The sequence below is a fragment of the Mesoplodon densirostris genome, chromosome 1 (genome assembly GCF_025265405.1).
Source record: "Mesoplodon densirostris isolate mMesDen1 chromosome 1, mMesDen1 primary haplotype, whole genome shotgun sequence".
In the NCBI taxonomy this organism is placed as follows: Eukaryota; Metazoa; Chordata; class Mammalia; order Artiodactyla; family Ziphiidae; genus Mesoplodon; species Mesoplodon densirostris.
In genome coordinates, this window is record NC_082661.1 from 114,382,321 (window position 1) to 114,670,678 (window position 288,358).

The 288,358-nt window shown below is 42.3% G+C and overlaps 3 protein-coding genes across 7 annotated transcripts; 2 read left to right on the forward strand and 1 right to left on the reverse strand.

Annotated features, from left to right (window-relative positions):
• The first annotated feature begins 2,090 nt into the window (after window positions 1-2,090).
• GPR137B (G protein-coupled receptor 137B) lies at window positions 2,091-58,052 on the forward strand. 3 transcript variants are annotated; one of them, XR_009533353.1, is made up of 8 exons: window positions 2,217-2,681; window positions 30,272-30,321; window positions 37,762-37,984; window positions 41,042-41,191; window positions 43,620-43,748; window positions 52,599-52,723; window positions 55,000-55,325; window positions 55,524-58,052. XR_009533353.1 is itself a non-coding variant. In XM_060108179.1 (7 exons), the coding sequence occupies exons 1-7, from the start codon at window positions 2,313-2,315 to the stop codon at window positions 55,109-55,111; spliced, it is 1,158 nt and encodes a 385-aa protein (XP_059964162.1). In that variant the 5' UTR covers window positions 2,091-2,312; the 3' UTR covers window positions 55,112-58,052. The 3 variants fall into 3 exon arrangements, 2 of the variants coding, with proteins under 2 accessions (XP_059964162.1, XP_059964152.1); XM_060108179.1 differs by having other exon boundaries at window positions 2,091-2,681; window positions 55,000-58,052; XM_060108169.1 differs by lacking the exons at window positions 55,000-55,325; window positions 55,524-58,052 and adding an exon at window positions 53,623-54,090.
• A 5,511-nt stretch (window positions 58,053-63,563) lies between these two features.
• Window positions 63,564-129,297, reverse strand: ERO1B (endoplasmic reticulum oxidoreductase 1 beta). Of its 2 annotated transcripts, XM_060108188.1 has the most exons (16): window positions 128,989-129,297; window positions 116,694-116,813; window positions 108,638-108,721; window positions 103,200-103,241; window positions 101,069-101,151; window positions 95,794-95,867; window positions 90,013-90,133; window positions 89,829-89,875; window positions 82,364-82,375; window positions 80,449-80,475; window positions 76,767-76,859; window positions 76,408-76,654; window positions 75,039-75,108; window positions 72,505-72,591; window positions 71,371-71,504; window positions 63,564-66,169 (listed from the first exon to the last, which is right to left on the reverse strand). In XM_060108188.1, exons 1-16 carry the CDS (start codon window positions 129,088-129,090, stop codon window positions 66,109-66,111), a joined length of 1,404 nt encoding a protein of 467 aa, XP_059964171.1. In that variant the 5' UTR covers window positions 129,091-129,297; the 3' UTR covers window positions 63,564-66,108. The 2 variants fall into 2 exon arrangements, with proteins under 2 accessions (XP_059964171.1, XP_059964180.1); XM_060108197.1 differs by lacking the exon at window positions 82,364-82,375.
• Window positions 129,298-211,355: 82,058 nt separating this feature from the next.
• On the forward strand, window positions 211,356-270,486 carry EDARADD (EDAR associated via death domain). 2 transcript variants are annotated; one of them, XM_060090111.1, is made up of 6 exons: window positions 211,356-211,493; window positions 221,050-221,108; window positions 224,586-224,625; window positions 231,115-231,173; window positions 257,216-257,261; window positions 269,917-270,486. In XM_060090111.1, exons 1-6 carry the CDS (start codon window positions 211,463-211,465, stop codon window positions 270,297-270,299), a joined length of 618 nt encoding a protein of 205 aa, XP_059946094.1. In that variant the 5' UTR covers window positions 211,356-211,462; the 3' UTR covers window positions 270,300-270,486. The 2 variants fall into 2 exon arrangements, with proteins under 2 accessions (XP_059946094.1, XP_059946103.1); XM_060090120.1 differs by having other exon boundaries at window positions 231,118-231,173.
• Window positions 270,487-288,358: the final 17,872 nt, after the last annotated feature.

The window sequence follows — 288,358 nt, forward strand, 5'->3', positions numbered from 1 at the left end:
GGTAACTAAGTTCTACCAATGAGTAGCAGCTGCATTGTGTGCTATTTCTGGGAAGGCTCCTTGAACGAGAGAGAACAGGTGCCCCTTAGTCCTTACCTGTTCCTCCTAACGCCATCCTGGCATTAGGTGGATGCAATGGTTGCAGAGCCAGCAGCCATCCAGGATCATAAGGTTGTCTTGTGACTAGAGGTCTTGCATGGTGGAGGAGAAATATCAGAGCACGGGCCTTTGATGACACTGTATTCTTTCAGTAAAATAAAATATAAACAGATATATTTTTGATTGTCCAGGCAAGCACAGGGAAGACCAATATAAGCAAGGCATGTTTCTATACTAAGGAAACTTATAAACAAGAGGGGTGAGTGACAATTATGCAAGGATGCTCTGTAAGCACACAGGTGGTGCTCCTAAACTAATACTGAGTGGATGAAGGTGTGGTCTGGGAAGTCTTTCTGGAGGAAGTAACCCCCTTACAAATGAATGGGATTTGGCCAATTGTTGGAAGAAGGGGTTGAAAGAGTTTCCTTGGCAACGGGAGTTAAGGGGTGTTAACACTCATTAACACCTCAAGAGACAAGTCTGGGAGGCCAGCTAGGGTAGGAGTTTGGACTTCATCCTCAGAACAATGAGGGGCAAGTGAGAGAGGGAAAGGATAGAGGAACTAGAAAGGAGCGTGACACCAAAGGCACACCTGGCCCTGATGAAGCACCTGAAATGTATTAGGAGGATGTAAGCACTAAATAATTTGTTGGAAAAGTAGCGCTGGTCCAGGCTCCACCGTGGGGGAGGACGGGTTCGTTTAAGGAAAGAGAACACACAATTAGGCACGAAGTTGACTATTAACTTGAGATGAAAAAATAAATCACAAGATACTACTGGAGTCTTGGAGATTTCGGGTCCCTTTCTTTTGTTTACCCGAACTGCTTGCCTAGACGTGCTCCCAGACGGCAGCTTGGCCAGCCCTCTCTGCCCACAGCACTCTACAATTCCCGCCACCCTCCCCGCCCCCCCCTCCGCCAAGGTGATGCTAGAGAGGCTCCCTGGGGCGTAAACTCGGTCAAAGCCTCGGAAGAGCGACCCCTCAGCCACAGCAAACGAGAGAGCTTGTCTGTCTGATGGGCAGGCAGTCCTGCTGGATGGGCCGGATTGGAATGGGAGGCAGCACGCCGAGAGCGGCCACCAGCTCTCTAAGGTCCCGCGGGCTCCCTCCGCTGCCCCGCCCCCGCGCTGCCCGCCGCACCAGCTGCTTTCCTAGGAGGTGAGGGGCAAGCATCCCCCAGCCCACCGAGGAAGCACCGTGTGGGGCGCACTATGAGGATTTCCGGGAGAAAAAAGCCCCGCTTACCACCGAGACCAGGCGGCAGCCATAGGGACCATTCTTTTCCTCACTCTGCGTACGCAAACTTAACCTCAAAAACACAAACCCTGTCTTTGGCATTTCTGGATTTAGAAATAAACATCACCCCAGCATGACATTTTCAAGGAAAAACGCCAATTAGTTCATAGCCCCAGAGTCGTAAAGTTTATTTTTAATGTTTAAAAAGATTGCAACGTTTGTCGCTGTTGAAATAAAATAACTTCTGCAAAACAACAAGTAATCATCAGCAGAGAGCACGAGGCGTGGGGCTCCGTCCCAGGAGAAGGGGGCGACTCGGCACCCGTCGGGCGGTTCGGGGGGCGTCGGGAGGCCGAGCGGCGCGGGGGCGCGCGGCAGGGGGCGGGGCTCCGGGGGGCTTGCGGCGCGGGGCAGGGGGCGGGGCTCCGGGGGGCTTGCGGCGCGGGGCAGGGGGCGGGGTGGGGGCGCCCGGCGTGGGGGCCGCGCAGTGCAGGGGGCGGGGCGGAGGCGCGCGGCACGGGGCGGGGCTCCGGGGGGCTTGCGGCGCGGGGCAGGGGGCGGGGTGGGGGCTTGCGGCGCGGAGGCCGCGCAGTGCAGGGGGCGGGGCGGGGCGGGGCGGGGCGGGTGGCGGCGCGCGACAGGGGGCGGGGCTCCGGGGGGCGCGCAGCGCGGGGCAGGGGGCGACGTGGGGGCGCGCGGCGCGCGGGGCGGGACTCCTAGGGGCGCGCGGTGCACAGCCCGGGCGCGCGGGGCTGGCGGGCGCGCGGGGGCGGCGGGCGCGGCGCTGCCAATCGCAGACAAAGGCCGCCCCAGTGAATCATGTGGTGCCGGGGGAGGAAGTGCGGCTTATTTTCTTTCCTCCAGTCGCTGGGCTCTGGGTGGAGCGCGATGCTCGGAGACCCCCGTGGGGGCGGCGGCGGCCGCGAGCCCCGATGAAGCCCGAGCGCCCCGGCCGCGCCGTAGCGCCCCCGGCCCGATGGAGGCCCCACCGTGGGACCCCCTACGCAACGACTCGCTGCCGCCTACGCTGACCCCGGCCGTACCCCCCTACGTGAAGCTCGGCCTCACTATCGTCTACACCGTGTTCTATTCGCTGCTCTTCTTGTTCATCTACGTGCAGCTCTGGCTGGTGCTGCGCTATCGCCACAAGCGGCTCAGCTACCAGAGCGTCTTCCTCTTCCTCTGCCTCTTCTGGGCCTCCCTGCGGACGGTTCTCTTCTCCTTCTACTTCAAAGACTTCGTGGCGGCCAATGCGCTCAGCCCCTTCGTCTTCTGGCTGCTCTACTGCTTCCCCGTGTGCCTCCAGTTCTTCACCCTCACGCTGATGAACTTGTATTTCACGCAGGTGAGTCGCGGGAGGCCGCCCCCGCGGGCGGGAGGCACCTGGAGGGCGCTCACCTGGAGGGGGCGATGGCAGCCGCCGGGGCGGCTCACAGAGCCACCGGCCTGAGGGGGTCCGGGGAAGAATCATTGGTTCTGGGGTGGTCCGAGCCCTGTCCTACCTGCAGGCCTTTGTCCCAGGTAACGCCCTCCCATTCCCAAGGGAGGCGAAGGAGAAGGGACAGGAAAGTGAGAGCTGGAGGCCACCCGCAGCCTCTGCCCTCAGCTCAGCATCACCCAGTGGGTATGGTCCTCCGTGCGCGGGGAGCGGCATCTCCGTGCTCACAGGAGAATCGGTATTGATGGGAGGTGTGCCCCCCAGGGACACTCGAACCCTAGAGTTTTCCCTCTATACCCTCATCCCAAAGGCTCTAACCCCCAGCCCGGAAAGATCACCTGCACGTTGGCCTCCAGGTTGGGGCTAGACACTGGCTTTGTGAGGCAGGGTGGGACTGCCCTGGTTTGGATGGGATGTTCTGAGCCTCCAGAGTGGGAGCCCTGCTGAAGTGCAGCTTGCTAACTCATTCCACAGGATTGCTAAACAGCAGTCGGGGCAACACCCAGCTCCTGAGCTGATGCGGCGGGAGGTCAGGGTTGCCCTCTGAGCTCATCTGAGAGGCCCCGAGAAAAAGCCGTAAAAGTTTGCTGGGGCCCTTTTACAGGCACACGGGAGTCGTTTTAGGAGGCAGATTGTTAATAAGCTAGTGGGAGAACGTGCGAATTGACTTGGCTGCTGTGACGGTTGACTTAATGAAGTACAGTAATTGGAAAGTACTTTGCAAATACTGTGTAAAGCATTGCATAAAGGTGTAATAGCACAATACCGTCGTCATCATCATCGTCATCTCTGCTTCTCATTAGCTTTCCAAGCACTAAAATGTCCATTTTCACTAGGACCCTGCTCGGGGAAGGCACCAACCACGTCACCTGGTAAGGGGAATTTAAGAGCTGTCGCTTAGGTAGAGGCTTTGTGCCAGCAAGCATTCCATTCCTTTTAATAGTGTCCTTATTTATTAAAAGAAAATGCTGTTGATTTAAAAGAAAAAAAGAAAAGTTAGAAAACGGATTGCCCTGGTGTACTGGGAGCCCCTGACTGAAAATTTGGAGGAAATACTTTTGGCTAAAAACTAACATATGTACTCTTTAGTAGCTATTATAATCTTATCAAAAGGGATCTATACTCAAAGCCTTCTCCTCGGTCTAGTGTATCAGCATATTTTCCAGTCCACAAGTAATGTGTATCATCTGTCCAAATACAACTTTTAAACCTGAAAACCAGTTCAGGCAGTCAGCTACGTTGCAGACACTCTGGCTTGTTCATTGGATGGAAAGGGCTGATTTCAGCAAGATAACATAAGTCAGGTAGGTTGATGTTCCTTCAAGAACTGTGACGATGATCTGATTGCATATTGAGATCTTTATTCTGTTCCCTTTCTGAGGAAAAAAAGGACAGCGTAGAGCACTGCCATGGCTCTCTGGCACTCACATGCAAATTCTGCACTCAGAGCTGGATTAGGGGCAGGGCTTCACATTTTCTGCACCATCTGCTGGCTGGTGAGTAAATGCTGAGCGAGGGAAAGAGTGACCAGGCCGACAGCCTTGCAAGCCAAGAGGCTGCAAGCCACCACTCTAGCTTCTTTGTAACTGTCAGGACTTGTTTTCTTTATATCTCCAGGGTGGCTGGCAGGGGAAAGTGGTACTAACTGGTGGCATCTCAGACCCTGGCAGAGAAGCCATTCTCTGGCTTCCTGGCAAATAATCTGATACTTCTGGGGTGTTATAAAGGGGTCGCCCTTTGACTCCCTTCTCAGATGCCCCTCTCCCCCCCCACCACATGCCTTCTCTTAGGCAGGGTTCTCAACCACTGGAATGGCTGGGGGACCTTTAAGGATTACTGCGGCCTGGGCCCCCTCTTAGAGCACATAAATCCGATTTCGGAGGGTGGCGGCTAGCGGCTAACAATGAAGAAGCATGTGCTGTGTGCTAGGCACGGTTCTAAGCGGTTTGTCTAATTTATTCTTCCCAACAACCCTCTGCATGAAGTACGGATGGTGTCCCCATTTTTCGGAGGCGGGTCAGGGAGGTTGTATGACTCACTCAAGGTCACATGACCAGTGAGCCCTGGAGCCAGGAGTCCCCCTGCCTCCAGACCAGGCTGTACAGCAGAGGCTCTGAGGCCAAGGCTGCCAGCTTCTGGGCCAGGGCAGCCCTGCACGAGGCAGGTCTGTCTGCAGAGCTGGGGTGGAGGGTCTGGGGCGGGGGGGTGGGGGGAAGGGCCATGGTGGGGGTGAGTTCAGCGGCGCCTGGGCAGCCATCTCCCCCAGCTGTTCTCTCTCCTAATTTGGGGTCTGGCCCTCAGACTCCTGGGGTTCCTGGGTGTGACTGAATGCGGCGGGCTCAGCTGCCCCCTGTTTCAGCCTTGTCTTGAGCCCTGGGGCAGATTCCTGCCGTTACAGGCTGGTTTGAGGAAGGAAAAGGAAAAGTGAGGCCTCTCGGTGGGGAAGAGGTGGTGTGATTACTGGACACTGAGGCGGGAGCCAGCACCTACTGCGCCTTAGAGTGCGGCAGGGCAGCTGCAGGGGGGTTACTGTGGGCGCCTGGGGCTCATGGTGGGCCAGCAAAGGCCTGTGAATCCGGGCAGCACCTGGAGTGGAAGGAGCAGGGACCCTGTGGGCAGAGCTGGCTCGGCCCCTGGCGTGTCTCCCAGGGCCAGTTACCGACCTGCTGCAGGACAAGGGCAGCCCTAGTGCTCTCCCCAGGGTTGGAGCGGGTTAAAGCAGGTGCCGTCTGTGCTGTGTCCTTCGGCCCCTCCTCTCCCTCAGTTAAGGTGCTCTTTCTGTATCTCCTAACAGCCGGAGCCCAGGCCCTGGCCAAACCACAGTCCTGAATGTCAGGCCCCAGCACTGGCTCGGCCCTTTATCAGCCCACTGTGTCATTGAAGTAATTTTTCCCACCAACATGCAACTTTTATGTTTGTCAAATGGCAGTGGCCCTGGGCCTCCCATCGCGGGGAGGATGGAAGTCACCAGTTCCTCACAGCTGTAGCTCGCAACGCTGAGAGTTGAAGGGACTGCGGGGTCCAGCCCTTCATTCTGCAGATGAGGCAGCCGAGGCCTCGGGGATTCTGGTGACTTGTGCTGGGTCCGCCAGCCAGGCACGCAGAGCCAGGAAGAGTGCTTGCTGCACGCAACACCCCGCAGCTCAAAACGCATCCTGGTCCTCATCTCTCTGACCGGGAACGAGGAGGCAGCTGAAAGGCTAATCCAGGGACCCTGTCTCCACCCCACCAGGAAAAGGGAGGTGGTGACCTCAGGCATAAGTGGATCTCGCTGTGGCTCTTGGCAGTCAATTTAATCAAGAAATGTTTACCGAATCTGTTGTGTGCCAGGCCCTAATCTAGGAGTTGTGAAGAGGGAAGCTTCTAGGCCTCTTGATGATTATGAAGAACTAAGAAGCTTAGGAACACATACTTAGGAAGCCTTTGCTGGTCCCCAAGTACCTTATTTCAAAGCTAGGAGCACACAGTTGCACAGGGGCCGGGAATCCTCACCTCTGCACCAACCGTGGCTGCCCGGCCCCTGGCAGCGGCTCCTCGTGGTCACTCAGTGGACTCACAGCTGCCAGGGCTCTGTGTGTGTGTGTGTGTGTGTGTGTGTGTACACACACACACACACGCAGGACCAGGAGAAGTTTCTTTATTAGCGTTCAGTCTACCATCTACCACCAGCACTCCCCAGGAAGTCACTTCCTAATTTTACTTCTAAAACCTGCCCCCCAAGAAGAAGCTTTCCAATTTTACAGCCCGATTTCCCAAGATCTGTCCTCCAAGCACTAGCTCTTTGTTCTCTCTGTTCCCCACTCTTGTGGCTTCAATGCCGAAGGGCTCGCCTGCCAACGTCAGGGGAACCAAATTTCCTTCACGGCCTCCGCACTCGTGGGAACAGTTAGCCTCTTCTCAGCGTATCTGAGCTCCGGCCCATTGACCAGGAAGCCGCAAATTCTCAACAGCAGAGGCTGAGCTGAGAACGGTCAGCGTTGTCCCTGTGTTGTCCCTGTGCTGTGAGCCCAGACCTGTGGCTCCCATTCCCATTGGAGCCTGGGTCTGATCCCACACACCCTCACGCCTTTAGGTTTTTGCTGCATCCTTTTGCTCCCCTGCCTTTCCCTGGGTCAGATGAGCAGGGACTAGCAGGGAGGCAGAAAGAGAGCATCATCCTAAGGCCCTTTTCATTGCTCAGGTGGGTCATGTGCGGCAGTGCCCTTCCCGCCAGAGGGCTGTGATGTGCCCCCATCTTCCAGCCCCCAGAGACGTCAGCTCGGAGGTGCCAGGTGGAGCAGTGAGGGCTGGGCTGATTGGAGAAGAGCATCGATGAAGTTGATGCCACTCCTCCGAATGACATTCCTAAGAGTGTCAGGTTTTTGGAAACATCATAGTGTGTGATCCCAGGATCTGTTTTCATCCACTGATTCCTGATCGCCTTGCAGTTCCAGGGAGAGGAGAGAAGCCTCTTCCCTGTTATAGGTCTGGCACGTCTGTTATCTCAGGACGGAAATGGCCTCAGCACACAGGTGACCATACCTGGCACATAGGCACCCCCAGAGGTCTGTGGAGGCTTGTAAATATTTTACTTTTGATTCATCCTGTGGCTAAAGTTTAGAGCCTGTTAACCTCTGAGGACAGAGGAGGTCCGAGTGGTTTTCCTCTGAGTGGGTTATTTCCTCAAACTTGGGCGTGGAGGACGCAGGAAAGGAAGTCCAGAGGGTGCCCGAGTCAGTATTTTAAGCCTTGTGTGTCACATATGGTCTCTGTTGCATGTTGTTTTTTCTTTCTTAAACATCTCTTTAAAAAGATAAAAACGATTCTTAGCTCAAGGCCATGCGGTAACAGGCTGCAGGCTGAACTTGGTCCTCGGCGCAAGGTTAGGACAAAGCCGGCGTGTGTCACCAAGCTCCCATCCCACCTTGCTGTTATTTTTACTGTGACAGGTCCTTCGGGCACATTGGGAACAGGCCGTGGCTTCTCAGCTTGTGGTTAAAGAGTGTCGTTCACTCAGCGAACAGATCTCATCAATCACCTGCACACAGGTGTCTGGGCTCAGAGACAGTAAGCTGGAATTTGTGCCCTGAGGGGCCGCAGACTATAGGGAAAGACAGACAAATGGAGGCGGCAGTGCCAGGAGCCACATGCCACCCACAGCACCCGGGGGAGGGGGGACCTGTCCCAGCCTGTGGGGCGCGGGGGAGCTGGGGAGACACAGACGAGGGGCCTTGGGCTGGACATCTTGTGATGTCACCTTTAATGACAGACACACCGGTCAGGCTACATAGTTTGTAAAGCACAGGGTAAACGTCTGCACACGCTGCTCTCCTCGCTCCCCAGACCTAAGAGCCGTCAGAAGTCACGTTGCCCATCAGGCCATGTGAGGGTCTGTTGGTTGTGTGTTGACCTGGGGCAGACAGGGAGGGATGTGGGCCGAATGTGAGCCCAGCTGGCTCCTGTGGGCCCAGCCCCGGCAGGACCACAGCCCTGTCCTGACGAGACGGCATCACTGTCCACACAGAGGTCCTGGTCCTCCCAGCTTTCAGTCGCACAGTCTACTGACATGAACTTGGAGACGCATTTCACTCACTCGACAAGTATGTTCTTAAAATTGGGGTGAAATTCACGTCCCGTAACATTAACCATTTTAATATGGCATTTAGTACATTCACATTATTATGCAACGATCACCTCTGTTCAGTTGCAGAGCATTTTCATCACTCCAAAAAGACCCTCCACGCCCATTAAGCAGTCCCTCCCTTTCCCCCCCTCACCCCAGTCCCTGGCGAACACCGATCTGCTTTCTGTGGATTGGCCTGTTCTGGATACTTCACGTCAAAAGAATCATACATTAAGTGGCCTTTCGTGTCTGGCTTCTTTCACTTAGCCTGATGTTCTCGAGGTTCATCCGTGTCGTAGGGTATGTCACTAGTTCATTCCTTTTTAAGGCTGGCTGATGTTTCACAAGTGTGTTCCACAGGTCGCTTACCCACTCATCTGCAGAGGGACACTAAGGTTGCTTCAGCACGTGCTTCTGACTGCCTGTTATTCCCTGGAGGCTGCGCAGATTGGGTGAAGGTCACATGTAGTTCCTGCTTTCAGGGAACTTGGCGTTGAACGGGGAGAAGAAGAGACCATGTAAATTCCGTCTCCATGGTGCCAGTGGCCCATGTGACTTAGCGACAGTCCCTACAGTGGTGACACCAGGTGCAAGATGTTTCTGGTAGAAGACTGGGGGCTTAATTCACTCCGTCATCTCTGTAATTCTCCCTCTAGGACACACGCTTTAAACAGAACCAATGGCTTTGCTACTATTTAAGTGTAAGTCAAATCCTTTCGCCCTGCTTTGTTCACGGCAGCCTCTTGGGGTCCAGGCCACCACCAGGATGGAAAAGTGAAGCTGGGGGAGGGCTGGCCCCAACCCTTGGGGCCATGTGGAGCGGTGTCACCCCTCCCATGACAGACTTGGCGGCATATGTTGCTTCCTCTTGGGTCCTCCCTGCTCGGGGTGGGACATTCTCAGTTCCCTTCATTGCTTCTGATGGGATGTGGGTTTGTCCCTCCCTGTCCTGGTCATTATCCCAGGTGTCTCCATCCAGTGTCCTTCAGTGAGTTGGGGGCAGTGCAGCAGAAGACCTGCGTCTCGCTCTCCGAAAGCAGTTTCTGTCACCACGTTCCTTCCCCTGGAGGAGGTACCACCAGCAGTCCTCTTGGGCAGGATACGGGAGCATCCTCTGACCTTGTCTGAGTCTGTTTGGCTGCTACAATGAAACATGACAGACTGGGCAGCTTCAACACCAGGAATTTCTTTTTCCTTTTCTTTTCTTCTTCTTCTTTTTTTTTTTTTAACAATCCATTGCTTTATTTTCTTTCTTTAAAAAGTTTTTATTTTATATTGGAGTATAATTGATTTACAGTGTTGTTAGTTTCAGATGTGCAGCAAAGTGATTCAGTTATACATATATCTGTTCTTTTTCAAATTCTTTTCACATTTAAGATTATTAACAAGACATTGAGTCCCCTGTGCTATACAGTAGGTCCTTGTTGGTTATCTTTTTTATCTATAGTGGTGTGTATTTGTCAGTCCCAAACTCCTAATTTATCCCCCCCCTCCACCTCTCCCCTTTGGTAACCATAAGTTTGTTTTCCATGCCTGTGAGTCTGTTTCTGTTTTGTAAATAAGTTCTTCTGTATCATTTTTTTTTAGATTTCACATATGAGTGATATCATATTTCTCTTTCTCTGTCTGACTTACTTTCTGTAGTATGATCATCTCTAGGTCCATCCATGTTGCTACAAATGGCATTATTTCATTCTTTTTTATGGCTGAGTACTATTCCACTCTATATATGTACTACATCTTCTTTATCCATTCATCTGTTGATGGACATTTAGGTTGCTTCTATGTCTTGGCTATTGTAAATAGTGCTGCTATGAACATTGGGGTGCGTGTACCTTTTCGAATTATAGTTTTCTCTGGATATATGCCCAGGAGTGGGATTGCTGGTTTGGGTGGTAGCTCTATTTTTAGTTTTTTAAGGAACCTCCATACTGTTCTCCATAGTGGCTGTAGCAGTTTACATTCCCACCAACAGTGTAGGAGGGTTCCCTTTTCTCCACACCCTCTCCAGCATTTATTGTTTGTAGACTTTTTGATGATGGCTGTTCTGACTAATGCTAGACACTTCGCTCTCTCAGGAGACTGGTCGCCTGAGGGCAGGGTGTCAATAGGGTCGGGCTCTGGCAAGGGCCTCTTCCTGCTTGCAGACAAGCCGGCTTCCCGTGGGGTCCTCACGTGGTAGGGAACAGAGGGAGGCTCCTTGGGGTCCCTTTGATAAGAGCACCAATCCCACCCACGAGGACTCCACCCTCTTGACCTAAGTGCTTAGAGGCCTCACCTCCTAATACCATCACAGTGGGGGTTAGGATTTCAACATGTGAATTTGGGGCGGACACAAACATGTAGTTCATAAAAAATACCACATTGCTCCCAGCAAGGGCAAGAGTTCCAGGAAACCTCAGAATTGTCCTTCCTTCCAAGGCAGAAAGTTATTTTCTGGAGGAAAAAAAACGCCTGAGGCATCTTCATTACCTATTCTGTAGTTTGTACATCATTTGCCGAGATGATTGGGGTCCAGTGGCGAGCCATGGCCCAATGCTGCTGCAGCCACACGAAAGCCTGAAGCCTTGGGGCCCAGCTGGCTGGTAAGCCAGCTAAGCTTCCTAGGTGGAGAAATGTATCTTCCGTGCTATGGTGTGCTGCCTTATTTAAGCCTTTACCTTAGTTAAGCGTTTAGAACAGTTATGGGCAGGGCCCTGGCAGGTAAGCTGTGAACTGCCGTCGTGGCAGGAGCAGTTCAGAAACATCCTACCGATCATGGTACCTTGTGTGGCTACAGCCCTCCCGCCCGCAGAGGGAGACGCCTGCCAGGGAGGCTGATGGGCGTTGTTCACCTCCACCTGCACCAGTGAGGTGACCCGGGCTGCCCTGCGGCGGCTGGGCCCACGTCCCTCCCCTCCTCCCCTACAAGTCAGGGCCACCCCCACTTAGAAGCAAGGCTGCAGCGATCCCTGTGGGGCTGGGATCCCTCTGGGAACTTCGTGTCATAGTTTTGAAAGCAGAAGTCACCGTGATGAACATTTGTACTGACCCTCTTATCTTACAGGGGACACTGAGGCCCAGGAGCGTAAGGAGAGTTTATCAGGGGTGAGCAAAAAAGCAGGTTCAGGGAATTCCCTGGTGGTCCAGTGGTTAGGGCTCGGCGCTTTCACTGCCGTGGGCCTGGATTCAATCCCTGGTCCGGGAACTAAGATCCCACCAGCCGAGCGCGGCCAAAAAAAAAAAAAAGGCAGGTTCATGGCAGTCTGGCCAGCTGCGCGCCCCTGAACCCAGACACTTGGGTAGCAAGAGATGATACAGGAAAAATCAGGGCGCCTGAAGGCCAGCGTTCAGTGTGTCATCAGGTGACCTTGAGGGCCTTTGGACAGGCACGCCCACCAGGGTGCTGCTGCCCGTCGTGGGTGGTACCTGTGGGCCTGACTTGACCAGTGTGGAGTGCAGAGCCTGCGGGATGGCCTGGCGGGTGTTGGTGATGTTGGATGGAGGTGCAGTTCAGTTGATAGGGACAGGGAGGCTTTGGTGAGCCGCTGGGGTGGGTGGAGGAGAGAGGAGCTTGGCTGGACCCCTGGGAACTGGAGCCGGAGAGGAGCCTTCAGGAAGGGAGGGGGCAGGTGGAGACGCCTGTATCCCATGAGACCTCATCCCTTCATCATTTGCAAAGGGGTCCTGAGACTACAGGGCAGAGAAGTGTGAGGCTGAGCTCCTGCCTTCGTGGGGCTCCCAGGTTGACTGTGGGGATAGGGGACACACACACACACACACACACACACACACACACGCACGCACGCACGCACGCACGTGCGCCTGAGGAGGGCTCTCCGGTTGACTGTGGGGATAGGGGAGACACACACACCACACACACCACACACACACCACACACACACACACACACACACACACACACACACACGAGCCTGAGGAGGGCTCTCCAGTGCTGGCTCAGCTGGACAGGACAGGACAGGGCAACAGAGCTCTCAGGAGAGCGGGAGAAGGCTGAGGATGCTTCCAGGGAGTTCTGGGCTTTACAGAAGTTCAGAGGAGAGGCGGCATCATTGTTGGTCCTGAGATCACATATGAAGGCAGCTTTTGCCTAAGTGCTGGGGGTCCTCTGTCCCGACGGTCAGCGCGAGGCCAGGCAGTGACTAGGACTCACTCCTTGAACCACGCACTTGCCAAGTTCAAAGACAGGAGATGACAGGGTGAAGACCTGACCTTGGGAGCCAGTCACCTCCCTGGGGGCCTGTCACACCTGCCCAGGTGGGGACACAGAACGTGCCTTGGCTCCAGGCTGCTGCACCCAGAATGACTTGGCATGGACAGCATACTCCTTTTTCTTTCATGGGGTTCCATGGCTTTTTTTGAGGAAATTTTATTTTTCATTGAAGCATAGTTGATTCACGGTGTTGTGTTTGTTTCAGGTGTCCAGCCAAGTGATTCAGCTATACATATACATAAATCTATTCTTTTTCAACTTCCTTTCCCTTATAGGGAGTAGAATTCCCTCAGCTGTACCGTAGGTCCATGTTGGTTATCTATTTTATGTATTCTGTGGCTTTAAAAACAGGGCCAGTGTCTGCAGACATAGAGACATCGCCTCGCCCTTGCTGTCTTAGAGAGTTGACCTTGCTCTTCTTCAGGGATTGCTATGCAAAGGGAGACGTCCTGCATGTGAATTCAGCGGGCTCCAAAAATGTAAAAACTGCAGGTTGAGTCACCCTGCTCTGGTGAATGAGGATGCTTAGCGTGTGGAAACACAGACTAATGACTGTCACCCAGGGAGACCAGGGCCTCAGGGTTTGCATAATTTCCCCAATATATCAGGAAGTGGCCAACACAGAGGGATCACAAGCGCAAATCGTGAATGTGTCAGTGGTTCCTAACCTTCTTGAATACGAAAGTTCCTTTTATGGTCAAGACAGTATTTATGATCACCGTTTAGTAGCTGTGCATTTAGAATCGTGGTTTGAGAGCATTTGCAGGGACTGGTAGTAATAATACAGCAGCAGCGGGGGCAGCAAACACATAAACGCTGAGATAGTGTCTGGTAGGTGGCAGGCATTTGGCTGAGTGCTCTATCTTTGGTAATTCACCTAATCTTCACAAAAACCTATGAGATGGGCACTATTATTAGTCTCATTTTACAGATGATGTACTTGAAGCACAGAGAGGTTAGGTAACTTTTCTAAAGTCACACAGCTGATTATTGGTGGAGCCAAGATTCAAGCCCAGGGGAGCCAGCTCCGGAGTCCACACTCTTTTTTTTTTTTCCCCAAGTTTTTATAATATATACATATACATACATGCATACATACATACATACGTACATACGTTTATTTATTTATAACCCGCCCAGCATGGGTTGCAGGATCTTAGTTTCCCGACCAGGGATCAAACCAGGGCCATGGCAGTGAGCTGAGTCCTAACCACTGGACCGCCAGGGAATTCCCCAGAGTCCACATTCTTAACCATCTTTAGGCGTCTCTCTGCTGGAGATGGACACACAGCTGTGACCTGCAGACGGTGGAATACCCAGCCTTAGTGAGAACGCGTGAATGAGAGCCAAGTGTCTCAGCATCTATACATTGCAAATACCTTGTGACAGGTGAACAGACAAGTTGCAGAAGGGTATGGAAGGCATTGATTCGAACAAAGTGAGAAACCATGCAAGATGGGACTATATTTTGTTTATCCTCGTAAAAGTAGAAGCCTGCTGGCTATCAGAACACCAAAGTCAGGTGGCCATTCCCTCTGCAGAGGAGGGAGGGATCAGAACCAAGGAGAGAGACGCTGGGGGCTTCAATGATGTCTTTTTATTTATTAGAAATAAAATGAACTGGAGCAAACAAGGCAGTGTCAAAGGTGACTGAACTGCATGGTGGGTAGTGAATTTTGGTTACCTTATTTCTTTGTGTATACGTGACATAGTTTACAGTAAAGTTTAAACCTACTATAAATGTGTAACATTTTCAAACGAATTTGCATACATACATTTAAAAATAGTATGTGAGAGAGAGAGGGGGAGGAGGCAGAGATTGGTTTAGACATGGGTCTATGCTTGGTACACACAGAGTTACAGACCCTCTTGGTTACTGTGAGGGTCTCCAGGGGCCTCAGCCCCCTGGTGGGACCACAGACACAGGAGCAGGTGTGCAGCCTGGGCCTGGGGTCTGGAGCCTGTTCAGGATGGGAGGGTTGTGAAGTGTCTACCTGCCTGTTCGCTTTTAAAGGGGCAGCGCTTCAGGAAGAGGTGGCACCGAAACGGAGACTCGGCGACACGGGTCATGCTCTAGGGGGGTGGGTGTGGAATTTATAAAGCAAAATGGCCACATAGAGAAATTGTGAATAAAGTGCAGGTCTGGAGGCATAGCGCTTCATTGAGCTGTCACGGACGCTGCCTCTGGGGACAGAAGAGGTTACTTTTGTTTAGTTTCGCTGAATGCACAAGGGTCACTGTCATCCCCACAAGGAAGAGCCTGGGACGTTTCTACCAGAAGCAGCCAGCATGCTTCATTAGGAAAAATGATTGTAGAGCAGCAAAGGCCAACTGGGGTTGGTAGGAGGAAAAAACAGGCAAGCAGGACTTCAAAGGGTGGGAACAGAAGGGGTGAGCCGTTCAGGGGCTGTAATTTATGAGGGGAGGGAGGCCGAGGGCAGCAGCTGCTTCTAGAACCTTTGTACTTCTGTCATGCGTGTACGTCATAGGCGGCTCTCTGGGCCCTCCTGCGTCATCTGGGAGGTGGCGGGAAGGGCCTGGGGTTGCCCAGAGGGCACAGAGCCCCACGGGTGGGCGGGAGGGGGGCTGGGAACAGAGGCGGGCTCTCCCCACCCCAGCCTCCCTCCCCGGGGCCAGCTTGGGGGTGGGGACGTCCTCCCGCTTCCCTAAACCGGAATTAAACCTTCAGCAAGTCACCTGGCTTTCCTGTCCTGGGCGTCAGTTCTAGGTAGGACTCCGCAAGGCTGTGGAAATGATGCTGAGACCGACAGGAATGGGTGCGGGGAAGATGCTTTAGTCCCACAACAGGATGGGAGTTTCCATGGAAACTGCTGCTCTGCCCCTCTCTCTTAGCCGCACCCCTGCCTCCTGCCTCTCTCTCCCTCTGCTCTGCCATCCCGGTGGGTCCCCGGGGCCCAGGCTCCTGATCTTAAACCAGGTCCTAGTGCCCTTGAATAATCTCTCTCTCATTTCACAAACACATTTTTAAAGAGTAGCTGATGCTCTAGCATAGACTCCCTGCTCCCACTTCCTCCTGCCTCCCCCCACTTCCCCTCCAGGCCCCTCCCCATCTGCCCAGCTCCCCACGGTTATCCTGTCCTACTTCTGAGCAGCATCTGGCACCCTGATGGTCCCTCACCCAGGCCTCTCTCTCCCCCTTTGCCTGCCTACGTGCCACTGGCACCCCCGGGCCAGCTCCTTGCCTGCTGTTCTGCTCCTTTATGTTGACTGAGACCAGTTCACACTCTGTACTGGTCTCCATTTAAAGCTCTACATCCACAGACTTGCCCAACCATCACCACCATCAATTTCAGAACATGTTTTTTATTGAAGTATAATTGATTTACAAGGTTGTGTTCATTTCTGCTTTACAGCACAGTGATTCAGTTATGCATATATACACATTCTTTTTTATATTCTTTTCCATTATGGTTTATCACAGGATATTGAATATAGTTCCCTGTGCTCTACAGTAGCACCTTGTTGTTTATCCATCCTACAGATAATAGTTTGCATCTGCTAACCCCAAACTCCCAATCCATCCCTCCCTCACCCTCACCCCCCATTGGCAACCACAGGTCTGTTCTCTATGTCTGTGAGTCTGTTTCTGGTTCATAAAAGTTCAGAACATTTTTTTGTCACCCCCAGAAGAAACCCTGGAGCCCTTAGCAGTCACCCACACTTCTCCCCAAACCCCCAGACCAAGGCAACCGCTAAGCTACATTCTGTCTTTGTTTTGCCTGTAAACACACACCTCTGTTTTCACCTTCTCTCTGAACCCCTAGTCCAGGCCCTTTGTCTCTGGTCCCCACCCCTGCCCCCCTCTAAAAGCACAGCTCTGATTTCAGATTGTGTGGATTCTACTGAAAGCCTTCTGATTCTCTGACAGGGAAGTGCACGTGCCTTACCTGACTTCAGGCTGCTGCCTGGACTTGTATCCTAGCCTAGCCTGCTGCCCACCTGGCCCACCCCAGGGGGTCCAGGTTCCCCTCAGGCTGTCTCACCTCCTCACAACTCACACCCCCCTCACACCATGTCTGTATCTGGTTGTAGTTTTTGGAGGTCAGGACCAACATTTCCTTATTTTCACAATTCTCGGTTCCAGATCTGGTGCTCAGTGTCAGCTGACCCGTCACAAATACCACCAGTCTGAATGTGTGGGGAGAATTTGAATTTTTGTCTGACCTCACTTGTTCCCCAGCCACTCACAGGTCCCTGTCGTCCTGCCTTCCCATCTGGTAGGTCTGGTTTTGCAGGGAGCCGGCGGAGCCCGCACGGTCCGTAGCAGTGGCTGTAAAATATGAAGGAGTAATTCATCCTTGTCTGCCTCCCCCTCAGGAGCCCTGTCCTCCTCCCAGACGGATTCCTGCTGAGGTCAGTGGGAGCCAGCACAGACTCTAGGAGATGGGCAGCCCGATAAGAGAGCAGGAGTCAGCCCCGGAGGGTTAGCTCCACTTCTGGGCACTAATCAATCTTCAGTGAATTTCCCTGGAACACAGACAGGAGTGGGGGAGGGGTGAGTAGGAGAGTTTAGAATTTTTTTTTTTTGAAAACTTGGTCCAGACATTTATGTACTTTATTTAATGAGGGCAAAAATGATGCTGCAATTAAATGTATACTGTGTCAGTTTAAAATGCCAGGAACTTAAATACAACTTTAAGCTACTTAGGTTTAAGGATTAACTTGAGGACAGGGCAGAGTTTCTAAGCACAACTTGCGAAGGCCCAGGTGAATTCAAGACATAAACAGTTGACCCTTGAACAACATGTGTCCACTTAGATGTGGATTTTTTTTCCACAGTGGATACTACAGAACTACATGATCTGCGGTTGGTTGAATCTGTGGTTACAGGGAAGCCGCCTTTATGCTGAAGGCCCATGATAAATTCTACTTGGATTTTCACCTGCATGGAGGGTCAGGGAGCCCCTGACCCCCTCGTCGTTCAGGGGTCAACCGTAATTGCCACAACTTATAAAGAGTGGACAGAGCGTTTACAAATCGTGGTTGAGGCTTTTCTTTTGATGTCGTTATCTGTCACCCTGGCTTTCAGCTTAGAGAGGATCAAATGGTTTATTTCGTGTCAGACTGTGCCCTTACCTGGTGATGACTTTTCTCCTCCAGGCTGCGATGTGGACTTAATGAGGATCTAAGTTTTGTGGGGTTTCCCCATCTTTTACAGGATGGGGCTTTGGGTTCCTTTTGGTGTAGAATGCTTGACCTGGGGGTGCTCAATGCCTTGTTTGATTGGTGTTCATGGGGGTGAAGGCTGAGTATGATTTTAAAGTTGTCATTTTTTCTTGTTTGTTGTTGTGATTATTATTATTATTGCTATTATTAAGGCTGCAGTGAACATTCTACCTGTGCTTAGCACCTTAAGGGCAGTGTTTCCCAAACTCTGTTCCCTGGAACACTCATTAGGAACACCTTCAGCGGCCAAATAAGTTTGGAAAATTGCTGCATACCTTGCATTTCCCTTGAAGATTTACAACATAGAGTAATTAGCTTTTTAAAGGCTCTAGGAATTCTTGCAGGGAAAAGCTGGGTAGCCTAGCAGTTTCTAAATTTGTTTGCTGACCTAACGCCTATTTCCAGTCACCTTTATGAATTCCCAGTTCTGTGGGCGCACCTTGAGAAACCCAGCCTCAGAGTCAGTTCTTATGAGGAGAATTATGGGGGCAAAGCATGTGATTGTTTATAAAGCTCGAGTCCTGGACCAGATATTTGATAGTCATGGCTGGGAACCCTGACCTTCACTGCTTTCCAGGAAGGGGCTTCTGGGGTCCAGGCTGGCCTCCCACCCCTGACTCCTTTCAGTTCATCATCCATCCGGCGTGTGCATTCAGGGCTGCAGGGATCGTGGGAAGTAAAGAAACATCTCTTATTTTATTTATGGATGAGGATGGTGTACAGGTGGGCTATGCTTCCACTTGGGAGGGTTCACTGCTTTTGCAGCTCTTGGATGGGGGTGTGGATCTGCAGGTCCCGGGCCCTGAAGACCCAGCGCTGGCCGAGTGGTGGCAGTGAGCTGGGTGCCCCATGGGCCACAGGTTGACCCTGATCCGTGCATGTGCTCTCGTGCCGTCCTGGTGGGACCAGGAGCCACCTGGGTGAGACGAGGCAGGATGTAGCCGAGGAACGGGAAGAGTTGATGTGCCCATCACGCGGCCGAGCCCCCAACCTGCAGATCAGCCCCCTGTGCCCAGACCACCTGAGCCCATGGCCTTTCTGGGTTGCATCTCCTCTTCTCATTTGCCCAGTCCAGGTTTTCCCTCACCAGTAGGGACCATAACCCTGTTGAAGGCAGAACGGGTCAAATTTTTCTTGCATCCATGACAGCACTTTGCACCGAGCTGAGTCCATAGGACGGGACCACCTGTAGGTGGTTTCTGGGAACCCAGCGATGGCCCTGGCATATGAGAGTCAACTGAGTTACCTGCCACCGAGTAAGCCCCCCAAGGGTGGCGAAATATTAAAACGATATTTGTATATTTCGTGGACAAGTTCAAACACTTCTCAAAAAATACTGTAGTTTCAATATCATTATGATATCACTTATGTTTGGAATCTAAAAAAATGGTACAATTTAACTTATTTACAAAACAGAAATAGACTCACAGACATAGAAAACAAACTTATGGTTACTGAAGGGGAAAGCGGGGGTATAAATTAGGAGTTTGGGATTAACACATACAAGCTACTATATGTAAAATAGATAAACAACAAGGACCTACTGTATAGCACAGGGAACTATATTCACATCTTATAATAACCTAAAATGGAAAAGAATCTGAAAAAGAATATATATATGCATATATATATATATATACACACACACACGTGTGTGTGTATGTATAACTTAATCACTTTGCTGTACACCTGAAACTAACACAACATTGTAAATTAACTATACTTCAATTTAAACATGGTTAAAAAACACTGTAGTTTCGTCTCCTCACTTTTTTTTTTAACTTCTTGACGAAATTTGAATATTTATTTATTATTATTATTTTTCATCTTTATTGGAGTATAATTGCTTTACAATGGTGTGTTAGTTTCTGCTTTATAACAAGTGAATCAGTTATACATATGTTCCCGTATCTCTTCCCTCTTGCGTCTCCCTCCATCCCATCCTCCCTATCCCACCCCTCTAGGTGGTCACAAAGCACCGAGCTGATCTCCTTATGCTACGCGGCTGCTTCCCACTAGCTATCTATTTTATGTTTGATAGTGTATATATGTCCATGCCACTCTCTCACTTTGTCACAGCTTACCCTTCCCCCTCCCCATATCCTCAAGTCCATTCTCAAGTAGGTCTGTGTCTTTATTCCCTTTTTACCCCTAGGTTCTTCATGACATTTTTTTTTTCTTAGATTCCATATATATGTGTTAGCATACGGTCTTTGTCTTTCTCTTTCTGACTTACTTCACTCTGTATGACAGACTCTAGGTCCATCCACCTCACTACAAATAACTCAAATTTCGTTGCTTTTTATGGCTGAGTAATATTCCATTGTATATATGTGCCACATCTTCTTTATCAATTCATCCGATGATGGACACTTAGGTTGCTTCCATCTCCTGGCTATTCCAAATAGAGCTGCAATGAACATTTTGGTACATGACTCTTTTTGAATTATGGTTTTCTCAGGGTATATGCCCAGTAGTGGGATTGCTGGGTCGTATGGTAGTTCTGTTTGTAGTTTTTTAAGGAACCTCCATACTGTTCTCCATAGTTGCTGTACCAATTCACATTCCCACCAGCAGTGCAAGAGTGTTCCCTTTTCTCCACACCCTCTCCAGCATTTATTGTTTCTAGATTTTTTGATGATGGCCATTCTGACCAGTGTGAGATGATATCTCACTGTAGTTTTGATTTGCATTTCTCTAATGGTTAATGATGTTGAGCATTCTTTCATGTGTTTGTTGGCAATCTGTATATCTTCTTTGGAGAAATGTCTGTTTAGGTCTTCTGCCCATTTTTGGATTGGGTTGTTTGTTTTTTTGTTATTGAGCTGCCTGAGCTGCCTGTAAATTTTGGAGATTAATCCTTTGTCAGTTGCTTCATTTGCAAATATTTTCTCCCATTCTGAGGGTTGTCTTTTGGTCTTGTTTATGGTTTCCTTTGCTGTGCAAAAGCTTTTAAGTTTCATTAGGTCCCATTTGTTTATTTTTGTTTTTATTTCCATTTCTCTAGGAGGTGGGTCAAAAAGGATCTTGCTGTGATTTATGTCATAGAGTGTTCTGCCTATGTTTTCCTCTAAGAGTTAGATAGTTTCTGGCCTTACATTTAGATCTTTAATCCATTTTGAGCTTATTTTTGTGTATGGTGTTAGGGAGTGTTCTAATTTCATACTTTTACATGTACCTGTCCAGTTTTCCCAGCACCACTTATTGAAGAGGCTGTCCTTTCTCCACTGTACATTCCTGCCTCCTTTATCAAAGATAAGGTGACCATATGTGCGTGGGTTTATCTCTGGGTTTTCTATCCTGTTCCATTGATCTATATTTCTGTTTTTGTGCCAGTACCATACTGTCTTGATTACTGTAGCTTTGTAGTATAGTCTAAAGTCCAGGAGCCTGATTCCTCTGGCTCCATTTTTCGTTCTCAAGATTGCTTTGGCTATTCGGGGTCTTTTGTGTTTCCATATAAACTGTGAACTTTTTTGTTCTAGGTCTGTGAAAAATGCCAGTGGTAGTTTGACAGGGATTGCATTGAATCAGCAGTTTGCTTTGAGTAGTATAGTCATTTTCACAGTGTTGATTCTTCCAACCCAAGAACATGGTATATTTCTCCATCTGTTTGTATCATTTTTAATTTCTTTCATCAGTGTCTTATAGTTTTCTGCATACAGGTCTTTTGTCTCCTTAGGTAGGCTTATTCCTAGATATTTTATTCTTTTTGTTGCAGTGGTAAATGGGAGTGCTTTCTTAATTTCACTTTCAGATTTTTCATCACTAGTGTATAGGAATGCCAGAGATTTCTGTGCATTAATTTTGTATCCTGCTACTTTACCAAATTCATTGATTAGCTCTAGTAGTTTTCTGGTAGCATCTTTAGGATTCTCTATGTATAGTATCATGTCATCTGCAAGCAGTGACAGCTTCTTCTTTTCCAATTTGGATTCCTTTTATTTCCTTTTCTTCTCTGATTGCTGTGGCTAAAACTTCCAAAACTATGTTGAATAATAGTGGTGAGAGTGGGCAACCTTGTCTTGTTCCTAATCTTAGTGGAAATGGTTTCAGTTTTTCACCATTGAGGACGATGTTGGCTGTGGGTTTCTCATATATGGCCTTTATTATGTTGAGGAGAGTTCCCTCTATGCCTACTTTCTGCAGGGTTTTTATCATAAATGGGTGTTGAATTTTGTTGAAGCTTTCTCTGCATCTATTGAGATGATCATATGGTTTTTCTCCTTCAATTTGTTGTTATGGTGCATCACATTGATTGATTTGCGTATATTGAAGAATCCTTGCATTCCTGGAATAAACCCCACTTGATCATGGTGTATCATCCTTTTAAGTGCTGCTGGATTCTGTTTGCTAGTATTTTGTTGAGGATTTTTGCATCTGTGTTCATCAGTGATATTGGCCTGTAGTTTTCTTTCTTTGTGACATCTTTGTCTTGTTTTGGTATCAGGGTGATGGTGGCCTTGTAGAATGAGTTTGGGAGTGTTCCTCCCTCTGCTATATTTTGGAAGAGTTTGAGAAGGGTAGGTGTTAGCTCTTCTCTAAATGTTTGATAGAATTCACCTGTGAAGCCATCTGGTCCTGGGCTTTTGTTTGATGGAAGATTTTTATTCACAGTTTAAATTTCAGTGCTTGTGATTGGTCTATTCATATTTTCTATTTCTTCCTGAGTCAGTCTTGGCAGGTTGTGCATTTCTAAGAATTTGTCCATTTCTTCCAGGTTGTCCATTTTATTGGCATAGAGTTGAGTATAGTAATCTCTCATGATCTTTTGTATTTCTGCAGTGTCAGTTGTTACTTCTCCTTTTTCATTTCTAATTCTATTGATTTGAGTCTTCTCCCTTCTTTTCTTGATGAGTCTGACTAATGGTTTGTCAATTTTGTTTATCTTCTCAAAGAACCAGCTTTTCGTTTGGTTGATCTTTGCTATCGTTTCCTTCATTTCTTTTTCATTTACTTCTGATCTGATCTTTATGATTTCTTTCCTTCTGCTAGCTTTGGGGGTTTTTTGTTCTTCTTTCTCTAATTGCTTTAGGTGCAGGGTCAGGTTGTTTACTCGAAATGTTTCCTGTTTCTTAAGGCAGGATTGTATTGCTATAAACTTCCCCCTTAGAACTGCTTTTGCTACATCCCATAGGTTTTGGGTTATCGTGTCTCCATTGTCATTTGTTTCTAGGTATTTTTTGATTTCCTCTTTGATTTCTTCAGTGATCACTCAGTTATTAAGTAGTGTATTGTTTAGCCTCCATGTGTTTGTATTTTTTACAGATCTTTTCCTGTAATTGATATCTAGTCTCATAGCATTGTGGTCGGAAAAGATACTTGATACAATTTCAATTTTCTTAAATTTACCAAGGCTTGATTTGTGACCCAAGATATGATCTATCCTGGAGAATGTTCCATGGGCACTTGAGAAAAATCTGTATTCTTTTGTTTTTGGTTGGAATGTCCTATAAATATCAATTAAGTCCATCTTGTTTAATGTATCATTTAAAGCTTGTGTTTCCTTATTTATTTTCATTTTGGATGATCTGTCCATTGGTGAAAGTGGGGTGTTAAAGTCCCCTACTATGAATGTGTTACTGTCGATTTACCCTTTTATGGCTGTTAGTATTTGCCTTATGTATTAAGGTGCTCCTATGTTGGGTGCATAAATACTTACAATTGTCATGTCTTCTTCTTGGATTGATCCCTTGATCATTATGTAGTGTCCTTCTTTGTCTCTTGTAATAGTCTTTATTTTAAAGTCTATTTTGTCTGATATGAGAATTGCTACTCCAACTTTCTTTTGGTTTCCATTTGCATGGAATATCTTTTCTATCCCCTCACTTTCAGTCTGTATGTGTCCCTACGTCTGAAGTGGGTCTCTTGTAGACAGCATATATACGGGTCTTGTTTTTGTATCCATTCAGCGAGTCTGTGTCTTTTGGTGGGAGCATTTAATCCATTTACATTTAAGGTAATTATCGATATGTATGTTCCTATTCCCATTTTTGTTAATTGTTTTGGGTTTGTTATTGTAGGTCTTTTCCTTCTCTTGTGTTTCTTGCCTAGAGATGTTCCTTTAGCATTTGTTGTAAAGCTGGTTTGGTGATGCTGAACTCTCTCAGCTTTTGCTTGTCTGTAAAGGTTTTAATTTCTCCGTCAAATCTGAAGGAGGTCCGTTATGGGTAGAGTAATCTTGATTGTAGGTTTTTCTCCTTCATCACTTTGAATATGTCCTGCCAGTCCTTTCCTGCTTGCAGAGTTTCTGCTGAAAGATCAGCTGTTAACCTTATGGTGATTCCCTTGTGTGTTATTTGTTGTTTTTCCCTTGCTGCTTTTAATATGTTTTCTTTGTCTTTAATTTTTGACAGTTTGATTAATATGTGTCTTGGCATGTTTCTCCTTGGATTTATCCTGTATGGGACTCTGTGCTTCCTGGACTTGATTAACTATTTCCTTTCCCATATTAGGGAAGTTTTTAACTATAATGTCTTCAAATATTTTCTCAGTCCCTTTCTTTTTCTCTTCTTCTTCTGGGACCCCTATAATTTGAATGTTGGTGCGTTTCATGTTGTCCCAGAGGTCTCTGAGACTGTCCTCGATTCTATTTTTTTTTTTTTGCAGTACGCAGGCCTCTCACCGCTGTGGCCTCTCCCGTTGTGGAGCACAGGCTCCGGACATGCAGGCCCAGCGGCCATGGCTCACGGGCCCAGCCGCTCCGCAGCATGTGGGATCCTCCCGGACCGGGGCACGAACCCGTGTCCCCTGCATCAGCAGGCGGACTCCCAACCACTGCGCCACCAGGGAAGCCCTGTCCTCAATTCTTTTCATTCTTTTTTCTTTATTCTACTCTGCAGTAGTTATTTCCACTATTTTATCTTCCAGGTCACTTATCCGTTCTTCTGCCTCAGTTATTCTGCTATTGATCCCTTCTAGAGTATTTTTAATTTCATTTATTGTGTTGTTCATCGTTGCTTGTTTCCTCTTTAGTTCTTCTAGGTCCTTGTTAAATGTTTCTTGCATTTTGTCTATTCTATTTCCAAGATTTTGGATCATCTTTACTATCATTATTCTGAATTCTTTTTCAGGTAGACTGCCTATTTCCTCTTCATTTGTTAGGCCTGGTTGGTTTTTATCTTGCTCCTTCATCTGCTGTGTGTTTTTCTGTCTTCTCATTTTGCTTAACTTACTGTGTTTAGGGTCTCCTTTTTGCTGGCTGCAGGTTCGTAGTTCCCGTTGTTTTTGGTGTCTGTCCCCAGTGGATAAAGTTGGTTTAGTGGGTTGGTTTAGTGGTTTAGTAGGTTTCCTGGTGGAGGGGACTAGTGCCTGTGTTCTGGTGGATGAGGCTGGATATTGTCTTTCTGGTGGGCAGGTCCACGTCTGGTGGTGTGTTTTGGGGTATCTGTGGCCTGATTGTGATTTTAGGTAGCCTGTCTGCTAATGGGTGAGGTTGTGTTCCTGTCTTGCTAGTTGTTTGGCATAGGGTGTCCAGCACTGTAGCTTGCTGGTCGTTGAGTGAAGCTGGGTGTTGGTGTTGAGATGGAGATCTCTGGGAGATTTTCGCCGATTGATATTACATGGAGCTGGGAGGTCTCTTGTGGTCCAGCGTCCTGAAGTTGGCTCTCCCACCTCAGAGGCACAGCACTGACTCCTGGCTGCAGCACCAAGAGCCTTTCATCCACACAGCTCAGAATAAAAGGGAGAAAAAGAAAGAAAGAGGATAAAAGAAAATAAAGTAAGATAAAATAAAATAGTTATTAAAATAAAAAATAATTATTAAGAAAAAAAAAATTTTTAAGTAAAAACAAAACAAAAACGGACAGACAGAACCCTAGGACAAATGGTGAAAGCAAAGTTATACATACAGACAAAATCTCACACAGAAGCATACACATACACACACAAAAAGAGGAAAAAGGGAAAAAATAATAAATCTTGCTCTCAAAGTCCATCTCCTCAATTTGGGATGATTCGTTGTCTATTCAGGTATTCCTCAGATGCAGGGTACATCAAGCTGATTGTGGAGATTTAATCCGCTGCTCCTGAGGCTGCTGGGAGAGATTTCCCTTTCTCCTCTTTGTTCGCACAGCTCCCCGGGTTCAGCTTTGGATTTGGCCCCGCCTCTGCGTGTAGGTCGCTGGAGGGCGTCTGTTCTTCGCTCAGACAGGACGGGGTTAAAGGAGCCGCTGATTCGGGGGCTCTGGCTCACTCAGGCCGGGGGGGTAGGTTGGGGCACGATGCGGGGGCGAGCCTGCGGCAGCAGAGGCCAGCGTGACGTTGCACCAGCCTGAGGCGCGCCATGCGTTCTCCCGGGGCAGTTGTCCCTGGATCACGGGACCCTGGCAGTGGCGGGCTGCACAGGCTCCCGGGAGGGGAGGTGTGGACAGTGACCTGTGCTCGCACACAGACTTCTTGGTGGCGGCAGCAGCAGCCTTAGCGTCTCAGGCCCGTCTCTGGGGTCCGCGCTGATAGCCGCGACTCGCGCACGTCTCTGGAGCTCCTTTAAGCGGCGCTGTTAATCCCCTCTCCTTGCGCACCAGGAAACAAAGAGGGAAGAAAAAGTCTCTTGCCTCTTCGGCAGGCCCAGACTTTTCCCCGACTCCCTCCTGGCCAGCCGTGGTATACTAACCCCTTCAGGCTGTGTTCATGCCGCCAACCCCGGTCCTCTGCCTGCGCCTCAGGTCCCAGTTCCGCCCGCCTCGGTGGCCGAGCAGACAAGCCTCTCGGGCTGGTGAGTGCCGGTCAGCGCCGACCCTCTGTGCGGGAATCTCTCCGCTTTGCCCTCCGCATCCTGGTGGCTGCGCTCTGCTCCGTGGCTACGAAGCTTTCCCCCTCTGCCACCCACAGTCTCCGCCCTCGAAGGGGCTTCCTAGTGTGTGGAAACCTTTCCTCCTTCACGGCTCCCTCCCACTGGTGCAGGTCCCGTCCCTATTCTGTCTCTGTTTATTCTTTTTTCTTTTTCCCTACCCAGGTACGTGGGGAGTTTCTTGCCTTTTGGGAGGTCTGAGGTCTTCTGTCAGCGTTCAGTAGGTGTTCTGTAGGAGTTGTTCTCCGTGTAGATGTATTTCTGATCTGTCTGTGGGGAGGAAGGTGAGGGGAGGAAGGTGATCTCCGCGTCTTACTCTTCCGCCATCTTCCCCCTCCCGCCCGTCTCCTCACTTTGACATCTGTGGAGAATTCTCTTTTTCTTTTTTTTTTTTTTTTTTTTTTTTTTTTTTTTATATTTTTTTTTCTTTTTGCGGTATGCGGGCCTCTCACTGTTGTGGCCTCTCCCGTTGCGGAGCACAGGCTCCGGATGCGCAGGCCCAGCGGCCATGGCTCACGGGCCCAGCCGCTCCGCGGCATATGGGATCCTCCCAGACCGGGGCACGAACCCGTATCCCCTGCATCGGCAGGCGGACTCTTAACCACTGCGCCACCAGGGAGGCCCCTCTTTTTTTTAAGTTTATTTATTTTGGGCTGTGTTGGGTCTCCGTTGCTGTGCGCGGGCTTCTCATTGTGGTGACTTGTCTTGTTGCGGAGCACGGGCTTCAGTAGTTGTGGCACGCGGGCTCAGTATTCGTGGCTCACGGGCTCTAGAGTGCAGGCTCAGTAGTTGTGGTGCACGGGCTTGGTTGCTCTGTGGCATATGGGATCTTCCTGGAGCAGGGCTTGAACCCGTGTCCCCTGCACTGGCAGGCAGATTATTATTATTATTATTATTTTTGCGGTACACGGGTCTCTCACTGTTGTGGCCTCTCCCATTGCGGAGCACCGACTCCGGACACGCAGGCTCAGCGGCCATGGCTCACGGGCCCAGCCACTCCGCGGCATGTTGGATCTTCCCAGACCGGGGCACGAACCCGAACCCGCGTCCCCTGCATCGGCAGGCGGACTCTCAACCATTGCGCCCCCAGGGAAGCCCTGGCAGGCGGATTCTTAACCACTGTGCCACCAGGGAAGCCCCAAGAATTCTCTTGAATATTTAAAAGCAAGATCCTCAAGTACTATGTATCATAAGAGCGTTTTTCTGAGAGCATTGTTATAGGTTGCATGAATCAGTATTATTCAGTATTACCAGTAACAGAACTTTGGAGTGATATATTAATCTGTGTCTTATTCCTAAGGGAGGTTGTTTTATAACTTTTCTCCTTCTCATGGACTGCAGAGAAATACCAAAGGTGATGTGACTTGCCAAAAATCCCACGGGAGCTTGTCAGAGAAAGCTGAGCTCAGGGCCCCTTTGACGTAAGGGCAGTGTACTCACGCCATCTCTCTGTGTTTTTACCAGGTACTTTATTTGTGATGTGAACCCCTACTTCCTACCTCCTTCCCAAAGGGATTTAGGACAGAGAGAAAACTCATGCCACAAACAAAATAATTCCTCCATAAGTTCGGAATGCTCCCCTGTGAAGCTCTGAAAATGTGTTTTTAAAAAGCGGGGCGTGGGTTTGCTTATTGTAAAGTCTGTAGGAATGTCTGCAGTTCCCCTCTCGCCCAGATGTTGATTCTGAGGATTAGAGTCCTCAGTTGGTGGCACGTTGTTGTAAGTTTGAGGCAGGCATGAGCGTGAACATCGTGGGGTGCCGTCCGTGGACTTGGAACGTCCCCTGATCTCTGTTCTTGGCACTGTACCTGGACTCTTGTGGTGTCGTCTCATTACTGTGATCGAGTATTTCAGTGCGTTTGAAATGAATGATTGCAAAGCTACTTAAGAATAATAGGTCAGGCAGTTTTCATCTCTTTTGTAGTTCCTACGAGGTGGTCTTTGTGCTAGCCAAACCCGAATCTGAATCACTCGCTTGGGGTGGGCAGTCTATTAAAATGCAGATTCCTGGGCCCCAGCCCAGACCCATCAGCTTGGCACCTCGGAGGATGGGGCTCTGGGATTTGCGTCTTTAGCAGGTTCCCTGGGTGATTCCTATGCACGGATAAGTCTGAGAATTACTACTGAAGGTCCTCAGAAGTGTCTTTGAAAAGGCTTCTGGGGGAATGGCTGCTTCTATTGCGCGTGTTTTGTGGGAATCGACCCCTAGGGTCACGTGGAGGCTCGCTGCCCCTCGTGACATCTGTCTACATCTGCAGACACGGCAGGGCACTTGGATCCACTGAAGCCTTTCTCAGCATTATGTTCGCATAACCCTCCAGCAGATTTCTCACCGCTTGCTCCTCAGACAGGAGGGCGACAGTATGGAACCCCCGTGAGCCCCCATGGGTTCCAGGGCTGCCTGTCCCCTCCTCCCCTGTCGCCAGGACCGTGCTCTTACTCCCCACCCTGTTTTCCCCTTGTCCTTCCCTCCTTACCACTCAGGCAGGGTTTCTCCCCCTTAGACAGGTGTTTGGGGGCTGAGTAAATCCCGAGGGAAGTACCAAGGGCCCAGAGGGCTGAGGAGAGGGGAACAGCACATGGCGTAGGATGGTGGGTTCCCAGAGGGACATCGCAGCCCTCAGGGCCAGCAGGAGGAAAGGCAGGGTGCCGAGGGCATGTTTGGGAGCTCCGTGCAGAGGGAGAGCCTGGGCGCAGGGAGCTCAGGTCGTCTGATCCTCGCCGTCCACGGCAGGAGCATCTCTGAAAAAATGTCCTCACTCCTCTGCTCTTCCACACCCTTCCTTTCCTTCTGCCCGTGCTGCCGCCACCCGCTCGCAGACACCGGGGGTCAGGAGAGCAAGCATATGGGCACCTGCATGGCTGCTCCAATGCACCCCGAGCCAGACCCTGACCGGTGACCGCCCTCAGGGCTCCCGCGAGCACATACCCACGCTGTGGGAAGAGCCACGTGTCTCGTGGGGCCGGAGCCTGTGCTGACACCTGCTTTCCATCTCCCCTTCGCCTTCTCACAGGCTCTGCCAGGCCAGCCTCTGCCCCCTGCATGGGCCTGTTAACAGACTGTGCAGGCTGCGAAAATCTGGGGAAATTCCAACAGGCAGCATGTCATCGAGTCTGACACTCCTGTAGTCCAGTGGGCTGCAGAGTTTGAGGCCTGAGTCGATGGACACACGTACATTCAAACCACATGCTTTTGGTGCCAGTGAAAGCCCTAATAAAGTGTGAGAGTGAACTGTTTATCTCTGGGGCAAGTATGGGCTCCAATACAATTTTTTTTTTTTTTTTTTTTGGCCACACTGTGCAGCATGTGGCATCTTAGTTCCCTGACCAGGGATTGAGCCTACGCCCCCTGCATTGTAAGTGTGGAGTCTTAACCACTGGACCACCAGGGAAGTCCCTCAAATATAAATCTTAAAATAAGGGACGTACCGGCTAGTGGTAGACCAGTAATACCTTAAAAAAACAAAACATTTTAACCATTTGTAAATATCTTTCCTTTTAAATTTCAAATTAAATTTAAATTGTATGCACAGCCTAAACAATGTTTAGCTTCACAAACTTTCTCACAAAGCAGACGTCTCAGTTTCAGAGGCCGTGCCCCAGCGCCCAGGCACCAAGGGAAAGGGGAGTTCTAAGCAATGATATCAGTTTGTCAGTGTCAGCAGATTGTGTACCCAACTTGCCGTGTTTTTTTGTCGTTGCAGGTGATTTTTAAAGCCAAGTCAAAATATTCTCCAGAATTACTCAAATACCGGTAAGTTCACCCTCCCCCCGCCGCCCCCCAGGACATTTCTCTGTGTGACAGCAGGTGACCTCGAGGTTTGCACACATCACTTCCCTGTGAGCTGCCCGAAACCGGCCTGCTTGATGGGTGTCGCGTTCACTGCTCACTGAATCACCGCTTAGCAGGCCTTGCAGCATATTGGCCTTGATTAGAAGAAACAAGAGTCTGGTAGGGACTTCCTGGCGGCCCAGTGGTTAAGACTCCCAGCTTCCACTGCAGGGGGTGTGGGTTTGATCCGTGGTCAGGGAACTAAGATCCCACATGCCATGTGGCATGGCCAAAAAAAAAAAAACCAAGAGTCTGGTGCCTTTCCTAACCAGGGAGAGCAGAGAGAGGAAATAAGTCTAAGTCATGCATGCTGCATCTAAACCTTTTCGAGGCGCTTGCGAAGTCAAGGGCCTCAGCAGAAGGAAGGCGAGCTCCCTAAAGATGCCCACGTGGCCAGACATCCCCCTCCCTCCCCACTGGGTGCAGGTGCAGCTCTGGTAGAGCCTTGTCCCCGAGGCCCTGCCCCCTCCCCTTGGTGGCCTGACCCCCAGTCCCTGGCTGCTGACTGCTGGCAGGCTCTGTTTCTGGAACTCACCAGTGAGGCCCATGCAGGGCTGAGCAGGAGAGGCTTATAATCTGGAAGGGGAGGCTTTAAATCACATGCCGAATTGATGGCAGGAGGTAGATATGCATGTTTTTCCTGGGGGGGCGGGACGGGTCCATCGCTCTGCCCAAGTTTTCAAAGAGGCCTATTGACCTCCCAGCAGCAAAGAACCCCAGTGGCTTCAAGAGTGGTCAGCCTTGGGGGACTTCCCTGGTGGTCTAGTAGTTAGGACTTCGCCTTCCAATGCAGGGGGTGTAGGTTCACTCCCTGGTTGGGGAGCTGGGATCTCACATGTCTCACGGTCAAAAGACCAAGACATAAAACAGGAACAATATTGTAACAAATTCAATAAAGACTTAAAAAAAAAAAAAAAAAAAAGAATGGTCAGCCTTCAGATGTAGAGAACAAATATATAGACACCAAGGCGGGAAAGCAGGGGGCGGGGTGGTGGTGGTGTGATGAATTGGGAGATTGGGATTGACAGGTATACACTAATATGTATAAAATAGAGAACTAATAACCTGCTGTATAGAAAAAAACAAAATTCAAGAATAGTCAGCCTTGGGCAGAGGGGGAAGGGAGACAAGGTGTTCAGAAGGTGTGAGATGGGCACCGCGTGAGCCAAGGTGTCCTGATTTCCCTGCCTGGGAGAGCTCGGCTGCCTAGGTAAACATTTCTGGAAAGGTGGCTTTGGCCACTTACCTTCTAGAGTCAAAATGAAATTTTAGTTATTTTGTTACTTTACAAACATGTAAAAATGTATACATATTTTATTTAAACATGTATCATCTTAAATTTACAAAGACTTTTATTTAAAATTCTGAAAGTGTATTTTTTTTGTATGTGGGCCTCTTACTGTTGTGGCCTCTCCCGTTGCGGAGCACAGGCTCCAGATGCGCAGGCTCAGTGGCCATGGCTTACGGGCCCAGCCGCTCTGCGGCATGTGGAATCTTCCCGGACTGGGGCACGAACCCACGTCCCCTGCTTTGGCAGGCAGACTCTCAACCACTGCGCCACCAGGAAAGCCCGACAAGCGCTTTAAAAAAATATATATTTCAAGGATTATTTTCACAGATGATTATCAAACAGTATTACAAAGTATTATGTGCAAAATTCCATTAAAAAAATCATTTACAAAAGGAAGTACGACACGGTATGTGTTGAGGGTTTTAGGTGTACAGCAAAAGCTTAGAAAGGGACAAGGTACAAAGCCAAATTAGATGACTATGCATCTTTACACAGTACAATAACATGTTTTTGTAACTACCTGTGTTACGTTGATACGAGACCCTCATCCTCTGTGCAAACTGCCCCCCACCCAAGGAGGTTTCGTAAAACAGAAATTTAACTTCACCACACATTCTACAACACAGGTGGGCTTTTTGGTGCATTTGCAAACTCCTTTCCAAACTCATGTAATGTGAGTTTCATTGAGTTTATTTAACTCAATGAAACTCACATTACGTGGTTTCTGCCCAAAATAATTTGATGCTGTTAGTTTTGATTTATGTGGAAAAGGAAATAAAAAAAAAGCATTGTTCTTATGTTTTTTTCCTCGTGGGGTTTTCAAAATTGCTTCCGAAAGTAAATAACATGGGACAGTTTCTGCGAATCTCACTGCATATTCACAGTATTTTCAGCATAGGTGGTTCCTTCTGTCTCCTTTTCCCACTTCCTTCAAGGAGCCTGAACCAGCAGACTCCACCCCTTTAGTCCTCTGTTAGAGTCTGTATTTCCCTCTCGACCTCTCTCTACATTCATTTCTTTCCTGATCCTCAGCATCACTTGGTGAAAACACAAAACAAAGCGATACCACTGAGCGTGAATAAGGTAATAACAGTACGTCGGATTTCGAAAGGCATTCTATGGCCAGTGTCAGTAATACATGGCTGTAAGAAACCCAGCAGTCTCTCCCCACAAAGTTGCCCAAACATCCGGTTACAGAAGAGAGACTTTTAAAATGCAGTACTCTCAAATCCAGCAAGAGATTTCTTTTTGCATATTAAATGTTAAAATCACATGCATAATTATAGAATATCTTAAGGTTACAAAAATATTTTAAAACCCAATCCTGACAGTTTACCTGCAACTGCTATAAAAATTTCTATGAAATATATAAAAACACAAAGGCTCTTCATTAAAAAAAGAAGGGGGCTTCCCTGGTGGCGCAGTGGTTGAGAGTCTGCCTGCCGATGCAGGGGACACGGGTTCGTGCCCTGGTCTGGGAAGATCCCACATGCCGCGGAGCGGCTGGGCCCGTGAGCCAGGGCCGCTGAGCCTGCGTGTCCGGAGCCTGTGCTCCGCAGCGGGAGAGGCCACAACTGCAAAAAAAAAAAAAAAAAAAAAAAAGAAGGAAGGGAGGGAGGGAGGGAGGGAGGGAGGAATGGATGGAGACACTCACTGAACTGAGGTCTTTCATGCACCGCATCGGACAGTCTTCTCAAAAGCCTGCTGTTGAACTCAAGAGCTTGTACCTTAAATGTTTATTTAGTACGTATACATACACGTGAGCCAACCCAGAACCTGGCTGGGGGTAGGCAGCAAACGACCTTGGGACACCTGAACCATCAGATGCAATTCTCCAGCTCCGAAGGATGGATCCTACTGTTTCATGAACCTCAGCTACTCTGCTTGGGCGTCGTGGCTAAAGGTGCCCTTGGCCTGTGGATGGCTCCATCACTGAACCGAGCGGTCCCCAAGGAGGTGACTGCTTTTCAAGCACAAGCACGTGGCAGCCAGAGGCCAGGTTCCTAACTCCCCTCTTTGGATGCACCACTGGGAAGCCTCACGTGTCTCCTAGGAGGCGGTGAGCTCTTCTTCCCCGTACTCCTCGGGGTCGGCCCCCTGGAACTTCTCGGCACAGAGCCGACACACGTCCTCCATGGTGACATCAAGCCTCAGGAGGAGGGTCTCTCCCGCGCAGCCACTGTTGACATCTTGGAATGCAGGCCGGAGGTGATTCAGAGCGTCGTCCACTGCGGGGATGGTCCGGTTGGTGAGACGAGTGCTTTTGAACGTGGTCGTACAGGAGCTGTAACTGAGGCCGGAGGAGGGAACGTATTTCCCGAGGAGGAGGGCGCAGAGCAGGAGCCATGGATGCTGTCACCCCGGGGGAAGAAGAGGGGGAAGAGGGACCAGGGGCCTCCAGGGACAGGCTCAGACTGGGGAAGGATGGGGCGAGGGTCACGCCTTTGAGGTCAGCGAGTAGGTGGTGGGAGGACTTGAGGCAGCAGGGGTACCTGCGGAGGAGGTGATGGGGCCGGAGGTGACGCCTTTTTCTAGAAGTTGCTCTTGACGAGGGTGAGGCCTCACCGCTCCCTGGGTGATGTCAGAGGAGAAGCTCAGGGTCCCTTGAATTCTCACGGCGGCTCTTTGAGGCAGGAAGAAAGGGTCAAGCTCCGTTTTACAGAGGAGGACACGGCAGCCCCGAGCAGCCGAGGACCCGCCTGGTGTCGTGGCTCTGTGCCCCAAGCTCTCTGAGTCACGCCCAGCGGATGAGAGCAGAGCTGGGGAGGGTATGGCGGGGAGCGGAGGCTCGGTGGCTGTCGTGTGACCATTCAAGACAGAGAGGGTGGCGGGGGGCACACACCAGCAGTGTGTCTGGGTGGTGAGCTGGGCCTGGTTGGCTTTTGCTTTCCCTGTCCCCAGTGTCCTCTAGGGGTCCTGTATTATTTATTGTAGTAAAGAAAGAGTAGTAAGAATTTATATCCACCATAGTATTTAAAACAATACCCAGGAGGAATCCTCTGGAAAAGCTGAATGTCCAGATGGTGCTTCTTCCGGAGGCTCGTCGCCGTCACGTGGATACAGAGTGTGTGCACACACCACCAAGGGGCTGGGAACGGTAGGGCTGATTCCAGAGGGTTCTGGATGTTTCTAAATTGTGTTCTTCACAAAAGCACAGCAGATAATAATAAAACAATTTAAAAAATAGGGCTTTCGAGGAACCAGAATGCAGATTTTTGGTGACTCCCCATTGGCCCTGCCTTTGTCTCTCTCTCCACGCCCCTGATTTCCCCCATCGCCGTGAGAACATGGTACAGAGCAGATGAGGTGGATTGCAAGGGCCTGGACCAGTGATCACGTCCTATAAAAGAACCTGTCCTTGGCAACTAATTCATGTGCATCCCCCCTGCCCCAAACCTGTTTCTGCGTGAAAAGCTTTGATTGAGTGACTACATGTGAAGATGGATCTCTGAGCCTTCAAAGAGCTGCCCACCGCCAGCCTCACGCAGCACGACTCCAGGGGCGAGGGTCACGCTGGACCTTGCCCTGGGCCGGTGGGTGGCAGCTCTCACCACCCCTGTGCACGTGTCTCATCTCCTTTAATGGCATCACCCTGTGTCCATCCCCACGGTCCCCTGCCCCCCTGCCTCTGGCACGCCTCCCTGCTCAGCTCCCCGGGGCCGTTGTCTGCTGACTGCAGGCTCTTCACCCCTTCCCTGCTCTGCCAGCCCGTCTTAAAGACAGACATGGCCACGTCGGTCACTCCTTTGCTTATCAACCTCGAGTGTTCCCCGGCTGTCCTGCCCACCCTCCGGTCTCTCTCCCACCCCCGTCTGTCTCCCCTGCAGGGCTGGTGCTCAGTGCTACAAACACTCTTCAGCCCAAACCAAGCATACTCTTTCCTGCATTTCTGACTTTGCACTGATGATACTCTGTCTTCCATGTGCTTTGTCCATCCCTCCAGTGTCTTCCTGGCCACCCTGAGCAGGGGACCCGGGCCACCTCTTCTCCATCTTGTTACCTCGGCCCCCCCCCCCCCAGCACAGGGCTCGGGTGGGAAGAACCGCAGTTCTTTCTCTCTAACTTTGAAAGAGACAATCCCCCAAGTTTAGATTGTTTCCACAAGAAGGGCAAGGATCTAGTATCTGCTGCAGTAGCGTGTTTAGGAAAGAAAGGGCAGCCCTCGTTTAGTTAGCTGACGCTTTTTGGATTCAGAGTGCACATCTTCACCTGGCTGACTCCTTCCCTCTCTTCCTCCTTGACATATTTATTGAGCTCCTACGGTATACAGTGTGGATAGAGGGGGTGAAGGAAAGAGCTGAAATCTCGACCCTCTTGGAGCGTACTGCCTGGGTAGAAGCAGCATGTGGTCAGATCACTGTCCATATGCTTCATTATAAACAGGTGATAAGTCTGTGAAGTTCAAGTGCAGGGGACCGGGAAGCGGACCTCAGGGAGACCTGATCGTGTGCATCTAGTGAGGTCTGGGTGTGCAGGAGGTGTCAGGAAAGGCTTCTTGGAAGCAGTGATGTTTGAGCTAAGGTCTGAAGGCTGAGGAGGGGTGGGGTAGGCCAAGTTCCTTTGGTAGAAAAATTACGTGAGAGCCTTTGCCAGTGGATAGTAAATCATTCATTGCAAGACATACAATCCCATTCAGATTAGCTTGGGTAAGTGGGGGTTTATTCCATCACCCTGACATCTGATGGCAGAAAAGCAAACTGCAGCTGCCCCATGGCTGTGCTCCCCCTCCCAGCAGTCAGTGCACCGGCTGCTGTCAGTGGCGTGATGGCTGGAGCTGGGACCAGGACCCAGTCTGTGATGGCTTTGGAAGACACCAACACTACCTTCTAGTTTCAAGCCCGCTTTTAGTTGCTGGTTTTCTGCTTTGGGACTTGCGGACATATTCAACTTAAATGGTCTATTTTTGAGCCAAACCAGTCTGTTTCTTATTTGCCTCTTGAGTGATATTTACCTGAAGTAAACACAATATGGACAGTCCTAGAGGGAAACTTGAACTGATTTCGGTTTTGGTAAATCTGAGAAACCTCTCTCTAGACCTTGCACAGGTCACGTAGGCAGCATGTAGCTCTGAGAAACCACAAGTTAAAAATGGCCAGTGGCATAGCCTGTCCCCTTCCGGCCCGGGGAAAGTGCTGAGGCTGAGGCTTACTCACTGCAGACTGTCCACTAGTGAGTGTTCCCATGCCAAAGGGGGTGCTGCCCAGACTCGATGACTTTGGGGGGTTGGTGGTAAAACCCTTTCTTTTTCGGCTGCGCTGCTTGCAGGATCTTAGTTCCCCTACCAGTGATGGAACCCTGGCCCTCGGCAGTGAAAGCGCAGAGCCCTAACCACTGGACCACCAGGGAATTCCCTGAAATCCTTTTTAAGCATTATCTCACTTGATCTGCAAAAACAGCCAGCAAGGTGGGTATTATTCAGTCTGCTTTTGGATGGTGACACTGAGGCTCACCCAGGGCGATCTTGCCCAGGTTCTCAGAGTGCAGGATGCTTTCCGCTCTCCCCGAAACCCAGCCCTGCCTCAGAGCCCAGCTCTGCTCTCTGCATCCTTGTGAGTAGCGGGTGCATCAGTCCATGTACATACAGCCCCTCTGATCCTTACAACCTCCCAGGGACAGGGGAAGCGGGGCTCAGGTAAAGGACCTTCCTGAGAGCACAGTTTGTAGTTGATTCGTCTTTTAGATTGGGAACCCTCCAAAGACCGAGCTCTTTTTTTTTTTTTTTGATTTTTTAAATTGAAATATAGTTGATGTACAATGTGCCAATCTCAGCTGTACAGCAAAGTGGCTCAGTTATACACATATAGACATTCTTTTCATATTCTTTCCCATTATGGTTTATCACAGGATATTGAATATAGTTCCCTGTGCTCTACAGTAGGACTTTGTTGTTTATCCATTCTAAATGTAATAGTTTGCATCTACCAGCCCCAAACTCTGAGCTCTTAAGTGTTAACTTTGGCATGTTCTGCTTCTAGCATGAAAAAAATCACAGTTTCCTTGTGGATTGATCCAGAATGTACAGGCAGCATGCGTGGAAGGGTGCCTTCAGTCCCTTCTCTGGTCCTTCCCAGGTTACCCCTCTACCTGGCCTCGCTCTTCATCAGCCTCGTTTTCCTGATGGTGAACTTAACCTGTGCAGTGCTGGTGAAGACGGGCACCTGGGAGAGGAAAGGGATCGTCTCCGTGCGTGTGGCCATCAACGACTCGCTCTTCGTGCTGTGTGCCGTCTCCCTGTCCATCTGTCTCTACAAGATCTCCAAGATGTCCTTAGCCAACATTTACTTGGAGTCTAAGGTAAGGTGGACATGTGGTCGAGATCCCGCTGGTTCCCCCTGGTTCTCAAAAGAGTTCCCTGGTTTGCAAACAGAACTCAACCAATGCCTCTCACACCTGACCTCCTGCAAATGATGAGCCGGGTTGTGGTTGCCAAAACAGGGAGCCTTGTAGTTCCTTGAATTTTGTATGTGAGAATAGTTGGCTCTGGGTGGCTTGCGGCGTATGGGGGTGTGCAGAGTTACTGGCAGAGAGCTAAGACTCTGGTTTATGGATACAGCGGTTTAAGTGACATTTTAAAGGACCAGTGGCATTGATTGTGCCACTAATATTAATAGAAACACACACCTAGTGTTCCCTGCGTTCCCGGCACTTTTATAAGCGCTCTGCATGTGGAAACGACCGTAACCCTCACAACTCTATGGGAGTAGGTATCACTCACTTGATAGATAGAGAAACTGAGGCAAAAAGAGGTCAGAGGCTCGCCCCGGGTTACACAGCCAGGAGATGCAGGGCCAAGATTTGGTCTCCGCAGGCTGGCTCCGGGGTCTGGGGTCTCTCCTCTCCATCACCCTGTCGTGGTGCAGGGATACTCAGATCCAGGCTCACCCCTGCCTTGGCTGCGCCCATGAGAGGGTCCCCCTGAAGAGTGGGAACTGCTCCTGGGGTTCAGGACATCAGGCCTCTCATGGTGACAGTTCAGAGATGGAGCCAGACAGGCTGTGCGTTGGGCTGCAGCCCACAGACCTGCAATCCCTGTGTATAACCAGCTTCAAAACCAAAGAAAGAGCCCGGAGTCAGCAACAGAGATATCAGTGGTTTAATAGATGGGGGAGCTTACACGTGTGAAGCAAGGTCCTGGAGAAACACCCCACCGAGTGCAGTGGACGGCAGGCAGGACTTGGTGGTAGTCTTCGCTCCCAGGTCCGGGGAAGGGGAGATAACCAGTTAAGGTGGGGGGATTGACATCTGGTGGGCTCCTTAGTTACCGGGGAAACCAGCAGAGGGGCCCACCCCTCACCGCCCCCTTGATAAGAACAATCACCAGCTGGGCCCTGGGAGCAAGTATGTAGGCAGGTCAGTCCTGTGAGTAGGTGTAGGTGAAGCGGGCCCTGGTCAGGCAGGGGATGGACAGAGGGCAAGAGAACAGCCACCCTGAGTGGGCTGACCGTACACTGGGAGAGGGCAGCTCCTGCCTGTCCTCTTGTTTAGCTGCTGTGCCCCCCACCCTAGAGTTCCTGTCTTCTCCTTTTCTTCCCCCAGAGTTACAAAGAGGGGGGCTTCCCTGGTGGCGCAGTGGTTGAGAGTCCGCCTGCCGATGCAGGGGACACGGGTTCATGCCCCGGTCCGGGAAGATCCCACATGCCGCGGAGCGACTGGGCCCGTGAGCCATGGCCGCTGAGCCTGCGTGTCCGGAGCCTGTGCTCCGCAACGGGAGAGGCCACAACAGTGAGAGGCCCACGTACCGCAAAAAAAAAAAAAAAAATCAAAGAGGGGCAGGTCTGCTGCCTGGAGCAGGGGTTCTGAGGTGCCCTTCACCAGCCTGGTCCCCGACTCTCCCTCACTGAGAAGTCTGGTGACGAGTGGAGGTCAGGAGAGACGCCCTGGGCTCTGGCTGGCCACGGGACCCCAGGCCCACCAGCCTGTCGCCCCACGGAGCCTGGGTTTTCTCACGTGTAAAGCAGTTGAGTGATTTCACAGCTCCTCTGCTTCGGAAATTCAGTGACGCTGTGCCCCGGGGCACCCCCCTGCCTTCCTTGCCTCGCAGCCCATGTGGCTGTAACATCTTTGGTCTGAAGACTTGAGCAGCCGTGCCTTCCACGATCCTGTGTCTTCAGGAGTGATCAGTAGATTAAAGTCTGCGCCTCCAACTTCAAAAATACAAAGGCTTCATCAGGGCGTCCTGTGATGTGACTGAACTCTTGCAGAATCCCAGAAGTTATTGTGGCAGCATCGGTTTTTGATTGAGAAATGTCGGCAAATTTTAGACGTAACTGCTTGACTTTATTATTTATAGTGTCTCGTGTATAAGGGCTAGCGATGGCTTTTTTTTTTTTTTTTTTTTTTTTTTGCGGTACGCGGGCCTCATCACTCTTGTGGCTTCTCCCGTTGCAGAGCACAGGCTCCGGACGCACAGGCTCAGCGGCCATGGCTCACGGGCCCAGCCGCTCCGCGGCATGTGGGATCTTCCCGGACCGGGGCACGAACCCATATCCCCTGCATCGGCAGGCGGACTCTTAACCACTGCGCCACCAGGGAGGCCCTAGCGATGGCTTTTTAAAGACAGGATTGTGATTTTTATAGGAGGGGTCACGTTTTAGATTGTCAAAGTACTGTTTAGATGACCCCTATGGCAAACAAGCTAATAAACTACCACTGGCAAAATAAAACACTAGCTTAGATTTAGTTAATGACTTTCAAATACAAAACTCAAAAATCGATTTCAGGTTTTTAGTTAACCGTTTCTAGCCAGGGGTCATCTAACTGACTTTGGAAATTGATAGCTTCGTAAATGGGGGCACAGATGACCCATTTTCACAGAATTGCAAGCCCTGAGTCACATGGAGACCCCAGCACTCCCGCCTAGAAGATGCTGGGTCTTGAGGAAGTGCTCACCGCCCAGAGCCACTGTCCACAGCAGCGCTGTCTGCCAGCCTCCATCCCTCTGAGGTTGTTTTGTTGTCCTCAAGCCAGGGGCTGGGCGCTGGGCTCATAAGCTGAGAGGGTCCTTGGAGCTGAGCCAGCGGCGTTTAGAGATTTAACCAAATAAGCCATCTGACTTTCTTGTTCTTCTAAACCTAGGCCTTAGGCAAATGGCTCCTATTTTCAGGCATCTCCAGATCAAGTCCCAGGTTTTGAAGCATCTCTACGAAGATAGTTTGAAGTTTGGGATGGGTGTGGCGTGAGGTGAGGTTTGCAGTTGGGTTTAAGGTCTGAGGGTGGAGGAGAAGCTCGGAGGAGACGGCAGTGCCTCTGAGATCGAAGCTTTAGCAGGTCCGAACACAGCCCGTGTTCTGGGAGGGGGCTGGGGTCCTGGGCCCGGAACGGGCGCCCCCCTCATGGCTCCTCCTCTTCCAGGGCTCCTCCGTGTGTCAGGTGACTGCCGTCGGTGTGACCGTCATCCTGCTCTACGCCTCCCGAGCCTGCTACAACCTGTTCATCCTGTCGTTTTCTCAGAGCAAGAATGTCCATTCCTTTGATTACGACTGGTACAATGTGTCAGACCAGGTCAGTGGGCACCGACGAAGGCCACCTGATTGGTGGCTCTTTGCTTTGCAGCATCCCACGTGGCAGAGAGGTGTACGCTCCTTGATTCTGCTGCTAAATAGCTGGGTGACCTTGAGTCACTTACCTGGGTGGTGTCTGCACCCTTACCTGTAAAGTGGGATCATAGTTCCTGCCTTGTTCCAGCTCACGTCTTCTGAGAAAACTAGGAAACACACACACACACACACACACACACACACACACACACACACACACACACTTCCTTCTCCTTTCTACTTTCTGGGGCTTTTGTCAAGCAGTACTTAAATTTTTTAAGTGCTTTCATATAAATGTAATATGATGTTATTAAAGGGTGAAATTTGCAAAGGTAAAAACAAATTGTATCCAGGTTTCAGAAAATACATAAAATTATGAAGTTTTTTTTAGTGGAGCATGTAAACTAATAGCATTTGAGGAAATCTAGACAAAAGAATATTAAGGTGTTAGTAAGAGCCCATTTTATATCTCAATATGAAACTCTTTCTTTTTTTATATTGTATTCTAGAAATTCATAAATTATAAAACAAATGAACAGAGGTAGTGAAATATAATATGGCATCCATCTTCACAAAAGCTCAACATAAAAAAGAATGAGAATTAGTGTTCTCTCATTTGAGAAATATCGATTCTTTGTCTCCAGCCCTGGGCAAAGTGCTGGGGATACAAAAAAGAACAGACCTAAGGCTCCCAGTAGGAGTTTGTGTCTGCTGAGGAAAAGAGCCACACAGATAAGCCATTACAATAAAGAAATAGAAACGTCTGTAGTAGGAGTCTCTTGGATTGAATGGCAAACGCTCCTGAGATTTTCCTGGAAAAACACTGAATACCCAACTCTAGACAAATCCACTTCTAAAATCCCAAGTGCTCAAACCTTGCACTGAATTGCACTGAATTGTGACTCTGGAGGAAAGAATAAAGTGACCATGATAAGTTAAAACTGTGAGGACACGATGAAATCCAGGAGAGGCACATGCAAGATGTTATAATTAGAAAGGATAAAAACCACCACAATAACCACCGCCGGCCTCACCCAGACGAACAGCACAAATACAGGATGGGGGGAAGGTGGGCAAAGCACTGCTGAAGCTCTGTCCTGTTGTGAAAAATCAAACACATAAAGATCTAAACGTTCAACAACGATCAACTAGAAACTTACTCATAATACATAGAGGATTTTTATTGTGGTAAAATATACAATACAGTCGACCGTTTTAATCATTTGTAAGTGTCCAGTTCAGAGGCATTCAGTACCTTGACACTGTTGTGCAGCCATCACCACCATCCATCTCCAGAACTTCTTCATCTTCCCAAATGGAGACTCTGTCCCCATTAAACAACAGAGATTTGGTTTTAAAACAAAATAATTATTTCAACGTTTCTTTCAATTAAGAGCTTATAGTTATAACGAACTTAAAATATCACAATTTAAAAAATTCTGTTTTTTGGGGGATATCTATTTATTTATACATATCTAGATCTATGTGTTGCAACCAAAATAATCTAGGAGCAAGCCAAACAGACGGCCCCAAGTTGCGGGTTATTTATGTAGAATGGAAGAAGCACACACACAACACACTTTGGAGACATGTAAGTAGAATTTGAGATGCAGAGTGTGAGAGTAATCTTTCCGAAGAAGAGCACGATTGGTTTCGGCTACTGTACTTTACACACGATATAGTAGGGAAGGCAAAAGGATTCTGCAGGGGATTGGCCCTTTATGGTTTGATGTTGGTGCAGTCTTCCTTTGAGATGATGGCCTTTCTGATCGACTTGCCCAGAAACAACCTCACACACCTTCCCTCTGCCCTACAGAGAGGAGAGCACTGCTACGCCACGTCCACTCAGCCATCTCACGGGTCTGGCACGTAACCATCCTGGACTCAGAGAATTTTTTTCTAGACAATCTAGCCTGCAGTAAAGCTTTAAAGGGTAAATCATAGGATGTGGTTAATGTGAAGAGAAGTTTAAAAACTGACACGTTTATCCCAAGGATGAGACCAAGGGTAACACATGATACACTGCTCTTAAGAACCGGGAGAAGGCAACAGAACATTCTCATTACTCAGCTGTTGAAGAAAAAATCAGCTTAGAGACTTAATTTGGATGTAAGGAAGATTCTTCGAGGGTGAAGGAATAAAACCTCAGAGATTGGCAGTATCTGTCTTTGAATATTTTGAAGAAGATAATTATCTATCCTGTCTGGTTTAAATAACTCCCCACCTGAGGTCTGGACCATTAGTAGTATCTGATATCAACATGCACATTTTGGGGGGAAAGAATTACACTGTATTAGATTTATTAGTCTCTGTCATGTTAGAAAGAATCAAATCAAACTTATTTCCTCTGCCCTCAACCTAGTGACTCTCTTATTTTCTTCTCTTTTCAACAGGCAGACTTGAAGAATCAGCTGGGAGATGCCGGATACATAGTATTCGGAGTGGTCCTCTTTGTGTGGGAACTCTTACCTACCACCTTAGTAGTCTACTTCTTTCGAGTTAGAAATTCTGCGAAGGACCTTGTAAGTAAACCACTTTGTATTTGCAGAAGACATCTCCTAATTCTAATCACAAAGCATACAGTTGGAATTTTTTCTTAGATTTTTCAATAGAGAGCCTCTTCCATCCTATTCTGATATGAAAAGTTCCTTGTCTATTTAATTGAGACTTTCTTTTCCCTTAATTATCTTTTGAGGGAAATTTGTTTTTCAGTTTAGCTTTATTTTACAAAAAAAAAAAAATTAAGTTGCATCTTGAGGCCTGGAGATAGTGATTAACTTTTTTTTCCTAATGAAACAGCCACCTCACTAGTATTTGAGCCTTGACTTGCTGTGAACCAAACATAGAAGCTTTATTTTAGCAAAGGAAATAGAGAATGGTAATTCAGCTCTTCACCCCTGTGTTGTGCTGGATGGTGATTAGGGGGTGGAGTGATAGGGAGATACAACCTTATTGTGAAGAATGCTAAAGTCACTCCCCCAATTTGGTCACGTTTCTGCTCAACCAGCTTCATATAAATGTCTTTATGGGGGTGGGATAGAAAATGCCAAACCCAGTAGAGTGGGGAGGCTCCTGGAAGCTTTGCTCCCTGAATTATCCCATCCATAGGAACCAGTGGTAGGATTTTGAATCACTCATCTGTGAAGCCCACAGGAAAGTATACTGAACGGTTTTTGCCCAATGGAAGCAAAGTGTGGGTGGCAGGGAAAGCATAGATACAGTAACCTGTTTTGTGTTTTATCTTGTCTTTTGTTTTGTTTTCTTATTCATCTCTGGATAGTCACTAGTGAGCCAGGAATAGGAAAAAAAAAAAAAAAGTAATACTGGAGCAGGGTGGGTAGTGGAGAAGCACAGCCTGACCAATGGGCCCTTGAAGACAGAGTGTGTGGGCACTGTTTTCTAGATCTGAGAGTCAGTTTCCTCGCCTTTTATTATTTTTAGCTTCAGGACAGCAGTTCTGTGCTCTGTCTGACCTTTACCGGCATTGGGAACACCTGGAGGCTTCTGTAAAGTCAGACCCAAATGCTTCCCCATCAGTGGCAGAGAAACATGGGGAAGGTGGGCAGGGGACCCCAGGCCAGAGTCTAGTGCCTTGTTTTCTTTCCTTCTCTGAAGACAGACAGTTGAAGCTTTCTGGAAAGAGCCTCTTAACAAATATCCCTGTGCTCACTGTGCTTCTCCTCGGCTCCATGGGCCTTCTCACCACTTCCTAGTGTGACAGAGGCTTAGGAACTACACTCCCTAAACCCAAGGCAGCCTGAAGGAGAGAGTGCACATCTGAGTCCTAAGGGGTGAAAGACTGTCATTCAAAGTACAATTTTTTTTTCTCTTGATATTTAATGTTCTTTCCATCACATCTCTGTTGATTAAAATGAAAGAAAAAAAAAAAGAAATAGTATAAAGAATCATCCTGGTTGAGTTTCAAAGTACTATTTTATTAAGTGAATACAGAATAATAGGGATAGTCTCATTTGTACTCTTACGTCTCATTGTCCAGGGAAACATGTCAGCCTTAACATACTCTCTGTGTATGTGTATAGAGTTACTTGGCTATTGTGTTTGAATATATTTACTGTTTAGGGTATTATCTGGAGCAGTGGTTCCCAAACTTTTTGGCGTCAGGACACTTTACACTGATACATTATTATTTGTTTTGTTTGTTTTTATTGAGATATAATTGATATAACATTATATTTGTTTTAGGTTTACAGTATAACAATTTGATATTTATATATATTGCAAAATGATCACCACAATACGTCCAACTAATGTGTCACCACACATAGCTTATTAATTTTTTTTCTTGCAGTAGGAACTTTCAAGATCCATTCTTTTTTTTTTTTTTTTGCGGTACGTGGGCCTCTCACTGCTGTGGCCTCTCCTGTTGCGGAGCACAGGCTCCAGACATGCAGGCTCAGCGGCCATGGCTCACGGTCCCAGCCGCTCCGTGGTATGTGGGATCTTCCCAGATCGGGGCACGAACTCGTGTCCCCTGCATTGGCAGGTGGACTCTCAACCACTGTGCCACCAGGGAAGCCCCAAGATCCATTCTTATAACTAATTTCAAATATGCAATACAGTATTAACTATAGTCACCATGTGGTACATGGATCCCCATGTATTCATTTTATAACTGGAAGTTTGTATCTTTTGACTTTCTTCACCCATTTCACCCACCTCCAACCTCAGGCAACCACCAGTCTGTTTTCTATATTTGTGAGCTTGGGGTTTGTTTGTTTTTAGATTCCACATATAAGTGAGATCATATGGTATTTACCTTTTTCTTTTTGCCTTTTTTTAGTTGACTTATTTCATAACATAATGCCCTCAAGGTCCAACTATATTTTTGCAAATGGCGAGATTTCATTCTTTTTTTTAAAAAAAACTTTATTGAAGTATAGTTGATTTAAAATGTTGTGTTAATTTCTGCTGTATAGCAGTGACTCAGTTATTCATATATGTATTCTTTTTCATATTCTTTTCCATTATGGTTTATCAGGAGATTTCATTCTTTTTATGGCTGAATATTTCTAGTGTGTGTGTATCACATTTTCTTTATCCATCCATGCATTGGTGGACACTTGGGTTGTTCCTACATCTTGGCTATTGTAAATAATGCTGCAGTGAACATGGGGGTATATGTATCTTTTTGAATTAGTGTTTTTGTTTTCTTCAGATAAATATGCAAGAGAGAAATTGCTGGATTGTGGTAGTTCTGTTTTTAATTTTTTGAGGAACCTCCATAGTGGCTGCACCGATTTACATTCCCACCAGCAGTGCACATGTATTCAAGGATTCCCTTTCCTCCACATCCTCACCAACACTTATCTTTTTTTTGTTTTTTGATTATAGCCATTCTGACAGATATGCAATGATACTGGTTGTGGTTTTGATTTTTATTTCCCTGATCATTAATGACATTGAGCATCTTTTCATGTAACCAGTTGGCCATCTTCTTTGGAAAAATGTTCAGATGCTCTGCCCATTTTAAAATCAGGTTGTGGTGTTTTGTTTTTGTTTTGCTATTGAGTTGTATGAGTTCTTTATATATTTTGTATATCAACCCCTTATCAGATCTAGGATTTGCCAATATTTTCTACCATTCAGTAGGTTGCCTTTTCATTTTGTTGATGGTTTCCTCTGGTGTGCAGAAGCTTTTTAGTTTCATGTAGTCCCAGTTGTATATTTTTGCTTTTGTTTCCTTTGCTTTTGGAGTCAGATCCAAAAATTGTCAAGACTGATGTCAAGGACGTTATTGCCTATGTTTTTTCTAGGAGTTCTGTGATTTCAAGTCTTTCATCCCTTTTTAAAAAAATATTTATTTATTTTTGGCTGTGTTGGGTCTTCATTGCTGCGCGTGGGCTTTCTCTAGTTGAGGTAAGCGGGGGCTACTCTTTGTTGCGGTGCACGGGCTTCTCATTGCAGTGGCTTCTCTTGTGGCGGAGCACGGGCTCTAGGTGCATGGGCTTCAGTAGTTGTGGCGCACAGGCTCAGTAGTTGTGGCGCACGGGCTTAGTTGCTCTGCGGTATCTTTCCGGACCAGGGCTCGAACCCGTGTCCCCTGCGTTGGCAGGCGGATTCTTAACCACTGCACCACCAGGGAAGTCCCCTTCATCCCTTTTGAGTTAATTTTTGTGCATGGTGTAAGATAGTGGTCCAGTTTTCCCAGCACCACTTATTTAAGAGACTGTGCTTTCCCCATTGTATGTTCTTGGCTGCTTTGTTGTAAATTAATTGACCATATATTCTTAGGTTTCTTTCTGGGCTCTCTATACTGTTCTATTGATCTGTTTCTATGCCAATATCTTACTGTTTGATATACCTTCATAATATAGTTTGAAATCAGGGGACGTGATGCTGCTGGCTTTGTTCTTTTTGCTCAAGGTTGCTTTGGCTATTTGGGGTTACATTGATAAATTGAGGACTCCAAAAAGTTTGTTTGGAGGTGTGTATGTGTGTGAGAAAAATTTTGAATGCTCATTTATTAATTCATTGTAAATAATAAACCTATAACGTTACCATACAATTTTTTTATGAAAAAGAACTATATTTTCCGAAACAAATTAGTGAGAAGAGTAGCATTGTTTTAAAATTCTGTGACTCTTTTTAATGTCTGGGTTAATAGAAGACAGCTGGATTCTCATATCTGCTGCTGCATTCAGTCTGTAGTGATACGTTGTTTTGGTCGAAGTATATGAAGAAGATCCAGCTTCACAGAGATACACAGTTGCAAAAATGAGTATTTTAATAGCTTTTTTATTAGCATAATTGTGAATATTCTTTAACTTACACTCAAACTCAACAAGTTGTGATTTCTTAAAAGATAGCTGCAATATGGAATCTAAAACCATATCAGTGAACTTTAAAGGTTGTTATACATTAACATCCATTGGCTTACCTTGCACTTTGAATGGATCTTTTACCAATGCATGGTTTTGTATTTAATACCATGTGTTGGTCATTTGGAAAATTCTCGTTTATTGAGTTATACAGATCTTCCAAAAGTTAAGTTTTTATTATACAATGTCAAAAAATATATATATCATTCGTTAATATTACCACTGATCATCAGAAAAATCTTTAAATATTGGGAAGCTGCCAAGCTCACGGTGGGGAATACAAGTTTTCCAAAGCTTTAATTTTTGCTTCAATGCTCAAATTTGATCAGTGGCAACAAATACTGTCATATGTTTTCCTTGAATTGACAGCTCAGTTCATTCACTTTTGAGACAATGTCTGCCAGATGCCCACATCTGAAAAACCATGGTTGTCATGACTTTTCAAGTTGCATGAAGGAAGTAGCTACAGCTCAGAGTTGTACAGGTTCTTTTCCTTATAATAAAATGGGTCAGTTTTTCCTGCTTCATTAAGACCTTCTTAAGTGAACCTTTTTCTAACTGTGACTGTGCAGTTGGTGCCACTGCTTTGAAATCTGCTAAAGCACCAGCAGGTTTACTGCTTTTGTACCATTGGTGCCAATGTGAACACAATGGAAAAGGCAAATAGAATCTTAATATGCTAATTATGTAAATAGGTATGACCCTGTCAATTCTTGAAAGCATCTCGGGGGGCCTCCAGCAGTCCGTGGACCACACTGATAACTGCTCATCTACAGTAGCATGTTAGCGAATTAAAATGATTCTTTATGCCCTAAAGGACTTTATCTCCTAATGCATCCTGAGGGAGTGAATTCATGATACAAAATCATAAATTGAAAACCCTTTCCCATTTTTATATCATACTCAGGAAGTTAAGTCTCATTAGCAGGTGTTGAGTGTCATATCTGGCTTGGTGAAGCACCAGTGTTCATAAAATACCCTTGGGCAAGGCAACCAGGGTTAATGCCATTATTATATACAGAACTTGCTAAAAATAGCTAACAGTTATATAGCATTTATAGATGCTAGGCACTGTTCTAAGCACTTTAAATATATTAAATTCTTTAATCCTCACAATAGCTCTGTGAGGTAAAATCTAGTATTATACTCATTTTGAGATGAGGAAACTCGGGCTCAAGATCCCCATGGCTAGTAGGAGGCAGAGCTGGGATTCAAACCAAGGCAGCCTGGCTCCTAAGTCCATGATTTTATTTTATTTTTCTTTTGTTTCTTTTTGTGACTTGTTTATTTCACTTAACATACTAAGTCCATGATTTTAATTCTGTGCTGCACTGTGGCTTTACTTGGCATAATAACATTTGGAGAAGAAATTAAATTCCTAATGACTCAATAATCTATTACTATCTGTAACTTCTGTAATTGCTTGGAGAAAAAGGTCAAATATTCTTTTGGGAGGAGATTTATAATTTAACTCATACTCTTTGACTTTAAAAAAGCACATACTGCAGGTAGGGCGTTTTAAAAAAAGTTAACTACCATTTGTATCCAAAATACAGTTGGTATAAACCAGCCTCTACACTTGGCGTCGTCACTAGAGCTGGTGTAACATTATACTCGATGTGTGGCTCTTTGCCATTCACGTCAGAATCCTGAGGGGTGCTTGGTGTAAGTACTGATGCTTAGGCCATGTTCTGGACCCAGTTCAGAATCTCTGGGATAGGTTCTGGAAATCCACATTTTAAATAATTTATTAAGTACCCAAGTGATATGAATGCACTGTAAAGTTTGAGAATCTCTCTCCATTTCATATATATATATATATATTTTTAAATAGCTTTATTGAGATATAATTCCCATACCAAACACTTCACCCATTTCACGTGTATAATTCAGTGGTTTTTGGTATATTCAGGTATGTGCAATCATCACCACAGTTTTTAGAACATTTTTATCACCTCAGAAAGAAACTTCATACTCTTATCTATCACTCCCCATCCCCCTGCCCCAAAGCGACTACTAATCTACTTTCTGTGAATATAGATTTCCCTATTCTGAACTTTGATATGAATGGGATCATACAGTATGCCATTTTCTGTCACCGGCTTCTTCTACTTAGCATAATGTTTTCAAGGTTCATCCAAATTGTAGTATGTATTAGTACTTCGTTCCTTTTAATGGCCAGTTAATATTTCTTTGCATGGATGTGCCACATCTTGTTTATCCATCCACTGATGGATATTCGGGTTGTTTACGTCTTTTGGCTACTTATGAATAATGCTGCTATGAACATTCATGTACAAGTTTCTGTACATATGTCTTCATGTCTCTTGGGTATATATCTAGGAGTGCAGTTGCTGGGTCATTTGGTAACTCTAGGTTTAACTTTTTGAGAAACTGACAGACCGCTTCCCACAGGGAGTGCACCATTCCGCATTCCCAGTAGTCATCCTCCCCAGCACTTGCTGTTATCTAACTTTTTGATTCAGGATGCCCTGATAGAGATCTCATTGTGGCTTTTGATTTGTATTTCCCTGATGACTAATGATGTCAAGCATTTTTTATGTACTTATGGGCCATTTGTGTATCTTCCTTGGAAAAATGTCTATTCAGATCTTTTGCCCACTTAAAAAAAAAATTTATATTTTTCTTTGGCTGCAGTGCGTGGCTTGCGGGATCTTCGTTCCCCAACCAGGGATTGAACCTGGATGCTTAGAAGTGAGCGCAGAGTCCTAACCACTGGACCACCAGGGAATTCCCTGCCCACTTTTTTTTTTTTTTTTTTTTTTTTTTTTTGCGGTATGTGGGCCTCTCACTGTTGTGGCCTCTCCTGTTGTGGAGCACAGGCTCCGGACGCACAGGCTCAACGGCCATGGCTCACGGGCCCAGCCACTCCGCGGCATGTGGGATCTTCCCAGACCGGGGCACGAACCCGTGTCCCCTGCATCGGCAGGCGGACTCTCAACCACTGTGCCACCAGGGAAGCCCCCTGCCCACTTTTGAGTTGTCTTTTTACCATTGAGTTATGAGTCCTTTATATATTTTAGATATAAGTCCCTTGTAAAGATATATGATTTGCAAATATTTTCTCATTCTGTGGCTGTCTTTTCATTTGATGGTATCTTTTGACGGAAAAATGTTTTTAATTTTGAAGTCCAGTTTATCTGTTTTTTTGGTTTGTTGCTCATGTTTTTGGTGTCATAGCTAAGAATCCTCTGCTAAATTGTAGGTCATGAAGATTTGCCCCTATATTTTCTTCTAAGAGTTTTATAATTTTTACTCTTTCGTTTAGGTCTTTGATCCATTTTGAGTTACTTTTTGTATATGTGTGAGGTAAGGGTCCAACTTCATTCTTTCTTTAGACATTCTTGAACTTCTATAAATAGTAAATTTGAAGGTGTCCCACCTTGTATAAGTTCCGCTTTGCTTCCTGTGTTTGGCTAGAAGAGTCTTAGAAAAGCAGAAATTCACGTATAGATATCCGTCCTATAATAACCTTTTTTCATACTCTGTTGGTTAACTTTTTTTTTTTTTTTTTTGCGGTATGCGGGCCTCTCACTGTTGTGGCCTCCCCCGTTGCGGAGCACAGGCTCCGGACGCGCAGGCTCCGGACGCGCAGGCTCAGCGGCCATGGCTCACGGGCCCAGCCGCTCCGCGGCATATGGGATCCTCCCAGACCGGGGCACGAACCCGTATCCCCTGCATCGGCAGGCGGACTCTCAACCACTTGCGCCACCAGGGAGGCCCTGGTTAACTTTTAAATAGACCACTAGGGACTTCCCTGATGGTCCAGTGGTTAAGACTCCGTGCTTCCACTGAAGGGAGTGCGGGTTCAGTTCCTGATCGGGGAACTAAGATCTCACATGCTGCACCGTGTGGCCAAAAAAAAAAAAAAAAGACCACTAATGATATGTACAAAGATGTCAAACAAACATGGGATTTTATGCCAGGTTGAATCCACAAATGTGGAATCCGCATATACAGAGGACTGACTGTACTATATCATTTTATATAAGGGACTTGAGCATCCTTGGATTTTGGTATCTGGGGGGTGGTCCTAGAACCAGTCCCCTGTGGACAACTGTAATTTTTTTTGAGAGGTGAACTCAGCCTGGGGACAGAAACAGGAGGGGCAGATTATAGAAACTGGATAAGAGACTCTCTCAAAATTTCATCATTTCATTATTTTAATTTGTTGTGAATGCCCACATCATTATACAGGTTTATATCTAATTTGGGACTGTCTAGTTTGGCTGATTTGGGTATTGTCTGATTTTTCTGTAAGAGATTAAAACGGTGATAATTCACTGCTGCAAGCAGAACTCTGAAAGAAGATTTTGTCCATACTGATAAGAGAAAAAGTTAATACATCTTAAATTAAAAAGTAACTGAAATGAACACTCCAGCTGAACAAGTGCCTCCATCCAGGTGGATAGAGCATCTTTAGTCTCTTGCAAGAAAGAGATGTTATTTATCATTGCCTCAAGCAAGGCACAGTGTCTGAAAATACACTGAACCATTACACTGTCTTTCTAGACCAACCCTGGAATGGTCCCCAGCCATGGATTTGGTCCCAGATCTTATTTCTTTGACAACCCTCGAAGATATGACAGTGATGATGACCTTGCCTGGAACATTGCCCCTCAGGGACTTCAGGGAAGGTAAGACCTTAGTTCATGCTGGAGGGGCGTGGTTAGGAGGCTGAGGGCTGAGCCAATGAAATGGGTTCAAACTAAACGGAAATGCCTGCATAAAACTCCGGAGCTGGAGGTAGGGTGAGGCCAACAGAAAAAGGAGGGGAAGCATCTGAGTAGTAAGACTAACTGCAACCAGAGTCGAAACCCACCTCCTGAGATCATGCGCTTCATGACCTCTGCCAAGGCCACGGTCACAGTCTGCAAACAGGAGGTGGGGTAGCTACTGGATTCCCTTCCCACTCCTCAGCCCAGGGACGCTTCAGCCACACTGCACTTCTCAGCGATCATCCTGTCCCCTCTCTCGACCTGTGAATCTGGGACTTCAAGGCCAGCAGGGGCGAGAGGGGCAGAAAGGGCTGACCTAGTGCTTGCCAGGCTCCTCTCTTCACTCTGCCCGTCCTCCCAGGACCCCTGGACTGTTCCTGTGAAAGGGTAGCTTCAGGCTGAGTGTTTTTTAGAAGTGAAAGCTTATCTTATGAAATCCTTTGTGAATTTAAAGACCTACCGTTAACATATTAAGGTAAATTCTTTCTCCCCCTGGGGCAAAATGATGAAGATATGCTTGCTTTCTGCTCTTTATTACTACAGTAAAATCCTTAGAAAACCTTAAAAGAGGTCTGAAAGGAGTCCTTGTTATAGGGTCAGAAAACGCTGGGAGAATACCTTGCTTTCTCAGTGGATCAGGGAGCAGAGAAATCCTGGTCAGATGACAGAAGAAAAGATGATAGTGCTGGGGGAAAAAGAGCGCAGAGCAGTCCACCCAGCCGGCAGCTGTAAAGAACACAGATACTGGGAAAGGAGTCAGTGAACTCCAGGTCAAAAGGCGTCCCATCTCTCTTCCCTAAAACTGTTCTCTTCTCCAGTCCCCACGGCATTGCCTGTTCGCCATGTATGTCCCTCTGTAACCTGCTGGAGCAGCCCTAACCTCTCATGTGCTGGAAGAGACACAGCTGAGGGCGCCCTCACTGCCTCTGTGGAAGAAGAAAAGATCCCCTTTCCATTACACAGAGGAAAATAATGATGATAAAACAACAATAATGTACATTATTGAGAGCTAACTGTATAGTAAGATTCTGTTATAAACATTTTACAGGTATTAACTCACAAAAGCCCAATAAGGTAGTTACCAATATTACTCCCATTCTAGCAGATAATAAAATTGAGGCACAGAAAAAAAATTTTTTTAAATCGAGGCACAGAAGTTATTTGTCCAAAGACACACAGGTAGGATGGACCTAGAGTCTGACATACAGAGTGAAGTAAGTCAGAAAGAGAAAAACAGATACCGTATGCTAACACATATATATGGAATCTAAGGGGAAAAAAAAAGTCATGAAGAACCTAGGGGTAAGACGGGAATAAAGACAGAGACCTGGGCCTCCCTGGTGGCGCAAGTGGTTAAGAGTCCGCCTGCCGATGCAGGGGATACGGGTTCGTGCCCCGGTCTGGGAGGATCCCATATGCCGCGGAGCGGCTGGGCCCGTGAGCCATGGCCGCTGGGCCTGCGCATCCAGAGCCTGTGCTCCGCAACGGGAGAGGCCACAACAGTGAGAGGCCCACATACCGCAAAAAAAAAAAAAAAAAAAAAAAAAAAAAAAAAAAAAAAAGACAGAGACCTACTAGAGAATGGACTTGAGGACATGGGGAGGGGGAAGGGTAAGCTGTGACAAAGTGAGAGAGTGGCATGGACATATATACACTACCAAAGGTAAAATAGATAGCTAGTGGGAAGCAGCCGCAGAGCACAGGGAGATCAGCTCAGTGCTTTGTGACCACCTAGAGGGGTGGGATAGGGAGGGAGATGCAAGAGGGAAGAGATATGGGAACATATGTGTATGTATAACTGATTCACTTTGTTATAAAGCAGAAACTAACACTATTGTAAAGCAAGTATACTCCAATAAAGATGTTAAAAAAAAAAGACACACAGGTAGTGAGCTATACTCTCCATTAGGATTCAGATACAATTTGTTGCTAAAGCGTTTTGTTATACATAGTGATTGGCTGCAGTATTACTACACTTCTGGGCTCTATAGAGTTCAGGTGACTTTTGTGGGTGGCCTTCTAGCCACTGTGCATAGCACTGTTTAGTGGGAAAACGGGCTTCAAGAAGCTCCTTTGAACAGCTTTGGGATTGTCTGGTTTATACAAAACCCTTGTTCTGTCTACCTAAAATCGGCATGTCATCAACAGTCAGCATAATGTTTCACGTCACTGAAATCTCTCTTTTTCTTTTCAAGTTTTGCTCCAGACTGCTATGATTGGGGACAACAAACTAACAGCTTCCTGGCTCAAGTAGGAACTTTACAACCAGACTCAATTTTGGATCCTGACAAACCAAGCCATGGGTAGCATCAGTTAACAGTTATATGGACGATGCCTCAGTTGAAAATCTTCAGAAAGACTAATTTAATGACAGCTGAATTTTTAGGGCACGTTTCCTTAAGAAATAGGACTTGATTTTTCTTTGTTACAGGTTTCTGATGGCTCCATAGGACTAAGCAATAATTTAGATTGATAAAAACCTTATTTTAGTACTAAAAAGTGAGCCTGGCTGCCTGTTTCAGTGAGTATAATTTAAACTTCAAAAAAATTCTGTACTTTTATAAAGATGTATTTTATATAACTTAATGCTAAAATATACTAGGATTTTTTGAGAACGTTACTGCAATATATGTTGTAGTTTGCACAGACTTTTATGCATAATTCACTTTAAAAGTATACAGTATATGGTCTGATGGTTTTTTTTTTTTTTTTTTTAAAGGCTTTTGGACTAAAGTATTCCTCAAATCCTTACCTCTTCAGATCGCTCAGATTCTGGTAGACTCTAAGTACAGTTGACATCTAGAAAGCCGATTGCAGCTCCAGTGTTGAAAGTTACAATGTAGCAGAATGTCAACAGACTGCATAGTAGGTAAATTGGCTCCTTAAGAGTTGTTGGAGGCATAGATGGTTGGTTCCTCAGAATCTCCTAAATTTTGCCAAAATTTAGTACTCCTTTCAACAGGGCACTAATGTATACCATCAGTGATAAGTTGATAATGTTAATAAAAACATTGATAGAATTGACTTACACTATTAAAGTTCCTCTGCTGTATTCAGAGACTTTTGCACAGTTTGTTAGCCCAGTGAATCTAATACCCATTACCTCAGGACTTCAGCAAGACTGCACCTTTCCCAGCTCACTGAACATTCATTACTGAACAATGAAGAGGTTCTCAACGAAGAGGTTCTCAAAAGGGGTTTAATAACAGGTAACCCTGAGTCCTTGAGCCAAAAGACTATGTGGAATCCTAACAGTTTTCTTATAGTTTCCAACCATATTTAAAATAATACTTTTTATTTTTAAGTAGCTCTGAAAGCAGCCCACTGGAAGCTGCATGTTTAAAATGGTAGCAGCACTGCAGTATCCTATAGCATGAGTCCTGCCTCTCAGCCATGTAAAAGGTCATTCCAGACAGCTGCTTCTAAGTTGTCTTTCATTTAAGTGAAACACGTCATGAAATAGTAGTTCCCCAACCATAAATGCCATTCTAAAATCTCGAAGTCTATATATATACATACATATGTGGCCTGCAGTTATAAAACTGCCTATAATAGGAGACTGTACATGGCTCTGTCAGGGAGGCTAGAGTACTAGAGGAAGTATTGTTACCAGAAAGTATCTTTCTGCTCTGCCTAGGAAATCTCACATCTCGGGACAGAGGGAGGGGCAGGTGAAAAAGAACTTATATTAGTAAGTTCTGCCCACGTGATGAAACCCATTTCTGATGTCTTCCTTCCCAGTTTGGCCTTCAGGAATAACTTGTCTCCGGGCACTGATTTCACAGCGATCAAGTCTGCTTCTCTTATCTTGATGGTATTTAAAAATCAGGATCTCAAGTTTTCAGTGGGTCATGATTGGGTTTTTCACGTGTACCAACACCTTCACCCTGCATAATCACACACAACAACATTCTTGCTTTTCAGTATATGGAAGAATTTGGGTCATGTATTTAAAACAGTTACTGCCAGGGAAAATTCTACACTGAAGCAAAATTTGCACTGATTATTCAGGTTACCTTAAAATATTATAAGTTGTTATTCTAAATAGCTTTAAGAACACCCTACTTGTCATACTATCTTTGTTAGTGATACTTAGAAGAATTTAAAGGCAGACTCAGCAAATGCTTAAAAATCCTTTAAATCATGCTTTCAGGAAGTACTGCAGTTCTTCAATATTAGGTCAAAACATCATGCAATTATTATACTCATCCTATGACATACAAATATCTTATTCTTTTATAATTGGCAAGAAAATTGAAATACTCAGCATTAACTGATAAAAGCCATAATCTATTTTTATGATTAAGCTGCTAGTATTATTTGAACTATTATTTTATCAGAAAGGATAAAAATGTTCTAAGTGCCTATTTTTCTTTTCTTCCCTTTTTGAAAAGTAATGCCTTAAAGTACAAGTAATGTAAACACATCTAGAATATGAAAAACTATGATTGTAACAAACTGTCTCATAGTAAATGATCATGTGTACTCTGAAATGTTGCATGTATGGTGTGGAAAGGAAAATTAAAATTTCCTCTAACTTCCTAATTTACTTGTGTTGCCAACCAAGTACACTAACAAAGCTACTCCTAGGTGAAATACTAAAGGCCAAGAGAAGGCAAGGAATGGTGATTACTGGTTCTAAAATACCCAACTGTCCTCTTGTTTTAAGGCAACATGATGAAATTAAAACTCCCATAATTTGAACGTTAAAAAAGTATGGGGAAGTATGGCAATATCACTGAAAATTTTGTACCATCATTTAGCTAAGTCTGATTCAACACTAAAAGGCTGCATTGAATGTTCCTGTGCATCCACTGGAAATATGCATAACAGTTAATTATGGAGTTAATTGTCTAAAGAATTCCAACTGATTTGTGTACAGGCAGACCTTGGAGATAACTGCAGTTTGGTTCCAGATCACTGCAATAAAGCAAAACATTGCAATAAAGTGAATCACATGAATTTTTTTGGTTTCCCAGTGCATATAAAAGTTATGTTTACACTACACTGTAGTCTACTAAGTGTGCAGTAGCATTATATCTTAAAAAGCAATGTACATACCTTAATTTAAAAATATTGCTAAAAAATGTTAACCATTATCTGAGCCTTCAGCAAGTCATAGTAGTAACATCAAAGATCATGGATCACCTTAACAAATATAGTAATAATGAAAAAAGTTTGAAATATTGGGAGAATTACCAAAGTGTGACACAGAGTCACAAAGTGAGCAAATGCTGTTGAAAAAATGGTGCCGAAAGACTTGTGCAATACAGGGTTGCCTCAGACCTTCAATTTGTAGAAAATGCAGCATCTGAAGTGCAATAAAGTGAAGCACAGTAAAATGAGGTCTGCCTGTAAGATATCCTTCAGTGGCTCTTTTTCCTTTCTACAATTAACCCATTTAATTGAGCTGATGATTAAAACATCCAGAGTGTAACATACAGAGCTGTGGACTCTAAGAGGTTTTGATTCTTGCAGTATACACACACCAGTCACATTTAGCTATGCCAGTTCTTTCTTGAATGTGTCAGGCACATTGCTAATGACTATGCTGGTTATTGTGTTTAGCTCCTTACATCAGGCACGCTTGCTAATGCATCCCCCAATTTTCTCTCTTACCAAAATCCAGAAGAACTGCTCTTTGTTGGCCTTGAACAATTAAACCCCTATTAAGAGGAAAGGAATAAGCATTAGTAAATCCTAGAGCTTGAGAAGTGCTTTGAGAAAAAGGCCCTCATTTACATTTACATAGTATTACAAGAATATTGCTTTTACTTTTTAACCATAAAGATGAACTTATATTAGAACTAAATGGGTCTAAATATTTGAAACTATCAAGATTCCCAAATATAGAAACTTTAAAAAAAAAAAAAACTTGCTCATGTCTTTAGAATACTGCATGATAAAGTATAGGGCTGATCAAAGACACATCTAATATGCATTTCTAATTTTTATTCCATATAGGTGAGAATTTTTTTTAATTGGAAGCATTTCTAACTGTATAATGCTACTTAAGACTCTTCATAGTCCGGATGGAGGAGCTTTTGGAAAGGATCAAGCTAAATAGTGGAATTCTTCTCAAAGACTATAAACAAACTGATTAAAGTGAGGAAACATTTTTTTAAAGGGACCATGAGGATAAGGAAGTGGAATTCAGTGTTTATTGAGCACCTACTATGTGCTAGACCCTGGACTCAGTACTTGTGTCTGTGGGCCCAGTCTGTGGACACAGCACCACCCTTACATTAACCCTACTCTTGGCACTTAGCAGGTATGTATTTATGAAGAGCCCTTGCACCAAAGGGCCAAAATACCTTAAAAGTCAGCTGATGTTCGTGTGCCTCCAACCTAGATCTCTGGGTTCATTCCCTGTACCTGTCGCTCAGCTCCTGTGGGCCTGGGCACTGATGTGGGTTCATTCAGTGTGGGGTTCTGAGACTGGCTGCCAGGTCATCAAGTAGGGGTTTCAAAGTTCTGAGGTCCAAACCTGTTGACTCAGCAGCTCCTAATGGTATCTACCTGGTTCCTCTAATGCTGGATTCCGTACCTCTCTCTATCCCTTGACCTGTCGCTGGGACCTACCCCCTATTTTCCTAGAGACTAATCATACCTTGCCAGCATTCACTCTTTAGCCTCCAAGCCTGATCTGTCCTTCTGGAGCTTGGTGCCCTACCACTCAGAATAGTAGAGTCTTTTATCTCCAGAATATGTTTTCTGTCTCTGAACTTTAAGAGCCTAGTCAGAACTAGAGATGAGCTGCCTGCTCTCTTCAGCTGGATCCATGACCTGTTTCTTTTCAGCCTGTATGAGCTTCAAAATCTCTCTCTTTTCTCTGCTGATCCCTGTCACTCTGACCTTTCTTGACTCTGACCCTCAATTTCCCACGACCCTTGCTAACCTACAACAGTCCCTCCCGTTTCTTTGCAGTCCCAAGTCATACGTGCTCCTTGAAGGCACTGATTGAGGTATAGAAAGGGTGAGTTTAGGATAACCAAATAATGCTTTACCAGCGCCATTCAATTTGTGCTACTGTATATCCTTGGTGTGCTATCCCCTTGGTGCATTCACTAGCCTAGAGTCTGGGCTTCGGTCTGCAGACTGAAAACCTGTTAAAGGACAGCAGAACACTTACCCATTTGGAGATATATTCTGTGAAGGAAATCTGCACAGAAAAGTTAAATGATATCAGAATGATGCATGGTGAATGCAGACTGCCCTGACCAAGGGGTGGTAGGTAGATGATTTTAATTGATTTTAATCAGCCTGTGACAACTTGATGGCACTGTCAAGCAGACAAATAAGATTCATTCACATCGAGGGGACCTTCTCCACTAGACAGGTTTCTGTGTTACCTATTCCTCTTCGACTGATACACAGTTGATTACTGAACATCGTGAAGGTTAGGGGGGCTGACCCCCAAGTAGTCAGAAATCCACATGTAACTTTATAATCAGCTCTCCGTATCTCCGGCTCTAAATCTGCAGATTCAACCAACCATGCATCACGTAGTACTGTAATACGTATATATTGGAGAAAATGTTAAGTAGACCCGTGCAGTTCAAACCCATGTTGTTCAAGGGTCAACTGTATTCTTCCTCTGGGTGCATTCTTGCTATCAACTAGATATAACCTAGTGAGGTTATAGAACTCATAAGTTATGCGATGGCAGGGGTATGTCTGTTTTGTTCACTGCTATATGTTCAGCTCCTAGAACAGTGAGTGAACATTCAAATCCTGTTTCTTCTGGTAGATATCGCCAGGGCTTTTTTAAGGTGACTTCTTGCACTTGCACTTTTATCCACTGCATATTAATTTTAGAAGATTAATACTCATTTAAGGGCCCCTCCCTGTTTTGTTATGAATCTTTGACAGACATCCAACTTTTGGACAAAGAATCCATAATGGAGTAAAAAAGGAAATAAGGATTGTATAGCAAGATAGTTCTCAAATCATTCTTAGAAGCTAAGTCGTAAAACGGAAGCACTGGGATGAAATTCTGTCTACACAGGCACCTCACGTTCTGTCTCTTTGCTTTCACCTGTTTGGGAGCTGGCAACTAGAATACTGAAATGATTAACAAAACAGATAATAAAAAGTAGATTTTTATCAGGTGAAGTATCAAATTAAAAGAACAGTGACACATTATGTGGTTAAAAGGGCAACCCTCCAGAGAAAACACTGAGGTGGGCAGAGTTTTTAGCATGATTCTTATGTTAAAGGACTTTTTTAAAGCTCCTATGGAACAAGAACCGCTAAAAAAATCATTTTAAAATTTTGAAAGGGAGCAGGGGAGATAAGAGGGGGCCAATGTACCAGGTATTAAAACATAGGCCCTGAGTAGTTAAAACAATGTGGTACAGGTACAGGAGTGAATAGATCCATGAAATAGAGAACCCAGGATTTTAGATGAGATACACATAGCATCTCAAACTAGTGAGGAAGAAAGATGAGCTGTTCGATAAATGGTACTGGATTAACTGGGTAATCGTCTGGGAAAAAATTAGGTTGGATCCTTAACTTGCACTTTATGCCAGGATACACTCCAAGGAGTCAAAATTTAAATCTAAAAAAAATAAAATCATAAAAGTTCTAGAAGAAAATATAGGTGAATTATTGCTGTGGAGTGAAGAGGGCCTTCTTAATTATCAAAAAGTCTGGAAGCCACTAAAACAATAAATTAGACTGCATAAAGACAAAGAAATCTCCATGGCTAAACCACCATGAGCAAAGTCAAAAGACAGACTGAAAAAAAAAAGTACAGCTTATTACAGTCAAAGTATGAACATCTCTAATAAATAAAGCACTCCTAGAAATTGATAAGATCAACAGTGCAGTAAGATGGGTAAAAGTTATGAACACAAAAGGAAATATGGCTCTTGAACATATTAAAGGTAGTCAGCCTTATTCATGATAGGAAAAATACAAGCTAAAATACACTGATACATAATTTTGCACCTTATCAGGAGAGCAAGAATCCAGCTTTTTAATAACACCCGTATTGGTGGAGGAGCAGATAACTGCCTTCAACTGAAGGTGGGCGTGTGAATTGATAGCCATCCCCTGTGGAGAGCAATAGTCTAATATCTTTCAAAATTATGAATGCACATGGTCTTTGACCCAAAAATTCCATTTGGGGGAATTTAGACTTACAAGTACGTATTTACATATTTGTAAAATGGCATAAATACAATGTCTGGAAACAATCCAAATGCACATTAATAAGAGACTGGCTAATTAAACGATTGCATAGTCATATAATGGGATACCAAGCAGTTCCCAAAAAAAAAAAAGTGATTAAGCTATCTATTGATGTGGGAAGTCTGCCAAGAAAAACTAAGTCGGGGGAATAAAAAGCAAACTATGTATATGATGCCACCCTTTGGGTAAAAATGAGAGAAAAAATAAGACTTTTTGTATTTGTTGGTATATGCCTTAAAGGTGTATGGATGGAAACATAAGAAACCAAGCACAGAGGTTACTGATGGTGAGGGCAGGGGAAGGATGCCCAGTACGGAAAGTTGGGCCCAAGAAAGACGACGTTCCACTGTAGAGCTTTGTATATTTTTTGGTTTTTGAACCATGTGAATGTTATTACCTTTCCAAAAAATAAAATAAGTATATTTAAAAAGCTTTATCACTCAATACCAATCAAAAGATGCCAGAAGTCCCCAGTGTTTAGTTGCATGGTAATAAACTAACAATTTATAACTAATTAACACAAAATACACTATAAACTAACACAAATACACCACCTTCTGAGCTGAGACTCTATAGAGTCAGGCTTTCTATTTTCAAATTCTAGTCCCACAACCTAGAATGTCTGACTATGGATAAGTTACTTAGCCTCTCTTATCCTCAGTTTTCGTATTTAAAAACAGAAGTAATTGTACTTACCTGCTAGGGTTGCTGAGAAGATAAATAATCCATGCAAAGCCCTTCAACAGTGGCTGCCAATGAGTGCAATTATGATTTTAAAAAGAACCACAGACTACTTAGTTTCTCCCTTCGCCACAAATTATAACCAAGTTTTCATCTCATAAAAGGAAACATTTAAAAGGGGGTTAAAAAAAAAAAAGAACAAGATAGGAAGATGGCAGAAACATTTACTTTAATTCACATTTTCTATAATCTGGTGGGTACAACAGCAAATTATTTGGAATTCTATTCAAAATCAAAGCTGCACCTGTAGATGTTACTTAAAATAGAGTACATGTAAATTTGGTGCGTGTCTATGTTGTTTTGTTTTACCAAATAATTTCCATGGTACCATGCACCCAGTCTGTATTTTGGTGAATAGCTATGGTTTCTGCAGGTATTTCAGTTTGCAAACTGCTGAGAGGTTTACTGTGAACTGTTCCCAAATTTCCAGATGAAGGCAATGCTGACGGAGATCAAAATAGCTGTCCTTTTTAATATACAGTGGCACCTATATAAAGTTGGAAAACATGGCACAGTGTTTCATATACGTACAGAGATTGTAAGTACTGAGTAATTCACAACGTTAAAATGTCAAAATAGGGCCTCCCTGGTGGCGCAAGTGGTTGAGAGTCCGCCTGCCGATGCAGGGGATACGGGTTCGTGCCCCGGTCTGGGAGGATCCCATATGCCGCGGAGCGGCTGGGCCCGTGAGCCATGGCCGCTGAGCCTGCGCGTCCGGAGCCTGTGCTCCGCAACGGGGGAGGCCACAATGGTGAGAGGCCCGCATACCGCAAAAAAAAAAAAAAAAAAAAAAAAAATGTCAAAATAAAACGTTGGATTTATCAGATTTCAAAACTGTAAAAACCATTACTAATATTCTGTCTGATCTTCCTCATAATCTAAGAATCAACACAAGAGAAACATTTAAATTTACCAGTTTTAATATACAGTATTTCTAACTTACACAGATGCCACTTAAGAAAAAAAATAAACTCATGCCATTGAAGGAAGGAATATTTTCCTTTTCTTCATTGTCATTACTTTATCAGCTGGTACAATCATTTCTGTCAAGTTATATTATCAAGTGTTAGACTTTTAAATTAGGTGATGAGATAAAGACAAAATGCCAAGAGGTATTATTGCCAGGCAAGCATTTTCACAATGCAGTCGGTACTCTAGTATCATGTGACAACAAAAAGGTATGTGAGTTGGAAAAAAGTTTATATCACAAGGACCATAAGACATCACCAGGCTCACAAAACAAAGATTCCTATCACTTACACATTAATTTAAAAAGCACACACATACACAAAAATGTAGGCTGCCTGCCACAATCTAATTTATGGTAAAATAAATTTAATCAAATAGATTTCAGCTTAAGAATACTTCATTTGTTTATTTTCTTGGTAGTGAAAGATCTGTTAAAACCTTTAAAAGAACTTTTTACCCTAACTAGATCTTTTAATTCCTAGAACTCACTCTAATACACAATTTTAACTAAGCTTGAAACAAATCACAGTAAAGGAAAGAAGCAAGAAATGGAAATGACCAAAGATCTTCTCCAGGAAATAGAGCTTAAATAATAGGCTTTATCTTTAACTGAGGGAACGGTGAAGTAACACTACCAAAAAGATTTTTAAACTTACAGTAATAATAGACAAAGTGCAAAACATTCACATTTTCTTAGACTCTGAAAAACATTAAGAAAAATTCTTATTAATTTACCAGCAAGATTACTTAGATATTCACTTTTTAGACAAATTTACCTGAAGGTCCCCCTCTCCCACCAGACAATAACTTGCATCCCTAAAAATGAAAAGAAAAAGTAGAGGAGGCTCCAACCAAGTCAGCCTGTTTTATTCAACTTAAAAAAAATACCACCACTATCAACAACAACATGAAAACTCCAGGTCTATAAAGGTTAGAAATGGGGTAAGAAAATAATTAAATAGTGAGATCTTACTCCCTCAAACCATAGCCCTCCAAGGGACAGCTAAGTATTTTTAAAAGAGGGATAAGCCAACTAAATACAAGTTAAAATATGCCACTAAAAATCATCAATGAACACATTCAGACTTTGGCAGGATAAGATATGGGTTTAAGAGCACTTATTTACTTCATGAAAGACTGATACCCGCATTACTTCTACACAGATGCAACCTTTCAAATTAATCACATTATATATACTAACACCTTTTAAAATAATATTTTAAATATTAAGGATATTTAAATCCCAGGTTTAAAAAATGACAGTTTAGGACTTATGAAGTCATCTGTTGGTACAAGTCACATGAAGTACCATTTATATACAAAGAACTAAAAAAGAAAAGGTGGGGAAAGGGGAAGCTTAGAGAAGGTATGAATTAATTTATCTACTTAAATACCCTACCAAAGAAAATCAGATTGAAAGAGGATTGCATAGACTGTATTCTGAAATAAAATCCTTTAAAAATGCTTACTTTAAAATAGTAAGTTTTGTGTATATAATGTTTTCATTTGGTGTTATAAATCCATATAATTCCATTCAAATTTTATCAAGATGGAAACTGTTAAATAAGTATTTATGCGATTTTTTTTGGTTTATTTTCTTAAACAAAAATTTCTAAAATTGGAGTAGGGGCAAAGAAACACACAATCAATAGCAACTGATTTACAGGTTCTGAGTAAAGAATCCTCTTGAGCCAGCCCACTGCAGGCACATGAAATCTGGCTGGGTAGCATGGGGATATTACTTATTCACCTTTGCCGAAGCAGGCCCTTTAGACCAAAGCAAAACACAACAACAACCACCTAAAATCTTCAATAAAAACCAATGAAATTGAAGTCTTGGGGATTCTTAAGTAACTACTATAACTATACATTGAAAGGGTCATTGATCACGCTGACACTTCCATATTACAGAAGGTGACACACAGAGCTAGGCAAGGCTAAAAATACATTTAAAAATCACTGACAAATTTTTGTCACTGATACCTGCCCTAAGCAACATTTGCTCCCTAGCTCTCCTTTTCCATAATAGACTAGTTAACAGTATTATTCAGATGGAGACATAGTCATTTAAGTTTGACAGCTGGAAATAACGGAATAAGTACAAAGCCAATTCTAAACAAATGGAACAGCAGAATATTCAACAGATGGAAACACATGGAATTAAATACAGAATCAGTGTAGTTTACATGTTTTAAAAGTATATACTTCCTTTACAAATGTGTCTCATTGATAATCTATTAAGAAGCATAAATATTCAAGTGAACATTTGAATTTTCTCTTTAAGAGTTCAGAATTCTTGAAGTCTGAAGATTAGTCTCCTTCTGCTGAAATGTCCAAGACTAAAAAGGCTTCACACAGTCACTTTATGTCTCTAATTAGACATATAAAAGCCTCTATTACCTACTGTTTTGTAATAAGACTTTGAAATTCTGTAACTCTTTTATACTTGTAGAAAGCCTACAAGAGAAAAAAAAAGCATATTAGTACAGCTAATATGATGTGTACACATTTCAAATTACTGATGCTGTTATATGGGCTACAATTTGAAAGCAAAATCGAAAATGAAATGATGTAAACAACACTGAGCAGTGAAGCTTCCATTTTTAAACGTGCATATTCTATAATTATTAAAGACTGACAGAACACAGAGCTGTAGTTCGTTAGTCTTGGTTTAGAAGGGGCAGAGGAAGCCAGTTACTTCATAGTATCAACAGATTCTAGATTAATGATGGGAACAGTGGTATGATAATTCATTACAATAAAGAATCTCAAATCATTTACATTTGGCCTTATAAATTCATTTTGCACACTACTCTCCAAATCCGCTTCTTTCTTGTTGTTCCCCAAACATTGATTTGTTTTAACCCAAACACTAATTTGTTTTAACACAAAGGTACAGGTTCTATTTATTCTGTCTATTGATGAATCCCTGTGCCCTCCATCCACCCATATTTATAGTGTTCAATAAATTATTGAGTGAATAAATGAATGAAATGCTTCTGAGCCCAGACCCAGAAGTAAAACTCTAGAATGGAAATCATAAAAAAAAAAATTCTATAAGCTCAATTATTCTTAGGTACAATTCAGGGTTGATACAATAAAAATCTAATGTTTTTCTTTCTATAGCTTAAGATAATGTAGAATGCAGTACTGAGCTCATTTCTTTAAGAACTTAATAAATAACAGCTTTTCTTATAATGAGAGCTTAAAGTATGGTAGGCAATATTCTAAGCTCATCACAGATATAATCTCATTAATTGTTTAAAAAAAATTCCACAAGGTAGATAAAATTAACCCTGATTTTACATTTTAGGAAAAATGAGGCTCAAATAAATCAAGTAATTTTCCCAGGTTGCTCAGCTAGTAGAGTAGGTGGGTTCTAACCAACCATCAGATCCCAAGACCATATGTCCTCTCAAAAAAAATCTATGTCCTTTATGGTCTCAAAAACATTTTCTTTATATTCTTACAAGCTGTAGGATTAACAGAAAATGAATTCTTACTCTAATCCTCAGAATATTAGAGGACTGAAACAGTGTTTACTTATTATGAAAAAACATTATGATTATTAAACAAAATAAATGTGTAAAATCATATGCTGTACCTCAAAGTACCTGTTTTTAAAAAAACTATCAAAATACATATGAAGATACGGTAGAAACCAAGGTCCATAACTAAAGAAAAGAGAGCTTAGTAAAGAGCAGCAGCTGAAAAAAACAATGAAAAAAGTATGCTCAAAGTCTGATTTAGATACAGAATGAAGAGTGTCAGAAAACTCAAAGGTTATCATACAAATTAACTGTAGGTTACCTTTTACGCGGGGAGTACAAACTCGCCAGCACTATATGGGACCAGAGTCTCTGTGAAGATGCATTCCAGACCTCACAATTTATTACACAAGAGAGATTTTCCACATTCCCTATTATTATTCTAAGACAGACACAGGAAGGCACAGAGCGTACCTGCATTTACCTACTGCTTTACCGGTACTTTTAGAGGGATACTAAAATATATTTTAATAGCCAACAGGTATATTAATTTGTTCCCTGGAAAATAAGCCATTTGATATAAATGTTGAAACTATCAAAAAATGGCTGTTAGTGTAGGAAAGACATTTGCAAAGTATTCAAGATAAAGAAACCACATTTCCCAGCCTTCCTTGGCCAGAACCAAAGACAATTCTCCCTGTATGTCTCTGCCCACTAGCATCACATGACAAAGCAATGCTGTCCTGGCTGCCCTAACTGAGGCAGAATTGTATTATATAGGTTGTCAGACCAAGAAAACTACCAATTCACTTAACAGGAACGAATGCACAAACCCTCCCAAAGCGTAACAATAATTTTTTGTGTTAGTGCAGCCAGAATCATTTACTATTTAAATGAACTGATAATAAGGTGGAAGATACAATGAACATATCTCATTAACAATTATTAAGAACTGTAATATTTTTAAGGAAAAAGTAAGAAATGTATAGAATACATATGAAGGAAACAGTTAAACTTGACTAAGAAATAAAAGAATGACTAAAATTGTGGTATGTCCATATAACAGAATATTGGCCTATATTAAAAATAGTGCTTATGTATTTAAAAGTTGCTAAAAGAGTAAATCTCAAAAGTTCTCATCACAAGAAGAAAAACTCTGTAACTACGTGTGGTGATGGATGCTACCTAGACTTACTGTGGTGATCATTTTGCAACATATACAAATACTGAGTCATTATGTTGGACACCTGAGACTAATACAATGCTGTATGTCAATTATACCTCAATAAAAAAGAAAAAAATAACTTATGAAAAAAATTTTAATAATATTGGGAAATGATTAAATATAATGCCAAGTAAAACAGGATAAGAAAGCATACAAAATGTATGGTTTTAACTCTGTAAATATGTACACACACAAACATGTACATAAATTTTTTACATATAAGTAGTGGGAAAATACACATTAAAAATACGCCAAGGGGGCTTCCCTGGTGGCGCAGTAGTTGGGAGTCCGCCTGCCAGTGCAGGGGACACGGGTTCGTGCCCCGATCTGGGGGCATCCCACGTGCCGTGGAGCGGCTGGGCCCGTGAGCCGTGGCCGCTGGGCCTGCGCATCCACAGGCTCCGCGGTGGGAGAGGCCACAACAGTGAGAGGCCCGCGTACCGCAAAAAAAAAAAAAAAAAAAAAAAAAAAAATACGCCAAGGGCTTCCCTGGTGGCGCAGTGGTTGAGAATCTGCCTGCTAATGCAGGGCACATGGGTTCGAGCCCTGGTGTGGGAGGATCCCACATGCCTCGGAGCGGCTAGGCCCGTGAGCCACAGCTACTGAGCCTGCGCCTCTGGAGCCTGTGCTCCGCAACAACAGAGGCCGCAGTAGTGAGAAGCCCGCGCACTGTGATGAAGAGTGGCCCCCACTTGCCACAACTAGAGAAAGCCCTTGCACAGAAACGAAGACCCAACACAGCCATAAATAAATTAATTAATTAATTAAAAAAAAAAAGCCAAATGTTGAAATCGTCCTAGGTGGTAGGGTTATGAGTGATTTTTAAATTTACTTTCTAAATTACACTTTCACTTGTTTTTCCAGATTTTCTATAATGACCATGAATTACTTTAATAATTAGGGGGAAAGAAAGATGAATATTTTAAAAGAGATTTAAAAAGCAGATGGCTGTTATTTGTTTTCCGTGGGGAGGAAAAGGGAGATTAAATTAGGCTGTTCCTTGTTTGTGTAACCATCCCACCCTGAGTGTCATTACCCTTAAGAAAAGAAAGGTTTCTCACATCTAGTCTAGCCATAAAAACAATAAGACAATTTTTTAAGTACTGAAGATATTAGGGCACTAAACATCCAGTGGTGTTTGTAAATCACCATCCCCACGCCCACCATTGCCATGGACTTCAGGTAGCGTCTTGTGATTTAAAAGTGTCACACAGGACCTCGTTTTACCTTCATGTTAACTCTGTGAGAAAGGTTTTTACTCCTCTTCATTATACAGAGAAAGGAAACAAAATGGGAGAAAGGAGTGATATACCTGAGCTCATGCTGCCAGTAAATGGCAGGGCCAGGATTCCAGAATGCTAGGACCTGATTCTGAGTCCAGTACTCTCTAGGGAGCAATAAAAAGTACTAGCAGGCTCTAGTTAGAGAACTTAGCTGGAAGGGTTGCATTTGCGAATAATTCCTTGTGAAATGCAGAGAAATTTTGAGGAAGTTAACATCTGCTTCTTTCTCAATTTTATTTAGATTTAAATACATTTTAAGAAGCAGATTCCCAGATATAGAGAACTAGTGGTTACCACTGGGGAGAGGCAACATAGGGGTAGGGGGTTAAGAGGTACAAACTACTATGTATAAAATAAGCTACAAGGATACATTGTACAACACGGGGGATATAGCCAACATTTTATAATAACTATAAAAGGAGTATAACCTTTAAAAACTGTGAATCACTATACTGTATACCTGTAACATAATACTGTACATCAACTATTCTTCAATTAAAAGTGTTTAAATTGATTTAAATCTTTTTTCATTTAAATTTCAAATAATTTAATTCAGCTTCTCCTATTTTATCTTACTACAAGCCTCATTAGTGGGTGGACTGAATTTTTCATGAAACACCAATTACCAGTGGACACGCTATGTCTATCTTGTGTTTGAAATCTCAACCTACGTGGTCATCTTTAAATACAGGGGAACAACAGGTGAAATCTTTGCTATTAAGATGGGGAAGGGGCAATTAATTTATTTTAATTTAACTGCCTCTTTTTTTTTTTTTTTTCCCCGTACGCAGGCCTCTCACCACTGTGGCCTCTCCCGTTGCAGAGCACAGGCTCCGGACACGCAGGCCCAGCAGCCATGGCCCACGGGCCCAGCCGCTCCGCGGCATGTGGGATCTTCCCAGACCAGGGCACGAACCCGTGTCCCCTGCATCGGCAGGCGGACCCTCAACCACTGCGCCACCAGGGAAGCCCTAACTGCCTCTTTTTAACTTAAAAATGCATGTTAAGAAAACATAATAATCTCTGTATTACTTTGTTCCTTCTTTATTTTTTTTTAATTCTTCCTTGATTTGACGTTGCCTTTTTCCCCAGGGCAGTATAGTATTGTTTTCTCTGATTTTCTATGATTCTTTTCCTTCTCTTCTGTATTCTTCACTTAGTTGGTACTGCATGTATCTCTGTAGGCAAATTCTAATTATTTTTGAAACCATCTGTGGTATAAACAAAAAGCAAACTGTATGTACATACACAGAAAACAATGGAGGAAGAATGAGTGAAAGAAAAATGCCTCCTCAGATTAAGACACAGAGCAGCTGAAAGGTTTAATGTCTTTTTCTTTCCTCACCTTCTGAGCCAAACTCTCCTTACTCCTGCTATTGTACTTGAACGAGTTAAAACCAGCTAAAGAGAGTTTTATTAGGGGACTATTTCCCCACAAAATTGAGAAGGCAAACTGGGAAATGCTGGCAATTTGAAACTATTACTTTTTCCTGTAACCTGTAGAGAAACTGGCTTGTGAGTGCAGGTACGATACTATATGACAATAATGCTCCCTCTTTGTCAACAAAACAAAGCAAAACAGACCACTTTAGCAAAGAGGATGATCTTTGCAGTTTGTTGAAACCAGCAGGGGAATGTCTTCACTATGAAAACAGTTCTTACCTTCCGAAAGCATTTAAAAGAGCAACTATTTCCTGTCGAGTGAGTTGGAAGCCTTTAGATGGGCTGTTCTCTGGAAGCTTTTGGATTTCTTTTTCTGAGAACAATATCTTCAGGGCAGTTCCTAAACCCTGAGTCTAAAGAAAATAGTGATAAACTTTCAATTAAATTCATATAATAATAACTGCTTTAAAGGTTTAAAGGAATACTCAGTCACTGTGATGAGAAGTCAGGAAATTCATATGAACTGCACTTTTCACCAAAATGTTCAACTATGTAAAATATAGTTTCTACTTCCTCACAGATTATGCATATGATAAATTTATCTAAGCTGTTAAGGAAATCTGAATAGTTTAACACTTTTTGGATACATATCCTACTATTCCAAATGACTAAAATGCCGTTTTTTAACGTAGAAAATATCACATTAGGATTACAGTGTTCAATATGTAACTCTGAAAGCATTCTTTATAGCCCCTGACAATTCAAAACTTAGAAATTAGTATAAGTTTATAGGTATAGTGATACCTACACTTAATAATTTCTCAATTATTAGCAACAGAGAAAAAGAAAAATCTGATTTCAGTGTAGCCTCCATTAAAAAAAATTCTGTCTCTTGACTTTCTATGACTTAATATCATCTTCGTAAAAAGATAAGAGAAAACAATCACACAATCCTTTTTACACTGAAGTATTTAGGTAAATGGGCCTGCTGGGCAGAACTTTCCTATTTTGTGACTAGGGGGCCTCCTTCTTTTGATCATTGATACAAATTCAGTGACCAAAATTTGATAATGAAATTTCTTATATAATTATATTTTATCTTTTATATAGGTATATAAAATACCAATACACTCTATTTATAACCACCAACTCCAAAAATGAATCTGAGATTGTACCAACAGAAACAGAAACAATAAAACTAAAATCATTAACCTACAATAACAGGAAAAACATCCTAATACATACACATATAACAGAGTCTAATATTAATTGTTTTTATGAATAAAACAGAAAAACCACACTTTGGATTTCTAATTCAATGAACAATGAGGACATTTTAGTAAAAACTTTCAACTTCTCAGTGGAGAAATTTAAGGTTAGTAATAGTTTCAAAACAGAAGACAACACACAAACCTGTAATTTCCCCCATAACCTGCATTTGTCACATCCAACACAGTCCATTATACGGGAGATATTCTTGAAATGTAACCGGAATTCCTCCTAACAAGCAGAACACATGTTCATTCTAATCAGACATTTAAAATTAAACTGCATTTGCCTGAATTATAATAAAAGTTTCGAAGCTTATTAATGAATGAGTTGTGTTTTTCAACAATGAAGTATTTGGGGGCCTCCCTGGTGGCGCAGTGGTTGAGAGTCCGCCTGCCGATGCAGGGGATACGGGTTCGTGCCCCGGTCTGGGAGGATCCCATATGCCGCGGAGCGGCTGGGCCCGTGAGCCATGGCCGCTGGGCCTGCGCATCCGGAGCCTGTGCTCCGCAACGGGAGAGGCCACAACAGTGAGAGGCCCGCATACCGCAAAAAGAAAAAAAAGAAAAAAAAAAAAAAAAACAATGAAGTATTTGAATTTGTATAGCACAACATGGCACATAAAACAGCTAACATTAATGGCAGTTTATAAAATTCATTCTACATATTAATTCAACGAACTTTTGATTGAGGGGCCACTCCATGCAAAGCACCAACATGTACCCTTACAGGGGACACCAAAGTAAATAATACACGGTTTTTACTTTGAAGGAACTTAACTGCTGCTTCCATTTGATATCTGTGTACAACCAGTGGTAAATACATCTATATTATGTTTCATTTATTTCTGATGCATTGTTTTGTGTGAGTCTAAATCAGAAAGCTAGTCCTAGAACAATAATCAGTGTCCATCTCTCTCTCCTTAGGACGACACCATGTTTATAACATGTAATCCCCATCAGCACCGATGATCACAGGGCTATACAAGGGGTCTGTGATCTTACAGTCCCCCACATTTGCTAATGCAGCTTCTCCAGGGATGCTTGCTTACTGGATCCTTGACTTTTGCTGTATTAGTTTCCCACACAGTTAGATGCCTGTGAGCATCTGTGCATGGGTTTCTGTGACTCTAAGGTCAGTCTCACCTTCTCTGAGGACAAAACTAGCTAAGAGGAAGTTTCCTCATCTTTTTCACAGGGCAAACATAGAAAATAAAAATCATTTTATTGCACCGAAGTAAACATTTTATTGCAAAGAGCTGGAGTGAGTCACCCGAAAACTTAAAGCGTTTGGAGGAATCAATACCTTGGCCAAAAGAAAGACAACATAAATAGAACACAAAAACTCCTTTGCTCTCCATTCTCATGTAATTCATGTTCTTTGGAGCAGATGGAAAAATGGACTTATATTCTCCTTTCTACACCTTTGAAAAACAGGAAACCAAATTTCCAGCATTTTATAACTTGAAAGCTAGCTGTGAAACCTTACTCTGTTCTCAGTCTTACCTTCCTTATCTATAAAAAGATATGTAATTATAGTTGTCTTGATCAGAAGTATAATATTTGTATAAACACTAAGAAAATAGGAAGCATTACAAAAATGAATTAGCATTATGTTAAATACTGTAATACTAATATACCTCTAAAACAACCATAAAACAAAACAACCTTCCAAAACTAAAATATAGTTGTGGCTAAATTACTTCATTTCAGAAATACCAAGGAACTCTTACTAATGTATTCATTCTTGTAGCATATCCACATCTGAAACATCTCGGGGCCAAATGTGTTTCAGAATTCAGAATTTTTGAGATTTTAGAAATGTAGTACACACACTATATATTATGAAACACCCCACCAGAGTGTATGGCAACACCCTGTAATCAAATACATGATTGTTTTTGCAACAAAATGTAAGAATATTCATACAAAGCAGAATTTTTAAAAAACACTACAAATATCCTTACACCAGTTCAGGTTATGTTTTGCTAACAAATTAATTTGTACCAAACATAAGAAAAATGTTCCAGTTTTTGGAGCTTTTTGGATTTCAGAATCGCATATAAAAAATTGTGGAGCTGTGGTAGAAGACTATTTGCCAGTCAATTTCAAATACTTTTATGAACACTGTAAGGGTACAATGTATTCCTTAATTACTGTAAGCAAATGAAAACCAAGTGCTTATAACATGAAGTTGCATAATGTTCCTAAAATATAGTCTCCTTCTGACATCACAGGTCAACAGGTAATTTTTGCCTTATATGTTAGTCCATTAGGACAAAATAATAGTTTCAAAACCGTAACATTTTGTAAAGTAAACATTAGAAAATATACTATTTACTGCCTTCAAAGTGGCTAACAGTGCATGATTTTTTTTAAGACGCATCAAAACAGCAATAAGTAAATGAAAGAAAAGAAAGTAAGAAAACTTTCAAAATAATGCCTTTTGAAAAGACATGTACAAAGGTGTCATTAGTCAGAGGTATGACTGAGGATTCACTAAGCAGTTGGGCAAATAGAAAGGAGAAAGGAATTGAGAAAGAGCTTTTTGTATCATTTATAGTAAAATCCAATCAAACCAACAAGATGGTGAACTGGGAAAGAAAGTTCAGATGAACAGGATTAAAACACAACCAGTAAACTGTTCCCCACCCAGTCCCCTAGCCAAGAATTTCTTACCTTTAACGATTTGGCCCCCTTTTTGTCACCTGCAAACATGGATTTCTCGTCAAAGTGCATGGGAAAGGACCTAATGAAATGAAAATATTATAAGCTACAGATGAAAAATTCAAGCTCTGGTAGAATTTTCTATCCCTACAAATATTTAATATTCAGAATTTACTCATGTGTAAGGTTTGGTAACGTGGGAAGGTGGCAAACAGTTTAAACTATTCAATCAAAGAGTAAAGCAAGATAAAGAGGGCTTTGTAATTTATGAGAGTGTAATGTTTTGAAGAAATTACGTGACAAGAATAACATAAAAAATTAACTAAAAACAATTTGTGTGAAAAAATGTACAAAACTCTTAACATTTTAAAACATTTTAAAAAATTTAATGCATAATTTACCTTAGACATTTCTTAACCCAACTCTCCTCTGTGCTCATTTTTTTTTTTTTTTTTTTTTTCTTTTTCTTTTTCCCCTTGCGGTATGTGGGCCTCTCACTGTTGTGGCCTCTCCCGCTGCGGAGCACAGGCTCCGGATGCGCAGGCCCAGCGGCCATGGCTCACGGGCCCAGCCGCTCCGCGGCATATGGGATCCTCCCAGACCGGGGCACGAACCCGTATCCCCTGCATCGGCAGGCGGACTCTCAACCACTTGCGCCACCAGGGAGGCCCTGTGCTCATTTTTAACAATCAGTAAAGTGCAGTTTTATACACCCAGGATTTTTTTTTAAAGGTTATATTATAGAACGTAAGGCTAATGTCCTCTTAGGTAATCTATCCTTATGCTAGCACCTATTACCATCTGAATTTAAGTAGCAACTGGAAGAATACAAAATTGGTAGAAAGAACATTAAAGTAGTGTTAAATTTTGGTACTACATAAAATTTAAAGTTATATTTAAAAATACAGCCTAGGGCTTCCCTGGTGGCGCAGTGGTTGAGAGTCCGCCTGCCGATGCAGGGGACACGGGTTCGTTCCCCGGTCTGGGAAGATCCCACATGCCGCGGAGCGGCTGGGCCCGTGCGCCATGGCCGCTGAGCCTGCGCGTCCAGAGCCTGTGCTCTGCAACGGGAGAGGCCACAGCAATGAAAGGCCCGCGTACCGCAAAAAAAAAAAAAAAAAAAAAAAAAAAAAAAAAAAATACAGCCTATTCTCAAGTGTGAAAGTTTATGCAACAAAGCTTTATAGACGCTTTTCAGTCAACATTTTTAGAAATATCTTTAAAATGCTGCCATTCTATGGAACACTTTCCTCCTCAGTTCTAATTCTCCCTCTTCCTAATTAATTTTCAGGAGTCAGTTTTTGTTGTATCAATATTTCAAGAACTACCTCACTCAACTACAGAGTGGAGAATTTCAGATCACTGACAATTCAATTCTTACTTTGTATCTTGAAAGATATTCAGTAGAAGGGTTTTTGTGTCAGCATCCTCTTTTACATTTCCAGTGTAAAGATCGACAATTGAGCGCTCAAAGTAAGGGGCCACCTTTGATAAAGCTCGAAGCTCAATTAAATATAAAAAGTACAGATTCTTTAGCCTTCTTGGGCCTTCTCCCTTGGTTTCCACAGGGTCGAAGCGGCGTTTAAATTCTTTCATATTAGGTCCCCAGGTAGGTTTACCCCAGGTTTCTAAAGAGAAAGAGAAATATATTATACACTCTTAATAAACAGGATTTTTGCTCTATAGAGAATATGTATTTTTCCCCAACAATTTTTATACTAATAGAAAAAATCTGATTACCTTCCAAAAGATAATCTGCACATAGATGTAAATTGATACTAGCATGAAGTCCCGATATAAGCTTATAGAAGACTCTTTTCTCCAAACACAAACCTATTCAGAAAAATATTGAAAAAGAAATCACATCCATTTAGATAACAAAAATACTGAATCAAGAGGATTAGGTACATGGGCTTATTTTTAAAGTTAAGATTTGAGGACATTAAAAACAAATCAAGGACTAATATAAAATAATTAGATTGAGATACTATCACTAGAAGATAAAATGAGATTCTGACTTCAGAATGGAGTTAACTGAGTATGATAACTTAGTGCAGAATAAGATACAAATGTCTGGGCTACTGGAGGTCCAAACACTATGGATGCACTTGGAAAAGTCCTCATGTTACCCAGAAGGCAACAGCACAGATTTTTTGTGGTTTAGGCTAAACTAAAGCAGATATAAAGTCACTGCTTTGGCATAACAATAGCTGTTTCTCCTTTTCCTTTCCCTATAGATGTTCTTTATTTGAACCTACTTGTTAGTGGAGGAAGAAGAGACTGAATTCTATTTCTCTCCTTCCTCCAGATTCTTTAGTGGTTCCTATTAATCCTTTGCCCTGGAATTCTCTAATTCTACTTAACTGTATGTTCCACAGGTAAGGAGCAAAAACTTGGAAAACAGACATCCAGGAGTTTCAGCCAATTAAAAAAAAAAGTGTGATTATTTACTATGTGAGTAAAACCGTATCAAGATGGAGTTCAGGAATATGATGGAAATTTATTTTATGTAGCCTTCTTAAGCCACACAGGCTTTTGCTCAAAACAGAGGTCAAGATAATTTCACCATCCTATCCAACCCCTGCCTCCAGGGCTCTGAAGCTAGTAGCTTCTAATAGGAAAAGATAATTATTTTGAGATCTCATTCGCTAATTCAGAATTCTTCCTAGAACATTCTCATCACCATGGATAGAGACCAAAAGGTAGAAATTCAGTTCTATTTTGTGGCTTCTTCATAAAAGTATATGGCCAAATTTGAATGTTTATGGTACCAAGGGATATAAACAATGTGAATAACTTTGATAAAACATTAGGTATTAACTTCTCTAGTAAAACTTTTAATCAAATCTGTTATCAAGTACCAAAATGCTCAGATTTGAAGTTCACTTTCTCTTCCTTCCAACCTACTTCTCTAAGCAGTAAAATATCTAAAGACAAGAGAAGGGAAAATAGGCAAAGCAAAGCTCATGAAAATTCATATGCCTAAAAATGAGAACATGAAAACTAGGAGGGAATCTAATTTGCAAAGCCCACAAAGCCCCTTACCTAAAAGGGCATGGGTGGTAAGAGGGAAGGAAGGAGTAGATATGTACTTCTGTAAACTGTGAAAATTAGGTAACTTCAAGCAAAATCTTAATAATAAAAGATGAGCCAAGTGAATGCACCAAGAAGACACATAACACTCTTAGCAGAAAGTGCTGGAGAGGTGCTCCCTGCCTGCGGTCTGCTGCCAGCCCTAATGCCTGGCAAATCCAACTATTCAATTTAGAAAGTGGTTCTCCTCTTCCTCTTCTGGATTTAATTTCATTCAAATTCATTTTCATCAACTGAATTACAGGACATCAATATATAACTTTTTCTCTCACAAAAGGGCTAGATATATTGTAACACTATTATTTGGCATTTGTACATTGTTTAGTGATTTTCGAAGCAGTTTTCACAGGCATCATCTACAGTGTAGGTAAGCTGGATGGCTAGTGCCACTCTCGTGCCCCAGATCAGGAAACTGAATCTCAGAAAAGTTGAGCCAGTTGCCTATATATAGGAGTGCTCGTTGGACTGTGTATCAATATTCAGAGACTACCATCAATAGGATACTAGGAGAGTGGTTGATATAGTATACCCTAGAATCCGATACTGCCCATAAATTTCATTCTCATCCTCCATGATCAATATGCAGAGTCTCTGACCACCTCTTTTAACCTAAATACTATTTTTCACAATTTGTGCTCTTAAAATAAAGCTAATTAAACAAAGACAAGCATCTCTTCCCACATTGGCCATTTATCAGTATAATTCCTAGCAGTATTTGCACATCAAAAATAGTTCACTGGGGCTTCCCTGGTGGTGCAGTGGTTGAGAGTCCGCCTGCCGATGCAGGGGACACGGGTTCATGCCCCAGTCCGGGAGGATCCCACATGCTGTGGAGCGGCTGGGCCCGTGAGCCATGGCCGCTAGGCCTGTGTGTCCGGAGCCTGTGCTCCGCAACGGGAGAGGCCACAACAGTGAGAGGCCCACGTACCGCAAAAAAAAAAAAAAAAAAAAAAAAAAAAAAGTTCATTGGGCTTCCCTGGTGGCGCAGTAGATAGGAATCTGCCTGCCAATGCAGTGGACACAGGTTCAATCCTTGGTCCAGGAAGAGCCCACATGTCACGGAGCAACTAAGCCCGGGCACCACAACTACTGAGCCTGAGCTCTATAGCCCGCGAGCCACAACTACTGAGCCCACTTGCCACAACTACTGAAGCCCGCGTGCCTAGAGCCCGTGCTCCACAAGACAAGCCACCGCAACGAGAAGCCCGCGCTCCGCAACAAAGAGTAGCCCCCGCTCGCCGCAACTAGAGCAAGTCCGTGTGCATCAATGAAGGCCCAACACAGCCAAAAAAAAAAAAAAGAAAAAAAGTTCATTAAAAAACAAAGAGGAATCACGTTCATAAGTTAACACGACTGATTAACAAAGATAAAATGGAATTAAGTGCTTAGTTTAACTCAGTAGAGTTCCTATAAGGTTATGGCTATGAAATATCCATTTTCCAGTGTCATTCAACTTGCTTATCTTTCATTAATATATCTGAACTTTTGGTTTCATAAATTAATGGCAATTTGGTAAAATTTTTAAAAGCATCATATATCCAGTTATTAACCAAAGTTGTTAAAATCCTAGAATGTTTCAGCTTTCCATTAATAACATTTCATAATTTCAACACTAGAAAATATAAGAATGCGAAGGTATGTGATATATTGGGATCTATATTACTTTATCCTTTAGTTAGACAAGTTTAGACTATATGTGTAAACATGTTTAAAACCTGAATTCAAATTCATCTTCCCTTAATTTCATATATAAAAAAAAGTACTTCCTTCCAAAAAGAATGCCTCTACTTAAAAAAACAGACTTGCATAGTGGTTGCTAGAAAAGTAGTTTGGATGAATATTACATACAGAATGGAAATAAGACTGGGAACCAGTTCTGGAACCCTCATGACCACATCTGCCCTGTATATTTCCACAACACTGGTTTTTAGCTGACCAGTATCCTCAAATTTTTCAAATAATTTTTTTTTTTTTCTTTTTGCGGTATGCGGGCCTCTCACTGTCGTGGCCTCTCCCGTTGTGGAGCACAGGCTCCGGACGCGCAGGCCCAGCGGCCATGGCTCACGGGCCCAGCCGCTCCGCGGCATATGGGATCCTCCCAGATCGGGGCACGAACCCGTATCCCCTGCATCAGCAGGCGGACTCTCAACCACTGCGCCACCAGGGAGGCCCTCAAATAATTTTATCCTAAACTATAATAACCGAAAACATGTTATTTTCTTTCAAACACTGTCAAGATTTAATGAATCCTAAAACTTACAAATATATATTAAATAAATTCATTTTTTGCAAGATGCCAATAAATTTAAAATGCAGACATTAAAGTTACCTTCTAGCCACGTGTAGAACGATTCTCCTAAAAAACAAAACAAAAACAATCAAAATTATACACACACACAGAATTGGGTGAAAATGTTTAAATGGTCATTCAGAAATAAGAATAAATTAAGTCTATAAAATATTTCTCATGACAGATTAAGGAATATGTCCACTGCTCATGTGTAATGGAAAAATAGGCATGTGGTTCTAGAAAATAAAGTCCAAAAGTTACTGAAGTAGTTTTGGGAAAAAGTTCTTATAAATGACATTTTGACTTGTAAAATTTTTGAGAAAACTTCCAGTCAAAATATTATGTAAACCTTATTCACTTGAAGGCTTAAATATCCATAAGTATGAGGAGAAACAATCTTAAATTTGCTTTAGTTGATAACCATAGTATTATTCAAAACTTCCAGAAAAAAGTGAATTATAATATGAAAATCAAATTATTAATTCCATTTTTCCTGAGCAATAAACCTAAATATATTTCCTCAATTATCTAAAACTACTAAGTTTTAAGAGATAATAAAAAAGTTCCCTAAATTTTCAAAATAATTCTTCAGAAAAGTTAACAACCAGAATATGAAGCGGCCTTCCTTGTGTACTATGCTAAAAGAACTATTTCTAGCTCAATATTGTTCTGAGTGAAAAGAAAAATGGCAGTCAATAAAGATAAAAACAGTTAATATACTTCCTAAGTTACTCATTCTTATTTTAATTGCAAAAAGCAAAGCACGATGATAAAAACTCAACACGTAGGTGAGTTGAGCAAGGAGTCCAGGGGACAAATTAGATGGTGGGGAATTACTTTGCCTCCTGAGAGTCTTTACCCTTAGCAAAACAACACAAACATCTTCCTAGAGAATCATTCATTCAACATACTCTTACTTAGATGATACTCTTACACAAAACATCATTCATTATCTCACTTGTTTACTCAAAAAGCCCCAGCTGCTAACAGGAAAAGTCTAGCTCCTAAGGTCCTCAATAATCTGGCCTCTACTCATCTTTCTAATTTTAAATTACCCCATATATGAAGGTCTTTCCTACACTCCCCAAACATGCCTTGTTTTTCCTTTCTCAACCCCTTGGTCCATACTGTCATCCAAGTAGCCCACACTATCCAATTCTACAGGCTTTAAATCAGTCCATCATTCAAGTCCATCTCAAATGCCACCTCCTCCAGTAAATTTTCCCAGTGAGGCAGGATCTGTTCTACCTCTGAAGAGCTACACCACCTACTGTTGTACTATGTATGTAATACTTCTTTATTATCACTTATGTACAGTGCTGATCATTCCTACTATACATATTTTTAGCTCCTAGAGGGAAGGCACGTTTTATACATTTTTCTATCCTTTACAATGCTCATCACAGTGCCCTTGACACATAGGGCAACTTTATTTTTTAAAATTTATTTATTTATTTATTTATTTTTGACTGTGTTGGGTCTTTGTTGCTGTGCGCGGGCTTTCCCTAGTTGCGGCGAGCGGGGGCTACTCTTTGTTGCAATGCACGGGCTTCTCATTGCGGTGGCTGCTCTTGTTGGGGAGCACGGGCTCCAGGCACACAGGCTTCAGTAGTTGTGCCTTGTGGGCTCTAGAGCACACACCCAATAGTTGTGGCGCACAGGCTTAGTTGCCCCACAGCATGTGGGATCATCGCGGACCAGGGACAGAACCCGTGTCCCCTGCACTGGCAGGCAGGTTCTTAACCACTGCGCCACCAGGGAAGTCCCTAACATAGGGTAACTTTAAATTATAAAAAACACTCTTATTTTTTTGGCCACCATTGATTGGTAGCTATTTTCTGAAAAAAAATAGGATACTTTCTTTTGAATTAAAAACAGGAAAAAATCAAATTTTGATCATTAAAGGCATTTCTTCTACATTTGAAGCAAACATAAAATGAGACTTTTAACTTACCATCATCTTCTCCTGAAAGACAAAATAATAGACAAGATTTTAGAAAATGTCTTACACAGTTCAGATTCCAATCCTATTTATTTATGGGATTAAAACTTACTATGTGTTAAACTATTAATTATACCATGAACCTTGCTCAGTGTGTAGTTACCCTGTAAATAAGACTTCTTAATAAGAATACATGCCAAAGAGTACAAGATTTTCACATAGGTTTTATGCAATAAATAGTATCAGAGAGTAACTAAACAATCAAAAAGACCACTAGTTTCAATAATTAACAAATATACAGTGACTCCTTTAATCATTATGCACACAACTCTCTGAACATGTGTTTCCAGACTGGAGTACTTTTCTTTCATAAGTTACTGCTCCTCAGCACATATTCAGCTTAATAAAAGCACTTCCCAAACTCTACTCAGTGAAAGCATCCCTGCAGGGGTTATGGGGCTGCCTAAATGTGGGGGAGAGGCCAGAAGGCTGGGCTTTCAGGCTCCACAGCAGCCCTGTCTTGATTAGCTTTACATGTGGAATTCTGACAGAAAATTTCATTTTTGGAAAAAAGCTGTTGGAAAGCTAGCTGTGGAAGCCAGGAATAGTGTGGAAGAAACACAGTTAAGAATATTAACCACCAAACCAGCTCTACAACAAATGCTAAAGGAACTTATATAAGTGGGAAACACAGAGAAGAAAAGGACCTACAAAAACAAACCCAAAACAATTAAGAAAATGGTACTAGGAACATGCATATCGATAATTACATTAAACGTGAATGGATTAAATGATCCAACCAAAAGACACAGGCTTCCTGAATGGATACAAAAACAAGACCCATATACATGCTGTCTACAAGGGACCCACTTCAGACCTAGGGACACATTCAGACTAAAAGTGAGGGGACAGAAGAAGATATTCCATGCAAATGAAAATCAAAAGAAAGCTGGAGTAGCAATACGCAGATAAAACAGACTTTAAAATAAAGAATGTTACAAGAGACAAGGAAGGACACTAAATAATGATCAAGGGATCAATCCAAGAAGAAGATAAAATAACTGTAAATATTTATGCACCCAACATAGGAGCACCTCAATACATAAGGCAACTGCTAACAGCTATAAAAGAGGAAATTGACAGTAACACAATAATAGTGTGGGACTTAAACACCTCACTTACACCAATGGACAGATAACACCTCACTTACACCAACGGACAGATCTTCCAAACAGAAAATTAATAAGGAAACACAAGCTTTAAATGACACAACAGACCAGATAGATTTAATTGATATTTATAGGACATTCCATCCAAAAAGAGCAGATTACACTTTCTTCTCAAGTGCGCACAGAACATTCTCCAGGATAGATCACATCTTGGGTCACAAATCAAGCCTCAGTAAATTTAAGAAAATTGAAATCATATCAAGCGTCTTTTCTGACCACAAAGCTATGAGATTAGAAATGAATTACAGGGAAAAAAACACAATCACACGAAGGCTAAACAATATGTTACTAAATAACCAAGAGATCAGTGAAAAAATCAAAGAGGAAATCAAAATATACCTAGAGACAAACGACAATGAAAACACGATGATCCAAAACCTATGGGATGCAGCAAAAGCAGTTCTAAGAGGGACGTTTATAGCTATACAAGCCTACCTCAAGAAACAAGAAAAATCTCCAATAAACAATCTAACCTTACACCTAAAGGAGCTAGAGAAAAAAGAATAAGCAAAACCCTAAGTTAACAGAAGGAAAGAAATCATAAAGACCAGAGCAGAAATCAATGAAATCGAAACAAAGAAAACAATAGCAAAAATCAATAAAACTAAAAGCTGGTTCTTTGAGAAGACAAACAAAATTAATAAACCATTAGCCAGACTCATCCAGAAAAAGACGGAGAGGACTCAAATCAATAAAATTAGAAATGAAAAAGGAGAAGTTACAACAGACACTGCAGAAATACAAAGCATCCTAAGAGACTACTACAAGAAACTCTATGCCAATAATATGGACAACCTGGAAGAAATGGACAAATTCTTAGAAAGGTATAACCTTCCAAGATGGAACCAGGAAGAAACAGAAAGTATGAACAGACCAATCACAAGTAATAAAATTGAAACTGTGATTTAAAATCTTCCAAGAAACTAAAGTCCAGGAGCAGATGGCTTCACAGGTGAATTCGATCAAAAATTTAGAGAAGAGCTAACACCCATCCTTCTCAAACTCTTCCAAAAAATTGCAGAGGAAGGAACACTCCCAAACTCATTCTATGAGGCCACCATCACCCTGACACCAAAACCAAACAAAGATACTACAAAAAAAGAAAATTACAGACCAATATCACTGATGAATATAGATGCAAAAATCCTCAACAAAAATAACAGAATCCAACAACACATTAAAAGGATGAAACACCATGATCAAGTGGGATTTATCCCAGGGATGCAAGGATTCTTCAATATATGCAAATCAATGAATGTGATACACCATATTAACACATTGAAGAGTAAAAACCATACGATCATCTCAACAGATGCAGTAAAAGCTTTTGACAAAATTCAACACCCTTTTATGATAAAAATTCTCCAGAAAGTGAGCACAGAGGGAACCTACCTCAACATAATAAAGGCCATATATGACAAACCCACAGCAAACATCATTCACAACAGTGAAAAACTGAAAGCATTTCCTCTAAGATCAGGAACAAGACAAGGCTGCTCACTCTTAGCACTATTATTCAACATAGTTTTGGAATTCCTAGCCACAGCATCAGAGAAGAAAAATAAATAAAAGGAATACAAATTGGAAAAGAAAAAGTAAAGCTGTCACTGTTTGCAGATGACATGATACTACACATAGAGAATCCTAAAGATGCCACCAGAAAACTACTAGAGCTAATCAATGAATTTGGTAAAGTTGCAGGATACAAAATTAATGCACAGAAATCTCTTGCATTCCTATATGCTAACGATGAAAAATCTGAAAGAGAAATTAAGGAAACACTCCCATTTACCACTGCAACAAGAAGAATAAAATATCTAGGAATAAACCTACCTAGGGAGACAAAAGACCGTATGCAGTAAACTATAAGACACTGATGAAAGAAATTAAAGATAATAACAACAGATGGAGAGATATACCATGTTCTTGGATTGGAAGAATCAATATTGTGAAAATGACTATACTACCCAAAGCAATCTACAGATTCAATGCAATCCCTATCAAATTACCACTGGCATTTTTTATAGAACTAGAACAAAAAAAATCTTTAAATTTGTATGGAGACACAAAAGACCCCGAATAGCCAAAGCAGTCTTGAAAAAAGTGGAGCTGGAGTAATCAGACTCCCTGACTTCAGACTATACTACAAAGCTACAGTAATCGAGACAATATGGTACTGGCACAAAAACAGAAATATAGATCAATGGAACAAGATAGAAAGCCCAGAGATAAACCCATGCACCTACGGTCAACTAATCTATGACAAAGGAGGCAAGGATATACCATGGAGAAAAGACAGTCTCTTCAATAAGTGGTGCTGGGAAAACTGGACAGCTACATGTAAAAGAATGAAATTAGAACACTCCCTAACACCATACACAAAAATAAACTCAAAATGGATGAAAGACCTAAATGTAAGACCGGACACTATAAAACTCTTAAGAGGAAAACATAGGAAGAACACTCTTTGACGTAAATCACAGCAAGATCTTTTTTGATTGCCTCCCAGAGTAATGGAAATAAAAACAAGAATAAACAAATGGGACCTAATGAAACTTAAAACCTTTTGCACAGCAAAGGAAACCATAAACAAGATGAAAAGACAATCCTCAGAATGGGAGAAAATATTTGCAAACAAATCAACGGACAAAGGATTAATCTCCAAAATATATAAACAGCTCATGCAGCTGAATATTAAAAAAACAACCCAATCCAAAAATGGGCAGAAGACCTAAATAGACATTTCTCCAAAGAAGACATACAGATGGCCAAGAAGCACATTAAAGCTGCTCAACATCACTAATTATTAGAGAAATGCAAGTCAAAAGTACAATGAGATATCACCTCACACGAGTTAGAATGGGCATTATCAGAAAATCTACAAACAACAAATGCTGGAGAGGGTGTGGAGAAAAGGGAACCCTCTTGCACTGTTGGTGGGAATGTAAATTGATACAGCCACTATGGAAAACAGTATGGAGGTTCCTTAAAAAACTAAAAATAGAATTACCATTTTACCCAGCAATCTCACTACTGGGCCTAAACCCAGAGAAAACCAGAATTCAAAAAGAGACATGCACCCCAATGTTCACTGCAGCACTATTTACAATAGCCAAGTCATGGAAGTGACCTAAATGCCCATCGACAGACGAATGGATAAAGAAGATGTGGCACAGGGCTTCCCTGGTGGCGCAGTGGTTGAGAGTCCGCCTGCCGATGCAGGGGACACGGGTTCGTGCCCCGATCCCGGAAGATCCCACATGCCGCGGAGCGGCTGGGCCCACGAGCCATGGCCGCGGAGCCTGTGTGTCCGGAGCCTGTGCTCCGCAACGGGAGAGGCCACAGCAGTGAGAGGCCCGTGTACAGCAAAAAAAAAAAAAAAAAAAAAAGAAGATGTGGCACATATATACAATGGAATATTACTCAGCCATAAAAAGGAACGAAATTGGGTCATTTGTAGAGACGTGGATGGATCTAGAGACTGTCATACAGAGTGAAGTAAGTCAGAAAGAAAAAAACAAGTATCATATATTAACGCATATATGTGGAACCTAGAAAAATGGTACAGATGAACCAGTTTGCACAGCAGAAAGTGAGACAGATGTAGGGAACAAACGTATGGACACCAAGGGGGGAAAGCAGCAGCGGGTGGTGGTGGTGGTGTGATGAATTGGGAGATTGGGATTGACATGTATACACTGATGTGTACAAAATGGATGACTAATAAGAACCCGCTGCATAAAAAAATAAAATAAAATTCAAAAAAAAATTAAACAGCTGTTAATCAACAATTGGTGGTTTCAATGGAGAAAGCATATAAACAGCATTAGTGAGAGCTATTGCATTACTTCCTGGGGTACCCACTTGTCACCCAGGACCCATTCTCTCCCTTACCTAGTCTTTTGTCTCCCTCTTCTACACTTGTTTTTTCTCTGCTCCTCTTTCCTCCCTCCATCCTTTTCTCTATGCACTTTCCTTCCTCTCTTCATCTTTCCTACAGCCTCATGTCTCTAGTTTATCATAATATGGAAACGAAGTATTTCTCAGGACTTGATGCTTTTATTAAATGAACAATTATATTTTCTGCTTTAAGAGTAAGTGATCCATATATATGGAATCTAAAAAAAAAAAAAAAAAAACGGTCCCATCCTAGGGGCAGGACAGGAATAAAGACGCAGACGTAGAGAATGGACTTGAGGCCACAGGGAGGGGGAAGGGTAAGCTGGGATGAAGTGAGAGAGTAGCCTGGACATAAATACACTGCCAAATGTAAAATATCTAGCTAGTGGGAAGCAGCACCATAGCACAGGGAGATCAGCTCCGTGCTTTGTGACCACCTAGAGGGGTGGGATAGGGAGGGTGGGAGGGAGACGCAAGAGGGAGGGGATATGGGGAGATATGTATACATATAGCTGATTCACTTTATTATACAACAGAAACTAACACAACATTGTAAAGCAATTATACTCCAAAAACGATGTTAAAAAAAAAAAAGGGCTTCCCTGGTGATGCAGTGGTTAGGAATCTGCCTGCCAACGCAGGGGACACGGGTTCAAGCCCTGGTCGGGAAGATCCCACATGCCGCGGAGCAACAAAGCCCGTGAGCCACAACTGAGCCTGCGCTCTAGAACCCGCGAGCCACAACTACTGAAGCCTGCACGCCTAGAGCCCATGCTCCGCAACGAGAGGCCACCACAATGATAAGCCTGCACACTGCAACAAACAGTAGCCCCCATTCGCCACAACTAGAGAAAGCCCACGCACAGTAATGATGACCCAGCACAGCCAAAAAAAAAAGATGTTAAAAAAAGGAGTAAGTGATCATAGAAAAGGTCTGAAAGGATACCTTCCAAACTCTGTACTACGGAAAAGAAAAAGTGTGTGGAGGCAGGTATGGGTGGGGGAAGCGTTCCCTTTTTACTTTATATAACTTTTGCATTGTTTCAATTTTTATAAAATCTTGTATAATAAAAACATTTAAGTTGAAAATGGAAAAGTTATGAGGTAAAAGTAGTAAAAGAGACAAAGGATAAGAAACCATGCACACCTTCTTCACACTCCGATTATCTTGCCCAAGCAGTTTCAGGATGAATTTGGGAAAACTATTGGCCATACTGTGAGTGCACATCTGAGAGCAGTCCATTCATTCAAACTTCCTAAGTCACTCTCATTCTGAGAAATGCCTAAAGAGATGAATCTAGACCAGGAAATTCAAGTTCCTAAATCAATCCTGGTCTAAAGAAAGCATTAGAATGGCACGTCAATCACAGGGCCGCTCCCAGGGTTTGAGTCCTCGTTGAGAATAGACTGAGGATACGCCTAATAATTTTATATTGAATAAACTCCAACTATGTAAGACAATGCTGTCCCATATAACTATAACAACAGCCATATATGTAATTAAAATTTTTTTCTAATAAAAATTTGTTATGTTTTCTAATATCCACATTTTAAAAAGCAAAAGGTATACATGCACTGCAGTACATCAACAATTTGTTTTGTGATGCAAGAGTTAAAGTAGTTCTACCAAAACAATCAGATTCTGTTTAATGGTAAAAATATTTTATACTACTTCAGTTTTTAAATTGAAATGAACTAAAATGACGTAAAATTTAGTTTCACACTAGCCACATTTCATGTGCTCAACAGCCTGATGTGGCAAAGTGGCAACCTAACTTTCTGATACTTCTCTGCATCCTTCTGAATCAGAGTGTCGTGCATCGATCAGCACTTGGGCATTACCTGGGAGTCTCACCCACGACTTACAGAATCAGAACCTGTATTTAACAAGGCTCCTAGGAGATTTGTATGCGTACTGAAGTCGGAGAAGCATGTTATGAGTCAGTGGTTCTGAAAGCGGCTGCATACTGGAATCATCTGGAGAGCTTGAAAAACACCAATGCCTGAGTCCGAATTCCAAAGACTGTGACAACTGGTATGGGACAGGGCCTGGGCATTTAGATTTTTACCAGTTCCTCAGGAACCTCTAATACATATAGATTACTCATATATTCTAATTTATTTTATATATAGCTCCTAATGTAGGGCCTGGCACATATCAGGCAGTCAATAAGTGACAGTAATTATATAAAACGTGGAAATCTTGAGACCTAACTATGAACTAATCTTATACTTTTGATCATTCAAATTAAGCAAAAATATAAAATAGTTGAAAATTTTCTCAACATATAATTACAAAGGTATCTTGTAACAATTTCTAAAACCATGAAAATGTATCAAAAACCCACCTCGGCTGGGTGCCAGAGGATTTAAAGGACGATAAACAGATCGAGGCCTGAAAAAGAAAATACAAAACTCAAACGTAAAATGGTTTGACATTTTGATGTAATTTTTTCCAAGAGAAACAAGTATTCCCCTTCTTCCACCCTCCCTCTAGTCAATCCTCCTCTTTCCCCTACCCCCTCCAGTTACTTGAAACAGTTTTCTTCGTAGATGCTGTTCCACACTCTCCACGCAGAGGACCCTTTATAGCCAGTGTAACGCTCAGGGTTCAGCAAAAGGTCTACATACTGAGCAGCTGGAGATCTCTCATCTGAACAAGAAACAATTCATAAAATCATCCACATTTCACTATTTATCTAAAATTTACCATTACAAAGCAAACAGGACTATCCAAAGGTTAGAGAAATGCTACGCTTTCAAGTCATCTCCAACTTAAACGGTAGAGTGGTTAGCACACTTGTGACTGTCCTTGACCCAGGACTTAAAATAACTTGAACTTGAGAGAGGAAAAATAACTGCTCACTTTCTTTTGGACGCTCAATGCCCTCTTACGGAATGTAACAGGCTTTACCTTATTAGAGGCATTAATCATTTCTTAAGTTTTAACCACTAGGACTGAAAAGACCTAACAGAATCATAACCTGTTCTTAATATTTTATGTGATTGCCCCCCTATGTATATATCTACCTAAACACATACTTGAAACATTTATTTTGTTTGCATATATTGTATCTAAAAAAAAAAAAAGATTTCCGTGATACTTTCTACTTGGACTTACGAAGTAAATGGTGCAGTAACTCTGTGATTCAAATTCGATCATTTATAGAGTTACACAATGTTGTAGTAAAAAAAAAAGTTACAAATTTATTTTTACCAATGTTAATATATTGGTTAACATATTAATTGGTTAACATATTGGTGAGTAGGCACAACTTCAAGAATTTATTAACACATTTAAAATTAAATAACGATTTTCTGTGTTGAAACTCAAATTAGTATTACTAGATCTCCACTATTTGGACAACATTTTGATAGAGATCTCTGGGGGATACAAAAGATAAAGAAAAATGGTCTTAATGGTCACATTCTGGGTAGAAAAGGGAAGCACACGCTTTTCGATCTACAGAAAAATTATAATGACTATGCTTCACACATCTATGCTAATACCACCTATAAGCTGAAATGCTATGTATGTTGGCATGGATGTATTCTTTTATGTACATGCTTCCTAATTTTTGGTGTCACGGTATTAAATCAATGGTATATAGACACCTAACTTGAAACAGGGACAAACATGGTCATTAAAATATGGCCCCTCTTGCTTTCATTACCTATCAGTCAAAAATATTCATTGGCCATTCAATGACCGTAGATTGAGATGATCCATAATCTTAAGGGAAAAAAAAGCAGCGTCCTGATCCATGCCTTTCAAAAACTACCTGATACATTTGTGATGTATAAAGAGTACAAAGATAATCATAACTTATCATTACTAAATGAGTGGTATCTAACTTACAGACAATGAAAACATGATTTTGAAGAATACTGGCTCTATTTCCAGCACTAACATTATACAGATATTCCACTAAATAAGTTAAAGCACAGAAAACGTTAACTCACAGATGGATGAACAGAAACTGTTGAAGGACATTTATTGATCAGGACTTAAAACAATAATTTAAAAAATCTTAATTGAAAAATAAAAATTCAAATCATTTAGTTAATAAAATATGGATTTTACAGTAAAATTTTAAGTTTTACAATTCACTAATTTCTGTTATATATTTTAAATTTGAGTTGTTCTCAATTAAGTTCACTTGCAAAACTGACTCAGTTATGTATAAACTTTAGAAATATTAATATCATAAATATATACCCATTGGCATATACATGTATACACACGTGTATAAAGAAAGTATGTGCATGCACATAAGCCTACACTTAGGTACAGTCATCTATGAATGTGAAGATTGAATTAGTATCAACCTCTTCGCCCAATTAAACAACCAACAAAGAAAAAAAAAATACCCTGGATTCAAATATTAAAGTATATGGATTTAAAATATACTCTAAGGGAGTAGAAAGTCACATGAGTAAAATCAATTATATCAGTTTTTAAAGTACTTAAGTAAACTTACATTCTTAATGTTCTTAGTGTGTATTCCCTTAATTCCCAAATCAGAAGTTGTTTTAAAAAATTTAATACTTTTTCAAATCATGAAAAAGGTGTTTTGTTAACCTACAGAAGGTATCAGCAAACTATGGCCCACAGGCCAAGTCTGGTCTGCTGTGTATTTTTGTAAAGAAAGTTTTATGGGAACACAAGTCATGTTCATTTGCTTATGTGCCACTTTCACATTATTATGGCAGAGTTGAGCAGTTGCAAGAGAGACCATATGGTTCACAAAGCCTAAAATATTTACTGTCTGCCCATTTACAGAAGAAAAAGTTTGTCAACCCCTGACCTATACTGACAAGAATTTCATGACATCCACAGTGAGGAACCTATGTGGAAGAAAGCATACACAGGCTGAGGTTCCCTATAAACACACCCATCCTTAGTCCCAGGGCCACCTGTGACATGATCATAATTAAATTGTTCCCAAACTATAACTTCTTTCCATTTGTACAGCTGTATCATACGTTCAGGTAATGCTCTTGGATCCCTACTAAGTCCTCCCCTCAAAAAGTTTTCTCTTTTTCCTCCCTCTACAAACCTGTTCCAAAGCTATTCTTTCTTTTTGACCATGCTAACCAATACCTAAGGATTCAAAGAATTTCTACTGAATCAAAATACCTAATTCTGGGAATTCATCAACTTGAACCAATATCTTTTCCTCCTCCTCAAGTACACCGTTTTTCCCCAGTTGAATTTTCTTTTCACTGTCCTAATTGAGTTACGAGGCCACGCTGCATGCTCTATGGTGCCAGGCATCCTTCCCACCTTCTAACCCATATTATCTCTTAATACATAATGGTTGCATAGGACAACTTAGCGTGTAAGCTTTTTGCTTATGGACACAGACAAAAAATATAAGGTTACAGACTCAGGATTGAGTCTACAAGCCTCCATCTCCAACACTACTCCAAACTGCTACTAACTCACTATTAAAACATAATTTCCTCAGTCAAGGAGAATCTAGAGTTTATAAAGCATACAAGTAATTCTGATACACAGCTAGATTTAGAAACCAGTGTTTTAAGCAATATTTTTAATGTATCAATGAACCTGTTTTAAGGGGAAAAATAAAAAGTAAAAATCTATCACACTGTTCAGGTTATTTAATGAACTAACTACTTCATTGAGCAAATATTTACTGGGCATGAACCATGGCCCGGCAGTGTTCTAGGCACTAGGGATACAGTCGTGAAGAAAAAGACACGGTCCTTGCTCTCAAGTCGCTCACAATCTAGATGAAGACAGACAACATACAGATAAACTAAATAGTGTTTCTCACACAGTTCTTAGTACTCTGGGAGCAGGCAGCAGTGCAAAGAGATAGAAAGTGAAAGCGGTTACTCTTTTATGACAGCAGGCTTCTCTGAGGAGGTGACATTTGAGCAGAAACCTGAAGCAAAGGAAGCAGCAAGCCATGCATAAAAACAATATCAAAAAAAAAATAGAGGAAGGGAGAGCGGCTTACCTTAAACCGCTCAATTATTTAAAAACCTATTATATGATCTATGAGGATCATCTTTCCTTTCAAATAATGACAAAAACAAAAACAAAACAGCAGAGAGCAGGGGTGTTTGACTATATTCCAATAACTGGGGTGAATATTCTTTAGATTTTTTGTTTTAATCTAATGATTTTATTTTATTTTTAAATATTTATTTATTTATTTAGCTGCGTCGGGTCTTAGTTGCAGCATGCGGGATCTAGTTCCCTGACCAGTGATCGAATCCAGGCCCCCTGCACTGGGAGCACAGGGTCCTAGCCACTGGACCACTAGGGAAGTCACTAATCTAATGATTTTAGATTACTGAAATAACTAAACAATGACTCCAAAGCTACTCTGATAGTATTTTTTTTAAACTGTAGGTAAAAATCTTTGGGACATACATGAACATTACTAGGAGAATCATGGTAATCCAACTAGTAGCATGGTTTCACGTGTTTAAGAATTACATAAAATATAAAAACAGGTGGCACAGCGGTTAGGAATCTGCCTGCCAGTGCAGGGGACACGGGTTTGAGCCCTGGTCCGGGAAGATCTCACATGCCGCAGAGCAACTAAGCCCGTGCACCACAACTACTGAGCCTGCGCTCTAGAGCCCACGAGCCACAACTACTGAGCCCACAAGCCACAACTACTGAAGCCCATGAGCCTAGAGCCCATGCTCCGCAACAAGAGAAGCCACGACAGTGAGAAGAAGCCTGCGCGCCACAATGAAGAGTAGTCCCCGCTCGCCACAACTAGAGAAAGCCCCCGTGCAGCAACGAAGACCCAACGCAGCCAAAAATTAATTAATTAATTTTAAAAATATAAAAACAACTAGTTACTTTAATATGTAATCCTAAAAATTTTAAAGGATGATTTTATGGAAATTTTTATAGGACACCTCTTCCACTTTTACGATTTAAGAAGCTATACTGAAAAATTAATTAACACTATTTATACTGATGACAGATAATAGAACACATCAATTTAATCATAGCAAGCAACCTCTACAATTGAGTAGTATTTTTTACTAAATACCTAAAGAGAAATATATATTCACAGAAATGATTTTTTAATCTGAAAACCTGTTAAATAAGCACTATCCAGAATATTTTAATAAAAGAATACATGAGAAGTTGGAAAGAAGTGACTATAAGTGTTAAACACTCAAATATAATTAGATTGACAACGAAAAAGCAAATGAGAGCAGTCAGCCACGTGAGTGCTCACCCAGGTACAACAGCTTGCTCTGATAAAACCGTTGCCAATTCTAAATATCATAATAGGGGTATCTATGAATTGCCCACTATCATATCGAAAAAACTTTTGTTCAGATCTCTTAACAATTTCCTTGTTGAAACCATATAAAACATGGTAATAACACTCCCTCTCCCAGCATCTTCTCAATTTACCATACTATTGTAGAAGTGCCCTGTAATTCATTCCATTACAGACTGCATTAAAAACACAATTCTAGGTAAGAATCTTTAAAACAAATCTTCAGAAAGCAAACCATGCTAGATGCTTTAAAAATTCAGAAGAACTTCTGCTGCCTGTTTTCAGTTATGCATGGTTGAACCCCAAATTCTTTTCTACCACCAGAAAATAACAATACCAAGGTAAAAGGTAAAGAGAGGCCAAATGAATGATTTAAGCCTACTCAACACAATTATTGGGAGTATTCTCCTAAAGATAAAAAATTTTGAGTCACGTCAATTATCTTCTGTTAAAAGAAGTGGTAGTTACTACTGAACCACCATTGCTTCCATTCCAGCAGACTCTTGGAAAGAGGGCTGTGGGGAAGTCAAATTAGAGTCCTCCACGATGTTGGAAGGTGTCTTTATGTTAGTTTGTTGAGACCTCCAACTAATTCGAGTGTGAACACTTCTATAACATGGTCACAGACCTATAACTAAGTGGCTTGAATTAGAGGTCCATAGGAGGTGGGGTGTCACAATGGAAAGAAGACAGGTTTGGGATTCAGTCAGATCTGGGATTGAATCCTGTCTCAGCCTCTTGCTACTGTGTGATCTTGGGCAAGTTACTTTGTCTTTTTGAGACTCAGTTTCCCCACATATAAAATAATACACACCTATTAGGGTAGTTGTAAAGCTAAGAAATAATGTACTTAAGGCACTTAGCACAGGGCCTGGAACATCGGTTCTCAATAAACACCATTATGAATAATAAGATCCACATACAACATCCTGTGTCTTTAAGCTATAACTCTGACTGTAACTTCACTGGTTTAAGGGTCTTAAAGGGGTTAAAGTTAAAATAATGTAATTACAATAGTTTCTTTTATTACCATCAAGTTCACAAAAGTGATCCTGTGAATCATCATATCTTGCCCAGTCAATGAAAGCTTCTCTGCTTTGATTACTATGGGAAGGAGGAATAAAAAAGAAAAAGGATTAAATCTGGAGTTGAAAACTTTAACACTGTATTCTAGTGTACTAAGAATAGATAATCTGAGATCACGTCTTTATTAATTAGATGGTGTTACAAATTCAGTTAGCAGTCACATGAAGGAATGATTAAAACAAGTTATACGAAAGACATATTTATTTCTGTGATTTATATTTCTTAACTATATTAAAACTATTTTAGCCCTAGTTCAATGATAACTACTTTGACCAGAAAACTAATTTACAAATATATATAAGACGTAGTTAAACACGAAATTCAGGCTGGTCTTTTTAGTTGACTTAGAAATTGTAGTTAACTATGTATTATTTTTTCCTAAAGTAGGAATTAAATTTACTTTCATAATTCTTTTAATTTAAATTGCTTCTCTACTTATACAACCCAAAATACTAAAAAATGCATTTCTAGGATCTTCCATCCAACATGCTATTCCCTAGTAACACCAATGTCACTTTCATCACAGTGTATCATTCATTTTACACATTACGTCACATTTAACAAAATCTAAGTTCCAGATTTCTTTTTTTAATAAATATATATTATTTATTTATTTATTTTTGGCTGCATTGAGTCTTCATTGCTGTGCGCGGGCTTTCTCTAGTTGCGGCAAGCGGAGGCTACTCTTTGTTGTGGTGCATGGGCGTCTCAATGTGGTGGCTTCTCTTGTTGCAGAGCACAGGCTCTAGGTGCGTGGGCTTCAGTAGTTGTGCCTTGCGGGCTCAGGAGTTGTGGCTCGCGGGCTCTAGAGTGCAGGCTCAGTAGTTGTGGTGCACGGGCTTAGTTGCTCCGTGGCATGTGGGATCTTCCCGGACCAGGGCTCAAACCCGTGTCCCCTGCATTGGCAGGCAAATGCTTAACCACTGCACCACCAGGGAAGTCCTATCATCAAGATTTCTGACCTGGAGAACTGATAAAGGAACAACTGCACTCATTCAAATAAACTTTGACCTATATTCACTTTAACCTATATTCAGACATTCTGTCTTAAACACATGATGGTAGCATATATACCATCTTTATTCCCTACACTAAAGGAAAAAAAATGAGGCAAAAAAAAATGACGTACCAAGTATAAATCAGGTTTTCATAAATGTGGTACTGTCATAGCCAATAATTTATTTTGTATTTGGGAAGCTGCTGCATAGCATAACGACAGCAGGAAGTATATAAGGCTGGCCGCACTACAACAACTTTACCAATAAAAATTTCCAATTCAATTTACCATGGGATTCTGTTTCTCCTATGGGAATATATAATTAACTTCATAAAAGTTAATGGAAAATTTTATATCATAGGTGACTCAGTTGAAATATATGATGCCATAAAACAAGAATGCCTAAGTTCTAGTGAGAGCTAAAATGATAACTACAGTTATGTTTAATCAGATAAGTCTTCTGCTGAAAATAGTAAAGAACAAAGCAATTCTGATGTAAATGCCTATTTTCTTATGAGCAATATGACTAACTTAGAGGAACTTTTAGCACACTTATTTGATGCAGTTTTCTGGATTGTTTCATCTAACCCTTGCCTAAAGCCATGGTAGCAGAAAAGATATGGAATGTTAATCTAATGCTAATAGAGCTGGCCCAGTTTCGTATATAAACAAGTTATAAGGAACCTTAAAGGTCATCTAGTCCAGCTTTTCTAAAAGTCACTATGAAGATGGATGCCACGGTACTTACAGAAGAATCTCTTGGGCTTAACCTAGGGCTTTCTATCAAGACAGTGCTGTGAGTTAAAGTAGTCGTCTTTGAGGTGGGAAACAGGGACAGGAAGGGATGGGATGGAGGGGTTACACTGGGGCATGAGAAGACTTTGGGGAGTGTAGACATAACCATCTTGATTGTGCTGATTTTTGTGAATGTACACATGTCAAAACATCACATTGTACATTTTGAATAGGTGCAGTGTACTGTGTGTCAATTACACTTCCATAAAGCTGTTTAAAAATTACACTACCGACTGTCGGAGAAGTTGTGGAATGCGGAACTCCTGTACACTACTACTAGCGACAATGTATTTTGGTACAGTCATTTTGGAAAACCATTTGGCAGTTCTTAATTCCACTCCTAGGTATATTCTCCACAGAAATGCATACCAAATGTACCAGCAAATATCCACCTAAATATTTTGTGAAATGGCCAAGACATCCAGCATATTATTCAACATAATGTTGCATAAAATAAGCCAGAAACAAAAGAATACACACTATATTATACCATGTATATAAATGGGCAAAACTAATCTTTACTAACATAACTCAAAATCATGATTAACTCTGGAAGGTGGTAATGGCTAGGAAAGTACATGATGTGATCTTCTGGGTAGCAAGTATATTGTTCTGGATGGTGGCTAATAGAGTTGGTTCACTTTGTAAAATTAAATTGGCCTTTATACTTAAGATTTGTATACTTTATTATGTGTGTGTTAAACTTAAAAGTTTAAAAAATTAATAACTTCAGTTTAACAACAAAAATCCATAAGCAAAATTAAAAGACAAGCCCTAACAACCCATACAGGCAACAAAGAATTATTATCAGATTATATGAAGAATGCCTACAGAATAATTTTAAAATGCACCCCTTCCCCAATGGAGGAAAAGATAGCAAAGAATATTAACAGGCAATTTACCTCAAAATCTTATGATAACTTAAGGCCCAGTCCCTGGATCACTTCTCTATTTATATTCTCTCCTTGGTAATCTCACTCAGGTTTATGGTTTTTAAATATCACACATTCATTGAATGACTCCCGCATTTATCTCCAGCCCAGACCCTTCCCCTGAAAATGAGATTTGTATATCCAACTGCTTGCTGGACGTTTCACAGGCAGCTCAAACTTAACAAGTCCAAGGTTGAACTAAAATTTCCCATCAAACTTGCTCCTCCAGTAGGTGCCCCTAGTTCAATAAATGGCAGCTCCATTTTTTTTTTTACAACCAAATCTTGTAATCATTCTTAGCTCCTGTCTGTTTTCATACCCTACATCCAATCCTTCAGCAAATACACTCTGCTCTACCTCCAAAATCTATCCAGAATCTGACCACCTCTCATTATTTCCACTGCCATCACCCCAGCCTAAACTAAACCACCATCACATCTTACAAGGATTACTACAGTAACACATAAAGCAGGCTTCCACGACATAACACCTGGCTCCCTGACACACTCTCTCAAAATCCGCCAGTGGCTTTTCATTCCACTCAGTTTTAAAAGCAATATTCATAATAAGTGTCTTCAAGATGCTACAAGATCTCCACCCCACCTTACTCCTGCCCCCTCCCATCCCTAGCATCTTCTGATTTTGTCTTCCATTACTTTGTCCTTGTTCACTATACTCCAGCCACACTGGCCTTGTGCTTCCTCAAGCAGTCAAGGCAAGCTCTGGCCTCAGGGCCTTTTACTAACCATTATGCATGCCTGGAATACTGTTCCCCACCCCCTACCTGCCCAGGCAGCCATATTATGACTCAGGCCTTCATGAGCGCTTTGCCTGTTATCACTCTGGCCTTCTTGGACCAACAATTTAAAACAGTGCAACCACCTTCACCCCTAGCCCTCTCTCTCTCTTCCCTGCATCATTTTTCTGCCTGGCACTCACCATCATTTTATTACTTAGCACTAACTTTACTTGTTTCTTGCACATTTCTGCCTAGGATGAAGCTGCAGGAGGGCTGGAATTTGTTTCCCACTTACACCGCTATAATCCTAGAATAGCACCTGGCATATTGTAGGCATTCATTTGTTGAATGAATAAGGAACCGGAATGCCCAATAAACAAGAGGAAAAAATGCCCAAACTCACTAATAATCAACAAAATATAATTAAGGAAAAATGAGATACTATTTCACACTTATCAAACATTACCAATTTTTGGCAAGGATGTGGAGAACAAAGCAAGTTCTCAGTGATGGAGGCCATACATAGCTACACAAGTGTTTTAGAAAGCCATCAGGCTATATGAAGAACAGCTGCAAGAGGGCAAGCTTAGGGTTCAGCAATTTTATTTCCAGTGTATACAAAAAACATTATCAAGGATGCTCAAGGTGGCATAATTTGTAGAAGTAAAAAATTTGAAACAACCTAAATGGCCATCAGTAGGGGAATAGATAAGCAAAATAGGGCATATTTATATGATGAAAACCATTTATCAGCTAAAAAAACATACAGATTTGTCTCATTCTAACATGGATATATCTAGAAAGCAAAATGTGCAGTGTAAAAAGAGTTGCAGAATGTTAATTATCACATTATATCATTTACATAAAGGAAAAATAAAATCATATACACAAACTATATATATATAAATTAAAAACAAAAACATGGACTTGGATACATACCAAATTCAGTTATCTATAAGGAAAGAGGGAAGAAAACAGGATTGGGGAATAAACATAGGGGATTTCAAATTCATCTTTGGCATTTCTCTTTTCTCATAAACATGGTAGAAAATGTTAACATTTATTCATTTGGAGTAGAGGATATATGGGTGTTTATTATACTATCCTTTCTACTTTTATATATTAGAATTTTTCATCAATAAATAAGATACATAAAACTACTAACTTTATTGTCTTTAACAATTATAGTACATAATTACAAATCTTAACAGGGAAATGAAAAAGAATTTCTGTCATATTCCCTTCCCCACTCACAACTACAGATCTGCTCAGTCATTTTATAACTGCATAATCTGAGACCACTTACAAATTACTCATGTTGGCCTTCAAAAGCAGGTTTGTACTTAGAGCAAATAAAGTCAACAGAAAAAAAAATCTATGAAACATTAACAGTTATGTTAATAGAAACCTTTATCATTCAAAATGTAACATATAGATTGAATTACTATTTTAAAAACTCAGAGATTCAAGTTCCTTTTCCCATAATAATCAGGAAGAAAGGACCCATAAACCCTGCTAAATGAGAAATCACCTAAATTTTTCCTTTTTAATAGTCATTATTGATGACTTAGACGTTTAAGAACGAATCAGCTAAGAGGAAGCAAAGCTATCATGAAATTTAGTATAAAGAATAACTTTTTCCTTTCAAAGATTAGTTAAAACTTTAATGTTTAATCAAAAACACAAGAAAAACCAAAGATTTCTATCATAAATAAACAAGGGAATATTTTCTTAATACTACTAAAATGAAATTTACCTTAATGTGCTGTTAATTGCTCCCAGTTTACTAGCTTGTTCACAATCTTCTAATTCTTTGGTATTGTTTGCCACTTTCAAGTACTGAAAAGAAATTCATAATATGTAAGTTTAGTAGCAATTATTACCTTTGTCTTTATTTCAGGTTCCATTGGCAGAAGAGTCAGTTTATCAATGATGATGTATACTAAATATAGATACATCCTATTATCAGAATCCCTAACACATGGAAGAAATGCAAATGCAAATGTGTCACAAATTTCCACCTAATAAATAAGCAAAGACATTAAAAATGTAGCAATTGGGCTTCCCTGGTGGTGGAGTGGTTGAGAGTCCGCCTGCCGATGCAGGGGACATGGGTTCGTGCCCTGGTCCGGGAAGATCCCACATGCCGCAGAGCGGCTGGGCCCGTGAGCCATGGCTGCTGAGCCTGCGCATCTGGAGCCTGTGCTCCGCAGCGGGAGAAGCCACAACAGTGGGAGGCCCGTGTACCGCAAAAAAAAAAAAAAAAAAAAAATGTAGCAATTTGCATTGGTATGTTGGTGATGATGTGAAATGAGAAGACCCTCTTGGGAAAGTAATTTAACAATATTTATGTAGAGCTGTAAATATGAATAAACCCTTGAGCCAGCAGTCCCACTGCTGAATCCATATCCAGAGCAACATTTAAAAACAAAAACAAAAACCACTTTAGAAAGTTATTTGGTACTCTCCTGTAATGTTGAGATAGGCACCCCCTTTGGCCCAGAAATCTTACTTCTAAATATAGACCTAGAGAAACTGTTACATATGTGCACAATTCGACGAAAGACAAAGATGCCAGTGCGTCACTGTTTGTGATAGCAAAAACCTGAAAACAATTGAAATGTTCATCAACAGAGGAATGGCTATTCACACAATTATACAAATATCTATACAACTGAATATTTTGCAGCTATTAAAATTAACAAAATCTACATATATTAGCAGAGACAAAATTTCAAAAGTACAATACTATGTAAAAATATAAAGTAAAAAAAATGTTTTTAACTTGAAGAAATACAAAATATAATATTAAAAATTGTTTTAAATTTTGTATAACAGATCTATATATTATTTGTGGACACATGTATAATACAATATAAAAAGAAAAAGTATCACAGAAGGATAGACATCAACTTCAGCAAAGTGGCTAGCTCTAGGGAGGGAGGAAATATAATGGGATTGGGAAGGAGTTCAGAAGGGATTTCAATTGTCTTTCTACTATTTGTTGTAGATCTGAAATAAAAATAAATAAAAGAGGGAGTGCAAACAAAAGACTGCAAAGGTAGAGAACACAAGAAAATGAAGAGAGGATGCACAGGGAAGCAGAGAGAGAGGGTAGGATGATCTTTATTACATATGTATGATAGTGAAAAGTTAGAAACACACTGTTATTTAAAAACATATGAATGGCCAAGTAGATTATGACATACCCCATAAGAGGAAAAGGATACCTTTTAATGCCATTGAAAATTACTATGCTCAAAATATCTTGATAATTGTTTACTCTATACAAAATAATCCTGAATATGACTGAAATAGTTGAAAACAGCTGAAACAGAAGAGAAAAATACATGCCTGACAAAATGCCTGTTGATTAGGTAAACTGACATTGACTACAGTACTTTATAGTTATTCTAGAAGTTCTAAAAACACAACTAAAGTATTTCAAAAGAAGCTATATAGTTTTTTTTTTTTTTTTTTTTTTTTTTTTTTTTTTTTTTGCTGTACGCGGGCCTCTCACTGCTGTGGCCTCTCCCGTTGCGGAGCACAGGCTCCGGACACACAGGCTCCGCGGCCATGGCTCGCGGGCCCAGCCGCTCCGCGGCATGTGGGATCTTCCGGGATCGGGGCACGAACCCATGTCCCCTGCATCGGCAGGCGGACTCTCAACCACTGCGCCACCAGGGAAGCCCAGCTATATAGTTTAATTGTAAAGAATACACTACACCTCACTGCTTGCTACAAAATTAAGGATTTGGGATTCTCAGACAAAAATGTGTCCATTCCCAACTAACTATATCATGGTTCTCTTCAGCAACTACACCAAGCAGTAAGGGGCAAGTTTCACTATGTAAAGCAGAAATATTTAATGAAGAAAAGTGACTCACCTTATTAGAACTCCCAGCTTTAATTCCAACTGGAATTTTACTCTTAAAAGAAGAACAAAAACAAAAACTTAGAGAATGATATTTATATTTTTGAGATTTCTTCATGAATTATTAATGCCACTGTTCTAATTCAAAGGCTATTTTAGTCCATGAGGAGAAAATACACATTCATTCAAATTCTGTTTTCATACTACCTCCTGAGGTGAAAGGTAAACAACTATCCCAATTTACAGACTTGTAAAGCACAGTATAGAAAACTGAAACAAAGAGTGTCAAAATCAGCTCTAATAACTCTCAATGCAGTAATTAATAGCTTACATAATTTTTAGGTTTAAAAAAAAAACCTAGCAAAATAACTTTTTCCATAAATTTTCTTTCCACAGAAACAACTTTTTAAAAAATTAAAAATTATTTGAAATATATTATGCTTAATTTAAATTTCTGCTCTAAGTTAATATTTGAAATTTAGATACTTTTGAATTAATACTAGAAAGCAAGAGTAAGTTCTTTGCCAGACCTGTGGTTGCCAAGGGGAAGTGGGGGTGGGGAAAGGATGGACTGGGAGTTTGGGGTTAGCAGATGCAAATGATTATATATAGGATGGATAAACAACAAGGTCCTACTGTACAGCACAGGGAACTATATTCAATATCCTGTGAAAAAACAAAATGGAAAAGAATATGAAAAAGCATATATACGTATAACTGAGTCACTTTGCTGTGCAGCAGAAATTAACAACATGGTGGATCAACCACACTTCAATAAGATTAAAAAAAAAAAAGCTTCCTCGGCTCATATGATTAACCTAGGGTTTACCAATCTAGGTAATCTAGGGTTTACCAATGTAAGAACTTCATGTAGGTCTTTCTTTTCTGTAAAACCAATAATTAGTTTCAGGCTTAAATAAATCTATGAATTATTACAACTGGTTTATCAAACACAATCTTAAGCAAAAATCATATCTGAAAGCAGGCAATCCCAGGTTGATCCTCTGATCAACCCAGGGAACTGATTTCCAACATTTGAATCTATGGGCTATCAAATTAACTGCAAATTACCCATTAAAACGTTTTCATGTTTCACAGATAAAGTTTAGTCAAATACTCAGAATAAATATTTTTCTGTCAGGCTGAAGAATGTAAGTAATAATGATAAGAAATTTCCCCCCAATATCATATAGTTAAAACGTTACTTGCTGCCAATATTTTATCATCTCAGTGTTTTCTAGCACCACAAACAGAAGGCAGAAGAGGGAAAAGTATAAAACTCAAGTCAAAAGTAGCAGTTACAGTTATCAGACCCTGAACTTAAAATATGGAATACTTATTAAAATGCCCTCTCATTAATGTTGCCCTCTAACAAGTATAATATGCTAAAACCAAAGTACTAGCAGCTTTTTAAAAGGTTTGATGCTGAATGCAGTAACTTGACTTAAGCAAATCTTAATACAGGCTATTGAGAAATATGGGAATAGGCACCACAGATGATCATCATGAATAACACAAAAATCACAAAAAAGAATTATTAAAAGTAATGATAGGGGACTTTCCTGGTGGTCCAATAGTTAAGAATCGGCCTTGCAATGCAGGGGGTGCCGGTTCGATCCCTGGTTGAGGAACTAAGATCCCACATGCCTCAGGGCAACTAAACCTGTGCGCCACAGCTACGGAGCCTGCGCTCTAGAGCCCGCAAGCCACAGCTACTGAGCCTGCGTGCCCCAACTAAGACCCGAGGCAGCCAAGTAAATAAATATTTTTTAAAAAGTAATGAGGGCTTCCCTGGTGGCACAGTGGTTGAGAGCCCGCCTGCCGATGCAGGGGACACAGGTTCATGCCCTGTTCCGGGAAGATCCCACATGCCGCGGAGCGGCTGGGCCCATGAGCCATGCCCGCTGAGCCTGCGCGTACGGAGCCTGTGCTCCGCAACGGGAGAGGCCACAACCGTGAGAGGCCCGCATACCGAAAAAAAAAAAAATAATAAATAAAAAGTAATGATAAATGTAAAGTTAATAACTAAAATCAAACATAAAATAAACCTACTTGTTGCCACTAACAATATGAAGCAATCTGCAAATTACAAAATTAAGTGAGCCTCACGATTAAATTAGACTTCAAGTTATAGAATGCAAATTTTAACTCTGTATCATGACAAGTTTGGGTTCAATATGAAACGACTACTGAATTTTCCCCAGAGAGAGAAATACAAATATCCTCACATTAGTTGAAAGAACCAACATAAAGGGATAGTTTTTATCTCTGGAAAGAAAGGAAAGAGAACGACACTGGGAAGGGAATAGACAGAAATTTTTAAATACTTATGTTAGATTTCTTATGTTGGGGATTTACATGCAAATAAACACCTTCATTTATTCTTATTAGAAATTTAAGACTACAGAGGATAATCCACTGTAGAAGATAAATAACTGATTATTTTAACATAAAAACAACTTAGAGGGCTTCCCTGGTGGCGCAGTGGTTGAGAGTCTGCCTGCTGATGCAGGGGACACGGGTTCGTGCCCCGGTCCGGGAAGATCCCACATGCCGCGGAGCGGCTTGGCCCCTGAGCCATGGCCACTGAGCCTGCGCGTCCGGAGCCTGTGCTCTGCAACGGGAGATGCTACAACAGTGAGAGGCCCGCGTACCGCAAAAAAAAAAAAAAAAAAAAAAAAAAACAACTTAGAAACACATATTGTGCAAAACCAAGTAACTCTCACAACTGAGCGATAAAAAGGCAACTCAATTTAAAAATGGGCAAAGGATTTGAATAGACATTTTTCTGACAAATATATACAAATGGCCAATAAGCACCTGAAAAGATGCTTGATATCAGGGAAATGCAAATCAAAACCAAAATGAGATGCCATTTGTAAGCATGGCTAAAATAAAAGACAAGACAGTGTAAGTGTTGACAAGTACATAGAGAAACTGGAACCATCATACATATATTGCTAGAGGCAATGTAAAATTGTACAGCACAATGGTAAGAGTTTGGCAGTTCCTCAAGAGTTAAAGTTACTATATGATCTAGCAATTTCACTCCAAAGTATACTTGAGAATTGAAAACATATGTCCACACAAATATTTGTGCCTGGATATTTATTCATTATTCATAGTAGCCAAAAAGTAGAAACAACCCAAATGTCCATCAACTGATGAATAAAAAAGATGAGGTATATCCATACAATGGAATATTATTCATCAATAGAATGAAGTACTGATACATGCTACAACATGGATGGACCTTTAAGACATTATGCGAAGCAAAAGAAGCCAGTCACAAATGACCATATATTGCATGATTTTATTCACATGAAGTGTCCATAATAGGCAAATTCATAGAGACAGAGAGTGGATTAGTGGTTTCCAGCAGGAGGAGGGAGTAGGAAACAGGGTGACCACTAATGGGCAGGGGTTTCTTTTTGGGGTGATGAAAACGCATTACAACTAGATAGTGATGATGGTTGCACAATTCTGTAATACACTAAAACTCAATGAATTGTGCACGTTAGAATGAGTGAATTTTACGGTATGTGAATTATGTCTCAATAAAGCTGTTATAAAAAAACATAATGATGGTAACGATATATATTGACATAAACATATAATAAATAAAGAAAAAGCTCTCATTTGCAGTAAAATGCCAACTAATAAATGTAGAAGAAATGGAATCAGAAAATCACTATTTGACAACTATCATATAAATAATTAATTCAGGCAAGAATCATCAATGGATGCTAAAACTTATGATGTCAAAAATATGATAGGGCTTCCCTGGTGGTGCAGTGGTTGAGAGCCTGCCTGCCAATGCAGGGGACACGGGTTCATGCCCTGGTCCGGGAAGATCCCACATGCCGTGGAGCGGCTGGGCCTGTGAGCCATGGCCGCTGAGCCTGAGCGTCCGGAGCCTGTGCTCCGCAACGGGAGAGGCCACAGCAGTGAGAGGCCCGTGTACTGCAAAAAAAAAAAAAAAAAAAAAAGATAAAAAATGAGATATTTTCATGGTCTCAAAACGTTTTCCCACTTTATCATGAAGAAATATGGCAAACACCACCATAACCACATGATCAAGATGACATCATGTGCCTCCTGATATGGCATTGAGAAGGACACATCACTTCTATGGTGTACCTGCCCAAAGTGCATGACCTTAATCTAATAATTAGGAAAGACCAGGAAAACTCCAAATAAGGGGGATTCTACAAAATAACTGGTGTATTTTAAGGAAGGGAGGGAGGAGAAAAGGAAGGAAGGGCGGGAGGGAGTTCATTAAAGTCAAGACAACGAAAGACAAAGAAATACTGAGGGACTCTTCCAGATTTAAAGAAGGCTAAAGAGATGTGACATCCAAATGCAAGGCACGATTCTGGATCAGAAAGTTTGTTGCTGCTGCTCTGAAAACACCTTATTAAGTCAACTGGCAATGTGTGCTTAAGGTCTATAGAGTAGGCTTTGGTATTGCAGAAATGTTAATTTCCTGATTTTGCTAATTATGCTGTGGTTAATAATCTTGTTTTTAAAGAAATACACAATGGAGTATTTAGGGGTAAAAGATCATCATGTTGGTTACATACCTAAATGGTTCAAAAAATAATAATATTAATATATACATATAGAGGGAATAATAAAACAAACTTGATAAACATTAACATTTGGGGAATCTGGATAAAAAGTATATAGGAATCGTTTGTACTATTCTTGCAACTTTTCTGTACGTCTGAAATTATTTCAAACTAAAAAGTTAAAACATTTTATTCTTAAAGGAAAACGTAAATAATTTTTTAAAAATTTTCCGTTTAGAAATGATATTGGTTCAGATGTTTTTTTCCTGTTTTTAAAGGCAAAAAACTAGACTTACTGGTTAGGTAAGAAAAGCAAAAAGTAAAATGGAAATAACTAATTACTGTTGAAGAGGAATATAATTAATTATGCTAGATGTCAAAAAACGAAGTCTAAAATGTAGCTTTCCCTTACTAACAAGTACAGCCCTTTCCCCCCCACCCAATGCAACAAGACCAAGGGAAGATCTAACTCCAAGCCTTGAATTTCCCAAGTTTTTGCACTCTAATTCCCACTCTAAATTTGAAACTTAAGGTCCAGTAGCACTTTCTTTGCCCATGAAACAAGATGCAGATTCAATAAAGCATGAAATAGGAGCCAACTGCAGATCCAGTCCTAGAACAGGCCTCCATTTTAGAATCAGACTATATTTCCACATCCAGTCACCAACACCACTGGATACAAGACTGTCTACAAACCCATTTTGGTGGCAAGTACAGAATAAATCTTCTGTAATCTGGTTAAAAAGAAGAGAGCTGAGACCATATGAATTCGATGACAAGTCCAAATGCTTTGACATTAGCCTAAAATGCACAGTTCGTGCTTATCTAAAAGTCTAAGAGAAAGCATTTCTTTTCTCAATTTTTAAAAAATTGATTTTACCTCTGGGCAAGGCTCTACATGACAGTCTTTTATTGAACAATGGCCATCTTCTGCCCAGAAAGGACACGGTCGCTTCAGGTTGACCTTGAGAGAAAGAATGAATGAGCATTAGTCAGCGTGTGTCACAGTCCTGCAGTGCTAAGTATCACTGTGCTGGGCTCCAGGGACCCAGTGGTGAAGGAAAAGCATCCTATCCTGAGGCATCTATATAGCTCAGAAGTTAAAATGACTGAAGTTTTTCAGACATCCCACGTATAATACTTATTTTTATTTATTTATTTATTTTGCTTTATAACAAATTTAATCAGTTATACATATACATATGTTCCCATATCCCCTCCCTTTTGCGTCTCCCTCCTACCCTCCCTATCCCACCCCTCCAGGCGGTCACAAAGCACCGAGCTGATCTCCCTGTGCTATGCGGCTGCTTCCCACTAGCTATCTACCTTACGTTTGGTAGTGTATATATGTCCATGACGCTCTTTCACTTTGTCACAGCTTACCCTTCCCCCTCCCCATATCCTCAAGTCCATTCTCTAGTAGGTCTGTGTCTTTATTCCTGTCTTACCCCTATGTTCTTCATGACATTTTTTTTTCTTAAATTCCATATAAAGAAGATGTGGCACATATATACAATGGAATATTACTCAGCCATAAAAAGTAATGAAATTGAGCTATTTGTAATGAGGTGGATGGACCTAGAGTCTGTCATACAGAGTGAAGTAAGTCAGAAGGAGAAAGACAAATACTGTATGCTGACACATATATATGGAATACTTATTTTTAAAAACAAATGACTGCTATTAGTCCTCTGACACTTCAAAAAGGAATAAAGTCCAAGCACACTGCTCATCTGCAGAGCCTGAAAAGCATTTCGGGACACTCTAATGTCTCCTAGCCCCTTACCATCACCTCACTGACTGAGTTCTCCCAGGCACCCACTCACTTAACAGATGTGCCCTGAGCACCCACTATGCATCAGGCACTGTGCAGGCTCTAGGGGAAAAAGAGGCAGAAAAAGCGCTTTCCCCCTGCAACTTACAGTTTCCTGGAGGGAACAGGAATTATATATTTGCATGTTGATTTAATTACAAATTGTTGCAAGTGCTACAAAGGAAAATCCAGAGTTCTGTGATGGAAAATAACGGGGCTGGTGGATGCAGGTCTCTGAGGAGGTAGTGTTTTAAGCCGGCGGAAGCGTGTGTGTGGAAAGGTGACAAGGCGCTGACTTAGTTTAGCTGACTTTTAGTGGGGAAGGCGGAGGGTGACAGGGAATGAGGGGAGAGATAGACAAGATCATGCAGGACATTGTACCACGCTACAAACTCTGGACTTCCATATTCTAAACCTAACAGGAAGACGGTAATTCAATAGGACATCTACATGCGTTGCCCAAGCCAAAAATCAAAGTTTTATTCTTGTTTCCTCCCTTTTTTATCCGCTGCAAATAATTCATTACTCGCTTCTCACCACCTCTTCTGTCACCACCTGCCCCTGCCCCGACTACTGCGAGTCTCCCTACTCCTACCATCATCTATTCTCTACACAGTAGCCATAATCATCTCTTTGAACCAACTCAGAGCATACCAATCCCTGCTCAAAATCATCCCATGGCTTCCTCTCACCTTCAGAGTAAATCCACAGGCGCTCCATCGCCTGGTCTCCTGCCCACCTTTCTGACCTATCTCCTCCCAAAGTCCTCCAGGCACAATGGCCTTGCTAGAGACACATCAGCTCCTTCCTGTCTCAGGGCCTTTACCGTGGCTGTTCTCTGTGCGTGCTGGTGGCTCCTCCAGGTCTTTTATGGCTCAATCCCCTCACCTCCTCCAGGGCTCTCTCAAATATCACCTCAGCAGAGAGACCTTTCTGACCAGACTCTCTCAAGTAGTGCTCAATACGCACCCCACACACTGTTCTACATGCTTTTATAGCACTTCTCACTACTTGAATATTATTTATTGTCTGCACCCCTGACCGTAAGGATGGGGATTTTGCCTGATGCATTATTTTATCCCAGTGCCTAGCACACATAATAGACACCTCAGTAAATCCATGCTAGGTGAAGTAAATAATAACCAGATTACAAGCAAGAGGCAAACATAGGTAGAGACTGGCAACATGAGGAGAGAGTGGTCAACCGTACCTGCGGGGCCTCAGGAAGGCTCCTTGGTAACACGTAAAATAGGTGTGACTAGAAGTTTCCTAGAGGAAGAGATTTCTAGACATAGGGATCCAGATGGCTAAAGGCAAAGAAGCTTAAGATCGTCTGGCACGCTTGCGAATTGCAGGTTCCCCTGAGCCCCTGGCTTGTAAATCCACCTCCTCCCTGGCATCTCCACAGGACACACACAGGCACCTCAAACTTATTATCACCTCCCAAACTGTGCTCTACCCTCTAGTAATTCTTGCCATCTCAGTAAACAGCAACTCCATTATTCTAGTTCTTCAGGCCAAAATCATGGCATCATCCTTGACTCTTCTCTTTCTCACCCCACATACGATACCTCTGAAAATCAGCTCAGTTCAAAATCCAATTCAATGGCTGAGAACGCCTTCCATGGGCTCGTTCCCTAGTTTCTTGCCCCTTCTCTTGTTCCTCAAATACATGAGGCACACCATTGCCTCGGGGCCTTTGCTCTTGCTGTTCCCTCTGCCTAGAATGTTCTTTCTCCAGATATCCACATGGCTTGCTTTCTCATTCCCTTTAGGTCTTCCTCACATGCCACCTTCTTGGTTTGCTTAGGTTGCTAAATTTTAGGCTAATTTGTTACGTAGCAATAGATAACTAATACACAGTGATAAGGAGTGGGTTGTGACAGACGCTGCAACATACTACTCAGGTCACCCTTCAGGAAGGAAAGGCTCTTACCCCAGCCCTGGAAACACTGCAGCCAAAGAGAGCCACTTTGTCCAAGGTGGCACCACCCCTTCCTACAATGCCCTTTATTCAATGACTGGTGTAACGATATAAAGGCCTAAACATCCCCCTGAAGTAAGGACAGCTCTGGGGGGTTAACCCATCTTAAGAACTACCCCTCCCAAAGGGTCACATGAGGTTTCTCTGAGGCTGCATCACAGCTTTACTTCTCCCTTTGCCCAGTCCTGATGTCCTCCCTTCCTTTTCCTTCCCTATGTTGTTGGTTCCAAGAGTTGTCCCTAATTAACCTCTTGGACACTAATCACTGTCTCAGAGTCAGCTTCCCAGGGAACTTAACCTGTGACAACTTGTCCGGCTCCAGAAGAAAACTACATGTATTTTTATTGGGTTCACATTAAATTTATATATTAACTTGGGGGAGAATTAACATCTTTATGCTATGAAAGACATCTGTCCATTTGATCGAGACTAGTTTTATGTCTTTCAGGAGTGTTTAGAAGCGTTCTTCCTTTAGATTTTGCACATTTCTTGATACATTTATTCCTATATATTTTATCTTTTTTTTGCTAATGGAAATGGGAATTTCTTCTCCATTATATCTTTTTTTTTTTTTTTTTTTTTTGCGGTACGCGGGCCTCTCACTGTCGTGGCCTCTCCCATTGTGGAGCACAGGCTCCGGACGCGCAGGCCCAGCGGCCATGGCTCACGGGCCCAGCCGCTCCGCGGCATGTGGGATCTTCCCGGACCAGGGCACGAACCCGTGTCCCCTGCATCAGCAGGCAGACTCTCAACCACTGCGCCACCAGGGAAGCCCTACATTATATCTTCTAACTTGTTATTTTTTGTATTTATGCAGATATTGATTTTTCAGTATTAAATTTATAACCTACTATCTTAATGCATTTTTAATTATTTGTGTTCATTTAATAATTTAGAGTTTTCTAGGTCTACTTTGTCATTTATAAATGGAGATAGCTTTATTTAATCTTTAAAAATTTTTATGCCTCTAGTTGTTTTTTCTTGTTTGACTATACTGGCCAATTTGGTCCAACAGTAAAGGAGATAGTAGGTACCACCCAGCCATGGTTCCTGACCTAAGGGAGAATTGCTCTACTGTTTCCCCAGAAGTAAGGTGCTGGCAGTGCTGATGTTAGGGTTGAAATTATCATGTTAAGGAAGTATCCGTCATTCTTATTTTGTCAACGTTTTAAAAAATCAGGAATGTGTACTGAATCTTGTTGAAGACCTAAAAGCCTCATCTTCACATTCTTGAAATGAAATCCACTTGGCCATGATATATATATTTTACTTCTGGTAACATGCTCAAAACGTAGGCATCATCTTTGAGATCACTTTTACCCTCACACCTTACATTCAATCCATCAGAAGAGCTTGCTGTGTTACCTTTCATATATGGCACTAATTTGATCATTTTTCACCTTTTCCAACTCTACTAGCCTATTCCAAATCCATATCATCTTTCAGCTGGACTACTGCAATAGCCTCAGAAGTGCTTTCTCTGTTTCCTGCCTCACACCCATACAGTCTCTTTCATACAAATTCCTTCAATAGCTTCCTATCACCCTTTGGATCCAAAAGCCTTACTGTGGTTAAAAAAAACAAACAAAAACTACAGGGCCTTATTAAGTCATTGTTTAATTCTCAAATTTTGATTTAAATGCTTAGATGAAAGCATAGGGGTTTTCTTGTTTGTTTGTTTGTTTTTGGCCACCCCAAGTGGCTTGCAGGATCTTAGTTCCCCAACCAGGGATCGAACCCAGCCCTTGGCAGGGAGAGCACGGAGTCTCAACCACTGGACCACCAGGGAATTCCCTTTTTTTTTTTTTTTTTTTTTAATCTGGCCCCTACCTACCTCTCCAACTCTCCCGCTCATTCACTTTCCTCCAGATATACTGGTCTTCAAACACTCTGTGCCTTTATACCTGTAGTTCAACTCCCCTTCCCTGGAATGTTCTTTCTCCAGATCTTGTCATGGGTGACTCCTTCACATTACGTAGGTCTTTGCTCAAATGGCACAGCAGGAATGTCTTCCTTTCCTGACCACCTTCTTTAAAACAGGGCTACCTACCTTCCCCATTCCCATTATCCTCTATCTCCAACTTTTATTTTTCTCCGTGTAATTTCCTATGATTATAAAGTAAATGCTATTTTATTGTTTACTTGTTTATCGTCTGTCTCCCTAATCATATAAAAAGTTTCGTAAGGTGAGAGGCTTTGTTTTATTCACTACTGTATCCACAGCACCTAGAATACACTCTGCTACAGAGTAATTATTCGATAAATACTTGGCAAGTAAAGGAATGTAACGGATAGTAGAAGAGAGAAAATATAAATACAAGCTACAACAGCCAAGTGACCAGTTGATAGAGGTAGACTGTTACTTCTACCTGTATTTCCTTGCTTGCTGAATCATAAGCATGTATGTGTGTATAAAATTAACCTCGGGCTTCTCTGGTGGCGCAGTGGTTGAGAGTCCGCCTACTGATGCAGGGGACACGGGTTCGTGCCCCGGTCCGGGAAGATCCCACATGCTGCGGAGCGGCTGGGCCCATGAGCCATGGCCGCTGGGCCTGTGCGTCCGGAGCCTATGCTCCGCAACGGGAGAGGCCACAACAGTGAGAGGCCCACGTACCGCAAAAAATAAAAATAATAAATAATAAATAAATAAAATTAACCCCTTCTCTTGGCTTTCCTCTTCCACCACTGATGTACGCTACGTCAAATTTCCTTTTTTTTTTTTTAAATCATAGGTTGACAGAACTACAAGAAGAGCAGATAGCACCCACATATCCTAGACTTGAAGCTAACTGGATTAATTAGATCATTGCATTACCCTCCTTTGGGAAAAGGTATGAATATATTCCAGTTACATACACAGTAATTTCATTATGTTGGTTGGAACATTTTTTAAACTGCATGTATGACGATGAATTGTATGTTGGCTATAGCCAATGACCACATTGTTATTTTTGCCTACTCAACCTTCATTTTTCCTCCTTCTATAACGTCCCCTAATTTCCCTTGGAGAAACAATATGCAAATGCAAATAGGACTATTAACCAAACTGTCCTTTGGTCAAGTGGTGGGGTTATATGACCCCTGCCTAGACCAATTTAGACCCTCTCTCCCAGAAATCTGACTCTTGTGTAATATTAAAATATGGGAAAATGGTTAATATGATCCAAAATTTTGGCAGTATCATGAAGAGAATGGCCATTAGTTCCTGCTATAATTTCTGTCTTTTCTGAAATATGCTTCTTCAGCTTATCTTTCAATTTTGTGAGCTGCTCCACACCTTTTCTTAATAAAACTTCTGTTTTGTTTGTAAGCCAACAAAAGTACCCTACCTTAGGATACCTAAACCATTGTTTACTCTCTGGAAAATGTGGATAATGTTGACCTAACAGGATTTCAGTATAAAGATTCAATGAGATATTCATTCATTTATTCAAATATTTGAGTGCCTACTATTGACCAGACATATGGGGATACAGAAACAGAAGATATAATCCCAAAAGGCAGGAGTGAAAGAGTGAGGGCCATGACATATTGAGTGGACATGTGATCTGGACGTTCTGTGAAGGGATGGTCTTTGATAGAAGGAACACTTCCTTCACTGTAGTAGACTGAACCATATGAAACTGGCAACATTCAACCATTCTGACCTCTAAAAGCAACAGTTTCATATGGTCAAGCCTAGCAGTAGAAAGGAAGCAAGAGAAAGCAGTTACAAATGCACAGACTTATAGACACAGGAGTGGGAATTTGAAGAAGTTATTGGAACCTGTGTTGTTAGTATGTAAAATGTCTAGAATGTTAGACAATAATTTGCTTAGGTATAGATTTCTTTTTGAAATAAGTTTATGGAAACTGTATTCCTAAAGGATTTTGTATAGAGGAGAAACATTCACTTTTTTGTATATTCTTGGGGCTGATGGGAAAAGAGGATGGGTTCCCAAATCTTTAGGTCTTGACTTTCTTATCTTTCTGCACAACTTACATTATTTGGGAAGTTTTATTTTTTAACCTTCAAAAATATTTAAAGGACTGGAGACTTCCCTGGTGGTGCAGTGGTTAAGAATCCACCTGCCAATGCAGGGGACACGGATTTGATCCCTGACCTGGGAAGATCCCACACGCCGAGGGGCAACTAAGCCCATGTGCCACAACTACTGAGCCTGCACTCTAGAGCCCGTGAGCCACAACTACTGAGCCCGCAAGCCACAACTACTGAGCCCAAGTGCCACAACTAGTGAAGCCCGTGCACCTAGAGCCCGTGCTCCGCAGAGAGAAGCCACCGCAGTAAGAAGCCTGTGCACCGCAACGAAGAGTAGCCCCTGCTCGCAGCAACTAGAGAAAGCCTGCACACAGCAACAAAGACCCAACGCGGCCAAAAATAAATACATAAATAAATGTATAAAAAATATTTAAAGGACTAAGATAACCTATACAGTAACAGGATAAAAAAGGAAATCATGCTTACTTTTTAAAATAAACTAAAAATGAAAATCAAAGAAATTATAAACCCAACCAAATACTGGAAGCAAGAACACAACAGCAGCTTTTAAACCATTGTTCTTTTGAATTTGTGTTATTGCTACTGCCTTTAAACTACCATTGGTTATTTTGAAACGGTCCAGAGTGGACTACTGTTAGACTGAAGAACCAATGCTGCAGTCTTACTATGGACGGTGTTCTGCTTCGATCCTCAGGCTGCTCTGCCACCTGTCACAGTGAGCTACCCAACAAATGCTGCTGTGGAACCGTGTACCACTAACAACGACAGCACACGACAATGCCATCAGCACAACTCAGAGCCTGGGCAGGTGTGTCTAGATGACAGAACCTAGGTTACAAGGGAGGCTGATAAAATAAGTCCTGGGCATTTTCACCTTCTATAGAGGAAGGAGTCTCTGCCTCAAAACCCAAATTGAACAATGAGAAATTCCCCAAACATAGGAAGGGAGTTCAGATTCTTAGGGTTCAAAAAGACTAATAGGTTTTCACTGCAATACTTAATACATTCTAGTGATAAAGGATACACACAGGGTGCTGAGAAGAATAGAAATGGGTTTCCAAAAGAGTTGCAAGAGTCGCACCTGTAGAGAGCTATGTAAAAATCTTTAGTACCAATGGAATCTGAAATTATAACCATACCTTGTAATAACGGAAATAGTCTCGTTCTTGCAGCTTTTTTATTTTGGGGAAGATTTTGAAGGTGTTGAAGTTATCGATGCTATCAACATCACACAAGCAGTCATCCAGGACACCGGTGACCTAGGGGGAAACAGGTATATAATTGAAAAGATGTAAACTACTGATGTTTCAATCTTAACAAATGTGTACTATTACATAAAAAGATAAATTATGCATTCAACTTAGCTAGTATTTGCTGATTAAGATATACAACATTTAAAGCAGACACTTTTTTTACAATGGTCAATTAAATAAAAAGCAATAGAAGGATTAGATATACCCACTCTGAAGAACTAAACATTCTTGTTCAGCAGTCAAAAAGAAAGCTATTAGGGCCTCCCTGGTGGCGCAAGTGGTTGAGAGTCCGCCTGCCGATGCAGGGGATACGGGTTCGTGCCCCGGTCTGGGAGGATCCCATATGCCGCGGAGCGGCTGGGCCCGTGAGCCATGGCCGCTGAGCCTGCGCGTCCGGAGCCTGTGCGTCCGGAGCCTGTGCTCCGCAACGGGGGAGGCCACAACAGTGAGAGGCCCGCATACCGCAAAAAAAAAAAAAAAAAAAAAAAAAAGAAAGCTATTGAATGCTTTCTCCCTTGACTAAACATATATAAAATCCAAATAGTCATTGGAATGCTAAGGCAACTTCTTCCAAGATTAACCTAGAAATCACAGGCTGTAATAATATTGCTGTAGTAACTCTGTCTTTCTTTTAGACTGCCATTTATGGAACACTTATGTGACAGGCATGATGCTAAGACCACTAGATATGTTAACTCATTTATTCTTTAAATACCCTAAGAAATGGTATTATTATCCTCATTTTACATGAAAGGAAATTAAGGCTTAGCAAGGTTAAAATAATTTTTCCAAAGTAGACATGAGACTTAAGTCACAAGTCTATTGCACTTTAAAATCTATGCTTTTATCCACTACTCAAAGTATACATTAATCAAAGAAGAGAAATTGATATTTACAAAGTGAGTTCAGAGTCTAAAAATTCCACAAAACATTCTTCAGCTAAATTGAAAAATGGGACTCATTAACATGCACAACTTGGATGAATCTTTATGGAATTAAGCTGAGTGAAAAAGCGCCAATTCCAAAAGGTTACATACTATATGATTTCATTCATATAACATTTTTTAATAACTTTATTTGATTTTATTTATTTTATTTTTGGCTGTGTTGTGTCTTCGTTGCCACGCACAGGCTTCCTCTAGTTGCGGTAAGCGGGGGCTACTCTTCGTTGCGGTGAGCAGGCTTCTCATTGCGGTGGCTTCTCTTGTTGTGGAGCATGGGCTCTAGGCACGCGGGCTCAGGAGTTGTGGCTCGTGGGCTCTAGAGCGCAGGCTCAGTAGTTGTGGCGCACGGGCTCTAAGTGCAGGCTCAGTAGTTGTGGCACACGGGCTTAATTGCTCCGTGGTATGTGGGATCTTCCCAGACCAGGGCTTGAATCGATGTTCCCTGCATTGGCAGGAAGATTCTTAACCACTGAGCCATCAGGGAAGCCCGATACAACATTTTTGAAATGACAAAAGTTTAGAAATGGAGAACAGCTTACTGGTTGCCAGCGCTTAGGGACTGGAGAAGGGGATGGGAGCTTGATGGGGGGAATAAGGTAGGAAGGAGATAGGTGTGGTTATAAAAGGGCAACAGAAAGGATCCTTGCAGTAATGAAATTTTTCAGTATCTTGACTGGTGGTGGACACACAAACCTATACATGTGATAAAAGAGTACAGAGCTAATCCATAGGTACACAAATGAAACAAGTAAAACAGATACACGTGATTGTATCAATGTCTATGTCCTATTTATAATATTATACTATATGTTTACAAAATGTTACCATTGGAAAAAACTAGATAAAGGGTAAATGACATTTTTATGTATTATTTCTCACAACTGCATGGAACCTACAATTACCCCAATTAAAATTAAAATTAAAAAAAAGGGACTCAGCCTGTTAAAGGTTATTCATGTGATCCACAAGAGGAATATATGCGAAGAATGATCAAAAAATGGAAACTTCCCAGTTGTTTCTGTCTCGCACTCTTTCCCTAGGAGTATAAAAGTGTCGCCAAACTCCCTACAACATAAAGAGTTAGAACTATATTATCTTGAGATAAAGAAAAGGAATCATTATCAATAATTGTGGCTCTGAAGTTCTACTATGCTTTGCTATCCCACTTACTAAGATCCTGTCACTGACTCCACCAAATTTCATTCCATTGCTCTGAGCTTACTGCTTACAAAACTTCAAATTCTAGGCCCCTAAATAATAAAAGGGGGGAAAAGAGAAAACAAAATACACACCAAAAATCTTTCTAGGCTTTAAAAATGCTTTATCCACTGACTGCTCATTCTTACAAATTCTTCTTAAATTGTTAACTTTTAGTTAGTAAACCACAGTATTTTTAAAAATTTTAATTGCGTAGGAGCTTGAGTAAGGCATACAAAATTACCGTGAACTTATTTCCAACTCTTAAAGGCTACTACTAAGACAAACACTGTATATAACCAAATTTTAAAAAATAGAAATTAGACAGGAAGAAGAAACAAAAGGCACCCAAGGTGGAGAAGAAGAAGTAAAATTTTCACTATTTGCAGATGATATGATATTATACACAGAAAATCCTAAATAATTTTAGACTAAACACTGTTAGAACTACTAAACAAGTTCCAGGATACAAAATCAATACACAAAAATCGTGTGTAGTGCTTCCATACACTAATAACAAACTATCAGAAAGAGAAATTAAGAAACAATTCATTTACCATTGCAACAAAAAGAATAAAATAACACCTAGGAGAAAATTTAACCAAGAGGTTTAAGACCCAGAAACTATAATATATTGATGGAAAATATTAAAGAAGACACAATAAATGGAAGGCTATTCCATACTCATGGATTAGAAGAATATTGTTAAAATGTCCATAGTACTCTAAGCAGTATAAAGGTTCAATACAATCCCTATCAAAATTCCAACAGCATTTTTCACAGAAATAGAACAGTCCTAAAAATTTGTGTGGAATCATAAAAGACCCAGAACAGCCAAAGCAATCTTGAGAAAAAACAAAGCTGGAGGCATCCTATGCCCCAATTTCAAACTATATTACAAACCTAGAAAAACAAAAACACACAGATCAACAAAACAGAATAAAAAGCCCAGAAAGAAACCCATAAATATATGGTCAATTAATTTATGACAACAGAGCCAAGAATACAAAATGGGGAAAGGATAGTCTCTTCAATAAACAGTGTTGGGAAAACCGGACATACAGCCACATGCGCAAGAATGAAAAGTGGACCATTATCTTACAGCATACACAAAAATTAACGCAAGTGGATCAAAGACTTGAACATAAGACCTGATATCATAAAACTCCTAGAAGGGGCCTCCCTGGTGGCGCAAGTGGTTGAGAGTCCGCCTGCCGATGCAGGGGATACGGGTTCGTGCCCCGGTCTGGGAGGATCCCATATGCCGCGGAGCGGCTGGGCCCGTGAGCCATGGCCGCTGAGCCTGCGCGTTCGGAGCCTGCGCGTCCGGAGCCTGTGCTCCGCAACGGGGGAGGCCACAACAGTGAGAGGCCCGCATACCGCAAAAAAAAAAAAAAAAAAACTCCTAGAAGAAAACACAGTGTTAAGCTCCTTGACATCAGTCTTAGTGATGATTTTTTGGATTTGTCAACAAAAGCAAAAGCAACAAAAGTAAAAACAAACTAGTGGGACTACATCAAACTAAAAAGCTTCTGCACAGCAAAGCAAAACCACTAACAAAATGAAAAGACAACCTATGGAATGGAAGAAAATATTTGCAAATCATATGCAGTAAGGGGTTAATATCCAAAATATATAAAGAACTCACACAACTCAACAGCAAAAAATAATCTGATTAAAATATGAGCAGAGAATCTGAACAGACCTTTTTCCAAAGAAGACATATGGATGGCCAACAGGTACACAAAAAGGTGCTCAATATCACCAATCATCAGGGAAATGAAAATCAAAACCACAATGAGATATCACATCACCCCTGTCAGCATGGTTATTATCAAAAAGACAAGAAGTAACAAGTGTTGGTGAGGATGTGGAGAAAAGAAAACCCTTGGGCACTGTTGGTGGGAATGTAAATTGGTGCAGCCACTGTGGAGAACCATATTTTCTGGGAGGGCCCAGAAAAAAATTAAAAATAGAACTACCACACGATCCAGCAATTTCACTTCTTGGTATTTAACTGAAGAAAACAAATATACTAACTTGAAAAGATATATGTAGCTCCACGTTCACTGCAGCATTATTTACAATAACCAAGTATGGAAGTGACCCAAGTATCCATTGATGGATGAATAAAGAAAATGTGGTATATATACACAATATATCCAATCATGAAAATGAATAAAATCTGGCCATTTGCAACATGGATGGAACTTGAGGACATAATGCTTACTGAACTAAGGGAGAGAAAGATAAATACCATACAGTCTCACTTACACGTGGAGTCTAAACAAAACACAACAACAAAAACCAAAAAGAAATCTAAGCGTATGCATACAGAGAACAGATTAGTGCTGTCAGAGGTGCTGGGGTAGGAGGTTCAGTGAAATGTGGGAAGGGGGTTAAAAAGTATGAGCTTCCAGCTATAAAGTCAGCGGGATGTAATGTACAGCATGGTGACTACAGTTAATAAGACTGTATTATATATTTGAAACTTCCTAAGAAAGTAAATCTTAAAAGTTTTTATCACAAGAAAAAAAATTATAATAATGTATGGTGATGGATGTTAACTAGACTTATTCTGGTGATCAGTTAACAATATATAGAGATACCAAGTCATTATGTTGTACATCTAACATTGATACAGTATTATATGTCAATCATATCTAAATAAAAATTATAAATAAATAGAAATGGAATACCACCAGTATCTTTGAAGTCCCTTTTTAATTATATCCATCTCCCTCCTCTTAGAGATAAAAATTTTACTTTAGTTTATTTCCTTTCTTTATAATTTCATCACATATGATGTATCCCTAAACAATGTACTTAGGTTATTCTTTCCTGTTTTTGAACTTTAACATGAACATAATCTAATGTGTGAATTCTTCTGTCATGTGCTTCTTTTGCTAACATTTTACTTTGGCATTTATCCAAGATGACGAATTTTATAGTAGCTCATTTATTTTCACTGCGTAAATGTTACATTATATGAAAATATCACAATTTATTTGTTCTATTGTTGATCTATTATATACAGTAAGCAGAGAGATGGCCCCCCAAAGATGTCCATGCTCTAATTTCTGAAACCTGTGACTATGTTAAAAGGGACTCAGCAGGTGTGATTAAGTTAAGGAATTTAAGATGGTGAGATTACACTGGATTATTCAGGTGAAACCAATACAAAGTTCTTTATAAGAGGGAGACAGGTGTGTCAGAGGAAGACTGGAAGATTCTACACTGCTGGCTTTGAAGATGAAGGAAGAGGCCACAAGCTAAGGAACACAGCAGCTTTTAGAAGCTTGGAAAAGGCAAGGAACAGTTATCCCCTAGAGAAACGGAGAAAGAATGCAGCCTTGTTCACACCTTTATCACACCTTTAAGACCAATTTTCAGACTTCTGGGCATAGAACTATAAGATAATAACTTTGTGTTATTTTAAGCCACCAAGTTTGTAAATTTGTTACAGCAGCAATAGGAAACTAATACAATTCATATTTAGGTTATTTCCAGAATCAGCTAAAGAACAATGTCATACAAACATTTTTGTACATATCTCCTGATATATATGTGTGTGTAAGACTTCCTCCAGGTTATATGCTTAGGAGTAGAATTACTAGAAGTACATGTTCAGTTTTACTAGGGAATGTCAGGCTTATTTCCAAAACAGTTGTACCAGTTTACAACCCTACCAACAGCGGATGGGAGTTACTGTTGAATCATATCCTCACCAATATTTTATTATTAATCTGTTTTCATTTTTACCAATCTAGTAAGCATGAAAGGGTCTCTGATTTTTTTTGCACTAATGAGGTACAAAGTTCTAATGTTTTATAAAACATTTCTATTTCTTCTTGTGTAAAATGTCTGTTTATATCTTTTGTTCATTTTTCTATTGGGTTGTCTTTTTCGTATTGACATGCAGTAAAAATACTGCTTTTTCCCTATTCTGTTTTAACCTTCTGGAACTCCAGTCATCATATCAGACCTTCTTACTCTATTCTTCACGTCTCTTAAACATTTACCATCCTGTTATCTTTCTGGGCTTCATTCTGAATAACTTATTTGCACTTCTCTTCCATTCATTTATTCATTTATCCAACATATTTATTGAGAGCCTAACATAAGCCCTGCACTGTTCTAATTACTGGGAATGTAATATTAGAAGAAAGAGAATTCTCATAGAAGAGAAAAAAAATGAATGACCAAAGTATAGAGTCTGTCAGATAGTAATAAAGTGATATGGAGGAAAACTAGAGAATTGAGACAGGTGTTACAGAATCCGGGCTGCTAAATTTTTAAACAGGGATAATTATAGAAGGTCCAACTGAAATTTCAGCAAAACTTAGAGGGGAAGGAGCAAACCATGCTTTTTTGGTGGGGGTGGTGAGGGGGGCGCGGGAGAGGAAGAAGCATTCCAGGCATCGGGAATACTAAATGCAAAGGCCCTGAGGCAGTAAGCTTGCCCAACGGCTCAGAGAAACAATAAGGAAGACTACATAGTAGGTAAAAGGAGAATTAGAGGACCTTTATTAAGATTTTGGCTTTTCTGAGTCTGGTGTTTTCTCACACCAACCAATTCTCCACCTCTCCAACATTAACTGGGTGCCCAATTCAATTCTGATACCACATGGACTTAGAGAAGACCCCAAAGATTAAGGGTATAGACACACAGGACTGCCCCGACTTAAGACGCCAGCCCCAAGCCACCTGTACTGACAGGGCGGCTATAGAGAGGGGTTCCCACAACTTCCTTCTCAGGTTTGATAATTTGCTAGAATGGCCTATAGAACTCAGGAAAACACTTTACTTACGTTTACTGGTTTACTGCAAAGGGTACAACTCAGAAACAGCCAAACGGAAGAGATGCACAGGGCAAGGTACTGATTGGGGCATGGGGGGAGGGGGCAGCGTGCAGAAGTTTTGTGCCTCTGCGCTGCTCTCCCAGCAAGTCTATGCATTCATCAACCTGGGAGCTCATCGAATCTCACTGTTCTATGAGTTTTTACAGAGCTCGATCTACAGCACCCCTTGCCCGAACCTGGAGGCCAGTGGGTAAGGCCGAAAGTTCCAATCCTCTAAGCACTTGGCCTTTCTGCACCAGGCTCATCCTGAAGCTCTCTAGGGGTTCCCACCTAAGTCACCTCATTAGCACAAACTCAGCTATGACTGAAAGGGGCACCCCGATTTCTCAGGAAATGCCAAGGCTTTTAGGAGCTTCGTGCCAGGATTAGGGGACAAAGAGCAAGTATGTTTTTGTACTGTACAGCGCTGAGTGAGGCAGGAAGCCACTGGAAGAGTTTTAAGCAAAGGCTAAAAGGAACATGGAGCACAAGGCAAGGATGAAGGGTTTCTCTTTTATACTGTATGGTCAGGGAAGGTGACAATTTAGGTAAGTGGACATAGCAGATAAGATGACACTTTAGCAGAAACCTAAGAAAGTGAGCGAGTGAACCACATGAATACAGGAGAAGGGTGTTAGCTAGGCAGAGGAAACTGCTAGTCCAAGAGTCTCAATGCAAGAACACATTTGCCATGTTTGGGGAACAGCAGGGAAGTCAGCTTGGCTACAGCATAGGTTTAAGGGGGAGTAGACTGTGGGAAGAACAGATTTGAGGGGGGAAAAATCAGGAATTTGGTTCCTTATACATCAAGTTTGTGATACCTATTAATTATCCAAGTGGAGAGGTTGAAAAGGTAGTTGGATGTATGGATCTAGAGCTGAGAATCCTAGTCTGGAGATTCTGAGAGTCAGTTATATAGATGGTATTTACAACCAAGAGACTAAATGAGATGATAAAGGTGGAGAGAAGAAAGAGTACAAGATTTGAACGCTGAGGTTCAACATTAGCGGTTAGGGACAGAGGAGGAACAAGCAAAGGATTCTAAGAAAGACTGGCCTGCAGAAAGACAGGAAAGAAATCAGAAAAGTATACTATCCTGGAAACCAAAAAAAAAAAAAAAAAAAAAAACCCAAGAAACGTATTTCAAGGACAGTGAGTGGTGAGCTGTGAAAAAAATCTGCCAATAGTTTTTAAACCTTAGCTTTTTAAGCTACTGGCTTTAGCAGCAAGGAAGACATTAGTGACCTTGACAAGAGCAGTTTTGGAGAAGTGGTAGAGCCAAAAGTCAGGCTGGAATGGGCTGAATGATCAGAACAGGAAAGATAAAGATAACTCTTTTGAGGAGTTTTCCTATAGATGGAAACAGAAAAACTGAGCAGAGTCAGAAGAGATGGGTGGTTCAAGAGAGAAATTTAAAATAGAATTAACAGCATGTTTTATGATGACAGTAACAGTCCATTAGAGGAGGAAAAAGCAATGATCCAGGAGAGAAAGGGAAGATTTGCTCGAGCCATGTCCTTGAATTGGAAAGAAGGAATGGGACTAAAATACAAGTAGAGGGATTGACCTTTGATAAGAGCACAAACAGTTCATCCATGGTAATCTACAGGAAGTCAAAATGTGTGTGTCAAAAAAATGTGTGTCAGAGACTAGTAGGTGGACAGATGTGGATTATTCTGATTACTCCAACTTTGTTAGTGAAGTATGAAGCTAAAAGTGAGGATGGAAAAGGAGGTGTTGGAGGGTAAAGTAGAAAGAAAAGTATATAAAATGGTTGTCTGATTCAATAATCTTTTTTCTGCTAGGTATAATCAGCTATTTAATCCATCCATTGATTTCTTAATTTCATTTCTAGAACTTCTATTTCATTATGTTTTAATTTTTGGGGTAATTCTTTAAAATTTCTTGTTCTTTTTCGTGCTTTCAAGGCTTTTTAAACACATTAAACATAGTGATTTTAAATTATGTCTGATATTTTCAAAATCTAAGGTCATTACAGGTCTATTTCTATAATCTATATTTCTAATAACTCATTCATGGTGCCTTTGTGTGTTTGTGATTTTTGACTATTAGCTTATTCTTCCTGACACTTTATCTTCAAGAATTCTTTAGGGCCTGGGTTGAAAATAAATCCCTCCAGAGGGGATGGATATTTGCTTTTACCAGTAAACTGGGAGCGTACCAACCTGAGGCTGCTACAAATTAAATTTCCCACTTAAAGCTTTTCCCAGTACAGGTGGCATGAATTTGCCCTGTATAAGGGCTGGCTCATGGTTACCAATTCTCAAGGCAGTTTTTTTTTCCCCTTCCCCTAGCAAGTTTCTTCACTTTCCCCTTACTTGTGGTGGGTTTCATTTCTCATTTGCCCTTGTATTGAAGATGTAGCTCTGTGGACCCCAAGCTTTATGGTGGGGCCTCCTTTTATTTCCCTCTCTTTGGGCAGACACAGGCTTTATTTGTTCACTCCACTCCATGCAGTTGTTAAAGCAGAAGGCTCAAGGTGTACAGAGTTTGGGGGAAGTCCTCAAGGTAATGGGACTGAAGCAGCACTGTTTGAGTCTCAAGGTTCTGGCTTTCCATCTTGCGAGGGTGCGGGGCGGCTTTATGTATTCCTTGATTTCCTGCCACCTCAGAAATGCATTTAAAAAAATTAAAAAATATATCTGACTGAAGTTATTTCTTTACAGGAAGATTAACTTGTTATATCACTTGTATGCACTATGTTTTTAGTTTCTATGTTTTGTCGTACTACAAAGCACATTTGCATTTCATTTATAAAACATGGGGTATGTGGTGTGCAAATGCCTATCATTTCGTGTGCTTAAAAATAATTTTATGCTTTTAATGTAAGGAGATAATATTCAAAATATTCACCTCCTTAACTAACTTCTTCTGCATAGAAGTACTTTTAAAAAAATCTAATTCTTCCCTTTATTCTTTACCATTTTTCTTCCAATTTAGTGTATGAAAGAGAAGAGAAAGAACTGGCTTGGTTCCGTCTTTTTATTTTCCTGGGTCTCCCTCTGCTCTATTTCTATACCGCAAAGAAGCAAGCACGCTGAGATGCACTGTATAAACCAGAAAGAAGCCTATTGGGGCTCCAGTCTAATCTTGTTCACTTACTTAACAAGTGTGATATTTATCACGTAAGCTCTCTTAACGTCAGTTTCCTCAATCGGCCCACAGATATGTCAAATAAAATGAGATAATGTATACTTAAACATGTTACAGATTAAAGTACTATCTAAAATATGATCCAACACTATATTAGAAAGTACCACTGGAAACAAAAACCATATATATTCATTTTTGAGGACTGTTTGGTACAATGCTACCTTGAATATGCGCAAATCTTTAACTATTGAACTATATATATTCATTTGGACATAATGAAATTTAAATTACATATATTCACTTGGATATAATAAAATTTAAATTTCACATGGAATTATAAAGCATTAATACACATAATTAGTGATAGGAACCTAAAACAAAGCTTCTACATTGGTGATAAAATATACACTTAATATATGCTATATAAAGAGAAAATGAGAAAAATCAAAAATTTTAAAAATAGCTAAATGTAAATTCTACTCAAAAAGAAACGGCCCACTAATAACTAGAAAATAATTTTGCCAAAGACAATTCGGAAAATATACTTCTCGTAAGTCTGGTAGATATGCCCAGATTGCCACTATTTCAGTGTTTCCAAGTGGGGTTAAAAGATAGTTACAAGGGTAACTGCATTAGTTACTTGCAAGGCTGGTTCAAAATGCTAATTCCTGGTTCACATCCAGATCCCTTAAATCAGAATATCTGGTAATGGACCCAGAGAATCTGCATTTTTAACATCCCCCCTCTCCACCCAAACCAAAAGTCTGCCCCTTTTATTTTTATCAAATCATTCATTTAAAAAATATTCAGGGACTTCCCTGGCGGTCCAGTGGTTAAGACCTCACCTTCCAGTGCAGGGGGTGCGGGTTTGATCCCTGGTCGGGGAGCTAAGATCCCACACGCCTCGCCGAAAAACCAAAACATAAAACAGAAGCAACACTGTGAGAAATTCAATAAAGACTTAAAAAATGGTCCACATCCAAAAAAAAAAAATCTTAAAAAAAAATTTCAAACAGGGACAGAAACTGAATATTCGGGCATTCGGGATTCAGAGCACCATAACGCTATGACAGGGTCTGAATAAAAAGTGAGAAAAACATGTTTACACGGTTACCCTCAGTTATCTTCAATTTTACTTAACAATCAGCATTAATTGCTTCAATCGACGTCTCCCCTCATTATCGGGCCACCTGAGACACCTTTTTGTGTTTTTTTGCTTTTAGCAGTTTTGCCACTTTGGAGCAGGTGCAGGCAAGAGAGCACCTGGCAGCAGTCTACTCAAATTCTCCTGTATGAAAAAGAAGCAAACACCTTTCTTAAGGCAAAAGGCTCTGCGAAGCTAACGCTCTGATTTCCAGCATATTGAGAACCCTTCCTTAATACGCCTCACAAAGACAACCCCCAAACCCTAATTTACCAGCCAGCACCTCACTGCTGATGGAGCCACAAGATCAGACACAGACTCCCGGTCTCGTACTTGGGCTCACCTGGCGACGTCACTTAGCAGACAGAGTACAAGCTGGGTAAAAATACGGCGGTCCTGAGCGAGGGAAGATGCGAGGGTCTCTCTAGTCCGAAAGTCGAGGAAGTTAAGTCTCGTCCCCCTCGCGATCCACACGGCTGTTGCCGGGCCGCGGGGTCTGTCACCTCCTCTCCACCTGCCCGCCGACCCCCTGAGCTCGCCGCGGGGAGGGCGTCCCCATTTCTCGGCGTGCTCTCTTCCCAAAACAGCCGCGGAGGTTTTCATTCCCGTCCCATCTCCCGCCACACTCTCAGCCGCTTAAACATCAGAAAAACAGAAACGAAAACACCTCCGGGGACCGTCACCATCTTCCTCTTTCTCCTGCCATCACCCCAGGAGTGTCGCCATCCCCGTACGCCTCGAGCGGCTCGCAGGCGTTTCCTGGGCTCAACGGTCACGGTTTCAGCCCCCCTCCCCGCCCCACCCCCCGTCTTTTCCGCTCGCCAGAAACCACGCCGGGCTCCGGCTCCGGCCCTCCCGCGACTCAGCCGCGGCCCAGTCGCCGCCGCTGCAGCCGCCGGCTTTCGGCCGGGGGTCCCCGCGCCACCATCACTCGGACTCACCTGGGCCTCGACGACGCTCCGGAGGAAGCTCAGGGTGACCAGCAGCTGCAACGCGGCCGCCGCCCCCTGTCCTGCGCCGGCCCGCCCGACCCCCCGGCTCATGCTGACCTCTTCCCTCGCCGCGGCCGGCCGGGCCCCTCGGGGCCGGAGAACGGCGGGCGGCCCGGGCGACGACCCAAGGGGACGACTCCCGGTGGCCGAGAGACTCCTGGGTCAGAGGTCTGCACGCCCGTTGGGAGGCAGGGGACGCTCTGCCTGGCGCCCGGCTGCTGCAAGCTAGGCTTGTGAGTCGAGTGCCCCCGACTTCATCCCCCAGGCGGCCCCGCCCCCGGCCTCCCCTGCGCCTGGCCACGCCCCCTCCAACCGCGAGTCCTTTTGGGAGTTGTGGTCCCGCGCGGCCGGGAGGGCGCCTCAGGCCGGAAAGCGGGGCCGGCGGCAGGGGAACCCGGGAACTACAGCTGCGGGGACCGCTCCGCCTCCCCGGGGCCTCGGGCTCCAAGGCGGCCAATGACGGGGGACCACGCGGGCCTCCAAAACAAGAGGCGGTGCGGACGGGTGGCAGGGATCGCCCTGCTTCACAGCCGGCCGCCGGCCGCCGGCCGCAACCCCTTCCCTTGGCAGTTGCTCCTGGAAACGGAACGAAGGGGTCCCTCCCTGTGTCTTCGCCCCCTGACACCGCACGGCCGCGAGGCTCCAGGATTCGCCCAGGATCTACGCAAATGAGAAACGAGGGCTCTTCGACTTTCAGTGTCGGGCGCTTTCTTTGTCCACCCACTTTTCTGTAGCCTCACATCTACCGCGGGTGCCTGAATGAGCCACCTGCGACTTGTGGAGATGGCTTCGGCTCCTCCTTCATCTTATACGCCCCAGACGTGGATGTCGTCCTCTGCCTCGTCCAGCTCCCACTCCTATGCTGACACGTACAAACATAATTATATACATAATTACATACATAACTACATAATTACGAACACGTTAAAGGATGGGACGTAACCCAAGTTCATAATAAAATCTGGGAATGGGGATGAACACACAGAAAATTTTGGAGTGATAACTGGGTTCAACTCCCACCTCTAAAACATCCTAGTTTGTTATGTGGCTTTAGACAAGTTACTTAACCTCTCTGAGCCTCAGTTTGTCCGTCTATAAAGTAAACACACTAATACCCACCTGAAACATTGTTCTAGGATTGCATAAGAATATAAACATAAAGGGCTTAGTATGGTGCCTAGTATAAAAGAAATGGTGGCGCAGTGGTTGAGAGTCAGCCTGCCGATGCAGCGTACACGGGTTCGTGCCCCAGTCCGGGAAGATCCCACATGCCGCGGAGGGGCTGGGCCGGTAAGCCATGGCTCCTGAGCCTGCGCGTCCGGAGCCTGTAAAAGTCAAGAGAATGGGGTGGAAATTTACACACCAGTAATTATCACTCCTGATAGAAAGCTGAATTCTGATTAATGCACCTGCTGAATAATGACAATCTGGTGTGTTTATTAAACAACTGTATTTGTAGACAGCACTGGTGTGTTAACAACTGGCCACAGCATTTTTTAAAGTGGATTTCTACCTGTAACTTAGTTAAAAAGGGAATTTTTGCTTGATGATAGAATTTCTGAATTTTACTGAGGGCATTTCTTCCCCTTTTCTTTTCACAATAGGGATGAAAAGTAATCAAAACAAAAGAACTTGGCTGGCCTGTGGCTTGTTAGTTACCTACCTAAAGTATTCATTGTTTTTTCTTGAATTATTTACTCAGCTGTGACACTCAAGTATTTTCACTTAACAGCACTAAAGCTGATAAACTTAAGTTAGAATTATTTCCATTTCTAAAGGAGTTTACATGGTGATACATGCTGTTTGGATAAAACTTTATTTTATATAACAAACATGGTATTGTGCTAGAAGTTCATATATCATATGGTCAGGGGAAACACCTATTAAATGTAAATAATTGGAAAAACTAGAATCATAATTCTGCCAATTTCATCCTCCTACCTAATTTCTAGAATGCAAAAGACTTCACATAATCACGAAGTTCTTCACTGCTTCCTACACATTGGGACTGTCTAACTTCTATCCACTTTCCTACTCCAGTCCGTTCCACAAAGGGTCCAGGGCACACGACAGTGAGGGCTAACACCGAGAAAGAATGTTTGCATGACGTAAAAACGAACATCCCAGGAAGGAGAGAGGGACAAGGTCATGGAGATGGTGATTGCAGACAGGGAAAGGCAGAGAAGGTCATAGATGGTCATTCAATGCCTATTGGAGGTGTTTCTGTGTTGGCAATGACTGAGTTCTTCCCTCCTGTCAGTATGTACCCCCAGCCATTGGGAACCTCAAGAAGTTTAGTTTCTCCAAATTCAGTTGCTCCATATATATATATATATATATGGAGTTCAGTCAGCTGCTTCATCTTTGTGTTCCTGTTGCTTCTCCAATGGTCACATTCCCAATTCCTCCCCCACTACTGCCCTACTGTCCCCCTTCTCCAACCCCTTCCCCCAGTAGAATCTGGTTTTGATTGTCCAGTATCAGTTGGGAAGAAGCCTGACCACCTGTGCATCCCTCTCGCTCACTTGCCAACATCTTGACTCAGATACAGATTTCATTTGGCCTTAAAAGAATCACATACTTGCTTGTTTCCACTTCATATTATTTCCTTTGTTCTATTTAGGAAATTTTTTTGTTTTTTGTTTCTTCATGAGGTATAGCTGATTTACAATACTGTATCAGTTTCAGGTGTACAACATAGTTATTTTTTTTTTTTATAGATTATACTCCATTTAAAGTTGTTGTAGGGACTTCCCTGGCTGTCTAGTGGTTAAGACTCTGTGCATCCACTGCAGGGGGGGCAGGTTTGATCCCTGGTTGGGGAACTAAGATCCCGTATGCCCAACAGTGCCGCCAAAAATAAAAATTAACTAATTTATTTATTTAAAAAAAGAGTTATTGTAAAATGTTGGCTACATTCCCTGTGCTGTACAATGTAGCTTGTACAGTGCTGTCCTTGTAGCTTATTTATTTTTGATAAACTCTCATAGATACACATTCTTCAAGGATCTTCTCCTTCTACTGGAGCAGGATGATCTTGCATTTGAGATATTACATAAAAATCCTGTGCTCTTTTCTGGAGAAAAGATGAGCATAACACATACTCTGCAAGACACTGTAAGTGCCGCTTACCTAATATCTCGTAGGATTGGAATCCGAGTGGAATTCTTATTGTCTGTGACAATTGTCCACGGTCACCCACAGAAGCAGGATGAACCACCATACTAAACTGCATTCTTGGGATTCTTCCAGTACCCCAAGAATGAAACAGGTCATTTATGCCTCCGTTTTCTTCCATAATCCCAGGGATTCACTTTCCATTCTGCTAAACAATAAAATCAACTAGCTATTTCTTAGAAAATACTACCTATTTTTACCAGTCTGAAGTTGCCACCAGGTTATAAAACCATCAGAAAACCCGGAGAAAATATCCAGTTAGCTCAGAGATTACTTTACAATTACTTGAGAGAATCTTTCCCCCCAGTTTTTAAGTTCTGCTTTAAAAAATGTATGAAAATCTGATGCTCCTAGTCTGTGGTGCTTTTTTCAGACATCCCTGGATTTATCATACAACTAAATTAGAGTGATTCTTCACTGTACAAAATATTTACCAAAGAAGTAAATGTCTTCACTGTCGGCGTTTGTTTGTTTGTTTGTTTGTTTGTTTCTTTGGCCGAGCCACACTGCATGCGGGATCTTAGCTCCCCAACCAGGGATCTAACCTGTGCCCCCGGCCGTGGAAGCATGGAGTCTTAACCACTGGACCACCGGGGAAGTCCCCACTGTAGTTTTTTAATTGCAATGGGTAACAATTTATCAAAAATGGTTCCAAGTTTTCTAATAACAGAAGAACATTTTGGAAATGAGTGGTTGTGCTTATTCAAAAACTTGTGTTTATACCTGAAGGCTTTGTGAAATCATTTTTTAATAGACTTAATTTTTTTAGAATAGTTTTAGGTTTACATCAAAACTGAGCAGCAAGTAGAGTTCCCTTATACCCCCACCCCTTAAAAGCACAGCCCACCCTGCTGTCAACGTCACCCACCACAGTGGTACATTTGTTACAATCAATGAACCAACATCGACACATCGTTATTACCCAAAAGTCCATAATTTATATTAGGCTTCACTCGGTGTTGCACATTCTATGAGTTTTGATAAACGTATAATGACATGTATCCATCATTTGGTGGCCCTTAAAATCCCCTATTCTCCACCTATTCATTTCTCTCTCCCCAGTGAAATCAGTTTTTTAGTAAACTTACTATCCTGAGGTTTATGTCAAAAATGGACAAGTCTGGGCTTCCCTGGTGGCACAGTGGTTGAGAGTCTGCCTGCCGATGCAGGGGACACGGGTTCGGGTCCCAGTCCGGGAAGATCCCACATGCCGCTGAGTGGCTAGACCCGTGAGCCATGGCCGCTGAGCCTGCGTGTCCAGAGCCTGTGCTCCACAACGGGAGAGGCCACAACAGTGAGAGGCCTGCGTACTGCAAAAAAAAAAAGGACAAGTCTACTTCAGCTGGAATTAATTCTAATAGGTAGATTAAAACAAAAGTGAAGCATCAGAATCATTAACCTGTAATGATTTAACTCTGTCTGCATTATGTGCTTTTAAGAGAAAACAAAATGCATAGTTGTGTCCAGTTATCTTATTAAACATTGATTATGAACTCGATCTTCTGAACAAAAGGGTGGGATTTTAAATCTTGCAGTAAAACCAGGTACCCTGAGCTAAGTCAGAAACAAGAAAAGTGTCTGCCACGCTGTCAAGGTTAGAGAAGAAAATTAAGATACAGGATAACTTTGGGATAGCAGCCTCCAGCTCAGACTTCCGGTATTATCCTCTGCCCTCACCTGTGAAGTGACTAGTGCTTCAGACAAGAATTAGCTTGGGATCCTTTGCAGCTCAGCCTGTTGCATAAGGTTCTTATGCCACCTGCATTTCTCCATTTTGTATCTATGTAAAAGCATAATTCTGACTTATAATTCTTTGAGTAACAACTGAAAAATCTCTTGCCTGTCCTGAAAAGTTTCATACAATTCATCATCATTTTAGTAGAAACTTACGAATGTGTCCTTGCTTGTTAATTTCTACGACACAGAGTAAAGTAGTCAGTTCCCTGGCACTAGAGCTCAGGAAAGTGTCGACACACATTCAGCAGAGGTGTTATAGGGGAGTTTAAGCATCACATGAATGATTGGGCCAGATGATTTTTAAGAGTTTTTCAATCTTGACTTTCAGTGATCCCACCTAGAAAACAGAGGGCTCTGCCAAACCTTTTGTCACCAACCAACCAACTAACCAACCAACAAAAAGCCTTCTTCTAACATATTTTAAACATTTTAGAATGATCCCTCTGATTTTCAGTATGAGCATCAGTATCAGCAACTCAATAAATGACCCATTATCCCATGTACCCACATTTAATAGTTTGAACTGGAAAGTAGCTATAAGTTGCAAATTCAGTGAATGGAGCAGTCAGCAGCCATATTTTCCTAATTTTTTAAAATAGATATTTATTGGAGTATAATTGATTCACAATACTGTGTTAGTTTCTGTTGTACAACAAAGTGAATCAGCTATATCTATACATATATCCCCATATCCCCTCCCTCTTGAGCCTCCCTCCCTCCCACCCTCCCTACCCCACCCCTCTAGGTGGTCTCAAAGCACGGAGCTGATCTCCCTGTGCTATGCTGCTGCTTCCCACTAGCTAACTATTTTACATTCAGGAGTGTATGTATGTCAATACTAGACTACCTATAATAATGCCCAGGAAACAGGAATGTAGGATACTTTGAGGAAAAAAAAATAACAAGAAAAACCTTATGATTCACAGATCCAAACTAAAAAAATAGCTGGTGTTTAGAGGAAGGGGGCTAATTATTGTGGGGTTATTTTAATAAAGCTAATTATTTAGGAAACACTTTAAAACATCCACATAGCCGTGTCAGAAAGAACTATTTGGAAGAAAGGACACCAGACTGTCTTGGAATATTAGCATACCATTTCCCTCAATGTTCACAGCAACAGCGTTAGCAACATTTGGACTTTTCAGATTTTAAAGATAACCTTGTCATCCCAAAGTGAGTATGTCACCCATCACTATCATTATATATAAGTATGATAACCAAAAATTTTGTTTCGGGGGCTTCCCTGGTGTCGCAGTGGTTGAGAGTCTGCCTGCCAATGCAGGGGACACAGGTTCGTGCCCCGGTCCGGGAAGATCCCACATGCCACGGAGCGGCTGGGCCCGTGAGCCATGGCCGCTGAGCCTGCGCATCTGGAGCCTGTGCTCCGCAACGGGAGAGGCCACAACAGAGAGGCCCGCGTACCGCAAAAAAGAAAAAAAAAAAAATTTTGTTTCATTTGCAAAAAGCATACAGAAACCAAAGGATAGGCATATATCTCCTACCACCACATGTACCTGGCCTGCATCTACCTTTCCTCATTGCCCACCCTCCCCTTACACACTAGCCCTATTTCTTTGTCCAATTTAAGAGCATTGCCCTAACAGTTCTCTCCTCTGTTTCCGGCGTGCCAACTTGCCACTCTGCAGCCTTCCTCCATCAGTATATAAAAACGTGTTGTAATTATGCCCAGCCTTTAAGAACACTTTCTTGACCCTATTTCTGCCACACGTTACTTTTTACAGAACACTCCATGAAATAGTTCTCTATATTCACTTGTGTCCAATTCTGCTCATTCTATTTTCTCACTGACCCACACCCATTAAGTTTTTGTCCTCACTACTCCACCAAAACTGCCCTTATCAGAGCTCACCACAAACCTCTAGATTGCTGTATCCAGAGGTCACATCTCCGTTCTCACATACGTGACCTAAAGCAGTCTCCCCTTGAAACACATTCTTCCCTTGACTTCCAGAATACCACAGCCCTGGTTTTCCTCCCTCTGTCTCCTTTGCTGGTTCTTCCTCATCTCCACAACCTCTAAATATGCTCTTCTTTTTTATTATTTATTTTCACCCCCTTGGAGATTTCCTCATCACTTTACATGCCATCAAATGACAGTGACTCCCAAATTTCTGTCTCCAGCCCGGATCTCTGCATTCAGCTCCAGACTCATGTCCACCTGCCCACTTGACACGTTCACTTTGATGTCTGACAAGCATCCCTGCCCTGGGATGCTCCTCTTGCCATGGTCCCCATCTCAGTAAATGGCAACTCCCTTCTTCCTGTTACGCAGGCCAAAATCCTTGGCGTTTTATTGTCTTTTTCTCTCTCACTCCAATCTGATTCAATAGCAAATCCTGCTGGCTCTCTCTTCAAAATACATCCAGGATCTGATCACTTGTCACCGTTTCCACTACACCACCCAAGTTCAAGTCACCATCATTTCTCATGTGGATTACTGTAACAGCCTCCAAATTGTTCTTCTTACTTCTTTCCTGGCCCTGCTTTAATTTTTTCCTCAACAAAACAACTGTAGTACTCGTGTTAAAGCATACATCAATCATGTCATTCCTCAACCTTCAATGGCTCCCTTATCACTTCTCATAAAAGCCCAAGTTTTCACAGTGACCTGTGAGGCCCTATGTAATCTGCCTCCATTATTTCTTTCTTTCTTTCTTTTTTTTTTGTAGCACATAATGGTTTATTAGTAAATTGCAGAGTACAACAAGACCCTAGAGCATCTAAGCCACATTCCTTGTCATTTTATTTATTATTTTTTTTTACAGCTTTATTGGAGTATAATTGCTTTACAATGGTGTGTTTGCATTATTTCTTTTTTTTTTCTTTTTTTTTTTTTTTTGCGGTACGCTGGCCTCTCACTGTTGTGGCCTCTCCCGTTGCGGAGCACAGGCTCCGGACGCACAGGCTCAGCGGCCATGGTTCATGGGCCTAGCCGCTCTGCGGCATGTGGGATCTTCCCAGGCCGGGGCACGAACCCGTGTCCCCGGCATCGGCAGGCGGATTCTCAACCACTGCGCCACCAGGGAAGCCCTGCATTATTTCTTTAACCTCATCTCCACTTACTTTCTCCTTGGCTCATTCATCTTCAGCCATATTTGCCTCCTTGCTGTTCTTCATAGTGAGCAAGCTTCCACCACGGGCCATTGCAACTGTTGGTCTCTGCCTGGCATACTTTCCTCCAAATATCTATGTAACTCTGTCCTTCACCTTCTCCAGATCTGCACTCAAAATTCAACTTCTTGGTGAGCTTTCCATATCTAGAATTGTAATCCCCCTTTCCCTGGTATTTCCTCTCTTTCCTCTGTTTCATTTTCTCCTTAGCACTATTTGAAAATACTATTTTACTTATCTTGCTTATTTCTTTCCTTTTCAGCTGGAGTGTAAGCTCCATGGGGGTGGGAATATTTATTTGATTTGTCCTCTGCACCTCTAGTAGTCACTCAGTAAATATTTGTTGAATGAATGAATAACACTGTAGACTTTATGTCAAGTACTTTCTAATCCATGCTGAATAAATGTCCTACAATCCTCAGTTACAAAAGTAACCTTGTGAGCAGTAAGGATAATACAATTGCCCTGGCTGAGGATAAGACCATAGTTCCTGTTTAGCATAATTAAAACAATGTATCAGAGACAAATAGTGAAAGTAACCCACGAATGATTTTTCTGGTGCTCCAGGTACCAGGAAAGTACTAGGGAAAAGTATTCTATACTATTGCTGGTTCAGATTCAAGAAGTAAAAGGTAAAATCACAGCATAAGTATAATTAACCCAAAGTGTATCGTTTGTTAACCAATAAATGATTAGTGACTCCCTCCTGTACTTCTTCAGGTTCTCTCAGAATAGGGACTCATCTGGTGGGCATACAAATGGATTGAGGCAGAAAGGGAACAGTTGCAAAGGTCAAATTGACCCATGAAGCACAGTAAGTTTTGCGAAAATTACTTACCCTGCTGATGGTTCTTAGAAAGCCCAGAGTTGATCAAAAAGCAAATGTTTCTAGTTTTCATCTTTCTTTTCAGCCTTTAGCAAACAGAAAAACATTCCCTATAGTTGTACGGATCTATTGCAAATTTACAACTTAGTGAAAAATTAATAGAAATCTACCCAGACTAATTTAAGCAGAAAGGAGCAATGTGCTATAAGGATGCAGGAGTGACTCGGGGGCCACAGGAGCAAGGAAGCAGACAGGCTGTGTTACCGAACACAAGTTCATGCGTCTGACACACAGTTGAGGCCAAATGATACCGAAATGACAGAGTTTGGAGCAGAGAAAGGTTTATTGCAGGGCCATGCAAGGAGAACAGGTGGCTCATGCCCCCAAAACTCTGAACTCCCCAAAGGGTTTCAGCAAAGCATTTTTAAAGGCAAAGATGAGGGAGGGGCATGGTTGGTTGCTGCAAACTTCTTGGTGTTGGAATCCTTTGTTCTTGCAACTGTCCATGTAGGTTAGGTCACCATGTTCCTGTAAACCTCCAACAGGATGTTACTCTGTGTTCTGCAACTTTTTATCTCTATATGAATGGAAATGTGTTATACCCTTAAAGGTCAGAGCCTTGAGAATGGGCTATTCTGTATATTTCAGGCTATAGGCAACATTCTCAACTCAAAGCAAAAGCAATAGAATGCACAGGTTAAAGTAAAAGAAACAGGTCTAATATGGAGTCATATTTGTTCTTCCCTATTATAGCTGTAGGAATAAACTGGAATTAGGGGCTCAAATTCCTCAGGAATCTCAGAGTATCTCATCTCTGCCTTTTCTGGGTATCAACTTTTCCTTTTCACTGCATAGCGGCTTTCTCTGCTTATTTGTCCACATAAGCAGAACATGGCAGCCATTTTCTCTAAGATTTACTTCTCTTCCTTTCTAGAACGAGAATATAATCTCTTGGTCCCAATTCCAAATTCTCAGAAACTGCTTGAGCTGGGTACCCCCCCCCCAAAAGAGGCACCAGATTTGTATAAACATGTATGCTATTTGAACTGTATAGATGAAAGTGGGCCATTACAAGAATTACTTAGGAGTGGGCGCAGATTGATTGAGGCAACCCAGCAGATATCTACTATACTTAGGTTTCTTGGAAATTCATGATAAAATGTTATATTTACCATACTAACTTTTCTCTTACCCCTCCACTAAGGTTCAGTCTGATTTCTCAAAAGTAGTAAGTATTTTATGGCAAGATTGGGGCAACCATTTTTACCTTGAGCACTTTGAGTCAAGGATCATGCTTGGCTTGTACACTACTGAATCCCCATTCATCCTATTAAGCCTGGGCTAAGGACTCTGTTAATGTCAGCTGTTACTGTTACAATAAGGACTCAACAAAACTCATTGAATACTGCTGACATGGAGGGGGAAAAAAGAGTAACAAGTGAGAGGCCGGCATAGTTCCTCAATAAAAGCCTTAAAGGGGCTACCCTGGTGGTGCAGTGGTTGAGAGTCCACCTGCCGATGCAGGGGACACAAGTTCGTGCCCCAGTCTGGGAAGATCCCACATGCCGCAGAGCGGCCGGGTCCGTGAGCCATGGCTGCTGAGCCTGCGCGTCTGGAGCCTGTGCTCCGCAACGGGAGAGGCCACAACAGTGAGAGGCCCGCGTACCGCCAAAAAAAAAAAGGCACAGATATTTTAGTTTCTCTGACCTTGTTATAGAACCAAAACATGTTGTAGTGGTAGCAACTGACAATACCCAGGAGGATCTGACATTAGTAGGGACCACTGCAACAGAATGAATAAATAGCTAAAGAGGATCTGTATTACATAAGCCCTGGTATATTTCAACGATCCTAAATAGACTTGTCAACTACCAGTCTCTTGTGTCCATCAAGTCAGTCTCTCCAGAGATGGCTAGGGTGTCAATCTCTCTAAATTCTTTCAAGCTGTGTTTGCAGTCTGGGATAGGATTTTCCTTTTCATTCTTGTATGCATGCTTATCACAATAAACAGACATCTGAAACAAAAGATCAAATATCATTAGTGATTACCCTTGGCTTAATTTCCCTCTCACATTTGGCTCATCAACAGAAACAGTAACATGGGAATTCCCTAGCGGTCCAGTGGTTAGGACTCAGCACTTTCACTGCTGTGGCCCGCGTGGCCCGGGTTTGATCCCTGGTCAGGGAACTAAGATCCTGCAAGCCCTGTGGTGTGGCAAAAAATAAATAAATAAAATACAGTAACAAAAACAACCTACTCTTGTTTTACTTGATGGAAGACAGCAGCTCCTACCAGAAATGAGCACTGTAAATGTTGCTGTAGCCTCACCACTCCGTCTTTCTCTCAAACCTGCTTCTTTTTGGCTTATAAAGGGGCTTAGCAGAAATTAGGTTATCATCAGTGGAGGTACTTTTGCCTTGCTCCACTGTGAGATTTTGAGACAGGCTGGGACCTGGGACACTTTGCTGCAGTGCTTGCACCTGGACAAACATCTCCACAAGCAACAAAATACAAAGAAACTATAAGGGGCTAAAAATAACTGCTTGCCTGTAACATGGGGCAAATTATCGACAAGAAGATACAAAAGGACCAGAAACCCAACTGCCACTTCTGAGGAGCTGGGAGCAAAAGCAGGGAACAGTGCATGCCCCCTGCACACAGAACCACCAAAGGGGTGGGCAAACTACCTAAGCCACCCCTCAGGCCCGACCCCTGGACACACCTCTATCTACCCTCACCCCATATAAGGAACATATTAAGCTCACTCCCCTTGGGGAGTGAGCAAGGGAACCTGTTACTTGTTTTTACTCCCCCCTTGCTGCAGCAGGGGCCCCAGTAAAGCCTTGCCTGAATTTCTTGTCTGGCCTCTTATTAATTTCTGTTGATTAAGGAGGCCAAGAACACTGATTGGTATCAATTTCACTTAGAGATTTTTCTATCAGGGTACACTATTCCGAACATCTACTTTCAGGGCCTTGATTAACCTTTCCTCAGTGCTTCATTGCCTTGTGAGTCCACTTCTCTTCTCCAGAGGAAAGGGAAAGTAGCCTCTCTTAATCCAAGGTTGGAGAGCTCTGATATAATCAAAACAAAACAAGGTCTTATCCTGTGAGGAAGAGGAAACAGTTCTATGCTTTATACTGTGAAGAAGTTATTTCAACTAATAGACTAGGAACCAAGGAAAATAAAGATATTAAAAGGCCTAGTGAGTTGAAAGCTGATTGATGAGCAGAAAACAAAGGAAAACATGTGCTTTCCTTAGGGCAACTGTAAATAACATTACTATGATTATCAGGCTAAACCTGTGGCCCTTGGCATAAAGAAGCAGTCTAATCTAAGGTTCCCATGTAGCCAACACCCTCAAGTCAGACTAAAATGATCTTATGCTGGTAGTCTTGTCTGCTCCTCGTAGAAGCAAACTCAGACCCTCTCTTTGAGGAAAAAAACCCCTCCAAATTAGGCGCTCTGGATTCCCACAGGTTAACTTCAGTCAAATGTGAACTCACAATTTTGAAAAAAATCACCAAGCATACAGGAATCACCTGTTCAGTAAAAGTCAGCAGAAACAGTAAATAACAGATTTACGCCTCTGAGGATTCCAACTCCAGGCATACCCCAGATATTGTGAGTTCAGTTCCAGACCACCACAATAAAGTGAATATCGCAATAAAGCAAGTCACACAAATTTTTTGGTTTCCCAGTGCATATAAAAGTAATGTGTACACTATACTGTAGCCCATTAAGTGTGCAATAGCATTATATCTAAAAAACAACAATGTATATACCTTAATTAAATAGTACTTTATTGCTAAAAAAAAATGCTAACCATCATCTGAGGTTTCAGCAAGTCATAGTAGTAGCATCGAAGATGCTACTCAGGGACTTCCCTGCTGGCGCGGTGTAAGAATCCGCCTGCCAATGCAGGGGATATGGGTTCGAGCCCTGGTCCTGGAGGATCCCACATGCCACAGAGCAACTAAGCCCCTGTGCCACAACTACTGAGCCCGCGCTCTAGAGCCCACGAGCCACAGCTACTGAGCCCTCAAGCCACAACTACTGAAGCCCGCACGCCTAGAGCCCATGCTCTGCAACAAGAGAAGCCACCACAATAAGAAGCCCATGCGTTGCGACGAAGAGTAGCCCCCGCTCACTGCAACTAGAGAAAGCCCGTGTGCGGCAACAAAGACCCGATGCAGCCAAAAATAAATAAATTTTTTAAAAAAGGATCACTGATCACAGATCACCATAACAAACAGAATAATAGTGAAAAAGTTTGAAGTATTACAAAATTTACCAAAATGTGACACAGAAACACAAAGTGAGCAAATGCTGTTGGAAAAAATGACACTGATAGACTTGCTGGATGCAGGGTTGCCACAAACCTTCAATTTGTAAAAAAAGCGATATCTGCAAAGCACAATAAAGCAAAGCACAATAAAATGAGGTATGCCTGTATGGGAATTATCAGATTCTGAGTTTAAAATAACTGTGTAGGGGCTTCCCTGGTGGCACAGTGGTTGAGAATCTGCCTGCCAATGCAGGGGACACGGGTTCGAGCCCTGGTCTGGGAAGATCCCACATGCCGCGGAGCAACTAGCCCCGTGAGCCACAAATACTGAGCCTGCGCGTCTGGAGCCTGTGCTCCGCAACGAGAGGCCGCTATAGTGAGAGGCCCGCGCACCGCGATGAGGAGTGGCCCCCACTTGCCGCAACTAGAGAAAGCCCTCACACAGAAACGAAGAGCCAACACAGTCATAAATAAATGAAAAAAAAAATAACTGTGTAAGACATAGTTAAAGTATGATCACATTGAAAGAAGGCCAAATTTTAAAAGTGAAGAAATAGCAAGGGAGTATTAAAGTAGATGTAAGAAAAGAATAAGAAACAACATTGAAAATTGAAAAATATAATCATGTCTATTTCAATCTACATTTCAAGATAGATTAAAAAGTTAACTAGACACAGGTAAGAGAATTAGTTAACTGGAAAATATTTCTGAAAAAATTACCCAAATTTCAGCATAGAAACTAGAAGATGGAGAAACCCAAAGATGACAGAGAAATAAGAGACATGAAATCTAGAATGAGGAGGTACAACAGACACTGAATCAAAATCCCTAGAGGAGAGAAAAGAGAAAATGAAAGAAAGGCAGTATTCAAGTAGGTAATGGGAAACAATTATCTAGAAATGATAAAAGTCATTTATTCACAAATTTAAGCACCACAGTGAATCTCAAGCAGGATGAATAAAAAGAAATCCACATGTAGGGAAATTGCAGAATAGAAAGTCAAAGAAAAAAATCTCTAAAGCAACCATGAAGAAAAGGCAGATCACTTCTGAAGGAAAGACAGTTAAATATACTGCAGACTTCCCAAAGCAACAATGTTAAGAGGGATGACAATAAACAACTTCAAAGTCTGAGAGAAAAATAAGTGCCAACTAAGAATTATGTACCATGAAACTTATCTTTCAAAAATGAGGGCAAAATAAAAATATTTTCATATTAACTAAAGCCAGAGAGATTATCTGTAACAGATACTAAAACAACAACAAAAAAATCCATAGACTATATACTTTCAAAAAAAAGAAAAAAACTTCCAAAAATGAAAGTCTGAAATATAAAACTGGTTTATGAGGAACCCTCCTACACTGTTGGTGGGAATGTAAATTTGTGCCACCGCTATGGCGAACAGTATGGAGGTTCCTTAGAAACCTAAAAATAGAACTACCATATGTCCCAGCAATCCCACTCCCAGGCATATACCTGGAGAAAACCATAATTAAAAAAGATACATGCACCCAATGTTCATTGCAGCACTATTTACAAGAGCCAAGACATGGAAGCAACCTAAATGTCCATCAACAGAGGAATGAATAAGGAAGATGTGGTACAAATAGTCAATGGAATATTACTCAGCCATAAAAAAACAAAATAATGCCATTTGCAGTAACATGGATGGATCTGGAGATTGTCATACTGAGTGAAGTAAGTCAGACACAGAAAGACAAATATCATATGATATCACTTATATGTGGATAAGTGATAAAAAATGGGTACAAGTGAACTTATTTACAAAACAGAAGTAGAGTCACGGATGTAGAAAACAAACTTATGGTTACCAGGGGAAAAGGGGGGAGGGATAAACTGGGAAAGTGGAATTGACATATATGCACTACTATATATAAAATAGGTAACTAATAAGAACCTGCTGTATAGCACAGGGAACTCTACTCAATACTCTGTAATGGCCTATATGGGAAAAGAATCTTAAAAAAAAAAAGTGGATATATGTATATGTATAACTGATTCACTTAGCTGTACACCTGAAACTAACACAATATTGTAAATCAACTATACTCCATAAAAGTTAAAAAAAATGGTTGATGAGTAAAGAAATCAATACAAATTAATATAAATACATTCTGTACATTAAATACAAATTAATATAAATACATTCTGTACATTAAGAAAAACAATAGCATTAATGTCTAATCAGGAGTTTTAAAAGATAGTAATAGCAAGTAAATTGGAAATGGGTGATCAGTACTCTATTTCTTTTTTTTTAAAAGCTTTTAAAAAAAATTAATTAATGAATATTTTTGACTGCCTTGGGTCTTCGTTGCCACGCACAGGCTATCTCTAGTTGTGGTGAGCAGGGGCTACTCTTCGTTGCAGTGCGTGGGATTCTCATTGCAGTGGCTTCTCTTGTTGCGAAGCATGGACTTCAGTAGGCGTGGCGCGCGGGCTCTAGAGCACAGGCTCAGTAGTTGTGGCACACCAGCTTAGTTGCTCCGTGACATGTGGGATCTTCCCGGACCAGGGATTGAACCCCTGTCCCCTGCATTGGCAGGTGGATTCTTAACCACTGTGCCACCAGGGAAGTCCAGTACTCTATTTCTTGATCAGTGTAGTGATTACATAGTAAAATTACTTTGTGAAAGTCAAGGTATACATTTATGTCATTTGCACTTTTGGGGATGTATGTTATAGTTCAGTAAACATACACACATATATATGTATATATACATATACATTTTCATATATATATGAAATATATAAATATATTTATATGTGAAATATATAAATAAATATAAATAAATAAATAAATATATATATATATATACTTAGGAAAGAAAAATGTTGGAATTCCCTGGTGGCCCAGTGGTTAGGACTCCATGCTTTCACTGTTCAGGGCCCAGGTTCAATCCCTGGTGGGGGAACTAAGATCCCACAAGCCATGTGGGGCTGCCAAAAAGAAAAGAAAAGAAAAGAAAAATGTCTACATCAGGCCAATTTAAAAGCAAATTCTACCGAATTTGAAAGGAATATATCATTTCAAACTTATAAAACCTCCTCTGGAAATAGTCTCCAATTCATTCTGTTAGACTAATATAAGCTTAAAAGTGAAACCAGATAAAGACAGTTTAGGAAAGGAAAATGACAGGCAGTGTTACTCATGAATAAGATGTAAAAAACATCAAACCAAATATTAGCAAACTGAATCCAGCAGCATACAAAGAAGACAACAAAGTTGAGTATATACCAGGAATATGAGTGGAATAACAGTAAACAATCAATTAATACAATTCAACAGATCAGAAGAGGAAAATCTATATAATCATCAGAGGATGCAGAAAAATATTAAACTCAGTAACTATAATTGAGGGGAAAAAACTCGTAGCAAATTAATAATAGGAAAGGAACATCTTTTATTCAGTAAAGTTTCAGATATTAAGACATACCTCAAAGTCATTTAAATAAACTTTAAAATGGTGATAGTGGCCAAAGAACAGATAAATAGCCCCATGGAGCAGAAGAGATAGCTTTGAGATAGATTTGTGTGTAGACAGGAACCAAGTATACCATAAAAGTAGTACCACAAATCAATGGAGAAAGGACAGATTACTTACTACAGGCTGTTAGAAAAAAAAAATTTACTATGTGAAGAAAATTAAATTATTTCTACATGACACCATACAAAAGGGCTCTGGATGGATTAAATATCTAAATTTAAAAGGCAAAACTATAAAGTGAATAGAAAATGATATAGGAGAACATCTTTGGAACATCCTTGGAAAAGGAATTGTTAAACGTAACTTCAAAACAAACTTAACGGATACATTTTATTACAACAAAATTAATGATTTCTGTTCAATGAAGGATACCATTAGCAAAGTTGCAGTATATCACAAAACACATTATCCTCAGAGTCCCTATAGAGTGTGAAAAGTAAGAGCAATCTGACAAGATTTGTTACATCTAAATGTAAGCATCACAAATTGTCAGTTTGTTTTTATTTTTCCTGACCACGTGTACTAAGGGTGTAGCCATTCAGTACCACCGTGGTTACATGGTTAGGCCATCATGGGTCCAGTTCATTAGCAACAGCCCAGGAGCCCTGGGATCCTGTTCACTGGAAATTCTATAAAAATATTTCATGATGCCAAGCAACAGCATGTACTGTTCTAGCTCAGCCACTCAGCGGAAAAAAGATCAAAACCAAAACCTAACAGTCCATCTAGGAATGATGTGTATGATGTAATTCACTTGTTAGTGCCACCATAAGGCTCACAGTATGTACTCAGGCAGTTATTAATGGCATTTTCTGATCTCCTACAAAGTATCTTCAAAGGCTGTGGTTCTTGGGTCAGCATTCAAGAGAAACAGGAATAGTATGCCCAGGCCAACGTAATGAGGGAAAATGGGATTGATCCCAGTTTGTGAACCTTCTCTATTTAGGTTACTGTTACGTGAAATAGCTTTATACGAAGTTAATCTAAGGTGGAGGGATACTAAAATTAAAACCGTTGGGAAAGGGGTCTCCTGTGTGCAGTTTCTCAACCCCCTCTCAGCCCCAGTAAGCCTGGAACACTTCCTTCCAAAGAGGTAGAGTCCTTACAGCCTGTGCTGCCCTTGTCACCCTGTGTGGGAACATCTTTCTCTGTTTCAGACTCAATCTGTACTCCTTTGTTCTGCTTCAGCATGTGTGTCATACGGCACTTGGCCAACCCCACTGCTCTACTGTCCCGTATGGGAAGGGCATTGGGGTCCTTCTGGTACACAGCTCAGGAGCGGGGCATGAGAGCCAAATGCCCTGCATAGGCTGCCGGGGGGGGCAACCACTGGCCATGGGAGACGGACGCCCTCTACTGAAGCCCATCTTGCTCTGTCTCCTTCATGTGAGTAAAGCATTGTTCCGTCCAGTGCTTTGACTGTATTTTGTTTTCCTTGGCAACTCCCACACCAAGACGCAGTAGGCAGAAGTGTTCAGACTTCTACTCCTGAAAATAAACCATCCGTGTCACTTGCTCAACAAAAACTTAAAACAAACCACCAGGCAAATATACAAATTAGGGACAAATTTGGAATGGTGAATAGTCATCTCCAAACGGTTGGACCAATACACTGTTGCCTAGAAATTCTGAATTATTATTATATTAGCAGTTATTATTTTGTTCTTTGCTGTCAAGTCAGGTAAACATTCGCCCCCTAAATTTGCTATAAATACAGACCAATATGAGATTGTACCAGGTCTCAAGAAATCTCTCACTCCTTTGTCTCCATTCAACAGGAAAACTCAAGGAAGAATCCTTCCATAAGGACTAGGAACTACCTACATAGTTCCAGCCAGAACGTGGAAGCAGGTTCCAGATCTGCAAATCCTAAGACATTGGGATGTGTTTTAGCCACGTGTGTCTCAAACTCTCACGAGCATATCAGTCACCAGGAATCTTGTTAAAATGCAGATTCAGATTCAGGAGGTCAGCAGTGAGCCTAAGATTTTGCATTTCTAACAGGCTCTCAGGTGCTACTGATGCCGCCAGTCCCTGAACTCCGCTTTGAGTAGCAAGGTCCCAGTCAATCTTCCAATTCTTGATTTTACCAGGTGTGGTTTGGAGTGGCCTGAAGGGCTGTGAAGAGCCTCAGAGGTTAATGATATTCAGTCTTTTGGAGGACAAATCTAAAATCTAGTGCACTTGAGACTACAGTGTGGGAGTGAGTTGCATATAATGAATGAGCATAGCATCCACAGCTCAGGGAGCCTTTCTTTCCTTTTTACTCACCATTATGTTAGGCATTTTATGGGGAAGGTTTTAGACTCTGAAGATTCAAGACATATGCTTTGGCAGCACGGAGCTAACTGTATTTACTTCTTGAATTTACATCTTATCTAAGTTTCTTAATGGAGAGAATGGTCAACTGAAAGGAGAGATAAAAATGGGGATAAAAATAGATTGTGAAAAAGTCATCAGCACCCTGTGTTCTGGTATCCTTTCATGTCAAACATGACTTTTTTTTCCTGTTAAATGGTTATTTTCATCATGGAGCTACATAGGTAATTTATTACAAGACAACAAATGCTCAAAAGTATATATTCTGATGAAAATAATATGCTCTACTATATTTGTCATTTTCATAAGATTATCTGTGCTGTAAGAGAGCATTTAAATTGATCTTTCCTTTTTTAAAAAAATTTTCAGAATAATTTTTTTTTTCTTTTTTTGCAGTACGCGGGCCTCTCACTGTTGTGGCCTCTCCCGTTGTGGAGCACAGGCTCCGGACACACAGGCTCAGCGGCCATGACTCACGGGCCCAGCCGCTCCGCGGCGTGTGGGATCCTCCCGGACCAGGGCACGAACCCGTGTCCCCTGCATTGGCAGACGGACTCTCAACCACTGCGCCACCAGGGAAGCCCTAGAATATTTTTTTTTTTTTGCTTTGAATGTTTGACTTTGAACCCTACACATTGTATAGCTGTAGATATGAGCAGTGTGGTTAGAGATTATACAAAATAGCAACGTATTACTTGGTGTATTACATGGAGTTAAGGAAATCACTGGCTCTTCAAGCCTTATTAGGAAGGTAGTAGACTGTAGTTGGGTACAAGTTAGAGTGTTTGCTGGATGGATTGTTGTTCATGGTTCATTCAGTTTTGGTTCTAGTAACCATTCTTTTTACCAGGTTATATAGTATCATAAAGGACGGGTTGAATATGCCTCCTTAGAATGATTTAAATTTTGTCCTTTCTGGGTCATTTTGTTAAAAGTCCTGTGTCTCTCTATCTTAGGAACCAGACAAATACACTTAGGATCCTTGGAGCAAACATTTCCTTCACCTGAAAAGAAAGAGGGAAAATAGGGAAGAGGAAAGAGAAAGATTACATTTTATAATTTGAGCGAAATCTCATCCTGGCATTGTTTGTACTGAGCTAAGCCTGGCCAGAGAGCCTGGGAACTGAGGAATCCCTGCTTTCTTGAAGGCAGGTTTAGAAACAGCCAGGACTTTTTATTTTATTTATTTAATTAATTTATTATTTATTTATTTTGGGGGGCTGTGTTGGGTCTTTGTTGCTGCACGCGGGCTTTCTCTAGTTGTGGCGAGCGGGGACTACTCTTCGTTGCGGTGCGTGGGCTTCTCATTGTGGTGGCTTCTCTTGTTGCGGAGCACGGGCTCTAGGCGCATGGGCTTCAGTAGTTGTGGCACGTGGGCTCAGTAGTTGTGGCTCACGGGCTCTAGAGCACAGTCTCAGCAGCTGTGGAGCAGGGGCTTAGTTGCTCCACGGCATGTGGGATCTTCCCTGACAAGGGATCGAACCCGTGTCCCCTGCACTGGCAGGTGGATTCTTAACCACTGTGCCACCAGGGAAGTCCCCCCAGCCAGGACTTTATAATGGCTTACAACATTATATTCATCCCCAAATTATGGTTAACTTAAAATAGGAATACAGTATTAAAAACCTGTTAGTTTGTAGCCTTCTCCTCCATTATCAGTTACTTTTATTTTTCATTAGACTGTATATGAGGTTTAGAAATTTCATATTTGTCTTTTCTGCCTGCCTTTTCTTGCTTAGGATTAAATCTTTATCCACATAAGAGTTCTGTATTAAAGATATTGGTTCCATTTTAAAATTATAGTGATTGTACCAGATAAGAACAAATTTAATAATTATATTGGACCAATGTTCTCTCTATGTGTATATATATATATATATATATATATATATACACACACATATATATATATTTATTTATGTTATGTATCTGGTGTTAACTTCTTTACGCACTTTAAGAGAATTATTTTTACCTAAGAAGAAAGGATCATCATCTTATTGTTAGTTTAAGTTACAATATGACCCGTCAGTCCCTAGCACTATGGAAATATTTTAATGCCTCCTTTTCAAGTAATGTCACATTTAAAACATAATTTAAAAATTGCGGTTCCTTTTTACATGGCATTACTTAAAATCACACACACAGTCACACATGCGTAGGTGCAATGTAGTTTCTTTAAAAGAGTTAATTATTCATCCTTGATATAGCCAGAAAAGATTCTCTCTAATGGAAATATTGAAGAAGAGAGGATAAAAATTTAATGTTAATCTACTAGAATAATTCTTTCTATTTTCACGCCCATTTTACAGAGGTGGAAATGGAGGTGGGAGAGAGCATCACAGGAGGAGGACCTGGGACAACAGCCAAGCTGATTAGCTGGGAGACTGAAGCAAAGGTAGCCCCATCCCCTGGGCTCTCCCCTGTCCCTCTTCTGGCCTGGGGCATTAAGAGGGGAGGGGATCTGCCTCTAGGTTGGAGGTGTGAGTGTGGGTAATGCACCCTGCTTCTCCCTTATTCCCACTAGAATTTGGCCAGGATATAAGTCTGTGATTCTCCTCTGGATTCCCACTCCCCCTCTCCCGAGAGATGTACAAATAAAGGCAACAGATATTCTACAGAGAGTCTCATCTAGGAAGATGAGCCTGTGATCTAAAATGACCAGATACCTGGGGCAAGCTGACACTATGGAAGAGAGAAAATAAAGGGACTTACTGACTTGAGAGAACACGAAGGTAGCAGAGCCTACAGGGCAGGGATATTTTGAAAGTATAATTAATGTCTTCAAGCATTTAAAAGAAGAGATCGTATATATGAAAGTTTATTACATATTTTTAAAATGTTGGAGATGTTAGAAATGAAATATCTAGTTGTTTAAAAATTCCCTGGGGCCATCAACAGATGAATGGATTAACTGAATGTGGTATATACATACAATGGAATATTTTTCAGCCTTAAAAAGGAATGAAATTCTGACACATGCTACAACGTGGCTGAACTTTGAGAACATTATGCTAAGTAAAATAAACCGGACACAAAAAGACAAATACTTTATGACCCCTGTTATATGAGGTACCTAGAATAGGCAATTATACAGAAACAGAAAGTATAATAGAGATTTCCAGAGGTTGGGGCGGGCGGGAAATGGGGAGTTATCATTTAATGGGTGTGGGGCTTCTATTTGGGATGATGAAAAGTTCTGGAAATGAATAGTGATAATGGTTAGACAACATTATGGATGTACTTAAAGCCACTGAATTGTATACTTAAAAATGGTTAAAAGGGTAACTTTTATGTTGTATATATTTTACCACAATTAAAAAAAATCACTTTGGGTAACATAGGTGAATGAGGATAGCAGCTGATGAAGAATTTCATCCAAAGAGGCATGGTGGATACATTTAAAAGTTCTAATATTGACCCACATATATTTTATATAATATCATCATTCCTCATCAACTTCTCTAGCAGAGAAATCACTGTAAGTGGCCCAGCCTATTCCCACCCACCCCATAGGCCCCAGCCCGGCTGCGCTGGCTGTTCTGGGCACCTGGCCTTGTGCCCTGGCCAACACCTGTGCTCACCTGCACCTCCCAGTGGGTGCCTCAGAGGAGCTCCCCAGGGAGCTCGCTGCCACCAGCAGCCTCTTGGCAACCATGGCCCAGGCTGTCTCCTTCTAGAGCATTGGTCTCAGAAGATGAAACACTGCAGAATCAGTGATTCGATCATTCAGAAAGGCCAGAAAAACCTTCCTCCAGCTTCCAGTAGCCCTAGGTGAAAGCCGTGAAGTCCAGCACCCTCCCTTCTTCCTCCACAGGGCCCTGGCCTCCCCTTCTTTCCCAGACAGGCCTTTCCAGGGTAGTTGCACGGGGGCAGTTGGCATCTTTTCTCAGGGTCTCGGGGTCCCACAGCAGAGTAGGAGATTTGCTCTGAGAGCCCATGACCTGGGGCAAAAAAACGGAGGGAGTCAAGGGGCCTGCAAAGCAAGGGGAAGATGCAGGCGGAATGGTGGTCCTCTTGGCTGGTTTTTCTCCCCTCAGCCTCCAAAAGGAGTTGCAGCGTGTTAGCCCAAAGGCACCCAGATTAACGTGTCCACAGAGACTGACTACCCAACGGAAACCCTACTTGCCACCGATTTTGGCTGGATTCGGGGTCCCTGAGTGAGCCTGTTTTCTGAGAAGCCTCATCTTAGGCCTGGTAAAATCTAGCAGGTGTGAGTTGCCTGGGGCTTCTGCTGCTGTGAGCTGATGCGGAGGCAGGCTGAAACGGTCTGAAAGTACCTTTCTGTCTCAGCTCAATAAAGCCGTCTGTGTAGGACTGGGCTGTGTGCCAGCCCAGGGTCCTGGCCTCAGCACCGACATACATGCTCCTGGAGTCTAGTTCTCATTCTGCCGCAACTTCCCATGTGACCTCGTGTAAGTCATTCGTTAAAGTCAGGCCTTGCTTTCCTTACCTGTCAGTGGTCATCAAGCTGCTTGTGAGATAGATGTTGAATTAATAAAAATGTTTTTGAGGGCTTCCCTGGTGGCGCAGTGGTTGAGAGTCCGCCTGCCGATGCAGGGGACACGGGTTCGTGCCCCGGTCTGGGAAGATCCCACATACCGCGGAGCAGCTGGGCCCGTGAGCCATGGCTGCTGAGCCTGCACGTCCAGAGCCTGTGCTCCGCAATGGGAGAGGCCACAACAGTGAGAGACCCGCATACCAAAAAAAAAAAAATGTTTTTGAATGAACTTTTGGATATAGGTGAATTTTGCAAGGTCACTTAATTCAGGAGGCCTCTTTTGATCACTAGGCTTTACTGCCTAGTTTACTACTCAACCCTGGATTGACCTACTATATGTCCCAAAACAAGCACCAAAAGATAAATTTTTAGTTTTCTCTGCTTTTGGACAAATCTTTTAACCTGGAGTCCACTATTTCTAGAGACACTTCTTTTCTCCACTGCCCTCTGGTTGTGGGACCAGCTTTGCCTTGTGAATCTTCTCTTATTGCCTGAACTTGTTTTCCTCTTTGAAGAACTCAAACTTAATCATTTAGAAGGCGATTTGCCTAGAAGTACCACCACTGATTTCTATAATATTGCATTCCAATGCAACCAGGATCTGCAGCAAAAGCTGGTTTTGTACAAATCACTTCTATTAAGCAATTAGACAAACCCCACATTATTCTGAGAAAATCTGGGGTGGGCTAAATAGACCAGAATACTGTATTTGGAATTAGAGAGACTGTAGTTCAAATCCCAGCATCTACTTTTTTTTTTTTTTTGCGCTACGCGGGCCTCTCACTGTTGTGGCCTCTCCCGTTGCGGAGCACAGGCTCTGGACGCGCAGGCTCAGCGGCCATGGCTCACGGGCCCAGCCGCTCCATGGCATGTGGGATCTTCCCGGACCGGGGCACGAACCCGTGTCCCCTGCATCGGCAGGTGGACTCTCAACCACTGCACCACCAGGGAAGCCCCAGCATCTACTTTTTTAAAAAGTAGTGTGACTTTGGACAAATCAATTAGCTTCTTGGAGCCTCAGTTTCCTCCAAATTTCCAAAATAATATTTTTCCTATAATTGCAAACAACTGTATAGAGCACTAAGTATCAATGTACTTCATCCTCACAACAGCCTCAGGTACAGGTATTTTATTATCCCCATTTTACAGATGGGTTAAGCTCAGTTATTAAGTCAGTAGTAGAGTCAGAATTTGACCAGGCAATTGGCTCCAGACTCATGCTCTTAACCATAGCAGAAGCTTGATTGGCTTAGTCATGTATAGAACACCAACTCCCAACATTCTGGCCAGACTTTCATACTCTAAGCTCCCAGTGATTTGTCATCGAAGAAGGCAAGTACTAACCAGTATATGGGAGGAATGAGGAGTAAGGTAAATATCTAAGAACTTTTATGCTCTTAAATCCCTGGTAGAAGTAACAGCAGTATCCCCCAAGATTTTATTCAACTCAGAAGATTGACTTGTGACTTCTGGGAAAGGATGGGGCCTCTGCTTGTTCTGAAAATGTTGAGAGAGTTGAGAATTGCCTTTGAACTCCATCTTCAGGGAGGGAGCTGGCCTAGTCCATGGAGACACCTACTGTGCAAAGAGCAGAGGTGAGAATTCCTGGTGCTGCTAGCTCTAGGTTCAACTGAGAAGTGGTCAACATTTTTTTTTTTTTTTTTTTTGCGGTACGCGGGCCTCTCACTGTTGTGGCCTCTCCCGCTGTGGAACACAGGCTCTGGACGTGCAGGCCCAGTGGCCATGGCTCACGGGCCCAGCCACTCTGTGGCATGTGGGATCCTCCAGGACCGGGGCACGAACCCGTGTCCGCTGCATCGGCAGGCGGACTCTCAACCACTGCGCCACCAGGGAAACCCCATGATAATTCTTTATGAAAAGTTTTTCAATCCTCCACATTGGGATATGTGGTCTGAGATTTTTTTTTTAATGTTTTGATACTTTCTCAGAGTATATCCTACTCTGGATTATTTTTAGATATACTTCACAACTTATTATTCTTGACAATAGTTAAACCATACTAAATCAAGATCTCTGGAAAATCTAGAACTATAGCCCCATCTATAAGGAAAGTCCATTTAGATATAAGTGGATATGAACGAAGATAGCAGTATCATCAAAGCCAGAATTGAGTATAATCAGTAATTACAGATTTATGTTATATTTAGCATCTCTTAGGGCATGTACTATACCATATAAGTATTCATCATTTCTCTGCTGGGAATGAGAAAGCATTGCTGACAAGCAGGTGTGCTATCCAAAAGAACAATAAGTATACATGGTAGTTTGAAGTCTTATATGTGCAATCCTAGTCCTTGCTGTACCACACTGACACAATTAAAATTACTTTCTGTCTTTTTAAATATTTATATAGCAATTCATGGTCTTTGTTTACCTTTAATTTTCACATAATACTTTAATCGCAGTACATCAGAAAGAAAGAAGGCAGCCATGCACTTATTATATGTTATAGGAGCCCCAAAGCTCTCTGCAACATCACTAGGCTGTGACAGTCTCTGAAATCACAGCCGTTGGAGACATATGGTGCTGTCTACACCCTCTCTATGTTGGTATCATCTCAATTCATAATACAACATGTCTGCAAGTCTACCTGGGTTGCAATCTGTCACCTCTAATTTTACACCATCTCCAATAAGCAATCAAAAATTGTGGCTTCTTTACTTCATATTACTCCATCATCCACTTTGTTAACTACTGCTAATACTTTCTACTCTGTTTAGACCAGTAGTCTCCAAACTTTTTTTTTGCAATAGCTTTATTAAGATATAACTTACATACCATCTACTTCACCCATTTAAAGTGTACAGTTCAATGGCTTTAGCATATGTGCAAAACTGTGAAACCATCACAATAAATTTTAGAATATTTCCATTTCCCCCCAAAGAAACTGTATACTTATTGGCATTCATCCTGCATTTCCCTCCAGCCCACTCAGCCCCTGGCAATCACTAATCTGCTTTCTGTCTCTGTAGCTTTGCCTCTTCTGGACATTTTATATAAATGGAATCTTTCCCTTAGCATATTTTCAAGGTTCATCCATGGTGTAGTATGTATCAGTACTTCACTATTTCTTACTGCCAACTAATATTTTATGGTTATACCACACTTAAGAATCTAGAGGGCAGAGCCCTCTTGCCTTCCCACGTGTAACCTTCACGAGTGAGCATCCTATATTAATAAATCTACTTCTTGCTTAAAAAAAAAAGAATCTAAAGATACCAAGTATTTCAGTGATGTGAAGCAATGAGAAATCTTCGGTATGCCTGACAGGGGAGTAAATTGTTACCACCACTATGAAGAGCAATTGGCAATTCGATCATAGTTAAAGAAGTGGTCACCTCAGGACACAGCAATTATACTCTTAGGTACGTATTCTGTAGAAATGCTTTCAGAGGTGCACAAAAGACACATACACATACATTCACCTATGTAACTGCAAAATACTGTAATCTTTCAATGGAATAACCATATCCATTTAATGGAATGTTCCATACTGAACTGTAGCCATGGATGAAATTTTAGACATAATTTTAAACAAAAAAGCAACTTTCCAGTACATATTCAATATAAAATCGTGTATGTACTTTAAAAAATTTTAAACAATACTAATACCTACTTTTATTTCTCTAAAAGCGTTTACTTATTTTTAATTAATTAATTAATTTAATTTTGGCTGTGTTGGGTACTTGTTGCTGTATGCGGGCTTTCTCTAGTTGCGGTGAGCGGGGGCTACTCTTCGTTGCGGTGCATGGGCTTCTCATTGTGGTGGCTTCCCTTGTTGCGGAGCACGGGCTCTAGGTGCGCGGGCTTCAGTAGTTGTGGCACATGGGCTCAGTAGTTGTGGCTTGTGGGCTCTAGAGCACAGGCTCAGTAGTTGTGGTGCACGGGCTTAGTTGCTCCGCGGCATGTGGGATCCTCCAGGACCAGGGCTCGAACCCATGTCCGCTTCATTAGCAGGCGGATTCTTAACCACTGCGCCACCAGGGAAGTCCCCACATTTACTTATTTTAAAAACTAACCCCTTCCTCCCACCTCGGCTAGCGTTCTTTGATGTCTACAAGCAATAGAAAACAACTCTAAATTCAAAACAAAAGGATGTATTGCAATTATACTGAACAATCCATGCAGTCAAAGAAAATGCTGAATCATAAAACCTTGAAATGCAATCAAGGCAGCACTGAAGTCGTCAGCAGAAGAAACTTCCCTGTGGGCCCTGCCATTGTGTGACTCTGCTTCTGACACCTTAAGTCCTTTGTGGGTTTTCTCCCTCATATTAAAATTCCTGAAAGGGTATGTCATTGACCCAAACTAGTCTCACTGCCCTTGCAGTGGGCGTGCGTAGTCCAGCATGTTCCCTTCTATTACTGGTTGTGCAGCCAAGGGGAAGGCACCTCTCAGATCTCCAACTGCAGGGCCTTGATACTGTGCTCTGAAGGCCATCAGTAGGTTAGCACAGACCCCATACACCTCCATCTCCTTCCCATCTTCCCTCTTCTTTAATCAGACCTGCATCCAAGTCTGACCACGCTCCCAGCCTCTCCAGCCCCCCTCCTCATTTTCTCTAATAAGCATTTCCCCAATAAATTTCTTGCACATTTAACTCCATCTTGCCATCTAATCTTGAAGAAACTGGATTAAAATATCAAGTACCATGTAGAGTAGGTGAAGACAGATCTCCAAATGATGGGTGCTGCGCAGAAAAAATACACTTCTCTTCCAGCACCACCATATTCCACGGTCCTTCTGCCAGTGTAGGGGTAGAGTGGTCTTCATGCACTTTTGCCATTAGAAATAGTAATTAAGGAAGAGCCCAGAGTGAACCTCAGATTCTCATCACTCTCCTCATGGCCTCCACTGTATCAGAGTGTATCTATTTGTATGCTTTGGGGGGAAAATAAATAACAGAAACTCCATTTAAAATTGAATCAAAACCGCTCAACATCACTGATTATTAGAGAAATACAAATCAAAACTGCAGTGAGGTATCACCTCACACCGGTCAGAATGGCCATCATTAAAAAGTCTACAAATAACAAATGCTGGACAGGGTGTGGAGAAAAGGGATCCCTCCTATAATGTTGGTGGAAATGTAAGTTGGTGCGGCCACTGTGGAAAACAGCATAGATGTTCCTCAGAAAACTAAAAATAGAGTTACCATATGATCCAGCAATCCCACTCCTGGGCATATATCCAGACAAAACTATAATTTAAAAAGACACATGCACCCCTATATTCATAGCAGCACTATTCACAATAGCCGAGACATGGAAACAACCTAAATGTCCATCGACAGATGAATGGATAAAGAAGATGTGGTACATATGTACAATGGAATATTAGTCAGCCATAAAAAAGAATGAAATAATGCCATTTGCAGCAACATGGATGGACCTAGAGATTATCCTACTAAGTGAAGTAAGTCAGAAAGAGAAAGACAAATACCATATGGTATCACTTATATATGGAATCTAAAATATGACACAAATGAACCTATCTAGGAAACAGAAACAGAATCAGGGACATAGAGAACAGACTGGTGGCCAAGGGGGAAGGGCTGTGGGAGGGATGGAGTGGGAGGCTGGGATCAGCAGATGTAAGCTTTTATATACAGAATGGATAAACAACAAGGTCCTACTATATAGCACAGGGAACTATATTCAATATCATATGATAAACCATAATGGAAAGGAATATTTTTTAAAAGAATGTATATATGTATGTATATAACTGAATCACTTTGCTGTACAGCAGAAATTAACACAACATTGTAAATCAACTATACTTCAATAAAAAAATAAAATTAAAAAAACTGAATCAAAACCAATGAACTTTATTTTCTCAGGAACATGAAGTCAGAAGGTAGATTAGGTTTCAGGCACATTTTGATCAAAGGTCCTGCTTAATTTCTCACATCTTCTCTTGGCTCTGCCCTCCTCCGTGGGTCAGCTTTATCTGTGCTAACAAAAGCAACGCAATGGGGATTGGCTGCTGCCTTTCAGATGCAATATATGCTTTGAATTAGTGGCATATATTATATTTCCCACAGCAGAATGCACAGATACAGGAAGCCAAGAGTAGAACTGAGTGATGGATAAGAGGATTCTTCACATTACAGCTCATGAACCACTTGCTTTCTTTCCCCGGACTCTTGGTTCTGTAGATCTGAAGGTTTTACTGACATGTTCTCCCTCCCTCCCACCCCATCTCCAAGACATAGTAAGTTTGTTGCTGAAACAGAAGTTGACACTGTCATTTGGCTGTGTTTGGCTTTTTGCACAACCCGGAAAACAGACGAGGAGGTGTAAGTGTTGGAGGGGATGTGACCTTGACTCTCTCTACAAGGGAGAGTTTCACTCCTTGTGGACACTCTTTCCCTAGCATCTATTTCTCCTTTCCTCCTTTGCATCAGAATCCCAATTTCCACCCATCCTCCATTTATTCCCCTTATGACTCATGTGATTTCAGAGGTAATAATCCCATTCCCAGCCACAGAGAGGCGTCCTGTTTAGTCTATTCAAATATGGTGATTCCACTGGCCTCACAATAATAGAATCAGAAACCTAAGTTAGAAGCAATCAACACATGACAACATCAGGCAATTATTATTGGTTCAGGAATAGGGAAGTGACCAAAGCTGGTCCAGTCAGACTTATGGGAAGAGCTTTTATTCTACAACTGGGATGGGGTAAGTGAAGAAGTGTCCTGTCTTAAGAGGTACTAGCAGCTATCTTGTGATTGTGAGGGAAGGCAGTCTGCAATCTTCTCTGCAATGTTGCTTAAATATTTAATAAAGTTTATTAGATTCGTATTCCTATGTTCATGCAGCTCATTTCTAATTTATTTTAAAAGCACACTGCTCAAAGCAGAATTGTTTTTCCAAATTACTCAAAAGAAAGTTAGAAACTTTTTTGTTACTTAACATTTCAATACGAATCGAACACCTGCTTTAATAGTATTTCTTTTCCCATGAGTAATCAAATTTCAGTCATCATGAAACAATTTTTTGATCAGATTTAGGATCTTTTAAAAATATTTTGGTTATTCTTTCTCATGTGTTCTACTGCATTTTACAGTCCAAAATGATTTTTTTGTCCCGTTACTTCATTCTTGATCGATTCCTGTTGCAAAAGAGAATCCACAGATAATGATGCTGGGAGAGGCAGGACAGATAGAAAAGCAAGTCCAAATTCAGAATGCATCTGTCTCAGTGAAGGAAAAGTTGCTGCCCTTTCTGAGAAGAAAGAGTCCAAAGTTGCTGGCCTACCACTAGGTAGCTAGCTGGCCATCTCAGATCAGGCTGCCAGATTTGGAGTTCATTGTGAATTATGGTGGATCGCAAATTAAACAAATTAGGCACTGCACAGTGGCAGCTTTGCCGATTGAAAGTCCATATTACTGAATTTTCACATAACTTGAAGTCCTGCCACTGAGAATGATGTATTCATTCAAGCCTGGAGGACCCTCCCCGTTGTGACAGTCAAAAATGTCTGTAGAGGGCTTCCCTGGTGGCGCAGTGGTTGAGAGTCCGCCTGCCGATACAGGGGACACGGGTTCGTGCCCCGGTCTGGGAAGATCCCACATGCCACGGAGCAGCTGGGCCCATGAGCCGTGGCCGCTGAGCCTGTGCGTCCAGAGCCTGCACTCCGCAACGGGAGAGGCCACAACAGTGAGAGACCTGTGTACCGTCAAAAAAAAAAAAAAAAAAAAAGTCTGTAGACAACTGCCAACATGCTTCATCATGCCAGAGGATTTCTTATCTATTTATAGAATTTAACACAGGCACCATTAGGTACAAGCTTGCAGTAGCAAACCCAGAAAACTGTTGAAATGTAACCAGCTAATAGGGTGAACATACTGATTGCAGACGGTAGTGATTATACTGATAGCAATACATTGATCTGGATTTGAAATTATGATCCTCTTCATCAAATACCTTCAAAATTCAAACTCCACAAACATTCCACCAATTTTTAAGAAATAAAGTAGTGAAGTCTTACGGTTTCTTTCTTCCTTCTTCCTATTCTGCACCATTCCTATCCTCATCATACCAAGGCTATATTGAGGTTGAAACTGGATTATATGGCACGCAGCTATGACTACTCCAGTTGCTGGGGCTGCCACTCACTAGTGTTCTTTTCACTTTAAGGTTACTGTTTAATTCTCCCAACAACTCCATGGGGTTAGGACTGAGATACCAAGAAGTTTAGCAAGTTGCCCCCAATCCATTAGAAACTAGTGACAAGCAGTCAGTGGGGAATCATTTGCTTTTTCTAGTAAGGAAGGCAACTCTTTGGCTAACAAAGTGGGGTGGGGTGAGAGGGGAGATGTTGTCTTTCTCCTGAGCCCTCCACATGGATGAGCAGGGAGGAGTGTTTGTGTACAGGCAGACATTCGTGTAATTTTTTCCTGAATTCTTTAATTTGGTTATTTTATTTCTGGAGACCTGTATATGCTTTTTTGTTTGTTTGTTTTATTTTTTAATGACTTAAAAATTTTTTTTGTTTCATATTGGAATATAGTTGATTAACAATGTTGTGTTAGTTTCAGGTGTACAGCAAAGTGATTCAGTTATACATATACATGTATCTATTCTTTTTCAAATTCTTTTCCCATGTAGGTTATTACAGAATATTGAGCAGAGTTCCCTGTGCTATACAATAGGTCCTTGTTGGTTATCTATCTTAAAGACAAATATCATATGATATTGCTTCTATGAGGAATCTAAAATAAAATGATACAAATGAACCTATTTACGAAACAGAAACAGACTCACAGACTTAGAGAACAAACTTATGGTTACGGGGTGGGGGGTGGAGGGGACAAGGGAGGGATAGATTGAAGTTTGGGATTGGCATGTACACACTGCTATATTTAAAACAGATAACCAGAGCCCTATATTCTCTTTATTCTGATCCTGACTAATAAAAATCATGGGTTAAGTCTGAAACTGCAAATCTTTAATTAGCAGCTGTTAATGAAATTTTTTGAAGTTATAATGATCATTGATCCAGGTACTGTTAGAAGACAAAATTCTGAGCAGTGCTGCAATGTAAAAGATTGTTACATAGACGAAGGCTGGGAATTATCTTTAAGACTTGATGATGGTAAGATTATAAATCCTAATCCACAGTGAAGCAAAGCACTGGATATGGAAGAGGGTCTAAGACACGAAAGAGATTAAGGGTGAGGGAAAGGCCTGCAGTAGGGTGATTTCATTGGCCACGGCAGTACCCTGTGGCATTGGATGGGGCCAAGAGAGTCAACCATATATGCTCCACCTTTCCAAAGGGATATTTTGAAAATATGCACAGATCAGTATATTTGAAATATATTCAAATCTAATTTCCAACCTACTAAAGCATACTTCAATTCATGGCAGATCATTTCGGTTTATTCTGGAGATATCTCCCCTTCTCCTCCTTCAACATTTGCTGTTCCCTTCTCTCCATCCTACACTGATTCTTTACCTCCTCTAGGTAGCCAACCTTACTACCACAGGCCAAAGAAATCTCTCTCTTTGACCCAATGTCAACTGTGGTCCATAGTATTTATTTCACACTCATCATTAGCTCCTCTGTATGACTAGTCTTTTGTGTGTGTGTTTGTAACATAGCCTACCCAGGGACTTCCACGGTGGTCCAGTGACTAAGACTCTGAGCTCCCAAAGCAGGAGGCCCAGGTTCGATCCCTGGTCAGGGAATTAGATCCCGTATGCCGCAACTAAAAAGATCCCGCGTGCCGCAACTAAAATGATCCCACGTGCCACAACTAAAGATCCCACAACTAAAACCCAGCACAGCCAAATAAATAAATAAATAAATATTTTTAAAAAATAGCCTATCCAGACTGTAACATCCTTGAAGAGAGAATTCCTTACTCATGTAATACTTCTCTGATTATTTACCACAGTACCTATACACAGTTGCCAATAAGCATTTGTTGATTGAATCATTGATGTTGTTTGAATTTCCTTTTGATCTCAAAGGATATCCCTAATGACCATCCTAGAATTGGTGCCTCTTGTAGAAGGAGAAAATTATAAACCCTAAATATTTTGATTTAGCTCTTACTAAATTGGATGCCATAGGCAAAAAAAAAAAAAATCAGTATAAAATTTCCTTGAGAGGATAAGATCAATGATGCAAGCACTGTTGAGAAAGCAACACTGAACTTGTCATTATCCTTGGACAGAGAAGAATGAGAAGCCTGAAAAATATTTACTTAACAGTCACCATAAAGACACAAAGAGAAAAGAGAATTAGCCAAGTGGGGTAAAGTGCTGAACGTAAACTGAATTTTTAAATTTTAGCATTATGAAGTTGTTTCTGGCTAATTTTTTTCTGTGAAAGACAAAACATTGTCCTGTAATAATCTATTTTTCAGTGTAAAATTTTTGCCCTCTCTTATGGAATTTAAGCCTTGAGTGAAGGGTTACAAGTTTTTGTAAGATACTATATTTATTATATGTTTATTATTGGGAAATATAATTTTTAAATTCATTTGTTGTAGAAATTTAATTTACTCATCCAAACCTTAATGTATACACTATCACTATGATGATTAGTTTTCCATTTATGACCTTATACTTTTGTTCTATAACTTCACCAGTATATATCTGGCATAAACTTACTTTTTAGGTAGAAAGCACTAAGACAGTTTGTCTTAACATTCTTTTTCAGGCCCGTTTCAGAAAAATACATTTTATGAATTTTAACAGTAAAATGTGAATCTTGTTTTCCAGTATCTTGAATATTTCTTTTAGGTGGCTTAATATGGCATTTCCTGAAAAGGCAGTAAGATGGAAAGTGATCTTTCACTAACAAAAGATTTATAGCTTCTTATAAAAAGGACATCAGAGAAACAAAATGTCTAAATGAATATCCTACATGTCAGTACCAATGCATAGAATCCTGTCAGCTAGAGGTTTTCTCTGAAGCACTATTTCAAATGGCTAAGGATGTTTCTTAACAACAGAGGCTTCAGAGCTCCTTGTTAGGTTACTGTAGTGTTAAGTGATTGTGTGAATTAAGTTGTACTTAGTATTTGCATTTCCATGACACTAGCAAACGTACCGCCATTCTACCATGACTGCCTTTTGGTTGACTTGTCATTTTAATGAATGAGGAAAGAGTTGATGAATAGTTCTATTCAAATAGTAACCAGAAGAGAACAGAGGTGGCTATACCAATATAAAGGATAGAATTTAGATCAAAAACTGTCACAAGAGACAAAGAAGGACATTATATAATGACAAAAGGGTCAATTCACCAAAAGGATATAACAATTATAAAATCTATGTACCAAACAGCAGAGCTCCTCAATATATGACGCAAACACTGACAGAATTGAAAGGAGAAATAGACAGTTCTACAGTAATAGTCAGAGACTTCAATACTTTCGATAATGAATAGAACAACTAGACAGACGGTCCATAAGAACATAGAACACTTAAACGGACATATATAGAACACGCTACCCAACAAGGGCAGAATACACATTCTTCTCAAGTGGCGTGGAATATTTCCAGGATAAACCATATATTAGGCTACAAGTCTTAAAAAATTATTGAAATCATACAAAGTACATTTTCTGACTAAGTGGAATGAAACTAGAAATGGACAGCAGAAGGAAACAGGAACATTCACAAATATGTGCAAATTAAACAACACACTCTTAACCAATGGATCAAAGAAGAAATCACAAAGAAAATTGGAAAACATCTTGAGACAAATAAAAATTAAACACATTAACGACAGAACTTATGAGATGCACTGAAAGCAGTGCTAAGAGGAAAACTTAGAGCTGTAGATGCTTATATTAAAAAAGAAGAGAGATCTCAAACCAACAACCTAATTTTACACCTTAAGCAACTAGAAAAGGAACAAACTAACACAAAGCTAGCAGAAGGAAGGAAACAATAAAGATTACAGCTGAGGTAAATAGAGAACAGAAAAACAATAAAGAAAATTAACAAAACCAAGAGTTGGGTTTTTGAAAGGATCAACAAAATTAATAAATCCCTGGGGATACCCAACTGCTAAGCCACCTTGTCCTCATGGCAGCACCTGTTAGGGACTGAACGTTTATGTTCTGCCTGAACTCCTATGTTAAAATCCTAACCCCCAGTGTGATGGCATTAGGAGGCATGGCCTTTGGGGTGATTAGGTCATGATGAATGGGATTAGTGTCCTTATAAGAAAAGACATGCAAGCTTGTTCTCTCTGGATAGAACCAGAAGATGGTTGTCTGCACACCAGGATTCGAGTCCTCACCAGACATCAGATCTGCCAGCACCTTGATCTTGAACTTCCCAGCCTCCAGAACCGTGAGTAATAAATGTTTGCTCTTTAAAGCCACCCAGTCTGAGGTTATTTGTTATGGTAGCCTGAACTAAGACAGCACCCAAATCCTGATTAATCCCTGCTTCTAATAATTTCACCTCAGAAACAGCAACCAGTCCAGAACTGCTTCTCTTAGACCCGCCTAAGACTCCTTCAGAGGGAGCTTCTGAAAGATGCTTTCCTCCACCCTCTTGGTCAGCAGCCTTTGGTTCCTGCGAAATATCTTCTCTCATGGTATTGAGTCGATAAATCTGATTTTAACAGACAACAGGCTTGTTCCTGGTGGTCTTTGGAATTTCAGGCTTTAACACTGAGAAAGTTCCTGACTGACTGGCTCCTGAAGGGGTGAACTGCGTCTCTGAAGCCTGTTCTGCCACCTTCTAATCATGGGTGCACAGCCAAGATGAAACCTCCCAGGTGCTGCGTTCTCACAGCGTTCACTGTTTGGCTTAGAAGTCTCTCACATGACAATTCTGCTTTAATCAGTTCTTGGCAAAACAGCCAGTTGGTAGTGGGTAAAAAGTGCACTGATAAGTAGTCTTAGTATTAGAAAACAGTTTTTTTGAGGGCCAAGCATTTTCTGTGTGTGTGCTAAACACTGTGGTAAATGTCTGACAAGGATTGAAACATTCAGAACTAGAATAACCCTTTAGGGACTTCCCTGGCGGTCCAGTGGTTAAGACTCCATGCTCCCCCTGCAGCGGGTGCAGGTTCCATCCCTGGTCGGGGAACTAAGATCCCACATGCTGTGCGGCCAAAGAAGAGGAAAAAAAGGATAACCTTTTAAGGCAGGTACGGTTTACCACCCCACCATTTCCCAAATTATGAAACAGGGTCAGAGAACAAGAAGTAGCAAAAGAACCAAGATCGGAGGCAGCTTGAATTCACAGCCAGGCTTAAGCAATAAGCACACAGACGTGGCTTAATTTCAGCTCTGCTGTAACCTTGCCACAGTGAGGGATAAATCCATTCATCTCTAAGGTCAGGCTCTTCATCCACAAATTAGAGATGTTCTAGGACATACACCTTTCACACTATTCCTGTGAACTCCATGTTTGTATATTCAACTGCCTACTTGACTTTTTATCAAGAACTGTAAGGGTCTGAAATTTTACCCTACCTGCAAACTAAGATGCTAGCCTGCCAGTTTCATGGTTGTTGTCAGAAAACACAGCATATTTAGGTCAAAACAACAAAGGACTTTATTACTCATGGCACAGCAAGTGGCATGAGATTCATATTCACGTCTGTCCGTTCCCCTCATTCCTCAGGTGCCACGGGGGTTACATGGAGCAGCCCAGATGGATGCTGGGCCCACAATAGGTTTGCATCACATTTGAGGAGCCCTGAGCATTGGGACCCCAACTCTTTTATAATGGACGATAAGCCTGGCTGACCTTTCCCTAAATGGAGACATTATCTTTATTATACTGGACAGTAAGCAAACCTCCCCTCTGCTTTGGAAAGAGGCACTCCTATATTTCAAGGATGTTCACTACATAAATATCTTTGAACAGACAGTCTGGAACAAGGGCTTTCAGTGCCTCTGCTCACATGATGTGCAGAAATGAAGAGATCCACAGAAAATTGTCTCCCAACAATATCCACTCCTTATTTCTATACTCTCTTGGCTTCTGGGGAATCTTTTCGTAAGTGAGACACTTTGATGACTCTGACCAGTAGAGGCTGGGACCAAATCCATTCATTTTGTCTCATACAGCATTTACAGCTACGATCGACAGAACCCAAGCAGTGGGATGAGACCAACCCATAATACTGACCTCAACCGCACCCCCCAGGGTCCTGGAGTCAACCAGCTGAACAAATCTCAGAAACTGTCGTTGTCATTAAGGGTCTCTACTGACCTTTCCATGTGGTGCAAGGCATTCCCTTGGGTGCAGCAGTATGTAATAATGATTGCACAGTCTCTGCCTTGGCCCACGATTCTGACACCCATTAGAACCCTGGTCCACGAGTTGAGGCTGACCTGACGACCTCCTCGGGTCAAACTGCTGATCAGTTCTTTAAGGTCAGGACAAATTTTGTAGCACCTTTTCTAGCTGGATGACTCCCATTGTAGGGAAGACTGTCTGCAACGTGAGTATAAATAATGAGGCAGTTATCCCTCTGGAAGGTTCCCCTGAGTAACCAAGAATAGTCTCATTTGGGGGAGATCTCTGTAGTCATCTTAGGGCTACATGACCTCCTGGTGGTGTTTCCTTAAACTCTTGAGGGTCTCTTAGGCCCACCCCTCTAAAGTACAAGTCCATGTGGTTTTGGAAATGAGGTAAATTAATGCTTGGCTTCTACGCAAGAAGTGTGGCCCCAGAAGGTCACATGGATCCAACAGAAAGAAAATGTTGTTGACAATTGTTGGAAACCCCCTAGTGGGACCCAAATCAGTGGAAGGGCACAGGTTGAGTGCCTCCCAAGTGATTTCCTGGCAGGCTGGTAAGCCCTAGAGTTCTTAGTTCAGCTTGGATTATGAGTCTAGTCCTTGCTTTGCTGCATGCCCAGTTTGCTCATTTTGTCCACGCCACCAACCAGCAGCAATTGTGTCCCTCGTGGAATGACTGAGCAATGTCTACAGGAATGGGGGTGGGGAAGATGTTCATAGGTGTTGACAGCTGGTTTGTATGGGAGATGCAGGAGTTGGGGGCATTCCCTGCTGTTTCTGGTGGCCTCCTCTGTCAGGTTAAGAGGACGGCAATCAGATGATGGTCAGAGCTATCTGGCCATGGGGATGGCGGACTCAACAGTCAGTTCAATTTAAGGGACTTGCCAGAATTTAGGAGAACCTCACTGGGGCATTTTCATTTGTGAGGAAGGTCTCAGGGGCTGTTCTGAAAGACAAAGATTATTAATGTCTCTCCCTTCCCCATACCTCACCCCCACCCCTGCCCCCTGGCCCTGTACCTGGGTGTTTCCATTTCTCCATCAACCACAAAATCAGTGAGTAGCTATAACTTCACCTTTTCTAATCATCCTCTACTCTATCCAGACCTTTTGTCTTTTTTTTTTTTTTTTTTGCGGTACGCAGGCCTCTCACTGTTGTGGCCTCTCCCATTGCGGAGCACAGGCTCTGGATGCGCAGGCCCAGCGGCCATGGCTCACGGGCCCAGCCGCTCCGCGGCATGTGGGATCTTCCCAGACTGGGGCACGAACCCATATCCCCTGCATCGGCAGGCGGACTCTCAACCACTGCGCCACCAGGGAAGCCCAGACCTTTTGTCTTGAATGGCCACATGCAAAAGGGAAAAAGGCATCTTTTAAAAACTTCCAGAGATCCATTATGCTCCCCAACCTTGGCCCACGTGGGCCATTGCAGAGGGACTCTGAGAACAGTGTTCTCCCCCAAGTGGTCCTTATCTTCAGAAAGGTGGAACTATGGTAGACCCCAAAACCAAGAAAGCAAGAATGAATGGGCCATCAGAATAATGCAGCATCAATCCATTTTCATCCTTGGTTTGAATCCTCAAGGTTCAGTTTCCCAACAGAATTTTCATTTTGGCTTAGTCTGGCTCACTTGCCCACCCCTGAGCAAGAAAAACTCAGCTGGAAGTTCTGCTAAGACGGTCTGGAATTGAGGAGGGTAGTATCTCAGAGGAAGAGGGAAGGATATTGATCAGGCAAACCCAACACATGTCCATTACAGGAGGTTACATTTTTTTGTCATGGTTCCCTATTAGCACCTTCTTGACTGTTAAGGAAAAATCACTCATGACACTTGGTAAAGATGGTAAAGAAGACTTCATTCTTGGGGGGAGGGGCGCTGCTACAATGGGGTTTTGTAGTACAGGAGAGAGATCTGACTCAACTCCAAAGACAACAAGGACAAGTGGAGATTTAGAGCCAAAGAACAGGTTGAAACATCAGGGGAAGGGTGGGGGCATTCTGGCTAAATCAAATGGACAGGATTATTGCTGAAGGCAGGCCAGGGGGATAAAATATCAAGGGTGGGAGATAAGGAATTTGATCAGATATCAAGGGTAGGGGAGTTTCTGACAAATCGACTCAACGGGATTCTTGCTAAAACTGGACTGAATGGGCAGAGCCACTGGACTAAAGAACAGAGCCCAAGATCAGGGCCTCGTCAGAAAGAGAACTCGAAGGAGCTTGACTCAACTTTGGTCAAGCAGACAGGCTTGTCATGGCCCATCCTATTTTTTGCAGTCACACATTTCCCTAATTCTTTGATCAAACACACAGTGAGTGAGAAGCATTAAAACAACAACAACAAGAAGAACAGCAAATGTAAGCACAGGGGCAGTGCAAGAATTTACCTCATCAGTTTTGATTCCATGACTGAGTCACTACCACCACTTGACTTAATTATTGAAATAAGATGTAGTGTAGTAACTCATAACATTTTTTTGAGTTGAAAAATGTGTGGTCTTTCTAGACCTGCACTGTACAAATACCACAGCCAGTAGCCACACGTGGCTATTGACCCCTTGCAATGTGGCTAGTTCACACTGAGACATACTGTAAAGGTAAAATACACACTGGCTTTCAAAGACATCGTATGACCAAAAGTCAGACGGTATGGCAACTCCAAGACTGCAAACACTGGGAGTAATGTACAGCCGATGGGAGCAGGACTGAATAGAGGAGAGGTCAATTTGTTAGTCTTGATATCAGAAAGACCATGGGGAGAAGTATACTTATACTCCTGGAGTGTGTGGGCAGAGACCAGTCAGGATAACTTGTTTTGTGATTCTGTATATGGACAAAACAATTCATTGTGGACGACACCTGCGTGCTTCACATTTTCAAAGGAAAATGATCAACATGTGTATAGACCACAGTCATACACGAATCGTGTTTGAAATGCATTTTGACCTACCCCAATCCAGCAGAGTGTATCCTTGCACAGCTAAGCATCTCTATTTTGTTATTTGGCTGCTCTCATTCTTGAAATCCCAACACAGATCTTACCCCTTGCCTGAGGACTGTAAACTAACTACCTCACTATCAAAGGCCAAAGTGATTTATTCAAAACAACCTAAGTTTGGGGGGCTTCCCTGGTGGCGCAGTGGTTGAGAGTCCGCCTGCCGATGCAGGGGACACGGGTTCGTGCCCCGGTCCGGGCAGATCCCACATGCCACGGAGCGGCTGGGCCCGTGAGCCATGGCCACTGAGCCTGCGTGTCCGGAGCCTGTGCTCCGCAACGGGAGAGGCCACATCAGTGAGAGGCCCGTGTACCGCAAAAACAAACAAACAAACAAACAAAAAAACCTAAGTTTGAGTGGATACAGTGCCAGGTGCTGTTCTGAGTGCTGGTGACACAGCACTAAACAAAACAGGCAAAAATCTTGCTCTCATGGAGCCCATATATCAGTGGTCTCACTCCTCTGAATTTTTATGTTTATTCTTTCTTCCATTTATCAGACTGCTCTTTTTTTTACTTATCTTTCCATATATGTACATATATATGTATTACGGTATCAAGGGGAAAATCCTTTCCTTATCAATATTAATAAAGTTATTTTGGATGTTGTTTAGAATTTCACTTTTATCTTGGAGGTGTTTCAGGTGATCCCCTTGGAGGACTGGTTCAACCTTCTGAGGCAGGAACTTTCCTAATGAGGGCAGTAGTGTGAAAGGCGAAAAAACTGGCATTCTTATATTAAGAAAAAGCATCACAATGCCTTAAACACAGATATGCTGTTCAGCTATAAAGTCTACAAGGTTGTCAAATGTATGTGGCCAACTAATGGAACCTGTCAGCTCAGAGGCTGTCATCCTGAAGAACAAGGGGAAATTCCTCTAGTTAATGACTCTCCTTGATGGAGGCTTGACAATGGCCTTGACCCATTTACTGTAATGTGTGAGTAATTGTACAAGTTAAGAAAATTGCACTGGGCACTTACATTTCCATGATACGATAAGGAAACTGTTGTTCTATTAAAATTTTGTAGTTCCTGATTTAGGAACAAGCTAATGAGCAATTCTGTATCAGGGTCAAAGTAATGGGATAAAAATGTAATGAACAGTTTATTTGTACTCCTGGAGTAAGCTGAATTGTGATTAATGACAGTTGGACACTGGTAACCGTTTTTATTTTTACGGCATAATAGAGATATTAGAAGGTGGGTAAAAGGCTTTGGAGGAGGCAGAAGACTTATTTACTGATGACATCTTGACTTAGGTATAAACTGCAATTTGTGCTTGGTGATAAGATTGCTGATATTTACTGATTCCTTTCTTGGCACGTCAACAGGATTAAAAAGTAACTAGAATGAGTCCACTGTTTTTCTTAAATGTTTATGGAGCTATAAAACTCTCAAGTTTTCTTTACAAGACAGGATTAGGTATTTGGGGATAAAGTTAGAATGATGCATATTGCTCAAAGAGGTTACAAAGTGAGAAATGTCAGTTAGAGGAAAGCTCATTTTTATAACCAACAGATTGACTGGACTAATGAACGTTGTGTCCAGGATGGAAAAATGCAATAAATTCAGTGACTGGTAAAACTTGCTCTATAAGGCTGCCCCTCTGTCCCACAAACTGTCTTCTTCTGTACAAGGCATAATAGCATTCAGAAAATCAGTTCACAGAACTGGGCTGTTGACATTGCCTTTTATCTCCCATCCACTCCATGGGGAGCAGCACGCCTGCTGTCCTCAGGTCACTGATCATGTTCTTGGAATCTGCTTGTCCCCCGAGCGGGAGGGACCCCTCAGGGACTGCTCTTCTTCCACAATATCAGTCTATCTTCCTCCACTCTTATCTCATACTTAACAATGTGGTCACGCCAGATAACGTCACCAACTTTCAGGAACCAGAAACCACCACCAGATGATAAAACCACTGGCAAACAGAAGGAAGAAATGCCCTGTGTCTTCTCCCACCGTTCAAGGCAGAGCCAGCCTGGTGAGCACGCTCAGGACACTGCAGTCCTTTTACAGAATCAGGCACTTCAACCCTGTAGGTGCTTGGTAGGGATGCATGGTGCCCAGAGAAGACAGGAAGGGAATGCACAGTAAAAGGGAACAGATGGGCTTCAGCTTCATGGGAACAGAGCCCACATCTATATTTACTTCTACTTTTATCTCACCCCTATAAACCTACATGATAGCACAGTGCCTGGAGCAGGGGAGAGTAAGCTCTCCAAAACTGATAACTACTGCTATTCGTACTACCAAGTACTTTCCACAAAGGCCCCAATGGCACAGCTGTCCCCAGCTCCCTCACTGCTCTGCAGAAGGCCTGTTGTACTTAACACAAAGAAGAATCATACTCTTAGATTAAACACGTTTAACAGGGTCCAGATGACATCAGCCATGCTGTATTGTAGGACCTCTGAAGGTGACTAGTGTTTACTTCTCTTATTAAGAGGATGGCTCCCCATATACACACTACTGTACATAAAATAGGTAAATAACAAGGACCTACTGTACAGCACAGGAAACTCTACTCAATATTTTGTAAAACCTATAAGGGAAAAGAATCTGAAAAAGAACACATATATATATGTGTGTATATATATATATATATATATATATATATATTATACATACACACACACATATATGTAACTGAATCACTTTGCTGTACACCTGAAACTAACACAGCACTGTAAATCAACTATACTTCAATTAAAAAAAATTAAATTAAAAAAAAAGAAGAGGATGCCTCCCCAGATCTCCCTCTTCGACTCTCTGAACCTGCGCCTGGAGTCCAGCACCAGTACTGCATTTACAATCACATGAATTTCTTATTATCACAGAAAAGATATCACTAGAAACAAAAGTAAACATCACTTATCTCCCTCATTTAAAATGTAACGCTTTCTCTCTCTCTCTCTCTCTCTCTCTCTCTCTCTCTCTCTCTCTTACACACACACACACACACACACTCACAAAATCAAAACCGATAACAAGGGCTTCCCTGGTGGCGCAGTGGTTGAGAGTCCGCCTGCCGATGCAGGGGACACAGGCTCGTGCCCCGGTCCGGGAAGATCCCACATGCCGCGGAGGGGCTGGGCCCGTGAACCATGGCCGCTGAGCCTGCGCATGCGGGGGGGGGGGGGGGGACCCGATAACAAGACCTTTCCCTTCTAATTACTCAGCCAGGTCATTCTCTGCGCCTGCTGTTGCTCCATTACCACACTCCTCCTCCTCACTCTGCCCCCAACCCCATTCTGTGACTGCGGTGCAACCAGTGATAGCACCTTCTACTCCCTCCGGAAGTCTGATGTCAGCACACTCTCCCCCTCTTCCCCATGCCCCCAGATGCTGGCAGGATTTCCCCTTGTGATCCGCCCTCTCTTAGCGCTTTCCCACTCTCCTCAAGGGGAAGTGAACCATCACTTCTCATCCAGGGTTGTCATGCACCTTCTACACTGTAATGGTCGGCCCAGTTAAGAGATTGGGAACTGAAGGACCTGTGTCTGGTTATGGAGAAAACAAACTCTGGGGCTTGGGACACATGACGCCACCACCTGGGGGTAGAATTAGAGGTTGAGGAATTGCCCGAGGTCTCACATCTGGTTAGAAGCAGAACAAAGACGTCCAGACATGAGGAATGTTGGAATTGATTAGGATATCAGTAACCATCCAGCTCAATATCCTCATCTATGAAGAGTTAACACACAGACGCACACTACAAGCGGGATTCTCTGGCTAAATTACTTTGGTTGTTTCTTGATACCCAAACCCAAATGATGATTCCCCTGTGGAATCACCACCACCTCCCCGTGGCTGATCCACTTCAACGCAGCCTCAGTATAAGATGTTACGGGAAACCCGAAAAAACTTTTGGGCCAAGCCAATACCTCAACTCCTGACAAGACAACAGCAAAAGTTCATGATTCCAGGCCTACCTCTCATGCTTTATTTGTTACCTCTTAAATCTGGTAATCCCACCCTCCTCTTCTTTCCCCCCAAAATCCACCACTTCCTGGGAACCTTCCAGGTGTTTCTCACCTCTACAACCTAGTGGACAACAACTTACTGAAACCACTGAGTGAATACTGATGTCAATTTTTCACACCGTGTATGCTACATAGCACCCTGTTCTATGTTTTTAACAGGGTGCCTGGTTGCATAGGCCTCTGAAGGTCCAGTGCCTGTAATAATTTGTAAGTAGCTGGAGGTGGATTTTAACTAGAGTTTATCATGCAAATATGTGAAGCAGTAAGTCACCAGACCAGTGAATGAGACAGGCACAACCCCAGAGGCTTGGATAGCCCTCCCTTCAAAGATACACATTCATGCTAAACAGTCACTCCCTCCCTGAGGCAAAGGATGGCCATCCAAAATCAGACTGTGACCTCAAAAAGTTGCTGCTACACTGTGCAGGCAGTGTTAAGGGACCCATTTCCTTGCCCTCACTCAATGCTAAAAACCCTCCTATTCTATACACTAGCTTCCTCTCAAAGTTCCAACCAACCAATAGAGGCAAATGGGTAATTTTCTACATGATAACAAAAGTTCAAGGGTATATATTTGGAAACAAATAATTTTGTACTCTGTTGGCTTTGCTATTTTGATAGAATTATTTATAAGAGAGGCATTTAGAAAGGGCTTTTGATTTTCCAATTTAAGTTTGAACTTACCCTAAGTTGGTCATTTATTCTCTCCCCTCTCTCCAGTGAATTTATTTCATGTCCTACTTTCTTTCACATGAGAATAATCTAACCTCAAAGAAATTCCATCTGCATGGGAAATTTGATGGCATTTTCTCTTCTCCCATTGTTCATTAATTTTCTATTAATGAACAAATTCCTTGTAATTAGTTTAAATAGTAATATAATTTCAAGAGAACATTCACATGCAAAGCAATGTACTTTGATTTTGTACTCTTAGTTTGACAACAAAGCTTTTGAAAAAATAAAGAGAGCATAAGTTAGTGGGCAGTTTTCAAATTCAACCATAATTAAAACTAAATAAATCATATAATATGCATGTGGAATATAGAAAGGAAACACCAATTACCCCAAATAAGAGTTTGATTTGTTTGCACAAATGTTAGGGGAATCTTACCCTTTTTTTTTTTTCCTGTACGTGGGCCTCTCAGTGTTGTGGCCTCTCCCGTTGCAGAGCACAGGCTCCGGACACGCAGGCTCAGCGGCCATGGCTCACGGGCGCAGCTGCTCTGCGGCATGTAGGATCCTCCCGGACCGGGGCACGAACCTGTGTCCCCTGCATCAGCAGGCGGACTCTCAACCACTGCGCCACCAGGGCAGCCCGAATGTTACCTTTTTTGAGATTTATGTTAATGTGGATATATTATCTGGAAAATAAAAATGCAACAAAATTTAAAATCAGGGTTTCTGCTTGAAATCTGTGAGCTAGAGAGACGAGGAAGCTTGGGGGTGGGGGAGTGTGTGGTGGGTTATATTACCAACCTCTGTACAATAGAATGTGATCTGTCCGTGGACGAGGCATTCTTGTCACCATTTGTGCTTTCTTTCTTCCCCAAGCTAGGAAGTGTGCTAATAAATTTCTAGGATGAAATCCTAAACTCAGGCTTTCCTAAAACAGTATTTGGAAAAGTCTAACATCATAGGTTACAAGATGAGAGGGGCCCTAAGGAACACAGGGTTTAAAATTACTTGATAAAGATAAAAATAAAAATAAAATTACTTGATATTTATGGAGGTCTTGCAGTTCTTGCACCCAAGCAAGGGTGGGGTTGGGTATAAAGAAACCACCAACATAATTCAGCCGTTAATCTCATTTGTAGTGTGTGTGTGTGCGTGCGTGTGTGTGTGTGTGAATTCGTCATAGCTGAGCTGTTTGTGCTCTCACTCTACTACCAAGCTGTGAAAAAAAAAAAGTTTCATGGTCAATGTCTCCATCAACATTTGAAATTATGTATAACTAGCTATTAGTATTAGCTAATTATAATTATTATTAATTAATAACCAATAATAGCTAATTAATTGGTTTCAGTATTTTTATTGTCTCTCATGAACTGGTCAAAAATAAAAGTTTTGCTGAGCAAGGTTTTTTCTACCTGTTGAAAGAGAAGGGGGAAATGGAAAGCACAATAGGATTAAATTTTGAAATGCATGAAGTCTGATTCTACACTCTATTGGGCAGAGTCTAGTGGAGCTTGGTAACTTAGGTACCTGCCTATTGTTGTGAGAGCAGATGCAGAGGTGTCCAGAGTAAGGATGATGAAGATGTTATTTATGGAAGTGAAAACATTTGTTCAACCTGAATTTGCCATAATTCAAAATGGGGATGCACTATGCCATCCCAGGTACTCTAAAGGTTTTACATGCCATAGTCATTTAATTTCTTTTTTAACCAAGATTAAACAATATCTGTATTTTTTTGTGTGTCTTCTGCTACCTGCTTAAAGAATGCTGAAAATCACACCTCTATCAATGAAGTGCTTATGTGCTGAAAACAACAGACACTCAAATTTCTTAATTTAAAGGGTAAATAATCAAATTTTAAATTATGCCCACTAACAACAGAGCTTCAGGGCACAGATAGGAGTTAACATTTGATCAGTGTTCCAGCTTTACCTTTTTTTTTTTTTAAATGGATGGTGTTATCTTAACTCCAAGAGTTCTTATATAGAATATGGATGATCAGCATGACTCTGATGCTTAGTAGAGCATCTTGCTCTAATAAGATATAAAAGTGTACAGACGTCAGTTTTCAAATGATTACCTCCAAGAAATTCTTATGCTTAATGTAACATTAATTTAAAAAATATTTATATGCAATACAAAGAATTGATGTTGTCATTTCTTTAGCAGAATTATTACTGGCATTGTTTTTCATTCATCTTTGAGAGTCCTACTGAGGATGCTTGGTTCCCTTCTAAGTACTGAAAAGAAGATACTAAAAAAATTTGGGGAGGGCTCCTTGGGTCACTCTTTCCTACCATCCCCATTGGTACATAAGGAAAGGGGGTTGAAAACCTGGAGAGAGGGAGCCAAGGGAAATGGAAAGGTAACTGGCTGAGATGCCAGAACAAGAAGCTTCACCAAAATATAAGCTTTCAGGGAGCAGAAGATGGGATCTCTGCTTCCAGCTGGGAGCAGAGAGTATGGGAGCTTCAGCAAGAGAAACACACAAAATCCTGATAATTACCAGGTTCAGGAAGGGTGGGGTCCCCCAGACAGCCACTAGGCTACAAACCTTGCCTCTTCCCACTTCCATTAAAAAAAAAAAAAAAAATTAAACCCTACAGTGCCCTCTCCTTATCTCTCTTCCCTCTGCAAAGAGGGTAAAAATCAGGGAATCTCAGGTACAAAAAAAAATGAGTGACCAACAATCACAAACATTTCAGGAAAATCAAAATATAAAAGAAGAACAACTTTAACATATGCTTTCTCCTTTTTTTTTTAAGAGAGAATTTGCACCTGAGGAAACTTCTTTTAAAGTTATCAGGACATTAAAACCAGCATAATTAAAATAATCATAGGGATAAGCAAGAATATCACATCATGAAATGAGAGCAGGCAGTTAGGAAAAGACTTAACCAGAGATCTTGGAAATACAAACAGCTACTGAAATAAAACCTTTCAAGAGATGGGCTGAATAGCAGAATAGTCACTACTGGAAACCAAACCAGAGAGCTGGAATACCAAGGCAAAGAATTCTCTCAGAACGCAACACAAGGGATAAAAAGATAAAAGCTATGAATGACGGTAGAAAAATCTGGAGGACAGATCTAAAATTTTCAGCACAGGTCCACAGATATCCCATTAATTTGGCTGTCATCTTTCCTGCTCTTCTTCATAGCCAAAATTCAAGCATCTTAGAGGTTGGGCTTTTCCCCAGAGTTATTGCTGGCTTCCGGCCCGTAGTGCTGGTTTGGGCCCCGGTTTTTTCCCCCGGGATTCCCCTACCAGCACCTGTAACTTCCTGGGCTTCAGACAGGCTCCCCCAGGAAGTCCAGGACCACCAGCAGCTTCAGTGCAACCCGGTCCCACCCTGCGCCTCCCCAACCTACACTTAGGCACACGCTGCCAGTCAAGTGCCAGTCCGAAGCGACGCTCCCGGACGGTGAGTGACTCCAGGGGTCAGAGGATCAGATCTCAATCCATGAATGAGAAACCTCCCGAGCTCTAGGAAACCCGGCGGGGAAGCAGAGAAGCTGAGCACCAAGACCCCCTTTGTACCACAGCTCGCCTAGCCGTTCAGACCACGCCCATTCGCCGTGGCCACGCCCCCGATCGCGGGGCCTTGTGGGAGTTGTGGTTCCGCGTAGCCGCGAGACCGCCTCGAGCCAGAAGGCGGGAGCGATGGCGGAGCAAACCAGGGAGCTACGTACAGCTGAGGGGGCCGCTCCGCCTCCCCGGCCTCCTGGGCCACCTCAGCGAATGAGGCGGGACCGCGCGGGCCTCCAAAACAAGGAGGTGCGGGCGCGCGGAGCGGTGCGCCTTTCCATCCCTCTCGCCTTGGTCGCGCTCCCACATCCTTCGTTAGTGCATCTAAAGACTGCACTTCTTCTGCCCTGAACTTGCACTGAGGGCCCAGAATTTGACCTGAACTTTCCGAAGATAGGGCTGTCCTCCTCTCCTTCGTCTCACTGTAAAAAGAGGCTGCTTTCAGAAACCCGGCACCTGCACGGTCCACATTTGCAAACACAAGGGCCAAGACCTTACAAGTTCCGTTGCTCACAGAACTGCAAGGTGAAGCTGCAACACGTGAACCTCCTGTACAGAAGGTGCCTGCCTTTTCTCCAGTCCTTCTCTTGATAAAAATCCCTGAATGAACCCAGTTCAAGTTTAGGTTGTGGTAAAGTATTCCAATCCCATGTGCTGGATGCTGACAACTTTCTACAGATTTTGTTACTGAAACAAACTTGGGGTCCCTAACTGGCGCTCGCGCAGTAAAGCCAGTCTACTGACACCTGGTGGTGGTGATGGGAAGTGCAGCTTTTATTGCAGGTGCCAAGCAAGGAGTCCAGGTAGGCTCGTGTTTAAAAAGCCCGAACTCCCCGAGGCTTTCAGCGGAAGGTTTTTAAAGACAGGGGGAGGGAGAGAGCTTGTGGGGTGTGTGATCAGCTCTTCTGATTGGCTGGTGGTGAGGTTTTTGGAAGTCAGCATCATCAACCTTCTGATTCCAACAGGTCTGGGGTCTAGGTGCTTGTCAGCAACATACAGTTAACTTCTTCCACCGGGGAGTGGGGGGGGTTCAGTATCTGCCACAGCTCAAAGGACATGGCTCAGAATATTATCTATATCCCTTGAGAAGGAACGAAAGGTCCTTGATTTTGTTTAATGGCTAAACTATTATTATTTTGCCTTGTTTGACTGTTTTCCTTTCTTTCTGCATTTTCTCACTTCTCTGATTAAATTTACTCTTTGGAACTTGGGGAAGGCCTCAGAGGCTAAAGTTTCTCTGCAGACAAGAGGCAGGCAGAGGACACGGGGGGCAGGGGTCTTCTTCCAGGAAGATCCCATAGGGTCCTGCTTGGTTACAAGTGTGCTGGTGTATTTATTTATTTATTTATTTATTTGCTGTACGTGGGCCTCTCACTGTTGTGGTCTCTCCCGTTGCGGAGCACAGGCTCCGGACGCGCAGGCTCAGCGGCTATGGCTCACGGGCCCAGCCGCTCCGCGGCATGTGGGATCTTCCCAGACCAGGGCACGAACCCGTGTCCCCTACATCAACAGGCAGACTCTCAACCACTGTGCCACCAGGGAAGCCCTGGCTGGTGTATTTAAAACGAGACCAGAACTTTCTCTTGTGTCAGCCCAATAAATAATTTATTTTAATCAGAGTGTATGGGAGGAAAAAAACCTTTTCCTTCTACCCAACTAGGTTCTCCAGCTGAGGGCCTTGGAAATTAAACTGACAAAAGATGTGTGGGACTTTCACAAGGAAAATATACTCAAGATGGTGGCCAAGTGATTGAGGCTTAAATATCATCTTAGGCTAAACAAAGGAAAAGAAGTTTGGGACTTCTGGGAGAGTTGAGGCAGGTTAGAAGAAGTTGAGGGGAGGAAATATGTAAAGGTTGTCTTGTGCAGCTAATAGTCTCAGACTGTAAGCGTTGTCTCTGGGTATAACCATCTTCCTGACACTGAGGCAACTTTACAAATGGAAATTTCCTTTTTTTTTGTTTCTGTTTTTTAATTTTTTGTCCATGCCACATGGCATGTGGGATCTTAGTTCCCTGACCAGGGATGGAACCCGCACCCCCTGCATTGGAAGTGTGGAGTGTTAACCACTGGACTGCCAGGGAAGTCCCAGAAATTTCCTTTATAAATGTACATTTCCTTTGCAAAAGAGGAAATTTATACTCTATTATAGTCAGTTAAGGGGAGGTAAAGAACTTTTCCTGCATCTGTTGGCTCTCAATTTCCTGTAGCTCAAAATAATCCATGTGGGGCTTCCCTGGTGGTGCAGTGGTTGAGAGTCCGCCTGCTGATGCAGGGGACAGGGGTTCGTGCCCCAGTCTGGGAAGATCCCACATGCCGCGGAGCGGCTGGGCCCGTGAGCCATGGCTGCTGAGCCTGCGCGTCCAGAGCCTGTGCTCCGCAACGGGAGAGGCCACAACAGTAAGAGGCCCGCATACCGCAAAAAAAAAAAAAAAAAAAAAAAAAAAAAAAAAAAAAAAAAAAAAAAAAATCCATGTGCCAAATAGTCATACTTTGGAGTGGCTAGTCTGGTCGCCTTCAAGACATTATTGAAAGAGCTGGCAGGCTGTGTGGTAGAAGGTGCTCAGAGAAGCTGGTCAGTAATAATGACACTAAGGGTAGTGAATTTACAGAGCGCTCATGTACCACAAGGCCGGTCTTTCCTTTAGAGTAACACAGGACCCTTCACTATAACTCTGTGAGTTGGGCATGATCAATTTCTCTGGCCCGGGGAACTCTATCACTAAATGTTAGAGTTGAGGCCTCAATTGAGATAGCAGAGCCCAGGGTGGTTACCTTCCACCTACCACAGACCTGGGCTCTGTTTGAGCTCTGCTGAAAAGAACCGTGTGACCTTGGGCCAGCTGTTCATCTCTTGGCCTTCCTTTCTCATGTGTATCTTCACACAGCTATGTTAGGTGGTGGTAAAAATTATTTTCACTTTGAGACTGTGGGGCTGCTGAGCACCCACCATGCACAAGACACTTGCTGACACAAAGAGATGTTAGACTAAGGTCAGTGGTTAAAATGGAGACTATTTTTGGTAAAGTTGCGGAAATGTGTAATAATGCTCTAAGTGTCTGTTAAACGAGGTGGTATCTTTTCATCCCTTGATTTTTCTGGCTTTTGCCCAGAGACCAGGCACCAGATATTCAGCTTTTGGTGTTGCTTAGCAAAAAGACAGGCTCTTTCCTTTGGAGCTCATTAGTTCTCTTGTGGCTAGAAATGTTTTTTTTTTTTTCTCTTCTGCTCTCTGTGTTCTGAGGCTTAAAGATTCTAAGATACTAAGCACTGCGTTGGTAATCCCGTTTTACAAGGCTGTTATTTTTCTCCTTTGAAGATGAACTCTTAATCATTTAGATACTTAAAAGCCTAGATACAGCACAGTTTATTCCCCTAATGTACTGACCTCAATGCCAAGTAGGTTTTGCTATGCCTACCCAGGAAACAAAGCCTGGATTGTGCACAGATGACTTACACACATTAAAGTGCCATGAGAAACCCAGGGATTTTTAGGTGAAAATGTCAGAGTAAGAGAAAGAGCTAGAATGTTGGAGGCCATACTTAGGGTCAGATCCCAGCATCTTCACTTGTTGGTCTGTGTGACCTTGGACAAATTAATTAACCCCTCTAAGCCTTAGTTCCTCCATCCATAAAATTATAATAATAAATCATGGAGTTTTTTTAAGGACCAAGTGAAAAACAATATGATATACATTTAGTATAAAATATTGCCAATTAGAGAGTGTCTCTCACAATTCAGCTTTACAGGGATTAGGTCATTAGCCAGTGCAGTCATTGACCTTCAACACACCCTGAAAGAAGTTCAGGGAGATAAGGAATGAGGCACTCTGTGCTCTGGGAAAACTGGCAGTAAAGAGCTTCAGTTAGTTAGATATTTTCAAGAGAAAATGTTACGAACCCAATTTCTTGCATCTTCCTATACTTAGAAAGTACTAAAATGATTACCTAAGATATTTGTGCTTAATGACTAGCAGTAACCTTCTACCAAGATGTGTGTTTAATTGCACATACCTTTTTCCAAAATCACACATATACTGACCTACCCCCTTACCTCTTTGGAGCAGTTCCTCAGAGCTATCTGAGAGGCTGTCTCCTGGCCTATAGTCCTCAGTAAGTCCCCAAATAAAACTGAAACTCACAGCTCTCATGTTGTGCAATTTTATTTGTTGACAGTTTTGGCAACCATGAAGGGACCTGGAGCAGACTTCTCTCCTTTGCCTGAACTCTACAAGGATCTGGAGCCTTGGTACCAGCAGGGCCCCTTGTGTCCATCTGCCTCTTTGGCGAGTCCAAATGAATTTGGGTGAGTCTCTCCTGGTTCTCTGATCTCCCAATTATTGGTTCATGATCTTGAGTTTTATTTGGTGGTGTATTACAAGTACCTGGCTCCCCAGTTGAAAGATACTGGGGGCACCCAGTTGAAAGACACTGCGGAAAAGTGCCCCCCAGTTAAAAAATACTGGGGGAGCCTGGTTGAAAGATTTAGATTTGCTCAATTGAAAGACACTGAGATGTGTGGAGTGGGTGATTAGGTGGGTGTCTGGCCTAATGTCTTTCATAAACAAGGGACATCAGAAAACCAGCCTCCAACTAACACCTCAGCCAGGTTTATGTACAAATGAAACTTATACTTACAAGTACTTACTTAATTAGGAATTAAAGAAAATTTCACCCTGAAAATGGCCAACATGGGGCCCTTTTGACATTCCAACACCAGTTTATTGCATATGCAGTTAGAATTAGAGAAAGCCAGCTTTATAAAACATTTTTTTTCAGAACACTGACCCTAAGAGAACAAGTCCTTCTAAAGGAGCTTGCATTTCTCCCCCTCTGCCTTGAGACGTAAATGTTCTACCAGTGCTCTCACCAGTGCTCTCAGGAATTCTTATCATCTCCAATTCCTGACGCTGAGGGAAAAAAAGGAAAAAGAGTCCTTTTGGAACTCAAGTGAATAAACTTAACTTATTCTAAAAGTTATTTATAAACTAGTGAGTTTTATATTGTAATACCTGATTCATGACTAAGTTTTAAAAATGAAGCTATGAGATCTCGATTGTATCTGTGTATACATTATAGATATGATATATCTTTACCTATAGATGGTATTACAAAAATTAATTCATAAACTAGCCCTATTTAATTGACTTAAAGGGATATATAAATTCTCAGAAATATAAAAGAAACTAACCCAAATAAATTTCAGGTTCAATATTGACTGGGAAATATTCAACATTAATAATTGATATTTAAGTTAGTTTGTTTGTTGCTTTAATTAATGCAGGCATGCCTTTCGAGTCATCAATGTTATGTATAATACTTTTATTGTACCTAGGTTTACTAGAAGTCAAATAAGATCTTATATCTGTTGCAAAATTTGTCAGTAAGAAAAATAACTTGGTATGAAATTTTTATAAATAAATTAATATAAATGAGATAAAGCTTTTAGGTAAACTCTTTACAAATAATTATGTTTTAGGAATATCTACTTAAAGATAGTCTTTCCGGGGAATTCCCTGGTGGTCCAGTGGTTAAGACTCAGCGCTCTCATTGCCGGGGTCCTGGGTTCAATCCCTGGTCTGGGAGCTAAGATCCCCCAAGCCACGCAGCGTGGCCAAAGAAAAAAAATCATCTCTCCAGATTTTGATAACTTGAAGAGTTTTACTAAATTAAGCTAAATGGTAGAAGTTTATTAAATATCTAGGTCATTCCCAATTAAAATAAGGTACTAGAACTGGAACATTAATTGCTGAACATAGGCTTCTTTTTACAAGTTCTGATCTGGTATCAAAGAAGAATATTCAAAACTGTTTAAAAATGCTATTAAAATAACCCTTCATTGGGGGGACTTCCCTGGCGGTCCAGTAGTTAAGACTTCACCTTCCAGTGCAGAGGGTGTGGGTTTGATCCCTGGTCAGGGAGGTGGGACTCCACATGCCTCAGGGCCAAAAGGCCAAAACATAAAACAGAAGCAATATTGTGATAAATTCAATAAAGACTTTAAAAGGAATAAAATAAAATAACCCTTCATTTTCCTACCATATATCTATGTGAGGCTGGATTTTCCTGATATATTTCAATCAAAACGACATATCACAAGAGATTGAATTCAGAGGCAAATACGAGAATCCCACTGTCTTCTCTTAAGCCAGGCACAAGGAGATTTGCAAACATATAAAACTTTGCTACACTTCTTACTACTTCTTTTGTTTTGGAAAAAGTAGTTGTTTTCATAAAAAATATATTATTTGGGGCTTCCCTGGTGGCGCAGTGGTTGGGGGCCCGCCTGCCGATGCAGAGGACGCAGGTTCATGCCGCGGTCCAGGAGGGGGACCCGCGTGCCGTGGGGCGGCTGGGCCCGTGGGTCGTGGCCGCTGGGCCTGCGTGTCCGGAGCCTGTGCTCCACAGCGGGAGAGGCCGCGGCAGTGAGAGGCCCGCGCACCACAAAACAAAACAAAATATATATATATATTATTTGTGTTAACACGCAAGGAATATATTTTTCATTTTTTAATGAATTAATAAATGGCTCTGAGCACAGTTGTGAAGAAGGTACACTTGCTCGTCAAATTCTCCACCACTCCTTTGGAACCTTTCTATCCTACTACCATCTCTTTTCTGACATCATCTCACCTTCACCCCTCTGGCTACTTAGTCTCCTGACTGGCTGACTGGCTTCACACTATGTTGTTGGGTTTTTTTTGTGGTTTTTTTTGCCACACAACGAGACATGTGTGATCTTAGATCCCCAGTCGGGGATCAAACCCATGCCCCCTGTAGTGGAAGTGCAGAGTCTTAACCACTGGGCCATCAGGGAAGTCCCACACTGTCCTTTTTAACCACTAAAAAACCACCAGGATAAATGCACATCACTCTAGAAGGCCAACAAGGAGTGACACTAATAGTGGGGATTTCAGACACCCAGGAGCCTGGAAAGAGAGAAAATGAGGTCTTTTGACATTCTTGTAAGGTCACACAGACCTACATCTACTAGCTTAGGTATATATGCACCAGCATAGGTACATATTTATCTTTATATATATATTAAATATACTTATTGCTTGATGATCAAATATATCAGACAGTACTACCAGGCAAACAGAAGCAACTTCATGTTAAGGACAGAGGAAATTTCATTCAGGGATTTTCTTTACACTGACGATGGAGGAGCTGAGAAGACAAACTGGACAGTGAGGTGAAGAAAGAAGGAAGGAAGTGGATGCTAGTGAGACAAGGAGAGAGGCAGCGTTAGCAGTTACCAGAGCCTGGAAGCAGGTCCTGTAGTGACACACAGTACATTCTCAAATTTTAAGTTTTTTTAAATATAACAGCTTTATTGAGATATAATTGACACAATAAACTGCACATTTTTAAAGTGTAAAATTTGATAAGTTTTGACATGTATACACCCACGAAAACATCACCACAATCAAGATAACGAACATATCTATCACCTCCGAAAATTTCCTCATCACCCTTTGTAATGCCTCCCTCCCCCGCTTCCCCATTCTCACCATCACCACCTGTCGCCAAGCAACATTGATCTCCTTTATGTCACTATAGATTACTTTGTGTTTTCTGCAGTTTTATACAAATGCATTAATTCATACCATATGTACTGTTTCTTGTCTGGCTTCTTTCACTCAGGATAATTACTTTCAGATTCATCCATGTTGTTTTGTGTATCAATGGTTACTTTTTATTTTTCAGTAATGTTCTTTTGTATAGTTGTACCCCAATTTGTTTATCCTTTCACCTATTGATGGACATTTGGGTTGTTTTCAGTTTGAGGCTATTATAAATAAAGCTTCCGTGAACATTTATGTACAGGTTTTTGTATGGATAATGCTTTCTTTTCTCTTAGGAAAATACCTAGGGGTGGAATGGCTGGATCATATGATAGATATAGGTTTTACTTTTTAAAGAAATTGCCAATGAATTTCCAAAGTGGTTGTGTCGTTTTATATTCTCACAAGCAGTATATGAAAGTCCCTGTTGCTCCACTACTTACCAATAATTGGTATTGTCATCTTTTCAAACCATAGCCATCTAAAAGTTACGTAGTGGTATATAATTGTGGTTTTAATTTGCATCTCTGTAATAACTCATGATGTTGATCATCTGTTTATGTGCTTATTTGACACCTGTATATCTTTTTGGTGATATGTCTGCTTAAATCTTTTGCTCAGTTTTAATTGGATTGTTTTTTTATTGTCAGGTTTTGAGAAATTTTTATATATCCTGGATACAAGTCCCTTTTCAGATAGATGCTTGGCAAATTTTCCCTCTGTCTGTGGTTTGTCCTTTCATTCTTCTAACAGTGTCTTTTGAAGAGCAGAAGTTTTGTTTTTTTAAGAGCAGAAGTTTTGTTTTGTTTTGTTTTTTTGCGGTACGCGGGCCTCTCACTGCCGTGGCCTCTCCCGTTGCGGAGCACAGGCTCCGGATGCGCAGGCTCAGCGGCCATGGCTCACTGGTCCAGCCGCTCCGCGGCATATGGGATCTTCCCGGACCGGGGCACGAACCTGTGTCCCCTGCATCGGCAGGTAGACTCTCAACCACTGCGCCACCAGGGAAGCCCCATTCTTTCTTTTTTAAAAAAAATTTTTATTGGAGTGTAGTTGATTTACAATGTTATGTTAGTTTCTGCTGTACAGCAAAGTGAATCAGTTATTCATATACATATATCAACTCATTTTTTTAGCTTCTATCCCCATAGAGGTCATTACAGAGTGTTGAGCAGAGTTCCTTGTGCTATACAGTAGGTACTTATTAGTCTATTTTATATATAGTAGTGTGTATATCTGACCATTATTTCTTCAAATATTTTTCTATCTGCCCCTTCCTTGGGGGGGGACTCAATTTATCCATGTATTAGTCTGCTTGCTGTTATGTCACAACTCACTGATGCTGTCTTCATTCTCTGTTACTATTATTTTTCTCACAGTGTGTTGCTTTGTTTAGTGTTTATTGCCTTCAAATTCACTAATGTTTTCTTCTGCAATGTATACTCTGCCTTTCATCCCATCTAAGTGTACTTTTCTACTTAGACATTGTTATTTTCTTCTTTCTAGAATTTTGATTTAGGTATTTTTAAAATATGTCCCCTGCTTCTATTCTAATTCTAAGCTTATTCTAACTTTTTGAACATGTGGAATAAATTTAATGCATAAAAATGTAATTCTAAATGTAATGGATATAATTCTAACATTTGTGTTAGTTCTATAATAGTTATGATTTCTCTCTCTCTCATTATGGGTCATACATTCCTGCCTCTTTGCATGCTTGGCAATTTTTGATTGGTTACTAGATATTGTGACTTTACCTTCTTGGGTGCTGGATATTTTTGTATTCCTATAAATCTTCTTGTGTGTTGTTCTTGGAAACAGTTGGATCTTTCAGTTCTTGTTTTTAAAATTTGTTAGGCACGTCAGGAGTAGTGCTCTGACAGGGGCTAATTCTTCCTCACTACTGAGATAAGACCTTCCTGAACCTAATGCCCTATGAATTATGAGCTTTTCCAGTCTGGCTGTGGGAACAGGAACTGTGCTTGGCCCTCTGTGGACACCAGTCAGTGTTCACTCTAGTCCTTTCTGATGGTTCTTTCTATGGCCTTGTGTGGATTCCTCACACACATGTGCTGATTAATACTCAACTGAGTACTGAGGGGGACCCTCTGAGGATCCCCAGGTTTGTCTCCCTGTGTAGCCCTCTCCTCTGACAGTAGCTGCCTTGGTTTCCCTAAACTCTTAACTCCATTTCTTCAATGCAGGAAGTTTGCCAGATTCTACCTCAGTTTCTCCACCCAGCACCATGGCCTAAAATTTTTCTCAAGGTAGTAAGTGGGGATAATCATAGGGCTCACCTTCTTTGTTTTTTGTCCCTTTGTTTTTTGATCACTGTTCTTCTTTCCTTGATGTGGAGGGTCTTTAAAACCATTGATTCATGTATCTTGTCTATTTTGGGGGGGTTGTTTCAGGCTGGACAATAAATTGAGTCCATATTACTCCATCTTTGCGGGAAATAGAAACTAAGGGTTTTTTTTTTTTTAAGATACTATCTTAAACATCTTATGAAATCAACAAATCAAGATTCCAGAAAAACAGAGTGCCTGCTGATGAAATTATCCATTTAACTGTTCACTATATTCTTGTGATTAGGGTTGATAATATCTAAGTTTGTGTGTAATACTAAATTCTACATTAACAAAGTGGCAATATTTTTCAAAACCCAAATTGGGGCTTTTGGATTAAGATTTTTTTGGCTTATTAATTTATAAAAAGAGGACTGCTCAGACACTACTGTAGATATACATTTGATAGAAATTAAGTAGAAAAAAACCATAAAGTGTTAAGACCCCTACCGTAAATATTGATGGTCCATTTAGTTTTAAAATTAAATATTATACCAAGATGTTGTTCTTTTTAGAATCCTGTCCTTCCCATCAATAATCTTTCACTACAGGTTTAGGTTACTTTTGTATTAAAGCATATATTCTGCAAAAAAGAAAGAAGTTTATTGTGTAAAACCAGATTATATTATGATTGAAGAAATAATGCTGAAAAGTAGATGTGCTCTCTAGAAGGAACAAGATGAAATATTGATTTTTGTAGTCTTTAATTCCCAATCCCAATACCTGTTATACAACATTTATAATCTAAATAAAATTAATTTCTATAACTAAAATTTTATCATATAACCCATAATATTTACCACCTTCAAAAGGACAAACAAGTCTCTGGCTGGCATTTAATGTCTTTCTCACTTGGGCTCTTCCACCTCTTTCCAACCTTATCTCCCATAAGAATCTTTACTTTAATCACATGTTCCCTCACTATTGTTTGATTTCTCACTATGCAACAATCCACACCGTGTCCTCATCTGCATAATATTTGTCCCCCACCTCTCCTCACCCCAGCTCCCCATTCAATCATTCAAAGGCTTAACAATACTTTTTGCCCTTGTTATTTTTGTGAACTTTACAACTCAAAAGGATCTCTTTCTCTCATATTTCTGTTTCCTCTAAACTTTTTATAGCACTTACTGTCTGTATCAAGCATTTGACAATCCATTATCCAGCTATATGTATTTTCATTTCACTATCTGTACATGTCTTCCCAAGAATATGTAAGTTTTTTGAGGTAAGGGATATGCCTTTTTAATGAAATGATAACTAAATTATAAAATTACCTATCATTTACTTTACAGACAAAAAGATTTGCTGATTAATTACTTTAGTCATAAAGGCTCTAATTTAAAATACTATATTCTCAGAGAAGGGCAACATATTATGACCATTGACACCATAACATATGGCCTTTCATCATTAATTAAGATTCTGATACCAAGAAGCAGCACTGGTAGATTTTGTTGATGGGAAATAAGCTGAGTTACATTTGGGAAACCACAATAGAGTGCTCCAGGCAGTCAGACAGGACTGAGGGCCCACGGGGAAAAGCAACATCCCAAAAAGAAGCTAGAAGCCAGGGAGTCAATGGAGAAGCCCGGGAATGTGTATGCAGAAAGCTGGCCCTTGCTGGGTGTGAGCTGATGACTCTTCCAGCTGCTCAAGTCATACCAAAATCTATGTCACGGCTTCTCATTCTTCAGGAAGATTCACTGCCTGTGATGGGCAAAAACAATAACAAGGTCATACTGGGGCGAAATGCCTGACGATGGTTTCTTGCTGTTCTATCAAATTTCAAACAAAATATCTCATTACTGTACACGGCCAAGTTTCACCACTGTCCAGCTGCTTTACTTCTACCTCCTATACAAGTTTTGGATCTTCCTCTTCCCCCTATTCTCCCTCCAACACAATTTTTCAAAAGTCAGAGTTCACACTATTTCAGGGCTTAAAATTCTATTGATCTATTACTCAGTACATGCTTGGCCCTCAAGGAGTTGAGCCAAGCAAAGCCACAGGGTGCTGACCAGCATCACTCCCATTGGTCATTAACAGCAGTGAGCAGGTGGACAGGAATGCAAAGGCCTCAGCCAGCTGGAATGAGGGACAGGTAATGGTCCCAGGCAGCCAGGCCTGAAGAAGGAAGGAGGGCCTACAGGGTTGCCCAGTATCCATGCAGCTCCTTGGTGCCTGCTTCAGGCAAATGCTGAGTGCCTCTCAGCATTCCCCACCCTCCTCCTCCTGATCTCTCCAGGAGGGGTCTCCCCGTCTTTACTAGCTCTTCAGCATGAGGTGGGCACTTCCTATCTGCTCCTCCTTCCTACAAGGTTGCCAGACCAACCCTGCCTATCCTGCAAGCTCAGACTGGTCTGGCTTTTAATCTCTTCTCTTCCCAGTGGAGAGTTTGTCAGAAACACTGTGCCCTGCTTCCATCTGGACTTACCTTTTGGAGTATCAAAACCTTCTGCTTGTGCCAATGAAGCCTAAGAAACATTTCTGAAAAGTGAAGCAGTAACTTGAATAGGTCATATTTATTGTCGATGTTCTGTCCAAAATGAAAAATACTTGAACTTCTGGGGAGTCTCAAGATCTCCGGGAAGTGGAATTTCATAGACTGTCACATGGTTGTGTATATCAATGTCAACCCCAATTCTGTGTGTCAATCATCTTATGTTCCCACCTCCCACTTCCGTTAGGTATTCTTCACTTCAGAGAGTCCCCCTCTCAGCCCCACCCCAGGTCAGCCTCTCCTCTCTGAAAGGCCATTGCTGGTAGAGTCTGCACCATGGCACCTCATGCCTGGAGGTACTGGCTGCTCTCTGTACCTTGGGTCTAACTGCTGTGGGGCCTTGGGAATGGGAGGACACCTCGCACAGGTGTTCTTAGGTGTTCTCTCTAAGACTTAGTATGGAGTGCCTAGTGAGCAATAATCACCTGTTTATTGATTCAAACGGTCACCCTTTCTTAATTGTTCTATTACCATAGTTTATAGGTTCTAAGATTTACTTTTTTCCTCCCAATTTTAATGTCCCTTAAAGTGGCAGGAGGCATGCGTCTTGCATTCGATGGTATATCATAGTTCAAGTGACAGCATTTCTATTTTTTAGCAGTACATAAAAATGGTGTATCTTGCCATTAACAGAAGCTTAGATTCAGTTCAATTCTTTATTGTGATTATGACTGCTACTTTAAATCCTCCAGTGGCTCCCTTTGCCCTACAGTGTAGTATTCCAACTCCTCAGCATGGTATACAAACCATCTCACCTCCATTCCATGCTCTGGACTCAGCCTCCATCACCAGCCTCTTGCTCCAATCCAGGCTCCTCACACCAGATGCCAAGGTCGTCCTGAACTTGTAGTTTCCCAAATGCACAGTGCCACCTCCTGCCACTTTGAAAACCTGGCACGTTCACCATCATTCTTCAAGGTGGCACTCAACCATCACCTCCCTGGAAATCTGCTAACTTAGTGGCTCCCTCCCACCTCCAACCCTTGGCAGCCTTCATTTCCCCTCATCATAGAGCCTGTCACATGGCGCTGTAGACTTGCCGATCTTCCCCACCCCACCGTTCTGTGAAGAAGGAAAGAGCATTGGGGGCACCGAGCCTTTTCAGCTCCAGTGCTGCACCCCAGGCTTGGCTCCCAGGAGACGCTGGATCCCGAACAGATAGATGGTTATCCTCTAACTGCCATGGACTCGCCTTTGCCCACCACAGGCAGTGCTTAGCGTGGGATCTAGATCAGTAAAAGTAGCCCTTATTATTGCTGTTGTTAAGTTCTGGGGATATTTTTCCATATATTTCCCAGACCTTTCCTCTCTCTACATTAATTCAGGCTTCAACCACTTTCTGATCAGATAAGGTGAAAACATGTTCCTTCCTGTACCATTTATATATTCTATACCTAGTAATTTATAATCTACATGGATCTACTGCGTCATATCTTTCATCTTCTTCAAATATAATTTTGACCGTGTCACTCTCTCCTTCCTTGTAATCATGCCATACCTTTAATAGCAAACTTGAATTCTTGGTCATTGTTTTTTAGGGGGGAACTTTAAAAATTCCTCCAGCGCATGGCTCTCTTACCTGACTGCTTTCAAATTTCTGCAACCAAATTGCCCCTTCTCCAAAACGTCTCATGATTGTTAGTGGCACCCCCCTTCTCGACACTTCATTAATAGAAACTCCCCTCTCCCCCGTGTTAAATTTGTAACAGCAATGAGACATTTCATTTCAGTAGAGGTATTTCACAAATAAATTTCTCTAACTATGGGGTGGGAAGTTATTAAAAAAGGAAGTTTACAAGGTGTTTTAAGACACTGATAATTATTATGACTTTACCTAACTTAGTGTACTCTTAACCGGTCAAACACTTGGCACACAAGCAAGCAGAGAAGAGGTGTTTCACAAAAAAATAATGTGATGATTCTCTGAGTGAGTTTGTAATTTTTGTTTAAACAGTCAACTATCTTTTAAAAGGCTTTAAGTCTTTCAAATATCCCCTATATTAAATGTAGTTGCTCCCATCCTGAAACTTTGCCATTTTGACCTTCTCTGCTGATTAAAAAATTCTCTTCAAAAGCTTCAGTTATTTGCAAGTATTTGCAGTGTAGACATTTTTTCACATATTTAAAAAAAAATTGGTTCATGAACTTCACTTACTATAGGAATACCAAGACTCCTTAGTGAATATCTCAAGTACCATTGGCCACCCATCAAGTCATTAATGACTCTCTACTAAGTAGCAGGGCTTCAGGGAGTGTGAACTGAAGGGAAAGTAGCATTTTTACATCTTCTGCTACCATATCTGTTTCTTCATTACCCCAAGGGGCCTTCTTTGTAGAAACATATTATCTGATCTTTTAAAAATCATAAAGTTGAATTTCCATTCTGTTCCTTCATTTCCCACAGCCTTTGTAAAGTCAAGAAGCGTTGGAGGAAAAACAATTTTGTTCCATTTCTTAAGAGCCCAGAGATGGCATTTTTCATCTTCAGTGTTTTATTTTTGAATTTTCATTATTATTTATTTGTGTTACATCTTCTTTGGACAGGTAAACAATTGCTAATGACTGTATGAACTTTCTACAAATGTACCACCCCAAGTCCTTAGGTATGTCTTATGCACGCTCTTTGTCCCTATTTAAATATTATTTCTCTCTTGATATGCATTCTTGTTTTATATTGTCTTGCATTACAAAGTTTTTAAAAAAGACTTTATCTTTTAGAGCAGTTTGGGGTTCACAGTAAAGTCGAGCAGAAGGTATGGAGAGTTCCCGTTTATTCCGTCCCCACATCAACGCAGCCTCCCCACACTGTCCACACCTCCCACCACAGTGCTACAGTTGTAACAATCAAAGAACCTACAGTGACACATTATTATCACCCAAGGTCCATTGTTTACATTCTTAGTGTTGTGCTCTGTAGGTTTTGACAAACATGTCATGATATGTATGCACCATTATAGTATCATACAGAATGGTTTACCCTAAAAATCCTCTGTGCTCTGCCTACACATCCTGTCCTCTTCCATAACCCCTAGAAACCATCGATCTTTTTACTATTTCCATAGGTTTGCTTTTTCCAGAATGTCACGTAGGTGGAATCATACAGTATGTTGCTTTTACAGATTGATTTTTTTCACTTATTAATATGGATTTAAGTTTCCTCCATATCTTTTCATGGCTTGATAGCCATTTCATTTTCTTGCTGAATAAATTTTCATTGTATGGATGTACCACAGTTTATTGATCCATTCACCTGCTGAAGGACATCTTGGTTGCTTCCAAGATTTGGTATTCCCACCAGCAATGAATGAGAGTTCCCTTTGTTCCATATCATCATCAGCATTTTATGTTGTCAGTGCTTTGGATTTTAGCCATTCTCATAGAGCTTCCTGGATCTGTGGTTTGGTGTCTGACGTTGATTTGGGGAAATTCTCAATCATTGTCACTTAAAATATTTCTTCTTTTCTCTCTTTCTCCTTCTTCTGATATTCCCATTACATGTATGTATGTTATGTAAAACTTTTGTAGTTGTCCCACAGCTCTTTGATATTTTGGTCCTTTTTGTTTTCTGTCTTCTTTCCCTTTGCTTTTCCATTCTGGAACTTTTTATTGACATATCCTAAAGCTCTGAGGTTCTTTCCTCATCCATGTCCAGTCTACTAATGAGCCCATCAAAGGCATTCTTCATTTCTGTTATAGTGGGTTTTTTTTATCTCTAGCATTTCTTTTTGATACTTTCTGAGAATTACTATCTCTCTGCTTACATTGCCCATGTCTTCTTGCCTGCTGTCTACTTTCTCCATTTGAGCATTTAGCTTATTGTCATAGTGGTTTTCAGTTCCCTGTCTGATAATTCCAACGTTCTTGCCATATCTGAGACTAGTTCTGATGCTTGTTCTGTCTCTTCAGACTGTGTGGTTTGCCTTTTAGTATGCCTTGTGATTTTTTCTTGATAACCAGACATGATGTACTTGGCAAAAGCAACTGCAGTAAATAGGCTTTTAGTGATGTGGTGATGAGGTGTGATGGGAAGGGAAGTATCTCTAGTCCTATGATTAGGTCTCAGTCTTTTAGCGAGCCTGTGCCTCTGGACTGTGAACTTCACGAATACTTCCCAGTCCCCTCTCCCACTTAGGTGATACAGGCATGCTAGAGTGGGTTGGAGTTGGGTGTTTCCTTTCCGCCATAGGGAAGGTTAGAGGCAGCTGGAGTTGGGCATTTCCTGCCCCCAGGATGGCGAGCCTCTGATAAAACCCCAATAGTTTAGGCTTTGGTAGAATAGTTTCTCTGGAGGGCAGGTCTTGCTAAAAACAGAATGCTCTGGGTATTTCAAAATGGTTCCTTTTCCTACTTCCCCTGCTGATATTCAGCGTGAGAACCTCATCAAAATCCTGGAGGTAGGGGAGTTCCCTGGCAGTCCAGTGGTTAGGACTTGGGGCCTTCACTGCCGAACCCACGTGGGCCTGGGTTCAATCCTAAGATCCTGCAAGTCACGCGTCCAAAAAAAAAAAAAAAAAAAAGTCCTGGAAGTAAAACTCATAAATGTGTGCCCACCGCCCCCAGACTTTTTCTCTCTCAGATTGGTCTACACTGAGACCTTCAGCAATGTGTCAGTTGAGGTTCAGGTTTTCCTACCCTAGTACTGGTTCCCATGGAGGTGTCTGCTTATGTGTTTCTGTTCTGGTAAATTGCAATTCCCTGTATTAGCCCATTGGTCTCTTGAGTTTTTTTTTTTTAACATATTTATTGGAGTATAATTGCTTTACAATGGTGTGTTAGTTTCTGCTTTATAACAAAGTGAATCAGTTATACATATACATATGTTCCCATATCTCTTCCTTCTTGCGTCTCTCTCCCTCCCACCCTACCTATCCCACCCCTCTCGGTGGTCACAAACCACCTAGCTGATCTCCCTGTGCTATGCGGCTGCTTCCCACTAGCTATCTATTTTACGTTTGGTAGTGTATATATATATGTCCATGCCACTCTCTCAGTTTGTCACAGCTTACCCTTCCCCCTCCCCATATCCTCAAGACCATGCTCTAGTAGGTCTGTGTCTTTATTCCCGTCTAACCCCTAGGTTCTTCATGACTTTTTTTTTCTTAGATTCCATATATATGTGTTAGCATATGGTATTTGTTTTTCTCTTTCTGACTTACTTCACACTGTATGACAAACTCTAGGTCCATCCACCTCACTACAAATAACTCAATTTCGTTTCTTTTTATGTCTGAGTAATATTCCATTGTATATATGTGCCACATCTTCTTTATCCATTCATCTTTGATGGACACTTAGGTTGCTTCCATGTCCTGGCTATTGTAAATAGAGCCGCAATGAACATTTTGGTACATGACTCTTTTTGAATTATGGTTTTCTCAGGGTATATGCCCAGTAGTGGGATTGCTGGGTCGTATGGTAGTTCTATTTTTAGTTTTTTAAGGAACCTCCATACTGTTCTCCATAGTGGCTGTATCAATTTACGTTCCCACCAACAGTGCAAGAGTGTTCCCTTTTCTCCACACCCTCTCCAGCATTTATTGTTTCTAGATTTTTTGATGATGGCCATTCTGACCGGTGTGAGATGATATTTCACTGTAGTTTTGATTTGCATTTCTCTAATGATTAATGATGCTGAGCATTCTTTCATGTGTTTGTTGGCAATCTGTATATCTTCTTTGGAGAAATGTCTATTTAGGTCTTCTGCCCATTTTTGGATTGGGTTGTTTGTTTTTTTGTTATTGAGCTGCATGAGCTGCTTGTAAATTCTGGAGATTAATCCTTTGTCAGTTGCTTCATTTGCAAATATTTTCTCCCATTCTGAGGGTTGTCTTTAGGTCTTGTTTATGGTTTCCTTTGCTGTGCAAAAGCTTTTCAGTTTCATTAGGTCCCATTTGTTTATTTTTGTTTTTATTTCCATTTCTCTAGGAGATGGGTCAAAAAGGATCTTGCTGGGCTTCCCTGGTGGCGCAGTGGTTGAGAGTCCGCCTGCCGATGCAGGGGACACAGGTTCGTGCCCCGGTCCAGGAGGATCCCACATGCTGCGGAGCAGCTGGGCAAGGATCTTGATGTGATTTATGTCATAGAGTGTTCTGCCTATGTTTTCCTCTAAGAGTTTGATAGAGTCTGGCCTTACATTTAGATCTTTAATCCATTTTGAGTTTATTTTTGTGTATGATGTTAGGGATTGTTCTAATTTCATACTTTTACATGTACCTGTCCAGTTTTCCCAGCACCACTTATTGAAGAGACTGTCTTTTCTCCACTTGCCTCCTTAATCAAAGATAAGGTGACCATATGTGTGTGGGTTTATCTCTGGGCTTTCTATCCTGTTCCATTGATCTATATTTCTGTTTTTGTGCCAGTACCATACTGTCTTGATCACTGTAGCTTTGTAGTATAGTCTGAAGCCAGGGAGCCTGATTCTTCCAGCTCCATTTTTCATTCTCAAGATTGTTTTGGCTATTCGGGGTCTTTTGTGTTTCCATACCAATTGTGAAATTTTTTGTTCTAGTTCTGTGAAAAATGCCCATGGTAGTTTGATAGGGATTGCATTGAATCTGTAGATTGCTTTGGGTAGAAGAGCTAACACCTATCCTCCTCAAACTCTTCCAAAATATAGCAGAGGGAGGAACACTCCCAAACTCATTCTACGAGGCCACCATCACCCTGATACCAAAACCAGACAAAGATGTCACAAAGAAAGAAAACTACAGGCCAATATCACTGATGAACATAGATGCAAAAATCCTCAACAAAATACTAGCAAACAGAATTCAACAGCACATGAAAAGGATCATACACCATAACCAAGTGGGGTTTATTCCAGGAATGCAAGGATTCTTCAATATATGCAAATCAATCAACGTGATACGCCATAACAACAAATTGAAGGAGAAAAACCATGTGATCATCTCAATAGATGCAGAGAAAGCTTTCGACAAAATTCAGCACCCACTTATGATAAAAACCCTGCAGAAAGTAGGCATAGAGGGAACTTTCCTCAACATAATAAAGGCCATATATGACAAACCCACAGCCAGCATCGTCCTCAATGGTGAAAAACTGAAACCATTTCCACTAAGATCAGGAACAAGACAAGGTTGCCCACTCTCACCACTCTTATTCAACATAGTTTTGGAAGTTCTAGCCACAGCAATCAGAGAAGAAAAGGAAATAAAAGGAATCCAAATCGGAAAAGAAGAAGTAAAGCTGTCACTGTTTGCAGATGACATGATACTATACATAGAGAATCCTAAAGATGCTACCAGAAAACTACTAGAGCTAATCAATGAATTTGGTAAAGTAGCAGGATACAAAATTAATGCACAGAAATCTCTGGCATTCCTATACACTAATGATGAAAACTCTGAAAGTGAAATTAAGAAGACACTCCCATTTACCATTGCAACAAAAAGAATAAAATATCTAGGAATAAACCTACCTAAGGAGACAAAAGACCTGTATGCAGAAAACTATAAGACACTGATGAAAGAAATTAAAGATGATACAAATAGATGGAGAGATATACCATGTTCTTGGATTGGAAGAATCAACATTGTGAAAACGAGTACTACCCAAAGCAATCTACAGATTCAAAGGTCTCTTGAGTTTTAAGGACAGCAGTTTGCTCTGTGACATCACTCCTCTGATGAATCTAAGAGGAATTGTTGATGCTTCAGTTTATTGAACTGTCTACTTGTTGTTAGGAAGGAGTGATGACTTCTAAGTTCCTTACCTGCTCACCATTAAATAGTTTTAAGTATATGAAAACAAAATGACTATTTTATTGTTATATTGATGTACTTTTGTGGTCATGATTAATGTATCATAATTCAACCACTCTCTTGTCATTGAACATTTAGGTGCTACTACCTTTCCTTTATTTCTTATTTATACTTCAGCTAAAATGAAGTATATCTTTCTGCACTTAAAATAACTCTTTTGTTTAATTTTCTTCTTAGATCCAAAATTCACATCCATAATCCTCAATGTCAAACTATTTTAAAAATGACTGTATTACTCATAATTGATCGGATCCTTTGTGGCAGGGGGAGAGGAGGAGAGAGATGGAGACTGGCCTCTTTCCACAGCTGCCCTGATTGAAATGGAAAATCTCTGAACACCACAGAAAGTTGCCTGTTGAAACAACTAACAGCACAATCCCCTTTCTCTACAAAAGAATTGAGGAGTTCTGAAACGGAGAGAGCTTTTATTGAATTACTGTTGATGGACCTCTTTGAAATGCAAGTTCTTAATGACCACAAAAGAAAGGTCCATTAACTTCTATTAACCTATGAGAAATTCTGTTCTATAATGCTCAACCTAAACTTCCCCTCTGTTTCAACTGATTTAAACTTCTCTCCATGCTGATGGTGTCCAGTGTAAATTACTGATGAAGAAGGAACTTCAGTTCCTTCCACTGAAACAGCTACATTACAGGTGCTGGTTTGAGGTAATTCATGCATAGGTCCTCTGCACTCTTGTTTGCCTTTGGTGCCCCCTACCTTCCCTTTCGGTGCATTTCCATCTCCTGGCTCCTCTTCATTATTTCCTCCTTTCACAATGTTCCCATGTTCCCCAGAGAAAACCTGATTGGATAAAGCTAATTGATAATAGCATAAAACTGCCTTTTAAAAGGGATCAAAATATCAGCTTGGTGCTTTGTGTCCACCTAGAGGGGTAGGATAGGGAGGATGGGACGCAGACGCAAGAGGGAGGAGATATGGGGATATATGTATATGTATAGCTGATTCACTTTGTTATACAGCAGGAACTAACACAACATTGTAAAGCAATTATATGCCAATAAAGATGTTAAAATAAATAAATAAATAAAAGGGATCAAAATAATGTAACACAAAGGAATGAAACGCTAATGGTGCAATTGCATATAGGAATAGTCTCAAGTCAAATATGCTAATTACCACTTATTCTATAAAAAGGACAAAAAATCAACGATTAACTTTCATATTTATTTGAACATTTTATAGTCTGGAAAATGAGAAAAGTGAAGATAATTTTTTCAGGTGACTGAAGCTTTGCAAACAGATCAATCTGAAACAATGTTTGTGGAGGGGCAAGACTGATTTTGTTATGCAGGCACATTTATGAAAATAATTTCTAAGTATTCTATTTAACTTTTTTAATTAAATAAGGTATACAAAAATGAATATTTATATTATAAAATTAGAACATTACAGACAATGCTAAAGTCTCCTGTAAGTATTACTTTCTCCCAATCCTGGTCCTTTTCCCATTGCCCAGAGATAGCTATTATCAGCCATTGGCATGTATCCATTCTTTAAATAAAAACCAGCTTTATTGAGGAATAATTGTCATACAATCAACTGCACATATTTAAAGTGTACAATTTGACAAGTTTTGACATAGGCATACACCTATGAAAGCGTCACCACACCCTCCACGTGGCGAGCATATTCATCACACCCAGAGGTGACTCATTTCCCTTTGTAATGTCTTCTTCCTTCCCATCCTCAGGCCCAGGAACCCATTGATCAGCTTTCTGTCACTATAGATAGTTTGAATTTCAATAGGTTTATATCAGTGGACTCATACAGTATGTACTCTTTTTTTTCTGGCCTTTCTCACTCAGCATAACTATTTTGAGATTCATCCATATTGTTATGTGTATCGAGTCCATTCCTTTTATTGCTGAATAGTATTTCATTATAAAGGTATACCCCAATATTTTTACCTATTCACCTGTTGAATATTTGAGTTGTTTCCAGTTTACAGCTGTTACAAATAAAGCTGTAGTAAACATTAGTGTTCAAGTCTTTGTCTGGACACATGCTTATTAAAAACTTGGGTAAATACATGGAATAGCAAGATCATGTGGTAGGTGTATATGTAAAATTTTAAGAAACTGCTAAGTGGTTTTCCAAAGAGATTGTACCCCTTAGCATGTCAACCACCAGGGTATGAGAATTCCACTTCTTCCACATCCTTGCCAACACGTGATATGGTCAGTCTTAAATTTTAGCCTTTCTAACAGGTGTTAAGTAGTAGCTCATTACAGTTTTAATTAGAATTTCTCAGAAGACTAGTGACGTGATTCATGTGCTTATTTGCATCTTCTTTGGTGAAGTGTTTCTTTGTATGTTTTGTTCATTTGTGGGGGGGTTGTTTGTTTCCTTATGTGTTGAGGGTTCTTCTTACATTTTGGATAAAAGTCCTGTGTCAGATACATGTTTGCAAGTATTTTCTCCCAGAAGTGGCTGGTCTTTCCATTATTCTAAGTTTCTCTAGAAAAGCAAAAGTATTGAAATTTGATGAACTCCAATATTTCAGTTTTTAAATTGATATTGTATTTTTGGTGTTGTACTTAAGAAATCTTTGCTTAACCCAAAGTCACAAAAATTTCTTCTCTTTTCTTCCAGAAGTTTTATAGTTTTAGGTTTTACATTTATGTACATGTCTTTTAAGTATGCTTTAACTGCCCTTAGGTGAGTAACTAAATGTGGAATAACTGGATCATATAATAGGTGTACATTTAATTTTTTAGGAAACTGCCAAGCTGTATTATTTCTGACTTCATTTTATTTCCTTTATTGGCTTTATGAACCATAACTCTTATTTGTGTTATTTTGGTGGTTGCTTTAGAATTTCTTGTATAAATCTTTAACATATCACAGTATATCTTTAAATGACATTATAACAATCCTGCATAACAACCTTAGAAGAGTACACTTCCATTTTTCCCCTCTAGGCTTTAGAGCCATTGTTGACACTAATTTTACCCCTACATATAGTATAAACCTCACATACATTGTTACTATTTTGCTTTAAAAAATCTATGAGCTTTTGGGGCTTCCCTGGTGGCACAGTGGTTGAGAGTCCGCCTGCTGATGCAGGGGACGCGGGTTTGTGCCCTGGTCTGGGAGGATCCCACATGCCGCGGAGCGGCTGGGCCCATGAGCCACGGCCGCTGAGCCTGCGCGTCCGGAGCCTGTGCTCCGCAATGGGAGAGGCCACAACAGTGAGAGGACCGCGTACCGAAAAAAAAAAAATCTATGAGCTTTTAAGTACTCTCAATAAGAAGAAAAATATCCTTTTGAATTTAACCATGTATTAATTACTTCTGGTGCTCTTCATTCCTTTGCATAGATCCAAATTTCCATCTAGTGTCATCTTCTTTCTGCCTGAAGGATTTCCTTTAACAATTCCTGTAATGTAGGTCTGCCAGAGATGAACTTTCTCAACTTTTGTATATCTGAAAAAGCCTATTTTGTCTTTTTTTTTTTTTTAAAGAAGATGTTGGGGGTAGGAGTTTATTAATTAATTAATTAATTTTTGCTGTGTTGGGTCTTCGTTTCTGTGCGAGGGCTTTCTCTAGCTGTGGCAAGTGGGGGCCACTCTTCATCGCAGTGCGCGGGCCCTCACTATCGCGGCCTCTCGTTGCGGAGCACAGGCTCCAGACACGCAGGCTCAGTAGTTGTGGCTCATGGGCCTAGTCGCTCCGCGGCATGTGGGATCCTCCCAGACCAGGGCTCGAACCCGTGTCCCCTGCATTAGCAGGCAGATTCTTAACCACTGCGCCACCAGGGAAGCCCTTGTCTTTGTTTTTGAGAGACATTTCTACTGGGTATACAATTCTAGTTGACAGTTTTTTCTTTCAATTCTTTAAAGATGCTCCACTGTCTCCTGGGTTGCATGGATGAGAAATCTGTTGTCATCCTTATTTTTGTCCCTCTGTAATATGTCTTTTTTCCTGTGACTGCTTTAAGATTTTGTCTTTGTCCATGGCTTTGAGCAAGTTGATTATGCTGTGCCTTGGTGAAATTGTTTTCATATTTCTGGTGCTTGGTATTCCCTGAGATTTTTGGATCTGTTAGTTTAAGGTTTTCATCAAATTTGGAAAACTTTCAGTTTCTTTAGACATTTTTTGGTTCCCCTCCTTCTTTCCATTTCAGGGATTTCAGTTACATATTTACTAGATGACTTGAAGTTATCCCACAGTTAATTTTCACTTTTTTAAAAAATTATTTTTTCTCTCTGAGTTTCATTTTCAACACTTTTCAGTTGCTATGTCTTCAAGTCATTAATCTTTTCTTCTGCAATGTCTTATTGGCTGTTAATCCCAGCCAGTGTATACTTCATTTTAGGTATTACAGTTTTAATCTCCGAAAGCTCTATTTTGGGTTTTTAATATTTCCTATGTCTCTGATTAGCTTGTTGAACCTGTGGAATACAGTGAGGATAAAAGTTTTAATGTCCTTCTCTGCAAATTCTAACATCTGTGTCAGTTCTGGGTCAGTTTCAATTGACTAATTTTTCTCCTGATTATGAGCCTACATTTTCCTCCTTCTTGTAAGCCTGGCCATCTTTGTATTCCAGACGTTGTGCATGTACCTTGATGGGTACTGGATATTTTTGTATTTCTATAGCTTACATTTGTATTTCTTGAGCTTCTTGGGATGCAGCTAAGTTACTTGAAAAGAGTTTTATTCTTTTGGGTCTTGCTTTTAAGATCTGTTAGATGGACCTGAGACAGTGCTTGCTTAGTCTAGGGATAATTATTTCACACTACTGAGGCAAAACTCTTCTGTACACTCTACTGAATGCCCATGAAATATAAGGTTTTTTCCCAGTCTCCCTGCTAGGAACAAGCACTAATACTGGCCCTGAGTGAGCACCAGGTACTGCTCCCTCTAATCCTCTCACGTATTTCCTTTAGTTGTCCTTTCCCCAGTCTTGAGTAATGTCCAACACGAATGTACCTATCAGTAAGTGTTATGCTGAGTAGTCAAGGGGGACATTCCATGATCTCCAGGGACCCTTTCTGTGATGTCTCTATAGGACTCTGTCCTGTGACTTCCAGCTGTCTTGATCTTCTCAGACTTCTAGCTGCATCTCTTCAAATCAGGGAGTCCACTGGGCTCTGCCTGGGTTGCCTTTCTCTGCACTGCAACCTGGAAATTCTCTCAAGGCAGTAAGCTGGGCAGTCATAGGAATCACCCTGTTTATATGCCAGCTCTTGGGGATCACTCTCCTTCTTTGCCTGGTGTGCAGTGCCTTAAAAACTGTTGTTTCATATATTGAATATTTTGTCTGTTTTGTTGCTGTTGTTATTGCTTCAGGCATGAGGGTAAATCTGCTTCCTGTTACTCTGTCTCAGCTGCGAGGTAAAGTTGGCATGTATCCATTTAAAAATATTTACATGTTGTTATAGAAAAGGCATAGATTGGTTTGTGTCTACCCCTCATCATTCTGCAACTTGCTTTTTCATTAAAAATTTTTTTTAACTTATTTCTGGTAACTTCTGTAAAATATTCCATTGCATGATTGTATCATATTTATCCATTCTCCTATTGATGGACATTTAGGTTGTTTCTGATCTTTGCTATTACAGACAATGCTGCAGCCAGCAATCTCATGCATGTCTCCTTGCATCATGTGTAGGAGTTCCTTTAGGGAAGGTACAGAAGTCAAATTGCTCTCCAGTGTGACCATATGAGTTTACATTCCTACAACGTACGAAGACTTGTTCCTCCACAGTCTCGCCAATACTTTATATTGGCAACCTTTAAAGTTTCTGCCAACCTGCTAGTTCATTATTGTTTTAATCTGTATTTCTCTTATTTTTAGAAGGTTGAGTCCCTGTTCACATTTTTATTTGCCATTTTTGTTTCTTCTAGGAATTCTCTGTTTTGTTTTTGCCTAACCTTATATTGAATTATGTTTATTGTATTTTAATTTGTTTGAATAAATGCTTAAAATTTTAGAGACTAATCTTTTATTTTTTATATATATAAATTATATATAATATTCTATTTTATTGAATATAATTATAAATACAAATATTTTATAATTATATTTTATTTTATATTTCATAATTATAAAATAGAACATTACATATATAGTTAATTTCTCTAAGTTTATACCCTCTTTTATAATTTTCTGTTTTCTTATGGCACAGAATTTGAATTTTATCTGGTCAGGTTTATCAGAATTTTATGTCTTCTGATTTTTCGACTTAAGAAAGCCTTTCCTGTTACCAAAGTTATTAAGAGATTCTCTTACATTCTTTCTTAATAATTTTAAAGTTAAAATGTTTGACAGTTAGATATTTAATCTATTTAAAGCTTACTTTTGTGTATACAGTGAAGCAGGGATACAAATTGTATTGTTCCTATAAATATCAAAATATCCCAATACTATTTTTTGAACTGTCCATCTTTTCACCATTTAACTGTTTCTATCATATAGCAAATTCCAAAAGGATACACGAGTCTGTGTCTTAAATTTCTTTTCTGTTCAATTAATCCACTGTTACTATTGGTTTGTAAGATCTTGCTGTTTTAGAAGGCAAATCCCCTCTCTTTGTTACTCTTTTTCAATATTATCTTGAATTTACCCTTCCATGTGAGTTTGCAATCAGGTTCATGTTCCCCAAAAAATCTTGTTAGTGTGATTGGGTTTGTAGTGAATCTTTAGATTCATTAGGGAATCATAACTATCTTTAGTATTGAGACCTCTAATCTGTTAACATGGTATAGCTCTTTATGTTGTCAGATTTATTTTCATGTTTTTTCAGTAAATCTTTGTAGTTTTTACGATGTTTTTTACTCAGTTTTATTGAATTTATTCCTAGTTACTTTATAGCTTTCTTTGCTGCTGTAAATGGGATCATTTTTGCCCAGTTGGTTATCGTTGGTATACAAGAAAGCTGCTGGTGTTCAGTTTGTTGAACTTTCTCTCTCTTTCAAGCTAAAGTCACGTATTAGTTCTAAAAGTTCTCAGTTGACTCACTTGGATCCACCTTTGTGTCTTAGCTTAGAATAAATTCTAAATGACAAGTTGTTAAAGTAATTTTTTAAATGATTGGTGATTTTGTAGATTCCTAAGTCACCAATTTGAACCTGTATTCTACATTCTGCAGGTATAAAGCACAGGAAACTATGCTCTCGGGTGCTGACTGTGCAATTTTTAGTTGATCACTGATAATATTCATTTGCCCTTTTCTCCTCACAACCAAAACAAAACAAAATCTCCTCTGGCTGACTTTTATTAGTTGGGTTTCAGTTTTTAACATATAAAGTTCATCTCTTTGAACAGATTTTCTCTCAAAATCTGGAGCAAGAGGTCAATTGTTATATATAAAGATATATAAGAAAGCAGCTGGAAGTCATACTGAATATGATAGGGCCTAAGTCAAGGCACCAGGACACACGTGTGAGGGGTGAATAAGGATCCTGAGGCTGGAGGAGGATTTCTAGAACAAAAGTGCTTGCTGCCCAGCCTCACCTTTTCCTCTCTCTTTTCTTCCTCCCATCCCTCATGCTCCACCCACAGCATTCTAAGCGTTTTAGCCAAATACCATACTGAGAATCACCCACACTGTGTCATTCCCTTTTGGGGAAACCAAACACAGCACAAAAACTGTGGTTTTCTAGCTCATGTATCTTAATGGGTAGATAATTCAAAGTAAGCTGATAGGCGAAGACCAGAGAGATTTAACCTCCTGTAGGTAGAAGGGCAGGCATTGCATAAGTGAGAAGTAGAAGACCTTGAAAAACGATGTATGCTTAAATCAGAACTACAATGAGGTACCACCTCACACTGGTCAGAATGGCCATCATTAAAAAGTCTACAAATAACAAATGCTGGAGAGGGTGTGGAGAAAAGGGAACCCTCCTGCACTGTTGGTGGAAATGTAAGTTGGTGCAGCCACTATGGAGAACAGCATGGAGGTTGCTTAAAAACCTCAAATAGAGTTACCATATGATCCAGCAATCCTACTCCTGGGCATATATCCAGGCAAAGCCATAATTCAAAAAGATACATGCACCCCTACATTCATAGCAGCACTATTCATAATAGCCAAGACATGGAAACAACCTAAATGTCCATCAACAGATGAATGGATAAGGAAGATGTGGTACATATATACCATGGAATACTACTCAGCCATAAAAAAGAATGAAATAATGCCATTTGCAGCAATACGGATGCAACTAGAGATTATTACACTAAGTGAAGTAAGTCAGAAAGAGAAAGATAAATACCATATGATATCACTTATATGTGGAATCTAAAATATGATACAGATGAACTTATCTATGAAACAGAAACACACAGAGAACAGACTTGTGGTTGTCAAGGGGGAGGGGGGTTGGGGAGGATGGACTGGGAGTTTGGGATTGGTAGATGCAAACGATTACATATAGAATGGATAAACAACAAGGTCCTACTGTATAGCACAGTTAACAATATTCAATATCCTGAGATAAACCATAATGGAAAAGAATATTTAAAAAAATGTATAAGCCTGTGCACCACAACTACTGAAGCCTACACGCCTAGAGCCCAAGATCCACAACTAGAGAAGCTACTGCAATGAGAAGCATGTGCACTGCAACCAAGAGTAGCTCCCACTTGCTGCACCTAGAGAAAGTCCACACGCAGCAACGAAGACCCAATGCAGCCAAAAATAAATAAAATAATAATAATAAAAAGAATATATAGGGACTTCCTTGGCAGTCCAGTGGTTAAGACCCCATGCTACCAATGCAGGGGGCGCAGGTACAATCCCTGGTTGGGGAACGAAGATAGATCCCGCATCCCACATGCCACATGGCGTGGCCAAAAAAAAAAAAAAAAAAATGTATATGTGTGTATAACTGAGTCACTTTGCTGTACAGCAGAAATTAACACATTGTAAATCAACTATACTTAAATTAAAAAAAGAACTATTTCTGCTTAAACAAATGCACCAGAATGTTGTGCTCCTGTCAAACAGTATTCAAAGCAGCAAAAATGATAATATTTTGCTTAAGTTTTTCAGTCTCTCTGTTAACGTTTTTGAATACATCATTTTTTGTGCATATATGCAAATCTACAAGGCAATCAACTTGTGTGAGACGGTGAATGCTTAAAAAGGCCACAAAAAGACATTTTAAAATTTCCGATTTGAGTTTCCCTCACATTTGGACAAGGATGTAAATTCAACCCTGTAGTAAATTACAGTGTATTGTAAAGATGAAATGGTCTCTTGGCCTGCATTCTCTCCTCGCCGCATCCTATCCTACACACAGCTGCCAGACTAATCCTCCAAAAACACCAATTTTCATATGCCACTTTTCAAAAACTAGCTTCCTGTCTTCCTGTTGCTGAAAAATAGTTTCACATGCTTTTGTATGGCATTCAAGGCTCTCCAGGATATGGACCCTCCCAAACATTTCAGTCCTGCTCATTTCTTTCACCATGCACAGGCCCATCTCCCAGCCCTCCCAGCAAAGGTACCAGGCATCTCCTAGGCTTGTTGGCTCATTCAGCGGTGTCTGGAAAGGCTACTCCTGGGTCACTTGCCAACCCCTAGAGTCAGGAGGCAGGGGTGATGGTGCCACGGCCTGATCACATGGATTGAGAGCGGAACGATGGTTCTCCGGGAGTACACTGGGGCATTACTATGAGAAGTTATATGGCAAAACAGTAGAGACCCACTACCACTGCCTTAACATACTCTAGACAAACGATCGCAAATATCTGTTCCAAAAAGGAGACAAATGAACTTACTAACTCTCATTTGTGCCTCTTCCACAACACACAATTCCCCAAGGGTATATCAAGCCAATTCAAGTGAGGGACTGTCCCATTCTGGAACATAAGGAGTCTCCTATAATCCTAAATCCATATGCTATCATTGCAGGTCTAACCAGTTTGCTGGGTTCATTTACACCCAATGTACAACAACCCTTTGAAATAAGGAAGTATGTGGTTCAACAATATAACTTTTTATCTCAGGTTGCATAAATTTAAGTAACACCCAAAATGATGTAAAATGAACAAAAACAACATATTTCAATGATGAATCAAATAAACTATGTTTTGAGTTGCTGTTTTCCCCATTTGAAGATAACATTTCTAATCACCGTCATTGTCTGTGAAAAGACACAAGACCAACAATTTTCCCCCCAGTTAAGGCTTTAGCCATAGTATCATAAACAAACGTCTCAAAATTTGCATGAAAACTTCCATGGCAAACTGTCAGTCTGAGGGTGGTCACCACCAAGCCACTTGGCTTCCATAGGTCTTTAGTCCCTTTTTTCCACACATACCCCTTCCTGTTTCAAACTTTCATTATCTTGGTTCTACAGTGAAAGAGTATCAGCAGATCTCTCTTGACCACACACTCCTAAAAGTCAGGGACTTCTCACTTTGGTTTCCCAGGGCTTGGCATTTTGTTTGGGGCATGAGGGGGCTATCAATCAATCCATTGATCCATGCTGTGCACGAACCCTATAATAAATACTGGTTCATTTCTTATAACAAAGGCAATAGGAGCTTCTCATAATAGACTAAATTCCAAGGAAAGAATGCAGGCAGGAAAGTAGTTGGTTTATTTGTACCTACTATAAGCCAGGCACTTTTAGGTAATTTTATATATGCAATATTTCATTTAACTTTCACAATCCTACAAATTCTTACAACTCAAAGAGTTTTGAGTAACAAAACTTTGTGTGCTAAAGTGTGCACACAAAGTAGCACACTAGTAACTTTGTGTGCTAAAGTAACACAAACTCATGGTGACAGGCCTGTGAGTCAAATCCAGCACATCTGACTCTTTGGTTACCAATTCCCATTTATTGTGATTCCAAGATTCATGAGTTAATTTAGGTGCTATTAAGAAAAGTCAAAAATGTCTATTTTAAAGAGTGTTTTAAAACCCTCTTTGGGTAGCAGTAGAAGGAAAAGCAGAAGGACACAGTATGACAGCAAATAGATTGTATGGTAGCCCTTTGGCAACTCCAGTGGATGATAATTGTTTTTAAGTGTCCATCAACAGATGAATGGATAAAGAAGATGTAGCAATATGTACAATGGAATAGTACTCAGCCATAAAAAGAAACGAAATCGAGTTATTTGTAGTGAGGTGGATGGACCTAGAGTCTGTCATACAGAGTGAAGTAAGTCAGAAAGAGAAAAACAAATACCGTACGCTAACACATATATATGGAATCTAAAAAACAAACCAAAAAAATGGTCCTGAAGAACCTAGGGGCAAGATGGGAATAAAGGCGCTGACCTACTAGAGCATGGACTTGAGGACACGGGGAGGGGGAAGGGTAAGCTGTGACAAAGTGAGAGAGTGGCATGGACATATATACACTACCAAATGTAAAACAGATCGCTAGTGGGAAGCAGCCGCATAGCACAAGGAGATCAGCTCGGTGCTTTGTGAACTTCTAGAGGGGTGGGATAGGGAGGGAGACGCAAGAGGGAAGAGATATGGGGATATATGTATATGTATAACTGATTCACTTTGTTATAAAGCAGAAACTAACACACCATTGTAAAGCAATTATACTCCAATAAAGATGTTAAAAAATAATTGTTTTTAAATTAGTTTTTTGTAAATTAAAAAAAAAGTTCCACTTGCATTACACTTTAGAGTTCACAAAGCACATGGGAAAAATAAGGTAATGAGGGCTTATGGTTGCAATTCACAAAAAGTAGGTACAAAGAAATGGAATGAAAGGGAATAATATATATAGTCAATTTTCTTTTGAAAAATTAACGTTGAAGTGTTTCTGCCACCCATCTTCTATTTGATATAATAAGAGTGGGAGTGATAAGACAATTAATTCAGGGTTTTGAAAAGCAAACCAGCTTCAGAGCAACGCTTGAGCTTGTGTTGCCGACTTGCTATGTGGTTCCTGACAACCAACCTCAGAAATAATTCCATCATCCTGAGAAGTACAGAAAGAACCACAAACCAAACCTCAAAATGGATGCTAAGAGAAAACACCGTTTAAAAAAATTTCCCTTCCTATCAGAAGGCAGACCAAAAGGAAGTTCATCCTCCCACCCACAAATTCCCCAGAGAGCTTTCCACCAGAAGGTCGACACCCAGCCGGACCCTCTTCTCTGAGCCTCTCGTTTCTTTCATGGCATATTAAGTGCCGATCTGGAGAGTGCCATGGGCCTCAGGACTACTAAACAGAGGGGGAGAGGCACAAAGCACGCCCCTGGTCGCCAAGAGGGTATGTACACACTTGCTGCTTTCCTGCATTTTTCGGAGCTGAGTTTTTAGCCAGAGGCTGCTCCTTCACGATAAACTAACTAAAAGCTATGTTATCTCTTTCAAATCAATTCCTCTCTTTCAATTCTTATGTGTGAGGACAAAGGTTATTTTAAACCCTTATGAGATTACTATTAAATTTAAATTGCCTGTAACCATCGTATAGTAATAGATTTATGATTGATGATAGGTTTAGTTAAAATATAACAATCTTAAAAATATTCTTAGTGAAAGATTCCAATCTGTGCGCACGTAATTTGTATAAAATTAAAAATAAAAAAAATAGACCTTGGCATTTCCGAGGGAGCCCTAAGCTATTTTTCTAGCGAGGCTGTGCGAGTGTGTATCAGGCTTCCTCTTTTCACTCCCTTTGTGTTGTAAGTACCCTGGAGGTCATGTAATAACCAATGCCAAAGAAAAATCAAAATAGAAATTATTAGCGTGTGCCATCATGCAGCGGCGTACTCTGCCTAAAGAGCAGGAAATGGTCTAAACATCAGACCGCCGCCAGGCATCTCAGCCCAGGCCTATGCGCGGAGAAGAGTTGCGGCCGGACTCAGGGCGAAAGGAGGGAGCCAGGAGAGCGAGCCGCGACTGCAGCCGGGTTTTAAGGCTAATAATCGCTTCGCAGCAGGTCCCGGGCAGCACTCGTGCGAGCTCCGCGGCGGGACCTGCCGTGGGAGACCTGGGCGCAGGACTGGAAGGGCGCTCGCGGCGGCCGCTGGGGACCCCGGGGCACCCGGGGACTCTCCAGCGCCCTGGTCCGCTGCACCTGGGCTCTCGCTCGCGCCTGTGGGGGCGGGGGTTGAACCCGGACGTGCACTGCAGGGGCTTTGCTAATTGCCAAGCAGGAAGTGAGCGCCGGGAAGAGCTGCTGAGAGAGGGGAGGAGCGGGCGGAGGAGGGGCGCGCGGAGCCGCCGAGGTTCGCTCCCCGCGCGTCCGAAAGGCAGGGCAACCGAGCCCTGCAACCCGGCTTTCCTCCCCTGTCCCGCCGCCGCCCGACCCCGTTCGGGCGCCCTTTGGCCCCTCCCCGTCCCCATGGCTTCTCCGGACGACCCTGTGCGCGCGGGTAAGTTGACACCGCGCCGCACCCTCACCCGGGGCACGGACCGCGGGTCGCTAGATCGCGAGGCGTACGCGTCTGCGGCGGGGCTGTCGGGGCCGAGCTCCCGGCGAGCCCCGAGGGGCGACCTGGGACCACCCTGGACCCTGGCGCCCGACCCGGGACCGCGCGGGGCCGGACGGGGGACAGCGGCGGCGCCCGGTCCCGGAGGGCGAGGTGCGAGGCTCCCCCCGCGAGCCGCTGCTGGTGGTGCGCGCCCCCCGCGGCCCCCTGGCCCCAGTCGCCCCCAAGCGTGCCTGAGGCGCCCCTTCTCTCCTCTTGCTCTCTCGCCCCACCGTCTTTGTTCTGCACCGGCGATGCCAGGTTGAAACAAGCCCCTCAAACCTCTCCGGCAGAAAAGAGCGCAAGGGGTGGATTTCTTTTTTTCCTCCCGAGCTCTCCCTTTCTCCCTACTCACGTGCCTTCTCATTTCTCCTCTTCTCTCCTCGTTTCACTTTTATTAAATGGTTTTGTTCTAAATATTGGTCCTCGGAGCTATTTCATAAACTAGTATCCACAAAACCAGGCGGCTGGTCCCACCTGTGGAGGCCTTTGGTTAGACTGGCCTCTAGTTCTGTCCTTATCGTTAAATGTTGTGTTTGCACCTGAAGCCAAAGTCTAGATTTTTCTTTAATCTCACTTGAATTGAAAAACCGTAAAATACTGTGTCTGTTCCTGAGACCAGGCTCTCGATTTTTCTTTAATTTCACTTGAATTGAAAATCTTCCTCAGACTTCACCTTTCAGGAATTCGCTGTCCTTGCTCTCCCATACCCTAGGCTGATCCTCAGTGAATGTTTGTCGAACACGTGAATGAATGAATGATGTATCCCCCAGAGCACACTGGGGCTTTTTCTAGTTTTGTTGAGGCTGGAAAGGCTAGGGAGAGAACCAGATATACAGAACCACAGATACCTGCTTAGAGACACGTGCTCCCTATTTTATTTCTTGGGCTTGGGCAGGGCCGGAGCTTGAATGTTTTATTGTTCATTTGGGGCTTCGGCAATTAGGAGAATGAGATAGAAAGTATCTGGAGGTGGGTCAGAGATGGCTAACTTGGCCTTGTGATGTGCTGGGTCTGGGAGAGTTTCCTGGAGATTTTAAGAAAGATCTAAATTCTCCTTCAAGTGGTTCTTCTTTAAGTGAGGAATGGTAAACATTTTATCCATGGGAGATGGAAGATAAGTAAATGGTTTGGATATCCTTCTCCTCCCCCATATTCATTGTTTGGAAAAACAGACGGGGGAAATTAAGGGAGAAATCCTACCCCTGCCCCCCAACTCTCACCTCTGCATCCACTTCCTCTTCTGAAAATGTAATTGGCAAGATGCCAAGAGGTGTTAAGCTAGATTTTACTAACAGTGGTTTCGCATCTCATTAAATGATGATGGTGAAGGAGATTCAAAAAGATCTTGATCGGGACCCACTGAATGGGGGTATATAGAAGGTCTGCTTGGGACCCCCAAAATCAATGGCACCAGAGGAGGTGGGTGTTGGGAAACACAGCTTCATGTATAAAAAGCCTCAGTGAGTCAAGAGTGTGATAAGGCCACCAGGGCAGCTAACAGGGTCTTAGATGACAGTAATAGTACTACAGGATCTAGAAGTCCGGTGATGCTCCTTAGCCTGCTTGGCCCAGCCAAAATGGAAGCTCACAACCTGGAACAAAGGGACTTGGAAATCCCAGCACATGTGGCGGGATGAGAGACCTGAGGATATGATGATAGGAGGGCGTCATTCGGAAAGAACCTGTCTCCTTGACTTTGAGAGGTAGAACCCAAACTTGTAGGTGGTTTTGTTGGCTTCCTACAAAGAGGGGGAGAGACCTCCTGAGTAGAGATCTCCCTCTCACTTGCAGTGATGTTGAAGAACATCTCCAGGCATCTGAAAGATACTCTCATGTCCATTCCCACTCTGGAATTCTATCAATTAGATGAGGGTTCTTCCAGTTTAAAAAAAGATATATAATATCTCCACACTTGCATGTAGAAACAAAGGGTTGGACAGAAATATGACCAAAAAAATGACTTCCTCTTTCTAACATCTCATATCATTTCTAGAACCTCCAGGACACATCCCTTCCATTTCTGTAATGAAGCCACGAGTGGTGATAATGTGTAAAACTCGTTACGTGGCATTTTCGTGTCTCCACCCCAGACCCAGTTACCATGCTGTCTCACCAGGTTTCCTGCACTCACCTCCCGACTGGTATTTCCACACACACTCTCACCTTCCACCAACCTGTTCACCTAAAAGTGGCCAGAGGGACCTTTTAAAAACAAATCAGATCTCGCCATTCCTCTACTCAGAAACCTGCGCTGACTTTCCAGTAAATCCTCAGTCCTTCAGTGGTGTCCATACTCTGTAAGTGGGCCTGTAGCTCTCCCTTCAGTCGGCAAGCCTGCTCTTTCTCTTCGTCTGCACTGCAGCCACCCTGCCTCCTCTGTTTCCTTGAGAGCCCTGGACCACCTGCCTCCTGGCCTTTGCACAAGTTGTTTCTGCTGCCTGGAAGTCTCCCTTCACCTCCCCCCAACCCCACCGGTCCATTTACCTCCTGCCCACCCTTCAGATTTCAGATCACAACTGATGTAGAGGGCCTCCCTGGTGGCGCAGTGGTTGAGAGTCCGCCTGCCGATGCAGGGGATACGGGTTCGTGCCCCGGTCTGGGAGGATCCCATATGCCGCGGAGCGGCTGGGCCCGTGAGCCATGGCCGCTGGGCCTGCGCATCCGGAGCCTGTGCTCCGCAACGGGAGAGGCCACAACAGTGAGAGGCCCGCATACCGCAAAAAAAAAAAAAAAAAAAAAAACTGATGTAGATTCAGCTCCATGTTACACAATCTTGGTGCACCCTTCCAGCACCTGTCACCCTTTCTAGCTGTGAAGATTTCACCATTGTCTCTCTACCCCGTTAGACTATAAGTTCTTGGACAGAGGGCATGTCTGTTTTGCTCGACCGGTCTGCTCCACAGACCGTGGAGACTGTTTTTCTCCAACGCCTGGCCCAGTACCCAGCACTTAGTAAGCCCTGGGTAAATACTTATCATCTCAGTAAATGAATGAAAGATATAAAATGTAACCACCTGTTCATCAAACTGTGGGCAGAAAAAGCTCTTCCCATATTGGCATCTTAGGAACTGATTCAGTTAGATATGTTAACTGGGTTTACCTTGTAAAGTTAAAAAAAATAAAGATGTTTGCATATCCACATGCATATAACAAAGGTGGGTATCTATTATTTTACCATATGAACTTAATTAAAAAAACAACTCTTTGCCCTGAGAAAATTTACACTGGCAGGAAAATAGTCATGCAGGTTACAGTGTGGCCATCTCATTCCATCTCTTCCACTAATAAACCATCCATCGTGGAAGGAGTCAGAATTGCCTGTTGAAAGTGAATAAAATCTGGTTCGTGTTCATACATATATTAAGGGCAGAAACAAAGAAAGAGGCTTTGAAAGTCGGGAGAGTTGGCGAGATGGTACAGTTCATTGCTTCGTCGCAGTGAGCTAAGTAAGTGCCCTTGGCCACGGAGCGCATCAGTGTATGTTCTGCCTTTGTTCATCCTCGGGGTATTGTTTGCACTGCGCACAGGGTTGCTCCCTGGGAACCCTGGCCCTAGAGACCGGCCCAGGACAGCCCCTTAGGTGGCATCTCACCCCTCACGCACCCCTCTGAGCCCTCCTCCGCGCTTGAATGGGTCTGATGTGACACCCTGTCCTTCTTGCAAACTCCAGTAGCACCGGGAGCAGAAACCAGGACTAAAGGGGGAACCACTTTGAGCAGCACCCTTATTTGAAAGGCTGGACCAACCAGTTCATTCACCACATCCACCAGAGAGTGCTGACAGACCGCGGTTTTCCTTTCTTCCTTCCTTCTTCCCTTTCTCCTTCCCCGTCCCGTGGGTTTTTCCAATGCCCACTTCATTTCTTTCCCTTTCTTACAATGCCTCTAAGTTTTCTTCTCTCTACCCAAGTATTTCCCCCTTGTCTGCATTCCTCTTTCATCCCTTGGTTCATCTCTTCCCTCCCCTCCCCTCTCCCTCAGCTTGGCCATCGTCCAGAGAAGTTGCTCTAGAGGTGCACCTTCTTGATCCCTGGTCCTTTCTCAGCTTGTTCAGCCCCTGCTCTGAGGTGCAGGGATGACAGAGCAGGGCTGCTGCCAGACAGAGAAGAGGGTAAACTTAGCAGCGTGTTAGCGCTGCTGCCCTGAGAGCTTCTGTGATCCTGAATACGGTTAGGACTCTAGGGCTTCCTTAGAATCAGGAGTGAAAACAGCTGTAGGTCAAAAGAAAAGCTAGGGTACAAAAAATAACAGAGGAAAAATAAATGAACTCTGAAATCACCGAGTTCAAAGAATTGCCTTTACTTTTTCACTAAGAAGCACAAAAGGCCCCACTCTTTGATTCCTGATGATCGGGAAAGCCAGGAAGCTCTGACACGCTTCCCTCTTTGTTTCTCTGAAAGGACATCTTTAGAGGAGATCTTTGAACTTCCTTTGAGGAACTGTCTTGAGGAACTATTGGCCCTTATCTAATGTGATTCATAAAGGGAGAGGTCCGGACGTGACCGTGCTGCGCTTGGGCAGCTTACCTGCGCCTGTGTTGGACAATCCGAGATCGTTCCTGGTGGAGAGGCTGCCGGGTGCAGCCCACAGTCTCCAGGGCTCCTGGGGATTCTGATTCAGGAGCTGATGAGAGCTGGGTCTTTGAGTGGATGATGGGTAGGTGAGATTTTGCATTCAGAGTTGATGCCGGAGTGATGAAAGCTCTGAGGTATGTCGGGTGAATGTCTTTTGCCCATGGGAAGGACATGAATTTGGGGGCGAGAGAATGGACTGTTATGGGTTGAACTGTGCTCCCCACCCAAAAAAAATTTTGTTGACATCCTAACCCCCAGTACCACAGAACGTGACCTGATTTGGGAATAAAGTCTTTACAGAAGCAGTCAAGTTAAAATGAGGTCATCAGAGTGAGCTCTCATCCAGTGTGACTGGTACCCTCACAGGAAGGGAAAATTTGGACATAGAGGTCCCCCCAGGACAGTCTGTTATCAGGTGGTCAATGCATGAACCACTTCAAGCAACCCGAAGGTAGTGGAAAACGGGTAGATTTTGAAGTCAGAAAGTCCCAGATCCAAATCCTGCTGCTTCCTTTGCCCTATGACCTTGGGCACTCATGCTGTAACCAGCATGACTGTTTTCCTGCCAGTGTAAATTTTCTCAGGGCAAAGAGTTGTTTTTTAAATTAAGTTCATATGGTATAATAATAGATACCCACCTTTGTTATATGCATGTGGATATACAAACATCTTTATTTTTTTTTAACTTTACAAGGTAAACCCAGTTAACATATCTAACTGAATCAGTTCCTAAGATGCCAATATGGGAAGAGCTTTTTCTGCCCCCAGTTTGATGCCTGTAAACCAGGCAGCATGGGGCGATGGGGTGGGTGGACGGGGAGGGGTACTGGGTAAGTGAGAGCTCTAATTGTAACTGGGCTTCCTGTGTTGGAGTGACCTTCACTTGAAGATGCTCTTTTCACCTTTGGGGCCCCTACTTCTCACCACTCATGGACTTTTAAAGCTGGAAGGGCACGTGGAGGCTCTCTGTCCCCCCTCCCCCTGAATATTACAGATGAGGCACCTGAGGCCCAGAGAAACAAGTAACTGCAGCTGGCCTTGCTTGCTCTCCCCTGGGGCCTCCGGGAGCCAGGCTGGGTGCCCTTCCAGCAGCTGAGTGTCATCAACTCACCATGGGTTTCACTCAGGCCTTTTGAGGACCTCCCCAGAAGATGCTCATGTGAATTAAACATCATTCTCATTGCCATCAGTGAGACCCCCTTTGGTCAATTACCAGCTAATTTGGGATGACCTCTGCCTTCTTTAGAGTTACCAATCCAGGTGAATGGAGGCAGCTTTGGGACAGTAGAGCGATAGCCAGGATCAGGAGGAAGGTCCCCACCCACCCCTGGCTGAGCTGCCGGCCTTGCCACCTGGGGAGCTCGCACGATCCCCCTTTCTCTTTCAGCTTTCTCGTGCCCCATCTGATATCAGAGCCTTGCCTAGAGGCCCAGCCTGCTGTTACCTGGGGCCCATAAAAATAAACATTTTAAAGCTTCTGAGTAAACTATTTGATTTCATTCTAATAATATTGTAAACATGTGGCTCCAAGAGCTCTCAGAAATACTTTAGGACAACTGCTTACTTCTAGACTAGTCTCAGATAACCAGGATCAGCCCTCCTCCAGATAATCTGTTGGTACACAACACGGGCCTGTGAGAACAAAGGTGTTTCTGCGTGAACTACAGCAAGGGCCAGGGGGAAGGCCCGGGATCAGGTAGAACAAGTGGAGCGACACTGTGGGCCTGGGTCTGTGAGCGGATTTGGCAATTACACGTAAGGAAGAACTTCATCCCCAGCCTGGTCTACGTCAGAAGCTGATACAGTCACAACCATGTGAATGAAAATAATAAAAGGCCTGGAAGTGCCTCTAAGACTGGTCCTAAACCTTTCCTGATCGCCTAAGCCTTTCCTGATCGCCCTCTCACTTTGCTGTTGTGCTTCAGAAAACAACAAAAAAAAGCGCCCTAAATTCTCTGTGCCCTTCCCATCTTAAATTCCATCTATTCTCAGAGGCTTCAGACCAAAGCAAGAGACTTTGGGCCTCCAAACACTTGTGGTCCTGTTCACCCCATCACCCTCTGAGGCACAGATTCTCAGGGGGAGTTGTTCCCAAACCTGACCTGACCAGAATAATGATGATCAGCTGGGTTTGGGAGCCAGCCACGTGGACCCCCTCCTGTTACAGAGGAAGAGCCCGAGGCTGGGAACACTTAACATGAGTCATCCAAGGTCATACCGCTAGACTCATTCAGGGTCAGGCCACTAGGTCTCAGTGGTGTGGCGGTGAGGACCCAAACCTTCTCCTCCCAAGCCCTGTGTGCCTTCCCTTTAACTGGCCTGTTTGCATTCTCACTGCTGCTTTTGGGGTAATTTTGCCTTTGCCAGCTGTCTCCTCCATTTTCTTCCTCTTTGTCTTTTTCCTTCCTCACATACTAATGTCTCTGTAGGAAACAGGCCTAACTTGTCATAGACTTGGTGGGCAATAGCTGCACAGGATACCTATTAAAATTCCACCCCCCTAGTGGAGGTAAGCTTTTAAAGTATTATCATCCAGGGAATGCCCTGGCGGTCCAGTGGTTAGGACAACACTCTCTCACTGCTGAAGGCCCAGGTTCAATCCCTGGTTGGGGAACTAAGGTCCCACAAGGCCGCGTGGCCAAAAAAAAAGTTTTATCATCCAGATACACTTCGGTGAAAATTAAGCGGTTGAGACTAGGCTGTGATAGGAGGGAAAGAAAAGACTGGAGGCTATTCATGGTGGCTTCTACTACCCGCTCCCCAGCCAGGAGCTAGACATGAGAATGATAGAAAGGAAAAACCGGAAAACCGAAGGCAGGTGTCCGGCTAGACCTATTTGAAGTATGCTCATGAGTCCCATTCTTTTTCATCTCTAGGCCTTCGCCTATGCTGTTCCCTCTGCCTAGAATGCTTTTCCCTCCCTGACTTCTGGCTAGCTTCAACTCATCCTTCTGGACTCAAGTGTCATCTCCTCTATAGGCTCCTCTCTACCTGCTCTTCACTCCCCACCAGACACCCCAGGCTAGGCTTGTGTTCCTCCTGTGTTTCCATATCCTTCTTCATTTCTACTGTCTTAACACCAAGTGCTCTGTATGATAATTGCCTTTTCCTTGGGCAGCAGGAGTTCTGTAAACTCAGGGTGGAGTTAGCAACACAACTTGTTCTTATTTTCTTTACACTGACTTAAATCCAGGTCTGAGTCTGTAATCTACTGGGCTGGCAGGAAATTTCATTTCAGTCCAAACTGGGCCCTGGCCCCTTCCTTAGGGTCATATAGGAACCTAAGAGGATGATGTGGTGCTTGGAAAAGGAGGGGCCTTGAATTTTTAGTGCATTTGGGTGGGCTTGATGTCCTTGTTGTCCAAGCCTGAGAAGACTCTTGAGGTCCAGGAGCCCTCTGTTTCTCTTGCAGACCCAAATCACAGGTTTGTTTCTCTGTGGAGCTGGGAACCCTGGGACCCAGGGGTTAGCCCCCTCCATGCATTCCCTGATGTGGTCTTGCCACCTCTGGGCTCTGCTAAGGACCACGGCACAGTCCCCACTCGTGGAGCTGCAGTGTCTGTCCCCTGCTCCATGGAGGGACACTGGCAAAAACTCTCTCCTTTGCCCCCGCTCCTCTGGGCCACCTCCTTTAATCTCTCCAGTGACTGTAGCCTGTCATAAAATAAACAAAGAGATGTTCCCTTCACACTGCTTCTCCTTCAGGCATTGTCAACACCTGCGGGGAGAGAAATGTGAGAAGTCTGGATACATTCTCAAATGGGAAGCATCTGGGGAGAACAAACAAATGATCTCCATAAGTTGTCCTGTTTTGTTTGTTTGGATCCCCCAAGGCATTCCCAGGACCTAGTGCCTGGGCCACAGTATGTACTTAATGAAGATTTGGGAGAAAAATGAAAGGTGAATCTTGACTGGCCCAAGGCTGGCCACTTAGGGTTTTGCAGGTCGTGTAGTGACTGCACAAAATACCGAGGATCCCATTCAGACAGATACGGTTATCGAGCAAGATAGTATTCTGGCAGATGTTTCGTAAACTGTCTTGGAAAGGGGGAGCTTTTGTTTTGTAATTTTCTTGCTCAAAGTTATAATCAGATTGTTGCCGACCTGGGTCCTTGGACTCTTTAATCAATAGAAATTGATAAGAGACCAGAGGAGAAACTCAGGCAATGCTTTATTGGGACTCGTGCTGCAGCATGAGGCGTAAAAACAAGAAACAGGTGCCCTTGCTTGCTGTCCTAGGGGGGCGCAGTGAGCTGGTCCCTTAAATGGGGTGAGGGTGGGTGCGGATTGGTGGGTCAGGCCTGAGGTGTGGCTTAGGTGGCCTGACCACCCCCTTGGTGGTGGTGTGTGCAGGGATCACGTGCAGTACCCTGCTTTTGCTCCCGGCACCTCAGAAATGGCAGTTGGTTTGTGCCCTTTTTGTATTCTTTTCTGTATGTTGTTCATAATTTGCCCAACGGCACTTGCATGCAGTTATTTTTAGTCTTTTATAGTTTCTTTGTACTCTGTTGCTTGAGGAGATGTTTGTCCAGGTGCAAGCGCTCCAGTAAAGGGTCCCAGGTCCCAGCCTGTCTCAAAATCCAATATGCAAAAGAGTCATTAATATCACATTCACCTAATTTGTAGTTATTTGTACCTCTGAGTATTTGTAGATATTTATAAGTAAACTGTTCCAAAATCTTTTTTTTAATGTAGTTTATTAGTCATCATCACTTTCTTGGTGCAGCCTGAACTCATTCTTTCTTATTTTGTCTCCACTAATGACTGAAAGTAAGCTTTTCTCCAAACTGATTGGGGTAGCTTGTGTCTATATGAAGACAGTTATCAAAGGACACACCGTGCTTCTAAGTTAAAGAAAATGCTCTCTATTTGCTCTCTTTACAGATCATTTGACAAAGGAGCCAGTGGAAGACACAGACCCTAGCACTATATCCCTTAATATGGTAGGTTACAACTTTTACATTAATGGTGATGACTCCTATTTTTCCTTTTTCCCCTTTGTTATTTCTTTATATTTTTTATTACTTAGTACTTACATGAAATTTGAAACCCTAAAATAAGGTTTTCCAAGATAAATTTCTTTTTCATGATATTTCTCTGTGACATAATAAACTTGGGGTTTCTCCAGGTTAAAAATGGTGTTAGACTCTGTTCTCATTTTGCACATATCAGAAGTGGTCTTCTTAGGTTACGTGAGGTCTTTATCTGCTTGTCTACTTTTAATACTATCTATTTTTAATTACCAATTCTTCAGAAATCAAAATATCTAACTTGAGATTGAAAGAAAAAATAGGACAACCTTAAAGTAAAGGCGGGCTGCCCATGTGCCAGATGGGCATACACTGTTGATTTACCTCTGTTACCACTTTTTTTTTCTTTTAATTTTTAAAATTTATTTTTGGCTGTGTTGGGTCTTTGTTGCTTCACGTGGGGTTTCTCTAGTTGCGGCGAGTGGGGGCTACTTTTCGTTGCAGTGCACAGACTTCTCACTGTGGTGGCTTCTCTCGTTGCGGAGCATGGGCTCTAGGCATGCGGGCTTCAGTAGTTGTGGCACACGGGCTTAGTTGCTTCGCGGCCTGTGGGATCTTCCCGGACCAGGGCTCGAACCCTTGTCCCCTGCATTGGCAGGTGGATTCTTAACCACTGCGCCACCAGGGAAGTCCCTCTTCTGGCTTCTGATGGTCGTCGGAAGTTCTTGGTGTCCCCTGGCTTGTAGCTGCTTCGCTCCGTTCTCTCCCTTTGGTGGCACGTGGCCGTCTTCTCCCTGTGTGTCTGTGTCTTGTTATCTCTTCTCCTCTTACAAGGACATCTGTCCTATTGGATTAAGGGCCTACCCTACACCACTATGACCTCATCTTAAGTAATTCTATCTACAATGACCCTATTTCCAATGAGGTCACAGTCTGAGGTACTAGGGGTTAGGACTTAGAGGTATTTTTGGAGGGGACACATTTCAACTATAACATTCCTTCCAGGATTAAATACATGGTCCTTGACATGGCAGATGAGGTCCTCCGTGACCATGTCTCAACAACCCTCTGATGAGCCAGTTGTGTGTAGCTATTTGCTGCTCCTCAAATGCCCCACGCCCTCGCCCCGTCCTGGGTACCCATAGTGCTGGCCCTTCCCTGCTTCCTCACGTAATGAACTCCTATGCGTCCCGCCACTCAGCCCAACTGTTCCTTATCTGGGAAGGCTTCTCAGCCTTGGGGCCTTCGGGTGCTGCCTTATCCATAGTCCCTACTTTTTTTTTTTTTTTTGCGGTACGCGGGCCTCTCACTGTCGTGGCCTCTCCCGTTGCGGAGCACAGGCTCCGGACGCGCAGGCTCAGCGGCCATGGCTCACGGGCCCAGCCGCTCTGAGGCATGTGGGATCTTCCCAGACCCGGGCACAAACCCGTGTCCCCTGCATCAGCAGGCAGACTCTCAACCCCTGCGCCACCAGGGAAGCCCCATAGTCCCTACTTTTTATCGCATTGTGTGGGAATTATTTGCTTGCCTGACTTCCTGCGAGGCTGTGCTGACTGTCTTCCCATACACAGAGTGGGGCACGAAGCAGGCAGCAGTGTTAAATGAGCCAAGCTTCCCGAGATCCTAGAATGGCACCCTTCCTAAACCCCTTTGCCTCCTTTGCAGGGTCTTCCATGGAAACTGGCTCCATTATTTCGTGTCCAACCCTGTCTTCCTTTTCCACCTCCAGCATGCATCTGTCCTGCAGGCTGGCCCGTCTTCCAACAACCTGGCCTTGCTCCTCTGTGCCCACCATCTGCAATCACCATGCTCCTTTCTCTCGGTCATCTGGGTCCTGGGCATTCTCTAGGCCCATCTCAACTGTCAGTCTCTCCAGGAAACCTGCACTTGTTCGTTCATGTAGTCTGAACAGAGTCAAAATCTGGGGATGCAAAGATCATGGTCCCTTCTCTTGAAACACTCACAGTCTGTCTGAGGAAATAGACAAATACTTTGAAAAGAGCCTGATAAGCACTATGGTACAGATGTGTTTTCCATGCTCTGGGGAGCAGAGGATGGAGAAAGATTTAGTCGGGGGGAAAAGTATTTGATTTTTAAGTTCTCTGTGATTGATGATTGATTGATTGATTGATTTCTTTTTTCACTCAGGATTGTGGTTTATTACAGCAAAAGTATTCAGATTAAAGTCAGCCAAAGGAAGAGGGGCATAGGACAGGGCCCAGGAAGGTTGCAAGCATGGAGCTTTCAGCTACCCTCTGTCAGTGACGTTGTGTGGACAGTGTTTACTTGTCTCAGTAACGATGTGTGATGATACACACAGAGTATTGACAACCAGGGAAGCTCACCCCACCCTTGGGGTCCAGAGTGTTATTGGGGCTCAGTCATGTAGACACGCTTGAACACCAGTGTGTCTGACCTTAGGCTCCAGCCCCTTCACAAGTTGAACTGATACCGTAAAGATGATTGATTGATTTCTTTTGTGGAAAGGGGTTGGAGGCTTCTAGAAGGTTCTGAAACTTTACTGCCTAGCTCCAAAGAAACTCCAAGGAAAGGCATTTGAAACAGAATCCCTGGTTCCACATTTGTTTCTTTTCCTCCTCTGTCCAAGGAAGATAGTGATGAGACTTACAGGAGAGTTGGGAGGTACAGCTTTTTTTTTTTAGGCTGGAGGACTATAGACCCAAAGGCCCAGATGCAGATGATGGTAGGAACTGAGCCGGGGTCAGAGGACAGGCTAGGGAGATTGGGTGCATCCTAACTCCTCTCATGGAAGTCTTTAGAAAATGACTACATTGTATAATCTGCAGTAGAAGCTTCCAGAAGCTTAGATACCTGCATATTTGTCGGTACCAACAAAGAAATATGTGATTGTAAGAGCATTTGCTATTTTGAATTCCCTTTAACAGTACTGCCCTCAACTAAAGCACTGGGGAATTGTGCATAATGGGTAACTAATTCATAGATCTTCGTGCAATTAATGGGATAGTTACCTTTTGACTCCTGTCCTAGTCAACCCGTGACAGAGCTGTCCAATTGTGAGTACTGCCCAGAACACATGCTTATTGGCCCGAATGAATGTCACAGAAATGGTGAGAAGAGATGGGTCTGTCCCCATAATTCACTAACAGAAATGTCCCTCAATTTTGAGCTGCAGGAAATAGAGAAAGAGCACTGCAGAAAAGGGAGGAAGTGTTGTTTAGTGGTCAGAGCTGAAGGCTTCTTCTGTTTCATGTTCCAACATTAACTTCTCATCCACCTTGGTTTCATTTCTGTAAAATTGAGAATGAAAGCAAGCAATGGGTCAGGCGTATTGATAAATCCAAGGCTAATAACTTGCCAGGTTTTAAATTAAAATCATGACTTTCCCATGACAAAGCTTTCTTTTCACTTTGATCTTATAATTGACTACAGTGTTTAAAAATAACACTCCTCTTTTGTTGGTTTCTACAGTCAGACAAATATCCCATTCAAGACACGGGACTCCCTAAAGGTATGTACAGTTGAAGTAGCAAGTTAAACTGTGATTACTTTCATATCTTGAACAAAGCACTAGTCAAAGTAATTTTTCATTTTTTAAAATTGTGAAACAGAAGCATACTGATAATTTAGTGCATGATTTGACCTTCTCTGGTATGAATTTTCTTATTAAAATGTAGGAATTATTTTACAGCAAATTATACATCAAATTCCTGTGGTGTTTTTAACATGCATAAAATGAAGAAAGCCAGGACTGTGGGTTGCAAGGGTCAGAAATGTAGCTCAAATTAGTTTAAAATGGCGGGGGGACTTGGTGGCTTAGAGTCTTTGGGTGCTGCTAAATCCAAGCATTTAAATGATGTCTCAGGCTCAGTCCCCCACACACCCCCTCAATGGCTCTGTCTTCTGTGTTGGCTCCGTACTCGAGCAGGCTTTCCCCACGTGGTGGGAAAGATAGTCTCTGACACCTCCAGCTTTACTTGGTGCAGCTAAAGATGCTGGGGCAAGGGGGAGCCTTTCCCCCAGCACACATGACACAATTTTAGGGGCAAATCGTGAAAGGAGCAGTTTGGTCGTGTGGCCATCCCTGTATCAGCTGCTGTCGTCGGAGGACGGAGGGGTGACCAGGTCTGAGCCTTGAGGTTGGAGGGTGGGGGGTGGAGGGCATGAAGTCGGTTCTACTCAAACCACAGGAAAGAGGGGTCTGTTAGCAGACAAGGGGCAAAGGATGCTGTCAGGCCCCAAAGCAAAAAGAGCTTGCTTTTATGATCCACAGGCGAATGTCTCAGGCGTGGTGCAGACCATAAAGGCCTGAGCCTTTCCTAATTTCCCGTGGGGCAGCCTGTAAGGCTGTATCCAGTATGGAGGCCGAGCTGCCGCTTATCGCACTGGAGCGTGTACCTTGTGCTCTGCTGACCGGCCAGAGAGGAGGGGTGGGGAACAATCAGATCTGAGCAGCTTCAGAGATGGCAGGGGCCCCCCGGCTTCCTGGAGAGGAAGGACTTCCCAGCACAGCCTGCTGTGGGGTTCCCCAGAAGCCCTTGTGGTGATGGGTATCACGGTCACTGGGCTGCAGGGTTGGGAGCTCCCTGGCAGGGCCCTCCTGTGGTTAAGTCTGTAGTTCTGCCAAGTCCCCCTCCCTCATTCTCTACTCACCAGACTCTTCTTCCTGCTCTCTGAAATGACATCATTAGAGTTTCATTCCTTTTGCCCCCTGTGCACGTCCCAGGAATGGCAGTGGTATAGGGAAAAGAGGCTGAAGGCCAGGTTTGAGCCCAAATCCTGGCTGTACTAGGGGAGGCTTCTCCCAAGCACACTTTGCCCTTTCCCCTCTCCATGAATGACTTCTCAGTGTCCTGAATTCCCCAAGCTGTGATTGCCTAGTTCAGCAAGAAAATGGAAGGTGCAAGCCAGGCCACCAGGACGAATCGGAGGCCGTGTTGAGCCTGTTCCTTGGATTTTTAGGGTGCAGTGAAGAATTACCTGGGGAGCTAGTTTAAAATGCAGATTCTGGGCCCCACTACTACAAAATCATGATGTGGTGGGTCTGGGGTCAGGCCCAGAAACCTGTGTATTTTTTTTTTTTTTTTTGGTGGTATGTGGGCCTCTCATTGTTGTGGCCTCTCCCGTTGCGGAGCACAGACTCCGGACGCGCAGGCCCAGCAGCCATGGCTCATGGGCCCAGCTGCTCCGCGGCATGTGGGATCCTCCCGGACCGGGGCACGAACCCGTGTCCCCTGCATCGGCAGGCAGACTCTCAACCACTGCGCCACCAGGGAAGCCCGAAACCTGTGTTTTTAATGAAAACCTGAGTGAGTGGGACACAGACCTCACCCACCTAAGAGCCTACTTAAGAAGCTTCAAGAATGTGGCGTGGGGCCTTCCCTGGTGGCGCAGTGGTTGAGAATCCGCCTGCCAATGCAGGGGACACGGGTTCGAGCCCTGGTCTGGGAAGATCCCACATGCCGCGGAGCAACTGGGCACGTGAGCCACATCTACTGAGCCTGTGCGTCTGGAGCCTGTGCTCCGCAACAAGAGAGGCCGTGACAGCGAGAGGCCCGCGCACCGCGATGAAGAGTGGCCCCCACTCGCTGCAACTAGAGAAAAGCCCTCGCACAGAAATGAAGACCCAACACAGCCCCCCCCCCAAAATAAATAAATTTATAAAAAAAAAGAATGTGGCATGCCACATGTAGGAGACATGTAGGAGACACCTGAGCTGCAGCCAGACCGCCAGCTCTGAGAGGACTCAGCAGGTGACCTCATGGCTCAGGGTCCCAGTGTCCAGTCTGCAGTGCAGAGAGGACAGTATTACACCGACCTCCCAGGGTGCTTGTGAGAATTCCACGAAATGAGCCTGGAACAGCACCTGACTCCCAACAAGCATCTGACAGGGGTGGAGGGAAATCTGACAAAAGAATCGTGAGCAATCAGGGTAGAGGACTGTTGAAAGCTTTCGTAGTGGAGAGGCAAGAATGGAACCATCGTTTTAGGTAGACTGGGCCGCAGCAACTATCCGAAGACCTTTTCTATCACTCTTGAACATGATTTCCTGTTTTAAGAGAAAAAGATTGTTGCTTAGCAGCCTGATAATACAGTAACTGTACTGTTGGGTTTCTCCTAGAATTTGAGTTTTACAAAACCTTAATTAAAATGGTGGTGAGTTGACAAGTAACTCCAGATCTTTCCTCTGTCCTTATTCATGAGGGGGGGCGGGGAAGTGTTATTAAGCACATAGTTTCTTATCTCTAAGAAATACATTGTCTTCTATGTAATATCCAACATTTGTGTTTAATAACAATTTAATGTCTGCAGTATTTTTTTCAAACATACCATAATGGAGCCGGTATCATCGTTAAATGCTTATGGTAATTTTCTCATTGAAGTTGTTTTTAGGGAAACAAAGCCCATATATAATTAGTGAAGAGACTATTTTACAGCTTAAAAGTAAATGTAGGGCTTCCCTGGTGGCACAGTGGTTAAGAATCCACCTGCCAGTGCAGAGGACACAGGTTCGAGCCCTAGTCCTGGAAGATCCCACATGCTGCGGAGCAACTAAGCCCGTGCACCACAACTACTGAGCCTGCGCTCTAGAGCCCGGGAGCCACAACTACTGAAGCCCGCGTGCCACAACTACCGAAGCCCATGTGCCTAGAGCCCGTGCTCCGCAACAAGAGAAGCCATTGCAATGAGAAGCCTGCGCACCGCAACGGAGAGTAGCCCCCGCTCACCGCAACTAGAGAAATCCTGCATGCAGCAACGAAGACCCATCGCAGCCAAAAATAAAAATAGATAAATAAATTTATTTTTTTAAAAAGTAAATGTAATCTAATTATATTAAGAACAACTCAGACTCTGACACTTAAGTGAATTCTAGGGGGGCTACTATATTTAATAGAGGAGTCATTTTTAATTAGCTTGAACCATTTCCATATGATTTTAAAAGTCCTCAAAATGTATTTTCTTAAGAAAATTAGCATGTTTCACAAAATCTTCATTATAATTCTAATGTGTTCCTACTTTTCACCTGGACAGTACAACATAGTCCCTTAACACGGTCCACACTAGAGTGGTTCTCAGTAATGTGCTTTTACCATATATCAACTGTGGGACTCTAGTGTGATTTCAATGATCAGCACGTTTTTGAGGTGAAACGTGTTATTATACCTGTTTTCTTGTCGGGAACAAATGTGTAGCTTCTGCCTCCCCTGATTTTAGAGATTTCGGGAGGTTCATTCTGTCAGGCTTCTGTTATGATAGGTGCTCTGTGAGAATCTGTAGGCACCAAACTCAGGACTAATTTAAGATTGGGGTTTATCTTATATCACAGAATTCCTGTATCTCGTAGAAACTGCTGGCTTGAGGGTTCTGAAGGGAATGTGACTCTTCATATTTTGAGAGAAAAATGTCTTTGGAAAAAGAATTCTGATTTTTGAGGCACTATTCCTAGTGAGGGGAAATTGCACATAACTACATCGTAAAGCAATCAAGATTTTATCATCTTCACCTTCTCTGGCATTACTGCCCTTCCATTGTTCAAAAAAATTAAATAGCGGATGTAAAGTTAAAGAGAAATAGACTGATTTTATTGTTAATTATTTTGAGAAATTTGAACTTAAGCATGGATGATATTTGGAATAATTCATTAACTAAATGTAGAAGTAGTAGTTCATTTTGAAAAAGGAGAAAATAAACAAGTACTCAGGAGATCACCAAAATAATTCCTAAGTAAAAATGTCTGGGGGGTTTCCCTGGTGGTGCAGTGGTTGAGAATCTGCCTGCTAATGCAGGGGACACGGGTTCGAGCCCTGGTCTGGGAAGATCCCACATGCCGCGGAGCAACTAGGCCCGTGAGCCACAGCTACTGAGCCTGTGCGTCTGGAGCCTGTGCTCCGCAACAAGAGAGGCCGCGATAGTGAGAGGCCCGCGCACCGCAATGAAGAGTGGCCCCTGCTTGCCACAACTGGAGAAAACCCTCGCGCAGAAACGAAGACCCAACACAGCCAAAAAAAATAAAAAATAATAAAAAAAAAGTCTGCCTGAAAACTAGCAGGCCAATGTGTTGTATTTTAGACGATTTCTCATCTTGCCGATTGACCGACAGTATCTTGCTGATAGGTTTCCTTGTTGTAACATGAAACTAAAAACCCCTCCTTCCCCCACGATTTACCATGACGTGATCCCGCTCATTCCACAAGTTCACTGCCTTCCACCCAGCCATGACGGAGAGTCCTGACAGTCTCCTGTTTTAGCAAACCAACCCCTCCCCCAGTTATGACACACATACAAAGGTGGCCATTCTGAGAAGGTGTTTTCTTTTATGGAGGGTAGAGGGGAGGGAGAGGGGTGCAACCACAGGAGTGCTTGGGGGACCATGTAAGAAAAGTTGCCTTTTAATTTCAGGCTAACGTTGCATTGGGAAATAGAAAGCCCCACTTGTCCAATAATGCTGGGTTAACAATTATGATACTGGCCATTGTCAGAATTAGTATGACTGAAGTCACATGTCTGTTACTTTTTGCTGTGAAAAATTAGTGTGCATCCGAATTCTGTGGGGGTACTTGTTAGGTGTCAGATTTCTGGGGTCCCTGAGATTCCAATTCAGAAGGTCTGGAGTGGAGCCCAGGAATCTGCATTGTTAACAGGCAGCCCGGGTGATTCTGGTGCAAGAGAGCTGGGACTGTCTTGAGAAACAGAAGGCTAGGTAACATCTCTACTGCTCCAGCTTAAAAAAATACCATATGGAATCTTAATAAAAGACCGTGCTTTTAGTTAAAATTTTGCAGATATTAATGTTAAGGAAAAATGGGCTTTAGTCAGAATTGTGTAGGCAGCAATAAACATAGCCCCTTATATGAATAAATCTATCAGCCCAGCCTATAATAGGTCAATGAATGTTAAGCAATGTAAAAATAAATAGATGAATTAATCAGTCTGTCACTCAGTCCTAACTTTTGAACCTTGAATTAAATGATTTTCTATTAAGGGCTTTATTAACTCTAAAATTTTACATACCACTAAACATTTCTTTCATAACATAATATATTACTGGTGATTTTCAAGGTTAGAGTGCAATGTTGAATTCTGTGGTTAAAGATTAAAATCTGATGGAACAAAATCAGTTTTTAATGCATTTGTACAATCTTCACCACAAGTTGGGGAGCTGTGAAGTTAATACATATGTAAGACAACCTAAGGATGGAATTTTCTTGCTACCAGTTAATTCCAAAAGGTGTTAGACATTTCACATGCCTATCATGTTCCTTTGACTTTCACTGGCAATACCCACTTTAACCATAGAACTGAAATGGTTTCGGTTGGACTTTTAGGAGGGTGAGCTATCAAGACAAGTATAATCCCACTCTGCTCTCTGAGAGATTTAGTAAACTGTCAACAGTGAACACCATGGAATCTGATGTAAAGTTATCAGAGGGGAACGTGTTTGGACTACCTCCTGTTCACCCTGTTGGTGAGGGAGGGATCCTGCCCTGGGGTTATGGGGATGGCCACACACAGGACACCTGACACTGGGCAGATGAGATTGATAGTAGCTTGTGAGTCACGGATATTCACAGCCTGGGGAGGGAGGACGCTGCACCCCATGCAGAGTCGCATAGGGGTTGCACCTGGGAACAGAGTGAACAACCAGGGGCTGTGGGTGACAAGCGCTGTCCTGTCAAGAGGGTGTGTGACCCCTGGTTCCCAGGGAAGGATGTGATGACTTGTCTGAATAATTCAGCGGTCTGGCAGGGAACTGAAACCCCAGTGCTCAGGGATAAGCAGGGACTGTGCCTGGTCCCCTTGAAAAGGAGCATTGTTTAGCTGGCGGTCTTATCCACAGGAGCAGAACGGGGAGGGGAACTTGCAGCTGGGCCATTCAAGGTCCTCCTGGTTTTACCAGATGTAAACAGCACATAATATTGAGTCTTAATTTTAGGCCTTACAACCACAGAATATGTGCTTTCTTTATCAAGCTCGCATCTTTTTTTTTTTTAATCCCTAGCAGAGGAGTGTGATCCAAATAGTTTGAACTGCCCAACAAATTCTGATGTGCAACACCAGGTAAGAATAATTTCAGTTATATTTTTACCCTTAGGTACATGCTAATCCAACTAGAATTTATTTAGGAATTGTCTTCTAGAGCTTTAAAAATAAAGAAAGAACAGGATTTTTAGATAATAAGTTTGGAAATGATCTTTAAGCATCCCAGTAATGTAGCACATCTATACAACTTCTGTTACTTTTAGTAACTGGGGTAGCTTTAATCCATTTTTTGGAAATAAATATTTATCCAGATGCCAAAAACCATCAGTGTTGCTGAATTAGAGAGTTGCTTTCTTTTGTGTGTAGTTGGTATGCTGTGGATAGGAATTTTTTTAAAAAGCCTCAACAAAACTGGGTAGTTTAAAAACATTTTTGTAATGTTTTATAAAACTTTTACTTTGTTCAGATATCAGATGTCAAATTTTAACATTATTTTAATTGTCCTTTTCCAAAATACATCTATTGTTTTCTGATTATAAAAGACTGTTATTTTAAACTTCAGATACAACAAAAATGTACCAAAAAGTTGAGAATCGCTTGTCACATTCCATTGTTCACCTTTTGAGGTACATCCTTCCAGAAGCTTCCTTGGGTCACCATGTGCTTCAGTTACTACTTGTACTTTCCAGCCCATCTCTGTTCACTCACTCAAAGCTCATTAGCAAAACTGCACAATACCTCACATCTGTTAAACTATAGTTAGAACACTAAATGTCTCAGAAAGGATGCCTTGCCTGAAGATAGACTGGTTGGGTCCTGCTCTCTTTATAATATTGATACCAAGTTAATTTTTAGCAAGACAAATTTGAAGCTTTGTTTAGTCTTGCTTTTAAAACATCAGTCAGTAATCATTTAATAGTGATATTCTTGGATAATCAAATCACTTTTGTAGTAAAGCAGAGTTATACAATAGTTGATAAAACAAGCAATTTTAATCATAAACACGGTTCTCTTGAAAATCGTCAGTGGTGCTACTTTTTTTTTTTTTTTTTTTTTTTTTTTTTTTGCGGTACGCGGGCCTCTCGTTGTGGCCTCTCCCATTGCGGAGCACAGGCTCCGGACGAGCAGGCTCAGCGGCCATGGCTCACGGGCCCAGCCGCTCTGCAGCATGTGGGATCTTCCCGGTCCGGGGCACGAACCTGTGTCCCCTGCATCGGCAAGCAGACTCTCAACCACTGCGCCACCAGGGAAGCCCAGTGGTGCTACTTTTAACTTTGATTTGGGGGTCTTCAGTCACCCGCTGAGAATATTATTTTCTTATTTATTAATCCTGATACTCAGCATTTTTCTTGGAATTACAGTCTAATGATTAACTTTGACATTGACTGAATTTGAGCTATTTTAGTGAACCTAAAGTATAAATTTTTCCTTTCTTGCAATCCTTAATTTGTTTAATAAAGTTTTGCTCCCCACATTTTCTGCAACATGATACAGACTCCTTTGAAGATACAAAAATGTTACGTTGTTTGTTTAGTTTTAGTGATTTTCCAAAATCATTTAAGATTAGGTACACAATATGCATTAGGACAGTGTTCAGTATTTTTTCTGATTTCAATGTTATAGTTCTGGCTTTATCAAGTAAACTGTCTTTAAAGATGAAAACAGATTTGTCAGCTAAAGAAAGCGGGAAAAACCTATTTGAGATTTTTATTTAAGTTCTGTTTTAAAACAAGGTGTCTTACATTCCTATAAAAAGTAGCACTGTACCTACCTACTGCAGTTGGTTATTTCTTTGCATAATCTGTAGGATTTATTCTAACTGCTAGATATCCAGAAAGAGTCTTTGAAACCAACTTGGCAGTCAGAACAAAGAAAACTCACTAAGGGAGAAACATTAAAAAAAAACAAAAACAGGGCTTCCCTGGTGGCGCAGTGGTTGAGAGTCCGCCTGCCGATGCAGGGGACACAGGTTCGTGCCCCGGTCCAGGAGGATCCCACATGCCGTGGAGCGGCTGGGCCTTTGAGCCATGGCCGCTGGGCCTGCGCGTCCGGAGCCTGTGCTCCGCAATGGGAGAGGCCCGCGTACCACACACACACAGAAAAAAAACCCAAAAAAAATCCCCATGCTTCATTTTCTATAGCTCAGACATTAAAAGCAAGTTGAAAATACATTCTTTAGAATATTAACATTTGCCGTTTCGTTGATTTTCATAATTTAAAAACATTGTGGTGTCCTGGCATCAAAATGGAAATCTGACATGTCATAAAATTTCATAAAGGACCCTTTACTTATAGTAATTTAAAATCAATACCCCATCTATTAAAGCTATCCTACTTCTACAGTTTGTTACAGCTGGTACTTGTCGAGCATATGTTCTGAGACCGGGTATTCTTGGACATGAAATATACCAGGGGGAGTTGGGGGAGGCAGACCCCAGGCAGAGCTTCCAGACCTGGAGAAGCAGTGTACACAGCATTAGATTCTAAATGTGGGTATGGTTCAGCCGTTTAAAATTTTTTCATGTTTTTTTTAAAAATATTTATTTATATATTTATTTGGTTGCTCTGGGTCTTAGTTGTGGCAGGTGGGCTCCTTAGTTGTGGCTCGTGGGTTCCTTAGTTGTGGCGTGCGAATTCTTAGTTGCAGCATGCATGCGGGATCCAGCTCCCTAACCAGGGATCGAACCTGGGCCCCCTGCATTGGGAGCGAAGAGTCTCATTCACCCTCACGGTTCTTTATGTTATAGAAAATGTTTCCCAGAACCTTTGTCAAACAATAAAATTTTAACTACTTTAACTACAGGCACACATGTATGGCAAATGATAGTAAAGCAAAATTTGTTCCAGTTTGTAGCCAAGAATCCATGCCAAGAGGAAACTGAGGTAATAAGAAAAACAGTAAATATTAGGATGCTAAGTTGGAGTTAGAAGTTATGAAAAAAATGACATTTTCTTCTATTTATGCTGTTTTTTTGATTTTACCAAACTAATTTTTTTAAGGTTTAAAAACCACATTAAATTATTGGTATGATATGGTATTATTAGTGTGATACTAATTTATGGTGTTGGTAATAAGGGAAACTGGTGTAGGGTGTACAGGAATGCTCTATACTATCTTCTCAAATTTTCTGTACATCTAAAACTATTTTGAAGTATACATATATTTTAAAAACCACACTAAATGGAATTTAGAATCTAGAAAAACAAAAAAATTCATCCAAAATCGCACCACTCTAATACTCTATTTCTGTCATTTTGATGTATTCCCTTTACATTTTTTTCATAAGGATAATTATAGAAACTGTTTGCAGACAATTTTATAACTTGCTTTTGTTACATAATATTATCTCACAAACATTTCATCCAGTTTGCTACATGGCCTTACCATCCGTCTGAATGGCTGCATGATACTATCACCTCTGATATTTATTGATAACAGAAAGTGCTGTAAGCAAAGGCTCTGAGAAGAGTCAGGGACAAATACTTTGCCTGGAGCTGAAGTATTGGGAGATTGTAGGCAGTGAGGCTGGAAGATCTGTTGGATCTGGGGTCCCAGAGCCTTGAATGCCAGAGAGAGGCAGATGGAAGGTATTGGTGGTTTTAAGGGATGGTCCCATGACTGTATCTGGGACCCTGGGAGACTGGAGAGAAGATGAGACCAGGTCTTAGGCCTGTGATTGGGAGAGGGATGCTACTAACAATATCAATAGAGAATTCAGGAGGACGATAAGATTTGCGTGTTTTTAGGATTGAGAGTTGTTTGTTTGTTTGTGGGCTGTGGAAAAAGGAGATAATGGTCTATAGAGTTAGGGGTTATGTGAGATGTGTGATAGGAAGGGCTGCATTGGGGGTTGGTTTAGGACTCCTTGAAGCCCAAGGGGAGGTTGGGACTGTCGATGAGAGAGTCCTTGTGGAAAAGCAGAGAGGAGAGCCCAGGATGGAGCCTTGAAGAACAATCTGGAGGCCAGAGGAAGAAAAGGAGCTCAGAAGCAGACAGAGGAGTGACCAGAGAAGAACACTGTCAGTGGTCGAGGCATCTGTACTTTCCTTTGCAGCACTTTCCCAGTTTACAGTTACATGTTTGCTGATGGCTTCATTGTCTCTCCCCACGAGGGCAGGGACTGCTGTGTTTTTTGGCTTGTAAGTGTATCCTCCATCTCTAGCACGTAGTAAAGTCTCAATAAGGGGCTTCCCTGGTGGCACAGTGGTTGAGGATCTGCCTGCCGATGCAGGGGATGCGGGTTCGTGCCCCGGTCAGGGAGGATCCCGCATGCTGCGGAGTGGCTGGGCCCGTGAGCCATGGCCACTGAGCCTACACATCCGGAGCCTGTGCTCCGCAACGGGGGAGTCCACAACAGTGAGAGGCCAGTGTACCGCAAAAAAAAAAAAAAAAAAAAAAAAGTCTCAATAAATACATGTTGAATAAAGAGAGAAAAAGGCCAGGATTGGGCATTGCTTCACGTGCCAAGGAAAGGGCTGTCAACATCATCCTGTGGTCAAGGGCGAGGCCTACAAAGACACCTTTGGGTTTGTCCTTTCAGATGTTACTGGGACCTTTCAGGAAGGAACTCGATCATAGGGACAAAAACATAATTGCAAAAGGCTGAAGGAGTGAGTGGGTGATAAGAAAGTTTATGTAGTTCTGTCAAATTCATTAAGGTAGCAAAGAAAAAATAGTAAACTTTTATTTGAAGGTGTTGGAAGATACAGGAAAAGCTGCTTTTTTAAAGGTTGGGAAACAACAGATTTTAAAGGATAAGTTATCACCAGGAGTGAAGAGATGAAAAATTAAGAGGGAGAAGAAAGAGAAGTGGAATAATTAATGGGATTTGTTTTCCCTGTGGAAGGTAGAAAGGATTAATTTTCTTAGCAACTGTTTATTGATAACATCCTTAGCAATATCTTGTGGAGAAGACACAGCACATTGATTTCCCTCAAGGAATTTGTAATCTGGAAGATGAGATATATGTGCCCCTATGTTAGATAAATAAAGTTATCAAAGGTACAGAGAGATGAGTTAGCATTTTAAAAGAACTTCACCTCTTTTTCAGAGGCAAGACTAGAAGAAGGGTTGGATGGGGAAAGATAGAAACTCCTTTTTTAGATGTAAAGGCAAGAAGTTGAGTTAGTTGATGTCAAATTTGAATTGTGCCTTGAATGATGACATTTGGATGGGGCAGGAAGGGAAGAAATCCATCGAAGTGGGATTGACTATACACACTACTGTATTTAAAATAGATAATCAACAAGGACCTACTGTATAGTGCAGGGAACTCTGCTCAGTATTCTGTAATAACTTAAATGGGAAAAGAATTTGAAAAAGAATAGATACATATATATGTATAACTGAATCACTTTGCTGTACACCTGAAACTAACACAACACTGTTAATCAACTATACTCCAATATAAAATAAAATTTTAAATAAATAAATAAAAAGAAATCCAGCCAAGATATTAGGGCACTAAAGAGTTTGTTCTGTTCATACAGCAGGGAGGCCATAGGCCTTCGTGAACTAGGTGGTGGTATGACAGTGTTTGATAAATTGGAAATAGATTGCAAGCAGGTAGATGATGACCCATCCATCCATCCATCCATCCATCCAGTATTTGAGTCCAAGAATGTCTCACCACTACTCTCCTAGGTGCTGGGGGGACAGTGATACACACTTAGAGCTTTCAGTGAAATTGGGCATTTTTAAATCTCCGGCAAGGAAAGCTGAGTCGGAATGTTTAAGCTAAGAGACTCTCCCTTAGTTTCTCAGAGAGTCTCAGCACAGAAACAGAGGGAAAAGACAGAGAGAAGACATTTACTGAGCTCATTCAACCCGTAAGCAAGCTTCTTTGATGAGAGAAAGGCTTGTTTCTCCCACCCCAGCATACCTGTCCCCCAACAGCCAATGTTTTCTCTAACTGCCACCGAAGGAGGTGCTGCTCTAGAGGAATCTTGAGGGCCACGTTGGAAGTACGGGCTTCATCTTCCAGGCCCTGGGAAATGATGGGATAAAAAGAGAGTCTTAGAAAGGTTATCCTTGTAGTGGCTCATCAAGGAGATGGGTAGGAAGAAAGACTGAGGCCAGGAGACCCCAAGTGGCCATTATAGGAAGCTCATCCCAGGGGCCCCAGTGCAGCTGCGGAAGGAAGAATGAAGAGCGGGGATTGTAATTCCAAGGGGTTAGCGGTGCCCTAAGCAACAGAGATGCATTGTTTCACAGCGTGGAGCCTGTGAGTCTGAAATCAAGGTGTGGGCAGGGTTGGTTCCTCCCGAGGGCCGTGAGGGAAAGATCTGTGCCATGTTACTCTCCTGGGTGTGTAGACGGCCGTCTGCTCCCTGTGTCTCCACATCATCTTCCCTCTGCGTGTGCCTGTCTCTGTGCAAATTTCCCCTTTTTCTAAGGACACCAGTCATATTGGTTTAGCGCCCACCCTCGTGGCCTCATTTAACTTGATCACCTTTGTAAAGAGCCTCTCTCCAAATACAGTCTCACTCTGAGGTACTGGGGGTTGGGACTCCAATGTGCATCTTTGGAGGGTCACCATTCAACCCCTAAAAATGCTTGGAAAAAAAAGAAAAAGAAGAACCAAGTAATAACAACACATGTTGAGGGAGAGATGTCAGGGATTCAGTGTCTGACAGGACTTGGAACGAAGAGAAGGGAGGGTTGGAGATCTGCTTCAGAGAGTTCCAGCTGGTGACCAGGTGCATAGTGGGGCCACTGTCGAAAAATAAGAAAATAGCTTATGTGGGCAGTGGGGAAAAAGTGAGTTCATCTTTTTTTAAGCTCTTAAATGAAATGAACTCCATACAGTAGTTAAATCTCTCATCCAAGTTCAAAGCCTTTCTCTTCACCTCCAACTCAGGCCTGATCTGAAATGTTGAGGCCCGAATGAGGGGCAGGTGACCTTGGTTCTCCTCCCCTTCCCCAGCAGGTGGGAATTCAACACTGCAATTACCTGATACAGGCAAAGCATTCCCAGCTGGATGTTCACCGCTGCCCCCAACAGCTAACCCCAGCTCCTTCTCTCCCAGGCCTCCATCCTGCACCTCTTACCTTGGACAGGGTCCTTTCAAGATGGCGATGGCTCTGGTCCACTCGCAGTGGCAAGCTCACCCCACTGTCCGACCATCAGGAAAGCTCCAGCTGGCTTCTCTCTCCTCATACACACAGGGTAGGGTCTCCCAGTGGCAGAGGGTTTGTCACTATGAGTATCTACACATCAACAAGCATCAGGCTAAGGAGTGACAGGCCGTTTCCCGTTCCGGCATGCACCCCCAACAAGTGGTGACCTTGAGGCCCCCTTCACTTGGCTTGGGGGGTGGAGCCAAGAGCTGCCCCTTCCTCCTTGTGGGCAGAGGAAGGAAAGCAGCCCCCGCTCTCACTTCTTCCACTGAGTCCTTCACAGAAATCTCTTCCTCTTCTATGAGCTGAGGGTGGGGCTCATACCACTATGCTTGGCCCTTCTCAGCTGGTCCTTTGGGGTTTACCTGGTACCTCTCCGTGGGGTGTATGCATACCATTGTCCTCAGCTTGGGGCCCCAATTAAAACTCTTAAGACAGTGGGAAAACATCCCATCCCCATCCTGTTATATTCTATGCCATAGAGTTACTTGAGTTTCCCAATTATGGGACTTTGAGGTTGTTTCAACTGTTTTACTGTTCTCAATACTGCTATGGTGGATGTCCAAGTGTCAGTCCCCACCATATAAGGCTATATATTTCCTTAGACTACATTTACATCTCCATTTACAGGCTAGACCTAACAGGCCACACTGACAGTTTGTTCTTCCACTAAGCAAGCTGTAAGGACTCAAAGTCAATTCCTAGTCATAAATATGACCAAATTTTAAAAAACATGTTGTCTTATCTATCGAAAGCCTATCAACAGCTAATTGATGTCTTTGAAATTAAACAAACCTTTCAAAGTTCCACATTATATTACCCAGAGTAAATGACGGGCAGGGGACATACATCCAGTTTAAACCACAGAAACTCCAAGCATGCTGGTCCGTTGATAGTATTATACAAAGTATAATATGATAGCCAAGACAGAAAAGTGTCTTTAACAACTGATGCTAAAGTAGCGGCCCAAGATTAATTTTGTATCTTATTTATTCACCAAAGAAACAGAAGCCTTTTATTTCCAAGGACACATATTTTGTATCTCAGGCGCGACTCTCCCCTGTAGCCTTGGCCCTTCACATACCCTCTGGGCTCTCACCTTCCTCCCAGCTCTCCCGCACACCCTCTGTTCTGACAGAGGCCGGAGCCCTGTCTATATTATACCTTATCTCCTGAGCTTGGTGCCTCCTGGTACTAAATCAGCAGGGAGGCTTGGCATTGCTAATCCTGACCATTTAGAAAGTGGGTTTGGGCCCAGATGCTCAAATTGACAACTTGGCATCTTTAGAGCTGAAGGGGACCATTGAAATCATGTTGTTTCACAGAGGGGACCTGAGCCAGTGGTTGAGTGGCTGAGCTGGGACCTGGGGCCTTGTCCATCATCCCTCCACCCCCATCCACCCCCTCATGCCTAGCATTTCTGAATCGGTAGCACTTGGTGTTACCAGTTGCTGCTGGGCCTCTTGCCTGGCCTAAATCTAGGGAGACAGGCTTTTCCACAGTTCTCAGTGCTGTCAGTCTGGCAGACTAGCACTAGGGTAAACACTACTGGAACAAAATTGGTAAATGGAGGGGTTGCTCTTGTCTTTAAAGTGGACTGAGAGGTGGGTGGCAAAATCCCCGTCCAGCAGCCTCATTGCCTTGGCAGAGACCATCTGCAAACCCGAAGCAGTTACGTGTGTTTTAAGAACAGGGAATGGACCCCACCAGCACTTGCCGTAGATGGTATCTTCTGTGAATCAGCCCAGCAGGCCCCTACCTGCCCTTCTGGATATGCAGCAATCCTTTCAAGCTCCAGCAAGATCTGTTTGATAGATTGGCAAGTCCTTTTGTTTGTTCTCTAAGGGAAAATCAGATCATTCTGCTTTTAGGAAATACTTGGTAATTCCTTACTTCGCCCCTGATGTGAAGTTTAGAGATGGGGAACCAGATAAAACTAGAGAACTTTGCCCAGAACCTGCACTTGGTATTTTTAAGGTTTTTTTTTAATTGACATATTTTCTCATGATTATTAATCAGATTTTCCTCCTTCTTTGTATGTTTATTAATTTTTTATTGCATGGCAAACATTGTGAATTTTACATGATTGATCTGGATTTTATTAAGTTCCTTTATTTTATTTTATTTATTTTTTGGCTGTGCCATGCAGCTTGCGGGGTCTTAGCTCCCCGACCAGGGATCGAACTCGGGCCCCCTGCAATGGAAGTGCATTAGGACAGCCAGGGAATTTCCTTACACTTGGTATTTTTAACTCTGGTGAGAGGGGACTCCCTTTAGCCTTGCAGTCACCATCTCCCAGTCCAAACAGGCTGCACTTGCCTTAAACAGGCTGTCAGAAGGTTGATTCTTGAGACAGAGCTGTCTGGGCATTTAGAGGAGGGAGAAGGAATTTCAAGGGGTTGGTTTTGCTAGAATGGGAATCACCTGTTCGATTCTATGAATTTCAGTCTCTAATCTCTCTTGCCTTGTGCTCCTTAGTCTCCCTGCTCCCTTTGTGCTTCATTTATCTACCTTCCCATCAGTCTACAGAGTTGACTCTCTCTCCTCTAACACGGTGATGGAGGTGCTACGTTAGAATCAATGAATAGATGCACTAACCATTAGAAAGTGAAAACTACGTGAATAATACCAGGTGAACTTGACTAGGATCTTTAAGAGCTGTGGATCTTTTCTTTCTGCCTTTTAATACCTTAGACAATTTTGCCTAAAACAGATAATGATCTGATTCTATCTCCCATTTGGTGTTTAACTGCAAGTTGTGTCACCTTACTTTTTCTAGCCTACATTTATTTATTCTGGGTTGTATCTTCCAGTGACCTGCCTGCCTTCTCACTGTGCTCTCCATACATGGAACCATCACATCTTATCCCTGGGGACAATCCCTCCCACAACGGTGACCTAACCTGGTCTGTTTTTTTTCTTCCTCCCCCTCACTCCCTCTGCCCACAAGTTTAGCTGCTAACAGCCTCCACTCATCAGCCATTTTGGTGATGCTCTTGCTGATTCTGGGTGGAACCTGCCTTGCCCAGCCCTAGGTTAGGTGGACTAGGACCACCTCCTTTCTCTGTTTTTCATTCCTGGAGAAAGTGATGAAATGCAAACTGCTCTTCCCACTACAAATTTGTGCCACCCAACCACAGTCATCATTTCAGGACCTTGAGTCCCTTTTTTCTATAATGAACTTCCCAGAAATGAAATTTTATTTATTTTTTCTTTTTAACATCTTTATTGGAGTATAATTGCTTTACAATGGTGTGTTAGTTTCTGCTGTATAACAAAGTGAATCAGCTATACGTATACATATATCCCCATATCTCCTTCCTCTTGCATCTCCCTCCCACCCTCCCTATCCCACCCCTCTAGGTGGTTGCAAAGCACTAAGCTGATCTCCCTGTGCTTTGCGGCTGCTTCCCACTAGCTATCTGTTTTACATTTGGTAGTGTATATATGTCAGTGCCACTCTCTCTCTTCGTCCCAGCTTACCCTTCCCCCTCCCCGTGTCCTCAAGTGCATTCTCTACATCTGTGTCTTTATTCCTGTCCTGCCCCTAGGTTCTTCAGAACCTTTTTTTTTCTTTTTTTAGATTCCACATATGTGTGTTAGCATATGGTATTTGTTTTTCTCTTTGACTTACTTCACTCTGTATGACAGACTCTAGGTCCATCCACCTCACTACAAATAACTCAATTTTGTTTCTTTTTATGGCTGAGTAATATTCCATTGTATATATGTGCCACATCTTCTTTCTCCATTCATCTGTCGTCGGACACTTAGGTTGCTTCCGTGTCCTGGCTATTGTAAATAGTGCTGCAGTGAACGTTGTGGTATATGAGTCTTTTTTTTTTTTTTTTGCGGTACTTGGGCCTCTCATTGTTGTGGCCTCTCCCGTTGCGGAGCACAGGCTCCGGACGTGCAGGCTCAGTGGCCATGGCTCACGGGCCCAGCCGCTCCGCGGCACGTGGGATCTTCCCAGACCGGGGCACAAACCCGTGTCCCCTGCATCGGCAGGCGGACTCTCAACCACTGAGCCACCAGGGAAGCCCCATGAGTCTTTTTGAATTATGGTTTTCTCAGGGTATATGCCCAGTAGTGGGATTGCTGTGTCATATGGTAGTTCTATTTTTAGTTTTTTAAGGAACCTCCATACTGTTCTCCATAGTGGCTGTATCAATTTACATTCCCACCAACAGTGCAGTAGGGTTCCCTTTTCTCCACACCCTCACTTGGCATTTACTGTTTCTAGATTTTTTGATGATGGCCACTTTGACCGGTGTGAGGTGACACCTCATTGTAGTTTTGGTTTGCATTTCTCTAATGATTACTGATGCTGAGCATCCTTTCATGTGTTTGTTGGCAATCTGTATAGCTTCTTTGGAGAACTGTCTATTTAGGTCTTCTGCCCATTTTCAGATTGGGTTGTTTGTTTGGGGTTTTTTCCATTAATTAATTAATTAATTTTTGTCTGTGTTGGGTCTTCATTGCTGTGCAGAGCTTTCTCTAGTTGTGACGAGCAGGGGCTACTCTCTGTTGTGGTGCGTGGGCTTCTCAATGTTGTGGCTTCTCTTGTTGTGGAGCAGGGCTCTGGGGTGTGCAGGCTTCAGTAGTTGTGGCGCACGGCTTAGTTGCTCTGCGGCATGTGGGATCTTCCTGGACCAGGGCTCAAACCCGTGTGTCCTGCATTGGCAGGTGGATTCTTAACCACTGTGCCACCAGGTAAGTCCTGTTTGTTTTTTCGATATTGAGCTGCATGAGCTACTTGTATATTTTGGAGATTAATCCTTTGTCAGTTGCTTCGTTTGCAAATATTTTCTCCCATTCTGAGGGTTGTCTTTTGGTCTTGTTTATGGTTTCCTTTGCTGTGCAAAAGCTTTTAAGTTTCATTAGGTCCCATTTGTTTATTTTTGTTTTTATTTCCATTTCTTTAGGAGGTGGGTCAAAAAGGATCTTGCTGTGATTTATGTCATAGAGTGTTCTGCCTATGTTTTCCTCTAAGAGTTTGATAGTGTCTGGCCTTACATTTAGATCTTTAATCCATTTTGAGTTTATTTTTGTGTATGGTGTTAGGGAGTGTTCTAATTTCATACTTTTACATGTAGCTGTCCAGTTTTCCCAGCACCACTTATTGAAGAGGCTGTCTTTTCTCCACTGTATATTCTTGCCTCCTTTATCAAAGATAAGGTGACCATATGTGCGTGGGTTTATCTCTGGGCTTTCTATCCTGTTCCATTGATCTATATTTCTGTTTTTGTGCCAGTACCATACTGTCTTGATGACTGTAGCTTTGTAGTATAGTCTGAAGCCAGGGAGCCTGATTCCTCCAGCCCCGTTTTTCTTTCTCAAGATTGCTTTGGCTCTTTGGGGTCTTTTGTGTTTCCATACAAATTGTGAAATTTTTTGTTCTAGTTCTGTGAAAAATGCCATTGGTAGTTTGATAGGGATTGTGTTGAATCTGTAGATTGCTTTCCAGAAATGAAATTTTAAAAGAAAAATCATAGTACTCTAATTTGATAGAGTCTATTCATGCCTGTGTCTTTGACTTATTTCTACTTTGGGACCAAGTCAAAAGAAAATGTGGTAAGACAGGTACAAGCTAAAGGGCAAAAATGCCTGCTTCCTAGCACTTAGTAGTTATTTCCCTGAGAGCAGCATAAAGAGAAGTTTGTTTATTAATCATTAAATTGCACAGGTCCTTTACTTTATCTGCTCTAATTGACCTAACGGCTTCTATTCTCATTATTGTTCAGTGCCCTGTGGACTATAATGCCTTTGAATTTTACAAGTGGGCTAGAATTTCACTTAAAGTTCCTGTTGGTGTGGGTTTCAGGGTGCAGCTGCCCTTATACACGTTTGAGAGTGTAAATTGATACAACTTTCAGGAAATTATTTGGCAGCCATCTATTACCCATTGATCCAGTGGTCTTGCTTTAAGGACTTGATCTCACAGACATCACAGCAGAGTGTGTTTGAAACAGAGGAGAGTTACGGGTATCTTACATGCACATAGGTAGGAAGTGGTTGAGTGAATTTTGGTACTTTGACACGTGTAATACTATTAAGCCATTGAAAAGAGGGGAGACCACTGACCTTAAAAGATACTCAGAATATATTGTTAAACAAATAAACCAAGTTGTAGACTAGTATGGTTTGGGGCTAAACAACATCTCTATATAGGTTGCGAGTGTGGCTGTCAGTAAGGACCGAGGAAGTATGTGCCCCAGGTTGTAACCTCTGGGGAGGGAGCTGGGTTGAGAGATTAGGAGAAAAAGATTTTTGTATCTCTTGCTGCTTTTTTGAAAAACAGTATGATTTTGAGTACTTGTTATTTTGTGTGTGTGTTTGGTGTTTTCTTCAAAGAAAAGTGATGGGGCTTCCCTGGTGGCACAGTGGTTGAGAGTCCGCCTGCCGATGCAGGGGACGTGGGTTCGTGCCCCGGTCCAGGAAGATCCCACATGCCGCGGAGCGGCTGGGCCCGTGAGCCATGGCCGCTGAGCCTGCGCATCCAGAGCCCGTGCTCTGCAACGGGAGAGGCCACAACAGTGAGAGGCCTGCGTACCACAAAAAAAAAAAGAAAGTGATGGACTAAATCATCCAGACATTTAGGTGGTATTTTGACTCAGTAAACTTTTCATATATTGGTCCTTGAAGCCAGGTGGTCTTTCTTCAGCTAGCACACAATTATGCAGCACAGGAAAATCAGAGAATGAAATGAAGAGTTCACGAATGCACTTCCTCATCTTGAACCTTCAATTGGTCTGTGCTTCACCGTCGCTTTATCCTCCGGCCCAGGATTTGTGAATGACAGAAATATAGGCAGAAACATAGGCCATAATCTCCTGTAAAATACTTTGTCATATTTCTGAACAATAACCAACTATACTTCACCCCCAAAGGGAAAACCCCTCCCTCTTTCATCTTTTTTTTTGTTTGTTTGTTTGTTTTTTGCGGTACGCGGGCCTCTCACTGTTGTGGCCTCTCCCATTGCGGAGCACAGGCTCCGGATGCGCAGGCCCAGCGGCCATGGCTCACGGGCCCAACTGCTCTGCGGCATGTGGGATCTTCCCAGACCGGGGCACGAACCCGCATCCCCTGCATCGGCAGGTGGACTCCCAACCACTGCGCCACCAGGGAAGCCCCCTCTTTCATCTTTGAAACCATAGCCAAGGTATGAAATTACACCTCAGCGTGCCCGCCTTGAAGTCACAGGAACAGCCCACTACCGTCTTTGACCTTCACTTCAACTCCAGAAGTAGCAGGTCTCCCTTGTAATTGGATAGAAAGCTCGCTGAAGAGAAGAAAGAACTAAATGTACACAAACCCACAGGTTTGCTCTCATCCTGGCAAAGCACCATAACATTCATTTCAAATCCCTATTCTTCCAGATTTAGTTCTTTCATCCTCAGTGAAACTTGCCCTGTTTCTGAGGTCTCACTCGAGTTCCTGCCCACCTTTGTGCTCCCTTGGCACTCGGTCTGTGCCTTTTTCACACATTATTCCTTGTGGTATGTTTATGTGCGTGGTTTTGTCCCATTACTGGATCGTAACCTTGCAGTATCAGGGGTCTGCATTGTTGCCAACACTGAATAGGTGCTTGATGAATGTATCCTGACTGAAACACATTTCTAAAAGCCAGTTGCTGGAATACAGGCAGACCTTGTTTTATTGCTCTTGGCTTTATTGCGCTTTGCAGATATTGTGTTTTTTACAAATTGGGGCAACCCTACCTCCAGTAAGTCTGTTAGCGCCATTATTCCAACCACATTTGCTCACTTCATGTCTCTGAGTCACATTTTGTAATTCTTGCAATATTTCAGACTTTTTCATTATTATCATATGTGTGATGGTGATCTGGGAGCAGTGATCTTTGACATTACTACTGCAAAAAGATTATGACTTGCTGAAGTCTCAGATGATGGTTAGCATTTTTTAGCAGTAAAGTATTTTTAAATTAAGGTATGTAGATTGTTTTTCAGACAGAATGCAATTGTACACTTAATACTACAGGATGGTGTAAGCATAACTTTTATATGCACTGGGAAACCAAAAAATTCGTGTGACTTGCCTGATTGAGATATTCGCTTTATTGTGGTGGTCTGGAAATAAACCTGCAATATCTCCAGGCTATGCCTGTATACTTTCAAATAAATAGATATGTCCAATTTTCTATATGTATATTATACTTCAGTAAAAAATAAAAATGAAAGTAAACAGTTACTACAATAGTAATTAATTTGCAGGAAAAGAATTGAGTATAGGGCTTCCGTGGTGGCACGGTGGTTAAGAATCCACCTGCCAGTGCAGGGGACATGGGTTCGAGCCCTCGTCTGGGAAGATCCCACATGCCGTGGAGCAGCTGAGCCCATGCGCCACAACTACTGAGCCTGCGCTCTAGAGCCCGTGAGCCACAACTACTGAGCCCACGTGCCTAGAGCCTGTGCTCCGCAACAAGAGCAGCCACCACAATGAGAAGCCTGCGCACTGCAACGAAGAGTAGCCCGTGCTCGCCGCAACTAAAAGAAAGCCCACGCTCAGCAATGAAGCAGCCAAAAAACAAACAAAAAAATATGGAGTATAAATTGCTTAGAAAAACCCAACAGGAGACATAGTCTAGTCCTGATGTTTAGAAGTGGATAATCAGTAAACACATTCAGAAGAGTTACCTGGATGTTGGGTCTGTCTTGGGAATTCATAGCATTGAAAGGTGCTTGAGTTACACTGGCTGAGTGATGGGAGAAGATTTAGAACAGTCTAAATCCTTGCTATATAAGCCCTGTTACTCTGGCACACTCAGGCATTTAAAATCTAATTTTGAAAGCCATTTACTAAAATATTTTCATAAAGCAGAGACATTAAGCTTTAACATTGGTTGTTCTTCCAAAGCAGCTAGTTAAGTAATTCGGTGTTAAGTCATTTGCAAGGGAGGCATTTCTTCTCAGGCTCTTTGTCTGTCGGGTAGGTTGCTGCTACCAGGTGGGCAGTGATAACTTTGGTCTTCCTGGTGGTTTCCAACCAGATTTAGGCTACAGTCAGATTAACCAACCTGTTGAGTGCTTTCCCACTCAGTTATCCTCCCCTTAGTTTGCAAAATTATAAAGATGGGGCTCTTTATTAGTTAGCTAAGCATAGACATTTAAAAAATAAATGTATTTATTTTATTTTTGGCTGCGTTGGGTCTTCGTTGCTGTGCACAGTCTTTCTCTAGTATGCGGTGAGCGGGGGCTACTCTTCGTTGCAGTGCGCGGGCTTCTCATTGTGGTGGCTTCTCTTGTTGCGGAGCACAGGCTCTAGGCACGCGGGCTTCAGTAGTTGTGGCACACTGGCTCAGTAGTTGTGGCTCGCGGGCTGTAGAGCGCAGGCTCAGTAGTTGTGATGCACGGGCTTAGTTGCTCCGTGGCATGTGGGATCTTTCTGGACCAAGGATCAAACCTGTGTCCCCTGCATTGGCAAGCGGATTCTTAACTGCTGCACCACCAGGGAAGTCCCTAAGCTTAGGCATTTAAAGATGAACCGAACAGTCCAGAAGAGCACGTTTCCCAGAAACCCGGTACCTGGCCCCATCAATCTGGTGCTGGTTAGTACCCTCCCCATCAGTCTGTCAGCATGTTCGGCCCATCACTCCATCCCCCCGTGTGGACGGCACACGGAGTACATTCATCTCTGAGTTGAGAGCTTTTCCCCAAGTGTCTTCTTGGCCCTGGGGTTGCTAGTGCTCGGAGCCTGGTGTGAAATCACCACGTGCAAGTCTCCACGGGGGACTCTTGTTCAGCACCTGGTTCCTGCAGCTCCCTAAGCAGAAATGGGACCCGACGACCAGGTTATAAACTCACCAAAGTGCAAAATTAGTGTCACCTAGCCAACTTTCTACTCAAAGAATTCTCAGCAGAGGTTAACAAATTTGCCCAAATATAAGGTAATTCCCCCGTATTCACAATGGAAAGGTTTTACAAAATGGGGGTTTTCTTTAGCCTGCTTGGATATATAAACCATTGGCGTTCAACTTTGTGGTTACCTTCAGATTTCCTAAGGAGATTTTTAAAAATTTGTATGTGGTAAAACAGTGGTCCCCAACCTTTTTGGCACCAGGGAGAGGTTTCGTGGCAGACAGTTTATCCACTGATGAGGGGGGAGGCGGGGGGTGGTTCAGGCCGTAATGCGAGCAACGGGGAGCCGCAGATGGAGCTTTGCTCACTCGCCCACTGCCCACCTCCTGCTATGTGGACCGGTTCCTAACAGTCCGCAGACCAGTACCGGTCCACGGCCGGGGGTTGGGGACCCCTGTGGTAAGATACACGTGCAGTATTTACCATCTTGACCGTTTTTAGGTATACAGTTCAGAGGCATTAGGTACATTCACATGGCTGTGCAGCTGTCAACACCATCATCTCCAGAATTTTTTCATCTTCCCAAACTGAAATTCTATCCCCATTAAACACTAACTCCCCATTCCCCCTTGCCCCACTCCCTGGTAATCATTATTTTACGTTCTGTCTCTTTGAATTTGTCTCCTCTAGGTAACGCATATAAATGGAATCATATAGTATTTGTATGTCTGTGACTGGTTTATTTCACTTATCATAATGTCCTAAAGGTGCATTCTTATTGTAGCATGTGTCAGAATTTCCTTCCTTTTTAAGGGTGAATAGTATTCCACATTTTGTTAATCCATTCATCTATTGATGGACATTTAGGTTGTTTCCAAAAACCCAACAGATGGCACTTGAACTTCACTCAGAATTAAAACGAGTCCTTTGAACAGAAATCTCTGAATGGAAAAGCTTTGGAACAGGACCCAATAGGGCCTTGACGAGGACAATTTGAAAGGAAACCAAGAATGACCAAAAAGCAGCTGGGACCCAGCTGAGATCAGATTTGTGAGCTCATGAATGTGTGAGGCTTGTCATTTCTTTTCCCCAGCAATACTCAGCATTTAGAGCAAGACTGGTGGAGTAGAATCATGCAGAGCTAAGGACTGGCAAGGCCCACAGCTGATGGACACATCTAGGGTGTTTTTTTTTTTTTTTTTTTTTTTATTTTACAAATTTAATCAGTTATACATATACATATGTTCCCATATCCCCTCCCTTTTGCGTCTCCCTCCCACCCTCCCTATCCCACCCCTCCAGGCGGTCACAAAGAACCGAGCTGATCTCCCTGTGCTATGCGGCTGCTTCCCACTAGCTATCTACCTTACGTTTGGTAGTGTATATATGTCCATGCCGCTCTTTCACTTTGTCACAGCTTACCCTTCCCCCTCCCCATATCCTCAAGTCCATGCTCTAGTAGGTCTGTGTCTTTATTCCTGTCTTACCCCTATGTTCTTGATGACATTTTTTTCTTAAATTCCATATATATGTGTCGGCATACAGTATTTGTCTTTCTCTTTCTGACTTACTTCACTCTGTATGACAGACTCTAGGTCCATCCACCTCATTACAAATAGCTCAATTTCATTTCTTTTTATGGCTGAGTAATATTCCATTGTATATATGTGCCACATCTTCTTTATCCATTCATCCGATGATGGACACTTAGGTTGTTTCCATCTCCGGGCTATTGTAAATAGGGCTGCTATGAACATTTTGGTACATGTCTCTTTTTGAATTATGGTTTTCTCAGGGTATATGCCCAGTAGTGGGATTGCTGGGTCATATGGTAGTTTTATTTGTAGTTTTTTAAGGAACCTCCATACCGTTCTCCATAGTGGCTGTACCAATTCACATTCCCACCAGCAGTGCAAGAGTGTTCCCTTTTTTCCACACCCTCTCCAGCATTTATTGTTTCTAGATTTTTTGATGATGGCCATTCTGACTGGTGTGAGATGATATCTCATTGTAGTTTTGATTTGCATTTCTCTAATGAGTAAAGATGTTGAGCATCCTTTCATGTGTTTGTTGGCTGTCTGTATATTTTCTGTGGAGAAATGTCTATATAGGTCTTCTGCCCATTTTTGGATTGGGTTGTTTGTTTTTTTGCTATTGAGCTGCATGAGCTGCTTATAAATTTTGGAGATTAATCCTTTGTCAGTTGCTTCGTTTGCAAATATTTTCTCCCATTCTGAGGGTTGTCTTTTCGTCTTGTTTATGGTTTCCTTTGCTGTGCAAAAGCTTTGAAGTTTCATTAGGTCCCATGTGTTTATTTTTGTCTTTATTTCCATTTCTCTAGGAGGTGGGTCAAAAAGGATCTTGCTGTGATTTATGTCATAGAGTGTTCTGCCTATGTTTTCCTCTAGGAGTTTGATAGTGTCTGGCCTTACATTTAGGTCTTTAATCCATTTTGAGCTTATTTTTGTGTATGGTGTTAGGGAGTGATCTAATCTCATACTTCTACATGTCCCTGTCCAGTTTTCCCAGCACCACTTATTGAAGAGACTGTCCTTTCTCCACTGTATATTCCTGCCTCCTTTATCAAAGATAAGGTGACCATATGTCCGTGGGTGTATCTCTGGGCTTTCTATCCTGTTCCATTGATCTATCTTTCTGTTTTTGTGCCAGTACCATACTGTCTTGATTACTGTAGCTTTGTAGTATAGTCTGAAGTCAGGGAGCCTGATTCCTCCAGCTCCGTTTTTCGTTCTCAAGATTGCTTTGGCTATTCGGGGTCTTTTGTGTTTCCATACAAATTGTGAAATTTTTTGTTCTAGTTCTGTGAAAAATGCCATTGGTAGTTTGATAGGGATTGCATTGAATCTGTAGATTGCTTTGGGTAGTAGAGTCATTTTCACAATGTTGATTCTTCCAATCCAAGAACATGGTACATCTCTCCATCTATTTGTATCATCTTTAATTTCTTTCATCAGTGTCTTATAATTTTCTGCATACAGGTCTTTTGTCTCCTTAGGTAGGTTTATTCCTAGATATTTTATTCTTTTTGTTGCAATGGTAAATGGGAGTGTTTCCTTGATTTCACTTTCAGATTTTTCATCATTAGTATATAGGAATGCCAGAGATTTCTGTGCATTAATTTTGTATCCTGCAACTTTACCAAATTCATTGATTAGCTCTAGTAGTTTTCTGGTAGCATCTTTAGGATTCTCTATGTATAGTATCATGTCATCTGCAAACAGTGACAGCTTTACTTCTTCTTTTCCCATTTGGATTCCTTTTATTTCCTTTTCTTCTCTGATTGCTGTGGCTAAAACTTCCAAAACTATGTTGAATAAGAGTGGTGAGAGTGGGCAACCTTGTCTTGTTCCTGATCTTAGTGGAAATGGTTTCAGTTTTTCACCATTGAGGACGATGCTGGCTGTGGGTTTGTCATATATGGCCTTTATTATGTTGAGGAAAGTTCCCTCTATGCCTACTTTCTGCAGGGTTTTTATCATAAATGGGTGTTGAATTTTTTCAAAAGCTTTCTCTGCATCTATTGAGATGATCATATGGTTTTTCTCCTTCAGTTTGTTAATATGGTGTATCACATTGATTGATTTGCGTATATTGAAGAATCCTTGCATTCCTGGAATAAACCCCACTTGATCATGGTGTATGATCCTTTTAATGTGCTGTTGGATTCTGTTTGCTAGTATTTTGTTGAGGATTTTTGCATCTATGTTCATCAGTGATATTGGCCTGTAGTTTTCTTTCTTTGTGACATCCTTGTCTGGTTTTGGTATCAAGGTGATGGTGGCCTCGTAGAATGAGTTTGGGAGTGTTCCTCCCTCTGCTATATTTTGGAAGAGTTTGAGAAGGATAGGTGTTAGCTCTTCTCTAAATGCTTGATAGAATTCGCCTGTGAAGCCATCTGGTCCTGGGCTTTTGTTTGTTGGAAGATTTTTGATCACAGTTTCAATTTCAGTGCTTGTGATTGGTCTGTTCATATTTTCTATTTCTTCCTGATTCAGTCTTGGCAGGTTGTGCATTTCTAAGAATTTGTCCATTTCTTCCAGGTTGTCCATTTTATTGGCATAGAGTTGCTTATAGTAATCTCTCATGATCTTTTGTATTTCTGCAGTGTCAGTTGTTACTTCTCCTTTTTCATTTCTAATTCTATTGATTTGAGTCTTCTCCCTTTTTTTCTTGATGAGTCTGGCTAATGGTTTATCAATTTTGTTTATCTTCTCAAAGAACCAGCTTTTAGTTTTATTGATCTTTGCTATCGTTTCCTTCATTTCTTTTTCATTTATTTCTGATCGGATTTTTATGATTTCTTTCCTTCTGCTAACTTTGGGATGTTTTTGTTCTTCTTCCTCTAATTGCTTTAGGTGCAAGGTTAGGTTGTTTATTCGAGATGTTTCCTGTTTCTTAAGGTGGGATTGTATTGCCATAAACTTCCCTCTTAGAACTGCTTTTGCTGCATCCCATAGGTTTTGGGTCGTCGTGTCTCCATTGTCATTTGTTTCTAGGTATTTTTTAATTTCCTCTTTGATTTCTTCAGTGATCACTTCGTTATTAAGTAGTGTATTGTTTAGCCTCCATGTGTTTGTATGTTTTACAGCTCTTTTCCTGTAATTGATATCTAGTCTCATAGCATTGTGGTCGGAAAAGATACTTGATACAATTTCAATTTTCTTAAATTTACCAAGGCTTGATTTGTGACCCAAGATATGATCTATCCTGGAGAATGTTCCATGAGCACTTGAGAAAAATGTGTATTCTGTTGTTTTTGGATGAAATGTCCTATAAATATCAACTAAGTCCATCTTGTTAGGGTGTTTTTAAACGTATCACTAAGCTGGTTGACAGTGACTAGGTGACAGGAGCCAGGTGAGAAGGATGGATTGGGGGTGGAGGCGCCCAACTTGTGACCAAGGAGATGAGGCCAGAGAGCAGCGTGGGAGGGAATGGGAGAGGGGTAAGGACAGCAGCTTGAAGAGCAGCATCCTCCAGTCTGGAGAACCCAGAGCCTGGGCTGTATTTAAGTCTTCCTTCCTCCCTCCCTCCCACTCACTTCCCCTCCCGCAGATCTTCTGTGTTACCTGTCTCAGACGCCTTTTAATCACTACGGGACAGCATGGACAAGACCCTTTGCCTTGTAATCTAGAGTCTAGTGCAGAAGAGATACTGCAAACCTCCCCACCCAGTTTGACGAGCGCCCTGGGGAGTGGCAGGTCCAGGATGCTGTGGGAGCACCCAGGGCCCGTCACCCAGACGGAGAGTTTGGAGAAGCTTCCTAGAGCTGGTGATGTCTAAGCTGAGGCTTCAAAGACAGGAGAAAATGAAGCAGCGCATTGGCTTCCACCACTCTGCTAGAGCTGCTTTCACAAACACTCTTCTCCTCACCAAACCGTATCTTCACATGGCCCTTGGAGCCCTGACCTTTTCTCTCCTCCTGTCTGACCTCCCTCCTCTGCTTTCCTTTCTCATTCCCTCCCTCACCACCGAAAGGTAGGCTGTTGGGTGCTCCTCAAGGCTGTGACCTCACTGCATGCCCTCCACGGCCTCTCTCTCCTCCCGTGACCATGTCAGCATCCATGTCTCTGTCTCCTGCCCCGGCCTCTTCCAAGGACCAGAGACATCCTCAGCTCCTGCCGAGATCTTGTCTCATCCATGTCATCCTCCAAACTCGCTCTTCGTCTCACCTCCGCTCGCTTGCCCACGTCCTGGCTGTATCCCTGCTGTGGCTCTAGCTTTATCCCTTCCTCTCCCAAAGGAGTGGTTTGGGGGCCTCATAATTCTTGCCTTTGAGTCAGTCATGCTTCCCCCCTCTCCCTCAAATGGCCTGGCCGCCCCACTCTCCCTGGGCGCGTGTTCCAGCTCTGATCCTCTACAGCTGCGAGGATGCCCTGCTTCTGGTGAGAGCCCTTCAGTGACTTCCATCTCCTGAGACTGGCTTTCAGGCCTCAGCCCATTTTTCCCACCTCATCTCCCTCCGTCACCCCCTCACTGCCTTTGCTTCAGACAAAACACCCTACAGGGGCCCCATCTGTTGCCGTTTCTTTTTGGGCTCATGTGGACCTCTGGCTAAATGTCCTTTCCTCCCCATCCCCACTCTCCAGACCCTCATCAAGGCTCATCTCAGATGCCTCTGATTCGAAGAAAGCGCCTCTGGGTGTTTTTGTTGGAAGCAACCTCTGCCCTCTGACTTGATCTCTTTCTCCCTATTGAAGTGCACCATCTTCTGCCTTGTATTTTAGTTACTCGTGTGCGACTCTGTTTCCCCAGCATATCTGAGGGCAGGCCTTGAGGTCAAGGGTTCAGGTCCTTTTATCTTTGTAGGTGGATTCCCCCGAAGGAGCTTGTACCTATTAGCTACTCAGAAAAGAGGTAATGAATGAGGTTTCAGTAAGACCCTAAAAACCACAAAAATCAGTCTTTTCTGATTTCACTCTTACAAAACTAACCTAAAAAGTAGCATAACATAATAATCAGAGCAAGAATAAAGATCACAGATCTAAATTCTGTCCCCATCAACCTTCACAAGTAATTCTGAGTCATGTCGCTCGTCTACATCCGGGTGATGAGTCTGTCCAGACACTGATTTTGGTAACATTTTCTCCAGATGATGAGAAATCAAGTCAGATATGCCATGTAATATGGTCTTTACTTAAAGGACAGTTCATGTTTTAGCAGGACCTCATTAGTACCACAAAAATCTGTCAAGTGTTAACATTTGTGTGTCTCGACACTGAAGGTCCTGTTTTTGCTTCTTCCGCACAAGTTTCCAATTCAGTGAGCAGAACCGTGACTGTGTTGATGGGAGGGCAAGCCTGCCTGGTCCTGCTGGAGCCGCGCAGATGCTAAAAGGCAGGTCTCCACACGACCGGGTGAATAATGAATAGTGGCCTTAACATCTCGGAGCTTCTGGGTTTCACCTTGCAGAAGTAAAAAATTGCAGAGAGAAATTTTTATTCTTTTAGAAACTGCCCAAACTCTTACAAACTATATATACATATGGTGAGCAGTTTGCTTTTTGTACTAGTGAAGATAGTGGGAAGGAACAGGACTCAAACAAAAACAGTATTGAGATGAGTTAGGGGACAAAATCTAGCTGGTAAGACATAGGAATACTTCTTTTTTTTTTTTTTTCGGTATGCGGGCCTCTCACTGTTGTGGCCTCCCCCGTTGCGGAGCACAGGCTCCGGACGCGCAGGCTCAGCGGCCATGGCTCACGGGCCCAGCCGCTCCGCGACATGTGGGATCTTCCCAGACCGGGGCACGAACCCGTATCCCCTGCATCGGCAGGCGGACTCTCAACCACTTGCGCCACCAGGGAGGCCCTTTTTTTTTTTTTTTTAAAAGAAGATGTTGGGGGTAGGAGTTTTTATTCATTAATTGATTAATTTTTGCTGTGTTGCGTCTTCGTTTCTGTACAAGGGCTTTCTCTAGTTGTGGCAAGCGGGGGCCACCTTCATCGTGGCGCACGGGCCTCTCACTATCGCGGCCTCTCTTGTTGCGGAGCACAGGCTTCAGACACGCAGGCTCAGTAGTTGTGGCTCACGGGCCCAGTTGCTCCACGGCATGTGGGATCCTCCCAGACCAGGGGTCAAACCCGCATCCCCTGCACTAGCAGGCAGACTCTCAACCACTGCGCCACCAGGGAAGCACAGGAATACTTCTTGTGTGAAAAAAAATTAGGATTGTAATTAGACCAGTGTCTATGCACTGCCGAGACGTGGGCATTTATGAGCTCCGAGCAAGGAGGAGGGCTTCTTAGGAGATTAACACGAAGAGACTGTTTAAAATGTTTGATACACCAGGGAGTTAACACATCATTAAGGATGACACTTTCAGAGACCTGGGAATGTGGAGCATCTTAGCGATAAGTGAATCTATCAGCCACCTCAATATACAAATAGGGGATCAGAAGCCAGTGCTGGTGAGTGATGTGCCTGAGGTTATGAGTGCAGCTGGACTTACACCCAGGGCTTTGACCCAACTCTTAGTGCTTCTTCTGCAATACTAGGGATGGAGGGGGTACCGTTAGCTGCTGAGAGATTTTAGCTTTATAAAGATGGAGTTAACATAGACATATACTAGGGTCAGTCTCCTCTGCTGACTTCATTGAAAACCCTTACACACACACGCACGCACGCATGCACACACACACACACACACACACACACACTACAAGAAGATCAGGTAAATCCCTCCAGGTAGTATATCCTGTAACATGGCCTTGGTTGTAAAAATGGAACCTCAGGCAGGCAGAAACACAATTACCTCTCAAGGGAATTGGTCGCTGCTTTTTAAGTTTCTCTTTGCTGCTTTGTAATATGTACTTAAAAAGTGTAATAGATACAGGAAAGAATTATAACCTGGACTGACAAACAACAAGCCCAACAAAAAGTAAATAGGAAATAAAATAAGGGAAATAGTCCATAATGTGAAATTAAAAAAAAAAACAGTAGCATGTTGTTATGTGCACTTATACTTTAAAAAAAAATAAGGACAGTAATTCATTTAACAAACATGTGTTGAGTGTCTCCTGTGTGCTGGGCATTGTTCTGGCCACGGAGGATCCAGCATGGAGAGCAAACAGGCAAGGGCCCCTGCCCTCCAGGAGCTTATATTCTAGGGAGAGACACATCATTCACTACCCATTTTTAAAATGTTTTTATTGGAGTATGGTTGATTTACAATGTTGTATTAGTTTCAAGTGTACAGCAAAGTGAATCTGTTATACATATATCCACTCTTTTAAAGATTCTTTTCCCATACAGGTAATTACAGAGTATTGAGTAGAGTTCCTCGTGCTATACAGTAGGTCCTTATTAGTTATCTATTTTATATATAGTAGTGTGTACATGTCAATCCTAATCTCCTAATTTATCCCTCCCACTGCTTTCCCCCCCGGTAAACATAAGTTTGTTTTCTACATCGGTGACTCTATTTCTGTTTTGTAAATAACTTCATTTGTACCATTTTTTTAGATTCCACGTATAAGCGATACCATATGATATTTGTCTTTCTCTGTCTGCCTTACTACCCATTAAAATACCATTTTTAAGATCCATCCTCCTTCCCCCACCCACAGCTTTTGGTGGAAATTTAACTAAATTGGAAAATTGATAACATCTCTAATCATGTATGGGTATGGTTTTAATGAAGATTGCTTTTTGTTTTTTAAGGGAGAAGAAAATGGCTTTCCAGACAGTACTGGAGATCCCCTTTCAGGTAAATGATTGACTCTAAAGGTACCTGGGCTTCAGTGATAGCTAGTGTGGCTAAATTCAAGATCATTTGAGATGTTTATCATTAACCTTCAAAATCTGTATTACACACTAGAGAAACTTCCCAACCACACACCACAGTGAAGTGCAAAGAAATCTTACAGGATTTCACAAAAGCCTTCAGAGAGTATTTTCTCTGTGTTAACCCTCCTTCGCTTGGGCGGGGTATAGCAGGCTTCTCAAGTGGATGGGTTTAGGATCAGGTGAGGGTCGAACTGACCCTCCCTCCCTCTGAGTTCTGGGAGCCCAGTGTTGGCAGAGAACTTTGCCAGGTGGAAGCGAACAATGGGATGTAGGCAAACTGAGTCAGCGTGGGAAGGGCTGCTCAGCCGCCTGCTGCCCGCTTCCCTCCTCCGGCACTTAGGGAGCCAAAGGGGCCCCTCCTGACGTTAGACCATGTGCTGGTGCCCACCATTTTCTGCTTCTAGTGTGTTTAACCAAGAAACATTTAAAGTTTGTCTCCCCTGCCTCATCCCCCGCTGCCTTTTGTATTCTTTATTGTAAGATAGAAACTTTGGCAATGTTTAGATTCCTCATTAATTAATCATGGGGAAAATATGGAGTGAGCATTAAAATAAGCTACCAAAATAATAATTAGGAAAAAAAAACCTCACCAACATTTTAAAATATCTTTCAAAACACATATTGAATGGCCCTATTCATCAGGGGTTGGTTTGTTTCTTTTTTAAGGAAGGGTTGGTGACTCATAAAAGCCTTAGGATAATCTGTCATCAATCCCAGGCTGTGCCCAAGTAACAATGCTGAAAATCAGAACTTGTGGTGCATAATCAATTTTTTTTCCTTAGAAATATGATGTTGGCATTAGTTTTATCTCTGGGTGGTGAGATTCCAGGTGGTTTTTTGTCATGCAACAGATTTTTATTTCTTAAAGACCCACTGTGTGGCAGGCTCTCTAAGGAGGCCAAATGGCAAAGGTATAGTTCTGGAAGACAGAATTTGGGATTCTAGTTCCAGTTTAGCTACTGTCCTTCTGTGATTAGAGAAATCCAGGAGAAACTGGGCCAGGAGAACTTACAGTGGCGCTTACCTACCAGGTTTCATGGGACGGGCCCAATGTCTGGGGTCCCATCCAGGCACCCAGTGGAACTCACCTTCTTTGGACCAGAATCCACCCCTACTAGAGGCTAAGGCCACAGGCTAATAATTTTCCCTCTTCCACAAATACTGCAGCAGACACAGGCTCAAATTAGAAGCACCTAGCTGAGTGAGGTGGAGGAGGGGAAAGCATCTTTGCATACAGGCAGAGGCAATTTTAATAATCTTTTCACTATCCTATATTTAAAAAATTTCTAACACGAGTGGGTATCAGAAAAATCTACCCCCAGAACTTTAATCTGTATATACAAATGTATATATAACAAATGATCCAGTGTAGGCAAATACATACAGTATGTGGTAAAATAACCAAGGAAATCTCTTAAAGGCTAACTGTGATGGGCCTGGGTGATGAGAACATGAAATTTTTTTTCCATATGCTCACCTGAGTTTTTAGATTTTCTGTGACAAGCACATATTTCTTTTCTAATTAAAAAAAATCTACATTTAAACTTTTTAAAGACTAACACCCTGCACTCTAATGTGAAACGTCAGCTAAAATGAGAATGAATCAAGTAAGTTGCTTAGGAATATCTATAAACCGTTCAAAGACTCTTATGAGTTAAGGTCATTAATAATCAAATTTCAGGTTGTCTCTAAAAATTTTTACCTGTGTCAAAATGACATGGAAGGGGCTTCCCTGGTGGCGCAGTGGTTGGGAGTCCGCCTGCCGATGCAGGGGACGCGGGTTCGTGCCCCGGTCTGGGAGGATCCCATGTGCCACGGAGCGGCTGGGCCCGCGGGCCATGGCCGCTGGGCCTGCGTGTCCAGGGCCTGTGCTCCGCGGCGGGAGAGGCCACAGCAGTGAGAGCCCCGTGTACCGCAAAAAAAAAAAAAAAAAAAAGACATGGAAGATTTTCAAAGAGAATAAACTTTTCACAGTGATAGCAGGTAGTATTACTGAGAGAAATTGTACTGCTGAAGTCAACAGCTGTACCACCCAGCACGATGCTTTGGCCAGAGGAGTGTACAGGTGTTTGGTTGGGTTTGGGTTTTTTTTCCCATAAACAAGCAAATGAGAGACATTGACTTATTGGCTTTGCTCTTGGAAAAAAGGGCAAAAGCAGATCCCTATATTTCCTCTTTGAATGAGAGTTGCCACCTAAGTAAGATTTATCTTATTGTTTTACTTACACTAATTTAGCATTTGCCATGTACCAGGCCCCCTTCAAGCACTTTTAGAGATATACTCAGAAAAAAAAAGCGTTCATGACAACTCTGTGGGTCCAGTTATTTTCTTCACCAGGTGGATGCAACAGAAGTAGCCCTGGGTTCCGTGGCTGGTGCCCATCACATAGGTCCTAAGTGGGAGTCAAGCCCCAGGCCAGACCCAACACTCCCATCCCCACCAGACCAGGCTGCCTCTCTATTGGTCAGACGCATCGCCTGTGTAGCACACGTGTTGAATACCTGAGTGTCACACATGGGGGTGAAGGTCAGGCTTCCAGCTCAGAGTCTCCCTCTGGAACAAAGCCAAGGTCCACCCCGACTCCCACAGAGTCAGCCTCTGAGCCGCTGAAACACCTTTCCCAGAAGCTTGCTGCTTTCCCCGCATCAGGCCCTTGGTCAAGCCTTAACTCAGAGCCTGGCTTTTATTTAATTCTTGCAATTTGAAAACCTTAGTTACCTGCCATCCAGTTTATATCTGGTTAAAATAAGGACTATGGGGAGAACGGAGGGCTCTCGGATAGAAGGAGGGAATTGACCAGAGTGAGAAATGACAGTTTGTAATCAAGGAAAGAATAAGAGTACAATTCAGAATCAGCTACTACTAGAAAAGCAAAGCCCCCTGGGTGGAACCGTTGAATACAGAAGCAAGCCCCCAGGAGACATTAACATTTTACAATGTTTTCAGGCAATTTTTCAAAGTGAAAACATTTGGGCATTAAAGGAATAAGCCTCAGTTATAAAAACAAACAAACAAAACACACAAAACTCCCAAATAGTAAAGTTAAAAACCTCTTCTTGTTCTCCCTTCTGGTGGCGGTATTTATCACCTGGACCATGACCTGCCTCCCCATCTATTCTCCACAGTTACCTGTTTTTCAAGACTGACTTTTCTGACGACCTTGTATAATTCAGCAGTTGCCTCATCTAAACCTAGTTTCCCCATAGAAGTGAATATACAATAGGATTTTCATTTTTTTCAAATTAGGTCCATAAAGTGACACTTACTAAATATGTTTGTGTCACATAATTTCAGAATTTATGTAAAATTCTGTGTTGAATTTTAACCTGGGTCCTTTCTTATGTGTGTTTCTTTTTCTTTAAACGTGCTTTCTACACTCCAGTTTTGTTTGATGACAGAATGCCCTGCGTGGTTTACTAGCCAGGATCCATCCAGTTTGTCAGTTAGCCTCCCCAGGGATGTTAGCAACTTGATGTCTTCTTAAAGGGGTATTTCAGAGAGGGAAAATGAAACCATACTGTTTTTCCCTTTGGTTAAGAGATCAAACACCCACCAAAAGCCCTTGGGTCAGTTTCTTAATAGATAAAAATAATTCTTCATCATTTTCCAGCTCATATCAAATAACTACCTCTGATGAGTCGTGTGGTATGTGGGCACCCCAGTGATTTCTCAGAGCCATAAACTGGCATTTTAAATATATTTATTTCCACCCCCATTGGACACCACACACAGAAAAAAGAGTGAATTGACACCCTTAACAAACATAACTGCAGAAGTATTTGACTGTAGTTTGACACTTGTTGGTATTTTCCAAATCTCATAATTAATAGACACCTAGGAGAGAGTTATTTTATTTTAGAACCACAATGTTTTGCTGTTTGCAAAGCTGCCAATACAAAATGTTTACTATTGTTTGAGCTAACTCAAGACCTAGTTATCATGAGGAGCATTATGATAACGATCTGAGAGCAAGCAGTGGCACTGAGCGCTTTGGAGGAAAACACCCGTGTGGTAATAGCTCTTGAAAAGCCAGGACGTACAAGATAAAACAGCACATCCCCTGCAGGGAGGTACATTAAGTCAATCTGTGATCCACTGCTGACATCCTGACTGAAGCCATTTTCTAGGCTCAGCCAATCATGACCCTTGTGAATTCTGTGTCTTGTTCCAATTAACTGTTAATTGACCAGCATTTTATAACCTGCCAGCCTCAAACTTGAGAGTTAGACACTGCATCATTGGACACGAACTGTTTCTTACTTTGCTTTAAATGACATAGACATACCTTGTCGATGAACATGCTTGATTTCTGAACTCTTCTTTAAGATTTGATGTAAAATGTGTGTGTGAGAGAGGATGAAGAATAGGGGGAGAGGGGCAAAAAAAGCCCCGTAGGAAAATCCATTCTGCTTATGAGCGTAGGGAAGTATTATCTATCCACAGACTCCTAATCACCAAGCAGACACAGTATCTTTCAAAGAGAAGTAGCTGTCATTCTAAAATCTACTCTTGGCAGTCCCTTCTGACTAAGAACTTACTCTGTAGATGTCTTTAAGGCAACGGTTTTCAACCCTGACTGCACATTAGAATTGTCAGGAGAGCTTAAAAAAAATTCCCATGTCCTGCCTGCACCCTGGACCAAATAAATAAGGATCTCGTGGGTGGCACCAGACATCAGGATTTTGTAAATCTCTGCAGGAAAGGCAGGGTAAGGGGGGTCAGAGAGTTCCATTTTTTGGCCAAGGTTGAGAACCACTGCTTTAAAAAAGTCTGTTGGTTATGGTTCCTTACCCGCAGCTACTAATTTTTTTTTTTTTTTTTTGCGGCACACGGGCCTGTCACTGTTGTGGCCTCTCCCGTTGCGGAGCACAGGCTCCGGACGCGCAGGCTCAGCGGCCATGGCTTACGGGCCCAGCTGCTCCGTGGCACGTGGGATCTTCCCGGACCGGGGCACGAACCCGTGTCCCCTGCATCAGCAGGCGGACTCTCAACCACTGCACCACCAGGGAAGCCCTACAGCTACTAATTCTTTGTTGCATACTTACCACGCACTAGGATGAGGCTTTAAGGGATGATATCATTTAATCCTCTCTACAACCTAATGAAATAGGTATCGCTCTCGCTGTTCAGAGAGGGAGGCCATGGTGTTAGCAAGCTCAGTAACCTGTCCAAGCTGCACACCCGCACAGCCTCGACTGTATTGACAGTCGGTCGGCACGCCTCTAAAGCTCATGTGGATAACCTCTGTGGTACTCAGTGTACTCTGTCTCCATAGCAACCAGCCATCTTTCTTCTGCCTTGTATATACTCAGCACTAAAAAACTTTCAGTTCGTCTGAAAATCTCTAGATAGCTCTTCATAGGCTGCCCAGAGGTTTCTAATTTGACTGTTGCTCTGTGTCCCATTCTTCATTCATTTGATTTACTCAGCAGACATTATTGAGTGCCTACTATGTGCCTGTAAGGAAGTGGTGACATCAGACATCTACATCCCTTTCCTCTTGGAGCTTATATACTAGTTGGGAGTGACAGACAATAAACACAAATAAGTAATTTCATATGGTGGTAGGTGCCTTGAGGAAAATAAATGAGTACAATGGGTTTTGCCTGCAGGGAAAGGATGCTTCTTTAGCTAAGAATGTGCACCAAGGTCTAAATAATGCAAAGAAGCCAGCCATGTGGAGATCTGAGGAAGGAGGACTCCAGGGGACAGAACTAGTTGGTGCAAAGGTCCTGAGGCGGCATTGAGCTTAGTGTTCTAGGGACAAGTGTGGGCAGTGAGGAGCAGTAGAAAATGTGGTGAGCTAGGAGGTGTCAACAGAGGCCAGATGACATGGGGATTCTTTTTTTTCCAGTCTACTTAAAAAAAATAAATGTAAAACCTAACATCATTAAATAACATTTACATAAGACTTGACAAAAATGCTTTCACATCATTTATCTCATTTAATTCATGAGCTATAGGAATTATTATCATCTCCATTTGATAGATGAGGAATCTAAAGTCCATGGATGTTAAGTGCCAGCTGGGAAGCTGGAGCACCGGGGTTTGATGGGCCCCATTTGATACACATGCAGAATCGGATGCTTCAGGATTATGTGTGTAAAGGACTCAGTGCAGGGCCGGTTATACGTTAGGCATTTGATAAATGACAGTTACTGTGGTGATGAAAATCGCTGAGAAATTTGGCCCTTTCTCCGCTGATAAATTCTTCCTTAGTTTAAGCCAGTACTCAAACTGAACTTACAGAGGGCAAGTCCTTCCAGGGTTTTGGCCGCTACAATAAGAAGTCATCATAAATTAATGGTGTAATACATTCTTGTTTTGCATCGGTGGAAAATACCCAAGTCACGTGTCAAAATATGACAAGTGAGGACCCTACTTGTTAGAGAATCTAAGTGAATTTTTATACATAATTAACTTCTCTTTTCTCAATAACACTCTCCTTTCCTTCCCCCAAATCTAGAATCAATCCGTCTTTTTGTATTTGAAGACCAATTCTGTTCTATTTCCCACCATATCTGTTAACTGCCAGCAGACATCAGCAACATTCTCTTCCCTTTACTAGTAATTCTCTCTTCAGGTCCTAAAATTCATCAAACAGTAGTAAGAAACCTACCTTGTCTCCTGAGGAGAAAGCACAGTTCTCATTCATTCATTTAGTAAACAGCTTTTGAGTTTCTGCTGTACAGCCACCCTGTGCTTGCTATTGAGAAGCATCAAATAATAATCCCATTTTTCCCCATTTCTGATGAAAACTTCTTTGGTCCTGAGTCTGTCTCTCTCCACAATTGTTTCTTCCCCAAGGCATGACCCAATCTTTCCTTTCATGTGCACTGTTACATGATAGGTGTTTATAGCAGGGCAGGACAAAATGTATTTCATAGGAAAAGAAACACATTTCTCTGTTTAAGTCCTCAGAGAGCTAATTATAGTTTATGATTCTAAAAGGCAACTTTAAATTCACAACAGTTGGCAGTTTCGGTAGATTCCAGTTCACTAAATGGCTTAGCATTTGTGTCATTGAAAATACAAAAGGAAAACATCAATAGGCTTTTTGACACATCATATATTTTAAAACAAACTGATAATTTTGTAGTCTATGTAGTTGTTCAAATAAATAGAAGCTTCTTACATACTAGAAGGCTTAGAGGAGCTTCACAGAACCCTTAATGATGTTTTCATTCTTCTTCTTGACACTAAAGGAGAAAACATTGCCAACCCTGAGTCTTATGGAGGTAATACAAAGCAGACTTTCAGACACTAATACATTTAATTCTGGACTTAGAGGGGTAAATCCTACTTTATTTTTCTGTGACATTTAAAAAATATTTTTAAGTAGCCAAATAAACACAGTAACTATAGAAAATTAGGAACTATCCATTGTTAACATTGTTGTTATATGTACTTCCAGATTTTTTCTGTGCCCATGAATGTGTGCATAACATATACTTTATGTGGATATAAATGACCGTATTATTTTGTTTTTACAAAAACTGAATTATACATACCCTTTGGTAAGCTGCTTTCTTTTCCACTTGACAGAATATTATTTTGACCCTACCTTTAAACTTTTTTTTTTTTTGCGGTACGCGGGCCTCTCACTGTTGTGGCCTCTCCCGTTGCGGAGCACAGGCTCCGGATGTGCAGGCTCAGTGGCCATGGCTCACAGGCCTAGCCGCTCCGCGGCATGTGGGATCTTCCCAGACCGGGGCATGAACCCGTTTCCCCTGCATCGGCAGGCGGTCTCTCAACCACTGAGCCACCAGGGAAGCCCCTGACCCTACCTTTAAATAAGGGCAAAGAAAATTGCACAGTTTCCCCCTTTTACTGCAAAGCCACCTTCACCATTAGACAGTTCTTTTTTTTTTTAATAAGTAAACTTCTGTCCCACCATGCAGCTAAAGTCTTATTTCTTTGTATACTGTTATTAATGAAGCTGAAGAATAACTCTCACTATATTACATGTAAATGTAATTCAACATTTTAGAACTGTAAGATGTGGGACATACTGTGGAAGGATATGGATCTGTTCTCAGGGCATTTAAGGTAAATGAGGAAGAAAAACAACAACAAAAACCATACAGAATATCTCACTGCAAGACAGAGTCAGGAGATGCAAACAAAATGATGGGATTCTGGATGAGACAGCATTCTAGGCAGGAGCTGGGGGATTTCATGAAGGGGTGTATCTGAGGTGGGTTTTTTTTAATATATATAAATTTGTTTTATTTATTTATTTTTGGCTGCATTGGGTCTTCGTTGCTGCATGTGGGCTTTCTCTAGTTGCGGTGAGCGGGGGCTACTCTTTGTGTGGAACGTGGGCTTCTCATCACGGTGGCTTCTCTTGTTGCAGAGCACAGGCTTCTAGGCGCGCGGGATTCAGTAGTTGTGGCTCGCGGGCTCAGTAGTTGTGGCGCACAGGCTTAGTTGCTCCGTGCCATGTGGGATCTTCCAGGACCAGGATTCGAACCCGTGTCCCCTGCATTGGCAGGCTGATTCTTAACCACTGCGCCACCAGGGAAGCCCTGAGGTGGGTTTTATAGAATGGATGAAGTTCAGTAGCTGAAGGGAAGTCCAGTTAGAGGAAGTTCAGTGAAAGGGAGAGAGAAAGAAGAGAGATAGATAACTGATCAGAGAGAAAATACCAGAAAAGGCATGGAGGAAATCTTTGTTAATTTCCACCTATGCAACTGACAAAGATTTTTTTAAAGTCATATTTGGTGCTGACAAAAGTGAAGTGAGATAAGCACCATCACTATACTCTGTTTGGAGTATAAATTGGTACAGCATTTATTTCTGGAAAGCAATTTAGCGTATATGCATTGATAGCCTAAAAATGCTCGTAACTTTTGGCCTAATAATCCCATTACTGATGAGATGGTTAAAGATGTGCCCCAAATTTTTATATGTAAGGATCTGCATCGAACTGTTCCTCATAGTCATGAAAATATGGGAAAACCCTAAATGTTCAAGTGTATACAAAATTCACAATTGTATATAATTTTTAAATGTTCTACACTGAGCTTATATTAGTTTTTTTCTTTTCTTTTAATTAGACTTTGAAGAAAAGGAAAATACAGGTTGTCTGTTCAGGGAACTGAGTAGTCCCCCTTCTCTGGAGCCCAGATTATATTCAAGGAATTCACGGGGAATAGTAAGAGAGGTGTGGAGAGCTTCCAGGGGAGGCTGGGACCCTGGTAACTGGTTGGATAGAGAGAAGAAATCTGTAAGGATGCTGGGGAACTGCAAGTGTAAATAGGGGACTTGAGGTGCTTTGTGTGCATAGCGGGAGAAATTTAAGTACTGTTTCGGGTCCTTTGAGTTGGAGATGTCTTCTGAGCATCAAGAGGAGCTTTCCAGTAGTCAGTTCTGGAGCCCAGGTGAGTGGGCAGGGCTGACCATTCATTTATTCACTCACTCATTCAGCCCACGTTGGTTAAGCATTTACTATATGCCGAGGGCTGTACTGGGTCCTGCAGATGCAAAAAGAAAGGGTCTTCTATTCTAGTGGGAGAGTTTTGTAGAGGTTGTTGGGAGTGGAGAAGGTGGCAAAGGGAGAGAGAATGTGGAAGGGGAAAACTTCAGGCTGAGAACAGGGCTAGAGCGCTTCCTTGGAACTCCCAAGGACTCAGCCATGAGACAGGCTAGGATCTTAGCATATCAGGCTGAGAAGAGAAGGGATGTGTCCAGGACATGGTAGGGTATGCCTGGGGATATGGAGCTTGGCTTTCAGAAGGAACCTTCAGGGAAAACAGCCTGCAGAGCAATAGACAGTGTCCAAAGGGGCAAAAGAGTCTTGGGCCCAGTTCCAGAGGCAGCCAGATCCAAGGGGAGCTGGTGTGATGGGGGCGTCAGCAGCAGCAGGAGGTCTGGGTGATCCTCAAAGGCAGGTGGGGATGTGCTTCTCTGGACTTTTCTACCCCATCAGAACTGGACTCTGGCCCACAGTTGCAGTGTAGGGAACTGGGTCCAGTCTCTACAGGGTTTGGCAAGAACTAGGCTGGGTCAGATGCTGCTCAAAGCCAAAGAAGGTGAAGATTAAGAACATGATGAGGCATTGGAAGCAACGGGTTTTGAATTCTTCTAGAAGTTTAATAGTAAATTGGGGCTTCCCTGGCGGGTGGTTAAGACTCCACGCTTCCACTGCAGGGGCCACGGGTTCGATCCCTGCTCAGGAAACTAAGATCCCACGTGCCGTGTGGTGTGGCCAAAAGAATAATAATAAATAGATACATTTTATAAAAACAGTAAATTAGAGTTAAGAGAAAGTCACTTCAGTGAGTTATGAAGCTAGAGGAGGGCAGTTTGAGGTGGTTTTTTTTTTGCGGTATGCGGGCCTCTCACTGTTGTGGCCTCTCCCGTTGCGGAGCACAGACTCCGGACGCGCAGGCTCAGCGGCCATGGCTCACGGGCCCAGCCGCTCCGCGGCATGTGGGATCCCCCCGGACCGGGGCACGAACCTGCGTCCCCTGCATCGGCAGGCGGACTCCCAACCACTGCGCCACCAGGGAAGCCCTGAGGTTCTTATTTTTTATGATAGAGGAGCCCTGTACATATTTGTAGATGAAGGAAAGAGGATCAGTAGAGTTGAGTGGCTGGAGATGAGGGGAAGGAAAGGAGATATTTGATGAAACAAATCATGGGGAAAGAAGTGAGGAGTGGGCTCAAAGGCGTAAGTGAAGCTTGGCAAAGAGGAGGGTCACTCCACTGCTAAGCCTTCTCTATGCTAAACAATATATTTATTAATGTAATACATTGTTTTAGTTATCATAGAAATACACCACCACTAGAGAAAGTTTGGAAAATAGAAACATAATCCTATCACATTAACCACAACAGCTATTATAACTTTTGTACATTTCCTTCCTTAGTAATATTAAGAGACTTTTATCATAGTTGTAATGAGTACATAAATTCCTCACATCTTGCGTTTTCCACTTAATGTGAGAGCACAAACATTTTCTAGGTTGCTACATAGTCTTCATAATTACTTAAATAATATCCCATCAAATAGTACAATAAGTTATTCCACTAGTCCCCTAACTTTTTAAACTGTTTTTTAAAAAATGGATAATATGAATAAACTGTAATTAAAATGTTCGTGTATATACATATTCTAGATGATCTCCTTAGGCTGGATTCTCAGAAGTTACGTTAGTAGGTCAAAGAGCATGAATGTAATTTTCACGGCTCTTGTTATCTTTTACTGCGTGCTTGCCTCAAAATTGCTGGTTCTCAATTTTACAGTCACCAAAGTGAGTCCCTTTTTCTGAGATCTTTACTTTCCTAAATTGGGAAGTCCACACTGCTCAGTGTAGAAAAGGTCATCATAACCTCCCAGAATTTTCCAAGCCAGTGATCTCTAGTGTCACCTTTAGCTGTTAATGTCCCTGGTCAGAGGGGTCAGGAGACCCAGTGCTGTTGCATATTTTAAGTCGCCTGGATTGCCATGCTGTACAGACCCTGCTTACAATTTTACTATAACTGGTTTGCCTCTGACCTACTAACCTCTGACCTACTCACCACTTACCTACTAACTTCACCCTCCTGCTAACGTGCTGCCGGGTACTGCATGAGGCCAAAGATGACCGATGGGGGAGTTTGTCCTTCCTCCGAACCGGGGCTGCTCTTGCTGAGGCTGAGCTCAAAGCCACCCACTCGTCCCACCTGCTGCGCACCTCAGGGTGTTGGCTCCACTTCAAAGGCAGCCCCATGGGTGAAGAAAACAGAGATAAAGGCAAAGGCATGATAAGGTGGCCATAAATCTAAAAAGTAAGTTTTCTGGCATTATCAATTATCACTCATTTTCAAATACACATATGGAGTGGATATTCCAGTTTTGGGTGTGTGTGTATTTTTTTTTTTTTTTTTTTTTGGCGGTACGCAGGCCTCTCACTGTTGTGGCCTCTCCTGTTGCGGATGCACAGGCTCAGCAGCCATGGCTCACGGGCCCAGCCGCTCCGCGGCATGTGGGATCCTCCCGGACCGGGGCACGACCCTGTGTCCCCTGCATCGGCAGGCGGACTCTCAACCACTGCGCCACCTGGGAAGCCCTATTTTTTTTTTTTTAAAGACCTTTTAAAGAATTATGCAATCCATTATACCCTCACATGCTGTGCTTGGCTTTAAGAAGCTGTCAGGGCTGACTTGTAACTTGGAAGGGGTGAGGGTTGAGAGCAGGCGAGGAGGGCTGGTTTCTCGTGAGATGAAGAGTCCGACAGCCCTGGACTGGCAGTTTGTCCACGGAGAAAGCCCTGCTCCTCGGGGCCCTCGTCTGGCCAGCAGTCTCACAGATGCACAGCCTGGGCGACAGAGAGTCTCAGAAAGAAAGGAAAACTGGCTTTATAAAATCTTGCCACCGCTTCCGGCAAAGCAGCCACCCTTGGCCATAAAGAAGAACACGTTATTGGTGAGTATGTAGAAATGAGTATCCTGAAATATCTCTGTAAGATGCGCTGTTGTACTTACACTGATGCTATGAACCTTTCAGCGGGAAAGTAAAGCACGGAAGAGATGAGCGCGCCTCTTGGGCCTCTTGCTGACACGTGGACCGTATCGTTTGTCCCCGCAGATATAAGCAAGGACGCGTCCTGTGCAGAAAACTGTACCTGTTCATCCTGCTCGCTCCTGACCCCCACCATCAGCGACTTGCTCAATGACCAGGACTTACTAGACGTGATCAGGATAAAGCTGGATCCCTGTCACCCAACAGTCAAAAACTGGAGGAATTTCGCAAGCAAGTGGGGCATGCCCTACGATGAACTGTGTTTCCTGGAGCAGCGGCCCCAGAGCCCCACCCTGGAGTTCTTACTCCGCAACAGTCAGAGGACGGTGGGCCAGCTGATGGAGCTCTGCCGGCTCTACCACAGGGCCGATGTGGAGAAGGTCCTGCGCAGGTGGGTGGACGAAGAATGGCCCAGGAGGGGGCGTGGAGAGCACCCCAGGAACTTCTAGACCTTGGCTCCTTCTCGTCAGCCTCTTCGGACAGTGAGCCGAGCACAGGTTAAGGAGCAATGTGAATCTGTTCTTTTTTAAGTTTAGGCAAAGGACGTGGGGCAGCGGACCTTGGTTTTCCCCAAAGCTGGTGGTTTTGTGGAGGGTAGGGTATGTTTTTGGTGGCGGATTTTCCTTTAGTTTTGCACATCTGTTTTTATTTAATATTTGAATCTGGAATTGGGAAAAATATGTTGTAGGCTCCTATAGGGACCAGGGCCAAAGCTACAATCAGAGTGGATTCATGCCATGATGAAAATAAAAGTATCCTCTCCCTTAAAAACTGAAGACTGAAGTCAGAACTAAAAGTCATCATCCACAAGATCCTTTATGATTAGTGACACTCCCACAGCTTAGAAGAAAACCACAGAGAGAAGTTTCCCTTTAGTCTGTTACTCTTTTTGTTGTAAAGTACTTAGGTGAATTCACAGGCTGCTGGCATTGCATGGTGATACTCTTCAGGACACATGCCGTCTTTCTTATTCAAATACTTGTATAATCTGTGCACTATCAAAGAGGACTTTGCTTGAGTGTTTTTGAAAGAAATGCAAAAACCGATGGTGATTGGGAGGACAGAGTCAGGAGTTAGCAGGGTAATAAGGACCATGGGAAAGGTGTTGACAAAGAATAGGCCCTTTCGGTACCCTTGGCTGTTTAAAAATTAATTTAATATTTACTTTTAGGTCTTGTATATCAGGCTGAGTGTTTCACCCCCGAGAGAAAGCTCAGTTAAGAAATAAAAACTACCTGGCCTGTGGGTGAAATGCAACCCCGTCTAGCACCTACTACCCCACCTTAAAACAGGGCCCAATAATACTACACAGCACTTTAGCGAAGAAAGAGAAATCTTTACTGGTGATACTGGGAAGGAAGCTATGCATTAAAACCTAAATTTCAAAGGATTTTAAACCAAGTGAAAAATTGGGTCCAAAGACTATCCCCTGTTCTCGTTTGATGGTTTACTGTGGAAGGTGGTGTGGATGGGAGCGTTTGTCATTAGAGAGAATTTTCTAGGTTTGGGGGGTGGGCGGGGGGAGGGAGAGAAAAGCCTTGGTTTACTTGATGAGTTCATAGAAGTGCTATTTGGTTTTGGCTATAGGTTTAGAAAATTAAGGCACTTTGTCCAATTTGGGAGGATTCTGTTTAAATCCCTGACTAAAATATGCAAAAATGATGAATGACATTGGTTGGAGTACAAGGGAGATTAGGATTAACTCAAAAGAAAGTTGTTTCCTAAACCACTGACATTTTTTCCCCACTAGCAGTTACAGCAGTTTTTATGAGGTTGCTGGTATATAGTCAGCCTCACCGTCAAATGTAAACACTAAACTTGCAAAATTACTATAGAGACTTACTCATCACTTCTGATTCAGTCAGTGCTAGTCACACCTAGCTCGTCTTATCAGATTTAGCAGATAAATGTCAGGTTTATCAAAAGATGTACTCAAAGTAACAGCCAGGAATAAAATGTAGAGATTTTAAAAAATGGAGTCTTTTGCAACTTGACGTCCAGTGAGTGGTTGCTATGTATTGATTGTCAGCCGTGTTCCAGGCACCGTACAGAGCTTGTAAGGGCGGTCTTATCTTCTAGGAGTTTGATTTTATGTACCGTGTTCTCATTAGGCTACATGTGACATGTTCTCACGTGTTAGCCCAGAATGTACTGTGGGAAAATATAGGTGAGCCTTTGGCATTTATTATGGACACTTTAGGGAAATGGAACTGAAAGGTTGTGATTATTTAGTGTTTTGTGGTACCAGACCCTCCTTGCATCCTGACACCACCTTGGGATAGAAGGAGCGGGTCCTAGCCTGACAGACATCCTGCTCACTGCTGCCTGGCCAGGAGCCACCAGTGAGTCCCTTCCCTCCCCTTGCAGCTGGGGACTCCCTGCACTCCTCCCTTCACAGTCCTCTCCGCCCGGACAGACTTGTCACCTCAGCTCAACCCCAGCCTGCGGGGTCTGTGACCACCTTAGAGGCAGTGGGGGAGGGGAGAGGGCAGAGAATGGGAGGGAAACCCCCTTTCTGCCCCCCTCCCCAGCCTGCCCCTTCCTCCTCGCCCTCCAGGCCTTGACCTCCAGATGGCACCTCCACCCCCAGCTTGAGCATCATCCTGCGGAGGGAGGGTGGGAAGGCTTTCCTTATCTCCACAGTCTCCCTCCACCTGCAGGAATGAAGGGCATCCTGGGAGGAGGCGATGGGAGGGCCACTCTTGGTGGTCAGAACGGCAGCTGAAGGAGATGGGCTTCTGACTCCCTCCAGTAGGGCCACAGCTGCAAATAGAAACCAAGAACCAGTTCCTAACATCCCCGACTTGAAATCCAGAAAATGATGAACATTTTCTCATGGAAACACTGTTGGTGATCAGGCTCTGTAGAATGGACAGTTCTATGCTTCACAAATTCCTGAATTAACAGCTTTTTGTGGGCTGACTTGTGGGCTGACTTGGGGACACTGGTCCCTACTGGCACTGCTTCTGTGGGCCATGTTTCCAAAATTCCAAACTTCAGATTTCAATCTCAAAACTGACTTTAGGCAGAATTTATCCTCATAGATTTCTTGAACATGGATGGCTCTTGTTCATAAGTGTCAGTTGAACTTATCTTTGAGTTGGATCAAAAACGTTAAGACACAGAATTCAGGTGGATTAGCCTGTGGGCAGAGCTAAGCACGCTCCTTATCTTTTTTTTTTTTTTTTTTGGCTGCATTGGGTCTTCGTTGCGGTGCACGGGCTTCTCATTGCAGTGGCTTCTCTTGCTGCGGAGAACAGGCCCTAGGGCATGTGTGCTTCAGTAGTTGCAGTGTGTGGGCTCAGTAGTTGTGGCTCGCGGGCTCTAGAGTGCAGGCTCAGTAGTTGTGGCGCACGGGCTTAGTTGCTCCGTGGCATGTGGGATCTTCCCGGACCAAGGATCGAACCCATGTCCCCTGCATTGGCAGGCAGATTCTTAACCACTGTGCCACCAGGGAAGTCCTGTCCTTTATATTCAGGAACTACAGGAAAACTGTGAGACCACAGAGCACCACCCACTCATCTCTCCATTTGGCGGCATTAGTTTGAAAGCCCTGATGGCTAATAATTTCCATCACTGGCTATGAAAGCTTAAATTTCTATTATAATTGCATAGGGGACGTGCCAGGGTAGAAGGGATTTTTTTTTAAATACGGGATTTGATAAAAATGTGTTGTTTTAATTTCACTCTACCATTATTTGCTCATATTGACATCTGTATATATTGGCATTTACCTTATGAAAAGTTTTAATTATTAAGAGTATGATATTAGCAGAGAGAGATTTAACCAAATATTGTTTTTTTTTTTTTTTTTTTTTGCGGTATGCGGGCCTCTCACTGTTGTGGCCTCCCCCGTTGCGGAGCACAGGCTCCGGACGCGCAGGCTCCGGACGCGCAGGCTCAGCGGCCATGGCTCACGGGCCCAGCCGCTCCGTGGCATATGGGATCCTCCCAGACCGGGGCACGAACCCGTATCCCCTGCATCGGCAGGCGGACTCTCAACCACTTGCGCCACCAGGGAGGCCACCAAATATTGTTTTTAATTAAAGTTCATTCGGATTCTAGACCTTGACCAAATGGAGGATGAGTTTTATTTGTGTTACATACAGAAATATCAGAAGTAAATCTCAACTAAAGTAGAACTATAATTCAATTGTGAAATAACCCAAAATAACTTTGTTTAAAGTTAATTTTTAGCAAATAAATACTGTAAAAGCATAAATATGCTGATATTGGGTTGACCAAAAAGTGCCTTTGGTTTTTAAGTAAAAATAAAGGACACATTTTTCATTTTCACCAAAAAACTTTATTGAACAACATACTCACCCTTTTGTTTCACTACCTTCTGCCATTTTTCAGGCAACTTCATAATTCCATCTTCCCAAAACTTTTTATCTTTTTGAGCAAAGAACTGTTCCAGGTGCCTTTTACAGTCTTCCAGGGGATTGAAGTTTTTTCCATTAAGAGAATTTTGTAAAGACCTAAATAAATGGGGCTTCCCTGGTGGCACAGTGGTTAAGAATCTGCCTGCCAATGCAGGGAACATGGGTTCGATCCTTGGTCTGGGAAGATCCCACATGCCGTGGAGCCACTAAGCCTGTGTGCCACAACTACTGAGCCTGCACTCTAGAGCCCACAAGCCACAACTACTGAGCCCACACGCCGCAACTACTGAAGCCCACATGCCCTAGGGCCCGTGCTCCGCAGCAAGAGAAGCCACCACAATGAGAAGCCCATGCACCACAAAAAAGAGTAGCCCCCGCTCACCGCAACTAAAGAAAGCCCACACACAGCAATGAAGACCCAATGCAGCCAAAAATAAATAAATAACTATATGAATTTTAAAAAATACCTAAATAAATGGAAATCTGAAGGTGCAATGTCTGGTGAATACAGTGGATGAATCAGAACTTCCCAGCCAAGCTGTAACAGTTTTTGCCTGGTCATCAAAGAAACGTGGTCTTGCGTTATCCTGATGGAAGAGTATGCATTTTTTGTTGACTAATTCTGGATGCTTTTCGTCGAGTGCTGCTTTCATTTGGTCTAATTGGGAGCAGTACTTATTGGAATCAGTCGTTTGGCTTTCCGAAAGGAGCTCATAATAGAGGACTCCCTTCCAATCCCACCATATACACAACATCACCTTCTTTGGATGAAGACCAGCCTTTGGTGTGGTTGGTGGTGGTCCATTTCACTTGCCCCACGATCTCTTCCATTCCACATTGTTGTACAGTATCCACTTTTGATCGTCCGTCACAATTTGTTTTAAAAACGGAACGTTCTCATTACTTTAAGTAGAGAATCTCATGCGGAAATACAGTCAAGAAGGTTTTTTTCACTTATGTGGAACCCAAACATCAAAGCGATTAACATAACCGAGCTGGTGCAAATCATTTTCAGCGCTTGATTTGGATATTTTGAGTATGTCGACTATCTCCCGCGTGGTATAATGTTGATTGTTCTCAATTAATGTTTTGATTTGATCACTATCAACTTCAATTGGTCTACCTAACTGTGGAGCATCGTCCAGTGAGAAATCTCCAGCACGAAACTTCTCAAACTACTTTTGACATGTTTGATCAGTCACAGTACCTTTTCCCTACACTGCACAAATCTTTTTGTGCATTTCCATGCATTTTTACTTTTCTTGAAATAGCAAAGCATAATATGCTGAAAATGTTGCTTTTTTCCTTCCATCTTCAATATTAAAATGGCTACACAAAAATTCACCAATTTTGATAAGTCTTTTTAAAATGCATGCTGATATGACAGCTGTCACATACAATCTAACAAAATTGTTTCGAATGAAGTTAAAGACAGCTAAGTGCTACTAGAGTCATCTTACAGAAAAAAACGAACGAACCTATTGGCTAACCCAATACTTTACAAAGGCAAAAGTGGAAAGAAAGGAAATTATTTAAGTTCATTAATACTTAAGAGCTTTGAGCTTCCCTGGTGGCACAGTGGTTAAGAATCCGCCTGCCAGTGCAAGGGACACGGGTTTGAGCCCTGGTCCAGGAAGATCCCACATGCTGCAGAGCAACTAAGTCCGTGCGCCATAACTACTGAGCCTGTGCTCTAGAACCTGCGAGCCACAACTGCTGAGCTCACATGCCACAACTACTGAAGCCCGCACATCTAGAGCCCGTGCTCCACAAGAGAAGCCACTGCAATGAGAATCCTGCGCACCGCAACGAAGAGTAGCCCCCGCTCGCTGCAACTAGAAAGCCCACGCGCAACAACGAAGACCCAATACGGCCAAAAACAAATAAATAAAATAAATAAATTTATATTAAAAAAATACTTAAGAGCTTTGCTTATTATACTGTCTGTAGGGATCCATGTTAAATTGACCACATTATGAACTAAACTTCTGATTAGGTCCTTTTGCTATTAGAAGGATGAAATCTCTTTAGCTAAGTTCTGAGATACACTCTTTTAAACAAAACTCCCATCTGCAATGTTATGATGTTATGTGATGAGGCTCTATGTAATAAGCATTTTATTTGGTTGCAATAGAAAATTTCTACTTGCAAGGGAATGGAAAGCAAAGCTGTTTTAGACACCACACACCCCCAGGACATATACACACAGAGGAAGACTCAAGTGGAAGGTAGACAAAAATAAAGCACAGAGTTATTTAAAATTATAGGATTTAAAATTGTTAGGGCTTCAATTGTATGCTAGGGTTGCCCATCAGTATTTCAGATAACTTGTATGAACGAGTCTTCCATTTTTGTGACACATAATAAGTACTCAATAATATAGAGGAATTCCCTGGCGGTCCACTTGTCAGGACTCTGTGCTTCCCCTTTGGCCCCGGGTTCAACCCCTGGTCGGGGAACTAAGATCCTGCAAGCCACCTGGCGAGGCAAAAAAGAAAAAAATAATAATATAGGAAATGCATGGTAATAGACAAAAGATGCTGCACTTCTGTTTTTTTCTGAATAGTAGTTTTAATGTGGTACTGCCCTCTGCTGGAGGATGAAATCTATTCACATCCTTTCAGGCTTAAGACCAGCCTAGAACCAACCTTCCATTGATTATTGGTTTTATGTTAGAACCCTTAGAAGTAGCCCCACTAAAAGATAGGAAGAGTGCAGTTATTTTACAAATTGACAAATATTAGAAGTGGAATGGGGCCTGCATGACTGAGATGAGGGTTCCATTCCCCTGAAGGTCCCCATCATGACATCACCCGTCATTCAGCTGAAATGTGTAACAGGTAACTCTAATAACAGTTCCTCACTCTGGGGATTCTTCCTAAACACTCAGAAGGACTTTTCTTCTGTGGAGATTTAAGGTTAGCCGTCTGTGGATAGTTAGTCTCTTTGGCTTTCAATTTAATGATGCTCCGTCTTTAACATCATGAGAACAGTGGCTTCTATGCAAAAAGACAAAGGGATCGATCTCCCTCAGTTACAGCAGACTTCAACCAGGAGCACTAGACTTTTCCTCTTCCTCTATGATATATGATAGAAAAACACATTATTTTAAATACAGTCCTAATAACTATGGTCTAACAAATTTTCTTTCCCTTTTTCAGATGAATGAATATGTTTCATTTAGTTTTGAGCCATGACTATCCTCCTTATAACATTTTTCCACATCTGACCTCTCTGTTCTAGAATTTTCCTCTCCTCCAGGTCCATGTTTCTGCTCTCTGTGTTGCTTGTTTTAGGGCCATTTCCTCACTCCTTGAATCAGATTTCTTCTATATGCCTGTGGCCTTCTCTCTCCCAGCTACGGGCTAACATCGGCTTCCTTTTTTCACTTAGACACGCAGAAGCAATTTGTTGGATTGTCTTTCATATTTAATGACACTTTGGCCTTAAGAACGTTGAAACTGTTTTCTGCCCTTGTAACTGAAACATACGGAACTGCGTGCACCCAAGGAACTGACTGAGAAACAGTTTCCCTCTTTGTTCTATGATTTCCGACCTGGGAATTCCGACTCCGCCTACTGAACCGTGTGCACTTGGGTATAAATGGATGAGAGGGTATGTCTTGCTTCCCTCAAGTTTAGAGGGTCACGGCCGTGACGCTGATCCAAGTGCCGGGTGAGTGGGGGGCCACACCTGGGGGTCCAGATCACCCAGAGGAAGACCCACAGCAGAGGAGGAGAGGCTGTTCTCTCTCTCCCCGCGGCCATGTTCGGCTGAGGACACCTCCTGGAAATCACTCCACAGCTGAGATCAAAGCAGTCAACGGTGCAACTCGAAACGAAATGATTGAGTTTATCAACCCTTTTGGAAATGTAGAGGGTAGCTTCTCATGGCTTCCTGAGCTGAGCCGTGCTCTTCTGTTTGATGTGACTGCCAGTGACCATTTTCCTTTGAGGCACACCCTTGGAAGATCCATGGGGGACACATCTTCAGCTATGCTTTTAAACGACTGAATTTTTGTGATCCTTTCTATATCTTCATGCTGTACTTTTTAAGCTGCCTTCATTTTGATGTCCTGCATGATTTTGTGTTTTCTTTATAAATAGAAATTATTTTAAGCTGTAATAAGGGGTGCTACAAAATTAAATTGATGTCACCCGTATCTCTAATTGCTGCTTTTATGCAGATTCTAATACCATCGTTGATTCATGTGTTCTCTTGGTCAGTCATCAGTCAGAAACCTAGTGACTTTCTAAAATGCGTCCTGGGGATGCAAAGATAAACAACACCTTCCTACCCTCCAGGCACCTTAGACGAGGGAGAGTCATCGTACGTGAAGAGAGATGTTCCTGGAGAAAATGCCACACCCGTTCAGGAACGGGCAGAGCAAAGTGAGAATCACTGACATAGAAAGAAAGACAAGTAATAAGCAGTCTGACTAAGTGCTTCAGGTGCTGTGATATGTATATTTGAAGGGCGGTTTCATGGTTACTTTCCGCCTCTCCTAACTTTGTCTCTCTGGTCCAGGCTTGTCCTCTGAGCTGCCAGACACCCACAACTACCGGCTTGACATCTTCACGCACGCGGATGTTTCCCAGGCACCTCAAACCCAACCCGTCCTAAAGGGAACCCATGACTCTTCTGTCCAGACTTGTTCTTCACCAAGTTCCCTATCGTACCATCCACCTTGTTTCTAAGTCATCATCAAATCCCACTGTCCATCCCTCTCTCTTCCACCTCCCAAATATCTCTTAAATCTCTTCCCTCCCCTCCATCCTCATGACTGTCCTCACCCAAGCAGCCACCCTTTCTCACCCGATGACGGTCTCCCAAGTGGCCTCCATATGGTGGATGGATCCTGCCATCCCCACATTAATGCCTTCGATGGGTTCCCACTGAAGATCAAGTCCCAAATTGGCAGCGTGGTCTCCAAGCCCCTGTGACTGGCCTGTGTGGCATGTCATCGTGCTCCACTCGCCCACAGCTCCTGATGCTTCAGCCACACTGAACTGTGAGGTCCCCTTGGCCATCATTCCCTTCCCACCCAAGAGTTCACCGCGAGCTGCCTCATCTACCCCGTCCACACCCTGGCCACACTCACACCTGGACACACCAGCCTTCCCTAGCTCAGCCTCCTCAGCCCCCAGGTCTCACCGTCAACACCACTTTCTCAGGGGAAGGGCACCTGACTTCCAGACTTGGTTGCCTTCCTATTATTCACCCCGTAGCACTCATCCCAGTAGTAATAACTTGATTACCGGTCTCACCCCTGCCCGACTGCAAACCCCAGAGGACAGGGGTCTTGTTTGCTGTTCACTCTGTAACATCAGCACCCTCTGATCTAGAAGCAATTGGAAATATGCTGAAAAAAGGAAATGGAACTAATGAATTAATAGAGACTCTAACTAAAGCAAAAACTTTTTTTTTTTACAATATTATGGTCCTTGAGGAGGAAAAATGCTTATAAATATAAATACAAAATGAGGGGTTTTACATACCAAACTAAATGCTTCTCGGACATGGGGAGCTTTTATTTTAATGAGGTTCAACCCCTTTCGTTCATCTTCTGGGCTTCAAAAATCAAAGCAAAAATGTTCCAGAATTAGATGGTAGTGAATCTTGCACAACGTTGTGAATATACTAAAAAGCACCTGAATTGTACATCTTAAAATGCTTAATGGGGTGAATTTTATGTTATGTGAATTGTATCCCAATTGGGAAAAAAAACAAACAAAAAAAACATAAAAAATAACCAAAGCAAGGGAGGGAGACGCAAGAGGGAAGAGATATGGGAACATATGTATATGTATAACTGATTCACTTTGTTATAAAACAGAACCTAACACACCATTGTAAAGCAATTATACTCCAATAAAAACGTTAAAAAAAAAACCCAAAAAACAAAGCTGCTCCCACAGGGGAGAGTAAGGCAGAAACAGCAGCTCCCAGCTCAGAGCCAGGCCTCTGTGGCTGAGGGGAGTGGGGGTGAAGGTGGAGGGCTAAGTGAGGAAGAGGCTGGTCTTGAAGCCTGTGAAGACTGCTCAGTGAGTCCAACCAAACAATGCGCCTTCCGTCTCCTTGGTGACAGCTACGATGAGAGCTCTCTGGACCCCTGCTGTCCTCTGGGAAGCTGAAGATCCTGCTCCTCAGACAGTCTGTGGAGCTAGGGACCCTGCTCCAAATACCACCATCCATCTAACCTCTTTGCCCTGCCGCCCTCTCCCGGGACAGCACAGGCCAAAACACCGAAGAGGCCAAAGTGATCAGGGCAGTAGCTGTTGGATTGGGCTGATTTACAGAAAATCATCATACGTTTGCTGTGGACTCAGTAAATAACAACATGGGAGAACCAACCAGACCAGGTAAACGAAGAGAAATAAATGGCAAAAATTGGTTCTTCCTCTACATGTATGTCTCTGAAACAAGCCAGATCTAAAAGAGGGTTTTTCTGGAGTGACCAATTCGGACAGGTTTTACCTCTTTTAGATGATTTCTGTTTCTAGTTTTAATGTTAAAAAGACACTAATATAGGACTTCCCTGGTGGTCCAGTGGTTAAGACTCCGAGCTTCCACTGCAGGGAGCGTGGGTTCGATCCCTGGTGGGGGAACTAAGAACCTTGTGTGTGGCGTGGCCAAAAAAATTAAAAAGACACTAATAGAAGAAATCACATTAGTTCAGTCAACAAACATTTACTGAGCGTTTACTGTGGTCAGGTCTTCAGCTCACTTCTGAGAATGCAATGACAGCTCTTGGCAGTCCCCAGCCTCAAGGGGCCAACAAGTCCAGGAATGAAGACAGACAAGAAGACAGGCAACTGTCGTGTTAGGAAGCTAAAAGTTATCTTTGATAGCTAGAATTTAGAATTTCTAGTTGTTTCAGTCAGTGTCTTTTTGGAGAAACAAATGGTAAGTTCCATCAGGGGAATTTAATAAAGGAACTAATTCCAAGAGTTAAAGGAAACCAGTGAGGAGATAACAGATGTAGGCATCTTTAGGTCTAAAGGAGGAAGGTGAGGGAGAGGTCAGTGGGAACATGGCTTGGTAGCTCATTTCTGTTTTGGGGAGGGTTTTTTGGCCATGCCACGCGGCTTGCAGGATCTTAGTCCCCAACGAGGGATCGAACCCTTGCCTTCCACAGTGAAAGTTCAGAGTCCTAACCACTGGATTGCCAGGGAATTCCCTGGTAGCTCATTTCTTTTTATCACTGATTATCTGGTTGTAACACAGTTTATTTAACCACTCACCTACTGAGGTACATCTTGTTTGCTTCCAAGCTTTGGCAGTTATAAGTACAGTTATACTGCTGTATAAACATTTATGTGCAGCTTTTTGTGTAGACATAAGTTTTCAGCTTCTTTGAGCAAATACCAGGAAGTGCAATTGCTGGATCATATGGTAAGAGTATGTTTAGTTTTGTAAGAAACTGCCCAGCTGTCTTCCAAAGAGGCTCTACCATTTTGCATTCCCACCAGCAATATATGAGAGTTCCTGTTGCTCCACACCCTCACCAGCATTTGGGGTTGTTAGTGTTCCAGATTTTGGCCGTTCTAATAGGTATGTAGTGTTATTTCATTGTTGTTTTAATTTGCATTGTCCTGATGACACATGATGTAGTGCATCTTTTCGTATGCTTATCTGCCATCTGCATGTCCTCTTCTGTGAGGTATCTGCTCAAGTCTTTTGCCTATTTCAAAACCATGTTGTTCATTTTCTTATTGTTGAGTTTTAATAGTTCCTTGTATATTTTGGGGTCTATTGAGGTCTTTGACCCATTGTTAAATTGGGTAGTTTTTTGTTGTTAAGCTTTAAGACTTCTTTATATATTAATATTTTGGATAACAGTCTTTTATCAGAGGTATCCTTTGCCAACATTTTCTACCAGTCTAGGGCTTATCCTCTCATTCTCCTTTCAAATTACTTTTTAAAAAAAATTGTGTTTAACACATAACATAAAATTTACCATCTTAACTATTTTTAAGTGTAAAGTTCAGTAGTATTAAGTACATTCATACTGTTGTGCACCAAATCTCCAGAACTTACAAAACTGAAACTCTCTACCCATTAAACAACTTCCCATTTCCTCTTCCCCCAGCCAATGGCAACTACCATTCTACTGTCTGTTTCTATGAATTTGATTACTTTAGATGCCTTATATAAGTAGAATCACACAGTATTTGTCTTTTTGTGACTGGGTTATTTCACTTAGCATAATATCCTCAAGATTCATCCATGTTGTAGCATGTGACAGAATTTCCTCCCTTTTTTAAGGCTGAATATATGACATTTGGTTTGCCATTCATCTGTCAATGGGCATTTGGGTTGCTTCCACCTCTTGGCTATTGCGGATAATGCTGCTATGAACATGGGTATGAAAATATTTCTTTGAGATCCTGCTTTTAGTTCTTCTGGACATATACCCAGAAGTGAGATTGCTGGATCATAGGGTAATTCTATTTTTAAGCTGGTTTTTTTTTTTTTTGCGGTACGTGGGCCTCTCTGTTGTCATGGCCTCTCTGGCTCTCTGTACGTGGGCCACTGTTGTGGCTTCTCCCGTTGCGGAGCACACGCTCCGGACGCAGGCTCAGTGGCCATGGCTCACGGGCCCAGCCGCTCCGCGGCATGTGGGATCTTCCCGGACTGGGGCACGAACCCACGTCCCCTGCAGCAGCAGGCAGACTCTCAACCACTACGCCACCAGGGAAGCCCTATTTTTAAGTTTTTGAGGAACCTTCGTACTGGTTTTCATAGCGTGTGCACAACTTTGTATTCCCAACAGTGCAAACGAATTCCGATTTTCCACATCCTTGCCAACACTTATTATTATTATTTTTTGATAACAGCCATCCTAATGAGTGTGAGGTGTATCTCGTGGTTTTGGTTTGCATTTCTCTAATTACTAGTGATGTTGAGCACCTTTTCTTATGCTTGTTGGTCATTTGTATATCATTTTTGGAGAAATGTCTATTAAAGTCCTATGCACATTTTTGAACTGGGTTATTTGTCTTTTTGCCGTTGAGTTGTAGGAGTTCTTTATATATTCTGGATATTAACCCCATATCAGGTATATAATTTACAAATATTTTCTCACATTCCACAGGTTGCCTTTTCACTCTGTTGGTTGTATCCTTTATGCACAGAATTTTTAGGTTTGATGTAGTCCTGTTTGTCTATTTTTAATTTATTATCAATGCTTTTGGTGTCATATTTAAGAAATCATTGCCAAAATCCAACGTCATGAGGTTTTCTGCCTATTTTCTTCCAGGAATTTTATAGTTTTAGGTTTTTGTTTAGTTCTTCAATCCATTTTGAGTTAATTTTTGTATATGGTATGGTAAGGATCCAAATTCATTCTTTTGCATGTGGACATCCAATTTTCCCAGTATCATTTGTTGAAGAGACTGTTTTTCCCCCGTTGAGTGGCCTTGGCACCCTTGTTGAAGATCATTTGACCATATGCACGAGGGTTCATTTCAAGGTTCTGTATTCTGTTATGTTGGTCTGTGTGTCTGTCTTTATGCCAGTACTACCCTGTTTTGCTTACTAACTTTATAATATGTTTTGAAATTGGGAAGCATGAGGCCTCCAACTTTTAGGTTCTTCTTCAAGGCTGTTTTGGTTTTTCAGGTTCCCTTGAGATTTCATATAAATTTTTGGATTTTTTTTTCTATTTCTGCAAAAATGCTGTTGGGATTTTGATAATGATTGCAGTGAACCTATAGATCACTTTGGGTAGTATTGTCAAATTACTTTAAAACACAAAAATTTGATTATATATATCTTATGAGATATAGCCTCAGGAGAGAAAAAGATGGCAAATAAACCTTAGTTTGGTTATTTAATCATATTGTTATGATAATATTTATCTTTTTATCCTGAAACTATTATATATGACAGGATAAAGCAAACAAGTAATTTTGTTAGAAACTAAGATTTTCATAAGAAAATCGAGGTATAAATATAAAATTAAAAAGCTAAATGAAAACATTGTTATCCTAAATTGAGTGAAATCAGGATAAATTCAGATATTAAAAACAAAAAACAAAAATCAAAAAACTTTTTTCCGGGCTTCCCTGGTGGTACAGTGGTTGAGAGTCCACCAGCCAATGCAGGGGACACGGGTTCGTGCCCCGGTCCGGGAAGATCCCACGTGCCGTGGAGCAGCTGGGCCCGTGAGCCATGGCCACTGAGCCTGCGCGTCTGGAGCCTGTGCTCCGCAACGGGAGAGGCCACAACAGTGAGAGGCCCACGTACTTTTTTCCTAGCTCTATCCACTGAGGAAGTCTAGAAACCAACCCAGTTGCCATGAACACCCCTTTCCAAAATTGTAGTCTCTGTATACCATTTCCCACTAAAACTTTCCTTGGAGAAACTGCTAAGTCCAAGTTTGGCAGGAAATGAAAATGATACCTTGGGATGTTTTGTCAAACCAAGAAGCAAGGAAACTAAGATTACTGTGTTGTGTCAGAAGGAGACAGATCAGCTCAAAGGGGTCCCGTTTGGTTATAGATGGGATAATTTACGTATCAGGAAAAAAAGAAACATATCAAATATATTAATATTCATGAATTCATAATGACATTTAAAAAAACCAACTCATTGGTTACCTTTTGTGGAGGCTAGGAAAGCAGCTTATTATTAAGAAAACTCCTAAGTAAAGGGAAGGAATCAAGCATTTGGCCTGCCTTTCTGGCATAAACTTCACCTTGAGGTCACCAAATAGGAAACAATATTTCCTTTTAGAAGAACTCTTAACTCATAAATGCAGGAGGAATGTTGGAATGGATGTATCACCACTTTTCAATTTTTAATGAAATAATGGTTCTAGGCAGTGAACATCAATCAATAGCCAGCTGCTAAAACCATGTGATCAAAAACTGATGGGAACTTTGTAATAGATGGATGGATCAGGCTGAGAACAGCCGAAACCACTGACCAGTCTTGATATCATACAAAGAAAAACAACCAGTATTGCGTAGTTGCAATGTTGTCGCCAGTGAGGTTTATCCAAGGAGTGATTATTGCTAATAGAAAAACAACCAGACCTTCAGTTTCTCCTGCTGACTTGCAATTGGAAATACATACCACCTGTGAAGTCTTCTGGCCAAAAAAACTGAACCTGGGTCTTATTAACCTTAAAGTCTAACAACCAGTTTTGAAGTTTTAGAGATTAAATGAAGTCTGAGATTTGCTTCAAAGTGGGCCGGGGTGGGGAGACAGTAGGTGAGGAGTAGGTGAACCAAGATAGGACATGTTGATAAGATACGTCCATTTTGGAGCTGGACCGTGAGTGGATGGGAATTCATCACACTATCTCTCATGTGTATGTTTTGAGATTTCCAAAATAAAAAAATGTTAAGTATTTGGACTTAATAACATTTTTCTATTTGGAAAAACCACCTGGATTTCTTACTTGCTTCAACCTGTCACAGAAATTCTTCCCTTGAGGTTTCGCTTGTCACTTTATTTTATAATGAGCTGTGTAAATACAAGCTGGAAGGAGATTAGCTATGTGCAAGACAGGTTGGTTAAATATTGAGAGAGCGAGGCTGAGGGAGGCCTTTTAATGGTTTTATGAGTTGCAGCAACTTTGCAGGAACAAAGATCACAATGAACATTAACAGTTACTAACAGCACTCTTTTGCACTTTTAAAAATCCATATATGTGATTACTGAATGTCTAACTCCCACTGGATTTAAGCTCCAGGAAAGCTATATTTTTTACCTACCGTGTCTCTAGAGCCTAACATGTTGCCCAGTTTATATATATATATATATATATATATATATATATATATATATATATATATATATATATATATAAACGTTTAAAAGATTTTGTTTTGACTTTTAGATAATGTCAGATATATTTTCATGTCAAATAACAATACAACATTTTCTAGTTAACATACCATAGTGTGCCAAGCCATTCAAGAAAAGTATTTAAAAAATGGGACAGCATCTCATTCTTTGAGCCACTGGGATAAATTAATCCACACTATTCTGAAGGTTTCTCCCATCTCCAAGATTCTTTTATTTTATGACAGAGCCATAGTTCTAGAAGCTTGTTTCTGACACCTGAAAAGACTAGATTTGGGACATGATCCTGTAGAACATAAGAGGTAAGCCTGGTCAGTCTGAACACAGGGTGTCTGGGGGGTGAGAAAAGAGTTTGAGTCCTTATAGGTGATACTAGTATTGGTGTGTGGGAGACATTAATTCAAAGCATGACGATTCAAAGAGGAAATGAGTCCATTGAGAATGGGGAAGATAGAGGAGGAAGATGACGCCAACCATGAATACTTCCCTGGGAAGCAGACATACGCGTGAGAAATAGGAGTGCTATGATTTTGTAAAGAATGCACTGCTAAAGACTGCATAATTTAAAACCTGCATAGTTCAAGACTAATTTTTCCATGGGAATAAATGGAAAGCAGAGTATGTGTTCTCAGAGTTCATAAGTCTATAACTTTTCTGGCAAACTTTTACTTTAATATCGCTTTTATTTATCATTATTATTGCTAAAGGTTCTAGAGTTCTGGCTCCTAAGTTCATAGTGAAAAAAATCAAAGTAATTATTTAAAGTTCTTTACAATGTTTAATAACATCTAACTTGTATTTGAAACTTATTGATTTGGGAGCATATTTTCCCATCAATGGCACCACCATTTAATGAATGTTTGGAAGGCCAACATTTAAAAAAATTACTATTATTATAATAACAAAAATAACACAGCAACACAATAATAAGCAAAATCACTACCAGAGGTGTTTCCTAGCTTGAAACAACATAGTTCACATTGTTGACAAAATATGGCAGGTATTTGTTTAGTCAACTAATCCTGCCAAGTAGCAAGAGTATATACAGTTTCAATTCATAAGTCTAAAATCATGTGATTTTTTTTACTAGTTTTTTGAAAATTGGGGCCAATATATATTACTTCACATTTTAATTTTTTTAATTGAAGTATAGTTGATTTACAATGTTGTGTTAGTTTCAGATTTACATCAAAGTGATTTGTTATATATATATTCTTTTTCATATTCTTTTCCATTGTAGGTTATTACAGAATATTGAATATAGTTCCCTGTACTATACAGTAGCTCCTTGTTGTATATCTATTTTATATATAGTAGTGTGTATATATTTAATATTTTTATATCACACTATTTCTAAATTTGTACTTCGTGAATGTGGCTTCTTGGGTAAGGAAAAAAGACAATAAAGATAGATGGAAAAGAAACTGATCCAACCAGAAATGATCCCTTCATCTCTGGAAGTCTAAGGCAATTATCTACAAATAATTTGTAACATCTAGTCTTGCAAACATTTTAGTGAGTTATAAGCAATACTTTTTAAAATGAAAAATTAGAATGCTTCATGCATAACAAGAGTATCATTTTGTGAAATTTTTGTTTCCATGATTTTAAGTACATATGTAACAAGTCACAATGTAAATGTATTTTTTTTTTTTTTGGCCGCACCGCATGGCTTGTGGGATATTAGTTCCCTGACCAGGGATCAAACCTGGGCCCTTGCAGTGAAAGCACGGAGTCCTAACCACTGGACTAAATTTAGGACCAAACCACTGGACTAAATACATTTAGGTTCCCTAAATGTATTTATTTCTTATTGTGGTTTACTTGATAAAAGTCTAAAAGGCATCACTATAGTATCTTCTCTTTTAAAAAACAAAAAACAAAAACAAAAACAAAACAAGACGATCAAAATATTCCCTTTACCCCACTGCTTCCCTAGCCTCTGCACTTCTTTGTTCCTCTTCACAGCAACACTTCTTGAGATATTTATGGTCATTAGTCCCATGACTTCTTTACCTCACGTCTCAACCCACTTCAAAGTCAGTCCCCAGTGACCTCCGTGTTGCTAAATCTATTGGTCACTTCTGTGTTCCTTGACCTCTTAACACCACAACTGGTTGTTCTACTCTCTTGAAACACTTCCTTTCTTTGGTTGTTAAGACACATTTTCAGCAGGTCTCCATGGTAGCCTCTTCCCAGCCTCTTTTTTTTTTTTTAAGATGATGTTGGGGGTAGGAGTTTATTAATTAATTTATTTATTTTTTCTGTGTGGGGTCTTCGTTTCTGTGTGAGGGCTATCTCTAGTT

Excerpts from the sequence above, each read along its gene's own strand:
- GPR137B (XM_060108179.1), top strand. The coding sequence starts at position 2,313 with ATGGAGGCCCCACCGTGGGACCCCCTACGCAACGACTCGCTGCCGCCT. Across the intron at positions 41,192-43,619 it reads GGTACAATGTGTCAGACCAG|GCAGACTTGAAGAATCAGCT; the intron begins GTCAGTGGGCAC and ends TCTTTTCAACAG. Across the intron at positions 43,749-52,598 it reads GAAATTCTGCGAAGGACCTT|ACCAACCCTGGAATGGTCCC; the intron begins GTAAGTAAACCA and ends CTGTCTTTCTAG.
- ERO1B (XM_060108188.1), bottom strand. The coding sequence starts at position 129,090 with ATGAGCCGGGGGGTCGGGCGGGCCGGCGCAGGACAGGGGGCGGCGGCC. Across the intron at positions 76,655-76,766 it reads TGCAGATTATCTTTTGGAAG|AAACCTGGGGTAAACCTACC; the intron begins GTAATCAGATTT and ends CTTTCTCTTTAG. Across the intron at positions 66,170-71,370 it reads CTTTTAAATGCTTTCGGAAG|GCTTTCTACAAGTATAAAAG; the intron begins GTAAGAACTGTT and ends TTTCTCTTGTAG.
- EDARADD (XM_060090111.1), top strand. The coding sequence starts at position 211,463 with ATGGCTTCTCCGGACGACCCTGTGCGCGCGG. Across the intron at positions 221,109-224,585 it reads GCACTATATCCCTTAATATG|TCAGACAAATATCCCATTCA; the intron begins GTAGGTTACAAC and ends TGGTTTCTACAG. Across the intron at positions 257,262-269,916 it reads TACTGGAGATCCCCTTTCAG|ATATAAGCAAGGACGCGTCC; the intron begins GTAAATGATTGA and ends TTGTCCCCGCAG.